Genomic DNA, 288,358 nt, shown 5'->3' with positions numbered 1-288,358 from the left:
ACAAACACAGAGGAACCACTGCAGGTTTTTTGCACAAGTGGCTTGAAGGCTCTAATAAATGTCAGCTGCAGATAGCAGCTACGGAGAATTACTCAGCAGCTATGTATCCTCCTCACCCCCAAACCTTTTTTTATTCCTGCTCCTGAAAACATTCAATTTAGTTTTAAAACATCCTTTTCCTATCATAGGTGAGGATTTTGAAACTAAGAATGAAATCACTGTTTAATAAAGTGATCATCCAAGTGAGATAAAAAGAGAAAAGTAGCAAGCATTTTTAAGAAAACTTTTACCAGTGCTAAACGGTAGGTATTTTCACTGCTTAAATGTAGCCAGCAAATTACATACTTTGGTTGTTTAAACATACCTCTAATGGAGAAAAGGTTTTGGGTTTGTTTTTTATTTTTAAAGAAAGACATAGTGTGAATCTAATTGTCTGACTCACCACTTTAGAGAGTACATTAGCTCCAGCGCTTTTTGTAGAAACATTAATTTATGTTGGTTAATATTATGAAGTCATATCTTTGCAACTTTCCTTAGTTTAACCACTTGCTAACCTCTTTGTTTTCCACAGTGTAGGATATGATTTCACAGTGTGAGCATATATACACCCATGGGACCCTAACATTTCTGGCCAAATTGGAGTCATGTTGAAAGTTGCCAAAAACAGCGGCCATACATATCTATAACAAAATAACTTGCTTTAAAAAAAGGGTCTGATCCAGCTAAAATACTTTTCAGCAATCCAAATAGTCCACTACAGGGAAAATAAGAACCAGAATCCAGCATGAAACTCAGATGATGACTGCAAGAGGACACATGGTGTAATTTTTGTGTGGCTGAATTTAGAAAGACAAGATTTCCTGCTTCTCTGAGTAAAGTTTGATCAAGAATATTATAATATTTTTCATGATCAAATTCAGTTTGGGGTTTTACATAAAGAACTGAGAACATGGTCAGTTCATGGCTGCTCTGGATGGCTGGTGGAAAGTATCTTACCTGTTCATACTGATGTCTTCCTTGCAGGGGGAAACTGAAAATCAGGCATGAATCTAGCTTAACTGAGACAAATACCTAATTGGTGAAACAATGTTGTGTGCCCAGCAGTGTATCATCTGGATACCCTAATTTCTAATGTCACTAAATTTGTAATTTCACTTTATTTCAGATTTTGGTATAACATGTTTGTGTTACAGGCACATCAGCCTGTATTAGAGCCCCATACAAATTTATAGTTCAAGTCCAGCTGGAAAAAATTTTTCAGGTAGAATTTTTTTGACCTTTTTGTTTCTAATTCCTGTTGACCACAGAGTGATAGAACAGTAGTGCCTGCTAATGGCTATATAGTTTTTAACCTGCTAAAATGAATCCATTGTCTCAGTTCAGTTCTTAAACTGACATAATATACCTGCCTCAAATTTGACATTACTCAGCAGTGCAAGTACAGGTAAGAAAGAAGTGAGCACAGATTTTTTTAACCCCCTTTCTGCAATGATGCCACTACTAACACACTTTACACTGTCAAATGGTGGGTTTTGTAGTCACTTCAAATGTATGTTTACATTATTATCAATTAGATATATCCATTATGCAAGCACGGAAGTTAGAAATTTTCCTCTAAGAGTCAGTTGAGTTTCTTCAGAGCCATATGTATACACAACAAACAGTTACAAAGCACAACATTCAGGCTGATTTAGCTTCTGTAGCAAACAAAACCTTGATTTAATAAAGGGGTTTCAGCTGAGCAAAGCCCTATCGTGCTCAAATGCCCTCAAACAGCAAAACCTGACAATTTTTACAGGATCACTAGCAGGGTTTGGAAGAAGTACTGCTGAATAGGAATAAAAATGAAGGGATTGCATACTGGCTGTTAAAGAATCATTTGGATTCCTAGCAAGGTAGGCCCTTCTGATTGTGTATCTCCTTACTCTGATGGAAAAGCTGCATACTGCTAAAGATCAAGGAGAGAAAAAAGAAAAAAACCCAACAAAACAAAACCACACCAGCAAAAAAACAGACCACAATTATGCATTTTATTCCATGTTTGCAATCCTGCTACCCCTAGAGAGAATATGGAAACTGTTGAATTTCCCCATGCTCATGTCCACATTCAGAGGCAGATTTAGGAAGGAAAGACAAACAAGATGCCTAAAGAGCATAAAATTGTTGGGGTACAGAAAGAAGAGAAATTGTTTTGCCAGAATGTGAAACCTATTATTTCATCAGGAAAAGATAATACAGAAAATGAAAAGTTAACTCTTATTGGTGTCCTGGGTTCAGCAGTAACAGTAATTTTTCTCTTTCTTATTAGCTGGTGCAGTGCTGTGCTTTTGACTTTCGGTCTGGGAACAGTGCTGATTACACCAGTGTTTTTAGTTGCTGCTCAATGATGTTTACTCTGACCAAGGACTTTGTGAATCTCATGCTCTGCCAGGCAGGAGGGGAAGCCGAGAGGAAGCAGAGAAAGGACACCTGACTCAAACTGACCAAAGAGATATTCCATACCACAGCACGTCATGCCCAGTATGTAAACTGGGGGCATTACCCGAAAGGGCTAGATCACTGCTTGGGTCAGGCTAGGTATTGGTCAGCGGGTGGTGAGCAGTTGTATACTCTTCCCTTGTTATTTCGCTTATCATTATTATTAATGGTGGTAGCAGTAGTGATTTTTGTTATACCTTAGTTACTGGACTGTTCTTATCTCAACCCATGGGAGTTACATTCTTTGAACTCTCCTCCCCATCCCTCCGGGAGTGGGAGGGAGAGGGGGGACTGAGTGAGTGGCTGCGTGGCTGACTGGGCTTAAACCACGACAATTGGTAATGGCAGTATGACAACAGCATAGATCCAAACCCAATAAAACGTGCTAGTGGCATTCAGGGCAGACTTCAAAAATCACAGGGAAAATTTGTGAATTTCGATAGGAAATAAAATGAGATCTTTAGGCAGTAGAAATTCAAAATGGTTTTAAAGAGATCTCTGAAGGTAACTGGAGAATGACCTGAGAGTTTAGCTGTGGATTAAAACTCAGAAGTTGTCTGGAAAATGAGAGCAGTGCTTTCTAAAGTAAGCAGCTCCTCACAACTATTTTAAATTAACATTACAAAGCACAGAGAAAAGCTACCAATTCAGGAAACTAAAGCAAAGATAATGGATTCCTTGAAGCATTCATTTTGTCTTTAAGGAAAATTTATATTGTACAAGGTAGGTAATATTTGCAGTAAAATACTACACTGAATTGTTTTAAAGTCACCCTATATGGTGCCTCTAGCAAACAGTAGCATTATTACTTTGTGGTCTGTAGTTCTGAGTGGCCACTGGTACATGCAGAATCTCTAGCCACAGAAGCAAGCACTGCTTGCACCTTTCTGAAAGGGCACATCTCCCATTCTTAAATAGGAAAAATATTTTTGGACAAAACTGTGAGCTGTTATATTGTTGAAACATTACATGTTTCTCCTCACAACAGACATTACGTTTTGAGCAGCAATGTTACTGCTTGCAGCTAGCTAATAAGTGGCCAACAGCTGAGAGGAGAGGACATCTCTTGGAAAAGGTATGGTAGCTGCAGGACTGAGAAGTGCCCTGGTGGGATTTATCATCAGTAATGAACTGGTAGGGTACTGCCAGATCATGACTCTAAGAAGAAGTGAAAAGGAAGGTTGCAAGAACAGGGTATGAATATCCCATTTTCTGCCTGTTACACAAAATGGGAGAGTTTCCTTTTTGCCATGAAACTTGGCTGGTAGCTCAGGGTATTCAGGAGATATTCTAGCCATTAGGCATATTGCCTCGGAGAAACAAGTAACAGCTGAAGAGCTGCAGCAATGGCAGTTGCTGAACACTGTTCTGCTTCTGCAGTGTTTGCAGAACAAGACACTTTCTGTGGCATGACAGCATTGCTACTAGGTAATGCAACATCAGCATTAAGAGCAGGATCCCGGACAGGCCTTACAGAAGATATGATGTCATTTTGGGTAACCACCATATCTTTGCAGAGATCTGAGCTGGTGTTATTGCGAGAACCTTGACTTTATTCTTGCACACAAGACTTTTTAGTATGTATGCTCCTATTGCCTTTTGAGGAAGGGAGTTTTTTTTGGAGGGGGAATGAAAGAAACATTCAAGGAGAGTCATAAAAGCTCTAAATGACAAAATCACTACCCACCCGATGCAGCTAGTTGGCCGACTAGTAACAGCTCGGATAACATAATGGCAGGCAGAGGCCACCCAGAAAGTGATAGCTTCAGACTGAGAACAATTTAAGTAGCAAAGTTACAATACCAAGAAGTACTGCCTGTGAAAGAGAGGGCAGCACTTCTCTTTTCCTGCCCTTCTGACAGAGCAACTTCATGTTTAGTAATAGCTTTTTTAAAGCATCGTCATTATCATCAGAACCTTGAGCACAGACCACCCATGAAAATAAAATATTGAAAATTTGATCTTCTCTGGCAATGCTCTCTGTCAGGGAAGATTGTCTTCCCTATCTGTATCTCATGAACAGTAATTTTGCTTAAAATTCAACACACATACCAAAGCTTTATTAAAAAGTTTCTGTCTGAGCAGTGCATCAAAAAGCTTCAAAACGTAAGGCTGACAAAAGGAGAAGTTCCATATATGAGCGAGTGACAGTAATTGTCAAGCTTAACAAGGATGAAGGGTTATATATTATATTCTGCATCTCTATTTTCAAAAAAAGGTAATAATCTTTGTGGCATTTGTTGTATAACTCTGAAGAAATGGGCTTTTTTATAACTCAGTTATCATGACATTTATTTTTACCATAAGTTCTTAAGAGAGTCCTCAGAACCATTTTTATCCCTGACAAGATATAGCAATAAAAATTAAATGTCTCTGATGTATGGTGTTCTGTGATTATAACAAGGATGAGTTGTTCTTGTATAATTTCATTTTCAGATTACAGATTCTGTCAGAAGTCTGAGGTACCCATATTTGGGTTCATGGTTTTGTTTAGGAAAGACAACAGTAAACATCAGAGCTTTTGCTTTCTGATGTTCTCATATATGTTTTCTCTCAGAATTACCATCTTCCTGAGGTTTACCCATAGGAAAGTTGACTGAATGCAGTATTATTCTGAAAAATGTGTTATGTGGGAGAGAAGCTTGTTTATGCTATGCATCAAATATTGACATAATGAAGCCTAAACCAAGACTGTGCCACTGTATTTCAATGCAAAAATAAAAAAAAATAAAATATCTGCTATTCATTATACTGGTATATCAAGTCTAAAACTGCTTCAAAGCAAGGAACTTGTGATGTTTAAGTTGTAGTTTTTCTTTTTTATTTTCAAGGTAGAAATAGATTTTCCTACCCTTACTGATATTGAATACACCAAGCACTGTGAGTAGGTCCATTGATCTCTCATTTACTCATCTGTTGTTTCCCCTTAAGTGTCACTGTGATTGTGTGCTACAAGAGCATACATACAGGCAGGCACTGTAGAGCAGCTGATACAATATAGGCTTTCACCCCTGGTTGTTTCCCCAGTAACTTGTAGCAAGGGCTGCTGTTTCTCAAGGTTTCAAATTTTGAATGCCTGCCTTGTGGTGGTAAATTGATGACACAGGCACAGATGTTTTTGCAACCAGGAAAAAATTATGATTTAAAATATTTCTCTGTTTCTTTCTTTTTTTTTTTTTTTTTCCCTTTCTTTGGAGCTGTTTGCCATCTGAGAAGCAGACTTCTGTGAACAGTTTGATTGCAGCTTCTGAAAAGTGAAGCATATGAAACACCAGGTAGGCTGGCCACTTTCTTAGTCAGCTGTTTCATCTGTTAGCCTTCTGCCTGATTTGATATATTTACTGTATCTGCTATTGCTTGATCTTTAACTTCCACATTTGCAGTTTTTAACAATGAAAATACTAACTTTAATGAAATTCTCCTTTCTCAAGCCAGGTCCGAATTTGTTCATAGATTTTCTCCCTATACATTGTCCTGGTTTAAGCCCAGCCATAAATCAGACCACGCACTCTCTCTCTCACTCTCCCCTCCTTCATCCCCACTCCCGGAGGGATGGGGAGGAGAATCGAAAGAATGTAACTCCCACGAGTTGAGATAAGAACAGTCCAGTAACTAAGGTATAACACAAATCACTGCTGCTGCCACCAATAATAATAATGACAAGGGAAATAACATGGGAAGAGAATACAACCACTCACCACTGACTGATACCCAGCCTGATCCCGGCAGTGATCTAGCCCTTTCGGGTAATGCCCCCAGTTTACATACTGGGCATGACATGCTGTGGTATGGAATATCTCTTTGGTCAGTTTGAGTCAGGTGTCCTTTCTCTGCTTCCTCTCGGCTTCCCCTCCTGCCTGGCAGAGCATGAGATTCACAAAGTCCTTGGTCAGAGTAAACATCATTGAGCAGCAACTAAAAACATCAGTGTTATCAGTGCTGTTCCCAGGCCGAAAGTCAAAAGCACAGCACTGCACCAGTTACTAAGAAGGAGAAAAATGACTGCTACTGCTGAACCCAGGACAAATTGACATCACAAATCAAAGAAATCTATTCTTAAAGTATCAGTGTTGTGGCTTTATCCCCGCCAGCAGCTAAGTAACACACAGCCACTTGCTTACTCCTCACCAGTGAGATGGGGGAGAGAATTGGAAGGGTGAGAGTGAGAAAACTCATGGATTGAGATAAAGACAGTTTAATAGGGAAAGAAAAAGCTGTGCATGCAAGCAAAGCAAAATGGGATTCATGCACCACTTCCCATAGGCAGGCAGGTGCCCAGCCATCCTCAAGAAAGCAGGGCTCTGTCACACATAACGGTTACCTGGGAAGTCAAATGCCATCATTCTCAATGTTTCCCCCTCCCCGCCTTCCTTCTTTTTCCCCCAGCTTTGTGTTTTGATCATGATGCCATATGCGATGGAATATCCCTTTGGTCAACTGACATCAGCTCCCAGCTGTTTGTGCACCCCCAGTCTACTTGATGGTGGGGTAGTATGAGGAGCAGAAAAGGTCTTGACTCCATGTAAGCACTGCTCAGCAGTAACTAAAACACCCCTTGTTATCAACACAGTTTCCAGCAAAAGTCCAAAACACAGACCCGTACTAGCTACTATGAAGAAAATTAACTCTACCCCAGCCAAAATCAGCACTATTGATCACATTTGCAGATGTCTGATACATGAATTTCTTATAAGTGCATTAACTTTAATATAAGGTGACACAGCCTGTGCTGAATGAGTTTGAAAAATCCCAGTAATATCAATTTCCACTTCTCTTAAAAAATTGAAATGCCTCAGTTCACAAACATTTCCTCATACACATTTTGGACATTCACTGCCAGTGCACATGTGGGTACATCAAGAACTGCTTAAAGGCTAGTGTTTTATACAGTCTGAGAACTTGACAAGTCTAGTGTTAATTACAATCTTGACATTCTTGGACACCCAAGAAAACAAATGTGTGGTTGACTGGTAAAGCAAGAAATGCTGAACATACAAAACCACACAATTCACAGATAATTGCATCATAACTTCAGTAAGAATAGATCAACCATAAAGTAAACACTACTAAGATAGCTGGAGATAAAAAAAGCATTTATTATGGTTACTGTAGTTGTTATGTGGCCATAACGTAGAATTACAGGAAAAATTCACTTCTGACACTGAGAAAGAAGTTTTCGTTAACAAAGATATCTCTCTTTTCTCTAACTCCAGTAGCTTAACTGCTTTGTTCTCAAGAAAAAAAAAAAAAAAAAAATTAATTTCTTTATTCACTTTCACAATATCTGTTTTAAGTATTGGAGTCAAAATGTATGGGGATTATATTATAGGATAAATTCACCAGTGAATAATCAGTTTTGTATATTTAAGTCTGTAGATTTTTTTCTCTTTATTACTGAATTATACCAGTATTAAATTGATAAAATGTAGCAGTGGATGTGGCTCAGAGATTATACACAGTTTATTGTGACTTTATGCTGGATAAAAATAAGGCAGTTGAAACATGTTCAGAAGAAAACAACTCAACTCTGATAAAATTAAACTCAGCAACTTTACTTTTGTAGGAAAGCATTTCTTCCTTTCAGAAATGTCAAAAAGTAAATTACACTTAATTAATCAAACTCTGAGTGATTCCCAATTAGTTTCCTACAGTTCTTCTATGACAGCTCTTTCCATTATTATGGAGTGTGAAAACAATAAGCAGACAAGAATGACAATACATAATAACCAGGAGAAATTCAAATGTCAAAACTTCATAAAACACTCTCTCTCTTTCTCAAGCTCTGAATGCTTACTTCTGTAAAAGTCCAAAATCAGGTTTGTGTACGTTACGTAAGTAATGTCTATTCAGAATGCCTCTGGCAGCTTCCAGCAGTGGAGGGACTGTCACAGTGTGCTGGTTTCCACTGGGATACAGTTCAGTTTCTTCCTAGTAGCAGGTGCAGTGCTGTGGTTTGGATTTAGTCTGAGAATAATGTTGATAATACAAGTTGATGATGAGCTGTGTTTACCCTAAACCAAGGACTTTTCCATTTCCCATGTTCTACCAGTGAGGAGGGGCACAAGAACCCAGGAAAGAGCACAGCCAGGACAGGTGACCGAATTGCTAAAGGGATATTCCATACCACAGCAACTCATGCCCAATGTATAAACTGGGAGGAGTTACCCAGATGGGATTGATTGCTGCTCAGGGACAGGCTGGGCATTAGTCAGGAATTATACTGGGTGGTGCATTGTGCATCATTTGGCATTTCTTGGGTTTTATTTCCCTCTCGAGAAGAGAAAAAAATTCCTTCTCATTACTATTATTATTATTGCTGTTGTTATTATTATATTTTAATTTATTTAAATTATTAAGCTGTTCTTACCTCAACCCATATTTTTTACCTTTTTCTTTCCGATTCTCCTCCCCATTACATCATGGGGAGTAAGCTAGCGGATGTGTGGTGCTTAGTTGCCGGTTGGAGTAAACCATGACACACAGGCAGTGACACAGAGCTCTCCCTTGCACCACTGTAGGATGGGAAAGATAAAATATATTTCATTTTAGCTAAAATCTTAATTTAGATGTATTCTAATTTCCCTACATAAAAATATCCCCAGGATGGAATTCTGTTCCTGTTCATCCTGTTCTTATTCACACAAATGGTGCTGTTGAAGCAGGTGGAATTACAGAAATTGACCATCAATGGTTTCCTTTCAATGCTGTAGGGAATTGAGACATTTAGTCTAAGGTAACAAAGCCAGCCAGGAAGTAAAAATGTCACTCATAAATGTCAGTACTTCCACAAATGATACCTAACCTAAGAAAAAAAAAAAGAAAAAGAAAAAGAAATTTGCAATATGAGACCCATTCTTTCTACTGCATAAATGGCATTTTTAGTTATTCTTTGTAGAATGTCAACTCTGTCACTGTAGGAGAAACATTTCCAGAAAGGAACACTATAATTGCTTTCTCTGTGTCCAATGTTACTGGTGTCTCCCACAAATGAAGATCACTGATGCACACATTTTCAGTTGCATCTTCCAGACCAAGACTTCTCTGCAGATATTTTTGCACATTCTTCAGCAAATGATGGGCAGAAATCAGTTTGTTTGTTTTAAATGGTATAGTGTGTTATTATAATTTCATTCATTTACTTTTTATTTTTCTTAAAGCAAAGCCAAAGTAATTCTCAGCATTTCTGACTTGCTTCTCTCTGCTTTTTTTCTTTTTTAAAAAAGATAATAAAAATGGTTCTATCTTGAATATAGCCTATCTTCAGAGTGTTCCTGATTTTCAATGCTTAATCATCGCCTTCTTAACCTTTAGCTGATTTCAACACAAGCATCCTTTGCACTGTTGTTTTGGTTCCTGTGTTGGAACAGTTAATTGCTATATGGACTGCATATGTGCTTGCACCAGAATTGCATCTAAAAGTAGCATCTGGAAATTCAGCTTTCTTCCTTATTTTGTTTCCTTTAAAGGAAATCTTTTATATCATACCCATATGTGCAGGCAACTTTCAAATCCCTATATCATTGCCAGCTGCTAAGTCTAAGGAGAAGGCTGCTGAAAACACATGCATCATGAGACTTGCACCACTTCCTTACTAACCACAGCTTCTTGCTGAACAGTGTCACCTCATGCAGCAGAATAGAAAAACATGGAAATTAATTAGGACAAAATGGACAAGAGAAGGCATATGGGGGAACCTCATAGTTACCAGAAAAAATATTCACAAATTATAAGAGCTGGCAAAATTTCTGGAAAGTTTCTCAGGATTGCCATTAACGCAATAATAGTAATCTGCTGCTTTTCTCTGTATTTGCTATCACACTCTACTCACGGATAAATATCAGAGCCATAATAATGAAAGGGGTCTAAAACTTTCAGCACTGGAATTTTCTATAATTATCAACTCACCTTAGGGTAAGTCAACTTAAGTACTTCTCCCCAAAGAACAAAAATGCTGTATGGTTACACCATGCACAGGAAGGCATAGGGGCAACCGCAGCAGTGCATCCCTCTTGAAAGCAGAGGAGCACCTTACAAATCATGTGTCAGGACCCCCTTTCAGATAGAAAATAGAGCAGTTATGGTGAAAGGCAAAAATATGAGTGAGTTAGGCCTATTAAAATGATCTGAAATGTTCAGTGAAAAAAGAGTGATTTATAAAATATTAGCCTTTGACCATTGTAAGATCCACATTCAGTAAAAATACCATTCAGTCTCCAGGCTAAAAAGATACAAAGAGATGATGGCTGTATTTTGCTGTGGAATTTGTTTGTTCTCCAGTGCAGTGATTGTTGCAAGGCTGAGATAGTTCTGTACATTACCGTTTCCTCCTTGCAAAAGAGGAGCATATCTGACAAACAAAGATTCAATCTGGTAATAAGAATTACAATCAGTCTCAAGGGAGAACTTCTGTCAAGAACCAGGTGTTCTTCAGAACTTGGGTGCGTCACTCTTGACACTTCTGCACCGGACATGATAAAAGCAAAGTGTGATTGGATGGTAGTGAGATCCATCTTTTCAAGGGCTGCGAACTGGGAGGGAAAGTGTTGGCCTCTTTTCCCAAGTAACAAGCAACAGCACAGGAGGAAACTACCTCAAGTTGCACCAGGGGATTTTTAAGATGCATGTGAGGAAAAATCTCTTCACCAAAGGGGTTGTCAAGCATTAGAACAGGCCACCCAGGAAAGTGGTTGAATTGCCATCCCTGAGGTATTTAAAAGATTCATAGACATGGCGCTTAGGGACATGGATTTGGCAATGCTAGGTTAATGGTTGGAGTCAAAGATTTTAAGGGTCTTTACCAACCTAAATGATTCTATGATTCTATGCTGGGTGCTGCTGCTGCTGCACTCAGGTGAGTGAGTTGGAAGCTCCTCAGGCAGAAGAGAGAAAAGAGTGACCTGTAGTTTCACCTTATGGCTCCAAGTCTGACACCGAGGTACACTTTCATCTAATAGGCAAAATCACAGCAACAGCTTGGAGAGGAAGTCAAGAAGTATTAAGTGTATATATTCAATTTTTAACCAATAATAAGGACTTCTAGTACCTGTTTACAGAATATAAGTGTTTCATCTCTGAGAGACTGACTGGACTTCTTTCAAATCCAGATATTTCTCGTATCATTCTCTATGAAAACCTTTATCTCAAGGTAGCCTTGGGGTATTTATGTTTGACAACTTAAGCATATGAGTAGCCTTCTCTTTCATACTTTGTAATACAGCTTGCCAAGGATATTTGAACTACGTCGCATTGTTTGGTTACCCTAAGCAGTCACAACTGAAAATCTTTGCTTTCCTCAAGAAGCTCATGGAGCTGAAGGTGTCACAGTGCAGCCATTTGGGTCACCTAGAGTCCATAAGGGTGGAACTTACCTGCAGCCATCTTAAATTGGATTACAACTTAATATTGTCATGAGGCCTCTTTAGCCTGATATTCCTTGTCCCTGCTCTCTCCCAGAAGTCGGGAAGCCCCTTTCATAAAGTATCTTTATTACGTGAAGCTGGTAAAAGGTCTTTTTGATTGATGGGCTCAGCCCTATTAATGAAAATCTAAATTGTTTTAAAAATGTAATAATCCTGAGAACTCTTTTTAAGTGTAGGGTTTTTTAGCAAACACAGCGTAAAGGCTTTATAGTCTGCAGCAAAAACGATGTGTCTTTATGGGACAGTGCCTGTCAGAGAGCAGGCTGATTTGGGCAAGCATGATTTTGTGGCCTTCCCATCTGCCACTGGTCAAAGATGTACTGATAATGATTTTTCAGTAAACAGGCTGATAACTTCAGAAATTATTTAATTCTCTGGAATCTGTAACCACAATGCAGGTCAAATATAGTTCCTCAGATCAAGCAGAGAAAGATTAAGGAAGCAGAAAATACTGTTGAACTCCTGATGCCACTAGAATTTCTAGAAGCCTTCACTAACAGCAGTTAACAACAGGGGAACTCTATGAACACCATCAGTCTGAATTGCTCCTTTAGCTCTTTCCGGGTGCTCCAAAGTGTGTGGTTTTCAAGGCTAAGCAAACAAGATTTAGCTGAGTTTGCATTTCTACGTTTTTTATCCCTTTTATTGCAGTGATAGTCTTGAAAATGCAAAGCAGTCCTGAACACTCAAGGTTTATTGTAGATTTAACCTAATTATCAAAGTTATTCCAAATCCCTACTAGCCACCAAAAGTGGCTAGTAGGATTCTGAGGACATTAAGTCCTAGACAGCACCCTGACTGTGTGTTTTGGAGTTATGATTTCTTAATTCAGTTAAGATCCTGTTGAGTTCTCCATCTGACTTCAAAAGGAGGCAGTCCCAGTGCAGCCAAATACTTCCATTGCAGTTTAATCAAGTCATGCAGGGCCAAATGGCCAAATGTGGTCACTGTTTTGAGTACCCAGTATTAACTGAAAACACTTAAAACACTTTCATCTATTCCAAACTGAAAATCTGGAAGAAGCAGAGCCAAACCTGCAGGAGGCTGAAAGCTTTGACCTTAATCTAGAAAAGCACTTTGGCTCATATTTAGTGTGACACATTTGACAGTGTCTAGTAGCTGCTCACATAAACTGGAGGATACACTTTTAGGGAGAACAAGCAGAGAATCCTGCTGTGTTATTTCTGATTGCATGAATTATGGTTTTATCTCCTTTGCAAGGATGCATTAGGCAAAACTGTTTGAGAAATGCAGCTTTGCTTTAAAGAAAAAAATACCAAAAATTATGATGGAGCAAGGTTTGCCAAGTTAAGTGAGGTCTTGGTATTTGGAAGAACTAATGTTCATCATCTGAAAGCCCATAATAGTTGTCTCTCTTATTATCCTGTCAAGTAAAAGTAACAGTATTTATAATGAAAGTGCTTTGATTTTAAAATACACATTTCTTTTGAAAATTTCAGAGTATCTGTCAAAAAAATAGTAAGCAGACCTTTAAAACTTTAATGTCTGCATTAGGTAATAAAGTTTGTAAGTAAAGGAAGTGCGTAACAATTTTGCAGCCCAGTGCACAAATGTTGCCTGTAAATGGTTTCAATTAATTTTCATTTAACTACAGATTGTGAGGTGAAAGTTAAGGATCCATCTCTGGGTTGGAAGACACCTTTCCTTGGTTTTCCATGGTTTGTGGAACTTTGTAAAATTAGTTTTATCTTTCGCACTGCAGATTTGTAGATGTCTATGAGATGTATTTTATAGAAGATATGGTTTCTGGAAGAAAAAAACATCAGAGAAATTTGCAAAAATTGTTAATTTTTCTCAAAGAAAAACTGGATAAATATCTTGATTTTAGGTGGTTCTGAATGGAAGCAGTTTGCCTGTAGGACCTAATCAAATGCATTTATTCAGCCAATGGACTTGAACTTCAGCAGTGTTTGATAGGCAATGTTTCATGTTCCCATTTTCCCATATGACATAAACTTCCTTGTGAAATTATTCCACTTATGAGGGGAAGTTTCAATCCACAACCATGTGTTTAATTCTTAACTGTATTGCTGGCTGACCATTCTTTTCTAAAGAATATTAAACTTTGCCCTGAGACTGAAAAGCAAACATACTAAAATTTGGAATTCCTAGTCAGATGAAATTATTTTGTATTTTCAATTAGATGATACCTACACTGACTTTATGCAGAACTCCTCCACTTGTACTCCTTGTCAAAATCAAAATATTTAAGTGAGAGATGATGGATAAACTGTTTTCGTCAGTGTTTAATATTCTGTGTTACAGTAGCATCTAGAGATACCTGCAGCGTTGTGCTGGGTCTTATAGAAACAACTAAAACTGATCTTTTGTCCCATGTAACTTGTAAGCAACAAAGAACCCTTGATTCAAGTCCTATTTCCTAACAGTGAGATTTCCAGCATGGGGACCACAAGTTCCTGGGCTTAGAGGAATTCTAATGAAAAGTAATTAATGGTAATTGAAATAATTTTTGGCAGTAGGCCGCATGGAGACCTGAATTTTCACATAAAAGCTTTCAGGTTATGTATAATAAAAGTGTAAGGCTGATTTTTATCATTCAGATCCAGTCATTCTCTAAAGCTATTTTTCATTTTCTCCATTTTTTTCTTCCTATTTGTTATTTGAAGGTCTCGTTATCTTGAGACTAAGTAAGTTGTAGTCTCACTTCTTGTTTTGTAATAGCTTATGGGAGACGTATACAAAAGACAGGAACTTGAGATAAAAGGTAAGACCTCCATATAATCACTGAACATGCTCAAAAATCTTCTCTTTTTCTCTTTTTCTTATTATCACATGCAGGAGTTGAGAAACAAAATTTCACACAGGCAAAAAGCGTTAGATAATTAATAAACTAAATATCTGTGGAAATCTCATACCAAGTGAAATGAAAGAAGGTTTTTGGAGTGAATTTCCATGCAACTAGAACCTTCAACTCACTGAAGTTTGTCAATAAACCAGAAAATGCAGCAGGAGAGTGATAAGTACTAGGGGTAAGTAAGATTTGTGGAGGGGGAACAAATGTAAGCAGTACTTTTCTTTTTGAATTTCATATATTTTCATGTTAAACACACACAGCCATGCATCCCAGAAACATTATTTTCTTGGAATGTTTCTAATTTTTTTACTTCTTGTGTTACTTGATGAGATGCTACATTAATTTGTATGTGACATTGGTTTTGGATGTTTTGAGTGAGGTGTCCAGCAGCAGGTGATGCATAACAGGTTTTCAGTTTACTGTGTGAAAGATATTACAAAGCTACAACTCCATTTTTCTTTGTGGAGTTTATAATTCTCAGTACAATTTAATTTTAGTATGCCTGGTTTTAAGGTGACTTAAAACCTGACAGCAAAACCTTGCTATGGGCTTAAGCCAGTCTCCACAAAACCTAATGGACAAAGTGGAGGTATGACTCATGAACTGAATGGTCTTAGAGTGGTCAAATAGTTTAATTTCATTTTGTTCTGGTTCTGATGCCTGGGAGCTTCAACCATGAGACAATTTGACAATGGTTTTATCATGACCTGGGCTGGAACAGGAGGCTGTAACCTTTGCTAATGGGAACTATTAAAAAGAACTTCATGATTTTGGCAGAAGTAGACTGAGTTGTAGTATTCAGAAGAGATAATGTCTGGAATTAATTCCTTATCATAGAATAGAACTCTGTCTTACTCTATAAAGGCACAGCTTGTTAGCAGCAGGATAGCTGAGCTATTTTTCAATGCCCTAGTGCTTACTTATTTACAGACACCTATACAAAAGCACATCAGGTACAACTTCAGTGCTTCAGCAATTGAAGGAGACTGCTCAGTTTATAGTCAGTTGTGCAAACTGAATTCTTTTCTACTCATTTTGTCCAGCCCTCCTTGCCATGACAGTACTGCCAGCAGGCTATGGAGTGTCTGGCAGCATTCATGAAAACTCAAATCCATCGTCATTGTTTGATGTTATTACAGAAGACTGTCCAAATTTTCCTGTCTTGATATCCAGCAAAGAGATGATAACACAGAGTGTCAGCAGTCTGTAAAGTGCTTAAACCTGGAGAGAATTTTTTGACTCAAATAAAAGCAAAATACCTTGCAATAATCTTTCAAAAGGAAAACTGTTAGAAGACCTAAAATATTGGAAATATCCTTGAAAACCATAGCATTAAGCATGGAAAGAATATTTGAAATAATTTTGTTCAGATCTAGAACTGCCACATATAAGATGTAATACTCAAATACTTGGCCACTGTACTGCGATAAACAGAGTATCCAAGGGCCTTTTCATAAGTCTGGAGTCTAAAACATCCCTCTTCAAAATGAAACTTTGGGTAGCAATGAAAGTATTGGATATTCCTGATGTACCAACCAAATGCTAGATGATGCAAAGGAGAGAGAAGAGAGAAAAAGGGAAGATACAAAATTTGGACCAATAGGCTAATCTGTGCTTAACAGATAATAATGTCAGAAAGACTTTTAAAAGAAATCTAAAAAAAAAAAAAAAAAAAAAAGGGGCAATTTATTTTTATTCTGTTCCTTTTTTAGAAAACACCTAATTCTTTCAATTAATTGATTTGAATGACAGTTGTAGACGAGTAATGAGCTACAGATGTGCAACTTTATAAGCTGCAGTCAGTAAAACATGGCTTATTTATCAGTCGTTTACAAGGGAGAAACAAACCTAAAAACTTTGTTCTTTTTATTTGCGTTTAATTCTTTCTAACTTTGCAAAAATCTTTAGCTCCATCTTCAGAGCGGTAATGTGTATGCACCTGCAAATCAGAGAGGGAGGAATCTGTTAAACATACTACAGTGCAGTGTAAAGTAACACAGAACAAATGCTTTGAAATACGGTTGAAAACAAGAGAGAATTAAAATCAGTTATGAGGCAGAAAACATTGAAGTACAGCACTTCCCACAAATTGCTCCTGATTCTGACAGTTACTTGTGCTAAGCTGGTTTGAGGAGTTCTCATATGGCTTAATCATACGTGTGTGCAGACACTTCCCTGAACAAGGGTATGTTTTACCAACATGCACATAAAAGATCAATGAAAAACTCTTGCCTAGGTTTGGGGAGAAGGAGTAAGGAGCACAGTGAAAAATAGTGATGTGTTTTACCCAGTAAATTACTGGGTACTGAGCAGAGTGGCTTAAAGCTGATGATGAAAGTTGACAGTCCACTGCTGATAGCAGGGGCTGAATACTTAGGAGTCTACTGTGTTTGAAAATAGGAAGTCATCATTTGGCAGAGTTAATGGGTCTGTTGTCAGCTGCACGACAGCTGGGTTATAGACTAGTAAGACTAAGGAAGTCAGAGGAGTACAGAATAAACTAATTCTCGGCTGAGGAGATGGTTACTTTAAATGTCAGTAATTTAAAGGCATTTCATTACTTGGTTCCAAGTGCCAGGTCTGCTTTTGGCAATGGCTTCTCTTTTTTTTCTCCCCATACTACCATTGCAGCTTCTGTCTGAGATCACGTGGGGCTATGTATGACCTATGCTGCTGAGAACATTGCATCTCCCTGAATTAACAGTGAAGATGAGCAAATTTATTTGGTTTATTACTCAGTTTGCAGTGTTTTCAGAACCTACTTCAGGCAAATAACTCTTGGAGCTCAGTAACCCATTTGGGATCAAGTTTTATTGTAACCACATGGGTGTTGAAGAACAGTCTTAACTTCTTAAGGGATTGATGTAAACATATACATTCAGTTTAACATGCTTCCAGTACAACTTTAAAAAAACAGACTTCCTCTTCTCAAATTCAGCAAAGTATTGCATGCTGTAATTAAAAAGACACTGACACTAAACCCCAAGAACATTAACGTTTGCATTGTTTTTTTAATAATGGCTAATCACAGCAAAATCAAGTTTTAATAATAGCTAGGAGAATAGTACTTCAGACAATTCAAATTAAGCTGGACACATTATGCTCAAGACAAGAGTCCCAAAGCAACCCTCAATAATTGCCAATTGTCCTCCTTTCTGCAAAATGCAATTCTTTCAGACTCAGGAAGATACATGTTGCTCTGGAGTTTGCTTGTGATCTCTGCATCTCTCTCTCAAAGTCAGGTTGTAGAAAGAATAGCTTTAATATCTAAGAACTTGCTTTTGCTGCCACTGATTCAAGGTTGTGCAAAGAATGTTTAGACTGGTTCAATCAAATATTAAAAATCGTTAAAGCCATAACCAGCTTTTGAGCTACCTATTAAAATCTACTCCTAACATGCCTGATGCTACTGATCTCTTTATGGGTCACAAAGAGCATGTTTGGCTTAGCTGGTACTTTCTTCTTTATCTGTCAAATGCAAGTTTTCTTAACAATGGAAGCACAGATAAAGTGGTTGAACCTCACTGATACCAAATAAATAGTTAAAATAGAAAGTGGAGGAGGAATGCATATGATGTGTCAAAACAACAGCAGCTCTGGTAGCTTAAATTCTACTTTCTATATAAGCTGGATTGTGCCAAATACTGCAGGAACTACATTAACATATTCCTAAAAGCGGGCACTACCCCACCAAGAAAAGAAAGCAGCAGCCGCATGTGTGAAAGTTCTTTGCTGGTTACCAAAAAGACGAATGTTTTATCTAAAAATGCAAAGTAATCTACTCCAGCAGTAATTCAGGGAACTGAAGGGTCATGTGCAGAGGCTTGAAAGTCACTTTTCACAGCCCTAAGGGACAAAGTTTTGACAATAAATTCAGCTACTCTCCCAGTCCTACACTGACCTGCAGAAAAAGCACAATCTCGTAGAAAAACACAAATTCATATGACACACGAGCTGGTAATAACTGGGAAGTTATACGATAGTCTTCAGACAATTCCCTGCCCTAAGGCTGAAGTCAGACCATTAGGACTGTCCTGGCCAGCAGAGAGAGCATTTCCCAGGATGTATCCATTCTCATCTCCTGGTAAGATTCTCTACATTGTACTCTAATTAGAGTGTGTGTGTAGTAATACTGGCCCTTCAAAAATGCTCAGAAACCCAAAATAAAGCAACTCTTGCCATGTGTAAAATGTAGTAAAAGAAATAAGGATGATTGAAACAATGGTCAGCTAGGCAAATTATTTATACTCTGTGCTACTATGTGTGACACTGTAATATCAACTGGGCTTATTTTATAGTCTTATGTAAATATTTTTAGCCATTGTTGCTACTTTATTTCAATTTATTTTTAATGCTAGAAGAAAGTTGGTGTTCTCTAGTTCTTAATTCTGGTGTTAATTAGTCTGAGCTGCCAATCTGGTTGTGTCAGCATAATGATGTAAAGTGAAGGGGATACACAAGTCAAATCTTGCAACTGGATGCCTAATGAACATTAGCAGATACATATATGGATGTATTAATATCACTGTGATCTAGTCCATGAGCAGTGCATTACAACTGCCTGCTCACGTTCCCCAAGAGCTTCTGTTAGAATCTCATGTAGGTGGCTGAATCAAGGCAGTTATTTTATATAGCTGTATATAATAATTTTAAGATTTTGCTGACTAGTGGGTTTTGAGTGGGAGGAGCATTCAATAAATATTCTAGAGACACAAGAATGTAAAATATGGGGGTCAAACTGTTAAAGAAAATGTTTGGGACAAACGCTGTTAAATATGTCATGCATATTCAGGCCCAACAAGACTAATTGGACCAGTCCTTTCCATCTTTTCTCCTAAATGACAAATTAAAATTAGGGACCAGCAACTTCATGGGATCACTTTTCCGTATACTGTTCAATAAGCAAGCTTTCAAATTCACTTCTATAAAGATGTTTTTATATGGCTTTAAATTTCCACCACTGCAGTAGCCTATCTCCTCTAGCACCTAAGATGAATGAGACACAAGGGAAATCAGAAAAAGGGAAGGCAGTGCCTTCTACCTCACTGGATTCCATTGCGTGTGAGCTGCTGGAAAGCTGCAGAGTCCTTTCAATGCAGACATTTGGAATTTGGAAAGTAGCTCCAACATCTCTGCTTCCACTGTCACAGACTACACTGAATATCCAGCTTGGCACAAGGGTTTGATGTGGCAGTTTTTGCAGGGCATAGACAATGCTTGCTAGCATTAGAAAATACCAAAATAGCAATATACTCTTTGCATCCTTCAACTCCTTGATGTTGCAGGAAAAAAGTAAAATAAAATCTAACCCTTCAGTGGGCTATTTCTGTTCGTGCCACCACATGTTCATTTTCACTTGCTTATCAAAAAGCATTGGACTCTGTCAGTTTGAGTACTTTGAGCAGGAAGTGCAAATCCCTGTCCTCATCCATGGATAGAGGAAAAAGAAATCAAAAGATGTGAACCAACCTGAGCAAATTCATGCTGGAATGCAATGGAATAAACAGGAATGGAACGTTGGTTTACTAGGAGAGGGGTTCCATATTTAGAAAGGCATAGTGCCCTTCATTAAACATATTTTTTGGAAGTACATCGCAATTCAGTTGTTCAAGGTGACTTAGAGAAGTTGATGCATTTAAATTATGTGTCTAGCACATAAAATGTTGTCTGCACTAAGCACAAATAGTGGCATTACTATTAATATCTGAAAAGAAACCGATTTTACATCTACAGTTCTAGAATCCATTTTCCTGAGTGGAGCTGTAAGCATTCATGGATTAAATTATAAAAATTATAAATTAATAGAAGCTAGAAAATGTGTAGTTTCACCTCTGCTGCTTTTCTACTCATCATAACGTGTATATATAGAAGAGCTTTGTTGCTTTTTAGACCTAGTAAGGACACAGAAATAGGAGCTTTTAGTAGGATTGTTAGAATCAACTTGTTCTACTGAGAAGCAGAACTTGCATCAAGTGCGTAATTGCTCCTTATTCTGCTGAATTTATCTTCGAGATTTCACAAAGTTCAGCTTGCTTGCAAATGTGGAATTCTTTTTGTTGTTCCCCCTTGTTCTTGCGTTGTACCATGCGTCATTCCATTAGTCCACAGCTTAGTGCTTATTGAACTATCATCATCCTTTTTGTGCTTAATAATGTTTACTAAGGCTTTAACAGCATTCCTGCACACAACAACTGTAGCAAACAGATGAAAAACACAACCATTTCAGTGCAAAACAATTAGCTTACATCCTTGAGACATTGCTTGTGTTATAAATTGCAAGTTAAGAAGGAAGAAACCATGCATGCTAATTGGAAATAAACAAAAAATACATTACTGGCATGTATTCTGACCTAGCAAAATGCAGTACTTAAACACTGCAATTAATAGGTTCATTTCATAGACAATATGTAAGTGCTTTATAGTCTTGCTTTAGAATTCTGGATAAGTCATTCTGATCATCACACATAATTCAGGGTATTCCCATAGTACCCAAGACTGACAGAAAATTATCTTCATTGTACCCCAGCCTCCTGGAACATCGCTGTTCTCTGCATCCACGCAGGCATTCTTCCAATGAGGCCAGCAGTATGTCTTCAGTGCTGGGCACTGGGCATACCTGGCATCACCAGCAGTGGCCCAGTCCGAAGCTTTCCTTGAGGTCTAGTAGAAGGCCTTTCAGGGAGCGTCAAAAGTCTCTTCTGCAGAAATACAGAACAAATCCAGGAAGCAAAAAGCCATTTATAAGGCCAGAGATTCTCACTTGTGAACCCCGAAGAGATTGGAAGAGTGACAAACTGCTGCCACCTGCTGTTGGTTCATTTTCAGACACCGAAGCTCCAGCAAATCAAATTCAGTCACAGCAGACAGCAGAAATTGCAAATCATTTCGTTCTTTAGGGAAAAGGGAAGAAACAACCTGCAACATTTACCCCAAGAGTAAGCAGGCACTGCTTAGACCTATGGCACTAGTGCCAATCCTATGGCTGCTAGCATCCAGTAACTTGGCTTTTCTACCCTGCAACCGCCACTCTGTCAGTGACTTAAATGTGACCTTGAGAAAGCCAATTAAGCTTTTTAATGCTGTTTTCCAAGCAGTAAAATGGAAATAAAGCCTTCAGTGTTTTTGACAAGTTTATAAAGGTACTAGATGTGTTTGTGTGGCTGTTTAGGAGTGTACTCTTTTATTCTTATCTTTACATTTTAATAAAGCTCCCATTGTAATAAAATTTACAAGGATTGTTAATAGTAAGCATTATTGTTCCACTGTGAGTCTGCTCCAGTCATACATATAATAGGGTGAAAAGAGAACATCCTGAATCAATGTGGGGAGGTTAGAGTAATACAATGTTGTTGTATGTGGCTCTATGCAGTTGACAGTGGGGTCATGATGAAAATTATACAGTGTTTCTGGAAACCTGCTTTTTAGAGATGTCAGTGATCACTGAATTTTGAGTCAGAGCTCAAGCTGATGTCTTCCATATTTACTAATAGATGCCAATTCATGAAGCCCCATAGTGTGCATCATGTTAGCCAAATAGCTAAGAGCTCTGACTAATTTTGCTACCTGCAGGTATCACGTATTTTTGAAGGTCTGTGACACTGTAATGCAGACTGTCCTGATCTCACTGCCAATTGTGAAAGGGTGAACCACAAAAGTGGAACTGCTGGCAGGTGATTTTCTGTGATCCAGAGCAGTGTCTCTCTGAGGGGGAATTTGATGGCCTTGGGTGAAAACAAAGTGAGCTGGTTCTCAAGCTGGCAGTTCTCTCAGGACTAGCAGCAAAGTCCTGCAGCTGTCAATCTTAAGAGTGGCCTGGAGCCTAATACACAGCTTGAAAACTCATGGGTTTACTTATATTTCTGAAGTCTGTATATACTTCCCTTAAAGTAAGCATTCTTTTGAGCTGGAAAAGACCAGAATAACCATGAAGTATACTAGTTTTGTATATACAAAATGACCTGAAAGCAGTATGTTTGTCCACACATTTTTAATCATTATTTCAAAACCAAATATATCTAAGGTCAACATTACTGAAAGATGCTCAGATGCATGTCTGCTATACATAAACCAAGGTGCAGATATAAGGCATTCTATGACTACTTATCTGTGTGTTTGCTCTATTCTTTTAGGCAAATGAGCAAGATTGGACAACGCAGTGTAAATTCAATAGCATTTAAGAAGCCACTCTGGGGGCAAACCACTCACTGGCAATGTACAGTGTGCACCTACTTCAGGGAGCTGAGCCTCTGGTTTATAATCTAAAGAAGTAAATGTCAAAAGACAGGGCCTGCTCCTCTGATGCTGCTTTAATTACTTTATCAGATATAAAATTATATTTAAATGGTGGTATTTCTCCCACCTATTTTTTTTTTACCATAATCAAAATGAATATGTGGAGATTGCTATCTGTGGTAAGGGCATCTTGGAGCTTCTTGGCTTTTTCAAATCAAAATTAACTTAAGGGAATCCCAGGGAGTTTCATGGTGTTGCATCATCATGTGGTGCATCAAACACTGTCACTGTTCTAGGATGAATCATAGAGTTATGCTCTATCCCTCAGCATGACAAATTCTGCAATAACTGACTTCTCACTTCCTATCTATGGAGAATTTAAAAATAAGGGTCTATTTTAAGAAAAAAAGCTCTTCTTTCTACTGTGGAAGAAGGGCAATTCATCCTCTATGTACAAATAAGTGATAGCAATGTATCTTTACTTTCAGCTAGGAAAGTCTCCCTTAGTCAATTCAATAGCATAAGTTAGAAATTTTATCTTTATTCAAAGAGCAGCTGAGGTGTGAAGAAATTGTTGTTGCTGGTTTTACTAAGGGTTTTTGTTTCCTATCACTGTTAGCTTGAGTGTAAAACAAAAACCTTATCCAAAATCTCATGAATATGGAGATTTTTAAATTAGGACAAGGTGATTAATTTTTAATGTTGTTATGTTGTTTGAATGTACACTGAAGCTTTTTGTTTTCAGCTTGGACCACAAGCACGGAAAGAAGGGAGAGAGACTTCTGTTTGCTGGTGTCGTGGTTTAAGCCAGTGGGTAAGTCAGCCACATAGTTTCTACTCCCCGCCCCCGGAGGGATGGGGAGGAGAATCGAAAGAATGTAACTCCCACAGTTTGAGATAAAAACAGTCCAGTAACTAAGGTATAACACAAATCACTACTGCTGCCACCAATAATAATAATGATAAGAGAAATAACAAGGGAAGAGAATACGATACCACCTGCCGAAAATGAGCCCGACAGAGCAGAGGACCAGCCCTTCCGGGAAACTCCCAGTTACATCCCCAGGCATGACATGCTGTGGTATGGAATACCTCTTTGGCTAGTTTGGGTCAGGTGTCCTGTCCCTGCTTCCTCCCGGCTTCTACTCCTTCCTGGCAGAGCATGAGACTCACAAAGTCCTTGGTCAGGGTAAACATTCTGACCAGTAACTGAAAACATCGGCTTTATCAGTATTATTCCCAGGCCGAAAGTCAAAACCACAGCGCTGCACCAGTTACTAAGAAGGAGAAAAACTGACTGCTGCTGCTGAACCCAGGACAGCTGGTTATCTTACTGCAGTAAAGTTCTCTGTTTTCTGCTGTCAGACAATTTTCTTACCTTGAATGATTCAACTTGAATCATCAGTACCTGTGGTTCTCTGTCTGTAAGACAAAGTCTGCATCACTTCGTAAGTAAATCTCTCTGAGCACTAAATAAATACTCAAGACTCATCGTTTAATCTGTGAAACATTCTAAGGCTTGTTCATGTGAATCTTTCACTCAGCTGAATATTAGTAAATACCAGAAATACAGTCTGAGAAAATACAGTCACTCCAGATTTCCATGAAAACTGGTGCTCAAACGACCTGCGGAGTTTTTCACTAAGCCAAAGAAACATCTCAAGTTTCTCATTGATAATCCTATTGTGGTAAAGGCAGAATAGTTCATGCCCTCAATCTGCAGGTTCAAAGATGAATATGCTTGTCTACTCTTTCTGAAGCTGGAAACAGCACTTTCCAGAGAGGATGGATACACATACCAGCTGTTGGAAGGTTCTGCTGGCCCTCATTTGTTATTTTTCCTTTCTTCTTTCAACAGTTCTTACCGGTAAAGTTGCAATATGTATTTTTCATTTCTGCTTACATTACAAAATTATATAATGAACCCTACCATGAGAGGAGCTGCAGAACAGGATACAGTTTTGACATTAGGCTAGCCTACAACATGAAAGATAGAGGCCTCTGAACAACCTCAGATGGCAAAATTAATTGGAAAAAATTAGCTCTTCTGACCAGTGCTGAGTAAGAATGGGAGAATCACCTCCCTTGACCTACTGGTAATACTCTTCCTATTACAGGCCAGGATATCATTGAGCAAGGGTGAATTGCTAGCTCATAGAATCATATAATAGTTAGGGTTGGAAAGGACCTTAAGATTGTCTAGGTCCAACCCCCCTGCATTGGGCAGGGACACCTCACACTAGCTCATGATCAACTTTGTGTCCCTGTGTCCATCAGGACACTCAGATTCTCTTCTGCCAAACTGCTTTTCAGTTACCTGACCCAAGGTAGTACTGTTGCATGAGGTTATTCCTCCCAAGTTACAGAGCTTGGCATTTTCTTTTGTTGAACTTCATGAAGCTTCTGTTGTTCCATTTCTGGTGGCTGTTGGCCACACCACTGTGAAGTGTGTCAGCCACTGCTCTCAGTTTTGTATCATCTGCAACCCTGACATAGGTGTACTCTGTGCTGTCATTCAGGTGGTACCTTTAAACAGTACTGACCCTGGCATCAGCCCCTGGACTACACCATCATGGACAAACCTCAAGCTGGAGGTCATGCCACTGATCACAGTCCTCTGAATCTGGCAGGTCAGGCAGTTTCAGTCTGCCTTGTGATCCATTTATCTAGCCCATTTTTCTCAGCTTGCCTACGAAGAAGTTTTGAGACACAGTCTTACTAAAGTTGAGATATGTAATATCCACTTGCTACTTCATTATTTCAGTGTACTAACTTTGAAATACAAGAATATATGAGATGCCATAGGGGAAAATGTAATAAAATCTCTAAAATTGAGATGCATGACCTTTCTTAGATTTGCTCTCTCCAGCACAGACAGTGTTTTGGGATAGTCTAACTAGGTTTACTGACATGCAACAAATTTGCCTGATTGCAAGAGATGAAAAATATTGCTTAGGCAATTGAAAGTGAGAGCCGACAAGGTCATGGTCCTGATTATGGAATGCTTTTCAATGGCTCTCTCCTGATGTACTAAGTTGCTATAGTGATTATCCATCTGCTTTTACAGCGACTTCATAAAAATCAAGGAAAGCTAATCCATTTGCCTGTAATATTAATTCTGAATATTAAACTGTTATATGAAAGAGGGTGATACTTGATGCTTCTAGTTCATTAAAGGTTTCCCTGAGCAGATCTGAAATGATATTGCAGGGCATTGTGGGCTGTAGACAAAAGTTTTTCAAACCTGCTAAGCGAAGTAAGAAAATTACCAAGAAGAGCTGATAAATCTTATCCAGAATATCTGAATTAAGTTGTTTGTTTGTAGTATATATGCAGCCAAAGGAAACACTGCAGTGTAGTGTTTATTCTTTGCAGGGTTTTGGTATTATCATAATACAGTCTAAACACATAATTTGAGGATCATGTCTCTGTTTTAATTTAATTGAGGAGCCTTGCATATTAGGACCTGCCATCTATTAACCCCATAAAGGGTGTAGTCACCCAGAAGATCCTGTAATTCAGACAATAGCACAAGCATCTCAGTGGACAGGGATCCTTTGTTCCTTTACCTTGTTGTGTTTCAGTACCATTTCTTTGTAACCTAAAGCATAGACAATAAAATAAAAGACCCTTCTCAAGCGTTTGCAGAGCACTTCAATCAGCAGATATCCATACATTTTGCAAGTAAACACCTCTCCATTGTTGCAAACATAGTAAGGTGGATCCTGGAATGACATATAATTGCATATATATATGTATGTTTGTGTAGGTAGTCATCCAGATAAAAATATTTTGCTTGTTCCTTTTAAAACATTGGCAAGGTTGGTTTAGCTCCTACTAGTTACATATTTTAACTTGAATATACTCTGCACAGGACTTTGGAAATGATAGCTAAGATTTTCAGATAACTCATAGAAAAATAAGTCATGCTGTGACAGATAATTTCAACGACAAAGAGACTTTCTGGTTTGTGTATGTGGCTTCTCACACAGCAGGATAAAATTCCAGAATTGGAGATCCTGAACACCCCTGCGATGCAATGAATAAATAATAGTGGCTGATCCAAAACCAATTAAAAGCAGCTCAGCTTTAAGTCATGCTGAAGCACAAACAATAAGTTGGGTACAGATCATAGCATCTTGCAAGATATCCAGCTGTTAGATCTTGATAAATATATTTCTTCTTACCCAGGCATTTCATGGCTTATAGTTTCTCTCCAAGCTCTTTAGGAAAGTTGACAAGGGACCTCTCAAGAAGTAAATAATGTCTCCCAGTCCCTAAAATGAAAGAAGGTAAAAGGAACAAGAAGCATTTCCTGGCAAGCTGTCAACAGCAGCTTGATATTTTGCAGCCTGGTCTGAGGAATGTAAACTACTGAAAGTATCTAAAACTGTACATCTTCCCTTAATGCAGGAACACATCCATAGTGGGACTGTGTAAAGTAGGATGATTTTAATTTATTAAAACGCTAAAACGCTTAAGAGATAACAATCCTTTCTCGCAGCTAAAGATTTTTTAAAGATTTAAACCACTCAGGTAAACTGAATTTGTACATCACAGAGCAAGAACCCTGTCTCAACCAGGATTGTATAAAGCAAGGACATGTATACGTTAAGAGCAAATCTAGAGAATGGTTGCATTTTTGGGAAAACTGTGTAACCTTGGAGAACTAACCATTCATATTCACTTTCTTTAGTCAGTGCTAAAAACAGAAGAAGAAATGAGGGAGAGCTTCTCAGAGAGAGAAGAAATGTCTGAGCTCCTCACCCTGTTAATCCCTTCTCTTTTTTTATTTTATAGAAGAAAAAAAGGCAGTGAGACTGTACCCAGAAAGCGGGCTTGTGAGAAATACTTAAGATGTTGTGAATGAGTGGGTATCTGCAGGCTAGGGAGCAGGCAACTGGCATAAAGGACAATAGAGTATTTGGACAAGGATTTTATGTATGAGATTGTGGATTTGCTTATGATAGATGGTCTAAGGGTTGATAAAACCAGGAATGTATGGCCGTCTAACAAAGACAGCCAAGTGTCCATGTTCTAACAGTAGCAGAAAGAAGATGCATAGAAGAGATAGGAAGAAAAAAGAATAACAGAAGATGGGCTTTTAGTGCCCTTTAGCTAGCATGGCATCTAGCAAAGCATTTGGAGGCCCAGTGGAGAGAATATTTAGAAATGCATGCAGAGATGTTACCAAATCTAAGACCAAAGTGACAGCACTGAGTTTTGTGATGCCTACATATGTCTGCTTGGGAATGATGGCAACTAACTCCTATGATGAGGCATATAATTAGCATATTTTGGATGGTTTTATTCACTATGAGTTTGCTAAATAAAAAACACTTAATTCAGCACAGGAGCTGGTATTGGTAAAGATTGTATTGTCATGTAAGTGGAACACTAAACCAAAGCAGCAAGATAGTAATAGGTATTTACTTACCCATCCCATTATTCAGAAATGTCAAGCAGGGACTAAGAGGCAGTGGCTTATCCTTCTCATCACTTAAGAAGAAAGATAAAAATTAAATTAACCTATCTCAGCTCAGAAAGTCTAACTAATTTTCTGTGTTTGGCTATCTTTGTAAATCAAAGAAGTCTCCTAGGACAGGAAATAAATCAAAATCATATGGGTTTGCACTGGAAACGAGTGGTACGAAGGCAAAATTCCCCAGACACAGGCCAGAAACATGGTTTGTTTTTTCTCACCTATACGAAGGAAAACAAGTTTTTATCCCTCAGTGCTTTGCTGTAGGCTGTTACACTCCTGGGCTGTGCTGTTCTATGGGCACAGCTGTCATCAGCAAATAAACAGCCTGAGCCAGTGTCACACCAGGATGAGTACCACCATTAAACTCTTTCACACAGTTTGCAAGCTCACAGTGCTTCATGTCATGAAAATATCAGGTGTTTGCAGGTACTCTCCCTCTTAACTGGCCTTTAAGTCCATTCACTTGGAGAATTACATGTTAACAGTTTTCTGTGGTCAGAGATCCCCTGCAGCCACAGGTCAGATTTCTTGTCTCTTCACTGACTAGCAACTGGCACAAAAGGCTGTAGTTAGGGTTCTGGGGTTTTTTTCTCAACTACCTGTCCATCAGACCTGCTAGCACCTTGGCAACACTGAAACTGAACACTCAATAGTACCTTTTGGTGATACATATTTTAGAGCAATGCAGCCCTTCCAAGGGGAAAAAAAAAAAAAAATGTTTTGTTGGGGGTTGTTTTGTTGGGGGTTTTGTTGTTTTGTTTTGCTTTTTGTGGCTGATGCTTGTATAGCAAACTCTGTACCTAAACCAGGTGTTTGAATTTTTCTGAGAACTCTGTTTACCCACGGTTCCCCTTTTGCACTTGATGCAGGTCAGAAATGCTCAGCAATGTTTTCCATCATCATCAATAATTCATAAACTATAATGGAGCTGAGAATATTTTTTTATTCATAAAGCTTTTGGTTTTGCATGGGAATTTCAAGCTTGGTTTGTATATGGCAGGAATAATGTATGACAGGGTGTGAACTTCAATGGCTTATAAGAGTATGCAAGCCTCAGATATGTCATTGAGTGGAAGACTGTGAGGCCACTTGCACAGAAGAAGAAGATCTAATTCATTAGCACCGTAGACTCATACACTATGTGGCCGCTTACAGAGATATATTATTTCCACTACATTGACCCTGTCAAAAAGTGTAGGCTTAACATCTCATCTGCTGGTCCCTAAAATGCTATGACATAGTCAGAGAATATGTCAGAGAGAAGATACATCAATATTGCTTTCCCTGAAAATTCCTCCCTGCTTGGAGCTAATAGCAGCTTTCAACTCAGCAGCAGTGAGAGCCTAGCTGACAGCATATGGCCCCAGGGCCCTCAATATCACACACTAGGGCAGGGAGCAACCCAACAGAATAACTTTGAAATGCGAGAGGAGCTAATGCTCTGTCTACATGGTATGGCCCTGTTTGGCTGCAAGGATATCAGAAGTCATTGACACTAATTTTGTGGGCTGTGATGTCCTTGCACAGACAAGACCAGAAGATGCAGGCACATGTCTGGTATCTTTAAGAGCTATGAAGCCACACATACATATATTTGAAACTTGTGAGGAATCATCTTACATTATAGGGTTTTATATGAATGCATGACTAGGGATTAACATCTAGATGACAGGAAACAGTCCTTCACCTCTGCTTTTCTCTCCACTCAGGACTGGCCAAAATCTATGATTTAGATGATGATCTGTAAGTGAAGACAAATATTACTAATGTACCTCTATGTTCTCCGCAGCTGCCCTTGTAAGAGATCAAAAGCCCTTGACCTAAATATGTGATTTATGATAAGAAAACTTGAAGCCAGCTGGATTTTACAAAGCTCATTTTGCCATTCGTTAACTGACCTCTCTCTAGAAGAACACAGCAACAGCTCACATCACTGTTCCTGCATATAACAGATAGAAAGCAATAAAACTGCCAACAGCTTAATCCCATTTACAGTGAATCTAGAAAAGGGACTTTTTCAGCTGCCTAACTAAGCAAATGAGAAGCTGAATGATATGTAACATTGTTTACTGTAGAAAATAATATTACATAATCATCAGTCATGCAGTTTGCAAAGACAAATAATTGGTCTGCTGTAATTAATATCCTACTGCTTTGAGGCTTAGCCTATAATTCTGCTGGGAGAAGCTGAACAAATTAAGCTATTCAGTTGACACCTCGAGTTTAGCCAGGTCATCTCCCCAGAATTTCTCTGTCACTCAGTGGGGAGACAAACGCTCTTCGTAGCAGCAACAGTGTACCAAAACCTATTTTCTCCACTGAATCACCTCTGGAAGAAGTCCGTTTGAAGTCTAGTTGCTCAAAATTGGGTGATTTTAGTATTTCCTTATATTCAATTACACTTAAATTTGGGCAGCATCTCAATGAATACTCCCTGATATGTTTGTCATCAGTTTCAGATTAACTCCTTTCCAGAAGACTAGAATCAATGAGCTAGGGCCTGATGCTGCAATCCTGGCAGTCAATTCTGTGTTCACAAAAAGGGGGAGAACAGGGGTGTTTCATGATGGCAGTCCAAGCAAGGAAGTCTTTACTTCTGCAGTCCCCAGCTGCCAGAATGATGCTCACCAGGGAAACGCAGCAGGAAATGCTGAAATTGTGTGTTCCTAAACTACAAGATACTCGTTGGAAATCTGCACATATTCTACTGTCAATCATCCTATTAAATTATTATTTTCTTTTGTTTTTAATTCACAGCGCTGCTAACTCACCTTTCCTGCAAGGTCACTTTCAGCTAAATTGTTAAGTATTTTGAGAAAGCTACATATGTTGGATTGAGCTAAAAGAGAAAGGTTTGCTGTTTGTTTTTCATGAAATACAGATATACTGTTTGGTTCAAAATCTTACCTTGAGTTAAGCCATTTACTCATCAGTCATGTGTCAGAACTTTGCTGAATTTCTCCGGGGGCTGACTTTGGGGGTATTTGGGCAGCAGATATTCTGGACCACAAGTAGAAATAGCTAGGGACTGATGAGAACTACTGAGCTTGGAGGAAGCAGACAGAGGGCAAGTCAGCACAGAATTACTGCTTCTTTTGTCTAGAGATTGAAATTGCCTGCTCTATCCCCAGTGCCTCTAGTCACCGGCTACACATGTAGTCTTACAGGCCTGGAGCTAACAAAACATTTAAGTGTGTTGTCAGAGAGGGTTGAGACTGCACATAATTCACAGCTGATGACAAGATAGAAAAGAAATTACTTGCAGACTCAACCTGCAACGCTGACAGTCTGAGCAGAGGGGGTCAGAAAAGAGACTACTTTAACCAGATTCAAGTTATTCAACTTTTCTCTTCTGCCTGTTTCTAAGCAGAGAAGCTGGTAGTCAGGTATGTTTTAAAGAATATAAATGAGTCAACAGTTCCACTTTACAACTGTTTTTAAATCAGTCTTCTTTGTTATTAGGATTACCATATTCCCAGTGTTTTTACTGGGATGTTATTAAAAAAAAAAAACAAATAATAAAAAAAAATCTCCTACAAAATCATCTAAGCAGGACTAAGGGCTGTTGCTGTCAGTCAGAGACAAGGTGAATGAAGTATCCTACACTAAGGAGCCATGCCGTTGCTCAGCTGCTAGTAAACAAAACCAAAAATCCTCCCCAAAACAGTAAAAATGAAGACTGAAAGCAACCCAGCAGTACTATATTCATGATCCCTGCTCTGTCACAGGTTTTCAAAATAATCTCAGCAAGTTACTGAGCCTAGATACTCTAAAGTGTTCATAGGTGTCCAGCTCCCACATATTTCACTGGGAGTAATCATAATTTTCTGGCTCTAGTATTTAGTTTCTGTGTACCTCACATCTTCATTTGTGAAATGACATAGAGAATCAGGTTTTCACTGTAGCTTTCCCTTCCCAGTGTGGCATTATGAGGTTGATCAGTGCAGCAAAGGAAACTTCCCTGGCCTCAGTCCCTCCCCTGCCTATCCCTGCTCACCAAAGCACTTACTTCAGAACATGTCCAAGTCCTTTTCTGAATCATAGCCTCTGGTATAAATTAGGGGGGCAGCTTTCATCATGTTCTTCAGACCTCTGAGAAAAATGAGAGATAATACTGAGGTGAAGTGACTCAAATGAGAAGGTAAGTAATCAATACCAATGCACATCAATATAGCACAGTCCCAGATTCCTCCCATCTGGAAATAATACCCATGGCAATCATTTGAAAGCAGACCAGATGGAGGTTGAAGCAGCAGAGGAGAAAGAAAAGACAGTATATTTCTGTCTTTAAAATCACAGAAGAGGCAGAAGCTTAATCTACAAATAAAATATAATAATGTGCCTGTAAGTAAGCTGTACATTAGTCAGCAGTGTTCTGCTCCATAGCAGAACTTTGTACCTGTAGTTGATGAGGTTTTGCTATATTTGACAATGATATACAGCTACTAGGTAAAACCCTTAAGTACTATTTTCTAAATCTGTATTTATATTGACACAGATTATGTATCTTTTTGACAATATTAATCACCCAAAATATAATCTGTAAATTAAAAACTATAATATTGTTATCCAGAAATACTGCATCCAGCTGAGAACATTTGTCTTCTGCGTTGCTTCGCTAATAGAAAAAAGTTATTACATGATTCACTTAACTATGTCTGTATTAATTATGACACATTTTTGCTATAGTTTTCTCAGCCTTCTGTAAATTAAATGAAAGACTTGACTCCTTTATATCTTCTGCGACTTCTGTTGTTTGAGATGGTGGTCTTTTTTGAAGATTAATATGCATTGCAAAGTGTTAGAATATACAAATATTTTAAAGCCCACAAATCTTTACTAAGCTGTACAAAACAATCTAAAGCATCTAGCTTAAAGCGTCTGAGTAGCTGTGCTGATTAACATTCCCATGGGCCATTTCCATACTGAGGGCCTAGTATAAATTATTTCAATAATGCATCATAGATGCTGTTGCTACTTTGCAACAATTTGCATTTTCTCCATTTCTGCCACCAAAGCAGATGTTCTGTAGTTGGATCCAAGAAATGCCCACCTGTTGCCCTAGAGCAGTCAGCCACAACAGATTCCTTCCTGGACATCTTTAGGATCACATCACAATCCACAAAACTATCAATGGGAAAGGAAAAGAACTAATTAAATTTGCAGACTCCTACCTTGTCTCCAGAATCATCCAGTAGAAATCTTGAACATTTTCCTTGAAACCTAAAAAAAAAAATAAAATAATTACACCTCCCCCCCAAGAAAGCACTGCATTAACACTCTCTTAATCAGTTAGAATTTTACATGTAGCTGCAGCATAGAATTTGAAGTCTTTGCCAACCTAAGTGAAAAATAGATTACAGGGAGAAACTGTGATTAATTTGTAATCCTCAGGCTTATCGCACTAAATTGTGATTCCTTTTCTTTCTTTTTTTTTTGTTTTAATAGTAATTTTTGGCTGACAAATATCAAAGCCCTCTGAAGATTTCAGAAAACAAGGTTGATCTTTAGCTTGTATAATATGTTATGCCTATAGGCTAGAAATTATTATCAAGTGCCATGTAAGGTGACAGAATTTCTGTACTTTCAAAGTGCCAGCCTCTTTTTCAGATAATTTACTATCGGTATGGCCACATTCATTCTCTGGCATAAGGAATTAGTTAGCACTGGAAAATATTCTTCACCAAGTTGGTTCTTTTAAATTGTTAACCCATTCGAACTGCCATGTAGAGAGCTGCAGCATAGAATAAAATAGTGTCTGTGCTTGGCAGGTCAAGTTCAAAGACTAAGTAGGAAGCAAATTAATAGAAGCCAGGCTTCATTTGTACTTCTACTGAAAGAGCAAGGAGTTAGTTTTCAGATTTTAATTGTAATCGCATATTCAGCTCTATCTTGACCTTTTTAAAAGTTTAACATCCAATTTAAACAGATACTTATGGCTTTGCTCGTGCTGTTTTGCCGACAACTAGCAAATGCATGGTCCTCATCTTTTGCAAGTTTCAGAGATTCATAGAAGTCAATGGAGCTATGTTTGATTATTTAGACTCTGTCAAATTTCAGAGTTTTGCAAAATAACTTCTATAAAAGAGCTAGGTGTCTTTTTTCATTCAGGTCTTTGTCCCTCTGTGAAAGCTGTAAAAGAAAATATTATCCATTAAAAGCTTAAACAAACCAAAATTTGAATGCTTAGCTGACCACAAAACATGAATGGTTCTAACACCTTTCCATCACTACTCTTGTGCCTCCTGAATGGGACAGGGAGACCCTCCACCAGTCCCACTAATCCCAATGCTGTATTTTCATAGCACGCTCTGTAGGATTTGACTCAGTAGCCCCTGAGTATTGCTCTCTGAAGATCATAGGATTTGTTTCAAAGAACTGAAAACTGATCTTAACCAGATTGATGAAAAAATATTTCAAAGGTACCTGGAGCTGTCATTTTTTTGCCTTTTTGAATCTCTTTTTTCTTTATTTTGTACCACAAGCAAATTGTAAACATCAATATCATTAATTATCTTTATTAGGCCTGATGAAATAAATAATCATTTTACTCTGTTTTTTCTGCCTCCTTTCGTTCATTCTTTTCCAACCTAAGGTTCACCTCTTTTCACTGTACTCAAGGTTTTTATTTGGATGTGAGACTCAAGGTGATTCAATTAAATCATTATTTTATTTGCTCTCCATGAGAGATTATAGTATTACTCACATGATCAGTTCTGCAAATCAGCAGTTCGCAAAATTTAAAACCTTACAGAAGCAGTTTGTGTATGCTTCATTTTATAAAGTGTAGTCATGAATAGTTTTTGTTACACTATGTTAGTTTTCAGCATGTATGTGTGAGACAGTTGGGTTCTTAAAAAGGGTCAATCAAAAGCCTTCCCCAAAAATCTCACGGTAAATTCAATGTCAATTTTACATAGGGACATTCATCTACACTGAACACTAGAAAATATAAACAACATTGTAATGTTACAACTTTATCTTTTTTCCTAAGATGTTAAAGGAAAAGATTTCATAATTCTAATAGCTGTAATGAAAAACAGTATCTGTGCATGCATTTGTACTCATTTTCTGTCAATTTATATAAGTGAAGACAGATTTTAGCATACATACATGTATGTATACACCTACAAATGAGGTATCTAGTGCACTGTGCGTTCATTCCATAGCTCAGCTAAACTGTAACAAAATTTCCAACTTTCAACTACCTAGTCAGTGTGAAAAGCTTTAGTTACCCTTTTAGTTTCAGAAGATCGTACTAGAAGAGGTTCTTTTTGAATGCCTCAGAGATGTGTGTCCATAAATCACTATGATCGCAGAACTGAAGTGACCATGTAGGGAAGATTAATATAGATGCAATGTATGGCAAATATAGTCACTTACTGCCTTAAAGGTAAAATACCAGGAAATATCATGAAAATAAACAGAATAAGCATGTGTGTGCCTGAATATCTCCGGTGTTTTGAGAAAATGGTGCGTTTGGTTTGCTATTGTCCGAGTATTTTCAGTACTGTGTTAACAATCAGTAAAGGACTTGTGGAAAAGAATTATTGTTTTAATCTAGAAAATAATGGCAGCTAAGCACAGGAAAACAAAATCTACCTGCAGCTACTGGTGGGCAGCTTAACGTAGCTTGTTGAAAGAAGGGCACAGATCTCCCATGGCCCTCACTGATAATCAAAGGGAGTAAGGTCAGCTAGGAGACAGCTGTATGGGAGAAAATTCCTTCAGCAAGAGTCCTTACTTCCTCCTGGCCGTGTGTAAGGCAGGGAGCAAACTGCTTTCTGGAAAGAGGTTGTATAAACTCCTCAGTTCTCTCTGTAAACCAAGAGTCAGGGAGAATATGTAAACATTCATCCTCTGGTCTGCTGTTCAGATGGATTTCAAAATCCTGCTATAGACCTTAAAGTTTAACTGCATGTGAAATGGTAGCCCTGCCTGAGGGCAGAAATATTTCAAAAAGGGTGAGGTAAAAACAGTGGTTATAGGGATTATGAGAAGCTCATGAGGTTTTTAATTGGGCACTTGGGCACTCAGCCGCAGATCATTTAGCCACATGGGAATCACTGACTTCAGAGAAGTTAAGCACCCTAAGTATCTTTGATGATGCAGACACAGAGCAGGTAATAATAAATGCAGTGGCTTATTAATGCAGTGTCACTCTGCTAATGGGAAGTGGGTCCTGTTTAAATTGAAATAAGCCATGCCTTTATAGGTGGAAGGAGATGAAAGAGGTCTGGGGCACATTATTAAAAGGAGTACAGAGATGGAAAGGAGATAGGAATCCATGTCTCCTCAGTTACGTGGGATGCAGATGAGAGACAGGAAAAGCTAATTAGAGAGATTTGCTAATTTGGGATCAATTTTAGTAATGTGCATGCTTACTGGCTTGTGGGAAGTTTCTGAGCTGTGTAGAATATATTAGAAATTGTTATAATTCCATAGCACCTCCCCTTTCTTACTGACTTAGACAATTGTATCTCAGGGAAATAATGTGTAATTGCTATACTGAAGAAGGGGACTGGAGTCCCCTAAGCTTCGAATCAGTAAAGCTTTCATTTGAACTTCCAGCTACCAGCAAAAGTTTTCATAGCCTAGCAGATATGAAAAGTGTGGAGAAAAAGGCAGGTGTTTGCTGTCAATTCAGTTTCACTCTAATTATTGGGGTTTTTTAGGTCAACTGATGAAACCAGACTGATTTCGACTGCTGGGGTGTGCCCCATAATACTACCAATTTACTTTTCCACTGAAGCCACTTTTTTCTTTCTTGGACTGAATTAGACATTCTGTGGACCTGTCAAAACAATCAGTGTGATCTTCAGATTGCAGAAACGTAGTTTGGGCTTTTTCTTCAGACTGGTCATCTGGAAACCAAGTTCACCTCTAACAAGTTGTACAGATTTATACTGTGGAGGAAGAAGTTTTTCTAATTTATCTATTTTTTTGTATACTACTTAAAAGCTGTGGAGTGTAGCTGGTACATTTTTCCTTTTCACTTTCCTTCTGTTGGACCTAACTTAATGACACGAAGAATTTTCTCAAGATATTAGCACGTAATAGACCCGATTTTTGTCCTTGTAAACATTTTAGTCACCAAAATTCCAGCTTGATTCCAAGCTCTCCCATTCTCACATTTAGTAAAACATCAGTTGAAATCTGATTTGACAAACTGAGGAAAGAAATCCCCTTATTCCAATTGTTCAGAGATTAAAGCCCTCATCCAAATTATCTATGGGAGACACCCCCAATGCCAATAAAATCCCTTCCTCTCCCAGAAAGCACTTGAAACTCATGGCTGGATTCAGCTACAAAGTTGAGCAGGTAATAAGAAATTGTGGGACATGGCTAATACAAATGGAGAGATGACAGGGTCCTCTACCTCCTAATAAATCCTTTGCTCTTTGAATCTTCCTTTCTCATGAGAGTCACTTATCCAGTATGCTGAGTTGACAAGTGGAGCAAGTGGTCAGAGATATGCTCTGTGTTGTTTTGCAGATGCTGTCCTGTAATTCAAATATAAAAACCAAATTAAACATTTGTTCACGCTGATAGTTGGTGAAGTAGCTTAACCTTCCAGGCTAAGGAGAGAAATCTTTCTCCTTAAGTCACTTGGATCTCCCAGATGGACATTTCGTACCTTTGTTTCTGTATAATGCTAACCAAGCTTTTTAAATATTTTTTAATTTTCTTGTAGAACCACAAAGTTATTTTTTCATAGAGATTTGACCAAAAATAACTCAAATTGGCCTTGAGAAAATACGTTGAAAGGCATACCAAAAGTAGTTCTTCAGTGCTGAAAGGTAAGACAAACCACAAGATATCCACATCAGTCACATTTTGTTATATCTCATTAATTGTCTGGCCACATACTGAGCTGCAAGAATGTATAACTCTAGTAGGCAAGTACAAGACAGTGCACAGATAGGCCAGCTTTTAGGCAGAAAGATAGGGAAGCAGTCTTTCTGAGGTGACAGTAGAACACAAGTGTCAGCCATGTCACCACAGAATCAAAGAATCATCTGCCAAATCCACAAGACCTGACAGATCTGCTCTCACCTCTTTATCAATGCTTTAAAATCCTTTTTTTTTGTTGAAAAACAGTGTCTTCAGTGTCTGTGTGTGGTTTGCTGAGGTGTTCTTTAAGGCATGTCTGAAGGTCAATCTCCACAAATCCGTTATCACATCAAAGTGACTGATTGTTGCCAAGCTGGCCTGCGTCAAATGTCAGCAACGTGGTGCATTTATTTATCATGCTGAGTGTGTGCGCAAAGTGTGGAGTAACAATATGGAATGTAAACTCAAAGTGTATATGGGCTTCAAACTGTGACAAACGTTTCATCAATTGAGAAAGCACATATATCCCTCTGTAGGCTGATGACAAATTAATAATTCAATTAATCATGGAGATGTTCAAAAAGGGCATTATAATGACATAAAGATAGACTAGCCAGAAAAACAGGAATATCCAGTTACTTTCTACAGAACTTGCAGAATGACCCAGCTTTAGAAAAGGAGGAGAAAGACTTGCTGAATTAGATCTTAACACAGCAAGATGCAATATCACTCTTCTTTCAGCTAGGTATTTTGTAACTATAATGTCCATATTTGGATTTTGTAGCCAACTTTTTATTCTCTACTTACCTTAATTCAACTTAATGTTGAAGGCAATTTCAAGGTCCTAGCAACACAAAGGTGCTGCTATCCATTCTTGCAGGTCAGTGATCCTTGTATCAGGAGACTGGACAGGATGGAAGTGCTTTGTAGCCAGTACTTTGCTCCAACAGACAAAAAAAGCAGCTCCTCCATGTACCTGCTGGGTCAGGGAACTAGTAAACATAGAGTTTGATGTGGTGGAAGTGACCTGCTGCAATTGGGGTCAGTCTGGTGAACTCCCTGGAAGCAGTAGCACAGTGGCCAATGTGGTGCCAGTGGTCCCAGCTACCCTTGGGAGTTCATTTCACTGGCAGAGTGTGAAACAACGGCTTTATAAATTAAAGCAATAGAAGATTTTTAAAAGTGAGCTATACTTGTGTCCTGGGTTCAGCAGCAGCAGTCAGTTTTTCTCCTACTTAGTAGCTGGTGCAGTGCTGTGGTTTTGACTTTCGGCCTGGGAATAATACTGATAAAGCCGATGTTTTCAGCTACTGGTCAGAATGTTTACTCTGACCAAGGACTTTGTGAGTCTCATGCTCTGCCAGGGAGGAGGAGAAGCTGGGAGGAAGCAGGGACAGGACACCTGACCCAAACTAGCCAAAGAGGTATTCCATACCACAGCACGTCATGCCCGGGGATGTAACTGGGAGTTATCCGGAAGGGCACGTCCTCTTCTGTCGGGCTCATTTCTGGCGGGCGGTATCGTATTCTCTTCCCTTGTTATTTCCCTTATCATTATTATTATTGGTGGCAGCAGTAGTGATTTGTGTTATACCTTAGTTACTGGACTGTTTTTATCTCAAACTGTGGGAGTTACGTTCTTTCGATTCTCCTCCCCCTCCCTCTGGGGACGGCGGGGGGAGTAGAAACTGCGTGGGTGACTTGCCGACTGGCTTAAACCACGACAACTTGTAAGTACCATCATTTTAGAGTACTAGCCAGTTAGACATCCTTTCAGAAAGTGTTCTAAGAATGTGCTGGGCAATTTCTCCTTCAACTCTTCTGCCTTAAGTCACGTATGTTAAAACCAGTATACCCACTATTACCTGTGACTTATGAAGGTCTGACCCATAGAGATAAATCTTCAGCTATTGCCTAAGAGTAAATGGATTAAGACAGAGCTTGGTAGGTAAGGATTGTTCCGTACACAAAGGAGCTGAAGCATCAGTTAGGGACTGGTATGTGACAGCATAATCTTACATTTACTCCTTTTACTGCAAAAAGCCATGTGATGCAAGAAATCCTTGTGCCCCATTCACACAGTTAAGTATAGAATTGAAAGTATGCTTTTTTACTTCATATTTTGAGCTTTCTTCCCTCTTAATTTCTTCATACACAGTAACTTCAAACTTTATAACCTAGGAATTGTCACAGGGAAAAAAATAGGCAGACAAGCTGTATCCTTATTCTATAAACCTGATTGTCTTCACATTGCTACTTACATATGTATATATATATATGTGTGTGAGTGTTAAAATTATGTAATTACTATAGTTCTAAGTTCTATGGTTTACTTTAAAAGAAAACGCTATCTTTTAAAATACATAGCATAATATAGATGTATGTATATACATATGTTTTACTCTGTTCCTCTTGTTAGTAATACTCTTAAAATATGCAATCTGAAATTAGAGGATTGAGCCTCTTAAATGATCAAAGAGGGTGAAAAGGTGGTTAGCTTATTTATTTTCTACATCAAACAGAGCTTTGTTGTTCTAAAAATGAGCTGAAATCATTTCAGCTGTTTATTCTGCCTCTAAAAGCTGCTAACCACTTCTTTTACTATTTAAGCAGGAACTGCTTGCCATTTTCATTTACACTCATAGGTAATGTTAGCAAGCTCTATATTCAGTGCAATAGCCTCATTGCATTAGCCTGCCTTCTGTTGTTTTGTACGGTTCTGCTCTTTCAAACACTTGTGTATCGAAAGGTATTTTCTTTTTCTACTAACCTAAATCTCCTACAAATGTAACCTTTTGTTTGTGGCATCACAACTACCCCCACAAGGGGAAATTTTTCACAAAGAGTTGTGGTCTTTGCATTAATAAAGTCTAAATTTACGGACATACAAGGAAAGAGCACTCATTTACGGACATACAAGGAAAGAGCACCCATTTACAATCATCCATCTTCACTAATTAGCCACTTGCAGGAAAACCAACCGTCAAATAAATGATAGATCCAAATGTTTCTGAAACTTGACTGAGCTCAAGAGTTCACTTCTAAAATACTCATCCTGCTGTCAAAGTGGTGATGATACTAAGAGACTGTATTAAGAATCTGCACCACAGACATTGTATTTTTTTTATAAGAATAAGCTTTTCATAATTCTTTTCATAAGAATAAGAAAAGACTGAATTTTGGATAGTTATCTATGGACCATTAACAGAACAACACCTGCATTCAGAGGCTCACGTAGGTGCAGTGCCTTTTCAGTGAGTATATGGATGGTGCTTTTATTCAGTTGCTGTGACAAAGGTTGCAGCAATAGTGATTGATTGATTGAAGACACTGATGATATTGGAACAGGACTTTAACTAGCATAAACCAAAGTGGCTGAACTGAGAACCCAGTCCATTATTTCAAAAAACCTTTGTTCATTTTCTCTACCTTTGGTCTGCTGCCAAATACACTAAGATTGCACTGATAACTCTATAAATTCAGCTGAACAGCAGCACAATACCAAAGCATGGCAGGTGACACAGAAGACTAGGAAGCAAGCAAGAATATCTATAGAGTTCATATGTCTGTTTGCCCAATATTAATTTATCCATTAAATAATTGCTGTAGTTGCTATCTGGAAGTTGCATGATTGCAAGCAGGTGAGAATGTGCCTGGGGCAATGGGGAAAAGAAGCATCCACAAGACAACATCTGCACTACAACGTGTTTTATTCTATTGTTTATGTCCCTCTACCTCCGATATTCTGTGCTTATTAAAGAGAATAGGAGTCTGTTTTAGGAAAATTTCTGCCTTTCAGTTTCCTACACATTAAGTTTGAGTATACACCTGAAAGTATTAAAACAGAATTTGTGGATAACATTAACTTCATTGTGGTATTCCATGGCACATCAGGAATAACACATTAATGGCACATCAGGAATTAACACATTAATAATAATACAAACAACAGCAGCAGTGTTGTAAATAGAAGTTATTGTTATGCTATGTGGAAAATACTTACATACCAAAGAGATTTCCCTATCAATCACTGAAATAGAGCCTAGACATCCAAGGTTTTTCTAAAAATTTTCACTTATTTTCGAATAAATGTTTATGACCCATACATCTAGTACTAAAATATTTGTTCCTCAAATCTGGATATGAATGATTATGTAAATGATTTTTACTATTACATTTTCACAGAAAGGCTAGCAAACATTTCCATACTAATAGTAAATTCTCTGAAAAATATAGCTCAGATATTCCAAAAGTGTTTGTGAATTTACACTGAATTCGTTAAATATTTCCAGCTCAGAGGAGCTATTCAGTCACAGAAAACTGATGCAGAAGGAAATGTATGAAAAACCCAGAGCCTTGGAGATTGTGTTTGATGGGGGAGGTACAGGAAAAGATGCAGGAGGAACTGAAGTACAGTAGTGGGAAGGTTCAGCTCAACATTACCCAGTGATGTTTGTCATATTTTTTCAGCAATGCCATAAAATACATCACAGAAGTATTAGATGAGCAATTAAACCCTGTTACAAGAGCAAGCATTTCCTGAGTAACTGGAAAGAAGTGTGCTCCAATGCACCTTTAAATGCTAGTATTAAGCTCTGCAGCATTGTCCTGGGTTCAGCAGTAGCTGCTATCTTGTTGATAACATCTGTGGGGATCTGGCGACAGGGCTGGCCCAGCCCAGTCAGAACTTTTACATATTGTAGAGGGAGACAAAGTTCCTGTGGTGCACATGAAGAATTTGCTGGGGAAGACAGTCTGGGTTATTCCTGCTTCAGGTAAAGGCAAACCCACTCGTGGGATTGCTTTTGCTCAGGGACCCAGGTATGCTTGGTGGATAATGCGGGAAGATGGGGAAGTCCGATGTATACCTCAAAGGGATTTGATTTTAGGGGAAAACAGCCAATGAACTCAATTGTATGCTGTTGCCTTCTATGTAATACTTTTATAGCCCATCAACTAGAATTCTGCAGGGCACCAGCGACTGGCCCTGACTTCCCTCCGACCATCATCCCAACAGAGAATAAACTTTGATAGAACCAGACGAGTTTTGCAGTAAAGGAATGATCAGCATCAGCAGGCAATGATCCAACACTGCACACACTCCTGCCCTGAAAGACTGTTACAAGAGATGGAGCCCAACATCATGGACCAGATGGACTCAGCAGCCTTATAGGGATTGTGCACTAAGATAACAGTGCATTGAGATGAGAGTGAGTGTATATTGAAAATGTGGGATCTGAGCATGACGTGAATGGTATGGAATAAGGGGTGGATACAAAAAAGAACTGTCATGGTTTAAGCCAGTCGGCAAGTCACCCAGGCAGTTTCTACTCCCCCCTCCCCCCCTGCCACCTCCCAGAGGGATGGGGAAGAGAATCAAAAGAATGTAACTCCCATGGGTTGAGATAAAAACAGTCCAGTAACTAAGGTATAACACAAATCACTACTGCTGCCACCAATAATAATAATGATAAAGGAAATAACAAGGGAAGAGAATACGATACCGCCCGCCGGAAAAGAGCCCGACAGAGAAGAGGACGTGCCCTTCCGGATAACTCCCAGTTACATCCCCGGGCATGACGTGCTGTGGTATGGAATACCTCTTTGGCTAGTTTGGGTCAGGTGTCCTGTCCCTGCTTCCTCCCGGCTTCTCCTCCTCCCTGGCAGAGCATGAGACTCACAAAGTCCTTGGTCAGGGTAAACATTCTGACCAGCAACTGAAAACATCAGCTTTATCAGTATTATTCCCAGGCCGAAAGTCAAAACCACAGCGCTGCACCAGCTACTAAGAAGAAGAAAAACTGACTGCTGCTGCTGAACCCAGGACAAGCATCAAGATGTGGGGTAGGGAAAGAGGATACAGGGGTTTGGGTTGGCTTTGGATGTTCATACTGACAGACAACAGAACAAATTGCTGTACCAATTTTCAGAGTATTTCACTTTTCCCCATTTATATTGTTGCAGTATGCATCTGCCCAGGCTAATTCTGTGTTCCCTCTTTATTTCCTTGCGGCTTTGAACAAGAAAAAATTTACTATAGTTGCTTTGCCAGGTTGTTAAGAGGAGCAGATCTGCTGTCCTTTATAAATTGCTTTGTAGATCAATCAGTGTTACGTGCAGTCAGCATCCCAATAAAGGAAGAGGTAACCATTTTTACTACACCTACAATTAGAGGCAAAAATACCATATCTGCAGCACTTAAATACTTATTAGTAAGTCATCATGCTCATGAAAGTCTATTTTTAGATTAAATATTTGTACATATGGGCATATATAGGGACATAAATATATATAAATGTGAAGAATGAAGTAGCTTCCCTAGAAGTCCTGTCAATGTTGTGATAGGAACACACAGTGTATTTATGATTCAGTTTCAGCAAGGCTAAATGCCCACTTCAACTGGTAGTTTATTATGATTGCAAACTCCTTACTACAAACCACAGGCCTGACCCTCCTGTTACGCCAACGTTATCAGGTATTTCCACTGCAGCTGCTCCAGCCTGCCAGTGGTCTGCCTGACAGGCAAATGAGAGCCTCCTTTTCCCTGACAAGTTCCTGTAGTACACTATGGTATGCCAAAGCCCAGTAAACAGCTATGAGGAAAGCGCAGCAGCAACAATGCAAATGGGGAGCTGCACAGCCCTGCAGCATCTACTGTATGACAGTTTAAAATCATATTGATTGCTCCAGGGGATAGTAACGACTTGAGAACAAAGCTGTATTCCCGTCTATCTTTCTTGCTGTATATCTTTTCCTGGACTTTAAAAAGCTAGAACTAGCTCTCTGTAGGACCTGATTCTCACTGAAGCCTCAAGTTCAACTGAAATATAAATATCTAGTAAAAGTAATTGTAAAAGCTCTGTGAGAAAAAGTTACAGTTGGTACAAAACACATTTAACTAAATCTTTCGTATAATTCTGTAACCAGTGAAGAATTTTACTGCACTCAGTTTAAAGTCCTGTGAAGAGACATAGTTCGGCTTCATCTTGGCCTTTCATACCTGTGAGATTTCAAGCAAGCTGCAGAATATCAGCAGCAGAATTTTGAAGCTCATTAATCAACGTATTAGCATATTCCAGCAGAGTGTTAACAAAGCAGGGACTAAAATATGCAAACCAACACTAGAAAGGAGAGGTTTCAGCATACTTATGTTCTGCAAATGCTAAATAGCACTCAGAAAGTAATTGCGGATCTCGGACATAATCCACATGTCTTGTTCTAGTATTAGAAGTGAATTGTGGCGAGTCTTTATCTCAGGAACAGACTGATCAGGATTTCCTTGTAAAAAATGAAAGACTCATCACCTGTTGCAGTTGTCTTCAGCTTATTTGGCAGCTGCTTATCATTTATATAAATTTCAAGTGAAAGGAGCTTAGCAGCCAGAGAAGGTCTGTGCAGCTAAGCCTGGTGGAATTGTTTATTAAAGGCACTCCAGAAGGTTTCCAGCTGTTTCTTCCACCTGTTTTAGTCTAAAGCCTGGTGCAGAAAAATGGGAACAGCTGAGACCAGACGCCCATTCTGGGCTTCATTTCACTGTGGATCAGCACAAAGCATCTTGGGCTTACAGTCAGTGTAAGGTAGCTGCTAGCGACTCATTTGAATCCTTCAGGTGGCACGTTCTGATGTTTATGCAGGGAACAGTGAGTGAAAATCTTAGCTGCTTTTACCAAAATGTTCGCTACATTGGCTGCCTTTAAAGTGGTCTTAATATTGCAGACTGATACTCTCCTAGTGCAGTCTGGAAGCTAAATTTTTTTCCTCAGTGTGATGAGAATAGGTATGTAAATGCCATATAATCTCTTTAGGGACTTATAAATGGTCCTGCTGAACAGAAGATCTGCAGAATCGAGAAAGAGTCAACAAGTGTTCCCAGCTCCCTGGGTGAGTTACAAAGCCTTGAGTCCAGAGTGAGATCCTTGCTGGTGGAAAGTATCAGGAGTAGCTGAACTTAAAAGGGCCTTCCTGAATGCAGAGATCTTTCTCTAGCAATTAAAATAACAAAAGCTGACTCCCTTTCTGTGTACGGGAAAGTGAGTCTTTAATTCAGCAGTCTAGATTGTCTGAGTCTTCTGTTTATGAAGTCCATTAGTGAAGCTTTTAATTAGATTGGGTGTTGGTGGGGGTTAGATCAAGAGCAGGTTGCTGCAGAAGGCAATCACTATCACTTAATCTAATGAGAATTATTAAATTAAAACAAAGGTCATTACCTGGTAGATACTGTTTTTTCATAAGATCATAGCAGATATATACCAAATTAAAAGCAAAAACAAAATGAAAAAAATTGATCCCTGCACTCATCTTCCCTATCAACAGTTTCTATCATTGTTACTACCATTAGGGATGAATAGACTGTTTTTCTCTTAGATCCAGTCTCTCCTGCTTGGCAGTTTCTTTCTCTGGATTTCTTATTGTACTTGGAACTTTGCTTTTCAGTCTTCATTATCAGCTGTCTGCTGAAGTTTCCTTTTTCTAGTACCTGTTTTCCTTATCTCACTGCCTAGTATTTTCACACTCCCCTGTACACTCAGCATTTTTCTCTTTGATCTTACTGTTTTCTTTTGCTTTCTGATCTCAGTCTTCTCTCCAGTGCAAACTAATCCTTTCATTACGTAACCACTTCTCAAGTTTATACATCTAGTTTCTTATTCTGTCTTATTTCCTTCTGTCTCATACATTGCTTTTTAATGTTTTCTCATTGTAACTTACCTTTTCCCTACTTTGCTCCCTGCTGCTCAGAGCTCTTTATATCTAGCGCATTGACTTTAACCTTAGCTTGGGAAAGGCTTGCCCAAAACTTACTAATTTTTACTTGCATGTAGAAGTTTATCTATTAATAGCTTGTCTCATTTAAGATCAAGATGCAACAAGATTTGGAAGACTTCAGATGTAATGAAAATATGGATATTCTAGTAGGTATAATAATTTTGTTAAATAATATGTCATCTTCCTGCTTCTTTAAATATTTAAAATCACTTTGCAACTCTTTCCACACAGTACATAAGCAGAAAGCAATTGGGAAAAAATAGCAGTCATTAACTTTGGAGATGCACTAAGCACAGCAGGTAGTATATATGATTCAAATTCAACCCACTACTTCTCAGAAGTGAAGTTTGGAGGGGTTATGGTTTCTGCAGTAAGCAGAGGAAGTATCATCTGAATGCTCATAAAAGTAAAGCATAAGGACCGATCCTCATCTCTTCATTGCAGTAAGACAAAATTAATTTGCGACTCAGGACTATTAGGCTTAAAAGCAGGAAAAAACCTCTTAAACAAAACCTAAGAAAAAAAAATCTAGATTAATAAAATAAACCAAATATTAGTTAACTGTATCACATACTTGTAACCAGTAAATAGACCCCATCAAACACCCAAAAAATAATTTTCTGTGAAGGTCAGGTTTGGGCCCCTCATGCCAGCAGGCCTGACCACAGTCCAGCTCATCAAAGCTACTCCAAGGAACCACAGGATGGGTGCCATGAGTCTGTTGGTGAGCTCCAGGACACAGAAGCTACCAAGTTGCTCAAATTTGTTTCTAACCTGCATGACAAAAGCAAGCAAGTTTTATTGCATTTCATATCCCTTGATCTCATGGAATCTCTGTGTTAGCAAATTTAAAAGCAACCACCACTGAAAGTGGGTATTCACTGTGAAAGTCATCATGGCAATGTTAATGAGACAGAAAGGACAGGCTGGACCACTGGCACAGCAGGCTGGTGTTTTACAGAGCTGCATATGCCATTCTGATGGGATTTCTGCAAAGCACTAGAAACTTCTCTGTGAGCTCTGCCTGCCCCCAGCCATAGGGAGAATGCTGTTGTCTGTAATGTTACTTCAAGTGATCAAAAGACTGTTCACTAGCCTGGGCTGAAATAGAATGTGAGAAAGGGAAGGTTATCTTAGAGTTGCTTGGTATACAGAAAGTTAAAAAATGTGTTGATGATCAGACTTTGAAAATTTTCCTGCTCACAAGCCCCTTGTGGTGTTCTCTATTATATGTGAAGTGTTGCTGGGTTTAGTCTCCAGCTTTGCAGGCAGCTTTCACCAAAAACAATAATAATAAAAAAATAATCCCAATTGACTTTCCTTGGTTGCAGCCTCAACAAAAGGTCAAGGTTTAAAGAAAGTTGGGAAAATCAGAACTAACCTTCTGCTTGCAAAGGTGTCCTGAATACATATGGAAGAAGGATGGTAGAGAGGGAGTGGAAGAAAGTTCACTCAGTCCTATCCCATAGCTGCAGAAGTAACTGTTCCAAGGAAGGGGCTAAATGACTTCCATGTACAGGGAATTCAAGGCTTTACCTTTCCTGAGCACTGCATTTCCCTTATTGGCTTTTGTAAATAATTGTCAACATGCCATTAGCTATGGCATTATACAGTAGCCTTCACCAAGTCAGCCCTTTCCATCTGTATCAAGCAGGATAATATATTTCAATGTCAAAAGGAAAAAAGCATTAGGCAACATGATGGCAACTGCAACCCTTCCAGATATATTGCACCATAAATACTAGGAACCACTACAGTAGAGTTTGATCAAATCCTGGGCCTGAATGTAAGAGACTGTGGCTTCCACAAATCAGAAAAATGATACAACAAATCACTCTTCCTGATGTCATATTATTCTGAGCTGCCATTCCTAAAGAGCACAGGATGGTCAATAGCTGATATGACAAATGGACCAGCCAAGGCAGTATCTCTGAGACATACACTCATCTCAGGTTAATCAACGTAAAGGGAATAAAATATCCAACTCTTTGATACTGTTATTCAAAGCTCCTGTTTGGCAGAGTACTAAAATATATATGGCTAATTTGGAATTCAGATTGCCTTCAGCAGCAGCCTTTCTGTGATTAAAGGTAGGCATGTATTTAAATGCCTTACAGAAATGGAACTTAGAAGGGAAAATGGGCTAATAAACATTTAGGATTCTGAGCTGACAGACTGACCAATTTTAAATTCAGACAAGGTTGGTGCTTTTTGTTTTATAAGAAGGAAGGTACATATCGTTCATGTTTGCTACTTTGTAAGCAATCATACATCCTCTGTTGGCACTGCCATTTCATAATTATTTCCCTTATCCAATTAAGGCTGCAGCTAAAATTCACCTCATAAATCTTTCGCCCCGAAACAATTCAATTGCTTTTCCTTACCTCCACTGCAATTAGCTGAGTGTGCACTTTTAAACCCTGTTTCTTCCCCACATTCAAATGTGGGGTCATGTGCTGACTTCAACATGAATTTTCAAGCAAAATTTACTGCCACTTTGGCTTCCATGAATGGGGCTGTGAACCTGTGTGACAAAGCCATCATGTAACCAAGGGCACTCAACAGTAGTGATACATTTAAAACAAATAAAGAGAGATAGTTAACATCAACTGCTATGCAAGCATTGCTCAATAGCTATGGCTACCTGACTGCTCCATGGCCAAAGATTAAGCTATTATGGAAGAAGGCTTAGAAATGGGTGATGTAGACTACATGTATGTTGTCTGAAACAGAATGGCCTCCACATATGTGTAGGCTATTATTTTCTAAATAAAATTTAGAAAAAAGCCTGTCCTAGGAGCTGTGACTCATCATCTTTATCTGTATCTAAATTCATACCAGCTGCTGTACCACATCAAACCTGCCACTTTTCAAATTGCTGGAATGATACCAAAATGAGGTCCAAAAAATGATGTATCTAGTCTGTTATTTGGGTGCAAAACTATAAGAGCACTGCAACAACTCTGTATGCATCACTTAGCATAAATTCCAGACAATGCATTTGGGAGGGTCTATTTGATATAAAGCAACCTTTGAAATTGCAGCAGTCTATGGAAATATAAATAACCACTCTGTTTTGTTTTTTGGAGACAGACAGAATTTGCAGGGCTAACAGTGAATGATGATGGAGAAAGAAGCAACACTTGTAATTCTATATGTAGAATTAAAACATTTTTATAGAGAAAAAAGTGTGTGAGGTGAGGCACTTATTACTGCATGGTACTCTTTCCAGTGCTTTTAAGAGATGACCCTACATGAAAGGACATATTATGGAAAGGGACATATATACAGCAGTAAAAATATTTTATATATATTGTTGTATCAAATGTAATTTCTCTGGCTGATTCTTCTGAATTAAATAAAATGATACAGCAAGAACATGCCTGCTTGAAAGAGCTTCCAACTCAGTAATGAAAATAGAACCATAGAATCATAGAACAGTTAGGGTTGGAAAGGACCTTAAGATCATCTAGTTCCAACCCACAATGAAGGGGTGCTGAGAGAAAACACCAAATCCTGTGTTTTGATGGCAGCTCCTCTTGGTTTTAGCCATCATGACAGCTGTGCTAATACTAGCTACTACAAATAGGAGGGCTCTGATTTGTTTACCTTGTTTCAAGTAGGGAAAAATTGATAGAAAATTTGATAGAAAACCAAGGATCTTAGCAGGCTTAAAAAAATAAGAAAAGATCTTTTTTCTACTATGTTTTGAAACACACAATAAACCAAAGAGCTTTTAAAAGGAAGAAGGACACTAACTCTAAATAAACTTTACAAAGTACAGTATTTTTCAAAATATGGTTTGCAAAACAGCTGTCGATAGCAATAATTCCCACTTCATTACACTCTTACTGATGCTGAGCCATCTTTCTGTGGGATGAGATAATCCTCTCATTGGAGAGTCAGGAAGAATGGGGGAGAGTGCAGAGTTTTGTGTTTGGCTCCCAACTATCTTCCAGTCTTCAGTTCTCAGCATTTTGCTCCTATGGCTATACTTTCTTACTGTTTATGTGTGCTTTTCTCCTATTTTGAATGGGCCAGTCTTTAACTTGCTCTTATCCTGCATTTTTCTGAAAAAGAATCCTTCCTCTTTTTTTCTTTATTCATTGCATAAAAAGAAAAACTAGTTCAGATGGTTCTTGGAATGACTCTTGCTTTTTAAACTTGCAGTTCTGAAATGAATTGGTTTATTGAGGTGTGTCACACTGTTTGAATATCTCAAGCAATTCCATAAATTTTGTAAACGTATGCAATTACTTGTATTTTAATCAGTGACCACGTACTTTTTGAATTACTATAAAAGCCAGTCAAGGACCTTAAGGGTTTATGTCAAAGTATTTTTCCTTTAAGAAAATTTTGTCTACGTTGAAATGCCTGAGAACTCTTCAAATCTGATACACACAGACCTTTAAGTGTTCACTGAGGATGAATGTGATAATACAGAAAAGGAGTGAATATATTCAAGAGATCAAGGGAGCACATAGCACATAAAAGGTTACCCTATCTCTATAAAAGATTTCACTGTGACTGTGGCAGAAATCTTGCATCTGGGTTTGGAATCCACAGTTCACGGAGATCAAGAAAGAATTTTGAGGGGAAAAAAAATCCAAACCCCAAAACCAGAAGACACTTTCTGAGTTGTTAAATTACTCTATGCTAACAAATTCAAGTGGTCAAATATCAGAGGGATGTGGCAAAACTGATGGAGTGAAATGACCAAAGCCCAAATGGGGAGCATAAAAGTGGTAACACAAAAGGTTCTTCAGTCTTACACATTTAACAAGAAGTAAGACGATATTTATTGGAGGTAGATAAACATCCAGATTATAATCTTTAATCTTAAATACTACTAAGATTTTTGTGAATTCTTTCACTGGCAGATTTTTCCATCAAGATTGAAAGTGTTTGCTATAACTTGTGTTTTGCTTCATACGATGGCCTCTGGCTGGTTTTGGTATCTATCCTTTAGATATCATTCTTTAAACATATGTTAGTATCAAAAACTCTGAACTGAAAGGAAGCATTTAAGGTGGACAGTTTTCTTAAGAAATCTTTTTTTAAGAGATCTCCATGTTCTTTCTTTGCATTCTTTGCATTTGCAAAGAAAAATTGCTGAAACTTTTACATTTTCTGTGAGAATTGTGTTGGATTTCCTCTTTTCGATAAGCCCTTTGAGTGAAACCCTCTTTAAAGGCTGTATACTGCAGACATTTTGAAAAACATAGACTGTTAGAACTACAACACAGTGAAGCAGTCACGCATTATGTATTCAAAGAATGTATCTTTCTCTCCTTATTTGTGTTTACTGTATTTATTGGTGTTCTAACACTTGAAGGAGTAATTTCAAGTATGGTTATGCTATATTGACACTTTCATGATACTGTATCTGTCTTTTTTAATAGATGTTTTTCTAATTTGTTTGTGATATATCCTCAGCAGTATTTATTGTCTTTTCAAGGATTAATGGAGGGAAGCCAGATTTGAAGGAGTAGGGTTTTCAGTCCTCAGTGCACGCAAATATTTCCTCCTGTGTACACAGCCTCAGTCTATAGTTATGGTGGGGATTTTCTTTACTTGGGGGTTCTCTGTTTCATACTTTACCATGGAATGCTTGGCACATATCTTCTCCTTTTGCTTTTTCTAGGCATATTTCTAGCATCTCTGTACATTCTGTGACTTTCTAGGAAGAAAAAGTAATTGATCATACGCTTCCTGCTGGCCTTAGCCCTTTTTCTACTCCCTAGTTTACGTGCTAGAATTCAGAGGTGTACTCAATTACTTGTTTTCTGTACAACTACTGTATCTTACCAGTCTGTTGAAAGTTTCTCTCTTCCATACTGAAACTATAAGGTACCCACTTACAGCAATACCAGAACAGATTTGGCTGAACTCTTGATTTTAATCAGATTCCCAGATCCAGATGCGATTTGGGGAAAATTTAGGTTAGGTTCTACACAGTTCAGCATGGGTATACATGGGTTTGAAGTTCAATTTATAAAAGCAATTTATATTGCAAGTAATATTTGAGTCTAGTTGTACTATACACTTATTTTCCTGCTGATCCCTTTCTGGCCAGCTAGGTGCAAATATCCATGCTTTTACCTGTATGTGGAAGAATCTAACAGATGTCTGGATCAGGAGCACAACAGCTGTTCTCTGACAATTGCTCATTATCCAAGTAGAAACTCAGGCCTCTTCTTTTTGAGAATCTGTGAATGAGCTGATAGACAAGAAAGAAGGTCTATAACCCTGTATGAGTAAGATAGATACAAATATTTCTTTAGCTTTAAATGGGTTTTGATTTGAGCACTCAGAGCTGTAAAGCATCCTGGGGAGTTGTGAGTTAGCTAGAGGCTGCAACTTTTTCAGCAAAGTGGCAGTGCTGAAGACTGAAACAAGTGAAGTGTACAAGAGGAAACTGAAATTAGAGAGAGCCCCGAGAAACCGCTGTTGACTTTTCTGGAGTGAGTGGAAAGATTACTTGATGCAGTTAGAATATGGAGTAGAAAAGTTAGTACACTGTCTTTAGCTGTGAATCAAGACACTACACAAATCAGGATGGGACAAAAAAGAGGCAGAAAACTCATTCCCCAGTTTAAAGATGTTTGAGCAACAAACAGTACTGCACTATGGTGCTCCAGTAACTGAACAGGCTTGTTTGCCACTGATGCAGACCAACAAGGAATTGGATCTGCTAGTTACAATACTGCTAGCTCCAAATCTTAACTAATGAGACACCATGAAGCCCACAAGTATTTTCATGCTGAAATAAGATAGGAGACATCAAAAGGGTGCAGCTCTGGAAGAAATACAGACATTGGGCAAATAAGGCAAAAGACAGGTTCTGGGAGACTATAACCATCTTGCAAGTCAGGCAAGGAATTAATTTTCCAGCTGAAGACTGACCTTAAGTTTCAAAAGTTGCAATGGCCTATACCTTGACCTTCTTCTAATGAAGAGAAAGCAGGGTTTGAGACTCTCCCAAAGCAAAAAATTGTTAATGAGACCTGGCTCAGGAAACAAAATGAGAAAGATTTCCAAGAGCTATCAGAAAACAGATAGGCACACACTCTCACCCCACAAAAAGGGAACTTAATCTTGCAACAAAGTGGGGACTCAAGAAGAGGGGCTGCTGCATTGTGTTAACTGGGATTCTAGAAAGACTACTAATATGAGAAGTAAGGCATTTCTTTTGCATAATATTTCAAATTTTTAAATGTAGTTTCATTCAAATGAAATTTTAAAAGCTGACATTTTCAAACAAAAGGAAAATAAGGAGATAGGACAGCAAGAAACTTAAGGTCGGAAGGAGGGAGCTTACCGAGTTCTCTCTGAATTATAACTATGTCATCTTTCCAGGGACTTCAGATACCTCAAGGTCATGAAGTGATGCTGTATAAGGCATTGATCCACAGCTCTTTAAATTGAGGATTAACATTTTTCTTGGTATGTCCTTTCTATCATGTATATTATGTACAATCAGTCAATTGACTATTCGGGTGAACCTATAACTACAATCTGGTTTAGCTCAAACTACCACTGTAATGGCAGATCTTGCTTTCAGGTTGCAGGATGAGCCCCTGTTCTCTGGCAACAGTTTTCAAGTTACATGTACACTATCTCAAAAACAAGAGTTCATAATTGGAAACAGTAAATACCACATATCTTTAACCCTTTTACGTTTTTATTTCCTTTAATTTGGAACTTTTGTCCTTTTTTCAAAACCATTGCATACTAGTAAATTGATAATCTGAAGATGGTTAAAAATAGGGAAGTGCAATGATTTCAGTTAATATAAACATCACTTGTTTTTTTCTCCTGCCTCAGTGTCACTCTATTCAAAAAGTCTCCTGAGCACTTACTGCAAAATAACATTCTATAATTTAGAAGCTGCCAGAGAAATAAACCAGTCTAAATAAATTAGGTATTTCAAAGATACCATTTACAAGCAATATAGAAAGTTTTTTGGAAGTTGCGATAGTAATAACAACTGCTGTTTGTTGAACAAGCAATTAAGTATTTTCCCAGTGAAGCACTACTCAGAGCTGTGGCAGATTATTTTTAGTGCTCACAGACCTTTGTGTATTTATTACACCAAAAAGGCAGTCAAGCAGTGACACCCAGTGGCTTCGGAATTCTCTCTGCATTTTCTATCACAGAGAAATCTTGGTTTTATCTCCTTGTTTAAAATCCAGGGGTACTCAAAATGGGTAAACAATTTCCTGTTGAAGAGGTAGTCAGAATCCAGTAGTTATACATGGTAATCTGGACTTCTGTGCTTGATTAGATAACAGTACATGAAATATTTAACTACCACAAATACGGATACTAATCAACTCCGTGCATTCAGGGAGTTACTCAAGAAATACATGGAAATACACTCTGCAAATAAGCATTTAAGTCAGCCTTCGAATGATCAAGGGTAAAAAATCCTGTGCTTAAAATCCTTCACCTGTCAGAGACAGAGAGAATTCTTAACCATTTTTAAAGCCTTTGAAATTCATGAATGGAGAACACAGTGTAGGTGCAAAATTCTATTAATATGTATGATATCAGTAAAAATAAATAAGAGGTGGTATTAGTACTGGCAGTTGGGATGACAACTTGACATTCTCGAAGTCATCTGGAACTTAAACTGCAAAATAAACCAAAATTCTGACAAAACAAATTTTCCTATCAAACCCGACTGAACTGTAATTTCCACAGAGGCATACCTTAAAAATAAATTGTCTGCCTAACATGAGGAGTAAATATAAGAAATCTCATTTTGTAATCACTGTGTCTCCAACATAAATATGACATTTTTCTTTTTTCAATCAATAGCCTTGCTTTATACAAACAAGCAAAATGTCTTAGTCACATAACGCTGATGACCATAAGAACAAACTATCAGATCAGACAGCCTTTAAAATATGGTCCAATAGCTGTTCTCAGTGTATGTCTCTGCCTAGGAATTATATGAAGCATTTGTAACCCCTAGAAGGTGCAGAAGAGGAACCTTAGCAGACTTCTTTGTTTTGCAGAGGTGCTTCTCTACCAGTTAAGTGTAACCAGATGGGTGTATGGAAATGAAGAGGTCCAGTATACCTCTTCCAGCTACAGGTTATATGATCTGATAGAAAGTTTATTAACTGAGCTCAGGATAAATATAATGAAGTTCATGTCTGTTACACTCACACATCTGTCCTGATGCTTTGCCCCTCGCAGCCGCTGCAGAGCACTGCAGTCTGAGCCATTTGCAGGGTGCTGGGTCGGTGTCTTGGGTCACTGTTGCCATCATCTCATCCAGAATAGTGATAAGGAGGGGGCTGGAGCACACAAGGGGAGGTGTAGAGCAGCCGCTGTGCCCAGGGCCCAGCAGAAGCACACAGGGGAGTGATCCCCAGGAAAGATGCCCTCAGCCCGCACCACCTCCTTCATTCTCCCACAGTAGAGCATCTTTTAGGCCACAGAACTCCATCTCCCAGAAAAGCCATATCTGATCACGTGCCTTGCCATTACAATGGCCTCCTGATGTCACTGCTTTCTGTTCCAGGTCCTTATAAAGACAAGGCCCTGGCAGCTGGTCCACCATTCACTGAGGGTCGAAGCCCTTGGATGACAAGCGTGCTTGGTAGCAAGAGGTCCCAGAGCAGCAAGGAAGGTGGCTGCCTTTTGTGTGGGAGAGCAGAGACATGGCTGCGGGAACCATGGAGGAAGAGGAGGCAGTGTCAGAGGCAGGGCACCATCACTCATGGCAGATGGTGTGGAGCCCATGGAGGTGCATTCACCTGACCGTGAAGAGCCAATGGGAGCGTATCCACCTCAAGCTTACCTGTCAGTACTACACTGTTCCATGGCAGCAGCATTGCAGGAGTGCCTGGCCAGCACCCTACCATCGGCACAGCCTCCAACTCTGGCTTTAGCTGGGAGGCTCAGCCTCCAGTCCTGGCCATCCTGAAGGCTCACCTATAACATCTCCCAGCAACCAGACATTATTTTGACTGCCATGGGTTGTGTGAGCCCTTTTCTCCCACCACCACCCCTCCTGACAGAGTGTCATGAGCCACAGAGAAAGAAAATGAGACAACCTGGATTCTGCCAGGCTGCTGCATCAAGAGTTGTCCCTCAGATTGCCACCAAGGTTTCTGGGGCCGAGAGGGGGCGGTTCTTCAGTCTGGAGATGAGAAGGCAGCTGCTCTTCCTGCCTTACCCAAATTGGAGCCACCACAGCCTTGTGGAAAGCGGTCTCTGTTCCACTATCACCAGCACGAGTGATCACCACAGAACCAAGGCACACCACCACCAGCAACAGCCACATTGGTGAGCCCTGTTCTGCTGAGCACAAGGCAGTAGTCCTCTCACATTGTAGTCTCCCTGTGCACATGTCACTGCTATGAAGATACTGTGGGAAACTGCTGAAGACAAGGTAAATAACATTCAGTGCTCTACTCCTGTCCCACTTAGGCTGGCCAAGCAAGCTCTTAGGTCAGGCCTAGCATGATCTGCTCTTGGTGAATTCCCACTGGCTTCCACCACCTGGTAGCTGCTGCTGGCTTGGGCAAATGTGTTTTCATTCAAAGGAAGGCAAAGCATGTCACCCCATGGATTGCAGCAGGTAACTTGTGCCTTCCTTTCAACTTCTTCAAACCTGTTGCAATGTTACAACAGCTGCATCTTCTTTTTTCTCCCAATATTGAAGGGCAAATTTAACATCTGAATTATTGTGATCATAAGAGCCATCCATCTAATATTTTTGTCAAAATAGGCTGGAAAGCTGTCCTTACCGCAGCACAGCTCATAGTTCAATCAGAATGTGTCTTTGCAAACCCATTTTGCAAACCCATCACCAAAAGAATTTTAAAAATGTAAGATATATATATATGTATCTTATAGCTATTTACAGAGAGATGGATGAAAACCACACAACAGCACTGAAGAGAAAAATTTCAATGAGAATGGGCCTTGGCTTGCTCAGAGGCTTGTTAGATAACAGCTTCAAGATCAGGGATGTCTCAGGATAGAAAAAACATTTGCTGACTGCCCTCTTCCTTTTTCTCTTCTCATAGCTAAAAGGCAGAAGAGACTGAATTCCCTTTATGTGGCAAGGTTTTGGTACCTGGAGGAGCCTGCCAGGTGTCCGAGAAGATACCAGGAGCTTCCCCCACGTTGGACAGAGCCAGTACTAGCTGGCTCCAAGACAGACCGCTGCTGGCCAAAGCTGAGCCCATCAGTGATTCTGGTGGCACTCTGATAGCAATGGGAGGGAGCAGTTGCATCTACTTAGAAATTCATAACAACTCCCAAACCAGAGGCCTGAAATAAAAACTCCCTCTTCTTTTTTTTCTTCTTCAAAAAATACAGTGGAGTATTTGCTTTGGACAACAGATGCTGATAAGGCTTGTTTTATACTGAGGTGCCAGCTGTTCCTTATGTTCCAGAAACAATGCCAAGCCTGCTGTTATGAGACTTATTATAGTGTCTTTAATCCAGGGGTAGATTGTTCCAAGTGGGCAATTATTCCCACTGAAGTGTTTTCCTCTTTTTAATAGACACAAGGTTTTATGCCAGAGGTCACTGCTGTTCTCATTACCTGTAGTGACTGGGTATTTGGAGTAATAAGCCATATGGCATTCTATAAAGCAGAACTACAAATGAAGAGCAAACAGAGCATTAAGTGAAAAGGGAAGTTTGTATTTCCATAACTGTAGCTACATTTTCACCTGTGTTGATTGTACAAAGGTGGGGATCATGGTACAAATGCTGCTTTTAGAGAAAATCAGTTTTGCTTGGCAGAAGTGAAGGCTCAATCCTGTGTACAGGAGTGCTCTCCCACCTCCTTAATAAGACAGAACTTATGATCTTGCAAGAAAAGCATCAGTTCTCTCCGCTTACATCTTCATGAAGAACCAGCTCAGAGAAAGGCTTCATACACACATTTGATTGATCCTGTCTCTCACTTCCAACCTACCCCATGTCCCAATCTCATCTGTAACTCACACAGCCAGTTCCTGGGGTGAGTTCAGTTTTCTAACGTCAAGAGCTTGGGGACCCTCACAATATCTATGCTAGTACGATTCACAGCAACTGCCAAATACCTGGAACCCATCCCTCCAGCTCTCAAATGTCTACTCACAGTCCTGTCACTCCAGAAGTACATACCCCAAGAGCCAGGTCCTTACTTAGAGGTTTGTGAAAATCTCCCAAACCCTAAGTTTCTAATTGTGTCTCTTTTGGAGGCGTTCAAAACATTTTTCATACATAAGCAGCTGTTTTAGGAAAGACAGCCTCTGTAGCTTTTTTGCTTCTCAAACTTGCTCCTGCCAAACAATTCAGGATACTTCAGGAGTTTCCCGAGTGACTTGCTTTTCCTATTTCCACAACAAACAACTTTGTTTTCAAATGGAGGAAATGTATTTTTTGTCCAGGGATGAAACCTTGGAAAGATCAGTGTAGCAGACACTAATAACTCAGGAGTCAATATTTGTTGGTGGACATTTTTCTGTAACACCTGAGCACAAACATAGGGTAAAAATGCAAATTCATCTGTTTATTTAACAAAGCTTAGCCCAGCAAACATCTGATCCTGATCTGCACAGCTCTCTACTGGAAATTACTTGAACTACTGCTGTGGCAAAGACAGCAAACAGATATGAAGCCCTGGAATTAGTAAGGTATAACACCAGCTGTAATCATTGGAGGTGCTCCTCCTTAAACTCAGCCTGCATTTGACCAGTTCCATTAAACGATTTCTCTCCTGAAGTTACAACATGCAATGCTGTCACTGAAAAGACTGAACTAGCTAAAGATACACTTCAACACTATTTACCTGAGGCTTCATGATTAATAAAATGTTCTCCTTACATTCTGCAATAGAGCTTCTTCTTGCTTCAACCATGAATATTTGAGAAAGAACTGCTGTATCATTTTAAAATATGACAAACATGCATAACATTAGGATGATCACTAGCAGTATCAATACTCTTTTCAAGTTACTGTACATTATTTATACAGATTTTACATCCAAAAGAGGACAACTGCTACATATAGTGCTTACCTTACTTATGTTTGCAAGAAAATAGATCAAAACAGAACACCAGCACATGTTCTGAAAAGAGGCAAACCCCATTATTGTCATGTAATTCACCATCACTTCTTTTCAACTCCATTTCCTTTCCATTGTTAACGTAGACCTTACCACTTTTTCAGTCAAATCCCACATTCCTCTGGGCAGCAGAGACTTCAGGAATTTTGGGGTCTATATGCATACACACACCAACCCATACCTGAACAATCTCTTGTAGCAACATTGTAAAATACCCCAAAACAAACAAACAAAACCATATAAATAAAAATCTCTTACAAATGGCTTTTTATTTACAACAAAAGAGAGACATGGACCTGCTTGAGAAAGTCCAGAGGAGGGCCACAAAGATGATCAGAGGGCTGGAGCACCTGTCCTATAGAAACAAGCTGAGAGAGTTGGGCTTGCTCAGCCTGGAGAAGAGAAAGTGAGACCTCAGAGCAGCTTCCAGTGCCTAAGGGGGGTCTAAAAGAACCCTGGAGAGGGACTTTTTACAAGGGCGTGTAGAGACAGGACAAGGGGGAATGGCTTTAAACTGAAAGAGGAGAGATTTAGGTTGAATATAAGGAAGAAGTTCTTTACTGGGGGCTGGTGAGGCCCTGGCACAGGTTGCCCAGAGAAGCTGTGGCTGCCGCATCCCTGGCAGTGTTCAAGGCTAGGTTGGACAGGGCTTGGAGCAACTTGGTCTCGTGGAAGGTGTTCCTGCCCGTGGCAGGGAATTGGAACTGGATGAGCTTTAACGTTCCTTCCACCTATAACTATTCTGTGATTCTATGATATTTATGATACAAAGTTGTATTTCCCTCCTCAAATACTAAGGTTTTCACTGCAAAAAAAAAAAACTGGACAGGACTATATGGTTTACTGAGTGACACATCTACATTATGAGGAAAGGAATGTTTTTGGCAGTTAAAATGATATTGCTTCAAATCTATGGGTTTTGTCAGCTGGTTGGAGCAAGAGGCAATCAATGTTTATTTAAACACACACCTGAAGTGAATGTTGTTGATGAGGATAATTGGCTCTGATTGAGATGACCAAGATCCTAAACATATATGAGACAAGAGTGACGGTGTATTGAAAAACGTGAGACCTGAGCATGATGTGAATGGTATGGAATAAGGGGTGGATACTGTCCTGGGTTCAGCAGTAGCAGTCATTTTTCTCCTTCTTAGTAGCTGGTGCAGTGCTGTGTTTTTGACTTTCAGCCTGGGAACAGCACTGATAGCACCGATGTTTTTAGTTTCTGCTCAGTAACGTTTACTCTGACCAAGGACTTTCTGAGTCTCATGCTCTGCCAAGGAGGAGGGGAAGTCGAGAGGAAGCAGAGACAGAATGCCTGACCCAAACTAACCAAAGAGGTATTCCATACCACAGCACATCATGCCCACTATATAAACTGGAAGCAGTTACCTGGAAGGGCTAGATCACTGCTCAGATCAGGCTGGGTATCGGTCAGCGGGTGGTGAGCGGTTGTATTCTCTTCCTATGTTATTTACCTTATCGTTATTATTATTGGTGGTAGCAGTAGCGGTTTGTGTTATACCTATAATCTTTGCTATGACAAGGGTTTCAGGTGAGATTCTGTTGTCTTCTATGGTGAAGGTGGGTCAAGAGGAGCTTTGCTAGTAGGGAGTTTCTGGTACTGAATGCAGACAGAGTTTGGAAAAAGAGCATGCACATGTAAGTGGGTTAAAAAGAAAATACAGAGTAGTATAGGCTGCTCAGAACCTGGTAAGGAGATATTTTAGTCTTAGTATATGGGGTTTTGTAGTTTATGTATCACAGCACATAGTGAAAACCCCCCAGGTAATCTGGAAAATCATGAGTTGCATGAATCTTGAGAAAGTGTGAGCAAGTTACCAGAAATTGGATATTCTTAAGAACCTTTTTTTTAATAAATAGCTAGTCTGCATTGCAGTCAGGATGGACTGATTGAAAAGGCCATCATTTACAGCTAAAATAAAAAAATCTCAATTTTATCTAAACCAAAGATGATTTAAAAAAAAAAGCTGGTTTTTAATTTGTCTTTTTCTTTAAATTTTATTTTGGTTGGAAAGGATATAAAATAAGCTAGGAGGCCTGCTTGTCCATTTGAATAGAAAGCAGGGGAAAAAAATCCAATTGGGGAAAAAAATAAGGGAGAGCAGGAGTTCAAAGAAACCATGTTATACAAAGTGCTAAATCCTTCTTTAATACCTCATGGGATTGAATTTTGTGTGGCTGTTGCCTAAAGTTAGCTAGAAAATGCTACAAAATTAAAGTTAACAGCAATATTTCTGTGGGTGATGTTCCTCTTACTTTAATCCAGCACTAAAACCCTTCAGATTAAGTTCATCATACCAGCAATGGTTGTTTAAATACAAATTGCTGTTTTGTAATTACCTTTTGCTCTTTAGGGTAAAAAAATGGTCATGTTTATCTAATGCGAGTTCATTTCCTAATTTGCATTTTCATTCTTTTCACTTCCAGCACTTTTACTTGCTCTTCAAATTTCTGTTGTTAATTACTCTGAAACATAGCTACCTGTACCAGTTTAAAACACAACCATTTCTAATTCCTTGAATCGTGTATTCTGTTATTGGCTGTGTTATAAAATCATGGGGATTGAAAAGAAAAAAAAAGAGAAAAACCAGTTTATATAAACAGCTTGATATTTTTAGAGCAAAGGGTCAAGCAGATCAGCTTTTAATTAGAAACAGATTAAACTTTGATCACTTCTGCAGAGCTCTCCAGCATTGACTGAAGGTAATCCTTACAAGCTGTGGAGTGAGTGCAGTTTGCCAGTGACTTTATACCTAAAATTGAAGGTCAGAGAGTCAGCACACTAAAGCTGGGAAGACTTAGATCCTACTGCGGTATGGACACAAATAATGTGCTGCTGGGGAACAGAAAAGAGCAGTCCAAACTACAAATGCTAAATTGCTCCTAAGCTCTCAAGATCAGATCATTGATTTATGGTAACGTATGACTATTTCTAACTGACATAAAACCAGGTAGTACTGTAGCTCCTATCTGAGGAATGGAAAAAATAATCTTTATTTCTGTAGGTTTTGATCACATAAGGTAATGGTAGCTTCAAAATAGAATGAAAAGGATCAGGAGATTTGAGTAACTGTGTATATATCTGTCATGTCTTAACCTTTGAGATGTTTATGGTGTTTCTACAATGCTTAACTGCTTTAAATTGTTCCATCCATTTTGTTGGATGTAGCAAAGCTAAATCACTACTCTAATGTTGTTAAAAGTGAAAATAAAATAACAAAACTTTTGAAGACAGCTGGGTATGAAAGCACAGTCGTTTGTGCTTTTAATTCATTGTTTTGTCTGTTTCTGAAAAGTCTTTCTAAATGTTTAAATGATCTCTGTGCTCATGACAGCATACATAATAGTGCGCACTGTACAATCTCACTGAAGCTTTCTTCAAAGCAGTGCTGCCAGTGCACAAGTCTGCTGACCTAAATTCTGTACCCAGCTCTGGGGCAACCATTTTTCTTATTTCAGTTAAACTTTTCTTGGATACCTTGCCCTGTAGGAGTACCACAGGTACATGGACTTCAGTGGAGTTACGTTATTCCTTGCTGGTATATGATATACTGGCCTATTTGGCTGTAACTGAAGGGCATTGTGATTAGATAGCACAAACGGGCACAGGCAGTGGTGGCTGCTGTAACCCTCTGAACATCTTCCACAAGAGAGGCAGTCAGAAACACATAGGAAAGCACTAGCCTTGGTGCTTTTCACTTACCTATTCAGACTCAAATGCACTTCAGTACTTGAGATTGAAAGAAATTACTTTTGGAAGCAGCCTGGGTTGATTAATTAATTGAAGGTGTGTGTCAATGTATATGCAGTCCTGTCAAGGTGCTGTCAGACTTGGGTAATGCTACCTGGCAAATTGTGTGTGAAGTGCTAGAAAAACACATCTGCTTGCATCCTAAGGCAACCTGTTTGGTTCTCAGCTTTTTTCAGTTTAGTATTAATCTTTCATGTTTAACTTTTGCATGTTAAATTGAAGTGAATTTAAGTTGGGTTTGGGTTTTTTTGGGAGGGGGGGAGGAGGTGGTATTGCTATCCTGCTCTCAAGTTATGAGCCTTAGAATGTGTGAGTTAAGAATACAGATAGTAGTTGTTCCAGATACTGAGCTTTCCTGAGGAAAATCTGACTTCACAGAAGCCAGGTGCTCTGCTTGGTAAGAACGTGACTTTCAAGGATTTTTTAAACCTAATTTTACAGGAAAAGAGGAGAAAGTCTGAGCAGAGTACATGCACTGAATTCCAATTTAGTTTTTCAGCAAACTGTACAGAAAGACTTTTGAAGGATATACAGGCAGATGAGCCGGATTTTTTTCACTCTTCTTCAACTGCACGTTGACAGCAGTCCCTGGTCTCTTGTTCAAACCGAAATGCTGTGACTGGCGTCTCACTGACTTGCTCTACTTCACGTTTGTATTTGTGACAAGCCCTTCCTGGCCCTAAGGCCTTCTCCTTCTCCCACCGCAGCACCACCTGATAAAGCGAAGTGTGGGGAGCGGTGCCTGTCACTAGAGGGAGCTGCACATCCAAATTTTATGATTTCGAGTCTCCCTCCCAAGTAACTGATAGGTAGCACTCCCGGGTGCGGTGTATCCAAGGCGTTTTGCTGCCGTTGTGGTTCTGAACTTTCCGAGTAGTTGTTGGAAGCGTCTGATGACCCTGATAAGAGAAAAATAAGAGACTTGGAAGTGGATAGGAGATGTCTCTGCCTAGATAGAGTTTGACTGGAGATGCAGTGTGTGATTTTCATGAGCTGTTTTCTTTGAGCTTTGCTGAAGTATTTGTCTGCCTGTGACATCTTCTGGCTTTTTAAGATATACGTGGTTCAATTTTTTAAATCCATTTTCCTTTAAGTCATTGAAGTATAAATACGTAAATGCTGTTACTTAACTCCTATGATATTCTATGATTCTATGACCCATTGGCATTTTACAGCAAAAGGTATCTGAAAACCAAGAGACTGAGCTACGGTGCTGTGGAAAGAATTAGATATGTAGCTTGAAAAACACCTGAACCCCAGTATTATTTTGTTCCTTTTCTGTCACCATTTAAGGCAAGTATTTGCTCTTTCAAGCAGACATTATCAGCAGTATGAATATGGCCTGTGCAGCACCATGTTACAAGATGCCGAAGCCAGCCTGAATGAGCTTATATGGCTGGACAGCATTGGTGCTCCTGTCCGAGCAATCTATGGGAAACCTAATGTAGCTGCTGATGTCTGGGGTGAATTTGGCCTCTGGTAAGATTTGATGCTTTGCTGCAGTGAGTTATATTTTTGGGAAACAGCTGATTGACATATTGCAAGGATAGAAGTGTTGGCACTCAGGTTGCCACAGCTGCAGTCTTTGCTTCATTTCTAGGTTAACCCTGCAGATCTTAGGGAGGTGCCTGGTTCGGGAATGGTGAGGCTTTGGCACCAAGTTGTCTCAGAGCTTTCGTCACAATTTGAGAAATAGGAGTATGTTGTTATTGCAGGGCTTGCTGGGTATCTTCTGAAGCTATCACACTGCATCACTAGCTGAGAGACTTGGTGATTTTGTGTTGACTGATGCAGCGGGATTCCCAGAGCTCTGTACCCAGCCAAAGTTTGGTTCCCTGCTTTGCACTCTAGAGTGCACCATGACTGTTGGGTGTTAGAAAACACTGGATTGTTCTGGAGCTTTTCTTTTTTGGTGTATTCTTTTCTAAAGATTCAAGTTGGCTGTAGAACTACACTTGGGAAAATACTGCTTCCAGTACAGTCAGAATAGATACATTTCCCTTTGGTATATGAATGAAATCGGCATTTATCCAGAGAACTTCATGCAGGATTGTTCCACTGGTGAGGCCCAGCCATGTTGAAGTGTACCAAAGCCCACACTATACTCATAAGCACCTTTTTCCCTACTTAGCAGTACTTCTGTCTGGTTGCTCTGTACTTCACAGTTAATTAGTTCTAATGGAAAATAAATAGAGATCCTTTTCAGCAGGGCACAGATTCTTTCCCCTACCTAGCAGGGCCTAGTAGTTTTTGTCTGTTGTGTGCATGTATGTATGCTGTGAGAGTCTGGCCTCTTCCTTTCCACAATAAAGAACAATAAATGCTAGAAGAGTTTGTATACTTTCTCCCTTTCGACCCTGGTCTGAAGTTGCTGTTTACAGTTCCTGTATCCTGTTTCCATTAGGTCTGTGACAGGTAAAGCAGCAAGGTGATGACCTTGAATCAGAACAGATATCACAAGCTCAGGTGTTTGTTTCCAGCACTAGTTAACACTCACTGTTTGCCCAAAGATAGCAAGTTAGCTTTTCTTGTTGTAGTTTTTCATTTAAAACCTGGCCTGCAAACCTGATCTGATGCAAGAAAGTAAGCTAAACTATGGAGAGGTTGCAGGTAAAGTGAAAGCAATTTTGGTGCCAAGAATAGCTTTGATAGGATCCACATACCAAATCTTCCTGCATCCTCATGGCTTGGAACAGTAAAAGATTCAGGTGCTTGGTTAAGACTCACCTTTGAAGAACTGCTTCAGAAAACAGTTGACTTGTTTTGCTCTTGCAATGTGAATTCTGAGGAGAGATTATCATCTATAAAGGATCTAATGGTTTAGGCTCTGACCACCTGGGCAAAGCTTAATCGAGGAGGTGAAAAATAGGAGTCACTCATGCTGTGCAGGGGTTTGGTACTGGGTTTTGAGTGCCCTGTGGTAGGAACTTGGATTTGCTGAGGTTCAAGGTCTGTCTTTTGGATACTTTTTTTTCCTCAGGAGTGTGTGCATGAAGTAGCTAATTAAAGTTTCCCTTGGGCTTGGGTTTGGGATGGAGGGATTTATGCAAACTACCTCCACAGCTTGGGGTGGTATTCACATTTCACAACAGAAAAATAAACTGAGGCTAAGGAGTGACTATTGAAGCAAATCTCTGATTTGTTCAGCTGAAACTGCTGTCAGAAAGTCTTTATTTAGGATTAGAGGTTTTGACAATTATTGATCTTTCTTATGTAAACTTTGCCTCAACTGTTTAGTGGTCTTGTTAGTGATTTTCTCATTACCCTCAGCATAATACCGGTTTTGTCTACTGAAGACTTTCTCTCAAATGGGAGCTTTCAAGCCTTGGTCCTTGGATCTTGTTCAACCCCAACTGATTTGAGTTGATTTCCCATGAATTAAGCCCCTTTTTTGCTAAGAAAAATAAATCTGGAGAAAGTGGTTTTCCTCAATACCCTCTATAATGTTATAATTGCCACTCATCTGTAAAAATAATAATAAAAGCACATCACAGTTGCTAGCACATCATGACTGAAACAAGTGTCATCCAATGCTTAACACCATGAGCTACTACAGTGTAGGTCAAGTCACTCTTTTTGTTCCAATAGCATGCGTGCTTCTGCTCTTTGGCTTCATTTCTCTAGTTCAAAAATAGCGGATACTTCTGGTCATTAGGGTATTCACAGAGATGCAGAAGGAATGGGTTCAATTCCTACTGTATTTGACATCTAAGTGTCAGATCTATTTTTGCATTTGCCCCAACGGGTATTTTTGGGATTGCTTTGCTTTGGATTGGAGCCTCCTAAGAAACTGTGTCATAACCATGGTCAAAATTACAACATCCTTAGAAAAATGTTTCCCTATCAAAACAATACTATCTCGCCTGGGGGAGAAATAAAAAATTGACTAAATCTTGTAAGCACTACATGCTCAGGCACCAACTTTCTTTCATGTATTTCAGGTATTTTGATATTCTCTGGTTACTGTATTAGGACTTCCAATTAAGAATAAAATTAAACAGCCCCTCTCCTTCTACTCTGGTGGCTGGATAAACAACAAAATTTGGAAGTATTTACTGGTGTCTGTCAGGAATTCAGGGTAGTGAGAGATGCTTCAAGAATCACCTTTATTTCTATGTACTTTGAGTAATAGGCTTTCTCATGATAGCTTATGGCAGAATGTTCCCTTACTAACCTTTTTTGGCACAGCACACTGCAGTTCCTGAATTATTTTATTCTCTCTTTAATGCTATTAGCCCAACTAGCATGTTCTCTGCTGCCAGTGGAAGTGACTGGGGATAACCTTGAAATAGTGTAGCCTGACTGTACGTGCTGTCTGTTTTACCATCTATTCTTTTTGTCGGCCTCTGAAAATTGGGGCAGGTAAGCATCACAAACCCTGGCTGTCAGCTGGCATGGGAGCAGCCCAGCTGCTCATCACAACTACAATGGGTGAAGTGAGCTGTGCCTTGAAAAAATGTTATCTGGTCTGCGAGTGATTAATTCTGCAGCTGTACTCTCGAAAGTCAGGTACAATTCGTCTGCGTATGAGACAGATGAATACTTTTGTTCCGCTGTGTAAATGCTTTAATTTCTTCTAACGTAATCAAAAGTGAGCCATAGCAAGTTTTAGCAGTCTCCAGGGGAAAAACAAAAATGCAGTCAATATCTTTTGTCATTAGGTTTGTCACTTTTGGTATTATTACCTATGAGGTTGGGCTTGGTTTCACTAAACTTCATTAATTTCTTTTACAGAATATACTTGGACACCTCAGTGAAAGATGCTTTCTTGTATTGTTTTTTTCTAAACGCAACTGCTGATTGGTTTATTTTTTGGGTTGGGGGCTGCATGGCTTTTTTTCTTTTGGCTTTTTAAATTACAATGTTTACAAGAACACCAGAGCTGGGAGGCTTTGGAGTATCCCCAAATTGCATCATCAGAAAGCCTCCGGATCAATATCCTAATTAGCACCTCTCAAGAGGAAGTAACTGCCCAAAATTGACTCTTCTTGATGCTGTGCAAATAAAGGAAAAGGGTTGCAGGTTGATGATCCGGCAATTTTGCATCAGTAGACCAGTAATAACAAAGGGAAAGAATCAATTCAGCAATTGACTTCAGAAGAAAAAGACTTCAGTATCTTTTCTGACACATCCGCTGCATCTCTAAATCTTTGAGATACTTGGGTTTTGGTTTTTCAGGGTAATTGCCAGTAGGAAGGATCTGAGTCAAATTAGGCCCTGTTGTTCTACCCATATGTGCTCTGTCTTTTCTAGTGTGATAGGCTTTGGTCCAAGCTGACCCCTAGGTAGAGGGTGACAAAATCTAAGGAGGAGAAAGTGTGGGAATTGTCTCAGCAGGAGGCTTCATACTGAGGAAGGATTTGCTTTGGCTGCTTTAGTTCTGTGGCCCTTCACTGCTAGGGAGGGATCAAAAATCTGCTACTCTGGTTGTTGTATCTGAAGCACTGGTAAGGATAATTCCACCCTCCTTCCCCCCCTCCTCCAGTTTATACAAACATTCATTCCTGATGGCACATAACAGCAAGCAGAAAGCTGTGAAAATGAGCTTCTTTCATAAAACGAAACTTGTCAATTCATCTCCTCCAGAAATCCAAAGTGTGATGGTGCAGTGTTGGTCACTTTGTTGTCCTGTGAAAAGAAGTCTTTGTTCTTCATAGTGGTCTGAAAGCCAAAGGTTAAAGGCTGAATTCTTCCTATGCCTTTTCTAAGGCTGAATCTCACACAAGAGATTGACCAGATCCAGGCTTTTTGTCAGAAGCCCTTGGAAAAAAAAGGATGAGCTCAACTCTGGAATATGTGAGAGAAGCCAGGAGATAAATGATTGATAGGAGAAAAATTGTTTTTAACATCTCTTTCATTCTGACATATAAAAAAAGAATCTATTTGTCCATTTAGGTTTCCCTTTTTAGTGTAAAACCAAGTAATGGAGGGAAAACTGTTCAGTCTCCCTGAACGTGATATTCCACTTCCTTGCAAGTGTGCCCGGAGTACCATATCTCTCCTCCAGGGCTACTCTGGACCTTCGCAGAAAAGCCCCAGGTCTTTGAAGTTCTCTGTGCACCATTGTGTTTATTAGAATAAGTTCTCTTCTTTTGTTGTCTTGTTTTGTTTCCCAGCTGAAATGGCACCTCTGCCACTTAAATACATTAGAAATGGTTGCTTCTCTCTTCACTGAAAGGAAGAAATAATTGGTCATCAATTATTTCATATTTCATTATAATATGAATTATATATAATATATAATATATAATATATAATATATAATATATAATATATAATATATATAATATCATATGAATTATATATAATTCATATGATTATCAATATATCAATTGGTCATCATCACTTCATTCCAGGCTTTCTGCTATTTTTGGACTTGTCACATTCAGTCTTTCTTAAACAGATTGCATGTGTGTACAGGTAAATGAAGTGCAGGTAATTAAAAGCCTAAGACTTAAAACTAAGCTAATGTTTGAATTCATGTAAGCACATCTTCAAGGCCAATCTTAACTTCAGGTAATAACAAGTGATATGAGGGTGAAACTTTGCATCTTAGTATTTATTAGTAACTTCTTTTTACAGTAGCTAAATCTATTTACTTGTATTCTTGTGGAGTCTCAGGCCTGGACTGAAATAATAAATATATCCCATTCTCCGAAAACACTTTAATGTATTATTTCTGGAAGTGGTCCTTGAAGTAACCCTGTAATGAAGGCACTCTAATTTTCTGCCCATATGGCTTTCTGGTGAACAAACTGTTCTGAAATCAAAATAAAAGCTCTTCTAGAATGATTGAAATGCATTTAGGGAAAGGCTTTTACCAGCCTGGAAACAGGACACTTGCCAACTGCATCCACTAACAGCTGCTCCTGAACTTTTTGTACAACATTTTCTGAAAATGGTGTATTAGATTATGTAGGACTGCCCATTCTTATCCAAGTTCCAGTTTTCAGAGTAAATGGCTATGGTGAGGTCTGGAGTACTAAATTAGTTAGTAGAGTACTATAATACTCCATTAGCTAGTAATACAGCCCCTTTGTATTAAACCTAGAGCTAGAATTCAATGAAGAATTGTAATTTAAAGGACGGTTTGAAATGGGTAATGTTTTTATATCATAACAATTTCCTTGTGAAGTTTTATCTTACAGGCAGCATAACAGCACTGAAGCAGCTGTCCACATCTGAAAGAAACTGTGACACAGTGTTTATTGGTGGGGTTAGCCTCTTTTTAAAAAAACAGTGCATGTGTGTATATAAAACCCCCATGCTTTTATATAGAAGTATATATTTATACATCTCACCTGTCATAGCACTCCCAGAGGTCTAATTGTGAATTTTTAGCTGAATTGCATCTGTCTAGAAGTTCATTATTCAGCAAGTCCATATGCTGTGGTCATCCACACCTGAACCAAATGCAGATGTGCTGGAGCCTCGACTTTCTGAAAACTGGATCTCTAACAAGGGTCATGGTTTCACTTTCTCTTAATGAACCCTGTTATTACATAGTGAGAGATTACAAGGCAGTGTTGGACCAGAAGGCATGCAGTGCATTTTCTGGAGTATTCAAATAGCAGAGAGTCATTCAGGGCAAGGACTTCTTCTTAGCATTTAAAACTAATAGTTAGGATAATCACAAAACAAAGTGAGAGGCACCATTTCTGCTGCTCTTTGAACTTCAAGCTTACTGGTTCATATTGATTAAAAAAATATGTAGTTTGGTTTGGTTTTGGTGTGGAATATTTTTGCTAAGCATGACAGTTTGCTTAAAATCTCTGCAGATAGGAAGACCTATAGAAATACAACTGCAAGCTACAGCATACAGCAACTCATGACTGAAGTTAGGAGCCTCAGTACTACTAATAAAGTTTGTTGACAAACACCTGCCCATTAATTTACTTACCCATCTGCCTGGACAGCACCCTTGTAAGCTTACAATGTTTTTCTGGGCTAAGAAGAAAAGCTCTTAGAGATGATTATTAAAGTCATGAGGAAATGGATACCAAAACTTTATGCTGAGTCTTATGGAAAGTCAAAATAGTATTTGGGTGAGTTTTAAGGTAGAGGCTTATGGTTCTTTCTAAAGCTTCTCAGGCTACCAGTGTTGGGGCACACTTGGCATCATAAGCCTGTGCTGTGTACACAGCACAGTAAACTAGGTAGCCTGAGGCTCAACAACAGCCTGGTGTTTCATCTTGGCTAATTAGATTTGTTTCTCTTCTAGTTGTCCTATGCTGTCCTATGCTAGTTACGAATGAAGTTATCACATTGCTTCTGAACACAGATGTGTACAGAAGACACAGTATGAAAGACATCCTGGGACTGTCTGTGTTTATTACCCTTTCAGGCTGTCAAATGAACCTAGTTTTGAATTATAGGGTTTTTAATGTTTTCTAGGTTATTTTTTTTAACCTAATAAATTAAATACTCTATGGAAAAACAAGCAGAGTTTTTCTCCTTAGCCCAGAAAAACATATTGTAAGCATACGAGGCTGCTGTCCACGCAGATGGGTAGGTAATTTATTGGGCAGGTGTTTGTCAACAAACTTTATTAGCAGTCCTGAGTCTCCTAGCTTCAGTCACGAGTTGCTCTATGCTGTAACTTGCTGTTGTACTTTTGTAAGTCTTGGGGCAAGGTATTGTGTGTAGGACAAATACTACTTTATGTCCTTGCTGATGTCTGTCATTTGATTAACTTACGCTGTTTAATCAATCTTGGCTTGAAGGACAAGTCCTGGTCAGGTGATGTTGTCAAACATAGAGTCAAAGAGTCCTTGGGCAAGAAGGGGGAAGAAAATGGCAGGTTCATTATTGTTTCTCTCCTGCCAGGAGAGAGAGGAAAAAATAGAGGGAGTAAAAATACACGTGAAAGTCTTTAGCATGTTCTCTATCTCTCTTGCTCAACTGATGTTTAAAAAAGTCCATTATCTATTGTGCATTTATGTACTTTCTTTTGAACGTAAGACTACAATCATTTTGTAGTTTTAGAGGAGAACAGAGATTTGTTTTTAGTATCCTTTTCAAAGCATGCTGGCTGCCAGGTAGTCTTCAGGTAGATGGGAGTTATAAGCAGAGAAGACACAAGACATGTAAACTCTGATACCACTTCAAGTTGGCTGCAAAATGCAAGAGGAAACAGGGAAGAGGCTCAGAAGCAAGTTCTGAAAAAAAATGTATTAAAGGCAGAAAATGACCTGTAATAGACACCAAAGCAATTACCCTATAAGAACAAGCAAACAAAAAAAGCTGTTCTGGGATATCCCTGTGGTCTAGTTACCTTAATATATGTTTGAGGAGAACCTCAGAGCTGTGGTAAGATTGGACACCAGATTTAGTCAGTCAGGAGCTGAGTGCACCAGAGATCTCCACTGCAGACAGGGGCACCCCTGGGTCCCCGCCTGCTCTGCCCCTCCTTGCCCGCTCCTGCAGAGTGCCAGCAGTGCTGAGCCGTGGAGTCAGCAGCCTAGTGTTTGTCTGCAAAGAGCAGCACTGAAAATGTGAATGGACAAATCTTGTCAACAAATTAGACTATATCACCGTGGAAACTGGGAGGACCAATGTGTACCTGTGTGAGCTGTCAAAGAGAATTACATGCTGACAGCTTCATAGCTGTTAAGCAATGACACTGAGAGTTAACAATGTGGGCAAACTCCCAGTCTGCAGCCTAAAAGGACTTTCACCTGTAATGGAGAAGATTTGGAATAACCTGGAGAGGTGGGTGTTTGAATAGCAGTGGAAAGATGTGATCCAGATCAGAATAGGCAAAATCAGAATCAGAAAGGCAAAACTAGAACAAAACATGCATGAAACTCTACAGACATTATGAGGCTCAAATATTTCAGTGTCTTGACTTCTGACCTATTTTTCACATCTAGTCTTTTCACTCTTTCCAAATAAACCAGCAATCATACATACAGAGGCAGGGAAATGCTTCTATGTGGATTGCGCCATTTCACTTTGTATTTTTTCTTGACAAGAAATCTTCAGAAGAAATATAGTGATGTATGTATGTAGGTGAGGCACTAACAATAACAAACATGCCTCCTAGATGGAAAACTCAGACTACCTTTGACAGCCCTCCAAGGTTTATGCTACCAGCGAAATTAGTAGTGTTCAATTAAAGTTGAAAGGTACATTGCCTAGCAGTTGTGAGGCAGGGTCTCAAAACTTCTCAGAAGTCCTCTGTGGTGGCTGCTGCTGCTCGGTGACCCGAGCAAGCTCATGCGTTGCAGGCAGCCAGGGTAAGTGGTGACTTCTTTATCCCTTGCCACTGCCCCTGTCTTCCCTATCCATGATGGACCTCCCCTCCAAGGGTCAAGAAGAGAAGTTCCCTGGTTTGGGATTTTGTAGGGGTGGTTTTGTTTTGGGGTTTGGTTTTGTGTGTGTGCTTTTTTTCTTGGATGGGAGGGATTGCCCCATACCTAATGCAGTTTAACATTTGAAAACGGCTCTGAGTATCCAGACATGAGGAAGGTGCTGCCTTTGGACACCTGAACCTGGATGCCTTGGTGCTTCTTCCTTAAGCCTTACGATTTGACTTGAACACTTATTGATGGTGGGAACCCTAGCCTGACAAACACATCTTTCCACAAATATTTATCTGAATATTTACATGTGCTTTGTACTTGAGTCCTGTTTGTGTTTCTTTTCAACAAACACCCAAGAAAGCAGTATTACTTGCAGGAATATACTTGAGAACTTTTCATTTTTAAGCAGGGATTGGAAAGAGTTCACAGAAAGCAAGGTTTGATTTCAGAAATGCAGCATTTACAGAGTAAAAAAAGGTTGGTTAATCATCTAAACAGGAAAATCAACAAGCGCCGGGTGTGTTTTCACAATGCCTTATATATTAAGTATGGTTCCTGAATTATCTGGTGGATAATTATTATACAGGATTTTTGTTAAAAAAATTAAACACAGAAAAAAATTGCTGAAAGAACTTTCTGAGTGTATATTATTGTTCTTATTTCATATCCTTATTTTAAATTATTCACAGTTCTGAAATCCACTGTTTAATAAATGTCTGCATATTGATACACCAATAACATTTTTCCTATGCAGTCAAAGCTACTTTTACTGAAGCTGAAGACCTGTTCTTAGATGTTAGTAGAAGTTTTATATACTTTTAATATGATTCATAGACATCAGTGCAACACGAGCTATGAGAGCGCAATACATCTGCATAGCCTTTCTTCCCGTCAGTCTCCATTCCAAAGACAGTGCAACAAATTTGAGAAGAGATTCACCTTTCTCCATCACCACTGCACCAAAAAAAGAGTGCTTATTTGCAGACTGCCTACCTGCACTTCAGAACCACCTGAAGTCCCAGTAGCAACCGCTGAAACTCTTGACAGAAATTTTTACTTAGTGAAACATTCAAATAGGTTTTGATTCAAGTGGGGCTTTTAAATAAAAAGAGTCCAAACAAACAGTGTGTTCTATTCACACTCCCAGCATGGGAGCAGATTTATCACAAATATTAATAAAGAATTAAAGATGGGTTTGCAATTCCGATTGGTCCAGGTTTCAGCGAATTTTCTGCTTTAAATCCCGTGCTAGAGCTTCTACGCTATTTTTTTTCCTGAAAAATTATTTGAATTCCAAGTCCCTGTATTTGTTGAAAGGATGCTCTCGCTTCAAAGATTTTGGAAGTTGATCTTATTCTTTACCTGCATGTCGTTTGGTTGAATAATTTTGAACGAATACTGCCTTAGATCTCAAACTGCTTTAGATCTCAACAGAATTCTTGACTTCCCACGCTGCTTACAGGTTTTTGCAATTTTTTTCCTTTTTTTCTATAAATCTGTAGTTGAAGCCTGGCTCCAATTCTCCAGAAAGAATCTAACAAAAGTTTTTCTTAATGAAGACAGGTTGGTTGGGTGTTTTCAGGTTGGTTTTGATTTTGTTTAATCGACTTTTAAAGAATAACAGTTAAAGCTATAGGCCGTACTGTGGTGAGAAGCAAAAGTATGCTGGGTTCTTTTACTTAAAAATGAAAGTGTAGATTAATTGCTCCTCTTTACTGAACCTTTCGTGATAGCCATAACTTACTGATTTTTAAAAAAAGAACTTTTGCTGTGTATGAAAATACGAGCCCACATAAGTTTGATTCTTTTCCCTGACTTACTTCAACGACTTTCCACTGACCACCTACAGGTACCTCTCTTGATGGCTCCGTTATACTCCAACGTTTTCAGCAAAACCAGTATTTATCTGAAAAGATTAATGTGAGAAACTCTGAACAGCCGGCAGGGCTGGGTATCCCAGAGCAGCTGAAGGGTAGTTTCTTCCTTCTCTGCCACCCTTTACTCCCACTGATGAACAGTGCACGCCTACTGTGTCTTGGGATGACAGAGATGCTGTGCCACTCCACACTGACGCTGTCAGTTCACCTAACCTGTATATGCTCTGATATTTGCCCCATAGAGGCAATCCCTGGAGAACTCCCTTAGTGCTGCCAATGATGTGCTTCTCAGTCAGATTCTCTTGGATCAAGAGGAATACTTCCAAAAAAAGAGGCCATTGAAAATCCACCAGTCTATAAGCAATAAAAGGCTGACTTTTTAAATTCTTAATAGTAGTAGCTGAGGCTCTAGAGTAGACTGCAAAAAAAGCAGTGAGGGCTTTTCAGTTCTTGGAAAGAAGAGGGACTTGGGCAAAAAGTCAGGTTTTTTTAATCAGAATTTGTACCACCTTTGTAAACACAATGGAGGGGATGTGTAACAAATGTAAGTCTACCAATTTAGAAGGTAAGTTTAGTAATTGAATCATTTACATTCAAGAAAAGAAGTAATCGCAAGACGTAAAATGGGAAAGAAAAAAAAAAGGTGGGAAACAAAGACTCTTTGTGGGATCTCAAAAGCCAAAGAGAGTTTGTTTAAACCAGTTGGGCAGGTTAAATGTAGAGGTGCCCTTTCTTTCAACAAGAAATCCCCCAGAATTGTCAGTTGTTCTTAAACCTAGACAGTGAGTCATTGTCCACTGAATAAACAAAGTGGAATAAACAAAGAAAAACTGTTGTGAACATGGTGATAAAAACACCTTTGAGAAAATCCCAGGGCCTGGAGGCCCGAAATCTAGTGGCAGACTGTGATCCATCTCCAGCTTTAGCTTTTCAGTAGCTCCCAGGTTTTCTCAAAAGGGTGCAGGAGTTCTTTTCCACCGAGCCCCATATTTTAATATCTACCTGACCAGCACTGAATCAGGGATGCATTGAAGAGGGGTAGAAAAAATGCCTGAGAAGAACACTTTTTAAAGTTGAAGGTTTCACAGTTACTCCAGCTGTATGCTCACTAAAGGTCTCCTGATGTTTGCACAGTGTGAAAACAGCTTCTATGTTAGCACAAGTGAAAACAAAACAAATCTCCAAATGATATTCCCATCTCAAAAATGGTCTATTCTTATCTGAATCTAGCTGGTTCCTATTAGTTGATTAGTATTTAAATCTAGTGATAAAAGTGTGGTGGAAAGAACGAGCTGTGCATTAGCAATCTTGATACAGCTCGTGTTAGATATTCTAACTTGGAGTGAATACAAAGTCAGAGTACAATAACAAATTACTTAAAAACTTCTGCTGCTTCTCAGGAAGAGAGCACTTCTTGGCAAAAAGACAAACTGTTCTTACTCAGGGTTGTCTTTTTCAGATCACTTAATAGATTAAAAGCGGAGAGGCTGTTTCCAGTCCAAAATACACTGTCTCTTTGTAATGCATAGTGGTGGATCTAGGAGAAATGAATGAATGATCTGTCAGAGGAGGTGTTATATAAGAAAAATAGGAATATGTACGTTTATCTCAGTGCAATCTTCTTAAAGACTTCTTGTTATTTCAACAGAAGCAGAAAAATGAGGACTGAACCAAACACTTTGTCACAGCACATGAATTCATCCCTACCTTGAGGTGGAATAGTCTTCTAGTACATAGAGCTCTTCCTGCCAGTGTATGAAAAAATCTACTGAAAACAGATGGTTTGGCCATCTAATGGATAGACCGAGTATGAAGTCTGAACAAATCTTTCAGTAAATAGTCTCTTTCTAGGCAGTACCCATTATCAAAAAGGTGATCCTATCTTAGCTATAAGAAAAGGTTAGGGTGAAAAATGTAACAGTAGAAAAGACTGAGTTGTCTCCTTTTCCACGAAAATAAATTCTAATGTACATGAATAAAGAAGAACAAAACATTTCCTATTGTTACAGAGAATTTCTTGCCAGTTACTGGGGGCAAGACATTTGGTTCACAAAAAAAAGTTGGTAAAATAAGTGAAAAGAAGCACTATTGAAGTATTCCACAGTTGGTTTGAGAAGCATGGGTGTCATCAATTCATTCCTGATTCATCAGTCACCTTGAAACAAAGAGCTCATGCATTTGACCTGCTATATTTAGTTTTAGTTTAAATTTCATAACAAATCCAGCCCTGAAGAAAGAGTGGATCAGAAGTCTGAGCAACTGCTACAGTGAGATTTTGCTAAGTATATGCTGGGTTAATAGAACACTCATTTAATCTGCCACTGAATAACACAATAATGGCAATAAAAACTCAATATGACAAGTTGTTCTCGAGCTCCAGGCACAACAGTCTTCTGATGAAATAAACTCTTCCTCTGCCCTACCCAAATTGTGTAATGCCATTAAAGATTTATCGTTTGTTGTGACTAGGTAATAAATTATAAAGAGAAAGCTGGAAGACATTATATAAAGACTGAAGCTACTGTTTCAGTGTCTTGTTCAGGCACTGCTCACCAGCTGATTTACTTATACCCTGTGCCAAATTACGTAAGAATATACTGAAGAGACAAGAGTATTTTTTTTCCTTAGCACTTGTGACTGGTTACAAACATACCAGAAAGTTTCCTGAGACCCAGAGGTATGTTAGTCTCTCTTAGGCTTTTCTTATTTGCAGTTGACATGAAGAGCTTTTATTTTCAAGGGTGAAATATCAATGGTGAAGTGTTTGAGAGGATGCAGATGCTTTTTTATTTGGTGGAGGCAGAACACAATGTCAAATGCTTTTAGTATTTTTCTCCTTGCTTGCTGGGTAGTTAGCAGTAGCCCATAGCATAATGAGCTTTGTAAAAGCCATCATTTTCAACAGGTGAGGTTTTCTTCACAATTAAAGGGAAGAAAAAAAAAAAATAATCAGTATGTGTATACTGTGTCAAATTGAAAACCGAATCACTACACCACTGTCCTGGGTTCAGCAGCAGCAGTCAGTTTTTCTCCTACTTAGTAGCTGGTGCAGCGCTGTGGTTTTGACTTTCGACCTGGGAATAATACTGATAAAGCCGATGGTTTTGGTTGCTGGTCAGAATGTTTACCCTGACCAAGGACTTTGTGAGTCTCATGCTCTGCCAGGAAGGAGGGGAAGCCGGGAGGAAGCAGGGACAGGACACCTGACCCAAACTAGCCAAAGAGGTATTCCATACCACAGCACGTCATGCCGGGGGATGTAACTGGGAGCTACCCGGAAGGGCACGTCCTCTTCTCTGTCGGCCTCTTTTCTGACAGGCGGTATCGTATTCTCTTCCCTTGTTATTTCTCTTATCATTATTATTATTGGTGGCAGCAGCAGTGATTTGTGTTATACCTGAGTTACTGGACTGTTTTTATCGCAACCCATGGGAGCTGCATTCTTTTGACTCTCCTCTCCATCTCTCTTGGCGGGGGGGAAGTAGACTGCGTGGTTCTAATTTACGGCCTGGGCTTAAACCACGACAGTTCTTTTTGGCGCCCAACGTGGGGCTCAAAGGGTTGAGATAACAACAGATCTGACCGAGGCACAATGCTGATTTATTGGCTCTCAAAGTTGTTTCTCTTGATGTCACAGTTTCTGTATGTCGTTGCTTACTTAGAGCTGGTATTTGCTGTATTAGTGTTTATCAAGTGTGGGCCTTGGGCTAAGGTTCTTGTCTCATTGTACTTTATGGTAATGGCTTGTAATACGGGGGGGCTCCGGCAGCAGGGCGGGATGGACGTGGCCGTGGACTTGTACCTGGCCGTCCCGCTGCTCTTCACTGTCCTGGCCCTCATCCTCTCCTCTGTCCTCGTGAGGCTGAAGGGAGCTGAGGGGGAGAGGCCCCGGGAGCCGGCGGCAGCCGAAGTGGCCCAGAAGAGCGGCCCCGGGGACCAAGTGGCGGCGGGAGCAGGGCCGGAGGCCGGCAGGGAGCGGCTGCCGGTAGAGGAAGTCGGGGCGGTCGAGGAAAGAAAAGAGGTGGCTCTCAAGCAGCGGGAGGAGGCGGCGGAGGAGCCGAGCCCCACAGCCGAGCCCAGCCCCGCGGCAGCCGAGAGCATCCCCCAGCAGCCGTCTGCCGAGCCCCGTGAGCCTGATCCCCAGGAGGATGCAAGAGACCACGCAGCATTTCCCAGCAAGGCAGAGGAGGAAGATCTGGACTCGGAAAAAGAGAAGCTGGTGGTGAGAGAGCCGGCAAGCACAGCAGCTACAGCAGCCCCAGTGACAAGTACAGCAGCATCATTTGAGAGTTCTGAAGGTTTTGAATGGCCTTTGGGTACCCTTGGGACCTGCCTGCTGATTGTGATGGGGATCACCGTGTTGGCACACACACAAAGTGTGTTCTACCCACAACCATTTTGTCTGATCCCGAGAGTTAAGCAGAGTCGGGTTTGGGTCTTGCCTGGGGTTAGACAACGATATAGGGGGACCAAGAGGTTTTCCCCAAGGCTGGACAGCCATGAGTGTCATGGTGTGTGGGACAGTATGGGCGAGTATCTAATCCACTGGGCCCCTCCAGTGCTTTGGAAGCGTCGGAGATGGAAGGCAGCTGTGTGGAGTCCCCAGCAACAAGTTGCAGAAACTGCTGAAGGGGAGGGTGAATTATTTTGAGCCTGGTGGGCCCATGACACTTCAGGCCATCAGGGCAGAGATGCAACACAGAGATGGACTCATGCTCGAGGGGTGGACTTAGCAATAGACACTATTGCCCAGGTTATCCACGAGTGTGCACACTGCACACAGCCTCTCCTGCTCTGAAAGACTGTTACAAGAGATGGAGCCCAACATCATGGACCAAATGGACTCAGCAGCTTTATAGGAATTGGTCCATGCACTAAGATAACAGTGCACTGAGATGAAAGTGATGGTATATTGAAAATGTGGGATCTGAGCATGACGTGAATGGTATGGAATAAGGGGTGGATACTGTCCTGGGTTCAGCAGCAGCAGTCAGTTTTTCTCCTTCTTAGTAGCTGGTGCAGCGTTGTGATTTTGACTTTCGGCCTGGAGATAATACTGATAAAGCTGATGTTTTCAGTTGCTGGTCAGAATGTTTACCCTGACCAAGGACTTTGTGAGTCTCATGCTCTGCCAGGAAGGAGGGGAAGCCGGGAGGAAGCAGGGACAGGACACCTGACCCAAACTAGCCAAAGAGGTATTCCATACCACAGCACGTCATGCCGGGGGATGTAACTGGGAGTTATCCAGAAGGGCACGTCCTCTTCTCTGTCGGGCTCTTTTCCAGTGGGCGGTATCGTATTCTCTTCCCTTGTTATTTCCCTTATCATTATTATTATTGGTGGTAGCAGTAGTGATTTGTGTTATACCTGAGTTACTGGACTGTTCTTATCTCAACCCATGGGAGTTACATTCTTTCGATTCTCCTCCCCATCCCTCTTGGGGGCAGGGGGGGTAGAAACTGCATGGTTCTAATTTATGGCCTGGGCTTAAACCACAACAACCACCCATCCCAAATAAAACCCCTCTGAACATCTTTTCCTACCAGCTTGAGAATTCAAGCTCTCCTCCGCTTTCAGTGTTAGACACCATAACAGTTAAAGCAATATAAAAAAATAAGTTCTTGGCTGTTTGTATTCAGATGCTGATGCTGAGGGAAGACCAAGAACATACAATCAGATTTTGCCAGGCACAAGTCAATAGGATCAATACTTGGCAAGCTTACAAAACTCACAGTGATTTAGATTCTAGACTAAATTAAACCTGAATTTAAGATCAATTACCTTCATTGAGAGCTTCTGACTTACAAAATCTGATCTGGGGACTGCTTTTCAGAGGTAGTTAATTATGAATGTTGTAGGAGGTCAAAATTGGTTCGGTGCAAGCCATGTCTGGCCAATACATGAAGAAATGTAAGTAAAATTGCCCAACTGGTTATGAAAAGGACAGAACAGCAGCATGTTTGTACTTTCTTCTTTCAATCTCTATCCTCCTGGAAGTTCATATGCTGCTTCTGCAGTTCTACTTCAATTGCAAGAAATAAGTAAGATACCTTACACCCAGTTCTACTCTCTTAAAATTGCAAAAGTTTCTATTTCTCTGTCACTTGTGTTTGGGAAATGCAGTGATTGCCTCCTTCTGTTGTGTGCTAGGGCTGTTCTGCTGGCAAGTGTAAAACAATCCAAAGTCTTACAAGGCAAGAAGAGCATCCCTTGGGGGTAGAAGGTGTCTTTATCACCCAATGGAGCCAGTAAGACCTGAGGTGATACACGATATTATCATCTGTATGAAGATGATACACAGGGCCATTCTTTGCCGTATGGAGAAACTCATGTTGGGTATGTGACAGATGTTCTGTATGTTGTACATCAGTGACTAAATAGTTGAACATCTTGTGATTTCATTTTACTTTATTTTCTTGTTGTTGCTTAACTATTATGTAGTAACCAAATGCAGCATTGGTCTGAACAACAGAAAAAGCCAAGAATTCATGTTGCTTAACCCGTGGTATATTGCTTTTTACTGGTGTTTATTGTGGCCTGCAGTGATAAACCTGTTTTTATTGGCTCACTTTCCTCTTCTGGAAAGTTGGCAAAATTCTCAATACTTGTAATGTACCATGAAAATATTCTAAAACTCAGGTAAAGTGTTAACTGAAATGACTTGTAAAGCACATGAAGAGTCACCGCTGAGAAGTGCTATAGTCACTCTGGACATCATTAACTTTTTGAAGGCCACTGTCCTGGGTTCAGCAGCAGCAGTCATTTTTTCTCCTTCTTAGTAGCTGTTGCAGCACTGTGTTTTTGACTTTCGGCCTGGGAACAGAGCTGATAACACCGATGTACTTATTAAGATGACAAGCCAATAAGCTGAAGATTACAAAATAGAAACAGAGGTCCCATTGACATGTGTTTGTCTGTAAATCAGTAGGAAGCAATAGAACAACTGAAGAAGGCACTTAAATAAAACCAGATTTCTTATTCCCTAGTGTTTCACTGGGTATCAGCATGTATTTACAGCTTCGGTTAGGTTAAACTTTCTGGAAAACCGTAATGTTTCAGAAGCTTGCAGGAAGAAACAAGTTACTGTAAGATGAGATAGATCTTTGCCTCAGAAATTTTACATTTTTATGCCCATGAAAATTTGTTCTGTTCTTGCTGCTTTACCAGGAAATAATTGTTTGCAACTCTGATAGTTTTAAACTGTTTCTGTTTGTGACCCAAGTTTCAATTCAAAACTTTATCTAAGTGCCATCATTTCAATACAGACCTTTTGTTAACTTTTGTTTTCCAGTGCCTTCTATCATATTTTGCCTTTTTGCCCCTTTTTTCTCACCGCTTCAAAGCCATTAATTTGTTTTAAACAGTCACCCTTCCAGCCGAACAGATGCAAGCGTCGCATGAAAGCTCTGAGGAATGTTCCATGGCAGCATCTGGTGCTTCACTTTAAAGTTTATTTTTAACATGAAATAGTTATGAGTGTTCATTTGTAGCTGAAATGCTGTCTTGTCAAAGCAATGCAATTAGGTCTGACCCTTCAACAGGAGGGACAAAAAATGCAATGACATTGTGTTAATGTAGAGCTGTTCAGGGCAAGCCAGTGACTTTGCTTTGTTATTCATCACATTTGTGCAGTGGTGCCTATCTATGTATCTTCTATGCTAAGCACTTTCTTTGAAGTCAGGTTGTGTCATGACAGCTGCATCTTCAAATCTTATCAACAGTTTTGGCAACCTGTTTTGTTTGGGTTTTTTTAAAGTGTTTCTTATTCTAGTTTTCTTTTGTTGAAGAAAATTTGGTGCTGTTAATAGGAAATTATCTCCTTTGCAATTTTATGTGACATCACAGTGTCACTGAAATCATTGCTGCTATTGCTCGGCGTAAAACTGTGATGTCACAGTGGTAGATATGATGACATAAAATGAGAACTGAGCTCCTGGGAGGCAGGGGGAGGCGATAATAATGGCTTTATGGTAGTTTATAGCCCCTGGGGAATCAGTGTGAGCCTCAGCATGGCTGGAGCACTGGGGGAATGAACCACTGGGGTTGCTGGTGTGCTGCAGAGCTGCTCCCTGACATGCTCTTTTCCCTCAGCTGTGCCTTCTCCATCAGGGCTGTGAGAGAGAGGGTCCTCTTACTGCCCGGAGCCAAGCGGCAGCTCCCATCATTCAAAAGGGAATCCCACACTACGGCTTACAGCAGTTTTCCAGTCCTTTGGTGCCAGGGCTGGTGGAGTGAGTGAATCTCTAGCCCATTATTTCCAGCCCTGCAAACGGACTGACAGGAAACGTATTTAAGCAGATGTCTTGTGTTTTAACAAAGTCTCGGTGAGTCATCAGCATACCCTTAGGCGTTCAACGCACCAGACAGCTTTTTAATGGCTGTGGCATCTTGCTCACAATCTAATATTATGCACGCATTCCATATAGTTAAATAAAACCCACATCTTCTGCTGGGGAAGGTCCGTAACACTTTGCTAATGCTGGTAAATTTGCTGTGCAACTGACGACCTGGCATAAGAACACGATGCCCTGTACAACCTCAATCTGATTTGGTGTTACAGCCAGAACCTGATTCTGGGCTGCAAGTGGCATCACTGTAGGAATCTTTTGGGCCACCAGCACTTGTCGTCTTCAAACAACCCATGCAGACAAAAGGCTTTTTGTGAGCTGGCTGGCTGCCTGTGAGGTACATATGCAGCTGTGTGTTAGATTAATTTTCCCCTTCTTTGTCCCAACATGCCGCTTGGGGACTGACTCAAAGTGAGTTAAAAGAAAAGAAAGATGTTATCCACATTAGTATTTCAGCTGTTAACAGCAGTAAGTTCTTTTTCGTCTATGGCTGCAAAAATTAATGTCCTAAATTGGGTGAATCATTGTTGTGTTGCATTTGACAATGCAGTGCAGCAGCTACTGAGGGTGATAGAGAAGTTTCTCTTTGTCATCTGGCCTTTTGATACTCACCTGAGCTTTCCTTCTCCTCCTGTGAGCAGAAATACAGCCCCATGTGCTGCAGTCCCCAATTAATGACATCTAATTAATCAGTCGGATGCTAAACAGAAGCAGCAGAGGGGAGGACATGTATCCAGCTAATGATTTGGCTACCGAAAGGTCAGGCAAAATATTTACACATGACTGTGGGTTGCATAGCTGATAATCAACAGTCCCGCCTGCTTGGTCCCATATTTCTGATCTGCCACTAAGCCTGGATGTGAAACTGTGTTTCTGTATCAGCAAGAGCAAAGCAAAGCCTCATCATAAATATCTGATTGGATGATTGCAAAACATTTGTTTCTGTGTATGCTGTCTGTTTCATACACCTGATAACCTGATGTCAAGGACTGACATGAAACCATTGCTAGAAATAAAACCTGGCTAAATCAAAATGTACTACAGAAGCATGAAAAAAAAAGAATCTAACAGTGCAAACTTGTGTGAGAAATAAACAAGAAGAATTTATGGCAATATGATGTCTAAACAGAATCTTACACTGTTGCAGAGCTGACCTTGGATTAGTATATCTGGGGGGGTTTATGTAGACATGCTTTCCTTGTTTTGTGCAAACAACTCAATCACTTCCCTTGAAAAGACAAATCAATGTTTTTTCCAGCCACTTTTTCCTACTTAGTCTGTAAAAATAGTTTTCATCAAATGTCATTTTTACTTCTGATTATTATACCAGACTGCCTAAAGACACTGGGAAGTATACTGTACTGCTATGTTTATGGAGGGGGATAATTTCGGAGACTGCTTTGCAAGTGCTGTTGTTTGGGTTTGGTGAGGATTTTTTTCTTAGGTGGTCTCAAACAATGCACATTGCCTTTTTAACTAAGATACATCCATTTCAGCAGCACAGTTCATGTACTACAAATAGTCAGTCAAGCAGCCTCAGGTAGAATCAAGCAGCCAGGGGTATTTCTTCTCCAAGGAAACGGGGCCTCTTCGTTTCACTCTTTGATTAATTTGAGACTAATTTTAGTAGACCTTGAGCCTTGACTAGATTTTTCTCTGGACTCTGTGGAAATACTGCACTGCCTCAGTATTGCTGGATTGCTGATGGTTGCTTTCTCAGATTCTCTAGTGTCCTGCAGAGAATTCACCTTGAATCCAAAATTGATGGAGGAGTGATCTTGCTTTCACCTGCAGAGCTAATCAGACCTCTTCTCCTTGAAATCTCGAATTGCTGCAGCCTGTTCTGAAAGGTTTTGACTTGCAAATACTGTTCCTGTATTGGAAAATGAATTCTTGCCATGTAAGAGGATGTCTTGTCCTGCTACGTATTCTTTAGAGTTTTAGGGAGGAAAGCACAAATCTGTAACGAACAGAGGGTTTATTGCTGTTCTTGTAAAACTGAAGAGAAATCATTTCATACACATCTACTTTTGCAAAGTTTGTTGCAACATAACATCTGAGTTTACCTGTACGAATGCCTCATGCCAGTGTGCTTTACTGACAGTAATGTGGAATCAGCTTGCCACATCAGTGGAAAATAAAAACATCACCTAGCCTTCCTTGCCGTTGAATTGGTTTGCCATGGAAGTGGGAACAATATTTCTTTCCTGCATGTTGCTTTTGAGCTGTTCTCTTGCTATGAGAAGAGGGATTTTTTCATGTTGTGATTAGTAAACAGATAGAGTAACTCTCTCTCTATAGTGTATTTCTCCATTCTTTGGTATGAAACTTGAAGGGAGTACCAAAGCTCCTACAGACTACAGTAAGCAAATGTGTTAGAGACAATGAGGTATGTGCATTTTAAAAGATGCACCTGAATGCACTGGTGGTGACATCCTTGCATTGTGGCAGATCGACAGCTTCAGCATTACATTCTATACCAGAATTTTAAATACCTTAGCTTTAATAGACATATTTGAATCGAAGGTTGGGGTTTTTTGCACTTGACAGCAATCATTATGGATTTTTTATTCTGTCTCTGAAGATGACCAGGAAACCCAGGTTTGCTGGTTTTTGTCTGGGACCTATTTTCTGTTCATACTGATGACTAGTAGGGCACAGTGGCTTAAATATTTTCCTGAAGGAAAAAAATAGTCAAGACTTAAATTGTATTTACTCTGAATAGAAACCTACTCAGTGAGGTCCTTGAGGACACTGTGGTTATTCACTGAGTTGGGTGATACTTTGAACGTGTAACCCCATCTTTTTCATATCAAACAAAGGTAAAGAGATACTGGCATCTGGCCCATTAACATCCTTAATCATGGAGATTCTGCTCAATATCATTAAGGCTGATGGAAACAGGGTCTTTGTTTTGAAAACAAAGCAAAACAAAACTACAAAACCCCACACAAGCAAACACTGGACTAATTCATCAAGCAAAATTATGCATGAAGCCTGAAGTATCAACAAAAGGGATATGAATGAGGAGAAACTTCCTAGGGCACCTGTAAACTCCTTGTCACTTGACAGTAATGATATATAAAGGCATCACAAATAATATAGCTTGTAAATATCTCTAATATTTGTGGAAATTCTGCAATGGAAGCTTACATAAGGGAATTGAAAATATTAATAGGAAGAGTAGTATGCTTTAAGGAAGCTAATGGAAAGATCGTGAAATTTCAGGAAAATCTGAAACTTCACAGAGCTATTAGTAAATTCCAGCCTGGGTTTGAGTTCAAATGTTTTTGTTCACACAATGTTTAGTGGAAAACAACTTAAGCAAGATGCATCATGCTGGCTTCATCTACTGCAAAAATTACATTAGCTGTGGAATCCATTAGCTGTATTACAGAGAAGAGTAATGTTATCCACAACGTTCATCCTTCAGCTGTTTGGAAATCAGCTGCTGCTGGAAAATATTAACTGGGAAAGAAATTTTGTGGCATGGTGCTGGTTTTGACAAACGAAAAAGAAGGAGAATGTCAGAAAGAATGTAAAAAACAGCACAAACCCTTCAGTGATTTGGGAGAGGATAAGTGCACTTGATTCAGTATCAGGGACTTAAAATCAAGGTTTCCTGCATCGACACTAGAGTCCTAAGCAAAGGGCAGGTTAATTGTGTGGTGAAATAGGTCCCTCTGAGAGGTGTTCCCTCCAGAGTTGAAAAGGCATAAGTTTCTAACTAATGTAGAACATAAACACCTTTGATACCTGAATTTGCATGAGACAGAAGTATTTAATTTCTGACTCTCCACCGAGTACCAAATAATTGTTTGCTATACTCTTGCTAATATCCAAACAGTCTGCAGTGATGTGCATTGAAATTAATTCTGTTCTGATTCTCAGCAGGACTAGAGTGACAATTCTGTTCACATATGATCAGTTATTTAATGCCCTTTAGTTTCTGATCAGAGCTTCACAGTATCAGAAAGACATGCAGCTGGAAGCACCTAATCTCACACATGCAATAGGTAAACTTTGAATAGCATCAACATGTAGCATTATATGTCCGTCTTTCCTTAGAACTGAGATACTCAGAGCTGTAGGACAGGTGTTCATCTCCTGTATATTGTGTTCTAACAGCTGGCTGGAAGTCAATCAATTTCCAGTGTCTGAGTAACAGTAAGCCCTATGTATGCACTTCATACTTTAACTTCGTAAGGACTGGCTTGAAAGTAGCAGGGGTTTGGACTGATTTCCTGAAATGTGCATCTCGGTGGGATATTGATAGTGAATATCTTTTGGCTAGAAGCTCTGTGTTAACTTGCATTAGGAAGCTGTTCTTATTAAGTTTAATTTTTCTCCTTTTCTTTTCCCCCCATTTGTTCGTTTTCAGTAGCTGCTGTACAGATGTTTCTTCTTCCATACTATTTGAATTGGTACCCAACGCTATAGGTCTGGTGTTTTGTGGGTCCTAACATCAGCAGTAACCTCTTCACTTTGTGGAGAGGTACAAGTCTATGTTATGGTATTCTTTTCTTTTTTTAATACCATCACTTCTGACAGACATCCTTGAATTACCACTTGTTGAATTCATTAGGGAACTGGTGTTTGTTAAGCAGCAGATTTGGTTAATAAATGTTTTACATTCTTTCCAAGTCTTTTAAACTATGATCTTCATGTTTATAAATGTGATCTATTTGCAAATCAGGTAAGGTGACAAAGACTCTTTTGCCAAGGAAAAGCACAATACAACAATATTTCCTTTGACAAGGAAAAGCAAAGAATGGATTGAATTGAAAGACAAGAAGCTAAGGTAAATGACTGCAACATACACTTTGTAGGCTTGAATGAACTTTCTTCCCTTTCTTATGCCCTAAAAAAATCTTCTAGCCTTCATTTACTTTGCACCTTATTTGGACAATCTTCTTTGCCATTTGATATGACTGAAATTTCAAAGACATTAGAGAAGACTTCAGTTTTCAGGCAAGTGACTCGCCAAAAACTGTTCTCTGCCATTCTCACTCCACTTCAGTATTATCTGGACTAAATTTTATTTATCAACTACAAAGTGGTTCTGATGCAGGTTTTCATCCTGTCTAATAAATACTTTCTCAGCTATCAGAGTGATATCTCCCTTTATACTTAATGATGAAATAAAGAGTGATTCATCTTTCTCTGCAAACCAAGAAACTGGAGTGCTCTGAACTCAATTCCATCTCCTGGAGGCAACGTCTAAAGTAAGAGAGGATGAACTTAGTTACCTAAGTTAAAAGCCTGAAGATAACAATCCCATAATACCACTCACTTCACTAAGAGCTGAGAGTATTAATTAGCACCTAAGAATTATTTGAGTCTTTGAGAGCTCTGTCTGCTGTTGAATAACTCAGATAACCAGCAACTACCCTACAGCAAGCAAGGCTTACTTTCAGAGCACTTGTACTTTACATGCATTTTCTTTTTGCTATGGGAAGTACAACTTATTTCAAAATAAAAACCTGAACCACATTTACCGCGAAGACTAATGCAACCAAATGTCAGCTCTGCAGTCACTGTCAAGCCGCACACACTGTTATAAGATAAGGTCAAGGAGGGCATTGCGTTTCTCTGCTTCTCCCTTCTCTCTCTGATGCAGTAACTTCAGGAATAAAGACTTTTTGCAAGGATCCTACACAGTCTCTTCAATTTTAAATAAGCTACAGATCACTGTATTTAAAACTGTTCTGAATGCCCACCACAAACTTCATTCACTTTACACATAAGAGCTAGAGGATATTTTTTTTCTTGTAGCTTAAGAGGTATCTGTAGGAGGAACAGGGTTATATGAGGTTATATGCAATGCTGTTGCTGCTATAAAGCTGAGCCTTGCAGGCTATCTAAAAGAGTAAGGTGAGCACAGGAAAACTAAAGCAGTATTTTATAGCTGTAGTGAACCTTAAATTAGAATTATTCCTGTGAGCAAAGCATTTTCTTTAAGGAATACCACTTGTCTAAAGCTGGTACACTGGGCTTCATTCTGCCATTGCATGCTTATCACAAATCTTTTTCAGCTATTCTCTTTTGGGTCACAAGGGGCTGTGGTCTTCTACTGCAGGCAGTTCCTGATAATATTGACTGGACAATCCAGAGAGTGCCTTCGGTATTTATGCACCTGGGTTTTTGTGCACATCTGCTCCTACTTTTCAGCAACTATGCATGCTGTAATGACTGCAAGAAGAAAGATGGAATTATGTTTGGGATGTTGCTGATTTTCTTACTATGCAATGAAGAAAGCTGAGTACCCATGAGTGTGCATATTACCAACAAGGCATATGGATTAATTACTGATCAAGAGATTAAAGGTGATAATGCACATGATCCCATCTAAGATATTGCTGTCTGAGGGCTGATCAACAGTTTACATGTTCATTTGGCTTCCATGTTCAGGAAGTGATTGTACACCTAGAAGCATGCAAGTATTCACTGTTGCTGTGCACATGTTACAGAAAGCCTACAGGACTTATTTTTCATGTTGTTTGACTGTTTTCTCCAGTGTGGGTTTCCTTACTGCCACGCAAAGGTGTTTTCAGATAGATCTGAATGGGGCTACCCTCCGTCAGCTCTGAAACATGAGCTAGTGAAAAAAAAAAGATAGCTGTCTTGTTCTCTACAAACACATGGAGCAGTGTCTCCCTGACAGGCTGCAGCTGCCTGCCTGGGGATGATAGTGCTGGGTTTGCTCTGTAGGGTTTGAAGTTATTTTGTCCAGGTACTACGGGCTTTCTCCTTACTTACTAGTGAGGTGCCCTACTGATGTTCTTGAGATCAGTCATGGTACCTTAAGTGCTTGCTTCTGCAGAGAAAAATTGAGGGAGAAATGGCAGTTGCCAAAAGAGTGTGACTCTTGGCTAATATTCCTGACAGCCCAAAGATGAATCATTTCAGAAGCGATACGAACACTAAACACACAGATGTGAGCTGAGTGTGATGTGATGTCTGCACATGATCTTATCTCACTGCTCTTGGAGAGAAAGGGGTTTTTTTTAGTTGATGGGAATTTGATACCTAGGTCTCCTGAGTACTTGTTGGAAACCTGACTGTGAGGCTTATCTGCGTAGGCACAAATTCAGCAGAAGTTAGTTTTGTTTGTGGGGTTTTGTAACAGAGGGATTTTTTCTGACTAAGGATGGGAGAAGGGTGGGCTCCAAATTTCAAAAACATATATTTATGTTGCAACAGATTCACTCACTATAAAATATAAAGAAATGCAGCTCACAAAATGTACTTTAAATCAACAGCTGCCCCTCTGGGGAATTCTGACAGCAGTTAGGAAACATTGCTACTTATCTTATGAGCACCTAAGACGTGGGGAAATTGGGTGGTGTGACTACAGCACCTTTTCTTACGATGGACAATATTTTATTTTGGCTGTGCACAAAACATGTAACCTGTTTGCATAAGCCAAACAATAGAAATGGAAATATATTCCCTGGACATAGAGAGTAACTTGTATCTACTCTGGTCAAATATGCAGTCAGTATTCAAGTAACAAAATCTGAAGAGAGTGGTACTACTTCTGTGAGTGCAGTAACAGCAACTCTTTTTTATTACCCTAACTATTCTATGATTCTATGATTAGTCTCCCTTTCTTGTTAAAAACATAATAACTCAAGTGTCTGTATGTGGTTTTCTGCTGTGTAGAGAATGAAGAGATAGGGATCCTTTAGCCCCATCCAGGGAACTGCTTTTAGATTCTGAAATTGAAATTAGGATTTTGTCCAAACCACTTCTGCCACTTCTGAATGAGGCAAAAAGTCTGAAAAGGCCATGGTAAAAAGCCATAAAACATTATCCCTCCTTTCTGTTGGGAATAGAAGTATCTCACTTGCTCAGTCACATTGGTTGCTCAGACATCAGACAAGGCTGGTGTATGCAGACTGTTATGCACATGAAAAGGCTCCAGTTTAAATTTGGTATGCTTTTCCCAGTGTATTCCTGATGACAGACGGGACTTTTTTCCCTGAGATTTCAATGTACTGGCTAGATGGTTTCCATTTGTCTTTAAATGCCACAGAACATATGCTGAGAGTGTCATCAGTCATAGGAGATTATATTTTTAATTGAACTTAATATTTCCAGAATGCTTGAGTACTCTGTGGTGCTCTCAAGTGCTAATGTTTGTGTTAAGACACCATATTAGCACATATGCAACGTGCTCTATCCAATCCATCATACCATCAGGGCATCCATCTGCCTACAAACCTTTCTCAAATGGGGTAGCAGAGCAGCATTTATAGTCAGATCTCATTTCTGCCTGAAAACAGACAAATACAAGATGTTCATGTGCAGGGGTTTTAGAAACAAAATCCCTCTGGATCAGACCTGCCACCTTTGTGGAGATTTACCTCCTTGCAGAAAATAGGAGCCACCAGTATGAACTCTTGTCTGCACAATGGAAATATCAAGCTGATCAGCATTTCCGCATTGCTAGCAAGATAATCCTCTGTTTGAGCTGCTTATCTGAAATCTGTCCCATGAATCTGATGGGAGGATTTACCTTAAGTAGTTGATTATGCTGTTGCTAAACTTCGTTCTCTCTCCTTATTCCTTCACTTTAAGAAAAATCATGCAACTATAAAGACTGTAGACCTCAATTAAAAACAAATGCAACATTATCTAGATGAACACTCATTAGAGCACCTGAGATTATCATTTTACTTTTGTCCTGATCTACTGTTTTCCCCAGATGCTCACTGCTGGTGGCCTCTTTCAGAGAGAGGACAGGGGGCTAGGTGGATTTTTAGCATAAGCTTATCTGGCTGCTCTTACAAAGTAGTGGGGTTTGGGTTGATTGGTTTTTTACCTTGTTTTTTAAGTATATTTGGGAGGTTTTGTTTGCTTGGACCTTTGGATTGTTAGGTTTGGTTTGTTTTTTGTTTTGTTTTGGGGTTTTGATTTGGTTCAGCTTTTTTTGTTCAGATTGACTGAGAGCACTTAGCTGGAGAATTCCTCTGTGTCAGGCTAAGCCCTGTCTGTTGTCCTGGCCTGAACCTGGCTGCGAGGGAAGTGCAAAGACAGAATAAAGACATTGCCAGATTAATTATTTCTAGGGCACGTGAGAGTCTTACAGTCTTCTGCTCTAACTTAAACTGCAGAGAGGAATCATGGTTAAGGAATTTGGTTTTTTTTAAGGTATTTTGTACCTAATTGAGACTTACGAGGAAGCTTTAGTACGTTTTGCAATTGAGTGCCACATTTGACCCCTAATGTGATTATGATAAAGAGTTGCAAAGACATGTTGTCATACATGAAGGAAAAGTACCATAATATGGGACATAGTTTGGGGTTCATTTCTCAGGCATATAATAAGTTTTGTCCATGAAGAAATGTTTCAATGATTATTCAGATTTCCTACCCAGTCTCTTTAGGAAGATTCTCTATAGGAAGATCCTCTTTAAATTCTGTTTGCACACAAACTTTCTTTTCCCTCAAGATAAGCTAGTGCAGTGAGATCAATATAGTTCTCTTGGTGCAACTACTGAATGAACATCCAGCTCCACCATACAAGCAGATCTGGCTTAGAGTGAAGCTTCTTACATAGCTTAGCAAAGTGTGAATCTCATGAGTGTGAGAAAAAGACTTGAATTCAAGTAACAAAAGGCATTTTCATACCCGAGAAGAGGTACTCATAAGGTCTAAGTTTTACTCATATAGTTATAAAAGCTTTCATTCTCCTTTCACTGAGTTGCTAAACAGGATCACCCTGGATTTCATGGGGCACTGTTGTGGCCTCTTGGGAAGCTGTTGGACATGGCTTTCCTTGAAAGCTCTCCTGCCCACAGCTGGGTGTACTGCTCTGTGCGACACAGCCCCTAGAGAAGGAGGAGCAAAACATGCCTGATAGTTTTGGGCATGAAAAATGACAATCTCTGAGGAAGAAATGGCTCCTGTCCAACCTCTCCTCCTACTAATTCCTGAAAGAGGCTAAAGTTTCTCCTCGGAAGGTTTAAGAGTTTGGGAATGTTCTGAAATTGCCTTTCTTTAGCTTTGCACCTATAGCTTAATTCTGGATGAATCACACAAGTTCCCACTAAATCCTCAGGAAGTTTTGGACTCTGGTATTTCAAAAGCAAAGGCATAAGTAAGTGTTTTAAGAAGGCATCTGCTTAGGCATTTTTGTCATATTTCTTTTATATTGTTTTTCCTTTGCCCCCCATTCCCACATTTATCATGACAGGTTTTACACAGTTACCTCTTTCTCATGATCCTGGCTGCAGTAAAATTTTTAGAAGCCTTTTCATACGTAGCCTATAGAATTTTCCCAAGTGTGAACCCATTTCAACAAATCAGACTAATTCCTCCAAACCGGCACTCCCCAGTACATGCTGAAGTGTTGCAAAAGCTCTGCTTAAACCATGACCATAAGCTGTTTTATTCTCCCCCTGGATTTTGACAGTATTTTTGTGAATATATCACCATGTGCACAAGGCCAAGTACTGAATTGTGACAGATTTAGCATGAAACACAGCTTTCAAATTGTTTCGCATATAGTTTCTACTGACACCTGTGCTAAGAGGCTTTACTAGCCCTGAGGCAGTAGGATCCTACATGTGTCACTGGTGGTTTGATACCCACAGAACCCTTCAGTTCATGGAAACCTATGTGGAACTTTGCTTGAGATCCAGCTATGGTTTGGAGGATTTTTAACTTCTATTGCTCCTTGCTACACAGGGTTGTCTTTTGTTACTGCATTTTACAGCAGTTTTGTAACTTGAGCAACAGATCCTGCAAAAAGAATGTGAGGAAAGAAAATTACTTTTCTCCAGCTTTCTTGTACTAAGAAGTTATTTCCTAAGGCTATCTGTTTAACTGCAGCTGCTGTCTGTGCATGGAGATACTAGAAGAATGGACATTATGGATCAGCACAGCAGTTTAATTTCTGGTTTCGATTGCTTCTGTATTTATCACCACGTCCTTTGGGCCGAGATCGAGTAGAGTGTTAAAAGCCCATGCAGTGGCTGCTTTTTTCCCCTTAACTGTTTTTCATGGTTGGTGGCAGGAAAGTTTCTTGCCACTCCCTTGTCTGAGGTTTATGTAATGAATTGATCATAGTCAGCGCTACCTCTGAACTTGTTCCAGTTTGGCAGAGCTTGGCTGTTCCTGAGTCACTGTGACTCCCAGAGGAATTTTCCCTGACTTCAGATGTAGGTAGGCAATTTCTCCCTAATGTGGGCATTTTGAAAACAGTCCCCAACAAGAATCAGGCTCTCAAAAAGATACTGAAACAGTGTCATTGTTCAGGCACACTCTGAGGCTGTAGAAGCCGAAAATACGGACCAGCTCTGACTCTGGGACACCACGCTGAACTTGCTGCTCTGTGTGTTGTGCTTCACTAAATGAGATACTTGCTCTAAGTGCATATTCTAGATGCCTCTGCCTGATAGGGTCAGTCTGAATCTCCTTACATAAGTGTTTTAACACATGTTGTCATTTATGCACTCTGTATTGTGTGTTTTTTTCTCATGGTCACTGATTTGCTTTCCCACAAACAAGATCTATGTGTATCCCCATTATCCCAGTAAATCAAACTTTCACCGAGAACCGATGATACCAGATGTAATACTTCTTGACAGGTAGCAATACCAGCTTCTTTTCCTGGAAGCCTCTAGGTACTGAGCAGATCAGCACAGGATAACACTGAAAAGCAGCCAAAGACTCTGTAAATTGGAAGTTTTTTTCTTAGTGGTTACCAACATGGAGTAAGCAAAAAGCCAAACATACTGTAACAAAACAAGCAGTAAGTCCTCGCAGTTGCTAGTGGATGTGATAATCTGCTGACAGTCTGGCGGGCTTGTTTCACAGCCAGTGGTTACAATGAGGGTGCTGAGGCACTGGCACAGGTTGCCCAGAGGAGTTGTGCATGCTCCATCCCTGGCAGTGTTCAAGGATGGGGCTTTGAGCAACCTGGTCTAGTGGAAGGTGTCCCTGCCCGTGGCAGGGGGTTGGAACTGGATGAGCTTTAAAGGTCCCTTCCAACCCAAACCATTCTGTGATTCTATGAAAGCACTCCAAAGTAACAGACCTTGACTAAACCGTAAAATCATCCCCGTCCCAAAAAACACCACCTAAGTCTGTGTGTGGTTTGGACAGCGAGGTGCATTTGGCCAAGCATCCCCCTTGAGTTGTAACTGTAGGCCAGGAAGGGTTGCTTGCTGGCAAAAAGGTAACTCTTCTTTTTTTTTCCTTCTTGAGTCTCTTTGGGAGTTTCTGATTCACTTCCTCATCTCCTGAAATATAACTACTTCTGCACTCTCTCCAGCAGACACCAGCAAACACGGGTATTCACCCCCTAATTCCCTGCGAAGAATTATTCCTTCTTCCTTTCTACCAACAGGTGAAGCAGAGACCTCTCGCCTATGCTGCTCTCGACAGGAACCTTGCATTAAAAATAGTACACTTGCCTTGTTTATGTCCCCAGAAATGATCCTAATCTTTAGGTTATTTCCCTGGCCTTCCCTGCCAACTTGCTTTTACCACCTGTGGTCTGTTCTTCACTGGCAGAATGCAAACATACCGGATGGGACCAATTGTCAAGGTCTTTTTTGCTCTCCTTCTAATAATTCAGTGGTTGTGACACAGAATTAAAGGCACTTTTACTTAAAAAAAAAAAAAAAAAAAAAAAAAGCCAAAATCAAAATCAAAAACATAAATTAAAAAATGAAAAATTATTCACTCATTAATGTGTGTATCCCTATATTTTGTGTAGGAAACTTCCTGCCAAACCTACGATTTGATCCCAAACTACCAAAAGTGTCCTTACAAATTGCTAACAGATCCAAACAGCCTGTAAACAGGTTGCACAACATACACATTCCTATGAGTTAATGTTTAACAGTAGAGTGCCACTACTGAGATCTCTTAAACAGTGCTTGTTTATATGAGAACCCTTTGCATATCTCTGGCAGTGAAGAGCAGACCTCAGTAAAATTTGTACCCAAGTTACACTTAGAGTTGTTCAACCTTTCTAGAGCAGGAGAGAGCCTCCTGCAAAACGAGCATGTGACCTCAGAAATAATTCCAGGGATCTTTTTGTTCACCACTCCTTTATTTGTAATTTGTTTTTAAGTATCCTAAATAAGGCTGCTGTATTTCAGATGTATTATGTGCAATTACCTTAAACCAAGCATAGAGTTCAGCTGTGAGATTGAGGTTGCACTCACAAAAATACATATAAACTTAATGAAAAGTAGAATTAGGTGTACACACATGAGCACATACTTTGTCTCTGTTTGCCAAGTTCAGCTTGGGCTCCCTGATGAGGATCAACAACATCAAACCATTAATTGAGGCCAATGTCCCATTATGGTACCCAAAGATAAACACAGGGATGGAGGGGTGTCGGTATCTTAATGGCCCAAACAACATTATAATATCTATATGAAAAAAGCACCTTTTTCTCCATGGCTACAGTAGATAGCATTTTGCTTGCCTGCATTTGGACAAGTTACCAGTGGATCAGGGCTGATGGGCTGTGACCTCTAGAAGTTAATATGTTACACGGCAATAGCATAAAACAGTGTTAAGGTAGCAAATGCTGGAATGAGTGCTGACTCCAGGGGAGTTCAAGTCCAAGTGTCTCAATAAGCTCCCCTGTTTCACAGTACTTGGGATATATTGCTGTACTGTCATCACTCCTTGAAGATGTCACTTTCACCACTCTCCATCCCCACCCCAAACCAGGAAACCTGTTTGGGATAGCAAAACCCTACTCTGCTGTTTATGGGGTATTTCCCCTCTTGTTATTAGGATGGCTGTAACCTGGAAGGGGGCATGAGGAGGCTGTAAGCATGCTTGGGAGCTGTAAGTGTGCTTGGAAGCAGCAGGGTTGGTCCTCCAAGTGAACCACCAGCCCCACTGCATGCCACACAGAGACAAATAAAGCTGCTCTGCATGTGAAGCGGGCGGAAAAAGAGGGAATAGCTTTGCTGGGGCCAGATAGGCAGGCTAGACTGCTTCTTTCATAAACTGTGCCAGCTTAGATTAGCTTGAAGTGACTATGAAACTGCAGTCTAAATTAAGCTTCATCCCATGTACCCAGCATTATTCATAATTCCTAAGAGGCAAGAAGTCAGTTGGAGTCTGGGATGGTGTTTAGTTATTTCAATACATTGCCCTTTTTTCTTCCTAGACCTCCTTGTTTGCTTCCTTTTTTAACTAATAAGGTAGACTACAACGCCTTAGTATATCCTCAGACTACATATCCTCCATCCTACATACCAGTGGTAGCAGGGATCCTCTGGAAGAGTGCAGTCATTTCATTGGAACACTGCTCCTGTTGTTCAGAGGAAACCTTCCTGCCAGGATGTGACTGGCAGCAACAAGGTCTGGGTTCAAATTGAAGGGAGTTACTCACAAAGTGGTGACTTGAGGCCACACCTGGACAGCTGGGAAAATTATACTGAACTAGCTAATTTCTCCTATTGGCAAATATGAATCAGCTAACAAAGTTCTGGGCTTGTTTTTTTTTTTTTCTAAGAGAGAACAAAAACATGACCGGGTAGATAACAGAGTGATAGTAGCTGACTGTTATAGTTGTTCTTTAACTGTAATAGTTCATAGTTTTTTCCTCTGAGGACGCAATTTCTAGGCTAGATCTTTTCCCATAACCTGCTGTAAGTGAAAGCTTAAGATTTGCTGGGCCATACACTGCTGTGTAAAGTGATGCTTTGAGAGCTGCTCAGCTCTCTGCCTGCCATGCCTCTTGGTGATTCTTGTCCATGGGCCCTGCCAGCTCTCCTGAGAGCCCCTCTGCTCTCAGCTGGCTGCTCCCAAGCCGGCACAGCCACTCAAGGGACTCTGCAGCTGCAGAACTTCTGCAGTGCTTTAACACTGAGAACTACCCACAGCCATCAGCTGAACTGAACTGAACTGAACTGAATGGGGAGCTGGACATGGATCTTCAAGGAGGCAGGGAAATGGTTATTTTTCTGCCTCCTATGCTGATGCAGTCTGCAGGACAAACTATCATCCCCTCCCAAGCTAGCTAAGCATAACCACTAGCCTTGCACTCATAGCTGCACATTAGCTATTGCCTTAGGTTGCGACAGCAGCTTACCCAGATAAATTTCACAAAGCTGCAAATAAGTTACAAAACTATAAACATCATTGTTACAGCTGCAAACTTTTCCCCAGTTTGTAAACTCTGTTTCTCAGCAATGTCTCTAAAGTGTAGTAACACAATGTACAAAAACCATATTTAGGGCACGTCTATTCGGGCTTTCTGTTTGCCTCCCCCTCGCCCCACTGGATGGCAAAAGAGCCCTTTTCTGCTGGGGCTTCCCTCCCTGCTGGGGTTCAGAGGTGTCTGGGCAAGAGGTTGTCAATTTTTGGGCCCAGCCATCACATTCAGGACTCAGAGGGACTAAATTAAGGATCATTCTGCTGTCCAGGTGTTTTCCCTTTATGTTTTTTTAACATAGAGTGCCTGGTCATACAAGAGACAAAAACACAACTCCTTCACAAGCGACTGAAATCCTTATCCCACTGATGTCACAGCTGACACCTCTGGCTGTGGATGGGTTCAACCTGGCCACTTCAGCTCATCAAAGCAGCCATGAGCTCAGGAATTCTAAATCCTGTTGCTTGTTTTTGCACCTTTCTCTCACCAAAACTGGAAGCTCTGAGAATAAAACTACACAGGGCGCCCTTTCAGCTCCCTGCTGCAGCTTCACTTTTATGATGGTGTTAGCAGGATCTTTCATCGTCCGCCTCCCCAGAGCATCCTCTTCATGCCCACGCAGTTCACTCCCATTTGATGTAAAAAGTAAAAAGCTGTTTGGCTTTGCTTAGAGCATAGCTGGGGATTACAAACTCAGACAGCATGATGAAAATAAAGCCAGCCTGTTCTCTTTTCCAGGAGGTAGTGACACCCTGCTCACTTCACCACCTTGGGAAAGGAGTTTACTCCTCCACCCAGAGCTGCATTGGAGAACTATTAGCCCCATGTCCCCAGGGAGCTTTGCCAGAGGCCTCCCAGTGGAGAGCTGCTGGATAAAAATATTTTAAAGCCTAATTTTGCAGTAAGACCTTGGGGAATTTTTGTCGTTTTGGTTTGGGTTTGTTTTCCTGCCTATTCCTCTCTTCCCTTTCTCAATCATTAGTCTTTTCCAAGCCTTAATCCAACAGCTGAAATGTTATTAAGACCTTCATTGGCCGTTTTCTTGTTACAGATTGTCACAAGACTGTTAAAGAAACCACGCTCATCAAAACTGCCTCCTCTGACTTTTCCACAGCCTGTTTTCTGATCATACTGTTGCTTACCAGATCCCTGCAGAACCACTTACTTAACTTTGAACTTCTGTGATAAAACTTAAAAAAGGGACAAATTCCTATCTCTTTTGTTGGCTCAGCTGCTGTACTCTCTTTTGATTCCCTTGAAAAGCCTCCATTTAGGAATAAGTGTTCTGAATCCTGACATTCAGTTATAAGTTGACCTCAAACATCCTGTTTGTCAACAATGAAACAGATATTCTAACTTGAGTGCACAAACACAGATCCAAATCCTTACTTAGGCACTCGAGAATCACGGAGCGGTTAGGTTGGAAAGGGCCTTTAGCAGTCTAGTTTCAGCCTCCTGCCATGGGCACGGACACCTTCCACTAGACCTGGTTGCTTAAAGCCACGTCCAACCTTGCCTTGAACACTGCCAGGGATGGGGCAGCCACAGCTTCTCTGGGAAACCTGTTACAGTGCCTCAGCACCCTCATAGTGAAGAATTTCTTCCTTATGTCCAATCTAAATGTACCCCCTTGTAGTTTAAAACTGTTACCCCTTGTGCTATCACTACAGACGCTGGTAAAAATTTTGTCCCCATTTTTCTTATAAGCCCCCTTAAGTATTAAAAAGCTGCAATAATGTCTCCTCAGAACCTTTTCTAAGCTCAACAATTCCAGTTCTCCCAGCCTGTCTTCACAGGAGAGGTGCTTCCTCTGATCATCTTTGTGGCTCTCCTCTGGACCCACTCCAACAGGTCCATGGCTGTCTTGTGCTGAGGGCCCCAAAGCTGGATGAGGAACTCCAGGTCAGGTCTCAGGAGGAGCCCCAGGCATCTGGAACTTCCATGTAAGTCAGTATGCAAAAAAAAACCCAACCCACCCCAAAGAAAACAAAACTCTAGAATTATGAAATTATGTATGCATGGATAAATGCATGTATTTTGGAGTCTATGTTACATCCATCAAAAATTCTAGGTTTAGCCATACTAAATCTCCTGAGAGGGTGGTGAGTCACTGGAATGGGTTGCCCAGGGAGGTTGTGAATGCTCCATCCTTGGCGGTGTTCAAGGCCAGGTTGGATGAGGCCCTGGGTGGCATGGTTTAGTGTGAGGTGTCCCTGCCCATGGCAGGGGGGTTGGAACTAGATGATCTTAAGGTCCTTTCCAACCCTGACTATTCTATGATTCTATCTTCATTCATCAGGAAGGAACGAGGTGTTCATAAAGCAGTAGGGTAACAAATGTAATTGTCAAGATCTGTATTAGACAGCAGTTTGGAAATGCAATTGTAATGTATAAATGAACAGTATTTTATAATTTTGTAAGGAGCCATATTAAAACTGAAAACACGTTAGCAAGGTATTTGAATTTGCAGTGACACTTGCAAATACCATTCTTTCCTGAAGGGTTAAAAATGCCACAACTCCAGTTGCGCAAATACTCTCCTATGACATTAAGATCTCACAGAAGGGGAAGGTTATACCTGTGCTGGGGTGACCGTGCTTTGGAGGCCTACCTGTTGTTTAAGGTACACCGTGAGCTTGGTAACAGTTCAACTGGGATTGCGCAACCTGACAGAGAAGGGTTTTGGTAGCAGTGAGTCAAGGCTGTGGTGGGGAAGGGCATGGACACCTTACGTTTTTTGCGCATAAACATTTGCAGGTGGGAGCTGATCAAGCTCCCTCAGCAGGGCAGGACCTAAGGTTATCTTCTGCACGTGCAGGAAGGAGGACCAGCACTGAGCACCCTGAGAAACCTCCACAGAAGCAATGACTCAGGCCACAGTGCTTGCTGCAAGATCCACAGCTGGTCATTCCAGTGCACACCTACAGAGTCTGACTCAAGCAGGCCCTTGATTCGTAACCACTGGGGTGTTATGGTGTGTCAAATGCAAAGTATACTTGAACAAGTGAAATGTCACTCTCTGACCTTTCATTTTGTCTTGGAAGCTGTAGACAGGTTTCAAAATACATCTTGAGTGAAAGTTTGCAAAGATTTCCATGTGCGTTTTGGTTCATTAATGGTCATTAACGTGGGCTTTTGTGACACTTGGATTTAAAACACCAGCCAATGCTGTGAAAGCACATCCATAGTTATCACAGGCATCGATCTAATGCATTTTAGAATGATTTACACCTGAATTTGTTATATTCCAGTAAAAGAAAAAACTGTATGTACAGCTGTAGGTTATTTTAATATTTCATCATATTATGAATAAGTATAAAAATTAACCAAAACAATGTATTCCTTTAAATCTCTATGGACACGTGCCTATTCCCTAAAGAGATAGTTGTGTATATGCTAGACCCTTTGTGACTATTAAGGCCTTTCTGTGATAGATAACTTGCATTTGGAGAAAAGACAGGTCTCTGCAGGACTATTGTTCTCCCTTGTCATGCGTCTGTGTTGAGAGAGGAAGGTGGAGAAAAGGTGGGGCTCTGGTTGGCAGCCTGCTCTACTGGAAATGAGAGTTGTGCCAGACACCAGTTGCTGGAGGGAGAGCTCCCGCCATGTGGCCAGAGGAGGAACCAAGCATCAGTTTGCTTTCTGGGCTGTCCTTGAAGCAACGTGGCAGCACACCACTCTGTGTAGCAAACCCACAGGAAGCTTTGTAATCTCGTTTTTCTAGTCTGCGACTGTGAACAGTAGGAAATGAGTTGTCTTTGTAAGTTAGAGGCACTCCATATTTATTTTTCCAAAGGCACTCTAACAAGCTACTTTGTATTCCTAATGCCCTGCTAATTTTCACACTGTACATTTTCCGGATACCTGCAGATGACTCACCTGAAGAAAAGGGAGTGTTTCATTTTAATTATGTCATAATTTATATCCCTCCCCTAGACTGAGATTGCAGGGTGAGGAGAGCTGGCAAGCCAGGAGAAGACAGAGAAATAAAAAGGTTCCAAAGGTTCACCAACCACCTCATGTCAGCTACAGTGTGTTTAAAGCACGTGTCAGACTTTTTACCTTCATGTTGTCCTTTAGGGGCCAGCAAACAGCAGGTTCCTGTGAAGATTCTTGTAGCACCAGTACAGGTGGCTAGATGTAGGATTAAGATGTAATTAACCTCACGTTGGAGAGGAAGAGGGTAGGAAATGAGAGAAGAAAGGTTTCATAAAACACCTTGTCATTACTGCCCATATTTGCAAGTGATGTGAAAGATTTGGAAAAACCAGTCAGAGCCAGTAGAAAACCTTTCATTAATATTCACTAGGCTTTGGATTGGGCTGGTGATGTTCTTCAAATAATCCATATTTCCTCCACCCCTCTTCACTGACCAGTTTGTCTAATCCCTTCCTTATTAATTCAAGGAGAGTTTTTCTTTATTCTATTTATGTTTTGCTTACAGGAGCAGGGTGAAGGTGACTGCAACCGTTTCTAAAGACGGAAGCATTACCCTGTCTTGTCTACGTGACTGCATCTGTCCAATGACATCGTGGTGAACCAACTGTGTACTTCATCTTAGCCCGAGTTCTCCTGGATTAGTACCACTGGACATCTCTGGAAGACCTCCCTTCCTCTTCCTTTGCCATACAAAGCTAACCCGTATCTTCTGGAAAAGAGCAGCAGGATTGATCTCAAGGTATGCTAGCAGAAAGAAAAGTATTACTGTCTTGTCACTTGTTGATATCAGGGTGTAAAGCTTCTTAATATATGAAGGGAGAGTTAAGAAGCTTTTGCTGGCCTCAGGGAGATGTGTGTTGGGGAAGCCACCTTCAAACCACTGATGGTGTCATGACATGACGGTGGCTAGAAAAAGTTTATTGTGCATGATGTCAATTCAAATATGCCCAGAAAGAATTCCTTAAGGTAAATTATATCATTATTTACTTCCTCACACTTGTAACCTAGGTCTGAATTATACATAAGGCTTTATGGATGTCAGTCTTCAGACTTCATCTGCCTTCTTCGCATGCTCTCCTCACAATAGCATCCATTAAAGTTCTATCCTTCTGGGGTACGAGTCTCAAATTAATGTAACTCAGGAAATTCAGGTTCATGAGGTCTATGTTTGGGGTAGGAATGAATAAAAGGAAGGCCTTTGGGGACGCATGTAGTAGTTTAACAGTATGCAGGTATCCAGGTCCCTGTTCAGTTTACAGAGAATTCTATAGATGATACGATATGTCAAAGTGTCTTATTTTTTCTAGAGAATTAACAAATATAAGTGTAATATTGGTGAGCTTTCATATGCATGTAAATCTTTTTGTGCTCTGAGGTGTTGTTCAGCTAAGGCAATCACAAATAATGTAACCCAATGGAAAGAGCAGCAGCACCAAGCCTGCTACTTTTCTTTTTTTGCCTAAGTACATAGTATTTGTCTTTATCTGCAGTGTATTAATTTTGATTTCAATACAGAACCAAACCCTGTTTTCATTTATGTTGCTATCAATCAGGATTAACTTGAAAGGTGCATCAGATGATGCAACTGTGAAATGAGAATTACATAACTATAAAATTCTACAAAATCTATGCTGTTACTTATCTATGCTGAAACTTGAAAATGAAACCTTGAGATATCACTACCTCCTGACCATGGAAACTTTCTAAATTTCACTGAAAGACTGTATGGAAAAACATCTATTTAGAAGTGGTAGAAGTTTAACACAGTCTGTGAACGGAAAGATAGTTGTGGACATTGTTAATAAAGCTTGTCTCATACGTGTTAAATATTTATAGAGAGGACTGTAAGCAGATATAATTCTTCTGATTATAGCTTGGCCATATTATATACATGAAAATAGAAATAGCCTTCTTGAAATAGAAACCCTGGTATTCAGTATTGAGTACAGACATAGCTCACTTGAGAATTGTTTTCTAAGGGCATTTGGTTACTGCAGGGACTAACTTCAAGAGCAACTTCAGCAGTTAGTAGCTGAAGCCCCATGTGGCAGTCAGCGTTTCAAAGACAGCAGGCACTCCTTGCTTCCATTGCTTGCAGAACCATCCATGCATGCTGGGAGGAGAGCTGGGTATGATTCAATATCCAGAGAGCTGGGAGGAGCAGGCTGTTTGCAATGGTGGAGCCACATGGTGTTGTGTGTGGTGTAAACAAAATTGGGAACATGCCATGTCCATACCTTACAGAGAGAGAGCTTTCTGTTTTCTAAATTGCTGCGCTATACCATGCATGGAGCATCGTCTCTGCGATGTCAGTCCTGCCTGGCTTTATGAAAACCTGCCCTGTCTGTACCTCATTGACTGGAAAAGTGCCATGCTAAAGTCAAGTGCTCTGCTATGGCTTCACTCCACTTCTAAATTAATTGTTTTCAGTTCTGTGAAAGTTATGCAGAAGGCTCATTAATGTTCTCTTTCTGCTAGTTCTGCTGGGCTGAGCTGACCAAGAGCTCTACTTCTCTTTCATGAAAATGCTGAAAGAGTGAGTAATTCTAAGCATAGTACAACTTATTTTCATTAAAGAAGGAGGCAAAAGGGGTGTTAGTGGTACCAGCATCTGGAAGGCAATGAGTCACTTCTCTGAAATGCTGCTTTGACAACCTCAGGCTCTCTTCGGCATGGCAAACAAAGAGCAAAAACCTCATAGTGAGGAATAGCTGTAGCTGGGTTTAGCCAGCTCAGTACAATGAAGATATTTACATAAATTAGCTAATGTTTTAATTCAAATTTCATTTGTAAGCTGGTCAAGACTGCCCAAAGGCTCTTTTCTGTCAAATAAAGTGACATGGGGTTCAAGGCTAATTTATATTTTCCCTGGATAATGGTGTTGTCTTCTCTAACACTGTTCTTAGATGAGTATGACCCATGCAACTCTTGATTTTTGGAAGCATCTTATATTAGCATCTTGCCTAGGAAGGTTGTCACCACAGCTGAGCCCAAGAACACAAGTGCCAGCTCACTGGGTCTGTCCAGGTAAATATTCTTTCACTAATGTCAGTTTAACTGCAGACTAGGACTGGGGTTTCAAATCCCAAAGAAAAAGTTCATATAAGAGGATTAGTAGCAAAGAGATGAAATAGAAGTCTACTTGTCAAAAATATATAGAAAAAAATGGTAAGGAAAAGCAACAGACTTTCCCCCAAAAGCAAACTGTTGGGGGAAAAAAGAGGAAGAATAAACATGTAACCAATACTTAACCTTAAAAAAAAAAAATCCCCGAAGTTCTGTGGTTCTTACATTCAAGACTGTGTCAGCACACTATAGAGACATATCAGCTTCAGTCTGGGTTATGTCTGCCATGTCCACTTTTAGCCACATTTAAAATAACCTGGTTTTAATTTCCTAATGGCTGTGCCATTCACAGAAATTCCTCTTTATTCTATTCTCATCCTGGTTTTAAACCATTTCCCCATCACTGTTCACGTACATCACATTTCTCGCTCTGCATGTGTGCTCTGAAATCCTGTCTAAGGCAAAAGGACCCCCTCTTTTCATAATATTTTTACCTGGCATGACACTGCTCGATCTGCCCCGTGACTCCTGAGCGTCAGCATTGGGCTGACGATGCATCATACATCTGCTCATCTCTGTGCTGGGCTGTTCCTCTCTCCACCTTGCCCCTTTCCAGACCACACCACAGTTTGAAGGCAGGAGTGCACAGTCAAGCAAAACAGCATTTTCCATGCAGAGACTTGGAAAGAGCCTCTAGCATTCTCCATCACACTCCTAATTTATTTTTCTGGGCATCTGAAGGCCAAATGCCCTCCTAACCCTTCACTTACTTCAGGAAGTTTCAGGAGACAAAATCTCTGAAGGGATCTATCTTTCAAAACAGAACAGGTTGAGAGACAAGACAAAGGGCAAGCTTCAGTATTTTTACATATACAGGAGGTAATTACCTGGTAACTCAGAAATTATGAGCTATCTCACTTAAAGCTACATAAACCTGTATCTGTAACCACATGCTCTTTCAGATGGCTTCTTTCTCATGTTTTTGGATAATTGGTATCTTTTTGGGGTCTTTCCTTGGAAACCTCTACTGATATCACAGACTTCTTACACGTAAGTCTCTAAAGCCATGCAGAAAAATCGCTGTTCTAAAAACCCCAGGGTGCTCAGGGCAGGAAGTGTCTTTGCTCTCTTCTAGATGCTGCACAAGTGCAGTTTGGCACAGAATCACAAGGGAGGCTCCTCAACAAGGGAGGCTTCTCAGAACGACAAAAAAAGAAAGATGAACTAGAAACTTGTCCGTGATTTCCTATGTGATTATGGGCAGATCCAAGCAGAGGATCTTTGTTCACCCTTGAGTGCCCCACTCATGAAGTCACGGTGCCTCTCTGAAGCAAATTCAGCCTCTTCAGGGGTATTTGATAATATTGTGTTAGTCTTGTCTAGACCAGCAACGATGTGATACTTATTCAAACCTACTCATGGTTTTTATTTGTTATTTTGACATGTTCCTCTAAAATTGGCAACATTTGCTCAGTTATTTCAGGTTCCTAATAAAAATAATAGGACCCGTAGGGCCAAATCCCAAAACAACTTTCTGAATAAAGGGTGGTCTGGGACTCAAGGAAATGGTCTAGCAAGGCCTGAAATTCTCATTTCCATTTTTTTTTCTTTTTTTTATTTTCTTTTTTTTTTTTTTCCTGTAGATAGCAAAATAAAAATTTTGTGAGCTTGAGGCTATGCAGCTCCAACTGCTGTAATTACATAGCCAGGAATTTTGCAATTGTACAGTAAGTCAACTCTCTTACAGAGACTAATGTTTCAATTGCAATTTCTAGATTGCTTAGGATTTATGTGGTTTAAAATGTGTGTTTGCTATTAACTAAAAGTAACTACAGTAACTACTGCTCACAATCTTTTCCTGCTATAAATTCAGGTTTGTTATTTTTGCTTTGTTTTTTAAGCTCAAATCTGGTTTCCAATTCTCGGGCAGTCCTCAAACAGTTAAATTGTATGAAGAGATACATGCTAGACTAGAGAGCAAGCTTGGTTAACCAGTGCATGCTAGCTAACGGTGAGTTATTTATTTGTTTTTTCAACATAAGAAACAAATTCTTTGGTATTAGACTTGTTCTACTAGATTCCTTACGTGTTCAGTTAAGTTTATACTATAAACTCAAATTCCTGAAACATTGCAGGCCAGTTTTTGCAGAAGAAAAATGTAGCCTTTAAGGTCTGATTCAGTAATACTACTAACAGTGAAGGTGAGGAAAACCAGGAATAATGTTTTGAAGACTGTGCAAGAGCAGAAATGTGAAATTGCATTGGTGATTTTTTTTTTATTATTTTTAAAGTTCTAAACTATTTTAGAACAAGGATTTTGTTATCTAACTGACTTAATTTTCTTAGGAAATACACTGAGGAGGCTCATCTAAATGGAGATAAAGCTATACAGACAGGAAAAGGATGAAAGCAGACCAGGGGGGCTGAACATACTCAGAGACATTTTATGAGATTGGCAAATACTCATAGAGCCCCTCTCCAAACTAATGCCATTTGACTAAAAAATGAGCACAGCACCCCGATTGTAGGGATTACAATGCACACAAGAAATGCTCCCTTTGCCCTTTTTTTGGGAGCTGGGCCTGGTGCCAAGGAGCTTGGAGAAAGGCAGATTCCTGTGCTGAATCTCAGAGTGTGCTCACCGCACTTCACCCGGCTATTTCATCAGCTAAATGAAACTGAAGAACTGGGGCCATGGGCAGTCAGTGCTGCTGGCACTCTGGAGATGTATAAGATTATTATTTCAGCGATTAGTAGGCCTTCACTCTTTTGCTGTGCTATATAAAAAGTGAACATAATAAGCATTTTTTTGTTGTTTTGTGCTTTACACCTCTGCTCAGGTGTGTCACTGTAAAGCAGAAGTTACAGCTGAGGCAAGGGAAGTTCTTTCAGGTTCTTGAAACATCTGGAGAGGTGTAGTTTGTTGATGATGCGGACAGGGGAAGGTTTGGAGGTTTCCAGAGAGGTTTTGTGCCCACAAGTCTATTTCAGGATAGGAAGGAGTTCATTTAGATTGAGGTGAGATGAAAAATGACCGAATAGCTGATGAACAGAGCCATGAAATCAGGTTCCCATGATTTAACAGATCACCATTCATTCCTGAAGTTATGCTAACAGACAGTGAGCAGTGTCAGAAGTAATCCACTTGCAAAATGAACTATGTAAGATAGCCTATTTTCATGAGGCACAAATTAGGAATATGCATGTGGCTCAGATAACCAGGGTAATTACTAAACTGTGGCAACTCAGTCAACTTCTACCCATGGTAACACAGAAATTAGAGATCAATGTTCTGCTTCTACAAATTTGTGTATTTGTTCCTCTACACACAGCTAGGACAGCCAGCTGTCTCTTGCCCTTCAGCATCTGTACATGTCAGGGATGGAGAGGAAGGAATTGAAAGCAGCATTCTTAACTCAGCTGAGAAGATGGGAATTAAAGGGAGACCTCAGGTTGTCAAAGTGAGAGATGAGAAAATTACAGATGACAATAAGTGTGCTGTAATATGTTGGGGTAAATGCATGGAAATAAATACTTTTATAATAATGCATAAGCCTTGGTACAAGACAAAGGTGGGTGCTTACAGTAACCTTTCATTCATGTAGTGTAGAAAGGGTGAATGCACCCTTTTCCTTTCTGTTACTGGCAAATTAACCCAATGTCTGAATGTTTCAAAATATTTCCAATCTGCCTGGGATGTGAGTTCCTTGCAGACAGCTACGTCATCACTCACATGCAGCTTCTGACCCAGTTTTGCCAACTCTTGCTTGCTGAGGAAGAAACTCTTGCTTTTGGAGCCAGCGCAGCTGATTGCATTTACTCTGGTCACTGAGCTAGGCAAGACAGTTTCCAATGGGCAGCATATGCAAAGATATGTGCTCAAGAATATGCTCAAAGATGTATGCTTCCCCGAGGGGAATGAAGGATTTGAGGAAAGGGGTGATGAAGAGAAGCTGAGAGAACTGGGGTTGCTCAGCCTAGATTAAAGAAGGTTCTGGGGAGACCTCAGAGCAGCTTCCAGTACCTAAAGGGGGCCTATAAGAACCCTGGAGAGGGACTTTTTACAAGGGCATGTAGAGACAGGACAAGGGGGAATGGCTTTAATCTGGAAGAGGGTAGATGTAGATTAGATAATAGGAAGAAATTCTTCCCTGTGAGGGGGGTGAGGCACTGGCACAGGCTGCCCAGAGAAGCTGTGGCTGCCCCATCCCTGGCAGTGTTCAAGGCCAGGCTGGATGGGGGTTTGAGCAACCTGGTCTAGTGGAAGGTGTTCCTGCCTGTGGCAGGAGTGTTGGAACTGGATGAGCTTCAAGGTCCCTTCTAATTCGACCTTCTCTGATTAACCAGAACCTGTGGGACTGTCGCCAAGGCAGATGGGTGAAAAGGCAGGTCAAGCAGAACCTCTCCTTCCCCTCACAGTCCCCCACCTCAGTTTCTCACCATCACTTTACTCAGCCTGCTTGCTCCTATCTCGTAGTCCTCATGTTGTCTGGTGGCCTGACCCCTCTTCCATCATCCTCCCACAATGGGCAGGAAAGCCAGGGGAAGCAAAATGGAGATGGCTTGAGGGGAGCAGAGAAACTCCTGAAAAGTCCAAGAGAGGCCAGGGTTCCCAACGGTGGGCACAGTGGACAGCACGCACATGCTGCAGTAACACAAGCCAGGCTCCTGCCTCCAGCTGGGTTCTCCTTTCACACACAACAGTTGCTCCCCTGGGGAAGCGGCAGGATGGGAATGTCTCTGAAACGGCACCCCAAGACTTCAGCATGCTGTGAAGGCCGTGTTGGTGGGGCCTTCACACCGCTCGGTGTGAGCCCTGCCTGGGGCGTGAGGCTGTGGGTGCAGGGGGTGAAACACCCCGTAGGGGCCTGCCCTGCAACCCCTCTCTCGACCGAAGTCACTGCTAATGGTAAAAAACTTATTTGTGCCATCTCTAAGAAAACAGAAAAAAAATCTGTGAGAGTAAAAGGAACGAGAGCCGAGCCTCAGGTGGCTTTACCAGGGGCTGGGCAGGCCGGGAGGCTCAGGAAAAACTTCAGTTCCTCGCGGGGCTCTGCCTCGGGGAAGCTCCGGTTTGCCCAAGTTCATAGCGAAAGGGGTGTAGGAGGGTTTGGTGCAGGAGCTGGGCTCTGTCTCGTCCCAGTCCTGCAAGTTTCCCATCCCCTCCCTCTCTCCCGCCGCGGCGGGGTCGGCCCGGCCGGTTACATGGAAACGGGCTGGCAGCAACCCACCTTCCCGGGCCATTGAGCGGGCAGCGCCTGGCCACCTCCTTAGCGCTGCCCGCCCCGCCGCTGACCCCAGCCCAGGCAGCCCCCTGCTCGGCGTACGCAGCTGAGCCCTAGCGAGCGGCGTTACTCCGCTGCCGGACTGCTGAGGTGGGCGGGCGGCCGGGGGCCGCTGTGAGCTGCCTGGGCAGGGCATCTCATCCCCGCCCGCGGGAGCGGTGGGTGGTGGCGCCCCGGGCAGTGCCGCCCGGCGGCGGGGCGGGGAGCGGGGCCGGGCGGAGGGGAGGCCGGCGCTCACTCTTCTGTTGTCCTCCCTCCCTCCCTCTGGATTCCCCCGCTCCCGACCTTCGCCGCTTTCCCGCTGCCGGCCCAGTCCGTCCCTTCAGAAGCGGCGAGAAGGGCGCAGCCATGGAGACCCTTGTGCGCCCCGGGGCCTGCAAGCCTCCCACTGGGTAAGCCCCGGGCCCGGGCCGGACTGGCCGCCGCTAGCCTCCGCGGGCAGGAGCGGCTTCGGACGGCCACAGCGGCCGTGCTGGCCGGCGAGCTGCGGTGCCGTACCTTCCCTGCCTCTCTCCGGAGCCGGCGCGCAGGTGTCGACCCCGTCGTGCTGAGCACAGCCGTGGGTGGCGGCCGATAGGGGAGAGGGGACACGGCCGGGGAGCAGGGCGGGCGGCGGCAGGCTGAGCCGGGCTGCAGGAGGGTCGGGAGGGTGGAAAGCGGCTACTTCGTCTTTACCTTTCGTAAGGGGCGCTCCGACCCCGCTGCCCCTCCGCCTGCAAGACCGGGGCGGCTGGAGAACGGGGTTTGCTTTGCTTTGGGGGTCGTGTCTTGCAGCGGGCTGTGGGGCTGGCCAGGCGCGCCACGGAGCTGAGGGGGGCAGGCGGTCGCCGCGTGCACCCCTCGGCACCAGCCGCCGAGGTTCGAAGCTGGGGCAGTGGCTGGGGGGAGCGGGAGAATCTCGGAGGGGGTGCAACAGGTCCGGCGGAGGGACCCGGGGCCGCAGGGATCGGTGCGCCCGCGGGCCTGGGCGCCAGCGCGCAGCTGCCAGAAGCCTCTGAAAGGGTCATTCAGCCGTCCCGGCCGCGGGTCCTGCTGCCGAACCGCAGGTCCTCGGCGGGGGAAGGAGAGCAAAGCGCTGCCGGCCTCGAGTTAAAAGTGCCCCAGATGGTCAGAGGTTGGTGGGTTGGGCAGCTGTCGGTGCCCTCCGTCTTACGTGTCAGGCAGCGCTCTCGCAGCAGTAGTGCTAAATAGCAGTCAGCCCTTGGGTAACCCACAGGTGGATTTGGGTTTTTGTCAGGCAGATGCAGAACACGGTAGCAGTGGATTTATTAGTCTGTTAATTAAGGGACGAGAACAGCAGCAAGATGAAGTCCCAAGCGGTCTCTTTTGTCAGAGCAGGAGCTGGGCAAGTTTTAAGAGCTGTGCTGCCTGCTCTCTGCAATTTACTGCTCTACTTCACACTGTCTGTGCAGGCTGGAAAAGGCTGTGATTGCTTCAGCAGCTTTTATAGTTTTACTTCTAATGTTTATGCCCTAAATTTATTTTCAGCAAAGTAGAAAACAGCTTTAAAGTATGTTATGATGGCTACCAGAGTTTTGTTAGGTTTAATTTCTTTAGTTTCTGTGTTTGATAGAGAGTGTTGCAGTGCCTAACTCGGAAAGTAGAACAGGGAGCACTGTGTGAAGGAATTATGTTGTTGCTAGTGCTTTAGTAATGAAACCGTATGAGTGCAGTGTTTCTTTGGCTTGCAGAGCATGACATAACTTGCTGCTTTTTTTGTGAGTAAAATTGTTAACTCCAGTTAAAAATCAGCCTGTTTGATCATGACCTTTTATGCTCACCTTCTATGAAGAGCAGTAGATGCAATGCACCTCCTTTTTCTGTGTTTAGGTGATACAATAGTACATCTGCTTTCTAAAATCCCAGTAAAGAAGAGATCTAGGATACCAATTTACATGTGTGCTTTGAAGAGTAGCTATCATTTCTCAGATGCAGTGCTGATTAGCAATTTGCCTCGATTGCTAGGTATCTAAAGATTGATTAAAGAGTTTGAATTTCCAATGAGAAGACGTGTTGTCACTGCATCTCAGAGATGAGCACTGGTGTCTGAGGACGTTTCTGAACAAACCTCCTGAATCCTGCATAGCCAGTTTCATCTGTGTAAACATGTTCGTGGTCAGATTCTGATATCACATATATGATCATAAGTTACAGTAACTGCATTAACTTCAGTCAGATTCCTCCTGACGTGGCTCAAGGAGGCAAATCCAGTCCTAAGGTGAAGATGTGCTTGCAATATTGCGTAGCAAAGCGTGTGGGTGCTAATCCGCTTCTCTGGAAGCTGATGACAACGCCATCATGTACACCAGTGGGGGTTTCCTGTCTGTTTTGTCTGAGCTGGTTTCACGTCTTTAAATACTGCTTGTTGCCTTTTCCTGCAAGTCACAGGTTCCCAGCCTAGATGTGTCAGTGCTGGTAGCAGTGAGCTTCACATAACGGTTCGTAATTCCCTGTGTTGCTAACATCCGTACTGGAAATGGGTGGATGTTTGGTCCTTAATCAGGTTTTACTCACTCAATGACAAAAGCAGCTAGGTCCAGAGAAGTGCAGCTAGAGGCCAGATTCGTCTGTCCTTGTTGGTTTCTGTATGAATCCACATGTGAGCTACATCTATGGAGCGTGCTGGGGAACGCTGGCACTTAAGGCTGCTGTGGCAGAAATACCTTCCTTTCATGGCAGAAGAAATGCTGTGCACGTTTCCAGCTTATTGATTGCAGTTATGAAAGGGAGGTTAAGATGACCGCAACTTCACAATTTTTAACAAAATTTAGGCAGACTTGTCTCTGTAAATCATTAACAGCAACATTATGAGTTTCCTCTGTTAAACAGTGAACAAATTTAACATGTTGTTTGGTACAGGGTACAGCGGCTCTGCTCTGTGCTTTACACAAATAAATTGACTATGCGTGTTTCATGGTGCGGCTCTTTGAGAATTGCATTTTAAAGTAGGATACTGTGGTGGGATTCTTTTGGTTTTAAATGGCAAAGGAAAACTGCAGTTGGTACTGGTCTTACAGAGCTTCTCCCATTTCTCAGCACCAAGAATTTTATTGCTAGTAATTGCTAGGCATGAGTTTTCTAAAGCCTTACTAAGTCCACAGTGCTTTATTTAATCAACCTTTATTTTGGCTTATGAAGGTGAATTTAAGACAATCAGTAGAAGCAGCAGCAGGAATTAAGATTTATTCTATGATCATGAAATGGGTGCTAGAAGACAGAAATACACTTGTTTAAAATCTGCTACTTTGATGTCTGCATCTGCTCTTACTTCATTAGGGAGAGCAGAGATAGGCTTCTCTGGATGTTTTGATCGGTGACTTTCTTGACCATAACATGGGAAGACAGACATTCATTGATCATAAGTGGCATAGCAGGCCCAAGCCTAAATGAAGACTTGAAGGGTCAGTTCTGTTCTGCTCTGTTAGGAACCTCGCAAAGTGAAGAGCATCTTCCGCTGTTGCTGAAAGCATCTCCAATCTCCCATGGAAACTAGCCACAGTTCATGGCTCCTTCTTAATGCCTTTATGTCTGAGCTTCCTATGAGGGTGGTGAGGCACTGGCACATGTTGCTTGGAGAAGCTGTGAATGCCCCATCCCTGGAAGTGTTCAAAGCCAGGTTGGGTGAGGCTTTGAGCAACCTGGTCTAGTGGAAGGTGTTCTTGCTTGTGACAGAGGGTTGGAACTAGATGATCTTTAAGGTCCCTTCCAACCCAAACTGTTCTGTGGTTCCTCTGGTGTCGAGCAAATGTGGAGAAAGCCTCTATGTTAAACAAGATGTATGAGTGCTTTCTTTAAGTAGGACCTTTATTTTCTGTGATTTAACTCCTTCCCTATCTCACAGGGCCTAATAGTACTAACAAAGGCAGGCATGTTAGCACACCTGCTTTGGAGGGACTTACCTGTGGGATTGAAGTGGCCCTGGAAGTCAGATAAAGGCTGTGAAACATCAGTAACGTTTACATGCAGAACCAGGGAAAGCAAACCCCCAGATGCAGAGCAAGTTGCGCATCTCAGTGCGTTGAAACCTTTCCTGTTCTTTTATACCCTCTCTGCATAGTTAAGTGGGCTACTTTGTGAAACTGCACATCCAGCTTAAGAGGAAAAGAAAAGAAAAAGGTTATTTTTTAATTTTCTTTTTTCATTGTGCCTGTGATCAGGGTGTTATTTGTAAACCTTGTCTGGAAAAGCCTGGAAGGCAGAGTTCTCAGCTGAACATCTATGTGAACGTCTATAACACTGGTTACACTGTATCTCACCTTCAGATGTTACAAGATTTAGGATATAAAGAAACAATGATGTAGTTAATTTTTTAAATCAAAATTGCTATCTGCATATGTTTCCTCTGTTTTGTATTAATAAGAGATTTCTGTGTAACATGCAGAGTACTGGATGGCAAAGGGCGATGGCTACAGTTAAAAATGTAGAGCAGCAGTGTAGTACTGGCTTTGGAGATTGCTACCTTGGCTGATTGCAAGGTTGATGCTTGTGCTTTTGACATTATCCTTTTATGTTGTGTCCCTTTTGGTGTGTGCACTGCTCCCACAGAATTCAGGCAACTCTTCTTATGTGTACATCTGAGACAAGGAGCTTCTCTGTGATATGTTTTTCTGGTACCACAGGCAACGTTAGCCCTATCTTCCTCTCACAGGTAGTTTGGCTCCAGAGTAGTTTTTTCTGTGTCAGTGGAAATATATCCTATTAAATCAAATCCTGGTAATGGTGCAGAAGAATTGTGCATGTCTTTGTGTAAAATGGAACAAGGCAGTTTTTACTGTTTTGCACCTCTGTGGATATAACTGTTGAGCTGGAAGACATCTGTGTTTTCAGTCATGACTAGTATCTCAGGATTGCTGAAGATAAGGAAGGTAATTGTAAGAAAAAGCTAAATGGTGATATAAAATGCTGTGTAATCCAGTCCTGACAGCTGTTCTTTCTGAATTCCAGTGTCCCATTTCTCCTGTCTTTCTTTTCCCTTTTTTTCTTTTCAATTTCTTTCAGCAATCTGTTAGTTTTGTACTAGAGTACAGGATGAAATAGATGGCCTCGTAAAGTCTCTCCCATTTCTGGGCTGTCTAGAATATTCAGGGTTTGTATTCACCCTCCCCATCTCCTACTCGTGCCTCTCATTGTTTTCCTTCCTGTTGATATTTTTTGTATTTTTTCATCTTGTTCTTCTATCCCATTCCTGCTACTGTTAGATGAAATTGAACCTTCTCTTCCCTGCTGTTGCCTGTCTTGTTTGGTCTTCCTGTCTTTCCCTTGTTATTTTGGATTCATTTGTCTGCAGGTTTTGCTCCTGTAAGTTTACATCTTGGTTAAATTTCTTATCTTGATGAAAACACTTTACTGCTGTGCTGAAGGTAGCACTGTGTTTTGGTGGGACAGATATTACTTACCATGCCATCTGGGCAAGCTGCACTGATTATGGTGAATTTCAGGATGTTGCACTAGATAAAGGTGGAGAGAGGGGTTTAGAATCATAGAATCATAGAATAGTTAGGGTTGGAAAGGACCTTAAGATCATCTAGTTCCAACCCCCCTGCCATGGGCAGGGACACCCCACACTAAACCATGTCACCCAAGGCCTCATCCAACCTGGCCTTGAACACCGCCAAGGATGGAGCATTCACAACCTCCCTGGGCAACCCATTCCAGTGCCTCACCACCCTCACAGTAAAGAATTTCTTCCTTATATCCAATCTAAACTTCCCCTGTTTAAGTTTGAACCTGTTACCCCTTGTCCTGTCACTATAGTCCCTGATGAATAGTCCCTCCCCAGCACCCTTGTAGGGTGTTGCAACTTAAAGCACTCTCACCTTTAGGTGATGGTGACCATTAAGGAAAACCAACTACTGAAATACTTATTTTGAAGTCAGTTCCCTAAACAGATGGCTGCTTTGTATGTAGTTTAATCTTACTAGGGAAGTGGTATATTGCTTTTTGCGGAATAATTCAGATCACAGTGCATGATTATAGCCAGAATGAAGAGATTTTTTGCATTCAAAGGAATGAGAGTTTTCTTGAATGCATGTATTTATGCTTTAACATCTATGGTATTGTAAATGCTTGAAGACTCCTGGTGTCATAGACTTGAATTATCCTGTTGTCACAGACTTGAATTTTCTTACAAGCATTTGTGAAGGCTTCCTAACAATATTCTTTTGGGTTAAAGAATTACATGTAGGAGACTCAGTTTTATTTATACAGTCAAAAATGTGAACACGTTTGCATGACGTGCTCCAAAAGCAGCCAGGAGGCCTGTGGCAGAGTTAGGGAAGTACCTCACTTCTGAATCCGCAGTTCAGTGCCTTAACAAGTATTCCCCTGTGTCTGGCCTTTAGCTACTCTGTTAGCATCAGCAAACACTTGATTTTCTGGCAAGCACTGTGTTCTGTATACTGCAGCTTTTTGTGTTGCTCTGGCATTGTGGTTTCCATGAAAATTGACAGCTTTCACACTTTAATGCTGCTTCTAAGAGATTGAGGGGTCTTTAGAAGTTTATTTTTCCATAGCACATTAAGCCTGCTTCCGTATTAGAGGCTGGGAATTGGGAGAGACTTAAAATCTGTGTTTCCAGCTAAAATTATGATTTAAGGATCTTTTAAAAGTAGCTGCATTTCCAGCTAATGGAAATTACAACGCTTATTAACATATTAATCCTCTTACCGTATAGAGTGTTTCCAGAGCTGTTAGTTGCCCAGTGAGCCAGGCTGCTTATCATTAAATAAGCGATGCTGGGAATAGTGTATTGTTGTCATAGTTTCAACATGAGAGTGTCAGCGATGAGCTGTGGACTTAACCCATGCCAAGGGGTGAGTCACAGAGATTGCGTGGCAGGGCCGTGCTGCAGTGGCAGTGACACACAGTGTCTCCTACCCACTGTAGTCTTCTTGCACCGCAAATACTGTCCTTTTTGTTTCATTAATCCCCCAGCTAATGAGCTGCCTAAGATGCTGTGCATTTGTGCAGAGTAGTTGTCGTAATCAGAGAAATGGGGAAGAAAATGGATTGAGAATGTTATTTCTGTATTCTTTGGCTGTTACTAGAGCTCAAAGACTGGGAGTGTCTGTGGGACAAAAAAATTAATTTCTTACTGCTGACCCTATAAATTCAAACTGATGTTAAACTGTGTTTTGTGTGTTGTATGAAAGAGAGCTGTCAGTCTCCTCTGACATTTTCAGTCATGAAATGTGAGTTATAAAGCTTTCTTTGGTAGTCAAAAAATAATAGAACCTTTTTAAAGTAGTGAGCGTCATTAAGGCAGGTAAGAAAGTTGCAGCTGAATTGAGAACTTGGTGTAGGCTGCACCTGAGGTACTTGCAGAGGTACAGTAGATGGACTGTGGTTCTGGGTTCAGTTCTGTGTTCTCCGATGTCATATTTTTTATTAAAGGTGATTGACCCGTGCATAACTTTTAAGGTCGATCTGTGAATTTCTCTGCCTCTCTCTCTGAGTTACAGTGGTGTATGCGAAGTGGAACAGCGCAGTAAGCATGATGGAGAATTCACCTAAGTAATCAGCAGTGAGGTAATTAGGGAGTTTGCTTACAGAAAACCCGCAATCAAGGACCTCCTTGACACAGGAAGGTCTGAGGATTAAATCTGCAGTAGCTCTTGCTAACACTGAATTGCCAGGACCACCCAGCAGCCTGGAGTCCTCCTTTTTCCTTCAAGCAAGAAGCTGGCATGGAGCTTGAGCAAGAAAATTACGTTTTATATTATCTGTGCTCTAAATATAGCTGTACTACAAGGTTCAACAGCAAGTACCAATCTAGAAGTCCTTAATCAGAGAAGTGTTACTTTATGTTTTCACCAAGGCTGACCAACAAGCAGTACAATTCTGTTTGCTGTACCTGTTTTCCTTGCTGTGTGTTGGGTTTTATTTACATAAATGCATACTGATATGATCCAACCGTTACTGATGTTTTGTTGTGAAGTTGAGCCAGAAAGGTAGAACTCTGTTGTTTTTCAGTAATTGAGGGTTAATGACTTATTTATTTTCCAAGACCACACAAATACATAGAGATTTAAAATGGGTAACACTGATGGTTGATGAGATGCTTTCTGAATTTTCAGATGTTATTTTAATGTATGAGCTGCCATGCATCATAAGACCTCTTTATAATTAATATATATTAAATTATTTAATTTTCTATATATTATTTATAATTATAATTAATATATATTAATACTTTTTATGAATATTTTTTCAATGGTTTAATTAGACTAGGAAACACAAAATTCAAGGGCCTGGGTACAAATATGTCATTGATCGGTTGTTGCCATCTCCCAGGTCTGACAGTTGTTCCTGGTAATCTGCTGGTCCTCCTTCCTCTGAAAAGGGAAAAGGCAGTTTGTTTTTTTGAGACTGAGGTTTCTCCTTGGTACTTGTGTTACGTGGTGTCAGGAGATGGTGTGGTGATGACGTGAGCATGAGTTTGTCCTCCCAGGCTGTGTGAAGGTTCTCGTGCTGCTGTGTACGTAAGATCCACGAGATGCAGAATCAGCTCGGTCAAATCAGCTGACTTCTCCAGGGACATAAGAGGAAAGCTGCAAAAGAGCTCTGGTTTGATTATCTAGATTACTTCTGCTTTAAAAACTTGCCTCTTCCTTCCCACCACACACACCCCACAGTGGGCATTCTCCTGTGCTTGTCCTAGAGGTCTCTTGGGAGCTGTGGCAGCGGCTTTCCAATGTAAGAAAATGAAGTAGTGAATTCTGTGCAAGATCCTTTAAAATACTCCTCCACCTTTTATTTCCATTGTGTAGTTATGTTGAGTTACAATAACAATGATTTTTCCTGCTTTAGCATGTTCCAAAAAGATAAATAAAACCTCCAAGTTATTTTATAATAAAACATTATTTCATTTTTTCTTATTTCTGTGATTAAATAGCTTTTCTTTCTGCATTTTTCTTTTATGTTTGAGGTCAGTGTATGGCATATGCAGCAAAAATACCACCGAGGTAAATATATCAAGAATGGCATGTCTAATCTTACTGTACAGAACTTGTATTTTCCCTTCTGTTTTTGTCTAAGCATGCCACAAGGGTTTGTCTCCAAAATCAGTAAAGACTTTCAGCCAAATTTGAAGAAAAAACCTGTTTTCTGTGCTTTTGTTCAATCTCTCCTGTGGCAGTGAACAGCACAGCAGTGGTTCTGGGTGCTGATGAGGGAATGTCTTGGTGTGAATCCAGATGCCTTCTTTGTCTTGTCTTTTTTTTGAGTAACTTTTCATGGTACTTGGTACCAAGCTTACACTTTCTTGGATACCAAATAAATTATTCCTGGCTTCCCTGGTGGTACAGCTCGTGTTTCAGTGTCAGCATAGCTTTCTCTGCTCTAGCAGGACTTGTGGTGTTGCTCGTAGTCACTTCAATGTCTGCTTTGATCAGTCACTGCTGGGACATGGCTTTCTCCTTGGGAAGGAGACCAGCCTTTGGCTTCTGCTGTAATTAAAATCCTGCTACTGTGACACCTTCAGGTGCTCCAAAGACTGACTCTGCCAGTTCATTGAATAACAGCTACAAATAGGTCAGATCATGTTGCTAAACTGCTGGTGTTGTAATTAACACAAATATTAAATTTTTTTTGCTTTTAATTACCTCTGCTTCTTTGGCTGTGTTGAACTGGAGAGACACTTGGTCATCTCATAGCAACACAGAGCAGCATTGCATGCTAAAATAGTAGTACGACGTCAGATGTGCATAACTTTCTGCTTTTCAAGACACAGCCTTTTTACTGTCTTGTTTTACGACTCCTTAAGGTCTGTTGTGCAGCGTCATTCACTGAGTGGTGTCTTGTCCAGAGCGGAACAAACTGGAACCAATTTCTGTCCTTACTGAGTCCTGAACCCTGCCTGTATCCAGTGAAGCTGCGGGTCCTTCAGTGCTGGGCTATGTGTTTTAGTGGACTTGCCTAAGGTCAGCCTGGCACAGGGATGCTGGAGAGGAACCAGCTTGTGCTGAGACATCATCCTCAAACTCCATCAGGACTTCTGTAGGCCAGGAGGTATTTTTACTCCCTTTCTTGCATGACTAAGTGGAGGATTGCTATCTTCAGATCAAATCTGTTATTCCTGAATATAATGTTAATGCAGAATTACTTTCTTCTTAGCAAATCTGGCTTTTCCATTGTGAGACAAACACAAATGTATCTGTGTGTGATGGATAGAGTCTCCAGTATCAAACTTAAAAAGAAAGAAAAGTAAACAACAGTTATGCCTCACCTGCTGTGGGTAATTACAGAACAGTATTTTATCTTAAATTCAGAAATTTGTGGATTTTCCAAATTACTGTGTGTTTAGGAGGAGGATAAGAAGCTATACTTTATACAGTTTTAAGTGATAAATGTAATTGGCTTATTTTGTCCCTTCATTTTAAGTCCTGCAGATTGTAACCTCTTCATAAAACTATCTAGAAAGAGACTCTGTAAGCACAGTCTTAGAAATATATGTTGATGATTAAGCTATTTCATGACAAAAGTGAAGTTGCTGTTCTTCCTAACTTCTAAATAAATACAGTTAATTATATTCCCCTTCCAACTCTTGCATAGGTTTGTAAGAAAAAAGAGAATACCTTCCTGAAAGAGCAGTTATTCTGCAACTAGCATTTACTCAGTTTTTAACCTCACAGGTATCAGAAAGCATTAATCTTTCAAAGAATATTGATTATACTTCTGGTGAAGAATTTTTTTAAAGGTTTATTTTCCTCCAGCCTCGTATAAGGCAAACCAGAGATTTACTGATTAATTTATTTTTTTTTTAAGGATCCTTTTTTTTCTTTTTTGTTTTTTCTTTCTTTCTTTTTGTTTTTTTTCATTAAAAGGCTGTTAGTGCAGTATTGTGCCGAATGACCAGTAGAGGCTGGGTAGCTTTAAGTTTGTCTGTTCCCATGGTTTATTGGACTCTTCTGGGACAGAGACTGAGAGTCTGCTTGCACTTGCCAGAGAGTGAAGAGCAGCAAAAGCACTGGTTAATTGTTTAACGCAATATTGGAAATGGGGCTTTGGTCAGCTGCTCAGAAGCAGCTTGATTTATATGACCCATTTAGCATGGAGGAGAGCAGGCATGGCTATGCTCGCGTTCCGTTAACATTCAGCTTTCAAGCCAAAGGGCCCGTGAGGTTTGTATTTGCTGTGCTTCACTTGCCAGGCTGAGGTGTGCAAATTCCAAGCAGCTTGGCTGAAATCTCTGGGTCTGCTCCTGCATCAAATAGGTGGGAGAGGAACTGGCGTATACAGATCGGTAAAACAGTTGTGAGTGCACGCTGATCTTGTCTCTTTACTGGGCTTCTGGTTTATATTTTATGTTGGCATAACAAAACCTGGGTATCTCATTTTAAAGGGGAATATGGGTGAGTGTGTTTAGGTAAAGACAGGTGAATTCAGTGTGTATGTTCCCCTATATTCTTTGCCTGTGGTTGCTTGTATTTATTTATATGATGGTAGACTTCAAAGTGCCAACTTTCCACGAGTATTTTACAGCTAAAGACTTCTTGGCCACTAACAATATTTTTGTACTGGTTAAGCATAAGGAGGTCACTTGTTTCCATTCTCACTTGTTCTTTATGTGAGACCAAATAGTGCTAATATTTTTGTGAAAAGCCCATAGCTTGTCATGCCATTGCGCCAGCCTTATTTAAGAATGCTGCTCATCTATACAACTGTTTATAATTGTGTATTCTCAAATTAGCCATAGTTATTTTGGAATGAAATCTCTTTGCATTCAAGTGGTTAAATCCAGTACTTTAACCTATTAAAAATGAGATCCAGCTTTACTGGAAAATATTTTACAAACATAAAACTGCCTGAAGTATAAAACCTGTTTATAGATACCATAGGTTTCTTGCCATGAAAAGCACTGTAAATTCCCCATGTGCTTCATTTTCATAAGCAGCTACTTGGAAAGAAATATTGCTTGTGGTGCATTGCCAATTATCTATATACTAATTTGCTACCTGAGAATAATTTCGGATTTTTAAATTCAGCTTAGTATTGAATTTGTAGGGGGGAAAAAAGGTCCTAAACTACTTAATATTTTACTGTTTAGCTTTAATTTACCTGGAAAGAAACTGGCAGTGCTGACATTTTTTGGGGGGTGTGGATGTGAGAAGTAAAGGAAGGAATTAACCTTTTAAAAAACTGGTGTATGTATGAACAGTTTTTAGTCATTATTATTTATGTAAATTCCCACTTACCTGTGTTATTACAAGTCAAACAACTGTTCTGTATATAAAATATTAAGCTGTCTTCACTTAAGTAGTCTGTGTGTGCAAAACTTAGTTGCCAGATTTGAATAGGAGGCCAGGTACGAGAACTGGGAGCAGAGCTCTGTTCTGCCGTCGTTCAAGGGGCACTGGTAGAAATCAGCCCTTCAAGTGAATGATCCAAATAATTGAAAAGGGGAAATGCATTCTATTGCTTCTCTTTTACACGTTATCATTTGTAATTCATCCTTTTGATTAATCTCAGAGAAGTAATATGCCTGTGCTGTTTTTTAGCCCGAGCAGGTGTTAATGAACATGTCACTAGTGTGGAGACTGAATTTGCCTTCCCGGCTTGGCCAGGAAGGGGGTGGGCAGAGTTACTTGGGAAAACATAATGTGGAAGCTCAGATATCAGAGAAACCCCTCATGCTCCACTTAGCACCTGGCTATCCCTGTGCAACAGTATTTAGGTGTTTATAAATCTTTCATAATCATTGTTTATTTGAAAACAAAACCCCAAATCAGCAATAGGGGTTTTCCAGCATTAAATTACTTTCACCGGGCATTATTGACGGTTAAAATGTTAAAACACCCTATGAAGTATTTTCTCAATTTTCTATGCTGCTTTTCCCTTTTACCAAGGATACTGTCACTGTGTATAGAAGGAAAAACTGTAAGTTCAGTGGCATTCAGCTATAGTATAGTGATGCAGAAGAGACTAAAAATAGTATTGTTCCAGCAACCAGATAAATTTTCTAATGAAATTTGTGGAGCTAAATGAATTGGAGACTTGACGTTCCTTCATTTTCCATTTTTTGAGGTGCCTGTGATTTGGGCCTTAGTGCTTGTCACAGAAAAGTCCTGAATTCTTCAGAGTTTAATTATATGAGCTGCTTTGTGTGATGTTGCTAAGTAGTACATGTGCAACTAAGTGCTTGAGAGTGGTGTTTGGAAGGAAGGATTGGGTATAAGTGCTTCATGCACAGCTCTAGTCCTTGTGTACAGGTGGTCTCAGTAGCAAGCCTTTTTATCAGTGGGTAGGGGAGAAGGGGCACATATCATTAGTCTGTTCTACTGCTCATATAAAAAAATAGATTCTCCTTTTATCCTCCTAGGTTTGTAGGCTCTGTCAGCATTTAAAAGCAAATATGTGCCTGTGTTAGGATTCTTTGAAAAATTACGGCCTATCTTTGAATTAATGTGTTCGTATTTCACATGTAGTTGCAGGTGGAAGATGAAAAGGTGTGCTTTGGGCAACATGTGTTGAATAATATTGGAAATAAATGCTACCGCATGGACCTTACTTCTGGAGCCAGCATGTCCACTGTGTTGCACAGCTGTGCCGTTCCTTCCAGAATTGTTCTGCCATCTATTTACATGGAGCAAATGTTGCACTCATGGATGGATTTATGAGGATACTGATCTGGCAGACCATGCAAGCTTATAGATTATAAAATTCGCCGTACACAGGGAAACTAAGTGTTCCCAAATAAAACTCTCTTTATTTAGGGAGGTGGTACTGTGAGTTGAAACAAAATTTGGGACGTGGCCTGTGTTCCTCAAGGCACGCGTGGGAGATGAAGAATGAGGGATATCTGTTTTTATTGCTGCACAGTGGGGCGTGGACATCTGATGAAGGCTCAAAATTGCCTGAAATTCTGTATTATCTTGTATAGCTCAGTGCTTAAGAGACATGGTGAGAGTGTTTCTGTGGTTTGGCAGTGGTGCCTGCAGATTTCATGGTTTTAATAAGTTTGTCCGAATGTATGTATATGTCCCTGGAGCTCAGAGTAAATACAGCCCACTTGGAGAAAACACTTGGAAGAAGTGAAACTGTCCTTTGATCGTGAAGTTTATTCCTCTTGGCCTTTTTTATTTTTTTAATTCCCTCTTGAAAGTTTCTGATTTTGCGGCATGACAGAAGAGCAGAGTCGTGTACTTGAATTTGTATCTGGAGTAAAGTTATTGCAGCTTGGGGACTGCAATATGAAAGTTGTGAAAGGAGCTCTCTCTGCCAAGGCTTGCTGTCTGATGGCCACGCTTTGCTCTGTCTCATGCTCTTGGGTCCTTCCAGGTCTTGTCCACAAGCCCGTAGCTCTTGGCAGAGCTGTAACACCCCCCAAGTAGGCTTCAGCAGCACTTTGATCCTGTAATGGTGTCCTTAGTGCTGACATTGGATCAGAAGGTCCCGAATCCAGCAGACCCAGGGAGCGCATGTAGAAGGCATATGATAAAGAAGTGCACAGATATGTAAATTGCTTTCTTCAAGCTGCTTGTATTTTTTATTATTTTTTTTTTTCCCTGATACCTTTCAGTTCTCTCTGCTGTCTTCTCTCACCGGGGGTTCCTGTGCTGCAGAAAAAAGAGGAGAAAGATGTGTTCACAAAATAACCAGTTAACTTGTGTAGGTATAGTAATAATCATAAAGGTTTACATTATTATATGTAAATTTTACAACCAGTATATTAGAAAAAACACTTAAAAATCTTAGATTTAGCTTATTATATGTAGGATTTAGGTAAGAATAAAATTACTTCTTTTCCCTGCTTAGTCCCATAGTTTTCAAGCTAAAACAATATAAGTGTATTCTGATACACACCTTTGTAATTACATAAAATTGGTAACATGCCATATGACCTCTGGTTACAGATCTAAATATTGGCATCAATTCATTTATTATGTTTGTGTGTGTTCTTAAATCAGTCTGCAATTCATAATGTGCTGTCTTTATGACAGTTTGCATAAAGTAATGTATTCTAATACAGCAGTGTTTCAATGATCACTTAAATGAGAGAATTGAGTAGGTCATAATACAGTTATTTTTTTACAGTGAAAAATGTTTTCCTTTTTAAATAGCATTTAATACTTCATTGCATTAACCTATTTTTGACACAAAGTGGCTCAGTTAGTGTGTGCATATTCAGTAGATGGAGTTATACTGGTTTAGTACATTACTTTTTGCACCCCACCTTGAAACTTCAAACAAAATCAAAACAAGTACATGTTGTGCAACTTTATGATACTGTTATATAAGTCACGAAGTTCCGTTTTAGTAATGACATTAAATGTAGTATAGAAAGAGCAGGGACCTTTTAATCTACAAAATTGACTTAGTCTTAAGTTAAAGTTCATAACTGTACTGATGGTAGTTTCATTTTCCAGCAAAGCTGAAAGTAATGTTTTAATATCTGAATCAGTTTTTTTTAAAAAATATATTTGTGAAAGTAGGAGATTTTTCACTTTATGCAGCAGAAATACATGGCATATCATGTTTTGGTTTCATAGTGAAGAAATTCTAGTTAAAATAAACTGTAGCGACTTACCTTTTTGAGAAGGGGGGGGAGGAATGCTTTTTTTTTTTTCTTCCCTTCTAGATCAAGTTTTAATGCTCAAAGGTTTTTTTCCTCACTCAAATCTTTCCTGAAATGACCAAATAAAAAAGGCTTCCTTTTTGCGAGACCTGCTTTTGATTAATTTGATTGAGTTTTATTTACCTACTTAATCTGAACCATGCCTCCTTCTTATCATGTAAAGTCGCTTACTGTTGCTAAATATACCCGTGTAGTTTAAAGAAGCAAAGCTGTGCGTGAGTACGACCCATTCAGAGCGGGGTTGTGGGGTGGGGAGGGACCTGCTGGTAACCTGAGAACAAGAGCAGATGCTAAATTAGCAGCTGGATCATTAGTAACAAGTCCACAAATGTCTGCTGGGAAATGATCTTCTTTGGACGCATAGTAGCGTGGGTGTGTGGGTTATTCTGAGTTTCTAGCATCTAGTTGCTCATTACCCATGACTCAAAGGAAGGTCGTGGAGCCACGAGGATTTTTGTTAGTGGGGTGCCTGGCAGCTTGTTTTCATTGAAAGTACAGGCTGCATTTATAAGTTGTTATTATTGTGTGGCATATTTTTATTTAGACATCAAATTGGAAAATGACTGCATGTGCAAGGAAGTTGCTGGCAGTATTATAGTTACAGACTAAAGTATAAAACCCCACTAAAAGACCTGTAGAAAAGCAAAACAACATGATAAAGGTGTCATTAATAATCCCAGGGTTATGTTCTCTTTCCACATTTAACATAAAAAGGTATTGACCATTGACTGCAGTCCGAAATAGATGATTGTGACTGGATGAGAACTGAAATCATGACTGAATAACAAGGAGTAGTAAATGATGTGTATTAAGTGGTAGCCAAGCAGGAGAATTGAAACAAATAAAAGATCAGCAGGGAAAAAAAGAAAAAAGAGCTGTCAGAAAAGTGCTCTTTATTTGGGAGACAAAACTTGAAGTTAAATTTATGTCTTAAGTGTCTTGCTAATACATGCTTTGAAATCTTTCCAAATATTTAGTGTAGTTCACCTGCGGTCTCCTCTTTTGTGCCCTATAACCACAGCACACCTTTTCCGCTGCAGTACTGTGGACTCAGCTATGATGAGAAATATGTCTGGCTTTACTTTACATTGAAAACCAGTATGGTTCTTTATTCCATAAATCAATGATTATGTAAATGTGTGCACCTACAAGTCAGTATTTTCCCACATTGAAGAGCATGTTTATTTTTAATTTAGTGAAAATGATTCAATTTCTTAGTATAAACAGGGACAAAAATGATAGAGATGGATAGGAAAATGCCCCATACCATGGCCCTAGTGTTCATGAAAAGGTTTGTGTTTTCTTCGTTAAATGGGAAAAAAAGCCTTCCATCTGACTAGTGTGACTATCAGCCTTGTCATTGACAGGGTTACCTTCAATGAAGTGAGTTTGTGGTGTTTGGGTACAGTGTTGGTGATTTAAATTCCCCCAAAACTTTTTTAAGTTTTAAGTTTAAAAGGTTTAAGTTTAAAAGTTTTAAGTTTAAAACGCCCAGATGAACCCCCCTCCGAACTTGTGTCTAGACACCCCCACAACAGTGATTTTACATCTGAAGGTACTGTATCCTATTCAGTTATCCTCTTCTGGTATTTCCATTCCAGTGCCAGGAGCTGAAGGTCAGGCAAAAGTTAAGGCTTTGGGGCTGGCAGTGAGGTTTTCTGAGAGCAGGAAAGGCTCTGTAGGTTGTAAAGATGATTCTTAGAGGAGCCCCCTTCTCTATGCAAACCTCTCGCCTGTTTCAGAGAGAGATGCACAAGCTGGATCTCGATTTCAAGACTTTGCTATTCTGGGAGAGGATAAAAAAGAAACTTTTGAACACCCATTTTCATTTTAATATCCTCTGCTAAACAACCTGGCAGTGAGACTACATCTTCTCTTGCTTCCTTGAAGAATTAAGGATCAGTGTGAAAGAGGGAACAGGTTGAAGTCAGTTGGTTACTGTCAAAGTACAGAAGCCCAAGCAAAAAAAGCATAACCAGTTTTGGACAGTGTAGTGGCTATTTATGTTAGGCTAATTATGGTAGAATGTTGACTTCATACAACTTGGCAGAAAAAGGTGGAGATACTGCTTGGGTTTTGTGTGTGTATATGTACATATCTAACATTAGCAAGTTTTAATTAACATGTCAATGTCTATGGTAGAATAGTGCATATGCGTGAAGGCCATATAGTGTTACTCAGTTCCAAGTACATGTGCGGGGGTGGTTTTATTTTGGGAAGGAAGAAAAAAAAGTTACACTCTGGTAGCTTTTTGACAGGGAGGTTAAGGAGTGTGATCCTTCAATTGCCTTTTGGCAAGGAATTGTTTTTCCATCTTCATATACATGACCATAATTAAGCATTAATGGAAAAACAAAGTAGCTTGTTGTAAATCCTCCAGACAATACATGCCATTCTAGTGGAGATTCAGAATGTTCTGCTGCATAGCTGATGTGCTGGATGAGGCTGCTGTCTGTTGGGAAGCAGGTGGAATGGAGAAAGAATAGAGTTCTTTGTGGTCACCAGGCTAAGGGCAGCTACAGGTTTGGTATTTGGGATTTGTTTGTTTGTTTTCAATATATGTTCAATTTTTTATTTTTTTTTTATAAATTCGTTTCTTCCCCCATACAGCAGTTTACTGTGAGCCTTTGTCACTAGCAAAGAGGATTCTTCATGGTGACACTAATGCTCCGCGAGTGGTTGGGCTGTTTCTGCTTACAATTGTACGGGTTAGCCAGTTCACTCTGTATACTTTTGTCTTGCAGTATTTTCTAAATGACAGTTCCATGCAGTTTTCTTATATAGACACTATTATGCTTTAAGCCAAAAGAAAAATTAGCCTTTGCATTACTGTCTGTAAAATCATGTAGTAACTCAGTCATTGCTGCATTGATTTGTATCTGCTGTCTTGTACCTGGTGTGTTAGTTTTGAAGCTTTGGGTAGTATCTGCTTTTTTCATTTCCAGTGTTTAATGTGAGGTCTAAATATGAGAATGCACTGCATAGTCTCAGCATGTGAGCCTCTGTATTACAGAGTTTAATTTGATTCTGCTTGCTTTCCTGAAAGGCAGCACATCTCCAATGTACCTTAACACTTCTTGAATAATTACGTTTTCTTCATAAACAGGGCTTCTATTGATTCAGGACCTATTTGATCAAATTATTCTCTGTTTATTTGTACCAGTGTGTGTCACTTTCTAGTGCTTCTGAACTTCGTGGATCATGTGTGATAACAGCATCATGAATGATCTATAAAGCTCTGGATCACCTCCACGTCATTTTGCAGCAGAGTGCTGTCCATTGCATGTTCAGGGAAGAAAACAACCTTAAGCTTCACTCTTTGCTGATTTATATAGGTGTAAATCAGGAAGATTTCAGTCTAAATTAATGATTTGAGAGACAATGGTCACTGTTCTTTAAGTAATGTGAACCCTTAATAGAGCATTTTAATATAAATTATATAGTAATTTTAAAAAAGCACTATTAATGGAGAGAAAAATGTTTATGATTTATCATAATTAAACATCTGTGGGTACTGTGGGAGCTAGCCTGGAAGGCCTGACTCTCCAGTCTGAGGATTTGGCCTTCAACCCAGAGCTTGAGTTGTGTACAAAAGCTTGCAAGGTCAGCAGAGGAGTCTGCAGAACAGACCTTTTAAGATCACATAGGCATGAGCTTAAGCAGCATTTGAGATGACACTGTTTATGCAGGTGTATGCATCGGTATTCTATCAAATTTTGTATCTTTTTGAAATTGTGGTTAAAACAGACTCTTCCTTGGCAGTGGCTGATTGAAGTAAAGTCTCTCTGTGGATTTTTATGTAAAAATCCAGGGGCTACTTCAGTGCTGCATCTTCTGGGAGAGAAGCAGTGCAGAAATCATAGTAATTGTGTGGTTTGATGGCTCCTTTATCCTTATTCTAGTTCCTGAGCTGCCGCATAAGCTAAAAAAGCTCAGGTACAAGTTACAGCAGCCCCTTGAAAAGCTTTATGTGTACATCCAGACATTGTATATACCGATCTTTTTTTTCCTTTTTTCAGCAAACTCTTTGCTTTGGGGTTGCAGTGGAAAATATTTTCCATTAGTGTACAGCCTAATATATTTTTGTAAACCTTTTTTGGAAATCAGAATTGCTACACAAGGGCTAGGCTCAGAAAGGAATCAGTTTGTGTCTCTAGGACAGCTGGATTCTGCAAATGCAGGCACAACAGGAAATGCCCTGTAAACTCAGGTCCCACACAGACGACTGGTTCCTGTGCCTGCATTGCATCTTGCTGGTTGTGGATTTGGAACAGTTTATTACACAGTTCTGGACTGCAAGGCTAGATTAAAATACAACAGTAATGAGCAAAATTCACTCCATCCTGCCACTGCCATTGGAAAAGAGGAACAGTTGCTCACACTGTGTATATTTTGATGTATTTATTTAATTCAATATAGTATTGTCCTAGCCACCTGCCTACTACCATGCAGTAGGTATCTAACGGGTGAGCAAAGCTGATGTTTTTTGCTGTTGGAAATCGCAGCGGATTTTTCCAACAGATCCAGCTGCTGGGAAATCCAGTTTATGCATTCAGACAAAATCCGCATGTGTTTTAACACATGTGAATGCAGGTGTTGAAGGCTGAAATAAAAAAAAAAGGGGGTGGGGGGTTTATGCCAGTTCTAAGTTGTTTGAGTTCTGTTCCAGGTTTCTGTGGACAAAGACCAAGGAGGCCTGATAGGGCTCGATGAGGAGGAAGGGTATTAAGAAATGCTTGTTAAAAGGTGTCATAAGCCTCTGATTGGTATGGGAGCCTCTGCAGATACTCCCTCCTTAAAGGTGTTTCAGTGGTGTACCCGTTTTGCTGCATGTTTTAACACAGATCCAGCATAAGGTAGGATTTCTCCTCCTCCCCTTGCTTCCCCAACACATTTCATACCCATAGTGTTTCTCCTGCCAACCATACCTGTCTCTCAAGTCTCTACCCTGCTTTTTCACTGAGCTGGGTTTCTGGCACGTCACACCCTGTGTGTTACTGCTTTGACTCCGTTGTTTCAAGGTAAAGCCCACTGATGCTGAGTTCAAAGCACCCGTCTGGGTGATGTGCCCCTCTGTGCTCAGCAGGCAGGTGTAAAAAAAGTCTGCTCCTCTGTGCAGCATTATTCTTGGCCAGAGTGTTTCTAAAATAACACAGGTGTTGCCATGTATAAACCCACTTCAGAGGGGAGGGTGTGAGCATGCTTCCAAAGAAGCAGGGCATAAACAAGGCAGATCCTGTACATTTCTGTGGCATGGTGATCCCATGAAACCTGCCCAGAAGAGAATCCAGCTTGCGGAGAAATTGCTTCATGCTGTGTAAACTGAGGTTTGGCTCCAAGAAAGTATTCCTTTTTTCTGTTTTTTCCTTTCTTTTTTGTTTTTTTTGGGGGGATTGTTACTTCTCTTGTATATCCTTGCTGACTGCAGACAGAGTAGCTGTTCTGATTTACCTACCGAAGACTTAGTGATGACCAGCTATGAATATAAATCCAAGATCAAGAAAAATAAAGTGGGGCTCCGGTGCCAGGACAGAAATTGTTTCTGTTTCATTGCCCTGGGAGAATGAATGAAGGAGGTGCGATATTTGGGCAGTTCGTATTAAGCTGCTGTTTGGAGTGATTTCAGGCAAAATTTTCCCCAGGTAGGTCACATGGTGAATTGTATCTACCTGAAAATAAAAACACCATTATAGGTAAAGTGGTATAAATGTACGCCCTCGAATGAGTCACTTTAGAAAAGAAAGCTGGTCTAACTGTCTGGATTTTGTATTTGAAGAAACATGTACAGTGATACGCCTGAGATAACAAGCGAATGAAATCTGTCCTTTTTCGCCCACAGTTCAGTTGTGATTTCCAGCTTTCAGATTCATACTGATTTTTGAACGATGAGTTCCTCTAGTAGCAGGCAGGGAGGTACACATGCTGACTTGTAGGTTTGTGTTGAGATACAGTGGTGAGGGCACAAAGGAAAGTGTTCAAAAGCGGGCTGCTGCTCATAATAGTAACTCATGTGCTTTGTGCATCTTAGATCCTCCAAATATGTGGGATTTTGATTTGACTGGAAAGGGTAGTTGAAAGCAGAGATTTTACAGAACGTGTCATTTGCCAATCTCAATTTGACCAGAGGTGAAAGCATATTGACAGCACAGGAGACCATCCACAACCGCAAAACAGAGGCGGTAATTTTTGTCCAATGTCTCTTGGTGACACTACTATGAAAAGCTAGGGTTTTTATTTTCTGGTGTTGAATCATCTTGTGAGACAACATAAACAAATACTGTCTCATTAACTTTTTTGGCATGTTTTTCAGTTTGAGAAAATAAAATACACGTGTTTTTTGTTTTGTGTGACAGCTGTTATGTAATGTGTGATAGAGTTGTCTGGCCTTGCTTAATGCTAAATTTTCACCATAAAATACAGAAGTAGTACAGATTGTCTTGGAGATTATGACAGATGGGGACTATAAACTTTATATAGAGACACAAACTTCAGAAACATTTCTAAAGTTGTAGTGTTCTGTATTTAGTCTTAGACCAGACTGGTAATGGCAGAGAATGTGGAGCTCACTTCCAGGGATTAAAGCAGACTAACTGAACCAGGGTTCTTTTGCAATAGCAGAATATCAGTGGTTTTTCAAGAATAAATTTTTAGCTACATAAAAGAAACATACTTCAGTGGGATTCCTTTTTGGCTCTTGGTAATAGCTCATCCATTACCTCATTGTGATCTGGGGATCCTTGTTTTAGCATATATTGGTTTTGGGGACTTTCATTTACTTCGCATGCCATGTGCTTTCTTGATGAACTTGCAGACCAAAAGCTTAAAGAAATCTGGCTGTTACTATTAAAAAAACAATTGTTGTCATTTTGAACTAACACTGCAACGTGTCAACAGGGTTCTTTAGTTTTCAAGCTGCAGATCTGGCTCAGACTAAATTAATGTTTATTTCAGTGTATCAGAAATGGATCTGCACCACTGCTGTGACTGGTGAGAGCGTTATTTCTAACTGGACAGATGTCAGATCTCTTTCCTTCTATTAATCCATCTTTCAGATCCTCTCCTAGTGCATTTTTTACAGTTTTTCTAACAGCAGAGTGGGAAAGAGCAGTTTGTTTTAGGGTATCTGTAAGTGCAGAAACTATAAATGTGCATGGGTTTTTTCCTCTCCTTTGAAACTCATGTTCAAACTTGACTTTTCTATTAATTTTCTATCTTAGTAGCTGGCATCAGATGGAGACATAGGAGAAATCATGAATTATGATGCTGATCGACTTCAGGTCAGACAGTGGCACTGCCAGGATGTCTTAGTATCTAGAAGAGGGCAGAAAATGAGTTCAGGATTATCCAGTCAAGGATTAAACCAGAGATGAGTAAATTGATGTAAGGAAAAATGAACAACCAGTGCTTCTGGATCTAGATCTAACTGTATGACTGATACAGTATGAAGTATTTTTCTGTCAGTGAGCGCTTTCTACAAAAATACTAATAAACATTCAGGAAGTTGAATATGCTTAAAGAGTCTTTATGTAATAAATGAGCTTCTTATTCTCAGCAACATGATGCATAATCCCGTTATATTGACTGTAAAAAAAACTGCTTCCGTTTTCCTTTCTTGTTCCAAAACAGGGTACTGTAGAATACTTATTGTATGTGCCACAGGAGGAGAGACAGTGGTCTTTTTTTTTTTGCACACAATGGCTTACTTGTGATACTGAAGATCAGCTTTCAGCAGATTAATGAAAAAAGAACAGATACACTGGGTATCTGTCAGTACTAGGTTTCTCTGCAGGTTCTTTTCATCTGGAAAGCGTGGCACTTTAAACAACCTCTGGTTAAGTCTGTAGAGTGTGACTCCCATAATTAAAAACATAGAAGTGAGTTGCTTTGAACTGAGGGCCAAGCTGTGGAATGACAGGTTTCGTAGTATTAGCTAATGAAAATACTTGTAGGAGGTTAAGTTCTGAAAACCCCAACTCTTAATCCTCCAGAGCAGCAAAATCTGGTAGTTCATGCATCATATTCTTCCATCATCCCTGCTGTTGATTTTTCGAGGGAGGCACATGCTCCCCACTCTTCTTCTCAATTTCTAGCTTACAGAACTGGATGACTTGCCTATGTGTTATTAATAGCTACAAATTTTGCTGAAAACGTAAAATGTTACTCCTTGTTAGGACACAGGTAATTAATAAAGTAAAATGTGATGAGAGTGAGTGGTTCTGTAGTGACATATAATGCAAAATAATGAACATTTTCAGAAGAAGGGACTTATTTCCTCTTCCTTGTTTCCCAGTTGACTTTAGGCTTTTTCATCCTTTTATCAGTTTTTCAGCTTTGTAGTACTCCGCTGTTCTTTTCAAGCATACCTTTTCACTAGCGGTGGACAAGAGAGGAATGATTGGGCAGGCCACATATCTGTCTCCTCCTTCACTTTCTGTCTGTGTCTTTATTTTATTTTTTTTATTCCTGCAAGTTAATTTTTCACCTTTTTCCAGTTTGTACAAATGCAGTGTTCATATTCTTTCATTTTCTCCTGATGCCATCTGTCCTAAATATGTGATTCATGTGCTGTTATTCTACCCCAGGTTAGATTTGCTGTTACTGTATCTTGGGTTTGTGGTACAATCAGAAAATGGTTATAAAAAATCAACCACTGCTTTCCCATTCTCTAACAATGAAATTATATAAATATATTCCATACATACTCACATTTTTTTAATCATATACATTTTTAGTTCTTTGGTGTAATAACTGGAAACAGTTGTAAACATCCATGCCTTGTGTGTAGTTTCTGTTAATAAATTTTGCGTGATTATTTTTTTCAAATACGTAAAAATAAAGCTCTCAATGTCACTGTTAGCTTGACGCACAGGCATTTTGCTCAAAACTAAAGTTTGGTAATAGGATGTGTGTGTGAAAGAGATTGCAGGAGCAGTTGGTTAAGTTAGAGTTAACATAATGGACCACGCTGTTCACATACCAAGGGCATTAAATATTTATCAATTTATTTTCTATAAGGATTGTTACAAAACCCAGGCAGGCTGTTGCTGTTACCCCCCCTGGCTAGCTGAGATGCCTGTTTGCCTTTTGTGATTCGTGTCAGTACGTTCTCTAATGATGGTGTAATTAGCACAGTTTTGCCAAAGGAAAGGGGATTTCTCTTTTGGCTCTTGCATTGTTTTTCATGTGAACAGCAAGAACGCATTGGCTAAAAATAGTGTTTAAAAGAACAGGAGCTGGAGCGGCCCCTCCAAAACCAGCGGAATAGTGCAGGGTGTGAGCAGCTGCTGCCAGCCTGCTAACGCTTGGGTTTAAGCCCAGGCAGAGCAAAGCCTTGGTGCCCGCAGGTGGCAGGGCTCCCCCAGCCAGCGCCTTTACTGTGTCTGTCTGCTCACATAGATCTGCTCAATTAGAACTGCTGTCAAACACCTAACCAAATTGTTAATTCCTTAAAAATACTTACCAGCAATCAGAGACAAGTGTTCACTATCAATATGAATAAATACTTTGTTAAAATTTTTTCCTCTTTCCTTTTCTCCTCTCCCAAGAGAAACATAACAGGACTTAAAGCTCTGAAAACAGAAGCAGTGGTATAAATGTGAGTTGTTTAAATAAATATGTACTCCTTGATGATGTTTTACACATCCATTTTACCAACAGGCGGCTATGGAAGATGATCAGGAAGCTCTCTTAACTCAGGAAGTTGTGTTTGAGCCACTGTAGCTCTCTTTTCACTCGGAAAAAGGATGTGAGGATGGGAGCAGAAGGATGTCTGCGGGAGTACGGATGTCTTGCTAGAAGTGGCGGGTACCTATATGTTGTGAGATGCCTTTTTTTAAGTGTCATATTTTTGAAGAGCTTGAATTTAGTAGGAACATCAGAATTTGGCTCTTTGTTTTCAAGACCACTGCTGCTGACTTAACCTGTGTGAGAAGTTAGTATTTTAATGCTTATGATCCTCAGTTTACTGACATTTATTCAGCAACAAGGTAGCTGAAAAACTGAAGTAAAAATGCGGGGATGGGGTTTGGACATCTGGGACAATATGCAGAGAGCCTGTCTGTCACCATCCAGATGTGTTGCTGCCATCTCTGTATTCATGAAACTTCTGTAAGTTTATTTTAATTAAAGAAGGGGTCTAGCTTGTTTGAATGGTAGACTTTTGAAGTTTGATAAGTTTGTCTTATAGTATTCATAACTGATCATTTAAGAGTAGGACATTTCTGTATCATTGGCATACTAGATTTGAGTGAGTGTGGAACAAAATGAGGGCAAAAATTAAGCTTGAAGTACTTGGGGATTCTGTGTTGATAGTGCCTCTGTAGGTGTATCACCAGCCAAAGGACACAGGTAATATGAAAGCTCTCTTGCCAAAATTCTGAGGCAGTGTGTGTGATCCTGCAGTGGTGGCCTTAGAATGAGGAATTCTGCCATTTCTGTGCTGCTGGTAAAGCTTCTTGTTGCCCTTCATAGTTTTCTTGTGTTGTTTCATAAATCATGTACTGCATTCAGCATGGAGTGAGGGTGAAATGAGTGGCTCAGTGGGAGATATGAACTGGCCCTAAGAGTTTTGCATTGTCTTTACTGTACTGTTTTACTTCTTGGGCTCAGCATGACCTGGATTTTAGTGGGATCTGCTGATGTTTGCTTCAGCTGCCCCTGTTGGTTTGTTTCTCTATAGCCGAAGACTGTCTCGTCTGACACAAGGCTTCCTGCACATAAGCCTGACGCTTAACCACTTGTGGGCCTCAGGCCGCCCAGGTGCTGTAGATTGGCCTCTCAGTAGATCACTGGAGACATCATCAAGAAACCTCTCCACTTTCGTGCAATCTGTGCACTTTGTTGTACTCTGCGTGTTGCCAGAGAAGGAGAAGCAGGATGAGTGTGGAGCAATCTGCCTGGGTTACGGAGGGTCTGCCTGCAGCAGAGGAATGGATTGGACCTTACTGTCCCACCGCCTCTACTTGTGCCTCAGCTGCTGAACCCTAGGCAACTTCCCTTGAGTGGAGAAGCTAGATGGAAAGGGAAGCTTCTTCTCTGATTCTTCATTTTAGCCAGTGGTGTTGATTATTAACAGTCCTGTGCATCACTGGGAAGGTGTTGGGACAAGGCCTGCAGGGGCATCCCTTGTGTGGAGCGGTCGGGCTGGGGCTGCCTGTTGCTGGACACAGCCGGTTCCAGCTGGCTCCAACAGCCCCATCACAGGGCATCACTGAGCCCCTCAGCCACAGGCAAGCACCTCAGGGAAAGCTTGGGTGTCGAAGGGCAGGAAGAGCTGAGCCAAGGGAGCAGTGGGGCCAGTGCTGCAGGAAGCACCATGGCTGAGGTGGTGGCGGCCTGAAGGCACTGCAGCCCATGGAGGAGATGAGTGAGGAGGAAGGCAAGAGTGAGGAGGAAGGCGGTGGGAAGAAATGGCTGCTTGCAGCCCCTGTGGCCCACGCCTCCCCTGCGGGACCAATGTGAAGCCATCTGGCTGCTGTTGGTTGGGCACTGGGAGGAAGATTCACCTTCCTAGTTGTGTGTGCAGGACTGTATATGTGTCCTTTAAATATTCTTCCTCCCCATCCACCAATTTATGTCAAGAAAAGACCTAGGAGAATACTTGGAAATATGTAGCCGTGTTTGGGGCGTGTGTGGCTTTTCTTCAAACTAGCTGAAGCAGAAACTGCGAAGTGGTTGAATTAATTAGCTGCATAAGTTACTTGTTGAATCATACCAGATGAAGCCAGAGGAGTATTTCTGCTAGCATTAGTTGTTTCTTCTTTCAAGTGAAGATGTTTAAGGATTGACAGAAATTTCCTTTTAGTATGTGCATGAATAATTAAAATGCAAAAGCACACTGCTTGTCTACTTGATGTTAGTTCCTTACGGGTGGAAGTTTGCTGAATCAAGGCAGAGATTACTAAGTGAGGTTAAGGTTAGGCTATTTTATTTTTATGAAGTGGGGTTTTTTCATGCCAGCACTGATTCTTTAATATCATACACATAGTTTTTTTTTCCCATCCTAAGCCTGTCCCATCCTTCTCTGCAGCAGAAATTAAAACCAATATTATGCTACATACTGTTTTCTCATTAATACCATGAGTATAGGAAGTTTTTCCTTTTTTGTCTTTCTGTTTCAGACTTCTTCTGTCTTACTAGTGCCATCTACTACTACCAGCTATGCAGACTGAGTGCGTGAAAAGGGTGTGTGGAATTACTTTGTAAGCCCAACCCAGATATTTTCAATTGTTCATATTCTTCCAAGTTTAAAAATAAGCAGTTAGACTTGTTACGTGACACCGTGCATATATGTTTAATTTAGTTGTCGTTTGCCAAGATTATCAACATGCGGGATATTTGTGAAAGATTAAACTTTAAATTCATGATTTGTTTTGAGAGAAGAAGTAATGGCGAAATTGAATTCTCACTCTTCCTACCCCATCTCTCTGGATCTAATCCTGTGGTCAGGGACATCTGTGATAAAGCATAACTTGCTTTTAACAGCAGTGTGGTTAGGATAATTGGAGTAAGACTGATGCATTAATAAGTCTTTGGATATTGACGGGGAAGTGGGACTGTTTGAAAATAGTATTTTGGCTAATCTCGGTACATGTGCATGTGCATTTATGTATTTTATTCACTTGGAGTGGACTTTTTGTGTTGCTGCGTATGTCTGGCTTATGTTAGGAGGCATCTGCTTCTAGGCATTTATTTTCTGCCTCATACAAAACACAAAGGAGGACACATGATGTTTCATACCAAGTAATATGCTTTTTTGACACTGGCAGGCCAGGCAAAATCTTCAGTGTACTCTGTTACTGTGCTTATGGACCTAGCAGACTAACTACTCTGTCAAAACCAGCACATCCTCTTGTGAGAATTTGATACTGGCTGTGTAGCCAACAAGTGACTTCATGGTGTGTAAATGCCTCCAGTGTCTCTTCACTAGCTCTGAACATGGGCAGTGATGACACGTGGGTGGTAATGGATCTCATGTCTTCCATTATTGTGTGATAATTTTTTGGCATATAACAGCCTAATCAGTCAGGGTGGGAGAAAATAAGTTGGGTCAAGCATTTTCCTGGACATTTCCATCCTTTGCTGTCTCATCCTGTGTCCTGATGCTGTGATATTGAACTTAGCCTCCTAGGATGTCTGCTTTGGAAGCATCCTTGGTTTGCCAAGCATCATTCAGTGATGTCCTTCCATCTTGCAACAAGGAGCAGTCAGCCTGCTTTGCTCATACCTGCGTCAGTAGATGTCTCTAATAATTTTTTTATTCAAAGTACTGTAGATGAGTATTGTATCAGAAGTTGCATAGAAGAAACAATGCTGCACAGAAATAGCTGGATCCAAATAATGAATGCAACTTACATAGTATTTAATAGTTCTCATATATTACTCCTGACTCAGAAGCAGAAACAATAGCATATAGCCTGGTAACATTCTTACTACATCAAATACATATACATGGTATCATTTGTGTAGGGGGAAAACAGCATTTACATGCTGTATGTCCTGTGAAGGTGAGAAGCAGGCCTATACTCTTCTCAATTACAGTGTGCAGCAGCTACAGGTGTGAGATGCTTTTGTTTCCCTGAAGGGAGAGTGCAACAAAATGCTGCACCCTTCCCACACTGGTGTGAGTAGCCCTCAGTCATTTAGCAGCATTTACCCTGAAGGGCAGGAGCTGGATGAGCTTGCAGGAGTAACTCAGACAGCATCGCTGCTATTTCTTCAGGGCTAGAATTAGACTTAGGACACAAGGTTAAGCAGTGGTTGGTGTCCTGTGGAAAGAAGCTTGGTGGTCCTCGTGCCTGTGTGTCCTGGGTTCAGCTGTAGCAGTTATTTTTCTCCTTCCTAGCAGCTGATGTAGTGCTGTGTTTCGACTTTAGTCTGAGAACAATGATGATAACACACTGATGTTTTAATTGTTGCTCAGTAGTGCTTACTCTGATCAAGGACTTTTCGGTCTCTCATGCTCTTCTTGTGAGGAGGGGCACAGGAAGCTGGGAGGAAGCAGAGACAAGACACTTGACCCAAACTAGCCAAAAGGGGTATTCCATACCACAGCACATCATGTCCAGTATATAAACTGGGACGAGTTACCTGGAAGGCCCAGATCGCTGCTTGGGTCAGGCTGGGTACCTGTTGGCGGGTGCATGACTTGTGCTTATTGTTGTTTTTTTTTTTTCTTTCCCTTTTAGTTTTATATTTTCTCTCCTTGTTATTTCCTTTATTATTATTGTATCATACTTCAGTTATTGGACTGTTCTTATCTCAACCTGTGGGGTTTACATTCTTTCCTTCCCATCCCACCTGGAGGGCAGGGGGAAAGGAGGAGTGTGAGCAAATGGCTGTGTGGTTCTGTGTTACCAGCTGGGCTTAATCCATGACACTGTGCTAGTCAAAGTTGGTTCTGACCCCTCCACCCCAGTCTGGTTTTGATCACTCACTGCTTTTCTGTTGGTTTCAGGATTCGTTCAGCAGCTTAGGCCAATGACTGGTCTGTGGGGCTAAGGCTGGTTGCTGCTTACATTCCTGCTCCAGGATTGTGTTAATGATTCATTGTAGGCAGATGCATGTGCCATTAGGTACATGTACTCTGTCATACCTGTTAACCAGGTAGTCTGCAGAGGAGGAAGTTTTGGGGTTTGGTGCTGGTAAGAAACTGAAAACAAAGTTTATGTTTGTGTGATGAATGCTATCAGTGTTTTTGTTTATATACAAAATACGTGAGCCAATATGTGAGCCTCACAGCAGAACTGTCTGGGAATATGTCATGAGCCTGTGGTAGCCCACAGTGAAAGATTTTACATGGTCTGTTGTAGTAAGATAAAGAGGGCTGCCAAAATCTTGAAATAGAACTCTTGCAATAACATGGATTTTAACTAACCTGACCACTTGAGAAGTCTACCTGTTGAAGGTAGAATTTTGTGGAGAAAAATTGTTTTACTTATATAAACCAGTAACATTTATTTTTTCCTTCAATTTGTATTATAAAAGAGAGTGTGAGAAGGGTAAAAGCTGTATGCATGCCTTTGCTATGGCCTATATTCCAAGCATGGCACTCAAAAGAACATGGTAAATAAGATCTTATACTAGAGGTTATTACTTTTTCTTTGAGAAGTGGGGAAGAATATGCTTTTTTTGGTTTAGTTTCAAATTAAAAGGAGGTACTCTTTCTGGAGGATCCGTCAGAAATACTGGAGCTCTGTGTTACTTGTTGAGGGGCCAGCTATGACTTTCAGAAACTTGAAATGCTGTCTTTAAATCTTTCAACTCCCTTTTCACCATCTGTGTCTTCTGTATTCAGGGTGAGAAACCTGTGACTCAGCTAGGAAGGCGAGTCCCTTTCACTTTTGTTTTGGTAGATGTTACTCTGTGTTTCTCCTGCCTTGCTGCTTTGCTTGGGTGCAGTTTGTGTTGGGCTTAACAGAAGCGTTCGGAGGAGCCTTGCTCTGTAGGCTGCATCCAGGATTTTCCTGGCCAGCGAAGTTCTATAAACATCAGAGAGGATGCTAGATTTGCTAGCTGTTGAGCATACTCATCTCTCTTTGGGAAGAACTGTGCCAGCATGTGTCAAGTGAGCTACTGTAAGCTGTAAGGCCCTGGCTCAGGGAACGCTCTCTGTATGCTGATAATTTCACCAATTATCACTATGCCAATGACCTTCCTATTTCAGAGGAGGCAACCAAAGAGGATGTGGTGTGGCTGTTCTGACTTTATCTTGTGTCCTCAGATTTCCTTGACCTCTCTGACTCATTTTAGACTCGGAAATGATACAAAGTCTGGTGGTAACACAGAAAGTTAGGCTTGCTTGCCTTTTTATTGGATTTTTTCCCTTTTTTTTTTTTCCAATACGTTACTTATATTTGATAGTGTCTGTTTTCAATGAGATGTAGTAAGAAAATATTAGAGAACTTTGCCTTTGCAGATCTAAAAGGCAGCTGGTTAGATGCCCAGGGAAGTACCGTGCAGTTGCTTTCAGCATCCCAAAGCTTCCTTAGATGCCATGCTGCTGATGCTCAGCTTTGTCCTGGAGCTTGGAAGTTGTCTTCAGGCTGGGGGAGGTAGCAAGTGGGACTGTCAACACAGAGCTGAAACTGAGCTGTGCTGAAGTTCTGCCAGGCTGAAAATCTGGCTTTCTGCAGGGTCAGTGGTAAAACTCCCATCGACTTCACTGAGTCCAAGATTTCTTTGTTTTGGTTTTTTATCGGTTGTGAGGAAGAAACTCTGTAGTTAATCCCTTCTGAACTCTTCTGTTTCCATTGAGTTTTCCCAGGTAGTAGCAGGTAGTAGCTTTCAGATGGGACAGACACCCTTGTTTCAGGATAGTCTGCCAACACCTTGCACAGCCGTGCAATGCCAGATCTTAATGTGATTTTCATGCAAGGGGAAGTTTATTTGATCATATTCTTTGCCTGTATTTTCTTGAAAAATAATTGATTATTTGCTTTTTCAGTTTGATAAGAGTTTAATTGACAGAGGCAGAGATAAGCCTAATACAACAGCTTTTTATGAGCCTGTGTAAAGTTGGTGGATGGTAGAGGGCAGAGGCCTTGTAAACCACCCTACTCTGATGTTAGCTGCAGGGTAAGGTCCCGAGTTGAAGGCAGGCATTAAGTGCTCCATAATGGAAAAAAGCTTGTGAAACTTTTTACATTTTTTGGTATCAAAAGCAGTCCCAACAAGACAAAGAAACTGAAGGGAATCAGACATCATTAATACTGCTGTTTCACTGGTTTTGTCAAGGAGATGGAAATCTTTTCTCTTGGTTGTAAGACTAGCTCTAAAGTACAATGGGTTTTGATGCTTGCATTCAAGATGTGTCCTTTTTCCATTTCTAGTGGCAGTTCATGTTATAAGGTAGTCTAATATACCCTGCTTCTTGTGTGGGTTTTGTAGGCTCTGATGAGTTTGAAGCTAGCTCAGGCATGTCAACTCAATCTTGCTGTCACTGCTGTGATGCTCCACCAGTACTTACAGAGCAGCCTCAAGCATGTTTGCATTGGGTTATCTCCGAGTAGCTTTTAAAGCTCCTAAGTACTGGATACATCTGATCTCTTGGTAATGTTTTCTCATTTATAACAGGTAACACCATTCCCATGGCTTCAGTCTGCTGATGGAGATGATGCAAGGTCTCGGTTTTACTCTAAAGTCCATTACAACCCTGACTCTTGTCTGTCTCCTGTGTCCTGAGGCAGTGCCACACATCAGTAAAATGCCCAGAATAATCATCCCTGATTTGAATGTGTGTGATAAAGAAGGAGGGTGTTTGGCTGCTTCCTCTCTCATTTGATACTGTCTGGGTGTGTTAACATGCCTGATTTATCAAGATTTTCTTCATAGCATGCTTTGCACTGTGTGAGGCTGTTAAGTACTCAGTTGATATCACATCCTTTTTATTTTGTGTGATTTAAAATCTGTTAAGTGCCACATGTGCCTACAGAATACATTAAACAGAATTTTAAATGGAAACTAACTAAACAAATGGGTTTTCCTGACATATAAAAATCATTAAAACATTTCTGTTCTTACTTGATGAATCAAAATGAAACTTTGGAGTCCTACTAATCAGCTGTTTGGCGTTGTAAGTGTATTTTTCTGGGTTAACATTTTCAGTTTTCTTTTTCATCGGACTTGCTGTTTTTATGTTAATGTAGGTCTCTCAACTGCAGTGAAGTTGGAGTAGGGTTTATTGCTTTACATTTAATTTGTAAATTTTCTTCTAATAAATCAAAATACATTTCAGTTTAAACTAAGAAGTATTCCTGTGTCACTTAGAAGAGGGTATCTTACAAGTGAAAGAAAAATACATGCGGTTCTCATAAGAGATTTTATTAAGTCAGTCAGCACCAAGAAAATACACAGAAAATTGCCTGAAGCAGTTGGATTTCCTGATGAAAACACCTGTAGCATCCCATAAATATGGGGTCTGACAGAAGTTAAGTGTTGTGTTGAAACTGTATGTTTCTGTATCTCATTGACACTGAGCATTTGCTTCATTAACCTTTTTTTAATATATTGATGCACCTGATTTCTTACTGTATGATGGAGTATGAAGTAAGACTGAATTATAAATGCTAGTTAAGAAGATAATTAAGAGAAAGGAATGTCCTAGCATCTCTAATCTATTTCTCCGCAAGTGAATGCAAAATGTATCTCATGAAAATTGTTAAATCTTTTAGGGGATTTGTTCTAGCTCTGAAGAGAAGCTTGTCAGCCCTGTAGTTCTGGTGCTGGCAGTTTGCCACTGAAAAGCCCAGTAATAATAGAGCCACAGAATGGTTTGGATTGGAAAGGACCTTAAGATCATCTAGTTCCAACCGCTTGTCGTTCAGGGACACCTCACTGTATTATAAAACTAGGAATTAGCCAGCATAGTAAATTGCATAAGAATTTCACTAGCAATACATGTTGGTTTTATCTGATTCTTTCAAAGCTATTCCATCTTCTGTGTCACTTGTAAACAAGCAATCAAGAAAGCACTTTGCTGCAGTAGGGCCCTAATCTACTGAGTCTTCAAGCCTCTAGCAAGTGGTTCATTCTGGGTAGGTGGTAGTGAGGTTGTAAAGTCTGTGTGCACAAAACCAGAGCACAGTCCGGGATACATTTACTCAGTAATGCAGTGCAAATGTGTCTTGAAGTTGCATCTTAATTGACAGTGGAAGTCACACCAGGAAAGCTTATAAATCAGTGTTGCTAAGCAATATTTATTTATATTTGTTTATTTAAATAGCCTTACTGAAAGTGGTTGTTGATAAGAGATTAAGAAAGGACAACCACACTGAAATCCGTACAGCACCTATAACTTCAGGTGACTTGGCACACAGTGTGAGTATTTCTGAGCTAGCCTCAGGCTTGCATAATCATATCTTTAGTCTTTGACTCCTCTTGAAACAAATTATTGTCTCATTGAAGAGAATTATTCTCATGGTTTACTATTAGGCCAGGCTGGACAGAGCCTTGGGTGACATGGTTTAGTGTGAAGTGTCCCTGCCCATGGCAGGGGGGTTGGAACTAGATGGTCCTTTCCAACCCTAACTGTTCTATGATTCTGTGAAAACTAATGTAATTATTGGGTGCTCATAAAGCCTGTTCAACCAGTAAGTTACCTGTCCAGACCTTAGAGTGTTACTGGAGAGCGCAGTGTGGAGTTGTGGCACAAGGCACATGGGTAACATTTGTAGTGCCCTTGCAGAAATACAGCTGACTGGTAGCAGAGTGAGTGCAACGGAAGGATGCATGTTTACCTGCAACATGTGGAGGATACAATGCCAGGAGTGATTTCAGCTTGCTTAGAAATGCTGTTGGCTTTGTTTCCATGCCGGTGTTTTTCCACAGGTGAGCATGGTTAGTTAGAATCCAGTTAGCCAACGTGAACCTGACTATAATTTCATGAATAATGCTAAGGAATCTCACTAGTTGTCTTGCTAGGTAGATGATTTGATCTTGTGGTCTTTGCAGCTCAGCCACTGGATTTGCTGTCTGCAGGGAACTGGGCGTGCAGTGTCTGTCTTCATGGTTGTAGCCTTCTGTCTGCTAATCTGAGCATCCTTAAAACAGCTCAGTGGAGATTTGGAACCACTGAGAACAGAACAGTGCCTTATGCTTGGAATATTAGCATGAACACTAACCAATGCCATTGTGCTTAAGCATCAGTAACATTAAAATAGAATCATTCTGTTTTTTTATTTAAGCATACCACTCAAAGCAGCCTGATTTAGTCACAGGTAAAGGAACTGGACAGCATTTCACATGAGCATGAGCAATGTTTTCATTAGTATTATCACTTCTGTTGTTATCATCATTACTATTGCTTGGAATGGAGTGAGACTAATAGCTCAGTACTGCGTGAGAAGAAAAAAATGTGTGTAGATAACAGGAAGAAGTAAAAAATACTGGTGGGAATAAGATTGGATAGTTGGTTACTGAATGCTGTGCACTAACGCATTGCTGATTCCCCTCAAGTCACTTTAACAGCTATTGCTTGGCAGTCTTTTGATTTTGGTCATTGTGAAACAGGTAGTTTTAGCTCAGGTGCTGGTGGCTAAGCATATTTGTGTCCTAAAGCTTAAATGTCTTTTGCCTTTATCCGTGTTTTGGTTCATCTGGATCTTCTTCTCTGACAGATGTCCTTGGGAAAAGACCATGGTTTCACCATCCCTACCTAGTGTGCTATTTTTCTACTTTTGCTTTTCTAGACCAAATTTTTTTTGAAGGCTTGTTACCCAACATCCAGTATGAATTGTTAGTGGGTTTTTTTTCTGATCACATCTCTCAGGCTAAAGAGTTGCAATTATTGGTGTATCTCTGACTCAAAAATGCAGTACTACTGCAGTTTAGATTGCAGGAATTTAATGTTCTGGAGTAACTCATCTATGCTTTCTTGCCTTTAACCACAGAAGACTTCTGTTTTTCTTCAGCATGTGTTTCAGCAGATGAGGCAAATATTTACATAATGTTACCTGCTCTCCCATTTCTCTCTACTTTACTGATGCACAGCGTGGTGGAGTTGCACGTGATGGCACCAGCTCGTAGTGTGGTCTTTGCCACACACTAAACATGTGGGTGGTATCTCAAAAGTCCTGTGGTACAGCTATTAGACTATGTACAGACCTCACAGTGCTTATTCAGTCATTAACTGAAGCGGGCATCTGCCCAAATCCTGGGATTTGGCTGCTTTTTAAAAGATTTTCTCTAGGGCTTGTGTTCTATTTTGTTTTGGGAACTGATGCAGGTAGATCTGTTAGGCTCCCTAGTGTGACTGTGATTAATAGGTGTGAAAGCATTTGTAGGCTGTAATATTATTCTTTGATCAGTTAAAGCTCACCCAACGTACAGCTCTATCCTTGCTTTGACTCTGAGAGTTCTCGAAAGGAGCAGTGAGGTGAATTGCACTGCAGGTAATCAAGTGTTTGTGCTTATGACTTCTGGCCCTAAAAATTGACTGTATCATGGAACTGATAGGTGAACTACTTAGTACTGGATCTTGAGGGAATGTCTCAGTGACTGGAAGGAGGATTAGGCTTTTATTGGAAGATAATGCACTTTTAACCTAAAGTGTGGTTGATGTATAAAAAATAAGTGTATTTGGGGTACCAGCCATAGGCTAATAAGTCATTTGGCATTCTTGCTGGAGGATGAGCTCTTCATAGTTCAGCCACTTAGTGTCACTGCTGGAGCCTGTAGTCCCAGCCAGATAGAAGCCAATTTTCTCTTGTTTGGCAGCTGTGCAATGCTTCACAAGCAGTGGGGCAGCCAGGTCTCTGCCATGTGTTGGGACGTATCTCAGCCTCTCATAAAATGGGTCACATCTGGGGAGAGATCCATGGTAGCAAAATTTATAACAATGAGCTTATTCACCTTTACATTTGAGACTGGGAAACTGCAGCACAATGTTTTTTCATGATTGGTTGGTTAAGTTTGTGGAAGGTGTGAAATTAGAGGTACAATGTTAAGAACTACTTCCGTTACACTGTGTCGTCTCACCTTGACTTGTTTATTTTTCTCTAATTTTACCCTTGGGCAAGCATGGTTACGTACTTCCACCGCTGCTTTCTCTTCTGCAAATGCTTTCATTCAGTTTGCCTCTGGTCTTTTCTGTTTTTCCCTTCTGGCATTAAACCTGTTTTTAAAATACGTAAAGCTGTAGGGTTTCTCATCAGTAGAAGCAAATGGAAGATTAAAAATGATTCTATATAATTAACTTTCATTTCTTTGCCAAAAACAAATTATTTTTTGTTGTCTATTTTGGGTGACTTTAGGACTCCCACAAGGGAATCATTTCATCATGTCTGTCAGTGTGATCCTGCTTTAGAAATGGAATGATCTTTTAAAAGTAATCTGAAATTCAAATAAATGTTACAAAAGATAAAAGCGTGAAATAATTATATGTACTATAGTACCCAGGAACTCAAATAAAGACTGCTTAAATAAAATGGCCTTATTTAAAAAATAAAGTAGTGTAGAGAACCATAACTATTCCCTGAGCCATATCCACGTGGGAGTAATCCACTTCATTAGATCTTAGTGTCTGCTGAAGATTTCAACTGTTTAGAAAGTGCCATACTTTTGTAATATTATAAATGTTATGAAATGTTGTAAAATAATATTGGAAATAAGTTACTATAAGAGTAGTTTATTTAGACCTGTACTTTACTTCTGTGTATGAGACAATTAAAGGCTGGATCAACTTCTGCCTCTTCAGTAGTTATGGACACTCTGGTGCTCTCCTAGTTTCTCTTCTCATCTCTGTCGGATTTCTTTAACTTTTGTTTTCCATTTTCAAAAGTTCTGAGATAGTTTTACATTGGTGCTAATAATCTGTTTGTATTTCCTTTACATTTGTGTTGCGTTGTACTTTTTCTGAGCTGCTGCGTTTAGAAGCTGGAGGTATTTTACTTACAAAGAGGAAATTTGGCTTACTGTAAAGCGAGTGTCTTTTTTCCCAGCCTGTGATCTGAGTTTGCTTTGCTTTACCATAAGCAACTAAGAATTAAGAAGAAATGTTCTCTGAAGGTGTCTGCTTTGAAGGCTGGATCACTAGGCAGGAGTGACTGCTACAGTGCTGTGTGTGTCCTCATGGTTTGGAGTTGAAGGTGTGCCTCAGGGCTGGGTTTCTAGCTGTGCAATGCAAGTTGTCAGAGAGGGAGAGTGAAGCTACTCATCTGCTTTTTTTTCCTCAAACAGCAGTGTGCATGGATTTCCTCTCAAAAGACTACAGGATTGCGACCACCTGAAAGCTGAGAATGTTTACTCCCTGTTTTCCACCCAAGGGACACACTGTGCTTAGCACTGTGCACTTGCATGTTGATTTTTTCCTTCTAATTACAAGATGGGACATACACAAATTTCACAGAAACCCTCTGTAACTGTTCCAGGCTTTTGCATTGACAAGACTGCAGATTGACTTGACTGAGTTGGAGGTCTTGTGTTAGTTGTTCGCTATATCAGAAATTAATGTTGCCTGTAATTCTGGTGTGTTGAGGGTTGGTTGCTTTTTTGGTTTGGATTAGTTTGGGGCTTTTTTGTTCTTGTTTGGAGCTCTTGCCAAATTTCTGGTGGTATCCATGGGATGAAGTTTGACCTGTACCTGTAAAGCTGCCTTTGCTTGGCAGGGCAGAGAGGATTCCAGATTTGCTTGAGCATGGCGTGTGTGTATGCACATTAGACCTTATGAAAATAAAGACAATCTCTGCATAGCATTCCTATGGAGTGGAAGTCCCAGGACCAATTCCGTTTGAAAGACATCACGTTTTTGCAGGATGGGATTGTAAAGTCCAGGTTGCATCCCATTAGTTGGTAGTTATATATTAATAAAGTGTAGGTCCAAAGGGCTTGTGTTACTTTGCCTTGAAGTTCTTCATCTGGTGAAACTTTTCTTCATTTCTGTTGCATTTCTTCTATGTGCTGTGCTACAGAAACACTGGTCTTATTGATCAGTTGGCTTATTTTTCCTTTTCCATTTTGAGAATCCTGATGCTGTTTCTGGGACTAGTGCTGGTAGGTTATTTATGTATTCTGCCTAATTATTTCCTGGCTATTTGCATGTTTTTTAGCTTATGGTAAAGTGAGATGAACTATTTCAAGCCTCAGTAGAAGGCACTGTACATTTGTGTATTAGAATCAGCTGATTGCTTTTACTGTGTTTTCCTTATGCTGGGTTGAAGCATTCATGTAACCGTGAGTGCGTCATAGGTTTGAAGTGTTCTTGATTGTAACTTCGTCCACAGACTAATAGCAGATAGCAGTCTTAACAAGTATCTTAGAACTGAGCACAGGGAAAGATGTTTGTGGAGGAAAAATTTTTGTTGAGCTAAATTTACTTTGAATTTAACTTCTACTGAAGAATGGTGTGCAACTTTTTAATAATATGTTTTGTTTATAAGGTTGAAAGTACCCATGCTTAAACAGGCTTTAAATCACACACTTTCTCTGTGCATTATTTTAGTGGGGAGACAAAAAGACTTTTCTTACTGAGTGCTTTTTTATTGTCCTGTATGACCATTGTGACAGAGAAAGCAGAATTCCTTTTCTCACTCACATTCAGTGGTATTAACAGGCTTCTCAGCACCTTCTGACTACAGTTGCTAAAGCCTGTCAGAAGGCAGCTGCTCGTGCAGTTCCAAGGTAGAGTTAGAGCTGTGGATTTAAGTGTGTGCCTTGTGGAGCTAGTTTCTGAGATGGTTCAGAAAGCTGGCTAGCAAATGCAAATCTGTGCCACGTATCACTCTATAAATGTGAACTTTAAAGGGATCTGCTTCCACTGAAATAGTTTGAGATATGTCATTTGGAAAATGTTGAAAACCAGGCATTTAAAGCAGTCACAGTGTTTCAAGGGAACATGTAGTTTCTATTGTGGAAAAGTTCATATGAGGTCACCCGAACTGTTGCTAGGTTAGAAAGACTGCAGTGGGAATGTTTTCCCTTTTCCTTTCTCTGATGTCTCTGAAGGAAATGGACCTGCGCTGTCTTTTCTGCACAGAAGAAAAGGAAAACTGTAGTATCTAAAAGACCCTGACCATGTAGTGCCGAAAAGAATATACATTGTTACGGATCTTACTGAGGTAAAGTGAACATCACTAGTCAGTGTGTAGCTGATGCTTTTGATGGTATGATGCCTGATTTCCTGACACACACTGCCCTCCCTAGCCCTTAGCAGTGTTGTACAAGGTCTATAACTGCAGATTTGGCTGTAAAGAGTACATAAAAAGTGGCCAGGTAAAAATTGCAGTCCCATTTCAGAGCTATAAATTGGTATTGAGGTGTCTGGCCTTGTTTGCCTGTTCCTTCAGAAAACCAGGTGCAGTTTTATGTTATTGCTAGGGAACAAACACTGTAGCATAATCACAGTTTACTTTCAGCTCCTTCATCAGGCTCAGAACTCAGTCATTCATCATTTCTCCACTGAAGTTTGAAAATCTCTCCAGTTTCAGCTGCTTTCAGTTTCATGTTTGTTTTATTACTGTTGCTTTATTTCTTCTATCTCTGTTCACTGTGAGATCTGGAATTTACAAGTCCAGGTAAACCCCCTAGTTCTGCCAGGCTCAGGACACTTGCCTGCTTCTTTTCTTCCCACTGTCCTTTGTACTTTGGCAGGAGCACTGTATTGGAATTGCCCCCTCCCAGATTATAGGACAAGCTTTAAAAACAAAAGAAGAAAAGCTTGGTTTAAGAAACAAGTTGATGTGAACCTCTGTGGCTGTTTATGTGCAGTTTCTGTTATGGAGAGCAAGAATTACATAATTTGTAAATTGATCTGAAGTCCTTAAATATTGCACTGCATGAGTAAAACTACTCTGGCATGATCTAGATTTATGCAAAACTGCCGTGCCTCTCCCCACCTGCTTACAAAGTACCAACTGTAGGCAAACGTCAGGGGATCTGAGCAGAAGATGAAGCCCAATTCTTTTTTTTTTTTTTTTTTCCCCTTTTATGGACAAGGAAATCAATCAAGAGTTTGGTTCATGGACATACAGAAAGCCAAGGTAGTTCGAGAAACAATAAAGGCTTGAACTTTTTATCACCACCTCCATGGGGAGCTGCAAGTTAGTGACTGATGACTGTGTGACTCGTTGGGTGTATACAGGATAAAAGTGAATGTTCAGGGAAAATTTCCCATGGAAGAGAAATTGCTGTAAATGTGGAGGTAACTCTCCCTGTGTATTTGTAGAGGAGTGCCATTTCTTATGCACTCATGAAATGAAAGAAAGTATCTGCATCACTGCTAATTTTGCAGTGTCCTGCTGGTGCCTCACTGAAAAATGCGTTTTCAGGGCAATGTAGTGATTTTGTGCAAGTAGAGACATGCCATAGAAATTGTTGGTCAAATGCAAATACTGATTAAAAAGTGTGTGGGGTTTGGGCTGTTTCTGAATTGGTTTTTTTTTGTGTGTGTGTGTGTGTTATCTGATGTAGCTCTTACTTTTTTCTTTTTATTTTTTTCTCTTCCAGAAGCTTATATTGGTAATCCAAACTGTGTTAGTCTGTTTGTCTGTGAGAATAGAGGTTGTCTCTAATTAAAGAAGTGCTGGTTTGGTATTAATTCTGTTCTGTTTTTAATTTTTATTTTTTTTCTCCCTGAACACAGTTTCACCCTTGACTGATTCAGCCATTAAGCTTTGCAGGGTATTAAGCATAGAGTGTTTTCTCTGTACTTCTCTCTTCTGGATCATTGTGTTTGCAGGGTGAAAATGATGTGCAGAATCATAGTCTATTCTATTCCTGCACCCTAGAATCAGGCAGATTCAAAAATGCAGGCAGTAAGCCTGGGTAATAATTTCTCAGTAAATATTTTACTGCTTTTTCCATCTGTTACACTAAAATCTGACTTAAACTAGGCATAAATCTAGTCAGAAGAGGTCACTGGGATATTAATCATCAGAATTAATCCTCTTAAGACATGTGCTTGGTGTAAGGCCAGCTATTCAGAAGTTTAACAGTACACATATGGCGCTTATCTGTCTGGCAGCTTGCCAGTGAAGTAAACTTTGAGTTTGTGGTGGTTATATAGCTCTGTAAAATACACTGCTTGTTTGGTGCAAATTATGCAGTTTTTCTGTGTGTTGTACGTGGCACATAGCCTACTACTGGAGAATGAGTTCTCTTCAGGGTGCTTTCAAAAAGCTATAGTCTGTTAGCATTAGTTGCATGGTAAGGAGTGATTCCATTCACATTTGACCTTTCCCTGCTGCTTCCCTATGAAGTATGATGAGCCAGATTTAATACTACTTAGAGCAGAGGAAGAGATGATACTTCACGTAGAGTAATACTGTGGAACCCAAATATAGCTGAATGAAACTTCACCCTGCTTCCACTCCTGCTGCTCTGACTTGGAGGAAGCATTCATGTATGTAAATACAACTCTTTTTTGAGTCAGGTCTGGACTGGACCCAGCTTTTCTGTTAATCTCTTCAGAGGAGCATGCTTCGTACTCGACAGAATAATGATTATTTCATATCCTAATTATGGAACTGATTCATCCCCTGGGGCATGGAAAACAAACAGTAGGAGTGAGTGCATCATTAAAAAATTAGCGTATTTTTAGAAAGGAGGCAAAATGCAAGTCCATTGAAAAGTTTCATTGTAAAGAAAAGTGGCTTGGATTAGGGAAGCTTTTTTAAACAACCTGAGTTTATGGCTGAAAGAGCATTTTTTTTTTTTTTTTTATACTTTGCTCATGAGAAGTGATTTATTTTCTTCTTGCCTTTATTTCTTAAGGACAAGAATGAAAGCTCGTGCTCCTCCTCCACCAATTCAACCTTCTGCTGCAAGTGGAATTCGCAGTGAGCACAAGACACCCACAGAGACAGCTTTGATTTCTGATCAGAACCTTGTGAGCATGAAGGAGAACATGATAAACAGATCAGTGGACTTCACAGTCATTTTACCCAGCGGGATGGAGCAGAGGAGCACAGTACAAGGAAGGTAAGTCTTTGATTAGTTTCCACTTTCTGCAGCCCTCTGTTCCCAGTGGTGTACTTGCTGATACTAATGTCTCCCTTTCTGAGTTGATGGAGTTTCTCTGTCATGCTTCTCTCTGCATTATAGACAGCTTTTGTACCAAAGTCTACTGAAAGCTATGTATAAAGGACCCTCTCTGCTGGAGCAGGAAGGATTTAACAGTGATTTTGTCACTGTCTTCCCAATGCATTATCCTCAATATGCGCATGGATCTGGCTCTTCCATGTAGTGTCACTAGGCTAGTGTTAAGTTGTATCACATCTCGTAATACAGAGTGGGTTTGGTGCAGTGAAAGTCGGTGCTGCTGGCAACAGAATTCCTGACAGAATGCCTGTCTGGAGTCATGCCGAGCAGCAAGTTCAGAAGATGAATGATTCATTGCATTCAGAGCTCCTGCCTTCACAAATACATTGCAGTTGTGTAGACAGCAAGGCATCTGCTGGTATTTAGGAAGCCTTTTCTGTGTAAAAGTGTATTGGGTTCTTTCCACAGGAAGGCAAGTTCTCTTTGTCATAGGGTACAATCAAGGGCAAACTGTACTGGAAAGGCAGTTTTGAGCTAATTTTCTTCACCATGGGAGCTCTTCTTTCTCATTCTCTCTGTAAGAACTGTTTTTAAAGAGGAAGACTTACTTCAAGAAAGAATTTGGAAGTGTTCTAAAAATGTATTCAATACTATGATGAAACTGTAGCAATTGTATGGTCAAGAAACTGTAGAAAGGGATAATACCAGATTAGGAGAATATGTAGATGACTGTTGATAAATCAGGGTCTGTGCTTATTTTACATTTGGGTTTTGCAGTAGTTAGTCTGCATTCCTATGAAATTACTCCTGTTGGTCTGATATATTAGTCTGTTTTGATGGTTTGTCATCTAATGTGTATTGATTGCTGAGGAAGATGTGTATAGCAGAGTGTAGTGTCTGGTACTTTATTCTTCACCCTACTTTTCTTGTAAGAATTGGTGTTTGCTTAGAGACTCTTAGGAGGCTAGTGCAGCTTGTGTGGGTCAGCCCCAAAACCAGAGTGGTGTTAAAATTTTAAAGGAAAGCAGTGCTTATCAGAGCTCTCAAATTATGCATTTAGTGACTGAGCTTTTATGGGGAGATTTGGACTTATGAGAGAAAGAAGAGAAAAAGCCTAGAAAATAGAACAGGACACGAAATGCACTGGCCATTAGGACCCAAAGAAAGGTAGTGCTTCATTGGCAAATACAGGTTGCCTGGGAGCTAACGAGAGACTAATCTTCATGGAGCATTTTGTATAGTGAGATACATAATTGTCTTATGGTTAGAAAATATTTTCTTTTCCCTGAGAAAAAAGCCCCGAACACTCCAAGGCTACAAGAGTGGTGTTTTAATGTGACCTTTTGAAGAATGTACAAGCTACAGAAGCAGAGAACAAATGGAAAATCCCTGTCCAAGAAACACACTGTCTCTCACAGGTGTTTTTTATCCCTGCCATTGCTATCACATACACTGAGACTGAGAAATTTAATTATTAGAGTCTTTAGTTTGTGGACTAAAACCTGTAAGAAATGTCAAAAATTAAACCTTAGGCGTTTCTCTGGCATTATTTATATGGTCTATGTTAAACACTCTAAGCAACCCAATCTCTTGGTTGTTCTCTGAGGGTGCCCACTTCTCTCCATTGTCTGCATGAGAGGTCTAGGCCCCTGATTTATTAAGTTCCTGCTTATGCTAACTGATTACCACCAGTGCCTAACCCAGTTAGTAAGTATTCCCCCCCAGCGCTGTCTTGAGCACTTAGAGTGGAAAGTTAGTGACAAACATCAGGCACTAATAGTCACCTGTGGGAAATGGAAGATTGTGGAAACTGAGCAGGGAAGTAGATCATCCCAACAAGTTATGAAATAAGAAAAGGATACCCTTTAGTGAGCCCTATATTACAATTGCATCAGACTGTGAACACTCATATGCTGCTATTCTTTCTAACCACTGCAACACGAAATTCTCTGTACATGAACACTGGTTCATGTTTTTAGAGATGTGGAATACGAAAAAAAAAAAAAAGTGAAATGCACCTGAAATATTTAGGGGATGATCTGTCTTAAGTGTCCAGGTTTGGGTGAAAGTCCAGGTGTTCTCATCTTTTTGCACTGTTTTGACATGGTGAGCTGGACAGCTACAAAGTACAATGATAAGCAGAGGTAAGCATTTAATGATAAAGATACTAGATTAAAAGAAAAAGTGTTTCGTTTAGTTTGAAGCAAGTTTGGGAGCTAGTGCAGGTAATAAACTCTTTTCCCTGTTCATTCATTTTATCTATGGTGATATCATGGAAGGACATTTCAGACAAATTCTGCCATTGTTTATAGTGCCATAAATCTTAAGCATTTTCATAGCCGTCAGAAAAAGCGCATTCTGCAAAATCTGTTCTTGAGTACCCTGGGTAAATAGCTTCTCTGTTGCAGAAAAACTTGTAAAACCTTGCCCTGGGCATCATCATAATGAAAAATGATTCTGTAATTTCAGGAATTCAGTTCACAGAAGTACACTAGAGGATGTTTGCAGATAACTACTGTAGTTGATTAGTATCACTTAAAGTTATTACAAACGAACCAAGTTAAAAGTAAAAAATTTATCTTTCAATTTGTTTATTGTGTGTAAGCAAAGCAGCATGTTGTTAGTCTTACTTTGCTTTTTATAAAGAAAGTTCCTATAAATATCACCAACAGGGTAGGAAAATGTCATTAAATTTCCTTGAAAGATAGTTCAATAAAACAAGAAAATGTGTGCTGATTAAAGGTATTTTCTTGTAATCTGGAATTTTAAAGTAGATTCATTTATAAAAGTTAACTCAAGCTGACAGTCTCTCTTTAAGAGTTTATTGCCATCCTGTAACAAACAGTTTATTCCATATTTTGGAAATATGTAGTACGGCTTAGTATTTAGCATATACATAGCTGGTTGTGTAGGAAGACTTCTTATCTTTCCGTGAAGTGTCTGCTGTGCTTTGGAGCATGAGAAGGTAATAATGACTAACACTATTTTCTGTTTTTAAGCAAAGATAGTGAAAACATCAAAGACTTCAGATCAGCCCCTTTACACTACTGTTTCTTTTCCAATCACTTGTCACTTTAGATTGTGTTTGGCATTGACCTAAATAAAGAAGATTCTTTCTTCCAGTTTGAGATTGTTTTTTAATGGACATTTGTAGCATGAAAGTTGAAGGTAAGAGGAAAGTCAGTGTTATTTGATAGAGTACAACTTATCCTACACATTTATTTCTTAGATGTACAAGGCTGTATTCTAAAATAGATCTCTCTGTGTGATCTAAGGATATCAGGCCAAGCCCCACCCAAAACAACTCTGTTGCTTTCTGCCTCTTAAACTGTAGCTGTCTTTTCTCAAGTTGTCTGATGTGCTCAAACTTCATCCTGACTTCAGCCTGATAAATGTTGCTGACAAAGTAGTTATTCTTTACTGTCCAGAATTGGTGTTAAATGTCGAACAGCTTAGTAAAGAATACGAGAACAGAAAGTACTCTCCTTTGCTAAAAATAGTTGTCTGAATCTTAAATTGGGTTCATCCTCCAGTTTTATTGCTGTGCTGCAGTATTTGCTTATCAGTCATTATTGTTTGGTGTCTGTCACAGTGTTTGGTCTCTCCAGCCAAAATTTCAGCAACATTTTATTAAAGAAAGAAGGTAATGTGTTTCTGAGTAGTTGGAGAGGCAGGAGGTATTTAACTTACTCATTTTGGCTCTAAAGTTAATCCTTTATGATCAGACCTGCCTGAATTTTTAAAAATAATTATATGTAAATAAATGTAAAAAAAATAAAAATACCAGGTCTCAAAAGCAGATTAAAATAAAGTGCAGATATGTCTGGAACAGGATGGAAGCAAGTGAAGGAATGACTCTTTGCGTCTTACAAGAACTATATTCAGGCCAAGGTTAGAAAGAAAAGTTGGTCTGGGTCAGTAGATGGCTCAGTATCATTCTCTTGCTGTGTTTAGTGGTTTTCTTCTATGTGTGACATATACATAGAGTTACTTAAAATGAAATTTCTATTTAAAATCAAACTGCATTACAATTTAAAAGGAAAATTTTTCAAATTGATGAAATTGAAATCTGATATAAGAATAACTTTGTTGCAAGGACTTCCCATACCTCTTACTTCTCTGGAAACACATTAATTTTGAATTATGTTTGTAGAAATCCTCTGTCTCCCTCCTTTCTCTTCCTTTCTTCTTCCCCACCCCCAAATTTTTTTCTATCCTTTTGAAGTTTCGAGGAAACTATTTTCCCAAATTTACATTTTGGGAAGAGCATGCTATTCACTTTGAAGTTGTTTCAAAAGCTTCAGAGATACTGCTTAATTTGTACTCCTAAACGGTACAGACGAAGCCTGCGGATGCCTCTCATGGAGCAGTTGTGTGTTGTAAGCAGCATGGCTCAGGATAGGATGTTGAAGACCTCCTTAAGTGTTAATTTAAAACACACCTGCTGTGTTATCAGCAGTAAGATGAAACTTCAAATTTGGCTGGATTTTTAAATTGTTCATTGTCTGGAAAAAGATTGTTTGCAACTTACTTTCTCAGGTGGCTGGTGTGGATTCTAATCTTGCAGTTGAACTGTTGCCGCTGAGCATATTTCATAGTTTCAGTGGAAGGTGCATGGAATCAAACTGTTATTTTTATGAGCTATATTTAGAAAAAAGTGCTGATCTTTTTTTAAAAAGTGTTTTTAATAAAGTAGTTTACATGAGGCAAGATAATGGTCCAAATTTGCATTAATTATGACAATATTATGCGCTACAGAAATATATTAGCATTCCACTTTAAATAGAAATGTCTAGCACATAAAACACCATGTATTGCGGTTCTGCCAGGTTATTTGCTTTTGTCTGAAACAATAGTAATAAGGCTGGGGGAAAAAACACATGCAAATTTTAGTTTAAACAAAATATGTCTGTAAACAGACATGCTAAGATCTGTATCAGGCGGACTGACACTTTTTTAAATGCTGACTGCTGCACAGCTTAATGAATATTCATGTAAATATTGGTGTAGGTGGTGTTCTCCTGTAGTTTAGACTTAGAAAGTGTAAATGTTTCTTTTGGTTTGTGGTGTGTTACATGAGTTGAACATGGTTATGAAATGCAGACGTTTGCAACTTGAGAACAGTGCCAAAATAAGTTATCACAAAGTGACCTGGTACAGTTTCAGTTTAGGTACTACACGTTTCTATTTAGATGCTCTCTATGTTAGCAGTTACCACAGTGCTCTGTTTTTCTGAAGCCTCCTATATATATTAATGACATCTGTTTTCCTTGTTTGATCTTCAGTCATCATCTTCTCACTGCGTTCTTGTTTTTTCAATGTGATCACCTATTTCAGAATTTCCACCCTTGGCACTTTTTCAGCTCACAATGTGTAACTCAGTTAAACTTGAAACAGGTTACTGTAAAGAAGATCCTTTCTTGTCTCATGTGCAGGAAGAGCTGTCACCTACATATGTTTTAGGCTTTTAGCTGTTAATAAGAGACTTCTTTTGTTTTCCATTCATGTCATCTTTGCCATTAGCTCTCCAGGGTTCCTCACCCACTTACTGAGCACTTGTTGGCCAGCAACATACACATAGTTGGGCATTAGACGCATAGATGGGCAGCAGCAGTTTCTCAGATGTCAACAGCTTGCAGTTGAGGGGCAGTTCTTGAACTACAGATGTAATGGTGGTAGCCGATGACCTGTGAAAGATTTTGTATCTTTGACTTTTGCTTGTATTTTGATTCTGTGTAGTTTTTCCAGTTTGCACATTAGAAGAGATGCCAGTTCCTTTGGCAAATATGCTGGCTATGCACTTAATTTCATTTCTGCTAGAAGAAAAATATCTCATGTAGATGACAGGCATCAGGTATGGCTGGTAAATGTATTTTTTTTCAATTTATATTGTTTTGTTGATGACAGGTATTAGTTTATGAAACCAAAACATTTCAGAAAAAAACCTCCAGGTTTATTAAACCTGTTTTCTCTGATCCTGGATGGAATTTTAGGAAGGAAGATTGAAAAAAACCAAACTCATCAGTACCTTGGTAGAAGAGAATTTCTGGGGTGTGTAAGAACATGGTTCATATCTGCTGTGTCAGGCAGTATCAATCTTCAGTGAATGTTGAGTTAGTGACACAAAATGGAGTACCTACATGCAGAGGTGTGGAATAAGAGAGAGGCAGCGACTGACTCTTAACCTCATGGTTTAAGAATCACATCTGCAGTAAGAGTTCTTGATGATGCAGATACTTGAAACCAGATGTTTTTATGCAAGGCTGATATCCTCACCAAAATAAACCACTTGTACTAGGAAATATGCTGGTGTCAAATGGATTCAGGGAACTCAAGTTGTAGAGCTAGAAAAAAAAAATCCTACCTACCTTTTGTTCCAAATTTGAATGTTCCATTTTGGGTTGTGCTATGTGCTGCGTGATAGTTCAGATCTAGGTAGAGTACCATACCAGGAGCGCATCACTTACTTATATCTTGTCCTCATGTACAAGAGCAGGGTTTGAATCGGAGATTTTAATGTATGGATTTAGCTGTTAAGATGCACCTTGTCCGCTTTTGGCTTATATTTGTTAGTACTATTACTGGCACTGTTTTCTGCCTCATAGCGAATAGTTAATTGCCAGCTCATAAAAGCACAATGAAGTGCAAGTATATTTAATTCCTAACAATTTATCTGATCTGTTTAGCATTTCAAAGCATTAGCACTGTTCCCTCCCAAAGATGGGTAACTAGTGACACATCCTCAGCTTGTGTTGTCTTTTTTTTCCTCCCATGTTAAAACTGAGGTAAATTTTTTAGCTACTGCTTTTTCTCACACTAACGGTAAATTTTTTTTCCTGTACAGTAAAGCTATGATGGATCTCCTGGTTGATCTATGCAGCCAGTATCGCTTAAATCCATCACAACATAGCCTTGAACTGAAGTCTTCAGGAACCCAGCAACCTCTGAGTTACAAGCCAAACACTTTGATAGGAGCACTGGACGTAGAGACGGTACTTCTGAAAGAGAAAGTTCCTGAAAAGAAGGTGAAGCGACCTCTGCCAAGGGTCCCTGAGGTTGGTATTCTGTAGGGCTAAAATGGGGCAATGAAGCATTATTTCATTCCTATGATTTCAAGCAGTTCTTCCAGTTTTTAGATCTTCAGACCAGATGGGAAATGCTTAAGATTGACTATAACCTGCTTTACTAGCATAACTGATTTCAGTGCAGTCTGGCAGGTGACAGTCCGGACTCCAGCATTTAGGCAAACTGTTACATTGCATGTGGTTGAATAGATTGAAATCTGTTCTTATAAAGACCCTTGACTGAAGACTGGGGTGATTGAAATTTGCAGTAGTGGCTAAAGTGAGGGTCGTGAGATTGTGTGGTGGGAGGTAGGGTTTTAGTGGTATTTTGTTTGCCATCTTTATTGAGGATAGGGGAAAAGACTTACTGCTAAAAAAGGTATTTCAAACTATTATGAAGATTCAGAAATAGCCATTTTCCAAATATGTTTGCTGAATCAGTATATATAATTACACTGCCATGCCTTTCAGAGTGATACTTGTAAATGTGCACAGATTACGTCTGCCTGATTCCTTTTCCTTATTTGCCTGTTCTTGTGAGTGTCTCCTTAGTGACAGGGGAGTTTTTTTTTTTTAAATTTATTATTCTTTTAATAATATTTTTTAATAGTATGCATGTGGGGTAAGTTTACCTAGGAGTCAAGACAATATGGAGGTCCCTAATGCCTTTCTCACTGGGGAATGAGAAAAAGCCTAGCCATCACAAAGGGAGGGCTGAGAGTTTGTGTTTGTTTCTGCAGAAATCTGTGAGGCTGGTAGTGAACTACCTGAAAACGCAGAAGGCTGTAGTTCGAGTTAGTCCAGAGGTGCCTCTCCACAACATCATCCCAGCTATTTGTGAGAAGTGTGAAGTCAGTCAAGAGCACATTGTTCTTCTGCGAGATGGCATCACTGGGGAGGAGCTGGAGCTTACCAAGTCCTTGGAGGAGCTCGGAATAAAGGAGCTGTATGCCTGGGACAGAAAAAGAGGTGAGCTGAGTCTGAAAGCAGTCACTGCAGGGTTAGATGATGTGCTAACAATATTATCGGCAACTTAAAAGCATTTGTGCTCTTGTTGCTTTGGGGCCCAGCTGAAACAGCAGAGTGACATCTCGGTCCTGAGAGCTGCCTGGCTTTGTTCAGTGAGCTGTGCCCAGAGCAGCAGCCAGGACAGCAGCGTGCCCAGCCATCTCTGGCTGCTCTTGGGCCTTGTGCCAGGCTGGGCTGTCCCCTGGCAGGGTGCAGGCTGGCCTGGGGCAGGGCAAAAGGAGGAGCTCTGCTACCTCCTGGAGCTGCTGTCAGTACGGGTGTGTGTAACACGGGGGCCTTGTCCAGGCAGAGCTGTCACCTACCTGTGCTGTGAGTTGGAGTGGAAAAAAGAAGAGACATGCCATAGTCATGGCAGCTGCGGAAGCTGAGAGGCGAAGGCGGCAGACCAGGGTTTATGAGAAACAGACTGTGGACAGGTTCATAGACAGTTCCTTCAAGCAGCAGAGCTATTGATGGTTTAGTGAAGAGGAGCTAAGAGGTATTTGTATTTAAAATTATGTTCTCTTATTTATTCATTCTCACTTTCTGTTCTCATAGGTGATATTGTAGCCGCAGCTTCTTGGACTCGAGTTTTATCAGCCTGATTGTGTATTCAAATAGCATAATTATGCCGTGTGCTTTAAAATGCACCCGCTTTAAAAATGCGCTTCGACAAGCACTACTTCCTTTGAGATCAGAAAGTGATACTCATTAAAATTGTCTCCTGCAGTTTGTCTCTATTGATATCACTTCCAGCACAGTAAATGTACTTATTTATTGTTTAGGTAATGTCAGTCTTGTAGGTGCTGAGCAGCGGGCTTATTTTTTATTTATATACTTATTTATTTATGTTGATGTTCTGTCTCTTCTTTCAAACTCCTTTGGTAAGTGACAGTTCTATCTCTGTGTAAGTCAAATGAACTTACACTTTTAAGTAAACCAAATGTCTCCTTTTCTTTTGAATTGTTAGGATGGTCAAAAAAGTGGCTGACAACATGTCATAACTCAATTACATGTTTGTGTTTTAAGATATGTTTACTGTAATTAAGCTAACCGTTTTGGAGCAATATAGTGAACATGCTGAGTATTCAACAGGATTCTTCAGCATAGTTGAAGGACAATGTCTGCAGTAATTAGCCTAAGCCTTCCCTAAACTCTTTTCCTTTAAAACATGGTGTATATACTGGTGCAATACTGGTCCTTGGATCCAGTTGTAGCCCATACAGTCAAAACTAAGACTTTACTTCAGTGCTGAATTTATAGGAGAAAATTATCTAAATTGCTTTCTGCATCAGCTTTTACATATATATATTTTATAACCTTTCAGTATGCCTTTCATTATAGTGAAATCCCCCTTATCATGAGTATATTTCAGCCTTTTCTGCCTTCCTCTTTACTTTGCCCCATGGTGTCTGATAAGAACACTGGTAAATACACATAAAATTTACAGAAAGTTTCCTTTGTTCCAGCAAATTCCTCCTTCTGTGTTCTCATTTATAATCTCCTAGAGGAATAATTCCATTGTTTTCAGCAGCAGTTGGTGTATGAATTGTGCACTGAGTATATGTTCAGTCTGTTTAGTTATCAGAACAGATGGATTCTTAAAACACATTCCCACTGGCAAGAAAGGCATCAGACATGCTGAAAGCTGTGCTTGTAAAAGCTGGTTTGAGAAAAGCTTTTGCTCGTCATTCTCTTCTTCCCTGAAACAGATATACCAGGGGCTGAAGGAATATTAAAAGGCAAGCTCTGCTGCCACCTGCTTATTGAATTCGATTTAGCAGTTGAAGCAACTTCACAAGGGAATTAATACAAATGCAGCTAAACTGCTTCTTGGAGCAGCTCTGCAGGTCTATTGTCAGTCAACTTTTTTTTCAGTAATATTTAGGAAAACAAGCACTAGGAGTAATTAATGAATACTGTGGCTTATGAAGCGAATTAAACTTTAATATGTCTTCTCTTGTCCTTTCCTTGCCTGCGTTTTCCAGTTCCTCCATCAAAAACTCAGTCTGAACCTTCTCTGAACTATAGAGGTACTGTACAATGCTGCTGAGGGAAAACCATCTTTCCCTTCACACTGTGTTTAATGTGGGTTTGGTAGATGGATCTTTAAGAACGTTGCATAAAATGGTGTAGAGAAACAAGCTATTTTAGATCTGTGTTGTCTTTTTACAAAGTGTTGTTTACATGTCTGTGCTTTTGGTCAGAAAAAACGCTTCTGTGCCTACTGCTTCTTCAGTAATTGCCATTAAAATGCCAGCAATTAACAAGTCCTGTCATTTAGCTGTTTTGTAGTATGATGTGTTTCTTTATAGATTCCAAGCGTTTTCAGGTTGCCTAAAGCGTGACTAGTTGAATTTCAGAAATACTAACATTTCAGAAGTCTCTCAGATCCAAGATTTATTTAGTAGCAAATACATGATATTTTGAGATCTACGAGGTCTTCCACTGAATTCAATTTACATGCAGTGACGCATTTTAGTATCAAACCCATGTATGTACTTTGCATAACTCTGAGTCAATTCTGACTTCTGAATTGCTATGGTAGGTGGGGTTTGATTGGGTTGCATTGGTGCTTCTACTTCTAGTTAAACAGAAAATGTGTATATCCTTTCCATCACTAAGTATGTTATAATATATTGCTCTAATTATCCTCAAGAAAGGTATGATTGATTTTTAATTGGCTTTCCTAGTTTGCATCACTGGTAAACACAACATAAAATAAAAGTGTAGATAACTTCTTTAAGTTTTCAGGAAGGAAGGAATTCCACTAGCAAGCACATATTACCTGAGGGCCTATTATCTCTTGGCTTCACTAATGCCAGTACTTTTCCCTCTAATCTTCTGTCATTACCTGTTTTGGCTTCCTCTTATACAAAGAATAGTACTAGGGAGAATATCTACTGTATTTATTTAAGAAAAATTGAGGCAGGTTTATAAAGATCCCTTGTTGTTTTGAGATTATAGGCTACGAATTCCAATTTATTGGTAGTACACAATGTTTAATGGTAATGTTAATGATCATGACATGGCTTATGCCAGCCTTTCATCATTATTGTTCATAGTTGAAGACTATGTAAGGGAATCATGATCCACATTTAATTGCAGCCCAGCTCTGGGCAGAAAAACATCAGTTTCTGCTGAATGAGCATAGGCAGTGCTTAGGATTCGAGGAAGGTATTAATTTATTGCTGTATGGTTTTTTTCAGTGGAGTTGCAGCCTTTCTTAAGGATAGTTTCTCCTTATTTTCCTCTGGGTTCATCATCTTTACCTTTCTGCTGTGCTTTGAACTACTGTATGTTCTTAACACCTTCTAGTACCTGGCATTGTTGATATGCAAAAGTGATTTGTGTGAAAATCATGTGCTTTGTGTGAAATGCAAATCAGTTAATGAGACTTCTGGGATGAGGGGTTTTTTTGTGAAATAAACCTTTATTTTGTGTCAACAAACAAGTCATTTTGCATTAGCTTCTTAATTGTTACTAAACAAAGCAAATATTTACAAGAGAAAGCAATTTTTCTCTGAACATTAAACTTTCTCTGTGTTAGTGGGATACTCTGATACTCTGGGAACCAGGGGGAAATCTTTATAGCATTAGTGTTCACTAAAAAAAGTGGGAGAGCTTTACAGTCTGTACATTGAATATTAAACCAGTGGTTGTCCCTGTAATGCATGGTTTTGCCATTTTGCTTGGCTCATATGGGGGAAATTGAAGGGAGACTAAACAGTCTGAGAATTCATACAGTTCCTCAGCTAGTTCAAGGAGGACATGCATATTTGAGCTCTTACCACCTGAAATGCATATAAACTCACCTCTTTTCCATCCAGAACTGAAAGCACCAAGGTGAGAAAAGGAGTACAACCAGCTGGCCTAAGTTGTAAGGAGAACCCTTTTTCCAAATAAAAGGTCTTTTTCCTCTTCACTGAACTTTATCCAGATCCATGTGGAGAGTCTTTCCATTAACTTCACTGTGCTAAGTCAGCCCTGTGAATTGTTAAGGATACTTAACCATCAATTCACCATTATCTTTTTTTTGAAGGTCTTTGAGTACTCCAGGAGTGTTAAGTGAGACATCTAACCAGCAGCTCTGAAGACTTAGCAACTTGTTTTGTCTTCTAATGATTACTAAATTGTGATTGAAAGCTTACTACAGTTTATTAAATTATTCAATTATCCTCCATTAGATTTCAGAACAGTGAAAGTTTGATGAAAAAGAAAGTGCAGGATCTGCCAGTTACTGGATAATTCAGTTCATAATATCTCCAGTTCATAAAAACACAGCATTAACCCAGGATGTTTTAAAACACTGATATTCTGAATCTTTATTTCAGAAATGTAAAAAATATTCCATTATAATTGTTTCAGAACCAAGTCGAAAGACATCTGTAAGCAGTGATGCAGTAGAAAAAGAAAAGACAAGACTTCTGGGATTGTTTAATGCTGATAGAAGAAGCAGCAAGGTAAGTATTCAATGGTGTACTGCCTCACTAAAGTGAATTGTTTTCTTTTCAGATGTATTATGTCTGTGGGGGGTGGTGTTTATGGGTGAGTTTTGTCCTCCTTCCCTCCAAGGAGTAATCTGTTAGCAGGTGCATAAATGATGTTTAATTAGTGCAACCTGATGGAGATCTCAGCTGCTTATTGAAGCAGCCAGTCACATTTAGCATTTACCTTTTTTTTTAATGCTGTGGGTTCAGCAGGTGTTAACAAAGGGCAGGAGTTTCAAGCAACTTAGGTACATTTCATAGTGCTCAGATTACAAAATGTATTTATAAAATAACTGATATAATATAGAACAATTATGATACCAAGTAGAAGTGTCTTATTAACGCTGTCTGTGGATGATAGTATGTTTTATGGCATTTATATCTTTAGAAGTTCTGTGTAGTCATGCTATTGCCATCTCCAAATCTATAAAACCAAATAATCAGGTGTAGAAGAAATAACTTGCAGTACTAAACTGATGGATGAGTATCTGATGGGGCTCATTAGGCATTTTTAACTTTGTTTTTAATCCTGAGTTGGAAAATTAAAAGAAGAAATTTTGTATAAAACAATTCTCTGCTGTTGAGGTGCCTTTATGAAAAATTTGTCAGTCATCACAGAAATCAAATGCAGAACTTTTTAACTGAAGAAAAGCACCAATGGACTTTTGCCTTCATATTTTTGGCAACCTTCACTAAAAATTTCGGTGTCAACTGATTTTGATTCTAAAGTATTCTATACTCTAGGATATAAAAGTAAAAAGGGAGTTTTCTTTTGTCTAGTTTAAAAAAGCCCCCTAAGGCTTTTGAAGTGAAAATATAAAATGTGTGTCTGATTAACTGGTACTAAGAAACACATGCTTGTTAATGGACCAGCATTTCATCTACCCTTCCAGTCTTCTCAGTCATGTCTTTAAAAATGTGAAAACTTTCAAAAATCTTTATTAGTAGTCTGCCCTTTTGGTTATGATCAAATTTGGAGTGCTTTTGCAGGGGAATAGCTTTATGGACACTGGGAATTACTATGCTGAAAAATCTGATCTGTCATTAATGCTCAGCTATTCTTAACACCTTATAAAGGACACATGCAAACTGTATTCTGTGAGATAGGACATCAGTCCCTTTCAGAGTGTTTATCCTGTGTAAGAAAGTTATTTCCTCTACAGAAGGAAACAAAATCATAACTGAAGCAGTAATCCTGTATCTGCCTGGAACAATTGGGTAAGGAAGGGACCTCAGCTTGAGCCTCTAGAGCATGCTGCAGGGCTGTAGTTCCTCTGGAAGAACTGAATATAACACAGCATGCAGTTTCTGAACTATAGTTTGTTCTCTGATTCCATATTCCTAAACTTCAGTATGAACTGTGTGCTCTTGGAGCTCTAACTCCTGATGCAGCTCAGATTTAACTTGTAAAAACATTTATGCTTGCAACCTTAAAAAAAGTTGCTATGAAGCATCCCAGTTCTGTGGTTACTGCAGTGTGTTTCTCACATCTGAGTTCAGGATGATTGTCGAAAGATTGTAAACTCCTTTTTTTATTATTCTCTTCTTCATGCTTGTTAATCAAAGACAAAGGAGGTGATACTCTGAGGATTTTTAAAATACTAATTTTAATAGATGCCAAGGATATTGAGGATTAATTAACAAGTTACAAGTAGTATTTGACCTCGGGAAAAGTAGGAAGTCTGCAAACAAGTGTGTGAGCTTCTAAATCTGAGGTAAAGGTGTGAGTTTTTCTTGCCGCTAGTTCTGACAAGTTAATTGACTTTTCTTGGTAATTCTTTTTTTGGACTCTTACTTTCAGATAGCAAATACTCTGTAGGAAAAGAAACTAAACCAGTCACTTGGTTTAGTCCAGCAAGGATGTCATTGTTGCCTTTTCAGTACAAACCTCTAGGAGTTTGAACCCAAATAGGTAGAAGGGTTACTGAAAACTGGAGAATAGTGCAGCACACAGGAGCTAGCAGATGTTAACTGGCCATAATACATCTGGCTTGGTACTGCGGAAGATTTCCAGCCAAAACAGCAGTGAAACTGCTGAACTTAGCAGAATGAGGGCAAATTAAATAAGTTCTTAAAAGAAAGGATCTCGTAGGTTTATGAAGGGATTATATGATGGGATGCCCAGTGATTTCAGGGCACTGAAAAAGAAGGCTCAGAGTTCCTAAACTCTGCTCTTCACACTTATTCTTACATTTTTTACTCCTCCACAAGACAAGTTGGCTCTTCTTGTTTTATTCTCTTTGTTTGCACTAGCAGTGATGCTTTCTCTCTGTATGCATGTATGTGGTCATGCATAGTCTGTATTTTAGAACTATTTGATAGCAAGAATTGTCCAAAGTCTTGCACAGTAGTACCACTGCAGAGCTGCAGGCATTTACAAGGGGAAGGCAGTTTTACTTTGCAAGCGAAGAAAAACATTAGCCCATGTTGCTAAGTGTCCTGGATCAGGTGTCACTGCACGCTATAGGCCTACACTCAGATTTCCATGCCCACACAAATGCTTTCTTTTTCAGCTAGCTCACTGAAAGCAATAATCGTGGTACGACAATACACTAGATCTAACTTCTTGAAAGAAACTCTGCTATATTAAAAACACTGACATAGAATGAAAGCAAAGTCCTATTCTCATGGTTGATACAAATTTCTTGAAAGTATTTCTTTGGTTGACTTTATACTGGCAGGCTTAATGCCAGATCAGGTATCATCTTGTTCTCTCCATTCTAATTTTATGCTGGATCAGTTGCTCTCTGTTTTCCTGCAACTGGCATAAAAAACATAAAGGTGCATGAACTCTCTATCTTTTTGAGGTGAAATGTAGTCATGTGCCTGAGGCTATACCCAGATCAAATTGGCACTGCTAAGCAATCCAGTAGAGCAAAGGTCCTGTGCAGACAGTCATGGGTTGGAGGCTTAATTAGGTAGGGTGTATGGTAGTGCACAGAAACAGTCCCATCACTGACAAGGGTCAGGGAAGAAGTGCTCTGCTTGTTCCCCTCTGTATGTGCATATAGCAGAGACTTAGGTCTGGTACCTGGTGATATACAAGTTGCTAACTACCTTTTCCTCCTTGCCCAAGAATTGTTCTGTTTCTTTGTATTCTTGTTCTTAAATCTTTCTGCTGATGGATTTCTCTAGGGCCTTGCCTACATTAAAGAAATATTTCAGACTACTTCCAAGTTTCTCAGCAATCAGTTGCAGCACTACTCAGAATGTTTGTCTTGGTTCTGTGATGAGGTTTGATGCTTTGCTCTGGCATGGGTTTGCTCGTTTCTTTCTTTTGCTGCTGCTGTGTAGGATACTTGTTTGTGTTACAGACAGAAGAACACTTGGGGATGAGCAGAGATTGTGGTGAGGAGGATGCTTTTAGTTCTGCATCTACAAGTGAAGGAAGCTTGGATGTAAGTACTAACACAGCTTGTAGATGCTGTTGCATTCCTATTAGATCCTGCAGTTTAAATAAACAAAACCCACTGCTATTCCTGATGCTTGGCTAAGTAGAAATAGCTTACTTCCTAGCTGGCTTAGTTACGTGAGCACACTGTTCATGTATCTTGATGAAGTTAAAATACAATGCACTGTCTTCAAATAGTACTTGTGAACTTCACTATAAATAAAGTTGCTTTCAACACTAAATTCTAAGCAGTTGTGAGCAAAAAGTGTTTTAACCAAGGATGTAGGTGTTGTGACTGTAAGACAGTGACAGCACTGCATGTTGCAAAAGTATGTTTGCCTTATTAGTGACATTTAAAGGGAGCTTTTCTTTTATAAAAACACACCTCATACTTATCTCTTTGCATGTCTTCTGCAGCATGGCAGCATTCCATTTGTTTCATAAGTAGCTTGGAGGTAGAGAGTACTTTTTTTTTTAAATACTGGAAATAACAGAAATAATTTTCTTGAAGTATTTCAGTAGGTTTTGGGATACTAAAATCCTATGAACCACATTTAGGAAGTTTTTTTAAGTGCTTGACAAGACTACTAAGTTGTGAGAATTTAGGTATCTAATTAAGAAGTGTGAATCCTAAATACCTTTGTAAGGTTGTTCTGGTGGATTGGTAATCATAATAAATGGCATGTCTTTTTGTTGCCTTTTTTAATTGCTTGGCTTTTTGTTATCGTACTTTCAAAACCTGGAGAAGACTGTTGATGACATGATAGGAGCCTGAAATATAAGGTTCAGGTCTGAATCCTGCTTTCACAAACAGGTATTTGGAAAAGGAGTGCTGATGTGCAAAACATACAGCCCACTAGCTACAGAGGAAGGTGACAGAAAATTGTGGAAAAAATGGAAGAGTAAGAGAAAAAATCCCAGATAAAAAGGATAAAGAAGTCATTAGGGAGAAATAGATGGAGAAATGATTGGCTGTGAGGTTTACAAAAACCTAACTTTGCAAATCTGTGAAGACTTCATAATGAAAGAGTACTGAAAAGGAAATCTGCTTATGACACTAAAAATTTGGGTAACACTATAAAGATGTATGTTTAAGGAAGCAGCTTTGTTAATAGAGTCCTAGTAGGAGGTGGTGTGGGTAATTGGAATATTCTAGGTAAAAGTATAGAAAATCAATTAGAAGCTCTGCCAAAATAAAATAATCTTGTGGTTTATATTCACTGCCATTAAACGTTAATCTCAATATGTTGATACCCAAGTACTATAAGAGGAAGAGGAGGGATTCCAAGTGAGGATAAGAAGGTAATGCAGATACTCTGAACTAGCTTTTACACTAGTGTTCAGTGCTTTCCTCAGAAAAGAGGCATCTCAATTCATTTTTGTAGGGAATCTTAATAGGCGAATCATAAATGAAGATCTGGGGTTTTTTCCTTTGATGTTGATGAGAAGTTTTCATTACTGTCTTGGACATGTAGCTGTCTCCTAAAGGCACAGGTGATAGGGAGCATAGGGATCTGTTTTCTCATTATTCAGTTACATGAGCATTCCAGAGATTTAATTCTTTTTCCTTTTGCTCTTAAGAGCAAATAATCTTCAAGAACAGTGTAGCTTGTTCAGTGTTTACATCTTTCACTCCTGGCTTGACACCTTTATTTGTATGAGCACTGATCCTGCTAAGACATAAGTGCGTACTTAAATGAATGTGTTGACATAGTTTCATTTTAACTTGGTACTATTCTGTTAAAACTTGCAGAAGATATATAAACATCTAACAGATCCATTCAGCAGCACAGAAGGTCCATCCTTTGAACAGGCTAGATGAGCTTCAAGAAAATACGCAACTGTGACTTCTTAGATGTAAAAGTCTAAAATGCTGTAAACTTGGCATAGACAGTTGGCATAGATAACTTGTGTTAACCTAGGTTAAATTCAGGTGGAAATGCCAATGAAAGTACTTTACAATTTTTTAAATTCAGCTTAACAGTTCTGTATGGGCTAGACTTTGAAACCCTTGGTCATTCTGAGTAATTCTTTATTCACTTGCTCTAAAGATATCCTCACTTAGTTCAATGGAACTGAGTATCCTATTTAAAATAAGTGGTATCTTACATAGCCATATATATGTGAAATACACATTTAGAGCTCATTATATGAAAGTTTCATTGAGCTGGGATAGGACTTTGGCAAAATGTCATCCAGTCCTCCTCTTTAGTAATTTCATCAGATTTACTTTCTGTTTACTGTTTTGTGTCATCTGAAAGAGTTTTGCATTTGTTGTGCAGGTGTCGAAGCCAAAGTTTTAGATCTGTTTCTGAAAATAAAGTAGTTTGCCATTACCTTCAGTATAGTGCCTGACTGTATCAGGAAAAAATCTTCTTGCCTGTAAGGAAATAGGCAACTCATGAAGTAATACTGAGATAAGGGCATTTAAATCCTTTTCTCATTGTTACGTGGTGGTGATGTGCACTGAGTTGTAGAAAAAAGTAATTATTCTGTTTTGAGTATTGACTGGTGTTTTTTTTGAAAACCGGAGGATATGAAGGAATAGAATAAAGGTATAAGAAATAAGGTATCCTTAGTATTTATTCAAGCACAAGTTATACTCAGTTTTTAACCACCAAACCATTCTCAGTGCCATATTTACCTAATTATTGTTAGAATTATTGATGCTTCTAAAAATACTTTGGATTGTTGATGAGAAATCAGATTTTCAAAAACAAGATGGAAAAGACAACACTTAAGCTTGGTGAAAGGACATTTGTTCACAGTAGCAGCAAAAATAAAGGTGAAAAAAGAAGAATTTGTTAACACCTTAGAAAGTGTAAAAATGCAAGAAAAGAATTCTCCATGACAGTCCTCAAGAGTGCAGCAGTTCATTATACCACACACAGGATCTGAAATCTAATGGAGTACTGTAAATGAAGCGGAGGTCTTTTCCCGTAATCTGTTCCAGTTTTGTGCTAAGCAGATGAGCTTTATATCTGGGTTAACTTTTCACGAATCAAATGCTCTTGAAATACACTGGTGTATAAGTACAACATACAAATAAAGGAGTTGGAAGTTGCAGCACAGTTAACTGTGTTCTACTTTTTGTATGCCAAAGGCAGACAGAACTGCAATTTAAAACAGCTGGGGGGGGGAAGGAATTTAACTCATCTTTGCCGCTTGGTGTCACTATCCTCAAATAAACAGTCGATCAAGATGAAATTGGATATTTGGAACGCAGTACTAAAATTAGATGTTTTTATTTTGGAGGCCTTCGTGTTTTCATAAATCAAAACCAAAAAAACACATCCCAAGTCCTGAACGATGTGTAGCTCAGAAGTGGACTTTGTTTATGTAATAAATCAGCTTGGGAAAAAATATTTAGAAGTACAGCCAGGGGCACTTATCAGAGGATTTGGAACTTCAGCACAAAGTCTTATCGTACAAGGTTTCCTTAGTTCAGACAGAGCTTCAGCACAGCAACGTTCGAGGATATTCATCAGGACCATTTTCAAAACATCTAGTCTTCAGTGATTGTTTGAATTTAGGTGGTACTTGTAACAGAATCAATGAACCAAAAACGAGGCAATAGTTCCCTGTTTAATGAATTTGTCATGGCTATTATTATACATGTTCATGAAGAAAACTGTCAGGGAAAAAAACAATGGCATTTTAAATACCAGTTTCAGATAAGTTTAGGATATGTGTATGGGTTTGGGGTTTTTTTTGGTTTTTGGTTTGTTGGGTTTTTTGTGTTGTTTTTTTTTTTTATTATTATTATTTTCGTGACACCTGTATAATTGCAAAATCATGTTCCAGAAAAAAATACTGTTACTAATGTTTGAAAAAATTCATCAGGACTTCTAGTGCATTAGTAACCTTGGCAATCACTTCTTAAATGATGGGAACAGCTATTTTCCCTATAAAGGCTTTTAAAAAATAATTTATTTACCTTTTTGGGGCCTTGTTTGTCTTAATGTACTCTTAACTTTTATGCCCTTGTTGATGGCAGGGCATATCAGTCATGATAAACTTTCCCAGTTCAGAAGTGGCTGGAAAGCAGAATCAAGTACAGTTTCCGGAAAGCTATTGAAAATGTGATTTCCCTTTACCCATGTCAGGTCCCAGGTGATCAGTTAATATCATCTACTGTCAAGGATTTCACCTGGCATGGCCAGGTATTGTTTATGGCAGTAGGAATGAGAATACTACCCATGTCATCAAAATGGAAGTTAACAGCCATCTACTTTTACTATCGCCTTGTGTCTGACAATCCCATTCAGTTCAGATTCCTGTTTTCATATTCTTGCTTCTTGGTCTCCTGGCAATGCTTAGGATGATGTTGTTTATGTGTGTTTATTTGTACGAGCAGGGTCAAATCCTGGGCGAGTTCTGTTGTGTTTTACCCAGAGTTATCTATGTACACTGTCAAAGGCTAGGTTGTGATCTGGCCTTGGAACGATTTTGCTTACTGTGGTTTTGTTTGCAAAACATAAAATTCAACAAATTGAGTATGGAGAGTTGTCTAAATACTAAGGCAGACTGGTCTGTTCCCCCCAGTCTTCCGTTACAGGGTGCCTGTAAGCCCTTAGTTAGATGCCAGAGGATTCCACTAGGGAAGATACATTATAGTTGCATAGTTAAATGTTTTCATTTGTGCAGCTGTTCACATAACTAGAAGAAAAATAGATTTATTGAATACCAAATATCTCAGGATAAGGTTCACCGTCATGGTAGAGTTACTTTTATTTTGAGATCCTGTGATATTCTGAGGAAAACAAAAAAAAGAAATCACTTTACTGTTAACTTTCCTTGGTAAGAAGAAAATTTTGCCAGGGCTAACTGGCTTGGGACTGGCATTCAGAGAATTCTGGTAGCAGAGATGACAGTAGTCAACTTTTCCTCCTTGCCTACAGAGGGCAGGACAAGAAGTAAATTGCTTTATATACAGCAGTAAAAATTTAACTCAGGTGTTAGAGAGGGGAGAAAAATCTGACTGGATGGAGGTTTCACAAGGGAGCAGGTTATTAAAGAGACTTACCATCACCTAATCTGTAAAACCTCCAAAAATATCTAGAGGATGAGCTAGACATACTTGATTCTGCCTTGGAGCAGATAGACTAGGTGGATGGTAGAGGTGCTTTTCAGCCGGATTATAGCTGCTGAAGAGATGTAGCTGTACCCACCTCCTTTTTATGGTGTACACTTAAGGATACTAACAGTCTTTGATCATGTGAATCACAGATACTTTCACATAATATGTCTTCAGATTCTTATTGTATATGTGACATACATGTACGTGATATGTGTTACATGTGATAGCAGAAGACAAGACCTTGAAATAGTGGTTTCAGTGCCACCAGACTTCAATTTCTTGCTCCAGAGAGTGGTGTTACTAGACCTCTTCAAAGAAAAGGTCTGTGGAGTTAGTGTTTAGAAAATTAAAAAAAAAAAAATCATCCCAGAACCAGCTGAACTACTCTGGCTGAAAAAAAAGAAAAGGGAAAAAAGCCTGAGGCAGACACCTGGAATGGAAAGCCTCAGCATCTATGGTTAAAGCATGGTAAAGTTACAAGCTATTAAAACCAGTATCTGGTGAGGAGACATGTCGGCTGACCCCTGTTGTCTGTTCTACTTAGCTTGTACTACCACAAGATTGCCAGCTTCATGCATTCAAAAATCACTTGTCAGCTCTTGCCTTCACCACACAAAAATGGTTTAAGATCACGAGATTGGAAAACAAATCATTTTGGGTGGACTTCCCTTCCCTGTGTTTGGCTTCTGAGTGCTGTTTGTAGAGTTCCATTTCTAGACATTTTTTTGCAACCATGAAGGTTTTATTAAAATCAAAAGTTTATCATGTAGTTATTGGTTGCCAGAACCTTCATCTTTACATAAAACTGCATGGTTCATAGAAAAATCACTACAACACATTGCATTCAAGTTGTTGCTTTTAAAAAGGCAACGTGGAAACTTCAGTTCCTACAGTGTTTTTTGCAGGACATTTTGAAGGAAATACGCTCATGAAATGTTCTGAGATAAACAGCGAGGAATGGATCAAGTTGAATTGAAAGGGTTTGGGTCATACTTACAGAAAGAACTGGGCACAAGTATGCCTGGCAGTGACTGCTTCAAATACCCAGCAGTGTGGGCTTCTGTTGGGCACTGGATCTAAGCATTTCAAAGTCAGATTTTCCAGGTTTTAAAGCCACTGAAATCTGCACAGCAGGAGCTGCATGTTAAACTCTGCACATCCTCCATGTCTGCTACCTGCCTCTGGTCAAGATTGAAACCTTAAGTCAGCTGCTAGCTTTAGGCATTTAAAGCTTTTACTCTGAAAGCTTACCACCTACCACTGTTAGCCAAAATGTGAGAGTACCAAAATGTGAGCGCTCCGAAATGTGAGAGCGCCAAGTTCAGTTGTCTTCTCTACCTTTAGAGATACCAGCCGATCATCTGTCTCTCTCAGAACCTTTATTGAGAGATCTATTTCCTCCTTTGCAAAGAAAACCAGAAAAGTTGCTGTGCTGGAGACTGCCTGGAACAAAGCTGTGAGGTATTCTTGATGTGGGAAGCACCCTTTTGTGAAAATACCCAAATATTCAGTGACTCAGAAAGAGACAGCAAGAGCAAGCTGAACTATTTAGACCAGTAACAAAATAACTGCGGTGGCAGCTCTGAGTTCCAGTGCCAGCGCCAGAGATGTTTTTCTGTATTTTATGCTAAGCAGATGTTAGATCCAGCAAACAAGTAGTCACTGGAGCCAGAACTGGAGGAGCCACGTGACTTGCTCCCTGCCCAGTTGAGTGTCCTGATCTCAGACTCTTTCTAGCTAAACTTATATTCCTGTCCTTGAACAGAGAATAATTTTGCTGTGCTCATGAGAGGGGGGAGTTTGTTTTGTCTCAACTAGAAGAAGGTTTTGAACCTGGATTTACTATATTCTTACTGAATCATTGAATTTGGGGCAAGGGTAGGACAAGAGAGGAGAAATACCATAGCTGCTGCTTCTAACAGTTATGTTTTTTGTGGAGCCAGGTTTCTTAGTTTTGCTTTAAGTGCACCTATTGGATCCAGGTGCTGATGAAGGTGGAGAGATTTGCCAATTTTATGGATCCAGTGGAGTTTAGGCAGCAGATTAGGAGCATAGTTTCTCAGCAGTTTTCACACTGGGCACATCCAGAAGCAGAATTCAAGCATCAAAATGGGAGTAAGCATATCAGAAGGGTATGTGTCACAAACTTATTGAAGGGAAAGCACAAAGTTGTGTGAGTTAAGGAGGCCCAGCCTAACAGGAGTGCGGTAAGTTAGGCTAGCATGAGGCAATTCAGCTTCCAGTCCTGGGCTGCATGGCATCGTTCTCCATACTGTGGATGTACCCGATTGGTCTGGCTTAAGTTGGCTCAGATATCTCCCTCGGATGTTTAATTAAGACCTAGTGACACACCCTTAACCACCCAAATCCTTTAATGTCTGTTTCATCTTTTGTAACTGATTTCACTGAAAAGTTCTGGAAAAAATAGAATAAAGCAGCAGCTAATAAGAGCAATGGCTTTTAATTTGCATTAATAAAAGAACATTAAAACAAAAAACAAAGACAAACTTAAATTCCATTTGAGATTTTTCTAGTGACATCTCAACCACGCAGGCTTTGCTTTCTTGGTTTTTAATATTACCAAAGCCCCTTAATAGTGTATAATAACCTTGTAATTCATATTCACTCATAATTCATTCAGTATATTGTTCTTAGTGTAACTGGTAAGCATGTAGTGGTGTGGAAAATACCACCTTTAAAGAAATTTTTATCCCAGGATCAGGCTTTTCTGCCTGATTGGATAAGCAGAGATGTAGTTCCTTAAAAAAGTCTTTCACATATTTCTGTGTATGTAAAATGCTTTTTATGTTTAAGTTTGGGATGGTCTGGGAATGAGTCGGGGAATTATTAATTTCACTGCAAAGTCTATTTCTGCCTTATTTAATGATGGATGTCCAAAATATTTCTTGTAAAGCTTTCAAGTATAACTACTGTAGTGAAAGGATTAGTGTGTATTTATGCTAATACCCTTTATTAGATGAAATCAGAAATGGCTAATTGTATATCATGGACTCCATATTTCTAATACGATGGAAACTTTTTTTTTCAGACAGTAACACCTGTTTCCATAGAAGGATAATATGAATCACATATAACCATAGATTTATTATATTAGTTTAAAATCCTATTAGCACATGTAGATTTTTAGATACAGTGGAGATTTTCAACACCAGTTAAGGTATAATTTCTTTCTTTTGCAAACAATTTCTGAGGCATGAGCACTAATAGGGTTTGGTTCTTTTCCAGCCTCTTCTGTGGACAGTGAAGACTCGATTTCATTAGAAGTAGTGGCAAACAATAACATTTCTTTTAATTAGATGATCTCACGATTTCCACACATATTTGTTCTGCGCATTATTGTTCGTTGGCAAAACTTTGCTGCTTGGTAGCGTGTGAAACCATATGTCTCAATAACATCTTATGGCAGGTGAGGGAGGATTTGCAAAACAACATTTGCTGACAGGACACAATGCGTTTCACTTTGATGGGGAAGTTTTCCTTAGTGAACGTTATGGCTTAGTTTTCTCATGCAAAGTCAAACCTATGTGAGGCTTAGTGGGCCTTGCAGGTCTCTCTTTAACTCAAAGAGGAGTTGTGTGAAGCCCAGTCTGACTAGCACGAAGTACTGTGTGTGCAGCTCATTTCTTCATCACTACCTTTTAATGCCTGTAGCCAGTGTTTCTGTTTCACATTCTTTCCACTTCTCTAACAAACTGTTAAATTGGATTTTATTGGTCTTCTCTGTGCAGCTCAAATACAGATCTTCCCTTTTGAGCTTAGCAGGAATGATTACAAATAATTTCAGACATGGCTTTTTCTCTGACTCTGCAGGGTTTAATATTTCATTTTAATTTTCAGCAACATTTTGGGATGCAAGCTGAAGAGGAGAAAGACTGACAAATAGAAGTCAGTCTTCTTAAAGACTTTTACAACAGCATGAAGTAATAATACCTCCAGTCAGATCCACTTTCTTCAATTATTATTTTTTTTAATATCATTTACACTTTTGAGCAGATCTCAAAATATGCAGAGAAACTAAGGAAAGCATTTCTGGGTTTATAAATGGTCAGCTGGAAGGCCAGAAGAGAAAGCAGATCAAAGCAAATAGCTGGAGGTAACCCTGCAGAGTTCTTAAATAGGTGAATAGCTGTAGGCGTTGGACCCACTGACTTTTTCAGTGTCATACGAAGCAGCTGCTTCAGTGTTTTGCTGGTTCAGTACCTCAGTGACCTGGGTGAGAGCGCCAGGTGCAACCGATGTCTAGGACGTGAGCTGTGTAGGCAGCCTCTGAAGTATACTGACATGGTGAGATGGAGAGATTGCCAGTAGATTTATGACTCTTAGTATTTGGTTCCCCCACGCTCCCCTCCTCCAATTATAACGTTTTTTCTTTCCATCCCAGGAAAGGCTCAGGTACACATCTTGATTTTGATCTCTCTCAGTTTCAGCCCAGAGATGGTGTGATTTCACTGACTCTAAGCGGAGCTTGTTCTGATTTACAGTTGTTTGCATAGGACAAGAGTCAGCCCATTAAAGTGCTCTGTGGAGGTTTGCCTTATAAAAACTTAATGGCAGCAGATTTGACAGAAGGGGGAAGGGAAGAAGAAACATTTAAGACTATTTATTAATCAAGAATTCCAGGAGTGAGGCTTTTCTTGCCTTGATTCTGGCAAATGTACAGATGAGAGATACTGTGCAGGGACTGTTTCTGCACAAACAGAGAAAGCCCTTTAAATGTAAACATTTGAGCAGCTGGCATGGGAGATTAGTGCAGCAGTGGCGGGAGGGGGGTAATAGCGGCTAGTGGTGCTGTCTAAATTTAACAAACATTAAGCTAGGTCCTTGTTCTAGTTGAAGGATTACAGGTCAGAAAGACAATATCAACTAAAAATACTAGCAATTGTACAAGACAGTCAAAGTCATTAACTAGTATTTATTTAAAGCAACTTGCCTTTCCAAAGTTGTGACTCCCCCACAAAAGGGGAAAAAAAGGTTTTGGGAGAAAATGTTCTATGCAACTGGCTTGAATTAAGGAAAAAAACCAAACAAACCCCACTCTTTATTCAGTCTGTGGAAAGGCAGTGCTTTGAGACTTCTTAATATTTTTTCTTTGGATTGTGAACTGTCTTAATATAATTTTCTACTTCTAATTTCCTGTGGCTGAATATTATATCAAAAGAAAGCATCATGCTGATGGTGAAGTAATGTAGGGCCTGTTAGCTTTGTAAAAGTGTTCATATGCAGTTTAACATCACCTGGGGGGGGGGTCTGTTTTGTTTTTTTAAACCCTTATCTAATAGTTACACAACTAGGCTATACATCAGGATATCTGATCATGCATTGGGGTTTTTGGTTTTTAACTTGTGTTTTGATCACGCTTTTAAAACAACTCCTTGCCTGTTAGCTGTGATCAGATTCACACGTTTTGTTGGAGGTGCTTTACTTTCTTTATTTCTTTAGCAATAGAGACTAATGTATGGGTTTCTGGAGCCAAATTTTACGTTTAAAAAATCAGAGCTATACTTTGTGTGCTGGCGTTGTTATGATTTTCATTGAGTTTGAAAGTATACTGAAGAAAAAGATTTCCTGGAGAAATGACAACAGCAGCATAGTTTAGAGCATTACTGTCTTTTGGCATTGTAAAGTTAGAGTGACCATCCGAGACTTGATGCAGGACTCACTAGAGCCAGTGGAAAAATTCCTCATGGTTTCAGCTGGCTTTGGACCATGTCTTTTATGAGTTGTTGGCCATTATCTACACTAGGCCATTTAAAAATCATTCTTTCTTCTGCTACTTCTGATTCTCTTCTGCATGGACAAAGGTCCGCTGACACTTTCACTGTCATCTTTGAAAAAGTAGACCTTTTCAGTGGACAGTTGACACACATAAACCCCTCGAAGCTGCTTAATTTACACAGCATTTTCTCGCTAGGGAAGGAGAAAACCCCAAAGTAAACATGTTAAGTCTTGTAGAAGATGAATTGCAAACAGTGGCAAAGGAAGGGAGTGGCTTTCACCAACCAATAATTTGTTGCAAAAGCAGGTTTTTCTTTATCTGAAGTGGTGCATACCCAGAGAGAAGTAAGCAGAATTCTCGGTCCGGCTTGCCCTGTTTAAGATGTAATTGTGCCAGTGGAAGTCCAGGTGTAGGTATATGTTGTAACTATTTACACAGTTTTTAACTTCCCTGTCAGTTAAATTTGGGACTATGCTTGAAAAGTTTCTGCCACAGCTCTTCACTGGGGAGCGCACTCCAGTGAATTGGAATGCTCCAGTTAGCAGGAATAAATAGATATGACAGCTGTGATTTTTTTTTTATTTTATTTTTTTTTAGTATTTCACAGTTAATTCACAAAAAAAACCCAAGTCTATACACAGTGGGAAAATTAATTTCTTAAGAATAACAAACATTTTATAAGCTAGGCTCTGGTATCCTAAGGATATAGTACTGAATTTTTAGACTTAGAGAAACTTAGCTGGCTATAGTATACTGCAAAGAAGGATAAAAATATGAAATTATATATATATATATATGTATATGTATATTAAGTGGGAAAAGGCTGAAGTAACTTGGGCTCTGGCACACCTGTACTTCCAGTCACTTTGCAGTATTTTCACTTCATTTTTATTTAGAAGGTGGGGTATCTTAGGAAAAGTTAGAGTTAAAAGGATAATAATGCATGCTCACAATAGGAAAAAATAAAAAGGCCAAGGATGTTTGAAATAATATTTGAATATCATTTAAGAAAATTCAAAGGTGTCTGCTTCTTTATTCTTAACCTGCTCTTCTGTGCCTTGAACTTGCGTGATTTTTGCCAGCATGTTCAGGATATTGATTATTCTCCAAAAAGGATAGCTTTTGAAGAATCCTTCAGGTTGGAGAAGAAGCTTGGATCTGAATTTCATGCTCTTGCAGGATTGAGGTCCTGAAATTAATTTCCTTGTGACTTCTTTGGAGTATACACATATGTATTTTTCTATCCAAATTGTTCATCTCCTTTAATGAAGCAAGCTTCATTTCTGTAGGTATTGATCTGTGAGTATTATGAAATAGAAGATGGATGTGCATGACACCTGGGTGTGCTCTATCCATTGTCCAGCAGGAGAGTGTTGTCTTTGAACCTTTTCTTCACCCCTGTACTCTTATGCCCTGTCCTCCAGTAATGTTGGTCTGGGACTAAATATTCAGCTGTTGTAATCCAAAATGGTTTGTTGGCCTCGATACCTGAGCATCAAGCTGTGAGCGCAATGTGCGAGTTTGTCTTTTTCAGTTTTTTTTCTCTTCTGCAGCAAGCTGATGTATCTTCTTAAGGGGTTAGTCTGCTCCAGTGCTGTTACTTGCAGCCAGAAATTCTCAACGTGAAAGCTGCAGATACAGTTTGGGGGCTTGCTTAGGCTACCTCCTAGGTTTTCAGGCTCAGCCTATTGTACTCAGTTTATGTAAGTACGTGTACATACAGCCATCTGAAAGAGCTAATCGAACTAGCAAATTTTGTTGTATTTGTACCTGTGTTTGTATGTAGCTACATGTATGTATACACACAGGCTATATGCACACACGTGCACATATGTAAGAGCTAATTGAAACAATAAAATTCCTGGCTGTTAACTTCTGATTCATTTTGCTAGAATCCTCATAGTGACTCTGTAATTAGGGTTTGTTAACATTTGTACTAATTTCAGAGTTCAGAAGCTGAGTTGTTCTAATTTAAGTTTTAAAATCTTCAGAGCTTGCACTGTTTTTCAATAATATCTTTGGCAGTGTATTATCATTAAAAAGTGTAAAACTTTCTTTTTGAAAATGTGCTTTGGCAGTTGGATATTTTTATTTGTCTCCCTCTAAGCAGCTACAGTTACCATAGACTTCAAAGGGAAAAGTAGTTGCACAATGTCATTCTAAATTAACAAAGTATTTGTGTCAGAATCGGATTATAGGGATTGGAGCTAGAACTTAGTTCGTTGAGCTCGCTTAAAATCAGAGCAACTCCTTTGACTTCAGAGAAGTTTTGCAGATCATGGCGCAAATTTGCCTTTGAATTTCAGTACAGATTTCCCCCATTCATCAACAGCTCTAAGAAGCAGAGATTTTTCAGAGGCTGAAAGTCACGTGTGTCAGAATTTCAGCGGACACTGAAAGATTATGAGAATTAATAATTAATGTCTTTTCTCTGAAAGACTTGCCTAAGGAAAATGTTTTCATTAAGATGGGGAAAAGCACTTTAGCTGGAATAAAAATAATTTTAATAAAACCCAGAAATAATTTCTTCAAAACCGAACAAATACACACCCAAAAAATTCATGCCAGGAAGCTATTCCATTCATAATTCTGGTCCCCATAAAAATCGGCTATGCAGACATTTAGAGCAGATATTTTTAAAATTGTTTTATGCAAAGTTTCCATCTCCTCCTCCTCCAGTGAAAATGGGCATATCTACAACGAAAATACAGTGAAGGTGATAATTCTAGTGGTTTGATAGTTCCTATATGTTAAAAGAAGTTGTACAGGAAGTTCTTGTCAGTAGTTTTTCCAAAATATTTTGAATTTCAGAAGGACATATATTGCAAATATAACAACTCCTATCTTCAGTGAACCAAACACATTAGCTAATTGATTTGAAAGAATTAGTAAACCTAGAGAAAATAAATCCTTATTGCAATGATGAATTCATTTTGTTCAAGACCTCTGATCTTTTTTGTGGTTATTTATGGTTGATGAATGTTTAACATCAGTGGAAATTACAAAAATGCCTTTTTTGCTGTTTTTGGTCTTTGACTTTTGAACTCCCTGTTTCCTGAAGTCTGTTGCCAGGGCATTAATAACAACAGATTTTAATTTTCAGCTTGGTTGTTCAACACTGTTTGATTGAGTTAATCTGTTTTCCCATAATGCAGAAGTGTAAGTGAAAGGAGAAGCCAGCCTTTTTAGACTTACAGAAATTTGGCTTTTTCCATCCTCACGCTTCCAAGATTGCTCTCACTAGATCTACTAATGGCCTTCCAAGGCCAAGTGTAAATAGCCTCTTTTCAAATGTTCTTTCTTTGTGTTCCTTCTGGCTTGATATTTTCCTGTCTTCTTTCTGTACTGGGTTTGAATTGAATTTTGGAGTCCTTGTGATTTTTCTTCAGTAATTCTTTTTTTTTTCAGGTTTCTTTAAAATGCATTTTTCCACTAGGGTCTGTCAATGGCTTTCAGACATTTTTTTTTGGTACATTTTAAAGTGTTTCTTTGGTTATTTTCTTCCATTCTGCCTCATTCCGTAGCTTAGGACACATTAAATCCTTACCACAGAAATATTTATTATGCATTCACAAATCTATATATTAAACCCGTTTCCTTTCAGTACTAAATCTTTACTAGTTTGAGTTCTGTTCATGTGACTCTTCCCCCACTGTCTCCTTCACCATCTTTCTGGGCTCATCTTAATGAGCAGCCATTGTTTTCTTGCAAGAATTTGCAAGTTTTCTTGCAGAATAGAGTTTCTGTCCAGCACAGTCTCTTTAGTTCATTGTTCCTTCTCCAAGATATGAGCCAGCACTCTTGCCATCATATTCACTGAAGTCTTCTGCTTTTTGTTTTGATACTGTACTTTTCCAGATTTTTGTCTTTGAATTTCTGTGAGGACTCCCACTCTGATCAAATCTGGCGTTCATATTCACTTCATTTTTCACCATAATGACTGTGGTTTTGTTTCTCTCCTCACTTCTTCCTGTGTTCTTTCCTACTTATTTTTCATTTGCTTTTGTACCACTTTGACAAATATCCAAAAGAGACTTGTAGTGTTTTCCACATTTTTTCTCATTCCCTTTTATAATTCACCCAGCTCCCTGCATGCCTCTCATTACAAGCCCGTCTTCTGTCCCCATTTGATGAGACATTTAATCTTTAAAAGATAGCCCTTATCTTTATAAATTTTATGTATAAATTGATTCTGGTACTTTCCCAAAATGATATTTAAAGCAAAAAGACAGTATTCTAACAAATGAGACACAGAGTTGTCCACACATTTCCAAAAGTCAAGATATATCATTTTACACTTGTGTGAAATGCAAACAAACCTTAAACTAAGCATCTGCCATCATCCCAGACCATGTCATTCGTGGTGCAGCTTGACTGTGGAATTCACTTTAGATTGCATCTGCAGCCTGCACTTGTACATCCCACCAGAGTGATGGACAGCAGTGTTGGCATTAAACTAAAAAGCAGCACAGAAAATATCCAATGCAGAAATGTCGGCATGTTAATGAGTTTTTCTCACTAGGAATGGGTTGCCCAGGGAGGTTGTGAATGCTCCATCCCTGGCAGTGTTCAAGGCCAGGTTGGATGAGGCCTTGGGTGACATGGTTTAGTATGAGGTGTCCCTGCCCATGGCAGGGGGGTTGAAACTTGATGATCTTAAGGTCCTTTCCAACCCTAACTATTCTATGATTCTAGGGTTTACATATACGGAAATTGAGAATCTGGTGGAAAGCAGAATATTAAGTGGAAAATATACCGGCTTGTGTGGTTATGAGCTGAAGTTTTCTTTTTTTGAACATATGCCCACTTGCTTTGCCACTGACATTTGTTCAGAAGAGAATGGTCAGAAACCGAAGTTTCTTCCATTTGTGGCTGAATAGCTTCAGAGTTCAGCAAAACAATTTTTCATCTTTCATAGGACATGCGGTGACAGAAATTAAACAAAGTATGCATTAGGAAGATCCGTAACAAGTGTATTTTCACTGTATTGAGGCTGACTTGTCAATGTAACAGCTCTGAATCAAAGAAGAGAAGTTTCTTTTCTTCTAAGCAAGTTGCTTAGCTCTGATTCACAAAGTTCACAGGATATGTGCTTGATGGTTACTACAATGACATCAGTGTCCAGAAGACACAAATGATTTATGTGTGCCTTCCAAACATTGATTTATATACTTCGGTCTTCTCATTAGCACAAGGCAGCATTCCAAGTTGTTGAAACATGGCTCTGCCTTCTTTTCCTCCGTCCCATTTAGAAAGGGAGTGTCTACCTTCCCCAAGAAAGGTTATTTTTGTTCATTGTTCATTTGATACACCATTATCACTACTGGTGATACTACTTTTTTTTAAAACTATGAATTTATTTGGAACAGACTGTCACTTAAACTCCAATGTAAATCAAGTTAGTGTCTCTTCCCTTCTTTGCATGTATTGCTGCAATGGAAAAAAAACATTGCATCCGTTTCCCTTGATACTATGACTGTCACTTTCATTCTATCAGGGAGATTTCTTCAGCTTGAAATGAGCAATTTGGGGTAGCAGCAATAGACAAAGGTTTTGCTAAGCGTGAAGTGTAGTGCAACTTGGGAAAATGTGAAGAGCAAGACATGAAAACAGGAGAAATTATTTGAAGGAAATACATGGAATTTTAAATCACTGAAGGTGATTTAAAAGTTTCTATTCTTGAAGCATTCAGAAATTAAATTTATCATAAAATCTCTGAGTTACTGGAATATATGTTATATATATACACATATACATATATAAACACATTGTTGATTTCATATATCTGTATCCCACTGCTTTAGATGTGCCATGGTAGTTTATTCACTTTTGGGGAATTCACAGTAAACTTGTGATCTCAGACTGGCTGAATACTGAGGGAGGTGGTAGTAGTAGGTGTTACTGATATTAGCACTTAGGTTTGGTTTTACTGCATCAGACTATAAATTTGCAAGAATTTACAGACATGTTCATGCTTAGCTGGGATGCATGTATTCCCAATCTATGTTTTCTAACCTACAGATGATTTTAGTAAAAAGTTAGATTCCTAAATATCAAAGTAGACTATTTGAATGTTCGTAAAAGAAACAATCAACTTACTTGTGATATTTTCATATTCATTCAGTATCCATCTGATTCTCAAATGGAGAAAGACTTCTGAATATTGCTTCACACACAAGAAGTTTAACAAACACTAAAGAAGGTTCTTGGAAGCTCTCTCTGGTTGGGCACTCTTGTGCACTGTCCTTAGTGTAGTACACAGTGTTTGAGTTAATACCCACACTTGTTCCCTCTTCAAAATTCACAAGCAGTGAATTGAAGCTTCTTGGTCTGTTTCAGAAAGCTTTTTCCCTGGAGGCTTCTACTTTTCTAGTCCTTTCAGCTTTTCTGCTGCAAAAGAGGTTGCACACCACAGGAGGTGCGAAGTGAACATAAATCAGTTGGAGCTGGAAACCAAGGTCATGCTCCTAGCTGTAGAGGTGCTTTACATCATGTGACCTTACTTAAGTAAGGACAAGAAGTAATCAGATAAACTTCTAGGAAGGGAAATTAAGGTGCAAGTTAAAAAAACGTAATGATAAGGATAGTTAGCAGTAAACCAGCATAATTGCAGGTGGTGTGGACCTGTGTCACAGGAAGGTCTTAGTAACCTCTGCAATGATAGATTGGTCATGCTACTTCAGTGCTGGGAGGTAACATAGATGACTTATGTAAAGGATGTGACCTCCTTGCACGTGGCACTGCTAGGATTTCTGTTCAACAAACTGTATTAAAATGAGAGGAATGTGGTCAGCTATGGTGAGGGATAACTGACAGAAGCATGGGAGAGGGAACGTTCTTAGGCATTTCTAATTCTGGCTGTGTTAATGTCTGGTGTCCACCAAATGGGTCCCGACCGCAAGATCTGGAATCGCTAGCTAGATGCTACAATAGACTTGTACAACCATAAGATAGCACCATAGCTGTACAAACTTCAAAGTGTAACTCAAAACTTCTACAGTAAAACATTGAAAGCCTACTTGCCAGACATACAAAATCATCATGGTACTGCCTGTACCAGTTATTGTTGTAGAGATTAAATAGTTGTTTCTCTTTTAATATTGTGATGGGTGACCAGATAATTTCAATGGCAAAATGCAATTAGAAAATAAAGCAACATCAATAAATTTCATTAAAATGCCTTTTTTTTTTACTTTTTTTCGGTTCAGAGCAGGAACTTTCCCTCTCTGCAGACATGCAAGTCCCAGAATCACAAGTGCTTCAGGGAGTACAAAACTCAAACCATATTCAGTGTAGCTGGTTAGAAAGGCAAATCTGAATAGTTAGATTTTGTTGGGTTTTTTTAAACTATGTCTCCAAGCACTCTTATGACCACAGTATTATGCTTTGGTTTGGAAGCAGAGACTTGGATTAATTCAGTTTTGGTGTTGTCAGATTTAGTTCTAGTATAAGGAATTTCAGAATCATGTCAAGGGAAGCAGCCTCTGACTTCAATTTCTGCAGTAGGTCTGACATAAACTACCTGGTGTTTCAAATGGTGAGTTGTAATAAGTTGTGGTGGTGTCATTCAGCAAATCCATAAAAGTTTGCATTAAGTTTTGACATTTGGAGTTTGAATGTCCAACATGCATAAATATTCTTGCTGTCACTGAGTAGATGGATTTGTCCGCCTGCTCTAAATCTTAGCTTTTGCGTTTACCTATGGTAAAAAAAGAAAACACCACCAAACATTATTTCCTTTATAACATTTTTATTCTTATGTTTTGTCTGTTTTGGAAAAAATAAAACCCCTTTTTGCTGATACATACGGTACTTTGAGTGCTTAAAAACAGTTCAGTTGACTACTTTTGATTTAAAAACTTCTCAGAAGGAAATTGCATAACAAGACTGGGAGTCAAATATGTGAGTTTTGGCAAAGAGCTGCGGAAGAAGGGCCTGGCTGTAGCAACCTCACAAGAAAAGAACTTGACATTTTGAAAAATTTTTATTGACCGGTGTGGACAGGGAACAGGAAGTCAGATCACTCTCACAGGCAAGCTGCACTCTCTTCCTTGCTGACCTTTAAATGCCACTTAGTGTCATCAGAAAATCAAGGAAATGCTAATAACAGGGCTTTGGGTAAGAGAGTTATGTATGAGAGATATCTTTTGAAAACAAACATGAGCTGACTTCCATTTTTATTCACATCTGTTTTTGTAAGATGCAATTCTCACAGCAGTACACTTTTAATACATTAATGTTACATTATTTTATTATCATTAAAATTTTCAGATATATCCATAAGATGTCAGAGTTTTATAATTGCATTCTAGGTTGACCTTGGAACACAGACTGGCCTCTGCTTTAGAGTCTTAATCTATCTTGTGTTGAGTTCGGGATGCTATGGACTTTTGTAGTCTTGTAGAAAGTTGACTTCTCATTGTCTTTTGAATGACTGGTATGCCTCAATTACCATATTACTCTGAGTCTCTGTACTTCTGCATTTTTAACAGCTCCTCTTTGCCATTCCAAAAAGTCTTTGGAAGCTAGATTTCAGCCTCAAGACCTAGCAGGAAAAAATCCTAAAAATAAACTGCTAAGCCCCAAAGAAAGCATGTTGTACATTAGAAAAAAAAAAAAAAAAAGAAAATTCCTTATATTTCAGAAGTTTAATGAGAGGGAGAAAGCTAGCTGGCAAGTACAACATGGAACAATGGATCCATGAAACCTGACGGCACTATATGTAGGCATTGCATATTATTGCCTCCTTCCGACATCTACTTCATGGAATTGAAATGAACTTAAGTTCATGGTTGTGATTCGGTACGTGTCCAAGACCCTTGCTCGGCTAGAGTCTAACTTGACTCTTGACTGTGCTGGTGTATCTGTGTTTATGCTGGGTTTTCTTTGGCTTAATAAAAACAAAATAAAAAGGGAAGAAAAAGGAAGCTATTTCTTTTTTCTTGCTAGGTTGCATTACCTAGTTGTTTTTTGAATTCCTAGGAAAGTGCTCTAATCCTAGCGATCTACCAGACACTGTGATTTTACAAGTTGGGAGACATTTTTGAAAGCTTGCTATTTAATTCATTGGCATGCATTTTCTTTTTCTGACATGATTTTTCTTTTTTTTTTCTTTCTCTTTTTTTTTTTTTTCACAATACAGTTACAAAACACAGATTGTAGGAGCTGATTTTGACTCTGAACAGAACATTCATGCTAACCTGTTTTTCACATGAAACAGAGGATAAGGGCTGACTTTTTTAGCTAGCTACATTGGCTGCAACACTTGGGCTTGGCTTTCCTCTCTTACACTGCTGTAATTTGAGTAGTTCCACTGAAATTAATGCATTGATACCAAATTAAAACAACAAGAAATAAGAGACAGTTTGGGTAAGTGGCATGTACATGCCAAGTCTCTGCAAGTTTGCTTAATTAATGTTGTATACTCTTAATAGTTGCCTTGCTAACCTGTTTGAAACCCAAACCTTCAAAATCCAGTGATTTGAAAAGAAGCGGCACTGCATCTAACACAACATAAAATATAAAAGCTGGGTAAGCCATTGTCTGTCTAGATTAGGTTTACAACAAAAGATGAGTCATGGCAAAACCACTCATGTCAGTGGTTTGTGTCCCATATGTTGATTTTTGTTTTTTTCTTCTTAAAGCCACTAGGAAGCACTACACACGTGGAAAGCTTGAAGGTCTGCCTTCATTTAGACAAAGTTCTCATTGCTGACTGATGGGGCTTTCAAAATGACTTTGAAGTTGTCCTCATTCTACTCCCCTGGAAACCATAGCGAGTTTTTATTTGGAGGGAAGAGTCTTAACATGAGCATCTTTGAGATGCTCACTCAGAATATAATGGGCTTGATGTAAAGGTTGGACTTGGAAAAAAAAACATAGATGAATTTTTCCAAATGTTAGGTTGTTTTTTCTTTTATTAAAATCTTTTTATTATAAACTATTGTCCTACATGACAACTATTTATAGTGTCATGTAAGTACTACATTTTTTCCCTGCATCTTCTGTTAGAAAATCCAAGCTCAAGAAAAACCCAAACAAAATAGATTTTGAATGATTAGTTGTTCATCACTGTATTCCTTCACTGTGATCTGTTGTCTTTAAAAGGATTCTGATAGCTCTTCAGCCACAAGGTCTAGAGGTAGAATTGAATAGGGTGTTAATTTAAAACTGGATGTATAGAATCACAGAACAGTTAGGGTTGGAAAGGACCTTAAGATCATCTAGTTCCAACCCCCCTGCCATGGGCAGGGACACCTCACACTAAACCATGCCACCCAAGGCCTCATCCAACCTGGCCTTGAACACCGCCAAGGATGGAGCATTCACAACCTCCCTGGGCAACCCATTCCAGTGCCTCGCCACCCTCACAGTAAAGAATTTCTTCCTTATATCCAATCTAAACTTCCCCTGCTTAAGTTTGAACCTGTTACCCGTTGTCCTGTCGCTACAGTCCCTGATGAATAGACCAGCCCCAGCATCCTTGTAGGCCCCCTTCAGATACTGGAAGGCTGCTATGACGTCTCCACGCAACCTTCTCTTATCCAGGCTGAACAGCTCCAACTTTCTCAGCCTGTCTTCATACGGGAGGTGCTCCAGTCCCCTGATCATCCTCGTGGCCCTCCTCTGGACTTGTTCCAACAGTTCTATGTCCTTGTTATGTTGAGGACACCATAACTGCACACAATACTCCAGGTGAGGTCTCACGAGAGCAGAGTAGAGGGGCAGGATCACCTCCTTCGACCTGCTGGTCACGCTCCTTTTGATGCAGCCCAGGATGCGGTTGGCTTTCTGGGATGCAAGTGCACACTGTAGCTGGCTCATGTTCATTTTCTCATCAACCAACACCCCCAAGTCCTTCTCCGCAGGGCTGCTCTGAATCTCTTCTTTGCCCAACCTGTAGCTGTGCCTGGGATTGCTCTGACCCAGGTGTAGGACCTTGCACTTGGCATGGTTAAGGTTGGCATCAGCCCACCTCACAAGCATGTCAAGGTCCCTCTGGATGGCATCCCTTCCCTCCAGCGTATCAACTGAACCACACAGCTTGGTGTCATCAGCAACCTTGCTGAAGGTGCACTCAATCCCACTGTCCATGCCACCAACAAAGATGTTGAACAAGACCGGTTCCAACACCGATCCCTGAGGGACACCACTCATTACTGGGCTCCAGCTGGACATCGAGCCATTGACCACAACTCTTTGTGTGCGGCCATCCAGCCAGTTCTTTATCCACTGAGTGGTCCACCCATCAAATTGATGTCTCTCCAATTTAGAGACAAGGATGTCATGTGGGACAGTGTCGAACGCTTTGCAGAAGTCCAGGTAGATGACATCAACTGGTCTGCCCCATCCATCAGTTTCGTAGGCCCATCATAGAAGGCCACCAAATCTTATCTTCTTACTGGTACCCTGTATTTATAATTCTGGGAGGGAAGTCTTAGTGGGTTTTTATTATTTCTATGCATATTTAAATCTCTTCACAAAACTTCTCAACCTTTTTATCCAGCAAGGAAAATCAAAGAACTGTCACAAAATCATAGACTTTAAAATTATTTTGTTCGTTCATTTTATAAGTTTGTGAAAAAAAGAAAACTACTTTATATTTCACCCTGTGAATCCTGTCATTTCTTTAGAAGTAAACAAACTTTATTTGATACAACCACGTACAGTGTGCACTGGAATGACTTAAAACTTGTAGGTTACAGATGAGATCATTATTTTTTCCACTGCCTAAGATACAGGGCCAAGAAAAGAGTATATTTCTTTATAAGATTAGACCTAATCTTTCAAACCTCACCTTCGACTTCAAGCTTTTTTCTTCATTTGCTAAAAAGATGAAGAATCTGTTGATGCTATTCAGCTCTTAAAAATTGGCAATGAAGATGTGGCAAATACTGCTTGACATTAGTCAATCAGAGAATACCAGTAGCATGCCCTGTTTGTGCTAAATATACTAGTCCAAGATGAAGTTTGCTGTGCAGTGTGCTACATAAAATATAACAGACATCCAGCTGGTAGTTTTAACTCAGTGATGGTTATGTAGTCAGTTTTCTATCTGCATTTAGCACTTTCAGTTGCTGTCATAGGAATCTGTAAACCATTGAACTTTACCAAGCAGTCAAGAATATGTACTACATAAATCTGTTTGCACTGTTACATTTTTTTTTTAGCTTTTTGTGCTTTATCAGTGCTTCCTCAACAGTTCTAAAATGAAAAGAACTGCCTTTTTGAGCTTGCTGCCCCCTTTTTTTTGTATTTTTACCTAAGATTGCCCTTGGCATTTGTGGAAAGGTGTTATCATGCCATGTCACTAATCAAATTCACTGAAACTTACATTCTTACAGTAAACCACATATCCACCACAACAATGCAAAGCATTTTCCTGCACTTTCCAGGTTGGAGAATTTAGGTTTAAAGAATTACCTCTTTTATTTGGAAAGTGGTGGGATTTGTGGTGGTCTCGAGTTTCCTGCCTGTGTGTATTCTCTAGTTTTGGACCAAATTCTGCCTAAAAGCTTTATGTCCTCCATGAGTGAATTTTGCAAGTGCAGTTGCCATGTTCTGTTGTGCTAAGAACAGTATTATCAACCATGGTCATCAGCCTGTGCTTCCGGAATTGGTATCCTGCTCCAGCTCATGGTGGATTGGTATCTGATGATTTTACAGAAGCCATTTCTGAGAAGCGACCGTCTCATAACTTAATTAAAAAGTAAAATCTTTAATTTAATATGGATGCTTCTCTTAATTAAAAATAGCAAAAGGTGACTCACAGGTTTTGAGGGAAAAGCTTTTGCTTAGGTCTTTATTAGCAGATTCAAAAAATTAATTATGTTGAATCTTAGTGTCAAAACTAAATTAAAATGCACATTTTCAAGCAATCATGCTTCCCAGTCTTTCCTATTGTAGATTTACTGCTATAAGACTGCATATATTTCATCTGTATATTGATATAAAAATGTATGAAGGCCTGAGTCTGAAATCAGTGAAATTTTTTCCCTTGGTTTCATTAAGTTTTTAGTGAGAACTGAAGTAATTTTTAACATTAAGAAATAATTAAATATTTTCTGCTTCTTTTTTCATCTGGGCTTATTAAAATCCAGAGTGGTGCCTGTCCACAGGGCTTCTTTTGACCAGGTTAAATGGTTGTTTTCAGTGGATTGTGAATTATTATGCTTGATCATTCATATTGGAAATTGATTACAGCAGAGTTTCTCTTACATAAATCTGCAGAGAAGACTCCAGTAAATCAGGCATATTGATAATAAAATAGACAAGTCTGGGACACAGACAGCGTGTGATTAATACCGTGTTCCAATTTACGAGCATATCTTGCTTTCAGAAATGTGTATTGCTTGTAATTTAAATACAGCTGTGAATGCATTTGGATAACCATAACTATGTATCCTGATGAAGCATATATTTTAAATAGAAAGCAGCAGTAGTGTTCCTGTCAATACTACTGTTAAACTGCAGTAGGTGCTTGTCATGCCTCCTGACTTACTAATACTGCCTATAAGCTTTATTCCAGTTGACCTTTAGAAGTTTCCAAAGTTACAGTTTGCAATTCAGCAGGTTTGGCAGAGGAACATACATGATTATTCATATCATTGTTTAAACGGTAACCAGATGTGTCTTGTTTTCCTTCTTTCTTTCCCATTGTTTTTAGAAAGTGATGTTAATCCAAGATGTTAATCCATTTACAGGGTTTTTCCACTGCACCAAATTCCCCTTCGGTGAATTCTCGTTCCAGTAGCCTGGGTTCATCACTGTCCCTTGGTAACATCTCAGGAATGACAGCAAACCCAGAAGTGAAAAAGCGCAGAGCACCTCCTCCACCAGTTGTGACACCTGCATTGCAGAACGTGGAGATGAGTGAACAAGAAAAGACAGCGGCACAGGTAACAGTGACACCGCAGAATGAGCTTCTTTGCTTGAAGTCCTGGCTACCATTAGTTCATTCGTCAGAGGTAAAGTAATTCACAGATACTGTGGCTAGCCATTAGCTGCAGCTCACCAAAACTCTTGATCTTACAAAATAAAATTACCAAAAGTCTTGGAGTTTTGTACGTATTTACCAAGCTTTCTTGAGACTGTCTCAAGTTTTATCCTATGTCAGGAATCTTTCTAAATCATAGAATCATAGAATCATAGAATAGTTAGGGTTGGAAAGGACCTTAAGATCATCTAGTTCCATGAGCATGGGCCGGGACACCTCTCACTAAACCATGTCACCCAAGTCTCTGTTCAACCTGGCCTTGAACACCACCAGGGATGGAGCATTCACAACCTCCTTGGGCAACCCATTCCAGTGCCTCACCACCCTTATAGTAAAGAATTTCTTCCTTATATCCAATCTAAACTTCCCTTTTTAAGTTCAGAAACATTTTGTGAGGCCTTATCCTAAAAGAAGGAGAGTGAATTAAAAATAAGGCAGAAAAGCTGGAAATTGTATAGAATGACTTGGTGTCCTTATTGGCCAGGACAGTCCTTGAAAATGGGTGACAGTTCTAGTGACTGACAAAAATCTCCATTGTACTGTTTTGCCCAGAAGCTTGTCAGACCTACATCCCTGTTTCAGGTGCTGCTGTGGGATACCAGAGATCTGCTTTGCTTTCTGAGTCGTGCCATGTGACCTTTCAAAGCAGTGCTCTGGTTTTACTTTTAGAAAAGGTCACTGTTCCGCAATCCAGTTATCAAGAATTAAACAGAAATGTGGGAAAACCTTTCTGAGGACCTAATCCTTTGAAAAAAATAGAGTTAAGGGAAAAGGAAATTGTTCATGTTTTTATAGTGACATTCAGGCATGTATGGTACTAGACACGCACAAGCACATTAAGACTTCTGGTTCCACCATTAACAAAAGTATTACATTCTAAATACAATACTGTAAAAGTCAGTATATAAAGCCATGCCAAATAAGAACGCAAGGAGCCAATACCTTCAAGGTTGTGTAATGTGGACTGACTCTTACCTGCTTAGGATTTATCACCTCTATAGCAGACTGATCTTTTGAAAGCTGTCTTAGTGCAAAATGGAGTCAGGAATGAATCTTTCGAGTTCAGTATAGAGGAGGAGTCTAGGGCTCAATTTCACTTCCTGTGACTCTTGCATATCTGCATCAAGACATAGGGTAAATAAATGCTTTCTCCAGTGAAGCATTGTGCAAGCAAAGTCAGTGCATGCTCTTCATAAAGGACTGTGGAACCTTATTTTCCCATTCTTAAGATCTTTAAAAGTATGATTGCTGGAATACACTAGTGTTTTATCTTTCAGAATTGGACTAGGTGCCTTTGAAATAGCACTCATTTATAGACCCAGCTGAAGAGAAACAACAATGTTGCAACATTTGGTGCACTTTTTAAAATTTCCTTTTGAAATTCCTACTATAAGTATTTTGATGAGGTTTCTTGTGTCCTCCAGAGTTAAACATTGTATTTGAGATAAATAGATCTTTTAGTACAAAAGTACTATGGCGTTATAACTGTCAAGTTTATACAGGTAGGACAGCCACAGACTATATAATTTTGCCATTCTCTTAGGCTCATCTCCCTGCAGTGTGGCCATGATATCTTAAATTCTGTTGCACAAAAATCCTGAAAATATAAACTCTCTTTAAACAAGTTAACGTTTATATTTCCAGCATGGCTGCTGATAGATTAAAGGCATTAGGAGGAAAGTACTTTATTTATCCCAAGTAGCATACAGTACAGTGTCAATTTCAAATTCTCTTAGTCTAAAGGAAAAGCCATTTTGAAGAAGGGAAACAGATGAAGGTTGCATCAGAGTTTTTTCCATGACAGAGGTAATTTTGGGCAATAGAAATGTCTTGTGTAGTTGACAAAGCCAATGAAGAGCAAAGCAGATTATGGGCACAGTTGCTAGAGTCTGGTTGCATCTGTTGGGTAAAGGACATCTTTCTGAAAATGGTTGCATAGATCAAAATATTAAACAGTTATGGTGTGCCTCTGGAGTTCCTAGGCTGAAAGGTGTTCACAGGCTGCCCTGTAGTTTGAACAGGAATCTGAGGAGTACACTTGAAATGAAGCACAAGTGCCATGAAGTAATTGAAACCAAGGGAAGAGATTAATTATTCAGTATTTTGTGGCAAGGTAGCAACAGAGGTATTGTTTATAAGAAAACCCAAATAGTTCTATTTTATCTACGTGCAGACTATCCAGTTTGCTGTGAAAATAGAGGAAAAAAATCTCAGGGTGTAAGTCTATTTCTTTAGTTTATGGGAAAGAATTAGCAGTGATCTTTTTTTCAGGGAAGGACGTCAATTCCTTATTAATGAACTTCCTTCCATAAAAAGATAAGATGTTTGTTTAGAAAACTTTATTTATGTGCAACTGTTACTAACAGGAAGATCCTGCAAAAGGGGAACATGTTTATTTCCAGTGAAGCTAGTACGTTAATAGAAAATGAAAAAGGTAGAAGTTTTTTTCTTTTTTAACTATCTGATCCCGTAAAGCTGTGTAGAAAAGCGAATACTGTAGCTGTTATGAATACCTGTAGTTTGACTTTCCAACACAATAAGCCTTATTTTTATGTTTATTATGTTATTTTTAACCTGTTGTTCAGAGCATTCAATTTTCTTTACATCAATGGATTCCTTGAGGAATATGTATCTCATCTCCTTGCCTAGTGGTTGCAATCAGAAATTTCCATGTGTATGAAGACTGGGGTGTTTTAATTTATGCTTTATATTTAGGTTTTCTCCACTCACTTTTCTGGATAGGCAGATTGCTGCAATATAATTTTACCATATTGCAGCTTTTGTTTCTGTGGGGCTTACAGTAATTTACCTCCTTGAGGGCAAAGCCCCTGCAGTAACTTTAATTACTTTTTACTGCAGCATCATTAGTTTTCCATGTCTGTTTGAAGGTAGTGTTCCTTCTGTAACTGTTGTAAATCTCCTCTAGAAAGTACTTATTTCTGATCAGAGCACAACTGAGCAATGTTTCAGTGTGCTGAACATGCATTAAGTAGTTTGCAAAGGAATGCGAAGTCAAAGAAAAGAGTCTACAGATTTCTTCCCTGGAGACTTCCCCCCTGCTTTTCTTAAACATCTTCCAAGTGATGCTGTTTAGGATAATGAGAAGTCACTTGAAAAAAACGCTCCTCAAAAGAACAGGGTATGGCAACATTACCAGTATGAAAATCCAGAAGGCTGGATACTTTAGAAGCAAGGAGGTTCCCTGCTTCCTTAAGTTGGGAGACGAAGCCCACACCATTCAGAGAGTAGAGCTGAGCAGTGTAGGAATGAGGAAAAACTGACTCTCCTTTGCAAACAATACCTTTTCTCTATCACAGCACTTTAGATGATGTGCTAGCAGAATTATGAAGTCTCCTACAGGCACAGTGTAAACTGAGACTGTTATAAAAACACACAATTTTCAGGTTTATTTCCATGTTTATATAGTTTCCTGGATGTGCTGTAGATAAACTAACATATGTTCCTCTCCATCCAGATCTCAAACTTGGGTTGCTGAGGACAGTTGTTGACTCCCAATTCTTGGTCAAGGCCATATCTTCAGAGGAGACTACCTGCCCTCAGTGTTTGATCAAGGCAGATGTTTTGTTACCAGGAATAACTCAGCCATTGGAGAGGCTTACTCACATAAATGAAAAGGAATATTGCAGCCAAAAAGGATCATAGGCTTGCTGAAATCATTGCTGACAGGTTTCTTTCTCCCTACTTCTAGTTTAGTTTTCACCAATTTTATGCCTAAATGTGAAGTTCAGCTTTAAGAGAATCATTTTAACATGAACAAATATAAAAGAGACTATCATATCTTTTCTGGAGGAGAAAAGGTACTCAGACTAAAAATTTGCCAAATTTCTCATTTATAAAGAGAAGATACTTTCAGTATTTGCTGTACATGTTATTAAATGGAAGGAAATTTAGTATGTGGAAATGCAGAGAAAATACTATTTTTGCCACCTTAGTTGATTTCAAACACCTTCCACCACACAGGATTTTTCTTTTTTTTTTTTTTTTTTCCTTCTCAAAGTGTTTCTGTACTTCTGTTGGAGATAGCAGCCTCCTGCGATGTATGTTCCCCTGTTCCCAGTGCATATTGCACTTGAAAGAATTATGATTCTGCTGGCAATCATTTTTAGGAGTGCTGTTGAGCTGGCAGGACACTGGGTTAGGCATCCTAGTCATTTAGTAGCATTTTCATGCCTTTGATAGGGATGCTTTTCTCACAGCAGAATTTGCAGGGGGCCTAGAAGGATGCTGGGGAGGAACTATTCATCAGGGACTGTAGTGACGGGACAACGGGTAACGGGTTCAAATTTAAACAGGGGAAGTTTAGATTGGATATAAGGAAGAAATTCTTTACTGTGAGGGTGGTGAGGCACTGGAATGGGTTGCCCAGGGAGGTTGTGAATGCTCCATCCTTGACGGTGTTCAAGGCCAGGTTGGATGAGGCCTTGGATGGCATGGTTTAGTGTGAGGTGTCCCTGCCCATGGCAGGAGGGTTGGAACTAGATGATCTTAAGGTCCTTTCCAACCCTAGCTATTCTATGATTCTATACATAAACCAATATACGATCAAAAGCTTAGGTCCCCTCTGGTTGATTGAGCATTTTAAGATTGTGTCAAAAGAAGGAGATCCTCTAGTGAAATGTCCTGCTGAAAGCCATTGAACCCATATGCAGGCAACCTCGCAGGCTTTAAATGACATTTCATTTTGTTCAGCTTGGAGAAGAGAAGGCTCCGGGGGGACCTTAGAGTAGCTTCCAGTACCTAAAGGGGACCTATAAGAAATCTGGAGAGGGACTTTTTACAAGGGTATGTGGTGGCAGGACAAGGGGGAATGGCTTTAATCTGAAAAAGGGGAGATTCAAATCAGACATTAGGAAAAAATTCTTCTCTGTGAGGGTGCTGAGGCACTGGCAAAGGTTGCCCAGAGAAGTTGTGGCTGCCCCATCCCTGGCAGTGTTCAAGGCCAGGTTGGATGGGGCTTTGAGCAATCTGGTCTAGTGGAAGGTGTTCCTGCTTGTGGCTGGGGGTTGGAACTGTATGATCTTTAAGGTCCCTTCCAACCCAAACCGTTCTAAGATTCTGTGATTTGATGGCATGGAAATGATCACAGTATATAGTGAAAACATACCTGGAATTCATTCTGCCAGCAAGAACCACAGAATAATGTTCAAGTAGTAAAAATAAAGGACAGGCAGTGAACGAAATACGTGAATGAAATTATATTGAAATCATTATTAAGGTACTAAATTTGTTCAAAGCTCTATTAAACCATAGTCTCACCCAGATTTCCAGAATCAGTCCCTGAATTTGCAGTTCTCAGATTTCCCGTGTGTATGTGTCTATGCTACAGGCATGGACTTGGAAGCCACTTGAAATGCGGCTCATTATCTTCTTTAGAAGTAAAATGTATTCTAAAACAGTGGCCAAGTTTTTTTAGAAATGGTTAGCTCAGCTGTCCATAATTAGGAAGCTGAGTTTGTAGCTTGATGTTTTCTGAACTTTTAAGATGTCAGAAGCTACGTCTGGTTGCTCAGCAACTCGGTATCTGGCCACTGTGATTTTAATATCATATTATTTTTCACTATGCCACCTTCTGTTGCAAAAGGAGTTTAAATTGAGATTGTTAATATAAAAATCTGAGCAAAGCCAGCATTTCTTCCACTAATGTTCCCCCAGCACAGCGGGATTTGGGGTTTTTTTGCACAGATATCTTTCTTGCATGTTTGCACAGAATTATTATCATTCTTCCACCTTACTTCTTCATAATTTAATGCCACGGATTTGTGGTTAGCTGACTGCAAGGATAATCTTGATCGGTATTAAATCACACTGTTACTGCTGTTCTCCTCAGGTTTTCAAAATGACACATTTTCCTGTGTCTGCAAATTAATCTCTAAAGCAATGAATACAGGTCCTGTAGAACAGTGTAGAGTAAGGTATATTCCTAATATGCACATCTGTGTCAGTAAGGATGCCATCAGTAGAGCTGTCCATCTGTGTGCTCTGTGAGTTAAAGTTTATTAAATCTGCTTTGAACCTGGGTCTTTTGGATGAATCTGGTATTTCAAATAGTAATAACACTGCATTTGGCTTTCCTTCTGAGAAACAGATGAGTGCTTTGAAAGACCCTGTGTTTGTGTGGATGACAGACTTTTGTACTCACAAATTTTCTTGGACTACCAAAAGCATCATTTTATGGGATAGGCATGATACCTGCAGGTACTGCAATTGTAGGAAAGTTGAGGGACAGAACAAGCACAACTGGATAAGAACATCTATCATGGTTACCTACAGAACTGAGATTTATTATAGGCAGGTGTCTAAAACCTGCTTGATTAACATATGCTGTGAACACCTCCAGAAGCACCATACTCTTACCAGCTTACTGCCTCTTCCTTTGTGTATCTGCTGTAATTCATTATTGTGAAAGCTTCACTCTTATCAGAGTCCTGTGTCCTGAGAAGAAAAGTTTCAATTTGCTTTAGATTTGCCTAGTTGGTTGATCCTGCTTTTGTAGAAATTATTGTGGTTGTATTTGTGGGAGGAGTTGTTTGGATTTCATACTTCAGCAGAATAGCTTTATGCTGTAGGTATTTTCTTCCAGTTTACTTTATGGGGTTTTTTTCCGTATAAGGTGAATTCTGTATGAATTTTTATATTATACTTCTGTGTAATGTGAAAGGTAGCGAGCAGTTCATGGTGGAGACCATCTGACAGTTGTATTCTGCTTAAATTAGGAGCCAAGAGCTCAGTAAAAGGCTGGATGGACTTAGTTTGGTTATCTCCCTTTCTTAGGTTACACCTAAGCCAGAAATGTCTACTAAAAGTCAACAAGATATGAGTGCATGGTTTTTTTATCATCTTTCAGAGAGGAAGGGAGGTTTCTTTTGACTCAGAGGTCTTCTGGGTGAGGTCTTCTCAACCTTTCTCTTATGACACATTTCCTTTCTCCCTTAAGTGTTCTGTGAATGTATTTTTGTTTTGCTTTCTTGTTGTTTTTTTTTTTTTTTCTGTGGAGCATCCAGAAGTCTCCTTTGAGAATAACAGATACTTTTTTCACATTCTGAGGAAGGATGCAATGAATCAGTTTCTGCTGTAGGAAAAAGCTGGTTTTCAAAATGTCTTTTACTTCTACAAAATACTGCATCTTCTAGGTCACTTCTCAGGTTTTTATAAGTTCCCTGAGGATATGAAAGCAGGGTTTGTTCCGAAGGAGAAGGGAAAACACTTGACTGATTTTTTTAATGGTTTTTAAAATGTTGATTTAAAGTTATTTAATAACTGGGTTTGTTCTGGTTCTGGTTTGATTTTCTTGTTGTGCACAAAGAAGTCCTGAAATGTGTATGCTGCATGTTGTTTTTAAAAGCTCCTTAGCCTTTGTTCATTAAGTGAGGATATCATGAGTGTTAGCTGTTATCTTCAGTTTTCATGGTAGACTTGCTAGATTTCTCAGGCAATGTGTGGTATCTCTTGACAGCATTTTTGTGATGAGGGCAGGGATATTGAATATTTATGAAAGATGCTTTTTCTCCAAAATTCCCAGAGTTCTTGAGATGATAGAGGGGTAGTACAGCTGCTAAGAAAACTTGTTAAGTCGTGCTGTTTTCCTAGGTTTTGTTTTACAGTTTGGATGTTAGCTGCTGGAGTGCACATTGTACTGCTGTGCAATGACAGACTGAGCGGCTGGGGCCTTCTTATACAGGTGGCATGAGGCAATAATTTGGTAAGGTCAAAGAGTAGCTGAGTTTCTCTGTATATTAATACAGATATATATGTAGTTAATAGGTAAACCCATTAAAAATCGAGATTGTATCTATTTCTCTGCATTTCACATCAAATTCACGTAGCAGTTGCTTATTTTGGATGTACTAGGCTGTAAATACTGCATGGTTATTATGAAACTTTTCGTTAGGCTTTGAGTATCCATCTCGTTGGGGCTTTTATGCCAGTTATTCTGTCTGAAATTTTCCTTATAAGCTTATTTACTTCATTTATGCATTTCTATAGATGTTGAGAGTTTATGGGTATGATGGGGTCTTTTTCTTTTGCTCATAAAGACATTATTTTATAAATAAATATGTATTTTATAAAGAAATTATTTATTTTGCCACACTGATGTAAACACTGCCTTGCTCTTTGGCTAGAGAGTTGCCCACTGTTTTCCTAGGATGGTAAAGCAGTTCAAGTTTGCTTTACATTTTTCACAGGTTAAAGTTGTCCACATAGGCAGATAATGAACATGGAGCTTGTCCAGTAACATAGATAAGGAGCGTGCTTTAGTTCCTTTGTCTGAGGAGTGCGCTGTAATTCCTTTGTCTGAGCAGCAGCTGTGCAAAGTATTCTCAGAATGATGCACCAGAGACTGCAGTGCTATCTGAAATGGAAAAATTGTACAAAATAACTGTGTCTGTATTAAGTCTCTTTCTACTGTGTGGAGCAAAGAAATAGAGAAAACATAATCGAATAGTGTTGCTAAATGCTACCAGTGCCACATTTTGGGTTTTCATAAAGAAATTCAGAGGAGGAAAAAAAAAAGTGAGAGCGGGTATTTACAAAGTTTGCGGGAAATAAAAACTGAAAGTCTCCCGACGTGACTTATACTGGAAAAATTAATAGAAATGTAGTAGAAAATTTAACTAGTTGTCATCTGTGAAGATAATGAATAGGGTAAATATAGCTTTAGTAAAACAGAAACCCTACCTTACAACTCTCTTAGAGTGCTCTTGACGCATGCAGTAGACAGATGGATATGTGTGATCTGGTTGATGCAGTCTGTCTGGGTTTCCACAAAGCTTCCACAGAATTCCCTCACCAGGGATTTCTTAAGGAAATCAAGTCTCCATTCTATAAGGAGGAGGGTCATTTTACTCTTAAATAACTGACAGTAAAGAAAAGAAGAAAGGAGTCATGGGTTAGGAGTAAATAATCCGCTCATCTAGTGGTGGAACATTGCAACAGCTTTAGGGTATTTAAGGATCCATGTTCATCATATTAAGAAGTGACCTGGAAAAAATAGTAAAGTGACAGTTTGTTGCTGGTACTTGAATTATCCAGATAGTACAAAGGCTGAGACAGAAACTGTTGAAAGACCTTAAGAGATTGACTGCTGGCAGCACTTGCAGGTGAAAACAAGTACAATTCTGTGGAGGTGTGAAATGATATACATGAGAAAAACACCACTCTGAATTTTCCCTAATACTTTGTAAAATACTGGTCTCTAAGGTGGCAATAACCACTCAGGAAGATCTTAGGATCATAAGACATACTTCTTTGAAAAAAGTCAACTCAAAGATCAACAGCAATCAAAAAAGCAAATCAGATGCAGAATGTTTAAGGAGAGGGAAAGAAGGTAAAACCAGAACTTTATTACACCACTATATTGTGAGCTTTATTATGCCATCTTAAATACTACAGGAGCATTCACCTTGTTTCAGATTTCCTGTATTACAGAATGAGAAGAGTCTCATGGAAGGGCATCAAGTGTAATCGAAGGTGTAGAGTAGCTTAATACAGAGACAACTAAGTAAACAGTTATTCTTCATTTGACTCTTTATTTGAGATTTGACTATTGAACCAGCCATTACAAGAGCATTTCAAGATAGTAAGAATGAGGAAAACCCCACAAAACCAAAGTGTGTGGTTCTTTATGCAAGCAATAGATCCATGGAATGCCTTTCCAGGGATTGATGTGGGTGCTAAAAGTTTACTTAGGCTCAAGAGGAGAATGAACAAATGCTGCAAGGATGACCAATCTGTGTGAATCTTTAAATACAAACCACACCAGGAAGTCACCAGTACGAAGGTGGTTGATAGATGTAAAAGTACTAGGGAGGAGGTAGTAGTGAACATACCTTCCCTTTTCTTCTGCTGCCCTCCAGGTGCTTGCTGCAGTCTGATACAGAAGCCTGAGCAGAACCCTTGATCTAACTCAGTAGAGCTATTTTTGGAGAATACTGAAGAGATATGTATCTAAATATTTGTCTCATATGATCTGATACCACTCCAGGAAAGTCACTGGCAGCATTCTCAGTGACTTCACTTGGTCTTCTTATCACTGGTAATTTGATAACGAGGCGACATGTCTCTTGTTAAAAACAGAAACAGCTGTCTTTGATTGATAGTCCCAATCATCGTTTTCTTTGTTTTGTGCTCATAAGTGCAAAACTTTGCACTTGCAGAATGAGGCAGTAAGTTTTGCAAGAAAATCACATGAGCAAAAAGAATTTTCCAGCATGAGCCCTAAAGCAACTTGCCTGGTATACATGTTGCAACTTAGTATTGTAAGTGCAATATCAGAGAGCCCTACAGGACTCTCCTGACAGGAGGGTCATATTTGCAGCCCCCTGGATTGCATCTCAAAATACTGAGATGCAGGTATGCAACTTAAATTATAGGTAGCTGGGAGCTGTGTGGGTGATGTCCAGTGCACTCTATTGGACGCCTATCACTGACAAAAGACTTGATCCCAATCTATTTGCAATCAATATCAGATCCACGTGCATGTCAGATATTCTCTAGTTTGCAAGTCCTCTGAGGAAAGAACAGTTGGGACACTTCTGTCTCGTGCAGTGATGGGGCTATTGTTTTTCTTAGCAAATGATGGTATTTCTAGCTTTCAGGAGATAGCAAGTCAAATTGATCTTTTATGGTGTGCTGCTTTCCTGGATCTATCCACTTGTGCTCAAAGGATTGGGCAATATTTCTTTAAGAAAAGTGTGTAATGGTGGAGCTTTTCTTAATGACTTTCAGTTAATTGCCTTGTTGAAAAAAGCCATGTACAAACTATTGCGCTTCATAGACATGAAATTCTGTGATGACATACATTAAGTTTTATAGAAACAGTCAGCTTTGTAACCAGTCGTAAACCTGAAAAGTTTTATCATTTTAGTATTTCCACTGGAGCTGAACCTGGCTTTTGCTCTCCTGTTGCAGATTTCATTATCAAGATGTACCAGGACCAGGTAGTAGGAATAAGAGTGAGTAGTACAAAGGTCTGTGGTCCTTAAAATGCCCTGCATCACAGTAAATGCCTTGGGAAATCAGAACACCAAACAAATAATTTCAATTTGAAGTTATCTGTTCAATTTTCCCTAAAGAGCTCTACAGCTGACATTCAGTTAGCTGAATGAGAAGTATCCAGACTTGTTCATGTCTGACAAAGCAATGCTCAGATGGCAAACATGAAACCAGCCAACAGAACGTCAGATAATATTTACTGTGCAATCTTGATGCTTTATTTGATTGAACAAGTACATTCTAGCTTTGATAAAGGATGCAGGCCTAAATTAAAAGAAAGTAGAGAGATGTGCAGTGATGGCTGATGCTTTGTATGATGCTTTACATGATGCTGTTATGAAAAGCATCAAATTTAGGAAGGCACAAAAAAAGCTGCTACTGAGAGGAGTAATTTTATGAGAAAAACAGCTGTAAAAATTAATTCTGGTATATGTGCACTTAACCAACATGTTAATTCTTTAAAAGTAGTTATCAAAGGCTACAGCTAGATGACACATGCACTGTAGTAACTACTTTCTCAATATCTTCAAAGAGTACTAGTTAAGGGTATGTTACATTTTAATACCTCTTCTTTGTACATCTAAAGGAATTCCATAGTTTCAGTCCAAATTACCACCCCTCCCCTTTAGAGCTCCTAATGATCATGTTGCTGCACATTTGTTTACTAGCAGAGGGTGTCCCATTTTGAAAACAAAATTCCAGAAAGCATTTTAATAACTGCAGGCAAATGGTTTTTAGCCAACCAACTTATTTTCCAAGAGGTGTTGTGTAACTAATATCCTTATTTTCCAACTCTTTTGTCCTATAATTTTAAATAAAGTAAGGTGTCCCAGTGTGATGAATTAATTAAAAGGAATCTTAGTTTTCTCAGTCAAGAAGTGATTAAGTGGAGTTGATTATATCTTTTTCTGAAGTTTGGCCAGTATCAACAAGGTGCAGAATGTCAGTGGAGGTTTTGATGACAACCAGAGGGTGCAGCCTCCAGAAATGCAAGGGGAAGTAAGACTGCATTTACACTGACGCTTTGAGAATCTGTTGTAATGTGAATGAAATTTATGGTCAAGTAACAGGTTTTGCACCAGAGTAACTTAGAATTTTAAAGTCTGCTTTAAAATTATGTCTGTTTCTGAAAGAGTACTGCTTTTTCAGCCTCTGGAAAAAAATCTGCTGCTTCGTAAGAGGAGTCCACTGTGTGTCTTTATTGCATTATTAGAAATAAGTTTTTTGCAACTTTGTCCATGAAATAGTAGCAATGTAAGTTAAGAGTGATTTAAATTGCTTATCTGCTTTAATTGAAGGCTGGACTGTGTGAAGTGCTGAGTGCTTCATGCTCTGGATGTAGATAGGCAGTTATTTACTGTAGAGGGGTGGAAGAATGTATTTTCAAAATTTTGTCAGTTTCCTCCATGGTCTGTTGTCCTGTTTTTCTCTGCAAAGTAGTCCAGTCCTGCACTCTAACCTGTGTAGGTATGACCTCTGAATCAACGTCAAGTGAGAATGACCTGATGATCCTTGATATGTGTATAAGAACCCAGGCAATGTGGCTTGCAGTGTCTTTATTTTACCATTTCATGTACATCACATAATAATCATGCAAGAATACAAGATTTGTTTGACAGGAGGGCTTCTGATTTAAGATAGCAGTTAATAAAATAGTGCCTTCTATTTTTTTGGAAGAAAACATACATCTTGAGAGTTGAGTCATAGAATTACGTGCAAGAAAAATTCTTGGAATAGTCTTTTCGCCAACATCAATAGCATTCTTGATCTTTTGCAATAATCTATTTTCTTCTGGCTGTGAGTTCATGGATCACCTGCCAACTGGTTCTAAAAAGACTATACTACCTGCCTTGGGAATAATACCACAACTTACCATCTGGTGAGATCATGATACTGTCACTTGACCTCCACATGTGGTCTCTGTCAAGCACTTCATTGAAAACTGGAAAGACATCAGGGCGGGAACATACTGTTCTATGCAGCCCTGAATTTTGGCAGGGTTGCAACATTTAGTAAGTAAACTTCATCTGGCTTGCAAGTCGCAGACAAATAGGACAGGCTGATGTCATCATAAGCTTTAACTCTCATTAAAGAGAAAGTATGTGTCAAGTAATTATTAGGCTTTGTTGGGCAAGGTATTTAGGGGAAGTTAATAGACAAAGATGATTTTAAGCAGTGAACCTTCTGAAGAGCTGGCATTCAGTAAGCAATGAAACATGACCCTAACACTGTGCTTAATTTAGAAACTGGCTTTGTGTCACTTTTCACATTTTGCTTGTAACTCCACCTTTCTTAGATCCTAAATTAAAATGGTAAAAAATTACAGAATAAAGAAATTAACTACGTAAATGCATTCTGTGTAAATCAAGTTTAATTTAATGGCTTAATAGCATTGCAATCGGGTCATTGTTTAGCCAAACAAGAAAGCAAGGAAAAACATCACAAGTATTATCTAATAAAAACTGTTCTCTGCTACTTCAGGCTGTCATTTGAGTTACATTCACAATAATATCCCAAAAGTAAGGGGAGAGGGGAACACCAATACAGTTCCTCTGACTGCATATCACTTCAGGTTTTCACCTTTAGAGGATGAACAGTGGAGGTCACTGGGAGAAATAGGCACCTCATTTTGTTTGCAGTGTGCTCATCTTAATCAGAATATCATAGCTCAACAGACCGCCCCTGAGTCTTGCTCAGCTCTGTGTTGCTGACACTTCCAGGCAGGGATAGCAAGCAGAATGCCATGGTGGCATTTTCTAACATGTCTTTGCAGCAGAGTCTGTTTGCAGTTTTGGATGATAAAAATCTTATACTTGTGGGAAAGTAGCTTGATGTAGAGCCATGTTACTTTACAGTCCTCATTAGTATTTAATATTAGTTATCAACGTCATGGTACCACTTTGCTATTCCCCTCTTCCTGGTTTCTGGAGGTTGTAGAAATAGGGGCTTCTGGCTGCCCTTAAGTGCTGGAAGGAGCTAGACTTGAGTGGAAATTTGCAGGGCCTGGGCAGTAGGAAGGGATGGCATGGACTAGATGATTCTACATTCTCTGTTTCTACAAAATTGGAAAAGAATTGGAAACTATGACTTGACTTACTGCCCAGACCAGGTTTCCCAGGCATTCTGTGTGCCTGCAGATGCAGAGGGCTGATATAAGAGGGTTGAACACAGGAAATAAGTCAGATATGTTTTTCTCTAAATTGAGAAGGCTTCTGAGGTGATTGCCTAGGACTTGGTGCTAAGCACAAGAAATTCAACTTGGCTATCTCTACAGAAGAAAATTTTAAGTGTGGAGGAAAGCTTAAGCCCCAGGGAGGTATGTCGCTTAGTGGCAATAGAAAGGGTATAGTTCTCCTTGTTCCTGGTCAAACATTTCTGTGATTACCTTCTGCTTTCTAGCCATAACACATCTTAGGCAACAGACCATCCTTTTGGCAGAAAATTGGACAAAGATGCAGACTAAATTTTGCAGATCTTCCCTTGGCTCACAACATCTCTCTGATTTTTAAGAGCAGGCAAGCAGACCAACCAATCTGCCAGCCTGTAATCCTGGATGTGACACTGAGGAAGAAAAAATGGTATAGAAAACCTTTCGGCCAATGCCTTTCTGAAAGGCAATGACTCACAGAAATTACATTGGTCATGTCAAACTCATTGGCAAAGTTGTCAGAAGAAATATGAGCTGCAGTCCTGCTATGTATTTTAAACTCTTTACTAATGTTCATTTGTTCTATTAATTGTATAGCTTTAACTAAAAAGATGAGCACAAATATGAAACGAAAATTTGGAGGTTGTTTTTGCTTTTTTGGTATAACTTCTGTAGAGGAAAAATGAATCTTAGTAGCAAACCACTTTGTGGTGGGTTTAAAGTATAATTTTTAAGTGTTTGAGAGATTTTTTTTTGTTTCCTCTCCTGCCACCCAGTGAAGACATAAATGAGGAGGATTAAATTGTATTCAGAGAAACAGAGGAAGTTCAATTCTTTGCCAAAGCAAACATCCGCAGACTTGTGTAGTCTACATGTTTCAATGCATGTGAAAATATTTGGTGTTGTAGAGTGACTTCCTTGAGTGGAAATAATATTGCAGCTAGCAATGAGATTTTGCAAAAGAAGGAAATCACAGCTATCTTAGTAATTTAACATCTCAAAAATTTGTTTATGGATAGTTTCCTGTCTGACACATTGAAGTGAACAAGTTAAAGTGTTTAAAGATTAGAATGACATTAATTTTTAACTGCCCTTGACCATGACATTTCACAAAGGGTGTGTTCAATAAGAACAGATGGAAAAATGAGCTTGCCCCTTCACCTTGTAGTGGCTTTCATGTGTCAACTCATTTAGCTTTCTGTCACCAGTCAGCTGAGTATTCAAGGACATCCTTGGCTTTCACCTTTTTTATTTTATGAATAGAATAGCAAGAACGTAGCAATTTCTGTAAAATCCAGCAATGCTGAGCTTTTTGCCTGTTATTAAGACTGAGATGTTTTTGCAGTCACAGCTTTTTTTTTTTTTTTTGATAATGACTATGAAATTTCATTACAAAACTCCATTTAATACCAGAATTGCATAATGCAAAAAAATTAATTTGAAACTAAGCAGCATAAAAGTAGGCAAAGCTATACAATATTTCATAGCATCTGATTAAAACATTAATTGTAAGGGTATTTTCAGAAAAGCAATTCAGTTTGCGCTCTATAAGCCAGATTTCTCACTTAACACAGTGCCTGATCACTTGCAAAGCAAGCTCAGAAGCTAAGGCCATGAGTATGGACAGAGTGCAGACACCACATGGTCCAAATGCAGTACAGGGAGTCATGGTGCAGAGCTTGAAACTTAGGAGGGAACACCCTGATACAAAGCAGTGTTGTGTCAGAACACAAACGTGGCTGTCCTGCTTGAAGATTTAGTTGGTGTTATACTGTGGACTTGAACTCATGTTGGCAGTAGCTTAGGAACCTCCCATCTAACCTTTTTCCATGTGAGAGCCGCATGTCCAGAGTAGCAAAAGCTATTGGGACTAGTCAGTCCAAATGTCAGCCTTGCTATCACACCATGCCTATCTATATAGCTTATTTTAAATCTCCCTTTAACTTTATTATTCATTTTATCGTCAGGTTTGTGAGATCCAACACTGAAAAATCAAGATGTACAGAACTAAAATAACTGATCCAGAAAAATTGCTTGCTAATTTGTAAAGCATAGTTATTTCTATGCATCTTGTCAAATGATAAGTTTTTCAAATAATATCCTCTTTTAATATTGTTTCCATGTGCCAGATTTTTTAGTATCTCTGTGTATTTTGGTTTTGCGATATGTCACTGGATTGCATGGGATCCTAGTAAACATTTTAAATAACCCACACAAATGCATTCTGCAACATCAGAACATGTTTTTGGGAAACATCAGGCTGCTGTCTTTGAATGCCGTTTGTAATGTACTTGTGGATTAAACATTCAGTTTTTTAATCAAATGAAATGGCTACTACCCAATAAGGAAACAAGGTAGAGAAGTTAAGTGCTGAATAGACAATTTAATACAATGAAGCTCACAGTGGTCAGCCTCATGAATTGCTCATGCACCCAGTTTCTTTGAGAGCTCCCTGAATTTTCCTTTGTCAGTGTATGCCAGTGAAAAGCCTAATAATGTATGACCTCTCCAGGGAATATTAGACATATGAGTAAATGTTTAAGACACATTAATGTTCAATTGGGACTTCTTGTGGTTTCTAGTGTTAGGCATGTTGAAGCATCTGTTGCCCTGTGAAAATGCAGAATCAGCTGGATAGAATAGCTTTTATATCATCAAGTTTAGTGGACAGATTTATGTCTCCATTCTGCAGCTGAAAGATTTATCTCTCTGATTTTCTTAGAACGGCTCCTCTTGGATCAAAATATTTTCTTCTCAACTGCTTTAAATTATGTACAAAATCGTAGCAAAATATTGTTAAAAACTCTCAAACCATAAATCTTACTGACATGCCAACCTACCGCTTGTCTTTCATACAGTGCTATAAAGCATCAGTGCAGTTATGGTTATATAAGGAGTTTAAAACTGGTTAATAAAATGTGTCTTTTCTTCTTTCTTTACTTGTAAAATGGCTCTTAATTATTTCAAGATGTCTTAAATTCTTTATGAAGGGAAGAGGGTTGGGATGGTCCCACTCATAGTTTGGGATGATACCATTGTTTGTTTAGTTACAAATTAGCTCTGATTTTTTTCTGCGGATCATATTTAAACACTCTTGTAATTCTGCAGGCATTCTGACCCCACACGGTATCATCACCAGCAGGTGTATCAGAGTTTGGCTTGCTTAAATCAAAGTGTGTGTCTAGTCAGTGTTGGATGATGGAAACCAGTTTTTATTCAGAGCATGCTAGTGATTGAATCCATGTGTTCTTTTTCCAATCCTTTTTATTTACTTCTAAAAATAATTTCTACAAACAATCACTCACTGATTCCCTGAACAAGACATTTTTGTATACAAATCAGACAGAATGTCTTCTATAACACAATAAAAGATCCTGATGTGTAATATTGCACTAAAAAACAAAAAAAAAAATAGAAGCAAGAGAGTATCTGAGCTGTCTTAACACAGTTTATATCGTATGCTATATAATTTTTTATTTGTATGTGATAAACCACCATGGGACATCCCTTAAAAACAATCCTTATTCCAGATGTAACCCTGTTGCTGATAGAATATGTATATTGTCTGTAGCTATGATCTATGAGCAGGAAGAAAATAGCTTTAAGGATGATTTTGTTAAATAGGAAACCTGGAAAATTGCTAAGTTTTCAAGTTTCGATTTCTCCCTTTTTTATGGCAAAATAATAGCAGTGAGACTAAAGGAAAAATCTGTTGCCATAAGCCAAATGTTTCTTGTTACATTTATGAAAATGTTAGGAAGAGTTGTTTGGATTTTGAAGCCCAAAGTATGCACTTTTTTTTAACATCATAATCACATGTTGACAAGATCCACTGAGGGAGTTTCTGTTAAAGCATGGTTAGAACTGCTTAGCTCTGTCTCTCACTTATCCAGGGTTTCTGCAGCAGGTCTGTATGCCAGCTACTACACAAATACCTGCAGTTGCTCAGGGAAAACCTGTTCGAGGTAACTCAGGAAGGTTCTGATCACTTTTAGTGAGCAAGCTCAAGGAAGTCTTTCCATAGCAATTTTTCAGTTGTTCGTACTTACTTGTGGTCTTAGTTGTGTTTCTCAGCTGATGTCACTCAGCTTTTTTTCAGGCTCTTTCTGCAGAAGGTATATGTCTCTTGTATGTCTATGCTTCTTCCAAGACATCAGTTCTCCTTTGCCTTGTTCTCCTGATGTCTGTGTCCCAACACAGTAGTCCTTGAAGAATATTAAGTCCCCTTCAGCTAAGTTCAGTAAATGGGCAAAATATATTGCTTGAAAGGCAGTAGCTCCCAGAAAGCACCAAAGTGGCCTTCAGCATCTAGTTGAGAAGTTAGTGTGATGTTTTTCTAGTGTTAGCTTAAGGATTTTTACCTCACTGTATCACCATTTTGGAGCACCTTGGTAGTTGCTGTGTTCTTTACTAGTCAAGGTATAACTGCAGTTAAGAACAACATTACAGTACTTAGTTATTTAATAGGGATGCAGTGTGTGCACTTCCCTAGGTTGCATTAAGCCCAGTCCCTTTTTCTTTACCATCTATGTCAAGAATGTGTGGGCATATATCATATACATATCTAGTGTGTATTAGCAGAACAGATTTGTGTACGTGTGGCTGTCTGATCATGCTGTTGTGGAGTCTTTAAAATCTGTCTTTGGAGGCAGTAGACTGAGATTTCCTTCTTGGTCAAAGTAGTGATTCAGACAACTGAGATATGTCGTCAGTATCATCAGATGGGTTGCAAATGTTAGTAGATACTGGAGGGACAGAGGAGCACAAATTCGTGATACAGTTTCTGTCTTACAGAAGGAGGCTTAGCTTCAGGAGCAATAAACCTGCAGTACATAGGCCTAGTTTGGACTGTGAATAAAAGAAAGCTGGTATTTGCCCAATGACTTAGCAAGTACTTGCATGATAAGCATTTCTGTTAGAAAGGTTAATAGCAAAGGGTCGATAAAAAACTCTAGTGTCTGACTTCTAAGTAGAGGACAGGCAAGGCAAAGGAGTGGAGCTCACATTGGATATTTGTGTGAGAACCTCCTTGCCTTTGAATGCTTGATGAATTTGTGGTGGTGGTGGCTTTTGCTTCCTTGGGCCTCCATCAATATTCTTCATTAATTCATATTCAGTGAAACTTAACCCAGAGAAAATACTGGACTCTTACAAAATGAGGAAACTCAAACTCAATTTACACATCCACTCTTGCAGTATGCGCAGACCTTTCACAAGTAATGTGACTGTCAAATGTTACTGATTGAAAATTTCAAGAACTAGTGGTTTAAGATTCTTTTCCACACAGTTTTGACACATAACCTCCCCATGACATTGTTTTGGTCTGAATATATTCTAAAATCTTATCTAAAGCTCTCAAATCTTAATAAAGATATTGAGCTTTCACAGAAGGAAAACACAGTCAGCACATTCCTCAGATTTTTTTGTCTGCAATATTTGAAGTGGTTTTAAGACAGCATGTGAGCCATGACAGTAATGTAATGGAAAATTCATTTTTTGCATCATATATGGTCTTAGCAATATGAGCACAGAAGTGACACTGTTTGTCTGAACTAGGTCCTTTGGGCCCACTTTATTAAGTTCTAGCTCACTTGATGGTATTAATTATAGGCAAAGAACACTTGCTAGTATCTTTAAAAATTAGGTATTTGTTACATAACAGAAGCTGGCCTAATAATTTCTTATAGTTAAAAATGCTACATAGGTGAAACACAAGTGTTGAGACTAGGGAATACTCTGCTACATCTACAGAGGGGCTCCTGTAACAAAGTTTGAATGGGAAATTACTTTGGATAATGTTGTTAAGGCTTCATTTCTTTATAAAAGAAGCAGCCAGCCATAACAAATTTTTTTCAAGTTCAATTGGTTTTGTATATACAGTTGCAAGAAAGAAACAGAGTGTTCTTTGTGTATTTTTCCATTTATGTTTAGCATCATAGGTTTAATGAAGTTGGCGTTAAAGAACTACTTTTAACAATTTTTATGACCTGTTCTTGAACTAGACACTTCTTACATTGTAGTGTGGCTGGCTTTAAGCAAGCTTTTCATCTTCTTCATAGTGTTTTTAAAGTACACTCCACTTAGCTGACAGTAGAATAAAAGCATTTTTGTGTGTGTATTTGACCAAACTTGCACTAGAAAGTGCACTAGCTACTTTCTAGCCTTTTCTTTAGCTGTAGCAGCACGGACCTGAGATATACTTGGTGGGTAATGCAGGAAGATGGGGAAGTCCGATGCGTACCTCAAGGGGATTTGATTTTAGGGGAAAACAGACAATGAACTCAATTGTACGCTGTTGCCTGCTATAGCCCATCAACTAGAAGTCTGCAGGGCACCAGCAACTGGCCCTGACTTCCCTCCGACCATCATCCCAACAGAGAATGAACTTTGATAGAACCGGATGAGTTCTACAGTAAAGGGATGATCAGCATCAGCAGACAACGATCCAACACTGCACACAGCTTCTCCTGCTCTGAAAGACTGTTACAAGAGATGGAGCCCAACATCATGAACCGAACGGACTCAGTAGCTTTATAGGAATTGGTCCATGCACTAAGATAACAGTGCACTGAAATGAGAGTGAGGGTATATGGAAAATGTGGGATCTGAGCATGACGTGAATGGTATGGAATAAGGGGTGGATACTGTCCTGGGTTCAGCAGTAGCAGTCAGTTTTTCTCCTTCTTAGTAGCTGTTGCAGCACTGTGTTTTTGACTTTCAGCCTCGGAACAGAGCTGATAACACTGATGTTTAGACTGACCAAGGACTTTGTGAGTCTCATGCTCTGCCAGGGAGGAGGAGGGGCCAGGAGGAAGCAGGGACAGGACGCCTGACCCAAACTAGCCAAAGAGGTATTCCATACCACAGCACGTCATGCCCGGGGATGTAACTGGGAGCTACCCGGAAGGGCACGTCCTCTTTTCGGTCGGGCTCTTTTCCGGCGAGCGGTATCATATTTTCTTTCCTTGTTATTTCTCTTATCATTATTATTATTGGTGGCAGCAGTAGTGATTTGTGTTATACCTTAGTTACTGGACTGTTCTTATCTCAACCCATGGGAGTTACATTCTTTCGATTCTCCTCCCCATCCCTCTGGGGAGTGGGGGGGGGAAGTAGACTGCGTGGTTCTGATTTACGGCCTGGGCTTAAACCACGACATTCATCCATACATCTAATGTTCCTCAGCAGATTCAACTAAATAGCAATACAGAGTTGAAACACATAAGCTGCCTTCTAACAAGGATCATTTCTTCTTAGTAAAGCAGTAATGTATCTTTGAGGAATTTGACCACCAAACTAACATCCTTCACTCATCTGGTACTTGGGAAAGGGTGATTAGTGCTCTCTGTAATTTCAGGGGGAAAATCAAGTCTCCTTGCTTTCTGCCTTGACTCTCAAGATTTCATAGACTTTTAAATCATGAGCCCATCGGTTTTTTGTCTTCAAGTAAAATGACCTTTCTGTCTGGAGAGACAGGAGCGCCATTAAATAACAGCTAAGTTGTGATTTGTGCTTGTGAAGTGTTGGGGAGGTTCAGATACTGCCTGTCTCCCAGATGATTCAAGTTCTTCATAGCTACTGAATTCTGGAAACTTTGCAGTCATATTAATCAAAGTCCCCACTTGGATAATTTTCTCTTCTTTTGTAAGGTAGTATCCTGAAGAATCAAGACACAGTATTAAATGCTCACGTCTTCAGTTACTTGAAAGGCAGTGCAGAAGAACGTGGTTTTTTTCTAAGTGACTATTTGCCAATTGTCCAAAATAGGCATGGAAAAGAATGCAGCATCAGGTAGCTGTCTTACATGTAATTCCTCCTCTGTAAACCAAAGCCTGATGAGTCTGTTTCACTGAACAGTTTCCCATGTTCAGCTCAATACTGGGTATTCTGTTCTATAGGAATTGGGGGGCATAGGGATGGGATACAACTTCAGTCAATTCCAGTCAGTTCCTAATCACCGGAAGGCAGTCACTTCATCAGGAGAGGTGAAGATATTTGCTTCCATATTTGCTGAATATGGAGCGAATTTGGGGCAGAAGTTTTTCAGAGGAGCTCTAAAATTTTGCTGTACCCATTCCTGAACATTTAACCTCATGCTCTTTTCTGGGAATAAGTCGAATTTTTCAAATTCCATGAAGTTTTGTGACCAAAATTGAAGTCTGCAGTATCACTAGTTACTATTAACATTCTTGCCCATTTACTGTGCCTAAGTTTATCTAGATTGACCTCACTGGTTTTATTCATGCGCTGTATCTAGTGGACGTTTAATGGAAAATGCAGAAATAATACACGGTAGTAGGAAATAAGTCCAAGACGCTTTACTGTGAGGGTGGTGAGGCACTGGAACAGGTTGCCCAGAGAAGCTGTGAGTGCCCCATTCCTGGCAGTGCTCAAGGCCAAGTTGGACGGGGCTTTGAGCAACCTGGCCTAGTGGAAGGTGTCCCTGCCCATGGCCTACATGATCTTTAAGGTCCCTTCCAGCCCAAACCAGTCTATGATTCTGTTCTCTGACACCTTTCTTTCCAAAGACCCAACGCCTTTCTTTCCAAACCTCCAGCCCCTCCATCTTATAGAAGCTGTTTGCTACAAAGCTGCAGCACATCCTGGTTGACGTGCTCTATTGCCCATGCAATGTATTACCAAGTTTCTCCATATACAAGATATGGGTTCACCAGGAAGGGATAGAGGGTATCCAGTTGTCATGTGTTTAGAGCATTATCCTGAAAGGTGGGAACAGAATGTTTGTAGTTTATAACCTAAGACCCTCCTGAGTGCTTTTAAAAAGGAATGCTAAGTGAGAGAGGCCCTATTCATGTCCCACTCTCTGTATATTCTCAGAGTTTTCACCTAACGTAGGAACAGATGCGTATAAATTAGTGCCTTTCCTCTTAATTCTGATAATAGCTTTGAGCAGTGTGAAGCTATTATTTGTTAAATGAAATCTTCCACAACAAATGTATTTTAAGGGTTCATTAGTCCTCTGGATTAAAGAAAACACTATTATTATTGTTGCTGTTGAGGCCTTTGAAATACTAGAAAACCACCAGGCAGTTCTGTATATTAGATATCTTAGGCTATGGAGTGTATCAGGATGAACAGAGCAGTGAAGTCATGCAAATGAAGACTCAGGAATGCCAATAGCATGCCATGTGTAGGCAGCTCCCATTACCCTCTGCCTCAGCTAAGCCTGGCTCCGTCTAGTGTTGCCAGTACCTTTCAAATACAAGAATTCAACAGATTTTCCTACGTGGTTTTGTTGTTATTATTTTTCCAGAAAAAGAAAATAAGTTCCAACAAGCTACAGAAAATATTATGCAACCCAGTGAAACCCAAGTCAGTTGTAATAAATTTCATCATATTTTTAAAAGCAGCATAAACATCAATGTAGTCTTGGCTTGCCAACCAGCATGTTGCAATTGTTGGAAACTGAGGTGTTCCAGATCTTCAGAAGTATGTCTGTGAAGTCCAGTAGACATAAATAGAGTACAGTATGATTTCATGTCATCGTGCAAGCAAACTTTCAGTTCTGATTCTTCTCTCAGAAGCCCTTAAACAAAAATTTGAGAGGGAAAGAAAAGAAAGGGAGTTTATTCCCTACACATACCGATTGGATTATTAAACCATAATTTAAGGTTTGAAGAAACCAATGGAAAAACAAGATTATGCTATGGCTTGAGCTTAACAACACATGTAGTGTCATTCTATGCATTGTTGAATGTTGGGCTCTCTAGTTCTCTTTTGCCACAAACATCAAATGTCTACCAGACTGGTGTTATTGATGGGACATTCTTCTGCAGTTCTTGTCCCTTTCCTTCTCCAAGTGCAATGTTATTATACCTCTTCCGTCTTTTTAATCTTCTGTTGTCACTATAAATGCTCATTATAAATATACTGTGCTCATAAATTAGGTTTTATGACAAATACTTTTTCTTTGTTGCTAACAATTTGCAACATCAAAAAAACATTTCCTTTACTGTGCCTATTTCAACTTTGCTAGATTTCACAAGGAGGATCCCTAAACAATTTACAGAAAAAGAAGAGGCGTGCCCCTCTTCCACCAACTGCATCTGCTCCACCCACTCCTGCCATCCCAAACAGGACAGAAGAGAGGGAAGACAAGAGGAAGAGCACAATGGGTGAGAGGCGTTCTTTTCTCCTATGTAATCACATGCATGTGCTTTCGGTGCTCTCTGTTTGAAGTTTCCTTAATTCTGTTATGCTGTGAGTTTAGAAACTTTTGTAACTTGGGGGAAAAAAGCCACATTTCTCTGCAGAATGAAAGTCTGGAAATAAGTGTTTCTATATTACCACCTTTTTTTAATGGCACCACTCAGAGTACCATACGGTAGTAAAAGGTAGCTAACGCTCATCAGATAATTTGAATGTTTGGTACAAGCTGCATACCCAAAAGCACTAGCCTTGGGCCTATTCTGCACCTTTAAGGTCATGGTGGTTTTGGTAGCAAATGGTAATTTGGAAATGGTAAATGGAAATGCTAGTAAATGGAGATAGGTCAGGCAATGCTGAATGCAGCTGAAGCCATGGGGCTCTATTAGAATAGTAAGTATTAGAGTCAACCTCATTCATTATCTCCCAGTGTTCTTAAAGCCTGAAGACATTTTCTTTTGCTGGAGTCCTCCAGCAGTTTGATATCAACTGCCCATATTCAGTCAGGTTTTTTCTTTTGAATTTGGTCCTCATTTTTTTAATCAATCAATGAATCAATCTCTACTGAGTCTTTAGCTAATCAGTAGAAGAAGAGAACTGGTGCTCTCAAAGGAGTGCTTACATGGTTGGATACAATTAAAGAAACTCTAGCGCTCAGCTGTCCATGACACCACATTTACTCTGATCCAGGAAGACTGAAAAACGTTCTCCCAGACCTCTGTTGTTATCTGACTGTTAGTTTATTCAGATCAGTGGGAGCTTTGCCCAAGTGAGGACCCCAAGATTACTCTTTTAGCAAAAAAAAAGTGATTTTATGATGGGTAAAGATATGAGATAATAACCCCACATATTGGAACTCATTTTTCAGTAAATTAAGAAAATCATTCTTCAAGTGCCATAACACACTCAGTGCACTTCAGTTTGTGCCTTTGACCTCATGTTTCATAAAGTGCCTAAGACATACAGATATGACATCCTGTCATACATAATTGCTTACATTACAAATGCCTCACAGTTTAGAAGAAACCTCTTGGCTTTGTTCCAACATTTATTTTCAGTAAATGCCTCACATTTAATGCCTCAGCATTTATGTAGCAGCAGGAGTCCATTATCTTGTGACATGTTCGACTCCATTGACATCTCTTACTTAAACCCTCTAAGGGGAACGTTATTGCTGTGCCATATGACACAGGAGTTTTCAGCAAATTGGCTTACTTTTAACCACTGCAGATGTCAGTCTGATGCTCCTGATGCTTTGCCCTACTGCTGGTCACTTAGTGATGACATTTGGTGCTTTAACTTTTAGCATTCATTTTATTTTGTATGTGTGCTCAGTATGTTACAGATGAAATAAAGCAGAGCAGAGCCACTTTTGTCCGTTCAGTAGTGTGTACATAAATGCTTGCTGGACAGACTCTGCTGATGTAGGATTCTGCAGTATCATTTACTTTAATGGAGCCTTATTATTTTACACCAACAAAGAACTTTCCCACAGTAGCCCTATCTTCAGAATTTTTTCTGTACATTTTCTGTACTTTCTTGAATGAATGCGTTCATTAACAAGAAAAAAAAATGTTAACAGCAAGGGAAGGTTGGTAAAACAGCCTCTCTTCAGGGTCCTTGCAGGAAAACAATGAGAAAGCACAGATGGCTCTTAGAACAAGAGAGAAAAGCTGTGAAAAAAAGGAAGACTGTAGTGAAGGGAAAATGTGCTGCAAGAAATAGGCAGCCACATGATGGAAAAAGGATTATAGCTACCTATGTATCTCCCAAGTTAGCTACATGAATCAAAGCAAAAGATCTTACCAAAAATACTCTCAAACTGGCAAATTCACTTCAGTATTCAGTACTGAATCACTTACTATGACCCTGAACTATTGTGCCCAGTTTTCTTAAAGCAGTAAAAACAAGTCTGCACATTTGCCAGAATTAATTTGTGTATTGAATTTCTGGAAGATAACGACTCCTGAGAAGAAAATCATAATGTTTTAATCTTTTCTTCCTCCCTCTCAGTTCTACTTCACTTTTGAGCAGCACGAGAGCAACGAAAGCATGAGCTTTAGAGTATAGGAATGACCAGAATGGATCAGACCATAGGTTTTCAGCAGTGACAATAGCTGATGCCTGAATCAGTGTATGAGAGCAGAATGAGCAGGTAGTCATGGTTCCTCAGTGTAATTGCAGCATCTAAGGACTTTCCAAATTGCAGTAGCTCTATGTCTGTACACTAGAAACTAACAGCAGTTTTTTAATATTGCAAATGGTTAGCATTGTATAGTGCAAAGTTGGAAGTATTTATTTAGTGGTTGCACATGGTATTTAAATAAGCCCTCAGCCAAAGTTATAAGTATTTCTTTTGATAGCTTAAACACTGATTTGCAAAAAACAACTTAATCATCTTCACAATGTCAAAATAATAAAAAACCTACTCAGAAAAAGGAAAGAAAAACCTGTCAAGATATTTCAAAATACTGACCTGAAGCATCATCCTCTTTCTCTCAGAGTCTGGAAAACAGTCATGTAAAGTATCCTGGAGGTCAACAAATGCAGGCAGTTTGGCACTTAAGAAGATAAAAATAAACCACATTTTCACATTTCCTTACATAGCTTGTTTCTTTTTTTTTTTTTTTCTTTTAATTGAACTTTTTTTCTCCTTCTTTGTGTCTGCCAAAACTGTGGTTTTAACTGTTGGTTGTGATGTGCATATAGGCCCCATGTTCAATTCTGGTCCTGTTGCTATTGGTTTAAAAGAGACCTAGCTTTTCCTTCTCCCTTAATTATTTGGAGTAAATAAGAGCAGATTTAGATCCAGAGAGATTTTGGATGTGGGTAAGGGAAAATCAATGTGTGTTTGAAAATAGTAATTTTCAATAAAAATAACAATTAAACAAGGAAAATTAATTAAATATTATCTTGCAGTGAAGTAACTAGTCAATTGATCCTCCTGTAGGTGATGGACGGCAGGTGCCACAAAAGCCTCCTAGAGCTAGCACCACCCGAGGTCCACCCCATTTAGTGATCCCCCCACCCCCACCTTACCCTCCTCCTGACAGAGACATTGTGGATCCAACAGTGTGTTACAGAGAAGCAGATGTTACACCACCAACAGAGCTGGTACCTAAACGTATGTTTGAAAATACATGTATTTGCATTTCCACTCCTTTGATGGTTACTGTCAGGGGTAGCTTTTCCAGACTTTCCTCTCTGCTCTCTAGACATACATATCTGTTTTTTCCCTTTTTATCCAGCCTGTTGTTTTCTAAAATGTCCAATGCAGTGTAACTAATTAATACAAAGTCATCAAAACATTTGTTTGGAAACAGTTTTTTTGGATGATACCTGGCCATTGTATGGAAATATTTAAAAACAGCCATCAAACCTTGTGACTTTGTGCAGCTGGAAGCAAAAAGCTGTTCTCTTGTATTAGTTGTCCGTATTTGGTTTTCTGGACTAACGTGTTTTCTGTCTCTCCAGATAAGAGTTCCTTTGAGAGTCGATAGGTCTGTCAGTCTAGGTTGAAAACTTCAGGGTGCGTGCCTTAGCAAAATTAAGCCATTTACAGGAGGTGTATGTTGTTAAAGGCCTTCCTGTCCTAATAGGTACATCTTCCTTGCCATCTCTGGGTAGTCTTTTGTGTGATTCTACCCCTTGTGGCATAACAGTTATCAGACAAAGAAATATGATCCTTTCCACATCCTTGTGTATTTGTGAAAAGCATGTTTTCATGCTGCTTTTTTGTGCTTACCCATCGATTGTCTTTAAATCTTTGTACACAGTCCAAGTCTTTGATCACGTATCGTGTTCCCTATGGACTTGCCCTGCACACCCATGTAGATCCTGTAAAGGCAGCGAAGCTCTGCATGTTATGGCTTCTCATGAACGTGCTTCCTTTGAAGGTCACGAGGGTGTTTCCTAACCATGGGATAGAGAAATGTCTCTGTTATTTGACAAAACATTTTTCAGGACATTTTCTTCACCAAACTTAATCTGCAGGTCGCAGTTCTCTGCTACATGAATGTTGGTGTGGTGTTGTTGGACAACTGCTAAATCTGTAGCATTATTTTCAAATCTGTGCTGAGGAGATACAGATTGACAAGTTTTAGCGGTGGGAAAAGAAGGAAATTAAGGAGATCATTCTAACAGAAAACCTGAGTCTTATTGAGGATTAACCCTAACTCATTTTTACTCGCATATGCACAGAAACCATATCATACTTAAAACCTTTTTCTTTTTTTTTTTTCTTTTTGCTAGATACCATCAGCTTCCCTAAAATATTTTTTTATTAAAAATCCATTGTGGCCTTCTTTGCATTAATATTTATACTTCATTTGAGTTTCTACCACTGTTATTTTGCAATGCTTTTCTGATCTGCTTTGGTGATCAAATATCCTTTAATCAATGCAGCCCTGATTTTATCAGCCTGATCATTTGCTGTTAAGCACAACATCCCAGCTGAAAGGATTTGATGAAGCTTGTACATGGACACATAGCACGAGCTTTTAGTATTCTCCAAGAGCAAAAGAATAGTGCTTAGTGCATACTTACTTTAGACTTAAAGCGTGAATTTTGAAGAGGGACAACTTGAGCTTTATAATTACACTGTGCTCTACCTAGATAAAGATACGTATATAGATTTACACAAGAGAAATGCATATAGATGTACCCATGAAAGAAAGCAGCATGTATGACAGATGCAAATTATATTGCCTAATGCTGTTCTGAAAGGTGCTTAGATACTGTAGTGATTGAGCAGTATAAGAACAGAGTTTTGCAATGATGTTTTTTATTGCCTGAGAATGCCTCAAGCAGTGCAAATAGGACTTTGGCGGTGGATTCAAAGAACAACAATTTTCAGTCTTCCTAACTAACCTCAGTAAATGTGTTTTCTCATAGAACAAGGTGGTAAAGTGGATAAGCTACTCATGCTAGTTATTGATGAAAGGCATGTTTGTTCTAAAAGTCGCTCTTAAAACAGCTTTTTCAGATGACGATTGCAGTCTTCCTTCACTGAGTGGGTGACTGTCAGCAGCAGTTTATCTTTCACAAGATGAAATTCCAAGTCAGAAATTAAAATTCTGTAGTCGTGTGGAGTTTAAGTTCTTGTTCCTTACCATCTGCCACTGTCTGTGGGGCATTGTGCCTCACCCCTCATTGCTTCCCAGTAAACACGCAGTTGTTCCACTGTGCTCTGGGAAACCCGTGTTGAGGAACTTTGATTTCATAGAGGATGGTGATAGTCACTCTTCATGGAGTTTACCAAGCTTATATGGAGTGTAAGTCATTCATGAATAGGGCCTTTAGTAAGATACTTGGGCTTTTCTGACTCTGATGGTAAGAGTCTTTTCTACAAAGCAAGAGTACAAATGTTCCTCATAGTTTTTTCTCTTTAATCTTTCTGTTCTTATTACATGACCTTTCCTCTTAACTTTAGGTCTGGTAGACCTTTAGCTGCATGTTGTATACATGTCTAAAATGATATGGGATCCTATCTCTTTCTGTGTCTTACTAATCAGATTGTTCATGACCTGTGATTCTAAGACTAACTGCACTTTGGGAATGCAAAAATGAAGATTGTCAGCTCTGTTGCATGGTGTTTGATTATGTCACATAGTTTGTGAAGTTCCCACTAAGTGAGTCAATAGTAAGCTCTGTGCTACTTACACAGGTAAAGAATGCACGTATTGAAAGATTGCTGCACCTGGGCAAGCAACTAAAACATGCTGCCTTGAAACATTTTCAACTAACTAATTAGAATAACTGCAATATTCTTGTGAACCCATGGTTAGCCCTTTATTTCACTTATTATGAACTATCATTAAGAATTGCACAAAGAAATTAAAAGCTGTTTGAAAAAGAATGAAAAAATCACCTTCTTATAGAGCGAGATCCTGAAGCTAAAAGTTTTCACTCTGACAGTGGGTAAAGTGCTAGTGAATTCAGGGTTCACACTGGGTAAGGGTTTGACAACTGTTTGATTTTCAAATTTCAGAATGTGCTCTGTCTTTAAAGAAGTGAAATCATGATTTGAACATGTCTTTGGTTTTAACTATAGATCAAAATAATCAATCATCACTTAACCAGAAAATCTGGAAAGTCTGAAGAAGTAGGTATAAGCATTTACCAGTTGTTTTGAAGAGATGACATGTCTGCTACTAGTTGATGGATAATAGCAGGTTAACAGAAAGGAGCCTTGCCCTTATATCTATTGTTTAATGTTTTTCACTGTATCCTTGATATATTAATAGGTAACACAAGCCACTTGACAAAAGCTGTGACAAATTCAAAAGCAGTTCAGTCATATTTCTTCAGTCACCTTAGATATATATCTAGTCTTTCACAGGGATAGTTTCTAAGGGTTGGACTTTGTTAACCTGAAGCAAAAATAGGTAGAAAAACTCGTAGAGAGGAAAACTACATTTTCTTACCTGTGGTTCTAAATTAATTGAGAACTGCAGGCTGCTGTGTAGGTAATTTTGTGGGCCCCTCATAATGCACTGTTTCAGAAGGCATCTGTGAAGTGACCCAGCCTTTTCTCTTGGAGGATGGTCTTTAAAGCAAAAAACTTGCATGTGTGGCTTAGGAGACTTACAGCACCACCATCGCTCCATCTAACCATCCAGCCTGATCTGAGGCTAAAGAATGAAGTTGAGTCTACCACATCATCTATCTTGTACCTTCTGGAGAATGAAAATTCAGATGAAGTGAAGAAGAATTCATAGACATGTTGCATATTTGTAGGTGTGTTGTGCTTTTGAGATTGAATTAGCTTGTGCATGGACGCAGAGAGTTAGTCTCAGAGCATCTATTGGATTCTGGATTTTAATGCATGTATCCACATCCTTTGGGTGTTTGATTCTTCCGTGTTACTGAGCATGTTAGCCATTCTGCTGTCTCACCTACACAATATTTATAATTTTATCCTTTTACTCTTTTCCCCCAACAGTTTACTGTTGTGCATCATTCCCTTCATATACCAAGCGTGTCTGACAGACCTTGCCTCTTCCTATGATCTTCATACCTCTGAACCTTCTGTTGCCTCTGCTACCCTGATTCTTCTGTTGCCTTCCTTCCTCCCCTGCTGGAAAAGAACCTTTTTTTTTTTTTTTTTTTCCTGACTGAGATTTTGGCTTCCTTTCTTTTTAAACTTGCACATTCTCTTTTAATTACTATTGATTATTTTTGGCTGTGGTTCATACTCATTTGTGAGATGTACGCTCCAGAACTGAATGCTGTGTTACATAAATCTATATATCAGCCTGAGAAAGGTTATCTGCACGTTTGTCTGTTCTTTTTCAAAAGATTCTTTTTATTTCGAGCCATGTTTTATTTGATTTGGCTTTGCAAAGATTGTGTTTTGGGACGGGGTGTCTTACTTTCAGTACTGTTTAAAGATTTAATGAAAACTTCCTAAAAGCATTTTTCATTTTTTTTTTCTATTAGCCTAGGCATAACATTTTACATTCTCTAACATACTCTATTTTTCCTTCACTCAGTATGTTTTGTTCCTTTGGAACAAAACAAGAACTGGGCATAGCTTAGTCAAGTTGAAGTGCAAGATTCTTTCTATATCTTGGCTATTAATCAAGCTGCCAAGAAAAAAGAAACAGATCTGTTGGATCTCTAAGGGGCCTAAAAGGAATTCTAAGAACCAGTACCAAATGCACTGATTCATAGGCTTTACTTCTGCTTTCATCCTTAATATGAGTAATTTTATCTTGATGACAGAGACATCCTGTGGAAATCAAGGTGTGTGTGTTCTATTTCTGTACCAAAAGATGCAAACACTGTTTGCTCAAGATATATCTTGTTCCACAAGTCTCCTTTTTACAGTTGTACTAGGAATACTCAGTGAGTTATAATTAAAATATCAACTATAAGATTGTACTTACCAGAACCTTCTTTGTGCTGAAGAAAGTTCTTTATGTGAATGGCCTGTAAGACATGTATTTTTAATCATTCTGAACTATAAACTTAGGTTTTATGAGTTGCAATGGTGCACACACCCAGAACTATTCTGACCTCACATGTACGGTGATTTAAGACATTTATGTTATTTAAATGAGTGAGTTGCAATACATAACTCTAATTTAAATGATGAAAAATTATTGGTTTACCCTCAAGCAAATAATCATGTTCATCTTGAATCCTTTCCAGGTGAGCAAAATGGAGAATAAGAAAGCAAAGCATTCCTACAGATAATGCGAAACATGACTAAAAAGGGTTTTGACAATTTTTAATACAAATACAACATGTTACTTAATAAGTGATGCTTCAGAAAGTATACTTAATACCCTAAGGGTCTTCTAATAAAAGTGAAGCAGAATTGAACTCTCTGCGCTGCCAGGTACTTTGTAATAGCTTCTTAAGACAGGACAATGGTTTAATTGTAAGTCTTCTCTTTAAAAAAAAAACTTAGTAGGTGTTCACAATGTGAAGATTAAGAACCTGATTTACCCATTCTTATTGCTCTATTTACATCCTATTTGTAACTCCATACAGTTACATGCCCTGTGGAGTTCAGACTAGTATAAAAATGGCATAATGAAGTGGTGAAACAAAGCTTCTTACATTGTGTACAATGTAGAAGTACAGTGTATTGTAAAAGCAGTTCTTTGCATTGACACCAGTTTAGCTTAAAGGAGGTTCGAGTTTTCAACAAAATGAGATTTTTGGTGAAAGTTTCCTTGCCTTGAAGGAGTACAACTGTGATTCCTTTCCACAGAGCAGACAAGTTTGCTGTGAAAACCTCTCTTTTCAGGTGGTCTGCTCAAAGTCCTAAATACTCTTGGTGAAAACTCAGAAAGTTCCTTACTTGTCTTTAACTTAGTTTTGGGGGGGTTGGGGGAGTTTGGTTTGTTTGTTTGGGTTTTTTTGTGTTTTGTTTTGTTTCTAATTAAAATGCAAAAGTTGCCTCTAAAAAATACGTTTGTGGGGATTATCATTTTCTGTAAAATTCCTGTGTAAAATATTTATTGACCAGTTTAAGCTAGCCAGCTCTCCCTTTCTGAACTAAAAAAAGAAATTCCTTGCTTATGCCAGTTCATATCCTCTGTTTCATAATTTCATAAGTGCCAGGTATATATAGTATTAAACAGAACTTTAAGAAAGAAAGAAGAAACTATGCTTCTAATATTAGTATGTTAAAAACCTCCCAATATTATATACAGTGTGGGAAAGACCTTTCAGTGACACTTATTAAATCCAAATCTGTTCAGTGGAATTGCATGGATACTATGTTTCACAACTGTAAATTCATTAATGGTGTGTGTGCTTAAACAAAGTGTGATTATGGGAATGTGAACTTGCTGGAAGTTTGCTTCATGAGCATCAGCTCAACGCAGAGGTGCAGTTGGGGAATCCCCACTTGTTCCAGGCTTCGACCCAGGATTTCTAATGTCGCCTCGATTCAGCTTCTGGAAGAGAATGAGAGTTCTTCTGTCATTTCCAATGAGAGGAAGACGTGTCAGTTTAGGTCAGTTTGGTGGAGTCTTAGTTTAGCATTGATGTGAAAGGACACTGGTTTTACTCCTTTTATTTTAACTATGGACACACTAGAAGTGTAATGAAAATGACATGGAGAAGTTGGTAACAAATTGACTACTGTACTGCAATTTTTCATCAAAATGCTCTTACCAAAGTTAGTAAGAAACACATATAATACATTCAGGATTTATCTGCACTACCAAACAGCATTGCTCAAATACTGTCCTTCATAGCAAGGTATCTGGGTGAAAAACAAATAAACAAAACAAACCAAAACAAATCCCAAACCGGAAAATACTATTGAGCCGTTGCAGGACAAGTAAATGCATAGCTAGCTTATAAACCAAAACAAATTCCAGTATTATGACTCCAATGGCAGTGACATTCAGTGCTCATAGGAAATAAGGACAGATGTATAATTTATGATTAAACCCATTCTGATACCTGATGAATGGGCTCAACTCCTACGAAATCCAGTGAATTAGAAACAGATTCAGTTTCCTGATGCACAGATTTTACTGAATGACCGTATAAATGTTTTTTTATGTTGACCACCAGAGGGAGCCGATGTTGTCACACATCTGCAGTAGGTAGCAAGGAGGAGTAATGCTAAAGTTGTATACTAATAGATACCACACTTATACAAAGATTTTCAATTCTTTAAGTGTGCCATGAAATTAAGCAGAATTTACTGAGTCGTTTTGTTCAGCAACCAAAAAGAAAAAATAAATGCTTTTTCCTAGATTTTTTTTTATCAGTTTCATTGCAAATAGGAAAATTTAGATAAAATCATATTTGGAGGTGATGCCACAGTGTTGGCATCTTCAGACGTAATCTCAAACTTTTGCTGTAGGCATTCTTGCAAAGGGTGGTGGCATGTTGGGTTGGTTATTACGTTGCATAGATATTGCCGGTGTATTTATGGCAGCTGTGTCCAAGGTGTGGAAATTCGTGCATATCGCTGGTGTCTGTGCTTCAGAAAAGTGCACAGGAGTAGGTCGAGTTTAGTGCCAATATAGGAAGACATGTTCTGCTAGAAAGATTTATCAGCTTGAGTTTTAGCATTTTAAAAGCATGAGCAGATTGTGTTAGTATCTATCCTCTTTCACAGAGAAGTGACTTCATTACCAGCACTTCAGTCATTCACAGGCTCAAATCTAGAATTCAGAGACTCTCCAAACATCCTTAAATGTCTTTTCTACATGCAGTGCTTTCTTTTTTTTCCCTTAAGATTGAAATCTTTGAGGATTGAAATGAATGTTGTCTTTCTCACTGAGCAGCTGGATAGCTGGATTTTTTCATTTCAGGCGACAAGGCTGTAGAATATTAAACTTCGAACTCATTCCATTTTTATCTTTAGAAAATATGTTACTGGTCCAGAACTGAATTTTTTTCTGGGCAGGTAAAATATGGAGAAAATATTCTGAATATATGAATGGAAAAAGAAATATTTCTCTTTTTTTGTTCATTTTTAACTGGAATTATTTAAAAGTGTCCATGGCATCTAGAGTGCTCAAATAAGTGCCAGGGGAGAGTGATTGGTATAGAACTCATCCAGTCCAAATTGTGTGATGAATTGCAAAGACCTACGATGCGTTTAAACATATGGCCATGCAATCTATCATATGCCCATCATCTGTCCCTGTATTCTGCATTTATAAAGTAAACTCTGTGGCTGTGATTCTCATACACTCATCATTTAAGTTTACAGCCATTTTAAGCCCTCTTTATTGTTCCATCCCAGTATAAAAGTGCCTCTTTATGAGAGCTGGGCCATGTGTGTGTGTATATAAGACACCAGTTCTGTCTTCAGTACTTGGCTTCCAGTCACTACCATGACTCTCAATATATATTTAGTACATGCAGTAGGCACCATTTAACTTTCCATACTAAAATACATGTTATTTTAGAAGACAGAATGTAACTTATTTCATCCGTTGAAAATTACAGCCATGTTGTTTTCTAATGTCACTGCAAAACTATGAGCTCCCCTCTCAAGGGCAGTGAGTCAAACTTGCTGTAACTGTTCACACATTTCTCATTCAGGTATCTCATATATGGTACGCAGATAAGCTTCTGTATTGCACCTTCTCTATGGCTAGAGAAGTCCACTGTTAAAATTCATAAGAAGTTGAGAGAACACAATGTGACATAGTTAATTCTTTGTTTATCCAGAAGAGCTTGCACATAATAAACTCGGCTGATTTTTGCTGAAGTGGAGAAGGGGGAAGGTGATCCTGTATTTTTCTATGCAAGAATCAGCTCTTTATTCCTTGATTATTGCATATTCTTCTGTAATGCTCTGACTTCAAGTGGTAAATGACTGTTGAAAGGACCAAGCCCATTAGCAAGAATGAACTACTTTAGAAGTTAATAACATGCTGAATAGGTATCAACTACTGAGTCCTTTATATCCCTTGAATGTTCCTTGAACATGAAAGTTTGTTGGTTTTGGTTTGGCTTTTTTTTTTTTTTTTCCTGTTCAGTTCTAATAAGAAAATTATAAGTTTCGGTCAACAAATCTGATTCATTTTCTCATGCCTTGAGAAAGTTCTGAAGCAGAAGACTCAGTCCTGGGTAAAGGTAACACCAGTTAAAAAGGGGGTATTTTGTATTCACTCATGTGTTCACTCTGCTGCTGCCTGTATTGGAAATAATACCTGTGATTCTGCAGACTGTGAACAAGAAATCAGTCCTATTATAAGGGAGCACAGTTCCTTTGAATATGACAAATTATTTTCTGATTATATTATATGGAACTAGACTTAAGTAAATTAAATAGTCTTTCTAGCCTCATTTCCTGTTATTTAGGGGTTTAAGTGGTCATTTACCTATTTCATAGAATGTGGAATAAATCTTAGCTTCGCATTTCCCATCCTGACTAAATGTAAAGACATTTCTCTTATAATTCCCATGCAGCCAGCTCTGAAATCCAAGTGGTTTGTGGATAAGCTGTGCAAGTTTATTCTAAGTGTAACCAAATTCCCTATTTTCCTCTTCCTTAGTTAAAATGAGAGCATTTTAACTATGTGAGCTGTGCCTTTGATAACTGAGTGTCATCTTAAACCTACTCTGTTGTACTCAAACAGTGGAACATGAAGAAACCATCACACCCATACAAATAGAGACACTTACGGTTTATCAGTACCAAGCTGGACTAAATGTTTGTGTCCATCCAAATACATGCGTGTGGTGTGAGTGTGTGTGTGAGAACTTTAATCCTGGGTAGGCATTTGAAGTTATGCTTGAGCTGCACATTATGGGTTGACCAGATCAAACTGGAAGGCTGGCATTTGAAATGGCATTGAAATTTGTAGTGCGAGATCCTACTGGTTCAAATGCGGGCAATGCACAGGGAGCTACATAAAGCAAACTGTTGAAAGTTTTTGTATTCTCTGTTCCAGGTAGGTGATAACACCCATACCAAAGTGCTTGTCCATCCTTAGAGGTGCTTGTACTCAGCTTTTCCTATTACTGCTTCTAAGCCAGTAAACACTGACTAAAATGCCTGCCTGCTTTCTTCTAAGAAATTGAGAATTCTGGCCATGCACATTCACTTCTGGGTTTTAGGGCCTGAGGGAGCAAAAGGCTGAGAGCAGAGACAGAGTCTCTTTTGTCAGCTCCTTTTGTGGATTCCATAATTGGTTCCTGGCATGGATGAAAGAATTACTTTCCAACCTACTGTACCATAAGCAAAGGTGGGGTGTAATGGAGGACAAAGACCTAAAACAAAAGAAGACCGAGGAAAGAATGAGAAAGGAGGACTAAGACAGACATTTTTTTTTTCTTTTAACACTGTTGTGGTTAAAAGGTGAAAGTAAAGTTGCTAAATATATGGTAACCTCCCATGACCAGTGAAGGACTGGTAGTGGAGTATCTGCTTACATATTAGAGCAAACAAAACAAGAGTTTTTTTCAGTTAAAGCATGTAATGAAAATTATCATTGATACCTGATTTTTACAACATGTAGGTTACCATTTTACTTCTTGTCTCTCCCATGATTGTTTCTTTTGTCAGTTTTTTCATTTGAAAACATGTAAAAACATGAAAATTAATGGAGAAATATTTTCAATATTTTTTCCATAACTAAGCGAAAACATGCCACGGCTCTGTAAGGTGTGTGTATAAGTGAAACAGTCAAGACTTGAATGTAAGAATTTAAGAACTCTTATACTTCATAAATTATAAGAATTATGAAGAATTATAAATACTGTAATAAAAACTAATCTACCAGCGTTAAGGTCAAGATGATAACTTTCTTTACTTGACTTCTACTTGTAAGAGATGAAGCAATTTGGAGGCTAAACAGACTCTTATACTTGATTTGTTCTACAGAAAGCCTTACAGTGGACTGCTAAGGGCTGTAGAAGGTTGAGCCTCTATCACTTCCTAGTGTTGCTGGAAGTAGATATGACTTTGGGGGCTATTGCATGAATGCACTGATGGTTTGGTTTTATTCTGAAACCCTGTTTGGGTACTACCAGTCTCTTGTACATGCTGTCTCAAAAGTGACACAATTCTTTTTTACCAGGTATGCTGCTTTCTCCCCAAAAAGAGGATTTCTCTTCCCCCCCCCCCCAATATTTCTTGTCTCAATTAAACACAACATATATAAACATTTTATTGATTATTTATAACTTTAAAGTATATTTTGTTAACTTTTAAAACCCTTTCAGAAAGCGAGAACAATATGCTGATTAACTGAGCAATCACTTAAAGAAATTGAGAGGTTTAAGTGTCCAAGTTTTCCAAATGAACACATTAAAAAAAAGAAAGCATGCATATACTGCAATTTGTCTGTTTGCTCCACTCCCCTGTGAACATGCCCAGCTTCCTCTGTACCTGGCAGCTTTCCTGTTCTATATTCATCAAGCTAATCAATGCGTTTCAGGTGTTCCTCAAATAAAATCATTTGTCTTCAGTCTGCTGTTACAAAGGACACAGATTGTACTAAGGTACTAAGACAGCTTTTCTTCACTTTCAGGGCACATTAAATACATGTCACCATTCATAATAACAAGGCTTTGGCAATGTATCGATTGCATTTTTTTACACAAAAATCCTCACACAGGGAAACTCCTTGTGGTTTTTCCACAGAGTTAAATTAGTGCCTGTGAGAAAATGAGCAGGCTGAAAGCAATGGAGACAGAAGTCTTTAAATTTAGATGTTGTAATATGAAGAGTTATACCAAATCACAGCTTGATTCTGTGCTGGTCTGATAGGGCCACTCTAGAGGTGAGAGGAGAATTGAACAGTGGCCAGTCACACCTGCTAAAACTTTTTCTGAACACAATCCTTTTTTTTTTTTTTTTTTTTTTTTTTACTTTTTTAGGGATAATAAGGAGAAGGAAAGAGGCTAGTAAAGGGATAATAATAGATAAAAAAGGAAAAATATAGATGGGGGAGAAATTCCTAGAAACTTCAACATCTTCTTTTCAGAACCAAAATGGATGTTAGACTTTGGGAATTTTTCCTTTTTTTTTGTTTTTTTCCCCCTTCTTTGTTTTCTTCTTCCTATTCTTCCTACCTTCGCCTGACCCCATAAAGTAATTCCCTAAGCATTTCTTTTAGACTTCTACTTAGGAACTCAGTTCTCTGGTACCTAAACCCCACCACCCTTTTGAAACTTTGCTATTCTTCACAGCATCCTTCCCTCAGGTATCCCTGGTAGATAACAGAGAAGGAACTTTTATGTCAGCACATATATGAAGAAAGTCTCCTTGTTCTATCCTTCTACCTCTTTTTGAAACTTTTGGGACTGAACTTTAGACTGTAACCTTCCTGACTAATTCAGGAGAAGTTGTCAGCCAGTTTAAAAGTTACTGGAGGTTTTCATAGACTTACAAACCTACAACAGGGTGACCTTCTCAATCTAATTTCTGTAGGAACTGAGGCTAAAAAGAAAGAAACTCAAAGACATTTCCAAATTTCCCGTAGGACAAATGACCTTTTATGCTGATCTTAATTAAGCCCATTAACTCAGGTGAAAAATTCCCCAAACTAGCTTGTCTGTTTTGAGGGTATGATCATACTGAACCTTCAAATTCTAGAAATGGCCCTGATCCAACAAAGCACTTAAGCATGCTTAATCAGGTACCCCATTATACAGCATGCACGTTATTATTGAATGAACTGTGTAAATGAAAGCCTTAAAATGCTTCACATGAATAAAAATGCAGACAAATTTTCCCTGTGGGGATTCATCCCATGCAGGAGATACCTGCAGCTTTGCATTTTAATCAGTGAGCGGTCCAATCCTGCTCCCATTGAAGTCAGTGGCAAAACCAGCTACTGAAGTGTAAGCAGGATCTGATGCCAACAGTGCAAAATACGGAAGGGGAAAATTTATTCCAAGTGGGTGTTCAGGTGGTGACCCATTTCTCGCATCAGGCTACTGTTCATCATAACACCATAGATGACACTCTAACATTTTACTATCTGAAAATCAGTACAGAGCATAACATCCAGTTGCCACTCTTGCATGTTTGCATTTCTTCAAGTTAATAGGGAAAGAGAGCCCCAGGGCAAAGCACGATTGATGAGATAATTGACTTCACAAGAGGACTAGGAAAGAGCGGGCCAAATCCAGCTCTGACTTAAGTATTCCATCTCCGTTTATATCTGAAATAATCTGATCTAGTCCATCTGCTGTCAGAGGAGTGGTGGCATGACAGGAGAGCTCCCCTGTGAGTGCTTTGTTCTGTACCTGTTGAATAGTCCCCTCCTTATCAGGCTCCCAGGGAGAGCTTCAGTGCTTGCTGCTAAAAAAGATAACCTCATGGCCAGAGCCATGAGTTCTTGGTAACCCTGCAGTTGATTCTTGCCCGATGGAGTGATTTCTTGGCTAGGTCTGTGTTAGCAGAAGAGAAGTCTGTCTTTTACCATCCTTCCATACAACCAATTGCCTTCATGGGATTCTTTACTGTGTTTGTGGTGCTTTGTTGCTAGCATAGCCCACAGTACCTGGTGGTGTTTTAGGTGGTAAATGTGCTTGGCACGCACTGTCCTGGCCTCATTGCTCTTGATTTGCCTTCATCCCACCAGGGAAGTCTGGTCTTCAGAGCACATAGGAAATGTCCTTTCAAAATGGTACGATGCCCCTGTGAAGGGTACCTGCCTCACACAAGATCTTCAGGGGTCTCAGTTTTGTTGTCTGCAAGAACAATTCTTTCTTCACTGGGCAGTCTCAGAAGGCAGAATGTCTAAATGAGAGAAGTGTTCAGGTATTCCCAAGCAGTGTTGCTCCAGGTATATACTTTTATTGGCATCATTGGACATCTCACAGCTGTGAGAAATATGATAGCAGAGTAATTGAATGTGAATGTTCAGTAAAATGTGTAGCTAAACTCAGAAAAGAAGCATGGTCTTTTGGGTTAAAATATTTTTGGAAATATAATTGCCAAAGTAAGCCACCAGCCTAAGTGTATTGTGAAGCCTGTTATTGGAACTTTGGAGAGGGAAGCAGGTCCATTGGTCAGAAGGTCCAAGAGGAGTCAGTTAATGTACATCAAAAGAGGTCAGAATGTGTCTTTATAGCACAGAGGTGCATGAAGATGTTCTCATATCTAAATTTGGAGTTAGCTGCTGAAAAACTTCTGTGAAAGTATTTATGTTATTGGTGGTTTGGCTGAAGCATGTCCAATTAAATGGAGATATTTTGTGCGGTCCTAATTGTGAGTTAGACAGGTGGTTTGTGCATGGAACATTTCATTTTCTCAGGGCTCTGTCTGACTTCAGATGGTACTACAGATACTATCCTACACAGGAATAGAAGGTGATGGAAGGGAAAATGATGTAGGAGGGAACCAAATAGCAGCATCACAGATCTGAATGGACTGAGGTGCTGCAAGAATGGGTAAGAAAAAAATATGCAAGAATGATGAAATCCCATTTTATTAACCACCACTCCAGCCTGGAGTTCACTCTTAGCTTTTCATATTAAACAAAACCAGTATTTGTTGCCATTGCTGCCTAATATTGCCATTAATGCCTAAGTCTGCATTGTTAGGAAGGTACTAAGACTGTATTTTCTTATTTGTGCAGCAGTTCTCAACAGAAGTGCCATATGCTCAAGGCAATTATACTTTGTCTCCATAAATAGAAAGCAACTGTTAAAAGCTTTTATTTTTATGTAATACCTACTGGTTTCAGTAATAGATAGCTTATTACAGATTGACCTGATTCTTTTCCACACTTCCTGACTTTTAAATCACTTTTAATCAAACATAAATACACAGCTGTGAGTGGAATCGTGTCTGTACTATGGAAAGAGTTTTTAAATCCCACCAAAGTGTGTCTGTGTTTGTATGTCTGTGTGCGTGTGTTTGGTTTAGGGTTAGGGCTTTTTGTCTCTTCGTTGCTGAGCTTGCTGGCAGCTAGTCTCTGGGGAAGGAAAGTATAATTACAACACAAAAGTGTTTTATGTTTTTCTTCTCTGGATTATGCCAGAAATACAAAACAGTAGTAGAGATTTTATGAAACTGCTAACAGACAAACTTAAGGAAGAGAATGAAGTGGTAGAACAGAATGCACAGAGGATAAAGATGATGAAGTTTAAAAAGAAAAGTTGAGCAAATGGCCTTTTTTTCTGTGGTCTTAAAAATCACCTAATAAAACATTGTTTTATTGCGTAGGTGCACTAATCATTTCTGGGTTTAATCGTTACACTGCACACGCTTTTCAAGCAATTTTATAGAATGTGTTCTCTAAGGTGGCTCATGAAAATCACCTTCACAGTCCATTTGTTTAGATTCTGCAGTGTGCTTGAATGGAAGCTGATCGCCTCTGTAAAGGGTGCTGATTGCCAAAATCTATCACTTAAGACTAGTAATTCCCAGCAAAATGTGGAGAGTGGTTTATTTCTTCACCAGGTTCGTTATGTTGGGCAGTGCCTGGTTTTAGATCTAGATTTTCCTTTCCCACAAAGCCTCCAAAGAGCCCCATTATTGATCACGGCATGTTACCAGTGTTACACATGGTGATTTATGAAGTGCAAATCTGAAGCTATCTATTATGTGCTCCTAAATATATTTCCATGTTATCCTGCTCCTCTAATCTCCATTGTCTGCTTTTTGAACTTCAGGGTTTAGGCACACTGCCCTTCTCCCCACACCTAATTAAAGGACTGACTAGAGCCAGGACAGCACCTTGTGAGTCATTCTAGCTTGCTGTTAATCTCAGATAGTGAACACCAGGAATTGTTGTGAAAGTCCCACCATCATGCTGCATTGTATAGGAAAGGAAATGAACAACTCACACTACTGATTCACTTTTTAAAATCAATCCTTCTCTAAGCCAAGTGGCAATGTTCTCTGGTTAATCAAGGAAGGATCTACTTTGACACACGATCCTTTTCCTGTCAAAGAGCATATTGCTCTTTATGTTGCTTTTGCGACATCTGATCCCTTTGAATAAGGAAGGCTGGTTACTGGCTATGGTGTAGAGTTGTCAGAGCAGCCAAACAAGGCTTTTATAAAAGCAAGGAACTAGTAGGTTGAAGAGAGTGCCAAAAAGGAGAAGATGAAAAGCAGTTTAGCAATAGCAGCAGCATTCTAGGTCAAATGTGCTTTGCAGACATCAGAGAGGCTTTTTTAGTCATTAAAGAAAGGATTGTGGAAAAGAAACGGGGATAATAAAGTCCAGTATGTTAATTTTCCCCTTTCTGAAAATCTGTGTTACGTTAGTTCAGAAATTTTTATTTGCTTTTTTGGCAGGTGGTAAAAATAAAGGTCTGAAATAAGAGAGGGTAGCAGGCATTTATGTGAAGTGGAAGTTTCCTCTGAGTCTTTGAAGAGCCAGCAGACAGTCTTACCTTAGTGGTGTTTTGAGAGAGAGGTACTTCACAATAATTTTCAGCATAGGTTTGAAAGGAAAATCAAACATCAGTGCACAGACCTTCACAGTTACTTGTACATGGGGAAAAAAAATGGAGAAACTAGTATTCTTTTCAGTTCCCACTCCCTGGCTTGATCCTATTTTGTCTTGCCTCTGGTATAGGAAACACCATTGCCAGAAAAGCTTTTGTAAAAGTTACAATACTTTTGTGTTGTGATATGAACTAATAGCAGATAGGTTAAACCTCAAGAAAAGTGCTTGCTTAACTACCTCAAATTCATAAGGCAGCCTAAGTAAGTCCACGTCGCATTTATTTTTCAAATGTAGGAAAGTAGATGTAGGTAGCTAGGTTAGCTGTGATTAGCTTGGGATCAATTGTGATTAGCCTGGGATCAGATGGTTGACGAAAAGCTCAACATGAGCCGGCAGTGTGTGCTCGCAGCCCAGAAAGCCAACTGTATACTGGGCTGCATCAAAAGGAACATGACCAGCAGGTCAAAGGAATGATTCTACCCCTCTGTTCTGCTCTCATGAGACCCCATTTGGAGTATTGTGTTACAGTTCTGGTGTCCTCAACATAAGAGGGACGTGGACCTGCTCAAGCGAGTCCAGAGGAAGCCATGAAAATGATCAGAGGCCTGAAGCACGTCTCCTATGGAGACAGGCTGAGAGAGCTGGTCTTGTTCAGCCTGGAGAAGAGAAAGCTCAGGGGAGACCTTATAGCAGCCTATAGAGACCTATAGGAAATATGGAGAGGGACTTTTTACAAGGGTATGTGGTGGCAGGACAAGGGGCAATGGCTTTAAATCAACAGAGGGGAGATTTACATTAGGCATTAGGAAAAAATTCTTCCCTGTGAGGGTGGTGAGGCACTGGCACAGGTTGCCCAGAGAAGTTGTGGCTTCCCCATCCCTGGCAGTGTTCAAGGCCAGGTTGGATGGGGCTTAGAGCAACCTGGTCTAGTGGAAGGTGTCCCTGCCCATGGCAGGGGAGTTGGAACTGGATGATCTTTAAGGTCCCTTCCAGCCCAAACCAGTCTATGATTCTGTGATTCTATAAACAGAAATGCTGCCGTTTCACGAAGTGTATCTAATAATACTCCATGTTCCATATTTCTGATGATAGGTCTAGTGAGACATGTCTTTTGTGAGTCTTAGTTTTTGTTACTGGCTAGCATGTCAAGGAATGGATTTCATTCTCTTTGCAGGTTTTGTGCAGCAGGAATCACTGCAATTAAACAACCTGTCGGAAAACATGAGCAAGGGGCCTTAAGACTAGGAAGGAGACTGAAAATAACTATTATGGGAGTCACATGCAGAACTGTGTGAGTCAGCAACGTGCCCTTACAGTGATGAAGCACTAACCACAGAGTGGGTTGCACTAGCAAGAGCATAGCCAGCAGATCAGGGGAAATGATTACTCCCCTTTATTTGGCTGCCACAAACCCACATCAGTGTCCACTGTCCAAAAGTAGGTTCAGTTTTGAGTTCTGTGGAACAAGATAATGACAAACTAGAGTAGGCATAGCAGAGTCTAGCAGAATGCATTGAAGAGGTGCATGGAGGTGTTGAGGCAACAAGGCTTGTTCAGCCTGCAGAAGAAAAGGGTAAGGAGAATTTGAATTCTGTTTTGCATCTGAAAGAAAAGGAAGAGAGAGCCAGACTCTACTCTGAGATTCACTGCAGAGGGATAAGACTGCAACAGTGACAAGTTTCAGCTGGAAAATTTTCCATATGGAGTTAAAAAAATATTCTTTATGGGAAGAAGCATTAAACATTTCCCAGAGAGGCTGTGGAGTCCTGGTGCTTGGAGATTCTCAAAATTCAGATGCTCAAGGCCCTGAGCAACCTCATCTAAGATGGAAGTTAGCCTTGCTTTGAGGAGGACATTGAACTAGGTGACCTCCAGAGGTTCTTGCCAAATTAAATTATTCTGTGATTCTATGACCTAAATGAGCTGAGCCAACATTAATCTGCTCTACATCCTCGTTTTGGAGGAGGGCTGAAGCTGCAGAGCGTGGTTCCTCACCTCAGCAGTTCCTCGCCTCGCCTTCAGTTTCTGCAAGGCAGTTACAGGAGTTGGGAGAGGAGTGCCTTCTAGCCTGATCTGTTCCCACATTCCCTATGCTATAGTTAATATATGAGTGGTCATTTTGTTTTCTCTTTGTTTATGTTAATTAAAAAAAAATGAAAGGATGGATGTAGGCTCAAATATGCTAAGAATTATATTTGAATTGAAAGTGTCTTAACTGCAATACATAGAAGTCCCACCATTCTGTCTTGTGCTTCAGCTGCTCACTGAATGTTTTTTAATACCTTTCTCTATGTACATGTTTTTGTTCAATGAGCAAAATGAGTAAAATATTAGCAGAACACTTTGTACCTGTGCGGAAACTCTTAAACTAATCCTGTGTTCTCTCTGTTAATCTCTGTTGATCACTGCCATAATAAATGATATCTTTTTCCCATTTCTTCCACCAGCCACCTTCCAAATGTATGAAAAAACGTGCACTTCTTTTGTGATGGTCTACCTTTTTGCTGCTAGTGCAAATAATTAAAGCAGCATTTATTTCTCTTGCTAGAAGATTTAAGTACTTTTAGTGAAATAATAATGTTGTAACTTTGGGATCATTATAAGAATATTCTTTAACATCATGAAGTTTTTAATATTTTTTTTTTACAACTGCATTGTGATAGACCATTCCAACTGCAGCAAAGCAGTTTTAGTCCATGAAAAGAAAGTTTTTTTGGCAGTGAAACAAGTGATGAAAGAAATTAGAAAATAATTACCAACCTCTCAGCAAGAACTCAGAGGAATTCTGAATTCAGAACTCTGCATCTCTGAAACCATTGTAAGGTTCAGATTACTCACGTTAACATGTAGGGGTTAAATAAAGAGTTACTTCTTTAAAAATGCTCTTGGATACACAGTTCCTGTCATTATTGAATGTGACAGTAAACCACAAGCAGTGCTGTAAAAACAGAAGGTCACAGCAAATAGTTACAGTCTGACAAGACTTACGCCCTGTGCCCATTGGACTTGGAGGGAGTGATGGCTTGGGCTTTGGTGACTGATTTTGTAAGTCTGTGTAGGATATATGTCTTTTGAATACTTAGGTCTAATTCTGATCTCGTTCAAAGTTGGCGGTAGTAGTAATCCAAATGAGTATGCTACTTACAGTAGTTGAATTAAATCTTCATTTCTGAAAGTGCTGATAAGCATTTAAACCAGGTGAGGTTTATCTGTCTCCCCATCATTGGCATTCTGTATGAGTAATGTGTACATATATGTGATACCGAACTGCACTAGTGCAGATATGACTCCTGTAAACTCAGAGTTCAGTGTTTTCCTAATTACTTACAGCCTATTGAGATTAAAGCGACAAGATCTCTTTTGTGTTAAACAAGAAGCTCACATTCTTTACTGATGAGCTACTCCCCTCTTTCCCTCTTGATGATTATGGGCAACATTCTTGCAATCAGCCATCCCAGTCCCCCTGCAAGAAAGCCTTCATAACTTGTGGTTGACCTAATTGTGCAGTGACAGTGCTGCTGCTGCTAAGCAGAGGAAATCCCTTGTATGGCTTTCATTTGGGCTTTGCACAGTCTGCAGCCTGGAACAGGAGGTAGATAAGTGGCAACGTAGGGCATTGAGGGACACTCTCCAATTTCACTTCTGGGTGAGATGTCCCACAGAGATTTCAGTATGACTTGGAGACCGCAGGGCAAGTTCTACACCCCCTTCAATATCACACCCCACCTGAAGCCAGTGAACGGGGCCACATGTTACTGAAAAAAAATTATAGCATTGTTGCATACTTGGAAACTCAGTCTGATGAGGTACAGCAGTGTTTCAGTGATATGTTGTCTGCAGCAATTGTTACTTGTGTGGACAGTCCTGAAGTACTTGCTGAATATTCTGTCTTAAACCTGGATGTGTCTACATGAGGTCTTGAAGATCAGAGTCCATATTGAAATCTTCTTTGTATCATGACAGAGAACAGAGAAACAAGTGTTGACATTTGTCTTTATTCAACCAACAAATAACCTCAGTAGCTGCTATTGTGATCATACTGTGCTTAGTGTGTGGTGGTGTTCTGCATGTGTGATCTGATAAAAAATACATAAAAATCACAAAGCAGAATCACGTCTACTACTGCGTGTTCTACTCAGTTCTCCATGTAGAATTAGAAAGTTACAAAAGGTATGTTCTGACTCCTGGAGTCAAGAACACTCAGTAAAGTTGAGGTAGGCTTTTTTCATGGTATATGTCATTATCCAGTAATGCCCATCCATCTTCAATTTGCACCAGCAAAGACTTAATCAAACATGTAGAAGGAAAAATATATTTTACTTGATCCATCCAGGGATGGCTGAACTTTAAAACATGGGTCTTTCAGTGCTGTTCTTAGCTGAAACAAGATTGTTAACATGACACAGAACCGTAACAGTTGTGTTTTATGTGCGTGCTTTCCTGTTCAGACAAGTAGTAGTGGCAATCAGGGTTTGCCTCAGCCAGCAACTCTGTTCAGTGCCATGTGTTAACTGTGTTAAGAATTAATGGATCTTCTCGATGAAAAGATTATGGAAGCGCTTTGACAAACTGATAAGCTTGAAGAAAGGGAGAAATTTTGGTTTTGCTTGAGCACAGGGAATTTAATTACTGAATAGAAAGATGTCTTTCTGTAGTTCTGTGCTTCAGGATAAAACTGCTGTTGAATGTGGAGGTTGTTACACTGGACTGGATGATTCAGCTGCTGAGATCCAGATGTAACAGATAGGGATCGGTTCTCACATGGACCATGATAGTAAGATAATTGGTTTTCTTTTTGTTTGTCAACATGTAGGAAAAACGATCTGTGGGATAGACCTGCTGTAGGGCAGCTTGCTGAATCACAGCAGGAGAGACTTTAGTGTTGTTCCTACAGTAGGCAAGTAGGGCTGTGCGACCAAGTGGATCTAAATCCTTGAGCTGAGAGATGTAGGAAATAGTTGCAGGCAGGCAAGGAGAGAATGAGGAAATGAGAGTGAGAGCAAGGGAGGAAAAGCCTGCCATCCTCATGTCAGGAACTGGAAGTAGGCACTTTGTTATAAATTGCTGTTCCAGCTATAGGGTGGTCATTTATGGCATCCTGGTGACAACAGATGTGGCCTGTGTTATAAAGGTCTCTCTGCATCAAAGTGTACTGCATTGTGCATTACTTCAAAATCTTCCTGTGTGTTTCCACTCTTCAGCTTCCACTCTTTCTGTTGATTTCTTTACTATCCGACTTTGTTCTGGCTTTAACTCATTGTAGCTTTTACTAACACTTTGATGGTGGGATTGTTACTGGAGCTTTTTGTGTTTGAAAGCCTAGCAGGCCATGTATTCTTGCCTGTTCGTTTACTGTCCGTTTTTCTGAGGTTTTATTATTTGGTGTTTAATGTCAAAGTGTTGATATTTCTCCTTGATGTTTGTGTTTTCCTAACTGTAGTTCTGGCATGAGCATACTCTAATCCATTCAGTGGCACATACTTAGTTCCTGTAATTGCCTTTTTTAGATGGAATGATCTCTTGGATTAAATCTGGAACCTAAAGCTAATGTTACAGAAAATAAGGTCAAAGAAATCAAATAATATTACTTCCAAAGTTTCAGTAGAGTCTTTGGATCATCTTCCATCATTAATATTGATGCTTGACAGCACTTACAATTTTAATCATGATTTGTAACCCTCTGAATTTTATTGCTTCTGCTGTCAGAAATCAATTTCAGTACTTAATGGCATCTTGTAACCTCAGCCAAGGAGAATGTTGGTTTGATTTTTATTTTAGTTTTACTCAAAGCTTTACTGCTAAGCTACACCCTTATAAGATTATTTTTATGGTATTTTTTGACAAAGTTGTTTTCATGTATGTTTCAAAAAGATTCTGACCCTAAAAAACAGTGAAGTGTATGTTTAAACTTAGTCATGCTTGTAGACCTGGGACTTCTCATATAATTAATAAGCGCCCCAAGTGTCTGCAGGATCAGACCATAAACTATTGTTTAATCTTCCTTTTGCATACTGAGGTTGAAGAGAATGGAGTACACTTGTAATTCCCAATTACACATTTAGATTAGTCTGTATTGATTTCTTCTGATCAAAAGAAGTGTGTTTGGGCTTGATTCTGTCTTTGATCACTCAATGGAAATTATTGACCTTGTTGAGAGTTCCCCTTTAATGTCATATTTTGCAGGATGGAGTCCAGAGTTGTACATTTCTTAAAGAAAATAACAAAATTGTATTTTTTTTTGTCAAAATATCCACCCAAAACCAAACAAAAACTCAAGTAGCTCATAGGAACCAAACTAAAACAGTTCAAAAAATTGTACTATGTCTAATCTTCTCTCAAGATTTGCAGCTTTTAATAGAGTTAAACATGCAAAGGGTATATCCCTTGATCTCCTTTATAAATGACTTAACATTGGAAAGTTTCTGCTTTAAGCATCGCAGTGTCTACTTTTCTGTACTCTTGTTAGTAGATTTTGTATGCTTTGAGACGATTGTTATTCTCCCACTTAATGGATAGGAAATAGAAGGGTAGTAAAATAAAGTTACACCCAGTGGGCCAGCAGTAGATATAGTTTACTAATTCAGTGTTCTGACTGGGAAATGCTGCAGAGTTTTACTTGTGTATAGATTTATTATTGGAAATGTCATGATCTGTTTGGCAGCATGGGAAAGGAATAATGAGATGATGGTGTCAGACACAATAATGGGAATGATTTCTTACACCACATCTGTTAAACTTTGAAACTGCCCCTGGACCGTTGTTTCTTCATAGAAGTAAGGAAACTGATTTGCTATGAAAGTTATAAAACCCAGACTCCTCAGGTCAGGCATAGCAAACCACCTTTTCACATCATCTTTATCCTATATACAAATATTAAGCTCCATCCTACTATTTCTAATGTATTTCATGTGGTTTTTCCAATTACAAAGGAATAGCTTGCTGTGTTTGACTTATGTGCTGATGACTTGCAGCTAACTTTCCTTGCTATATTTCATTTAGAGAGCCTGCTGCCTGCACATGATAATGTTTATGTAGTGGATGACACAGTTCTGGAGCTATCAGAGGTGGAAGAAACAGCATCAGAAAGCAGCTGTTTTGCATCTGAGGACACCACCGAAGACTCGGGTGTTGTGAGCTCCCCATCTGACATTGTGTCTTTGGATTCACAAAATGACAGTATGAAGTTGAAAGACATCAAGATGGTCAATGGCTACATGGAGTCAGCTGAGGCAGATGCAATGCATGGCACAGAGACATGTCCTTTAAAGAATGCCTACTGCAATAGCATGGAATCTGACAGTGCTCCACAGAGGTAAAACATTTATTTGCCGTCAGCTGTTGGAAAATCTCTTGCATGTCCTTCTTGTAGGGAATCCTTAAAGAAAACCAACTTCTGCTTTCTTCTGCTCTTTCATAAACCAGTATGAATGCCAAGTGACTCCTCCCAGTGAAAAGCTCACTGCCAAATCCCCTCCAGTGACATACTTGTAGCAACAGGCAAAGGTCACTTTCCTGTTTGAACTTGCAGTTACATTTCTTGCAAAAGACCGCTGCCCTCCGGAGTTGATTTCTCTAAGAAGTCTGAAATAATTTAGTTACAGTTTGGTTTATTTTGTTGTTCTGATAGCATATGAAGTGCTTAAAATGTTACTATATATTGATCTAGAAAAATGACATGTAGGTCATAAAATGGAAAACTCATAAAATGGAGGAATTCAAGCCATTGAAGGCCAGCTAGAGAAGGATTGTACTCAGTGAACTTCGAAGATTCGTTTGTGGATGTGTGCATGCATATATATGTTCACCTAATGCTAACCTCCGCTGGAGTTATACCTTGGGTTTAGGGGCTTTTTTCCAGCATATTTCCTTTCCTGGTTTTTTTTTTTTCCCTTTTCCCCCATAAATAAACATTTTCCTGCAGTTTTTGCAAGAAAATACAAGAACCTGAAATTTAATTAGAAACTGCCTTCAAGCACAAGTGACTCTGACACTGTTTGTTTGCCAAAACTCACATAGTTGGTGGCAGAGCTGTAAAGGGAACCCAAAATTTATAGGACTTTGCAAATACAAACTGGCCAAATAGGAAGCTGTGCTCCAGCAAGGAGGGTGGCCTGGTAATACTGACAGGGATCCGCTCTGTGTGATGCTGCAGAGTCATGGGACAGCGGCCAGAAATTCCTCTGAATTCTCAGTTGACACAAAGTCTGTGCTTTCTGGTCTCTCTCCATTCAGCTGCTAATCTGTAGCCCCTTCATAAGAGCATGTATCATGACCTAGTTATTTCCTTCCACACATTTCTGAGGGAGAACTTCATCTTGGATCATGCAGTGGGTGATAAATCAGGGATAAATTAGGCCAAAGTCAGTATTTAACCTATTGAAATGATTTTTTCTTTATCCATCAATATCAAAGGAGACAAGGTCAAGTCTCACTTAGATAACTTTCTCAATAATACATTTTTCTCATAATCTGTCCTTTTACAGTTTCTTAACTCCTGATGCAGTCTCTATGTGGAGGATTAAATGAACTAGTATGGTAACTGTGATTAACATTCCAGACCTGATCCAAAAAACCAACCCATTAATTTCACTTAGATTGGGTCTTGTAAGATAATTAAGCCGTCCCAATTTTCCTCAAAATGCAGCATTTAAACTGATTACCATTAGCATAATGTTGAGCAGAGGCATCAAAGCAAAACCCTCTAAGAACAATACTGATTGGCAAAATATATTTTGGATGTTTTCTGGTTGTTGTTTTTTTTTTAATCAAATTAGAGATTGACCACAGCTCATTGTGACACACTCCCTCTTCGAAGTCAGTAATCTTTCCATCTTTCACTTCAGCCAAAGGTTCATATTCTGTACCTTGCATTGAGACTTACCTGTGCCACACAAACACACAAAATCTTTGATAGTTGGAAAGAGTGCCCATAGAAGACACAAGGGGATATTTCATAACCTGGCCGGCAGTACTGCTGCTTAGGGGTCTTGCTGAGCCAAAGGAGTGGAAACTGGAAGGATGGTGTGTTTTACTGCCCTTTGCAACCAGGGAGGTGATGACTTTCCCCTGCTCAGCTGCTGAGGCCAGTGCTGTGTCCAGTCTTGGGTCCCCAGTGCGACAGAGAGGTTGGCAAAATGGAGGAAGCCCAGAGAAGAGCTATCGAGAGGGCTGGGGGACTAGAGCACACAGAGTATGAGATGGAGAGAGTCACCTGTGGTGCTCACCTTGTAAATTTCAGTGTGGGTGAGGAGGGACCTGCCTGATTTTCCCTAAACAAAGACAGAACTATGAGGCTTCTCATATGAAGAGGAAATTCCTCAAAACAGGAGTGGTTAAGCAGTAAAAGTTTGCCCAGAGAGGTTGGGGAATCTCCATGCTTGGAGCTTCTCAGAACTCAGCCTGGCAAAGCCTTGGGCAGCCTAGTCTGGCTTTGAAATTATCCCTCCTTGGAGCTAGAGGTTGGGCTAGCCTTCCAACTTAATCTTTTCTGTGATTTTATTGTGTTAAATATTGTGTATTTATCTAATATGTCCATAATTTAAAAAGAGTGGGTTTAGACTAAAAGAAGAGACAGTTATTGTTGTTTGGGGAGTGCAGTTATTTTTCATAAATTCCACTTTTTTTTTAGGCTTTGGGACAGCGAAATTGCTTCGGATCAACTTTAGGGTATAGCAGAAACTTAATATTTGTTATTTATTTTAATCTTATGTCAGCAACCATTTAGATTGCCACAGTAACAATGCTGATAGTAATATCTTTTTAATTTTTATGCTCTGAATGTTTGTAAACAAGGTTAAAAGTGGAATTTAGTTTAGTTTGAAATTGTGCTTGTCTAGATCCTTTTGCAGGTCAACTCCCTATTTTCAAAAGCCACTTCCTTCCTAAGTGTAGAAGCAAGGAAAAAAATGGGGTTTTTTTAAACTTATTTGTATGAATCCTTGTTTTAATGGGATGTAAATCAATTCTGAGTACAATTTTGTGTACAGCCAAATTTGGAGAACACCAATTTCAACTCCCACTGTCGGAACAGCTGCCACCCCACTAATAAAACCTGTTGGGAGCTCTGAGATTGCATGTAATTCTTGTGATGAACAGGCTAGTTTCAGGACCACACCAGCCTTCTAAATTCCCAGGAAAGTCAAAGTGCAGTTTATGTGAATAATTGATACCAAGCTACACAGAGTTTTAAATATGTTTCATAGGCTACAAAAAAAATTAAAAGAAAACGTTGCATGGAGTTTATTCATTCCTTTCTATCTTCTAGTCCATGTACCAAGATCTAACTCAATTGTGAAAGGAAGATAAGAACAAAGAAATGGGAGAACACGTTGCTATTGTAAAGTAGCAATGGTTAGCAGCAGTGAATCAGGAGTCCTCCTTGAGTCTGAGCTCCACTGAAGGCAGAAATCTTATTTAGTGACTAATTTGGCCAAAGCTTGGAAAAAAGAAAGTTAATAAGAATAATGGAAATATTTACCTTGTCATTTTAAATTGTAAAGCAGACTAAAACTTGGGGTTTTCACACAGTGAAATAACTAATTCCTAAGAATTTATAATGCTGTGTGCTAAAATAATTTCATACTCTGTGGGCTCTGAAAAGTACTCTTAAAGTGCAAGCAAATTATATTTGGAGTGTGAAGGGCTATAAAGAATGTCCAAGAGGCATTTTGCACGTACACTGTGAAGAACTGCAGTGAAGAGCAGAATCAAGTCCACAGTTCTTACCTAGGCTTGGTCCTGAGGCTTAACCTGTACTCTAAGAGATCAAGAATATTTTGCCATTTTGCTTACTTTGGTTAATTGTTTGTTTAGTTTTAAATTCATTTGTTCCTAGAGTTTCTGGGATTGTTTACTGGGTGGCTTGGGTGGTCTCTGTGTAGCTGAAATGCTGATAGCGTTAAAATACCACAGCAGGGTCTGCCCCTCATCTGCTGCTGAAGTCAAGGAAAGTTACGAGCATTTAAGGTGCAGTCTTCTATATGTGATGGGTTTGTCTGCACATAGCAGTATAGTGGTACGACCAGGTCAGAAATGGCATGTACAATGGGCTTTGTACACACAGAAGTGACAACCACAGCAGAGCTCCAGTCTCATTCAGTTCCCCGAGCACAGAAGCAGAAATTTCTAAAAGAAGGTCCCCAGATTTCAGAGTTTCCAAGCTGGGGTCTTTCCTCCATAGTTTTGTTTTCCAGTATATGGGAGCAACTTGCAAGTGCGCTCCGTTTTGTTTTGGGATTCTCGTTCAAGCAATCTTAATCCTAATGTAGAATATCAAATCAAATATGGAAACACTCTAGTTCTACCCATGTCTTTGTCTCTAACCTGTTAAACCGTCTTTGTCTCTCCACCACAGACTGATTTTTTTTTTTTTTTACAGTAAAAGCCATTAATGCAGCTATCGTATGTCACGATATGTTTGTATAGTGCCTGGTGGAGCAGAATCCAGACCTCAGCTGGAGGTGCCAAGGGCTAACCCCATATAAATAATTGACTACATGCAGTGTTCGACTGTGAATGTTTTAATATTAACTGCTGACTGTGAACGTTGTACTACATAGTTGTCTTTCTTCATATCCTTCCTTATGGTTGATTTCTTTGTGTTATATATCTGTTCACCGAATTTTAATATATAGTGTTAAATGAGTAACAAGAAAACCACAGAGAAGCTGAAATGTTGCTTATGTAGCAGTAAGTACATCTCATGATCTCACAGTGTTGCAACTCTGTCCTCCCATACCCCCTCCTTTCCCATCCTTGTGTGGTGTCATCATGCAAGCTCCTAGGGGCAGGGATCAGACAATTTTATATGCCTATAAAGCATCTTGCTGTCTGGAGCTTTATAAATAATTACGCATTAAAAATTATGTTAAAATAATATTATTAGGGATGCTAGGTCACGTGCTCAAAGTTAGGTAACATTAGCATTAAAGCTGTCCGTGTAACCTTATATTACCCCCTTTACCCTTAATTCCCCTGTTTTTGTTCAGTCTGATAATGTCTCTAGTTAAAGTGATTATATTCTCTTTTGGTTTCTTTTCTTTGTAAGTTTCAGAGCTCGATTAATAAAGCAGGCATACCACTGTTCATTCTCAGTTCAAATTCTCTTCTGGAGACAGGACCATTTAATTTCCTTTTTCTCTTTTTATCTTACTCATCACACTAGTATCCATGTGCCGTGCAGACTTTAATTCATTTCTCTGCACAGTACTCATGTGGGATGAAAAGGTGTCATTATCCTGTTTTAGGAAGGAGAGCTGATGCACAGAGAGTCAAGGCAGACTGGTAACCAGTTAGACCACACAGGACTCCTTTTTTTTTCAGAGAACTGAGCATTAATGACATTTCATGTATCAGAATGCAGCTCTCCTTCTCCTCCTAACTCTGTTCTTGGAAGACGTTTAACCATTTGGGCTGAAATAAAATAATGGAATGATCGTGGGGATGATATAAACTGTAGCATTTGGACTGCCACCTAGCAAAGTTATATAATTTCTCAAAGTTACAAACAGCTGAAATCAAGGCTTTAAAAGGGTGTCTTAACAGTTTAAAAGGCAAAACTGTCTTTTTTACTGTCTTGAAAAGATTTTAAATTTATTACAATATTTTAAAAAATAGAACTGTTTTCAAATGTAAAGGGAACTTGGCAGTTACAAAGCTAAATAAATACACACTTGTCTGGGCCAAAAAAGATAAAATACCTTCCAAAGGGTCTGAAAGAGATTTTCCTCTCCCTTGCATTTCTGTTTCAGTAGCCATGAGAGAGGAATATTTTTTCACGTACACCTAGTGGAGGGCATAGGGTGGGGGTGGGGGAACCCTCCTAAGATCAGTTCATGCTGTGGGTCTGGACAGGGATAATCCCGTTTCCTCCCTTTCTCTTAGAAGATTTTGTTGCCTTTGGCTCTGGTTGGGGTAGTTGAAGCTACTGGGAGTAGAAGAATCCTCTTCATTACCAACCTGAGAAATACTTGCTGTTTGCTACAAATCTGCTAGGGTTTTGATGAGTTAGTTTGAAACAAAAGCTGGAAAGGATAGGAGTGAGTGAACTTGTTCTGCTTAATTTTCAGCCCATTCAAATTCAAATGTTACAAGGCTTTGTATTCCAATTGGGAAAGACAGGAAGGAAAGAGAAGTCAGTAGCTGAAGAGAATTCAGTGATGAAGCTGGTCAGAGGAATTACAAATATAATAGTGAGTGGCAGAAGGCAGGCAGGAAGGAACGAGAAAAACTGTGATGAAAAATACGTATGTATTATATGTATATCTCTGTTCACAAACACATTCTATATAATTACACATCACTTGTAACTACCTCCAAGAAATACAGGAAAGTTTTATTCTGTTATTTCTCTATAGGGTAAGTTCTATTTTTGCTGGGTAGGTATGTGTTTTACCTTTTGAAAACAAAAATGTAGTTTTAAGGGGGAGGAAAGTAGAGAAAGGGTTAAAGCGACAGGGTAAACTTCAGGGATGAAAAATTACTTAATTAAGACCCAGATGTCTGACAGATTTGCAAGCCTCTGCTTCTTACATAGTTTTGCTAATTTCCTTCCTTATCTCTGGCTTTCCCTTTCCCCTTGTTCCAGAAAACTCTTTCAATTTGTATACTCTTCATGCACTTTTTTGCTGGCAGATCTTCATGGAGGGAAGATGCTAATAATACCAAGATTAAGTGATAGATACAGTCGTTATAGAGCAGGAATCCAGATTGGCCTTTCTGTTAAACTCATCCACTGGAAAAATGCCGTATACTTTGGAGCTATAGAATATTTTGCATGTTCAAAAGCAGTTTGAGTTGCTAATGTGTAGTGCTGGCTTCCAGGAGAGAAAGGCTCTGGTCCTTGATCTGTTTTTTTTCTGTGTAAACCAAGGGAAGTTATTTAACCTCACTGTGCAATCTTTTAACTTGCAGTGTTATATTGCACAGGTGATGTGGCAGTGTTAAGATCTGAATCATACTAGTCCATTTTCCTGACTATTTCTGGCAGTGCTGTCTGCCTGCAGGCTTTCCCGTTGAGAAGCTGTTGCCAGAGGCCCATGCAAGGAGTGGGGAGTGGAGGCATGCTTCCAGCTGTATAGTAACTACAAGCTGCTGCTTATGCAGCAGGACCCTGGAACGGACATATGTTGGGAGACTCTGGAAGCTCCGGTGTGTAACAGGCTTAGAGATTTCCAGCATTAAAACACAAAATTGTACTAAGACAAAGCATTTTCATTTGCTTTCTGTTTAGATTTTTGACCAGTAACCATGGGGAAAGACTGTAAAAAGACCATAAACCCAGCTGCAGCTGAAAAATTATTTCATTTTCTTCCCCATCTATATTTGCGAATTCTTATTTGTAACAGGGTGGTGATATATCTGAAGGTACTGCTGGGCTTGTGTGTTGTAGGATTGGAAAACAGTTAATTCAATCTCTGATGATTTTTATTCAGCATCAATATAAATGCAGCCTAAAAACCTTCATAAGTTTGATGCAGTCTCACAGAACTAGGAACTGAACACAAACTAAAAAACTTGGAATAAGAATGATACCTGTACCTTGCTCTCAAAAAGTATGTGCATCTTTTTTTTATCGCTCATTGAAAAACATGAAAAGCAAGGTTATCTGGCAGTCAACAGAATATGACCATGTGCTTTTTCCTTTTCCTAGTTGCCTGATAACTTTCAGAAGTCTTGCATCAAATACAGGTGATACTTTGCTATCTAACAAGTCCTAAGTTGGCTATTCAGGCTACAGATTTTGTGTTTTAGCAAGCTTTGGTCATTCAGACATTAAAACTTCATGCTCAAATTCACAGGAGGCAGCAGAAATTGAAAATATCTATGGTCAGGTCATAGCTTAGGTGACCAGAAAGTCCACCACTTATACTAGCTGCTCTCCTGCTGCTTTTATATTCGTTCCTTGGAAGGGAATAGAAAAAAAGTCATCTAGCCCAAGAAGCACAAAGAATGAAAAAATAGTCCCTAAGATTTTGTAAACTATTGGTTAATCTGGAAAATAGTTACCTCCACTTTTGAAGAGTACTTTGCTGCATCACTCACAAAAACAAATATGTAAACACCTTGAGTTTACATAATGCCATCTTTCCAGCCTGGTTGAATAGCAAGTTGTATTCAAAAAGCTTCAGCCATACTTTCTACAACTTAAAATTGTTTAGCATCAGGCTCTTCTTTAATACCCACCTCGATGTATACCCAAGGTAGGACCATATCTCTTTCCAGCATTTGTGTAAGAGGAGAATATTGTGAATTCATTTGGAAGAGGAAAAATCTGAATACATACAGATGGGTTAATATAATTCAACAGCATCAGACTGAGAATATTGTCAGAGCTGGGAAAGGAGCCCAGATGCTCCAAATCCCTGTCAGGAGTAACCGTATCAGGTTTCCATGTCAATAAGTCCATGTTAGCTCCCTGAGACACACAGGAGAAGCTAATGCTTTTGATGTCCATTGAACAGCCTCATAGCAATCCGTATGTCCTTGCGTGTGCTAGTGCACGGTGTGCCTGCCTAGATTTGGCTGTTATTTGCAATGGTTCTGTCTTCCCTCCCCAGCTAGTGTACACATTCACAAGAGCCAAGTTCTCTTTCAATACTGTAAATACTGTAAAATGAGTGAGTCTTTTCAGGTCATAAGCAGTTCACCTGAGAGGAGTCTTCTGCCATTTCTTCTTGCCTGTTGCCACTGCAACAGGACATGTGTCTCCTTATCTTCCGTATTGTCTACGGATGTTTTGAATGTCCTACTGTATTTCAGATGTCACCAAGTGCTCGAGTTTAGATAACTGAATTTCTGCCTCAGTTCCTTCTCTGCAGTTTACATAGGTATGTGTTATATTTAGACAGTTAATGTGGGAGTTGTGGTCTATACCTCTGGTACCATACATGAGGCTCAGCAGAACTCATGGGAAGTGCCTGAAGAGACTCAGGTCAGTTTTATCATTTGCAGACCCCCAGGTAAAGCTTCTTTAACTATAACAAAATGACAGCTTCTGTCATTGCAAATCCATTGTTTACCACTGGTTTGGTTTTCTTTTTAATACAGCATTCACAGCTAGGTTCATCAGAGAATTTTCTTTCTTTCTTAGAATGTAAACTTTCTCGTAAATACTCGTCTCCCAAGGCACTAATTTGGTGAAATGCTGCTGTAAGTTTCATTTTTGTCTCCAACTGAGCAAATGACTGCTACTGAGTTGTAGCCTGAGCTCAGTGGAACACTAAAGGCTGTAGTTTAGTAATCGCTTTGCTCTGTTCTGTGCTTTTGCACAAATCTCTGCTAGTCTACAGAAGTAATAAGTGCACAGGCTTCCAAGACCCATGCACGTCTGCCATTTTGAGCTTGGGCTAAATGCTTGCCATTACTGTATTTTTAGTGCTTCACGTTTTACCTGAACGGTAGCATAAAGGTTATCAAGTTCTTCCCTAAGTCGGAAAAGTGTGTGTGAGAAAATAACACTGGTAATGTTTATCCAGAATATAAAACACGGTATCGGAATGAGTTATATTTTTCTTGGATTCTGGCCAAAACAGAGCTATCAACAAAAGAGAAGTGTGTAGGGTTAGAAGGGAAGAAAGTGAAGGATAAAAAAAATAAATAAATCAGACGCCCTTTTGTTTTCCTTTCCCAAATGCTGTTATGAAAAAGAGTCTTCTTAGACATATTTGTAATTATGTGAGCTACTGGAAACTACCAGACCTTCACCTCACAAAACATGTATCACATTTTAATTTCCCAATGCTAAGAATTTGAAGAAAAACCCTGTGATTAATCTGTATCTTCCAGCTTGTTGTAGGTGACTTTGGAGAGGAATTGAACAATAGCTCTTTTAGGAATTTGAAAATGCAAAAGAAAAGACCTGCTTTTTCTGAAGCTCCCTCTGTAAGAGCAAATAAGAATCATTTCATTTTCACTGCATTGTTCTCTTTCCTTCAGAAAAATTCTATGAATTGGATATTATTATCCCAGTTGTCTAGATAAGGAGATGGAAGCAGAGATTGAGAGGCAAATTATGTATAGTCACTGCGTAAGTGCACAGAGAATAATGAAAGAGACCTCTGCTGACAGTTGTGCCCATCAAGGAGAAGATAATATTGCTATAAGGAGTCATTGAAAGATTCCCATTGATTAATATGAGAAAAGAGATGGTCAGGGCAGTGGACCTACACTGCATGTTTGGAGCCCAGGAATCCCTGTTCCAGTCCCAAATATGTTTTCCTAGACAATTTGCCCATAAAATTCTCAAGCCAATAGTTCCTATTATTTCCTGGAGAAGGCCTGTACGAATGCTGGAGCAAGTTGAAATCTTTCTTTTCAGATTGCTCAAACGAGTAATTTCATTGATTTGTGTGTGTGTGTGCTTCAGGGTACATAGAACTGCAGTCTAGCCGTGCCAGTTGCCTTGCTGGAGACTTTGACTGATTTGTGCCACCTTTCTCTTAATCCATCTCAGGGAAGACTGAGTTTGCCATGAGTCTTGCAGTGTGGGTGCTGAGCCTGAGCTTCATCAGTTCACAGTGGCTTCTGAGGATGTTCAGGGCCTGTCAGTGCTCAGGTCAATGGCAAATGTTGCTGTTTTCATTGATCCCAAATACTTGAACACTGCTTTGTAAGTGCAAGGCAGTTTAGGTGCAAGTAGAAGAATCAGGCTCCAGGACTAGTACAAAAGACATAAAGAACAGAGAGGTGAATGCTAAATAAATAATAAAAAAAGTAAAATGAAATAAAAAAGCTGATACTTCAACATGTGCTTTCAGTTTCTTCTGGTGTGAGTAAAGGAAAAATCGAACAATAAAATAGTAATAAAAGGAAGCTACATTGTTAGATTCAATTTAAATCAATGTCAGGAAACATTCCTGAATTCCTCTTCATGTTATTGCCTTAAAGAGCAGGAAAAAAAACGTTGTGTTTGATAAACAACCAAAAAAAAAGTCATCTGTTCCTGTACTTATGCTATGAAGGATTTGATCTTGAAAAGGACAAATCTGCTTCACCTGACCTGAGTTACTGTAAGTGTGGTTAGAATGGAAAATTATTTTTTCAATAGCCTAATCACAAGACCAAAACTTAGATACAGTGTCACAGACAGCAATGTCCTAAATTCAGGTGAGGAACAGGTAGCTGGAAAAAATAAATTGCCCAGCATGAAATCTTTGCTTCAATGATTTAGATAGAAAAGCTCTGCTGGTCAAGATTTTTCTTCCTAACAGACAGAAGATCTGATCTGTTGTGTAACAGGTTGTCGTATGTTTTGGGTTTTTTAATTTTGGTCAATTTTCATTAGGATTTTTCTTAGTTTCATTTTTTTTTAATTATTTTAATAAGTCAAGGCAACATTTGGCACCTACTCTGATTTGAGTCTTGGTTTAGATCACTGTACAACTTCATCAAAAAACATGGAGTTCATTTCTGGCAAAATCGGGCCCCTTGATATTTCATTTGAAACAGTTCTCAAGGGATTAGTTTCTCTTTCCTCTTCCCCTCCTTCCCCTCAGGATGCAGAGTGATTGTCTAAGAGTACTTAGCTGTATTTATTTTTCATTACCATGCAATTTTTACTTAATTAAGGTGCAGATCTATTGGCACAGAGGGTGCACAGGATGGCTAGCGGTCTGCTTAAAAATTGTATGGATATGCAAAACCTTGGCCTTGGCATGTTTTGCTTTTTCAGCAGCCCAGCTGTAATGTGTACTTCACAGTGAGGCCAGACAGTTTCTTTACAACAGGCTATATTAATCCTCGTCTTTTGATTGCCAGCACACTGAGCACGCTCAGGAACCACAGAGATCCTTTCTAGATGTGGATGTGTCGTATGATGGTTTGTGTTTCTAAGTCTGCATATTTTTCCCACTTTTGGGAATGAGTTTCAGAATCCCAGTAGAACCAAAGGGGCTGAAATGGTAGTGTATTTCAGAGCAACAGTGCAAAGCAGAAAAAGGTGATCCAACCTTTTTCTTCTCTTTCATTTAGCGGGAGACATGAAGAAATCTCTTCGGCTAAGCAAGAGAATGAGGATATACTCATTGCTGCACAACTCCAGCAGACTTTGGCTGGCCTGGATGAACATTTAGAAGGTAGGAAAGTGTGTTACTCTGAAGTACAAAAGAAAGAGGCATAGCCAGGAGATGCAGAGTCAAACTGTACTCTGGAGAATCCACAAGTTTCTCACTAAAATCGCTGGGAACAACTCACATGTTCTGTCCAGAATGTGGTCCACCCAAAGTGCTTGTTCTCCCTCTGCTTCTGGGGCAGCCTCTCTTTGTAGAATCATAGAATAGTTAGGGTTGGAATGGACCTTAAGATTGTCTAGCTCCAACCCCCCTGGCTTGGGCAGGGACACTTCACACTAAACCATGCCACCAGAGGCTCTGTCCAAATATTTTTCATGCTGCTTATCAGATTGTCATTCAGTTTCAGTGTTTGCTACCAAAAAGAGATGAACAGCAGTTTATGGACACATTTTATGTTCAAATTTGATGCAATTTTATTGACTTTAGTGGAGCTAAATCAATTGTGAATTTCACTCTGTGTTTAATGAACAATGCCTCTGGTTTGTATTTTATCCTCATGAAGTAAAGAAGGGGGGACGTTTTTGTACTCAATGTCTCCTCTGCATTAGCAGATATTCTTTAAAGTTAAAATTGAAAACATGGAAAGAAACAGTGGGAAGAGATAAAATGTCATACTGTGCTCCTCTTTTTCGTACTGCGAATAAAAGTATTTTTCCATTAATGGTTTGTCACCAAATGATGTTGAATACATTTTTAAAACTTTCCATCTTAATTTCACTACTTCTGCAGTGGACTTGGTTCTGACATAAATTTCTGTGAGTTCTCTGACACTGCGATTTCTTAGCTTCTGTGTTGCAACCCTTGATTTATACCAACAAGTTTGAGAGGAGAGTTAAGCTTCTTGCACAATGAGGCTTCTGGAGTCACTGGTAATGAAGGGTGAGAAGAATGGAGAAAAAATACAAGTACTGTTTCTTTGTTTGCTTGCTCAAGGAAATCCTTCAGCTGGGCTGTTATTACCAGGTCTGGGAAGCATAATTTGGAGCTGCTTGCTGTTTCTCAGAAATGTTTCTCCTTTGGAGTCATGTGGTGAAATGTTTATCACTGAGAGAAGTTAGTCAAAGATAAGGTATGAACAACAGAGGAAATTCTGCTTTCAGCTGCATTTGTATGTTTCCCACTGGCTGAAGCAGGAGGACTGCAGGAATATTTGGCTGATCCTAATCAGCAAGAGACAATAAAACGGACTCAGATCTCTCCTTTTTTGTAAGAGGCATTAGTGGAACTAAAATATCTGATCCGCTTAAGCTTTACTGGCTGTTTGTATAATTTAAAGTCATATTGCCTAAATACTCCCTATATGTAATGTTATGTGTGTGTTTTGCAGCAGTGGATGGTGTAAGTAACTCTGACTCCGAGTACATCAATGAAGTGTTGAGCCCACATACAAGAAAAGTTGAAGCAGCCCAAGATGTTACCAGTTCTGTTCCAGTGACAGTCATAGATGACGTTCCAGAAGTTAGCACCTCTAACTCAGCTGGAAATCAAGAGATGAAGGCAAGGCTTTCAAAAAGTATCTCAGCTGACTCTGTTAATACGGGAATCTTTACAAATAAGAACAACAATGCAGGTTCCTTTAGTAAGGGACACACAGATGGTGGAGCTGTATGCATATCCAAGGACCTAATACATCAGCAACCATCTGAAAATGAATTTAGTCACCTGCCTGTGGAACAGAGGAGAGATATGTTTGAATCTCTCACATCCTCCTTCGAAAAAAGAAGTGAAAAGAACTTAAAACTGGACACCCCCCCCAAACATGGTGTGAAGTCTGAGGAATGTAAATCTAAGCTGACTCCATCTCACTCCAAGGCCACGGCTGAAATCAGTACAGCAAAAGAGAAGATAAATCCATTTAATGAATGTAGTAACAGGGAAAGATCTCTGAAAAAAAGTAAATCAGAATTGGAAATCAAATGGCCACCAGCAAAAAAAAATGAAGTAGAAGAAGTCCCATCAACACCCACATGGTGTCATCGTGCCCAGAATTCAGGAGCAAACTATGAACCTAAAATGGGTTTGACAACCTTTAAAGTTGTCCCTCCAAAACCTGAAGTAAAACAATTTGATAGAGGAGTTTCACTCTCCACTGGTGCCATTAAGATAGATGAACTAGGCAACCTTATAGGCCCAAACACCAGTGTCAGTAAGCACATACCAGGTAACGCTACTGATGAAACTGAGGAAATCTGTCTCGGGAAAGTGAAGGCATTCTGGAGATCAAGTTCTATGGAAAAGCAAAGTGATGACTCTGCTGAGCATCTTCCTAAAAAGTCAGCAGCCACCACAAATTCTAAGCCCTTTACAATAAAACATGAACACAAACCTGTTTGTCCTGCAGCTCCAAAACCTGTAGCACCACAAACTGTTACTACCCAGGGAGCTGAAAGACAGTCTGAAAATGAAAGGACCAAACCACCTCTTCTGGTTACACAGTCTCAGGTAACACCATTAGTGGCCCCGACCATTCATAAAGACAAGCTGGAGCTTCCATTTGTAAAGCCACATAGGAGAACTTCAAGTCAGTATGTTGCCTCTGCCATTGCAAGACACATCAATATAACTACCTGTAAGTCTGACTCTATTACAGAATATCATGAGAAAGATGAAAATAAGCAAGGAGCGGGAGAGGTTAAAACTGAAGCAGAAGGTTCACCAAAAAGATGTATTATTGTGGCCAAATACAGCCCTGTGGAAACAGAGTCAGCAGAAACAAAAGAAACGTTTTCAAGTATTTTTACTCGCAGTCAAAAAGGATCACACAGGTTTACATCTGGTGATAATTCTGGCATGGAAAACAAAGTAGTTAACATCAGGGCACCAAATCAAGCAACTCCTCTGAGTTTCTATAAAAAGAATGCCAGTGTCCCACTTACTAAATCCTCTTCAAAGGATAACAGTGCAGAAGATGATCATGGTTTAAACAGCAGACAGAGTATAGCAGAGAAAAAGATGCATCTTTTATTTGACCAGAAGTGTGAGACCCATACTAATTCAGCCTCAACTCTCAAGTCTCCCGATCTCCAAGGAGTCCCATCCCCTTTAAGCTCGTCTTTGCGAGTCGGTAAATGGCCACCTGCTAATGGTGCACAAGTCAATTCGCTTAAAGCTTCACCCGACCTAAATGGTGCAGCTGCAAACACAGAGTCAGAACAGGAGGAGAAACTGGATGCTTCGGATGTTAATGCTATCAGTGAACTGGATGTTAATGTGCAGACCAATATCTTTGGACCAAAGAAGAAGTTCAAACCCGTCGTCCAAAAGCCAGTACCTAAAGACACATCACTGCACAGTGCCCTAATGGAAGCCATTCAAACAGCAGGGGGAAAGGAAAAACTCAGAAAGGTAAAGTGGGGACTTCTTTTAGCCTGTTCAGACTGCAGAGCCATGTATTCTCCCTGTCAGACATCAGACGTTTTATAACGGGTACAGTTGCTAGTGAGCAGGAGTACACACGGCATTTGAAAAATTTATAATGGCAAAATACAGACCAAGCCACTGCTTAATTGCACATCCTGTAGATTAAGCAACACCACTGCTGCTGCAGTAGCCAGAAGAAGCAGAGGGTGCAGAGGTGCAGCATAAGGGAGAGGTAACTGAGGTTAGCCTGAGAGCTGAACCCACATTTTAGTGTGTTATGTGAAATCAGGAACACACAGCATGGAGAACACTTGTAAATACATAAATGAAAGAAAACTGCATTTTGTATCACTAGGTGATCCTAGTTTGCCATTGGCTTCATGCTCAGGGAATATGAGATGGCATCTGTAAGTACAGCATTACTATCTACAAATATCCTCACCATTCAGTGTGAGTAAGGGTTGTAAAGCAGGCCCAAAGGAAGATAGACTTGACTGGTCTCCATAGTTTGCATTCTGGTACAAGTGCCAAAAGTATTTTTAATAGTGTTTCCAAAATATCTCTACTGACAATGTGAGGTTTATTGTTTTCATATTCTAGGTTTCAGACAGTGCACTAAATGACAATTACAGCAAACCCTCATATGTTGAGCCAGAGAATGAGCGCTCAGCCCTATTAGCAGCAATTAGAGGCCACAGTGGGATCTCAAAGCTGAAAAAGGTAGGAAATGAAGATGGTAAGTGATCTTCTAAGTGCGATCTGTTCCTACTGGATGTTTTGAATAAACCCAGATATGCCACAAACTAAACATTGTACTGCAAAGAGAAAAGTTGAGGGGGAAAATAATATGACCCAAGATCAGATCTGACTTATGTGGATAGCACAGTGGGTCCAATCCTATCTTTTGCTATAAAACTTAGCAGTCCTTCAAATTGTTGCTTTTAGCTGAGAGGGAAGCACATAGAAATCTAAACTAATTACAGGGACTGTACGTAGAAGACATCAGATGTGTATCATTTTCACATTTAAGTGGGGTATTTTTGTGCTTTAGGAGTATGCAGTTAGATCAATATATTTGCATTACCTACCATATGCATCAAAGCCCAGTTACCTGAAGAACACACTTAGGACTGCTTCATGCATGCTCTTTATCTGTTAACATGAGCTGGTGCATAAAAGTTGTATGCAAGTAACTGATATTGATGGAACATCACCTTTCACCGCTGCAGGATGATCGCTTCTGTATGATTTACTTAATCGTTAAAGCATCTCTTATTCCTAATAGCCCAAAACTGCATTGTTCTAGCTTTAGTTCTCATTCAGTTTGCTAATTCAGCCAAGGATGTGTATTTGGCAAGGAGGTTCTTATTTCCCTCGTGCAGTGATTCATGCCATTAGCGCATATCCAGATAGCAGGCATGAGGTAGAAAGAATCTCTTGCCTGTGTTAGGAAATTGCTTTGTCCCTCAAATACCTTACTGCCCATGCTGCAGGCAGGGTACAGCCTCCTCTGAGCCTGAAAGCAGGGTGTGCTAGGCAGCAGCCATCTTCACATACACTTAACTGCATTCTGCATTCATTAGGAATAAACGTAAATTTGTTTAAAAGAGGCTCTGACAATGAAGTGGTGGGGTATTATTGCAGAGACCTTTTGGAATACTTTCCTCCAGCAGAGAAGCTTTTGCCATCCTTTTAAAGGAAGTTGCCTAGAAACCGTAAGCTTCTTTTTCACACCATGTCACCTGTGCTAGTTAAATCACCGTGTTTGTATGTGTACAGGGCGAGATATAGATGTGCTATGATGAAGGGGCTGTCCCTTTCATATTCTCTCAAATGTTCGTTTTTAGGTGACATGACATGATTCCCATATATTGTGTGTGTGTACAGTGAAGGAAAAGAATATAGGTGTTTTCTGAATGTGGATTGGATGGGAGATGAATCCTTTCATTTTGCACTACAGAAGTCTTGTGCCTCAGTTTCTCAGAGGAAGAAATGCTAACGTATCTGCTTGAAAACCCCCCATTTGGCACATGATATTGAATTTCCTAATAATTCCCAAATCATTGTAATTACCAACAATTTATCATGGTTATTACTAGTGATGTTGTTAACGACAAAAATACTTGTTGAGACAGTTGACGGAAAAGCTGGCTTAGTCTGAAAGATTGCCTCCTCCCCCTGCGTTCATCTTAAGTAGGCTGAATTTCCAAGCTGGTAATTCGTGCAGAAATTTTAGTATCAGAAATGTCACAAAAACATGCTTGGAAGAGCAATCAGTTGATTTTGTTCTCAGAGCTTTCACGTAGTTGTTTCTGGTCCTATTTTATTTCATTTTCGATTTTTATGATGGCTGGAGACTTTAGCTTTAACAGCATTTTTTCAATGAAGCCATGCCTGGGAGTTCAGATCTAAAAGAGCCTTCCTGTCATCTGAGATTATTTCTGTGCAGCCCAGACTGCAAAAACTAACAAGATTCCTGGGTGGCTATTGCAGCCGTAATACATCTTCTTGATTCCAAAACCCTTGTGGTTGATTCCCAATGAATACCAAGTCCAACTTTCTCTCTTACCTTACATGCCAAGAAGAGTTACAGGATCCTGGAGCTCACAGTAAATAAAGATTGAGTTTCTGAGACATAGTCAATGCCAAATCCTTGATGCTGGTAATCAGCCCAGCTGAGTGATGTGAGTGAGTAGTAACAGATGTTCAGCCCCATGAGCAAACAAAAGTTCTACGTGGTTTACATCATGCAGGCAAAGTGAAATTGGGGTACTGAAAGTGCATCAAATGTCAAATAATTACAGTTTAGTCATGCTTGATACTAATCACCGCCTTTCAACTGCATAATGAGCAGATCTCCTCGTTGGCCTCCGAAGAGCTGCAGAGTTTTAGAAATACAGAACTGTCCTCGCAGAAGGCAGAAGACCCTCAAGAGCAGCAGCTTTGTATCCCACCTGCCCCTGCCCAGCCACCACCACCGCCACCACCACCTCCCTCTCAGCTGTCAGCAGCAGCTCCTAAGTCCTCAGCCGTGGCTACATGTAACCCTGGGGAGGCAAGGCAAGCCCTGATGGAGGCTATTCGCTCAGGTGCTGGAGCAGCAAAGTTAAAAAAGGTAAATGTACTTCTAGATTTTATTGCAGGTGAAACAACCTCCACTTGCTGTGCACTGAGAGCCATTTATAAGCTGTTCTAGCCACGTATTTCTTTCTTCCATCAGAAGAAGGTACATGCACTGTTTTCTCTAATGGAATCAAAGATCCTGAGTGTACTTCAAACCTTTGAACACCTATTAAAACATACTATTAAGACTAAAATAGGCTTGTGCATGTATGCAACCATGTGAATAAGCAATACTTTTTTTTTTTTGAGGAGAACATCAAAAGCCTGAATATAATTTCAGAAAATATTTTCATGCCCTTTTCATTCTTGTGAATCTGAGGTAATACTGGATGTCTTTTAAACAAGGTGAACTTAGAAAAGATCAGACATGAGATCCTGAAGCAAATTTAGAAGTAAGTATTCTCTCCTAGTATCAGTACTGTTTCCTAGACCTTGATTCCCAACATTCTTGGTTGCACGTCCTGAGAACTATCAGTAAAACTCTGCGGTCATTTTAATGTATACCTGAACTTTATGAATTGGATGATATGTGTTACAATTCTGTGGTCAGCTATAGCTCAGTTATCTCCCAGATGGCTAAAAATGCTCAGTTGCCTGGGCATGATTTTTAGAGTAACTTCACTTATGATTTTGGTCAAAATTTGTTCTTCTTGACACTGCATTTCTTGGTAAGAAGAAGCCAATTTTCCTTAGTGGAGTCATCCCAGTATTATACTGCAGTATCCAAGAACAAACTTTGATCCAAGGACATTAGGGAATGTACAAAGCAGATGTAGTTTTCCCAACACGTGATTTTGCTGATGCCAACCATAAAAGTGTAAATAGGCTTTAACCTTGCTTACTTAACCTCTTTAAAATAATTCAAAAAGTACAATCAAATTTTAACATTAAAAAGTAGCCAAAACAATCTTGTTCCTGGTGAACTGGAAATTCCACAGAACCATAAAAATAGCACAAACAAATCAGTGTTTCAGGGAGCTTCACAATCAGCATGCAAGCAGAAAACTGGATATGCATTTATTTTTCAGGTGAAAAATTACATCTCCATTCTATTGCGAATAGTGGCTGAGGTCACCTGGCCGGTTCAGCTTGGAGAAGAGAAGCCTGAGGGGTGACCTCATCACAGTGTACAACTTCTTCAAGGGGAACAGTGGAGGGGGAGACACTGATCTGCTCTCTCTGGTGACCAACAATAGGACACAAGACAATGGAATGAAGCTGTGTCAGGGGAAGTTCAGATTGGAGATAAGGGAAAGCTTCTTCACTGAGAGGGTAGTTGGTCACTGGAACAGGCTCCTCAGGGATGTGGTCGTGGCATCAAGCCTGTTAAGAGTTCAAAGAGCGTCTGGATGATGCTTTTAGTCATATGGTTTAGTTTTAGGTAGTCCTAGGAGGAGCAGGGTTTTGGACTTGATGATCTTTGTGGGTCCCTTCCAACTTCAGATATTCTATGATTCTAAGACTATAAATTATGAAAGAATAATATTCCAGATCAGGCCTTTATTTCCCCACTTCACCAATTTACAGAAAAAAAAGGGATTTGGATTGTCAAGAATACTTCATGCAGTTTCTTTCTAGTTCTTTCCAAATTCCTTGTTCTTCCAACTACTGCTCCCCCTCCTGCAGAAGTCCCTAAGGGGACCTATAACTCTACTCATTAAAACAGGTCTTTATCATGTCCTTTGGGGATTTATTTCAAACTGTTGGATAGCCAGTAAAGCCCATGAAAGTAAGCTGGATGTACTGATGCATTCTGCTAAGTACTGTGTCTCTGTTCTTTCATTTTTCAAGACACAGTAATTTTTGGTAGCTTTGACATTGAAATGACAGAAGAGTACGTCACATTATATAGGTCTTCTATGAAAATAAAAGAGACCAGTGTTTTGTCCAAGCCAGAGTATGATTTTCTTATACTGTGTTGCCCTTTCAGATACTGGATATGCAAGCTACTTCTTGTATATGGCAAAGACATGGTATCACTTTGACATCTGAGATCTCATGCCCTTGATAACTGATAAAAGCAAAAATGTCAGATTTCTCAAAGGCTTTCTATCCAGTGCATATTAATATCTCTTCTAGCTTGCTGTGTTAAATTGAGAGACAAATTCTGGTCCTTCCCTGCAGCAGGGAGACTTGTAAAAGCAAAACTTGAATCTATAGAGGAGAGAGAATACATGATAGCTGCGTACCAGGGTTTTCTTCCTTTACAGCTGAAGAACTTGTCTCTAACAAACACCGAGGTTTTTTGTAAACAATGGCTGGCAGGTGGCTTTGTCCCAGGGCTGAAGCAAACTTTTTCCTTTGTTTTGCCTCCTCTGTCAGAGATCTATGATGTTGTGATTCGGACATGTGAGCACAGAGCCAGTTTTAGCTTTGCCTTCTAGAAGATGTTGGTGACAGCAACTAGACAGCAGAGTAGGTAGTTCAGTTTAGTAATTGCATCTGTTTGTCTTACATCATCTTCTCAAAGTTTCCTGGGACAGGGACTTCTGATGGTGAAGTCATCTATTTAGCTAATGTTATGAAGAACTGGGAAGAATCTGCATTGCTTAGTTATGCGTGACTCAGTTTGTGCTTATTTAGGAGGGGTTATTTGCAATGGAAGTGGATCAAACAGGATTGTCAGGGAAACCAAACGTAAAAGTACCCAATTGCCCAGATAAGAAGCATCCCAACAAACATCTCAGCTCTAGTAATATCTGTGAAAAAGCAACTCTTCCACTCCACCCCTGATTACACAGCTGTTTGCTAAAGTCATGAACTTTAAGGTTAAAAGATGCACTGTGCAGGAAGGGAGGAGAGAAATTGCTGCAGGCTGGTCAGCCTTGCTGAGAGTCAGGGTCTGCACAACACAGGCTGTAATTGGGTCAGCCAAAACAAACCAGAGCAAAAATAGGTGCTTGAGGGAAATGCCAAGTATGGGTAAAAGAGCGTGCACATAGGTCTCCTGGCTGTTCTTTAATCCATTTCTTGGGCTACTGCGCCTGCTTTGGCAAATAAGTCATACTTTGTTTTGAAGAAATGGCATCTGTTTCATTGCATGCTGTTGCTGTCCACAGACTCCCAAAGGAAAATTCTTGTGGGTGCCAAGCCCATTTGGGCCTGCCCAGTAAAATGGTTCATCCCCAGTACAGTGCAGTTCAGAGACCTGCCAGAAAGTGGTTACACTAGAGATCCTGCCCAAAGGGAATGGAGACACAGACGTGTTACTGGAACGGGATGAACTTACCAAACTGGAAAAGACCTGGTGGTGTGCAGGAAATAACCTCCTTCTTCAGTTTTCAGAATGGTCTGTCAAGAAACCTGGCAGGTGTTTAACATGTCCAGACTATAGCAGCGAGTCAGGGAGATGGCATCAAGTAAAGCCACCAGCCAGGGTGGCTGACCTAGTGCCTTTGGTGGTTAATTATCTTCAGAACTGAGCATGTCTCAGTAGCGAGGAGCCTGTTTCCCAGCTGCGTGGTCTGCCTCCTGTACAAAGGAGATCCAGGAGATCTAGGAAATGAACAGCTGACCTGAGACCAAATTTTGTTTAATGCTGGTGAGCAAAACTCAGGTCATAGTGTTGTGCCATTTGTGCTTCTGGTGTTAAATTGAACTAGTGCTTTCCTTAAATTGTATCAAGCAATTTTTGTTACAATTTCACATGCTTAAGATATTTTGTCTACTTTTTAACTTTCTGTTTCAGAAAATGCAAAATAACCTAGCTAGATTTCTGAAGTTCCGTATATCGTTGCATGTATATTTTTGTGTCTGTGTAACTTGCCTTGGGATTTACCATGATTATCTATGGAAAAAAACGTAACTACACATGCAAATAACCCATTAGATGTCTAGCTGTAGGTATAGTTGCAGCACAAGCCCATGCAGGATTAAAACTCTTACCCAACAAAGAGAAGCTATAAAAGTTGCCTTAGTATATATGCCATCTACTCATTTTAGGTAGAGTTGTACTCAGGGATTTGGTGGAAATATTGCAGGGGAATGTGCCTGCAAAAGGTAGGGAAGGCGAGTTGTAATCTGAAGAACAGGCTTTTGCTTATAGCGAAATGATTGCTGTAGACCACTTCTTAATGGTACGTGCAAGAAAGATTGTACAGATTTCACATATTTTCCAAGACAGATTGGAGCTGCATCTAAGCAGCCTTTTCTGTTTGTGATTTAAAAAATTAGGTTGGCTCCATCACAGTATCCACAAGCATTCATGCCAGTGTTCAGCATCAGCATTTAGTCACGTGAACTTTTTGATATGTGCAGTGTATCATTCTGCTGGCAATCACAGGAGCCAGGTAAGGTAATTACTGCACCCATTACAGTGAGTCCCTGGTGTATGCTGGGATAATTTGAAGTTGGTTGCCAGCAAGTAATGCATCGATCTGAATTATGTCACAAAGATTGTCTTCTAGGAAGCATGACCTAGTTCCATACCTTTATGTCAGAGTGGACTCTTCGTCTCATATTGTCAAAGATACATAATTGTGAATGAAGAAATAGTGTTTCTTATCATCAGTATCTGTGGGTGCAATGATAAAGATTACAGACTCAAAGCCACAGTTGATGTTGGCTTTGCTATGCTGGAAATGAGGCAGGAGGCCCCACTGAAAGGTTGGCTGAGCTTGATATACAGGTAGTCAAATGAGCCTATAAAGTGATTCTAGTTCCCATGCACAGTGAGAGGCAATCATTTGCATGCTGTTACTCTATTTGAATTGAAAGATAACATTTAATATGAACTCTTCACCTTGCTAATAATTTATACCATGACCTATTTTTTTCCTCAAGAATAAAGCTTCTGCCGTGGATGCTAAGGCTAAAATGGAAGATTTAGACTTGATCATATACATTATTCTGTTTAGCTTTTGTGATGATCTTAAAGTATATCTCTCTGATAGAATCAAATCTCAGTAACTTTGATTTTGGAAGAGCACCCTAGCATACATATTTAATATTAAGCATATGTTTGAATGACCTGAGGACTAGGAAGGAAGATAAGCATTTGTTTTAGTATTTTCCTGAATCAAAGCCCTTGGGAGTTCCCTTCATTCAGCCAGGAAGCAAGATACTCATCAATTGATCTTTATGGCCAGTGACAGCTAGCCGATACTGAACAGATTTTGACTGTCAGATACTGTGTACTTGCAGCATCTGTTTCTGTTCATTCCACAAAATAAAGGAAAAATACATCACCTATGTTCCACTAATCATGTAATTGCAGCCATAATACCTAAGGATATATGAGGTGTGGGGTTTTTAGGGAGGGATAACACCTTTCATTAGGCCAACCAATGCAGCTGGAAAAGAGCAGATAAGCTTTAAGTAGTTTCAAGGAACTGATGAAGAGACCAGGCTTGAAAACAGCCCCACAGGAGTATGTTTGGTTAACAATGTCAACAGTTGGAAGTTTAAAAACATCTTGAATGATCATGTGCTTTTCTTTGTTATAGGTCCCTCTGCTCGTTTGAATCATGTATAAGGAACAGGTAATTGGAAAATGTAGTCCCATATGCACCCATAATCATCATTCCAGGTCTGAAGTGGCAAAAAATCATGAAGAAGTTTAGTTTATTCTCTTTTCTACAAGCCAAAATAAGTTGTAGTTAATATCCTGTGTGTTTCTGCGTAATGGTTCTAAGGGTAAAATATGTTGCTCTGCTATAAAGCTTCTGTGCCAAGGAATTGTGTTTTGCCTCTGAATATTTAAGGTTGCCAATAAACTATTCTTGTTGGCAGGTTAATAAGAATATAAACACTGTGCAGTCCTATGTTAATACTTAATTGTGTTTATGGGCAAAATTAAAAGACTTCGCTAGCTATCTGAAAAGTAATACTCGTTTCAAGTTGTTAAGAATATGTAACTATTTCAGACTTTTTAACTTGCTGCTTATTTGATTTGGAAAAAGGCTGGCTTTAAGCAGTTAGAGTGAAAACTAGGATAAAGACCTATAAAAAAACAATCACAAGAAAAAAGTTATGGTACGTTATGAAGGATCTAAATTGTCATATGCTGGAGTCATTGTTTTTTAAAATGAGATGATCTTGGTGTCTCTGGAGGAGCTCTCAGAAAGCAGGCAATCAATAATGAATGTGAGACAGTGTCTGTTGACAAGTTACTTATGGGATATGACGTATAAGATGCTAATATGCAGAGATATACTGAACCCTAGTAACATTCATGGCACTTTAAAAATACTGAGATACCTTAAAGGATCTCTATTTGCAACAGACTGTGAAGGTTATAAAGAAGATTCGGAGTACTGCGTAGAGGTCCAAGATTTAGAATTCATTCCTGCACTGCAAAATGAAGGGAAGCTGGTTTATATCAGTAACCAGGACTTTTGTTGTCTCTTGTTCAGGTCATGCATAAGTTGGCCCTTTGTTTCCAATTTGTATGGCTGTTGTATGTTGTATCACAAGTATTTATAGCAGCATCTTTTTCAAATGTAAACTACTTTGGTAGTTGTTGTTGTACATATTTTGAAAATATTTCATTAAATCGATTAACTTAAAAAGGACAAATGAAAATGCTTTTTCACATTTCATATGTTGTAATGAAACTGAAGGAGGGGAAATTTGTACATTTACATTTTTATAATCACAGACTGGAGTGGTGGCAGATTCTTCTTTGAGCTGAAATATACAATGTATAGCTATGTAATGTTGAAAGCATGAGAATATTTAGCCCTCTGCATTTAATGTGACTATATATTATATATTGTAAAATATTGATGTCTTAGTGCCACAAATAAAAAGAAAATCCAAACCTGACATGACTTGAACGACTTTTTGCCAAATGTTTTCCATTTACAGAAAGAAATTAGAACTAGAACTTAAAGAAGCCAGTATGCTGTGTTTGATATCTCAGGTCTAATATAAGACTTCTCAAGCCAGAAAAGAGCTCACAGCTAATAATCTAGGAACACAGTAGAAATCACCAACTAGAATGAAGATGTCAGAGGTACACATTTCAATAATAGTGCAGTACTGATAATCATCCGTTCCCTCATTAGGAAAGCTAATATATATTCAGAATATATTCGGAATTAGGGTGCTCTGTCACATCCTAGGGTAAATGAGATCACCTTTGTTGACTGGTTAGCCTTCTTTTGCCTTGAAAAGTCTTCTCAGTATGCTTTAGATCAGAAATAATAACATGTTAAAAATGCTATTGCAGGGAATGATTCAGTCACTCCTAAGCTTGAATGCTATAGATAGTCCCACCAGCAGCAAGTAACAGCGTCCGTGGTTAGGTGCTGTAAGACAAACTTCAGTGCAGGTCTCCTTGTTCTTAGTGTTGCCTGAAGGCCCTGGGTCTGTAGCCCCTCCTTACTAATGCCCATTTAGTTTAATAAGTCGTATGGGTACTTCCTTTGAAATGTAAGGGATCCAGACCTGGATTTTGAGATCCTCCAGGTTTTGCAAGGCAAAGTTTCTGGTTCTGGATGGTGGTACTGTATAGGACTGAAGTTTATAAGTTTTTGGATAAATTTCTGAGTATCAGATTCCCATGGGTAAAAGATTATAAGAACAGCTGCAAGATGAGATGTCACCTTCACTGTGACAGCAAAAATATTACGAAAAATCCTTCTGGCTCAGTCACAGCTCAAGCTAAAATTGGAGGGGGAGTTCAGCTGTCTACAGCAGGAAGCTGCGCTGGGTGTTCAGTCCCTGCTCTTGCTGATGGGAGTTGTGTCTGCTCTTAGATTGTCATCCAGGTGCTGTTGAATTCCTGGTAGCAGCTTAATCTAACCTTAAGTGAACGGAAATTTTACTATAAACACATTTATAATGATGACTACCTATAGGTATGACCCTTCCATGTAATAATTTTCTATTAATGCCTTTAGTAGTCTTCAGTTGGGAAATAATCATGCATCAGTGTTCTTGTGCATATCAGACAAGCACTTTTTAAACTCTTCACTCCCTCATGCCTTCTTTTACACTGCTTTGGGGCTCAGAAACTGGGTTCCTACTGGATGAAATTAATTCAGGAGACACACTCCAGCACAAGTTGGCGTTCAGTCCATGGAACTAGGCTGGAGCTCATCCTAAGGTAAAATTAAAACCCTGAAAAGTATCTAGTATAGACACTGTGTCCTCATCACCAAGCAGTTTCATCTATATATCTGCTCTTACTGGTCCAGACTGTTTGCTAGCACAGACACAGCCTCTGTCTAGAGGTATACATGCCACCTGGGTTAGACCCTGCCATGTGCCTTCATAGCACTTGTAGCTAGACAGTCTATTTTCAGGCTATTTTCTTTTTTGAAGGACTGAAAGAAGGACAGTGAGCTCCCCGTGTATCTCTCAGCCTAGATTTACCCCACGTGCTCTTACCTCAGTTCAACCAGAGGAAACAGTCTGATATAGGCCTAATTCTTCTGGTCAAAAAATAATATAAATACTATTTTTTGAGTAAGAGATTGAAATGAGGTGAAAATGGTATCACCAGAAAAAAATTGGATGGAGGATTTGGATTTGGTATCTTGCACAGGTACAAATCAGTGTTCAGGACTTGGAGAAATCTATCCTCATGTCTCAAATAAAATTTGTAGATCCTCCCTCCCCTTTTTTACATGTTTTTAACTGAGCTCAGAGTATTAATCAACCATGAAGCCATCATTAAATCACTCTGAATAGATATTTCATTTAAAATAATACTGGCTGGCTGCATGAGCTATTTGACTTTGGGGACTTCATTATAGATCCTTTCTTCTTGTACAGACAGCCTGCTAATGTTGGCCATGCAAAGTATTGGACCAAAAGACCTTTTGACATGCACATCAATCTACAGAGTTTCGAACGTGGCAGGATTCAGCTTCCCCAGCTCTACAAGTTATTTGCACAATTTATGCTACATTTGCCACAGCCAAAATAAGCACTTCAGCAGCGTGTAGAAAAAAAAGAAGAGAACAAGAGATGCATTTATGAAACAATGGAAAATGCCACCCTGAGACAGTCTGCAATGTTTTCCCTCTAACTTCTCCAGAAAAGAAAGAAGCACTTCTGTTGTTTGGTGCTGCTTAGCATTAAGCACGTGGTTTAAATTGAATGCAAAGATCTGCACAAATCTTGATTTGAGTCAGTTTGTCTGAATGACATGTTAATAAATTGGTTCTTTGTTGATGCAATATGAAAAATAGTTGTCTTCCTCAACAGTTAATTAGGAACTTTTACATATTTAGAGTATTTATTTGTGTGTACTGTTTCTCTACTCATCTCTAATCCTCTGTTGAGTTACATGTGCATTACGTGTACCAACGTGCTTTGCCTCTGAGACTTGTGTTAAGATTTACGAGACTGTTCCTATTCTTACTCCATTTGTTGCTGTTGAGCACACACCATAAAATATGCTACACCTTTGCTAAAGCCATAGCTGCCATAGTGGTTGCGTTTCCCCACTTGCAGAAAATGACCTTTGCAATGACAGAGCTCCTTTTTAAAGATAAAGTGAAACAAAGAAATTCTGATTTTTCAGGAATGTTCACCTGAGTTTGGTGCAACATCATTCCGATCTGCTTTGCTTTTTTTTTTTTTTTGCCAATTAGGGTGTGGAGTTTGATTCATTGCTGATGTCTTCATTTGGCTGAAGAAAGTTTCCATGTAGTTGAATTCCCAGGGTTGTTCATCAAAGTATGCTAAGATGGATGAACCTTTCTAAGAGCAAAAAGGTACATTTTTTGGTTTTGTTACTGTTACTAAATATTCTTAAGTATTTGTTAAACAAATATAATTTGGTTAAGTACTAACAGGCTACATGATGCTGCACCAGATAGGAAAGTCAAGACTTTCCTGTGTTGGTCTACCAATTTGTGTATTTTTTTGTTCTTGTTTAGGCAGTTTTCTGATTTGTTTCAATCTTTGAACTCTTTAAAAAGAGAGATAAAATAGAGCTACTTAACAGGAATATTGTGGTTTTTACACTTGGGGAACAAGCTCACTGCTGTTATCTGTTCCCTTCCATCACTCACTCTATGTGTATGGGAGCATGCACACACAGAGTCTCCTGCATAGTTTCAGGAAGTCAGGAGTAGTTAAAAAAGCATCTTCACCTTGGGATCCTTCTTCCATTTCTAACAGTAGCTTTTTCCGTCCCGTAGAATAGGAACTTTCAGATAGTCATGGGCTAAGTTTTGATGCAGTCACAACAGCTATACATATTCACTGCTGGAAGCAATGTCAGATCCAGCTCCAGATAACACTGTCTTCAGCCAATTTCTTTTGCTTTTTGTCTTCTTTTCTGTCTGTAGACTGATAAAAACATGTACGTGCCATGTCTCTTTTCTGAGGTCACTATTGTACTAAAAGCCTTAAAGATTTCCCCTTGAACGAAGCATAGTGGTGGTGTAGTTGACCATCAGACTGAAAGAGGACATTATTCATACACAAACACTACTGTCTGGTTTGCAATTCAGGAAACCTTATTGAAAGAACAAGACTGTGGCACATCATTGTGTTCTGCATCGTAACCTGTGTTTACTGCAATAGGAACAAAGCAAACACAGTGCAGATATGCATGGGTTTCCTTTGTCTCATTTCATGCATTCAACAGAGGAGTTTCTGTCAGAAACGCTGGGGTCTGTCCCTTGTAGTGCTTGGCACGGGGAAGTGGGTCATGACTTGAGGGTTCTGGTTTGAGTGGCACCAGTGGTTGATTGTGTCACTTTGTTTTTTCTGCCTTGTGATAAACCAAAATGTGGTTTGATTCAGCCACTACTCACAATGGCAAATGGAGTGCTTCCACTGCAGCAATGAGCAGAGGCTCCACAGGTGAATGGCAGTTGAGGTTGTGAGTGATTCGTGATTCAGCCTTTGCACAACTGCAGTACCCAGATCCCAGTAGCCAGTAATCTGTGCAGTTCAGTCTCCTTAAACCAGAGGTAATGGTGAAGGGAGAGGAAAATGGATGTGTGTGCCCTGTGACAAAAGAGTGAGGCACATGTAACCCGAGGAGCTGCAGCCCTCCTTTCCGTGGCAACACCTAACAGTGCAGGTGATGTAAAGGAGGTGCCTCAGTAAGCAGTAGGTCCACCAAAACTACTGAGGCATTTGGATTTGGAAGTCACCAAGAGACTTCACTTCACTTGAGTGTGCAAGTATCTCTGCTAGTACAGCTCTGCTAATACGGGTCAGTTACCACGCTCAAGACAAGGTTTGAATGATCCCCATTGTAGACCCTTTCCTGATAAAATCCAGCCCTCGGTTCTTGGATCAGCCATAATGGTTGATGGGTGTACCCAGTGCATTCCTTCATTTGCCAGCACTGAGCACAGAGCAGTGGTTTGGCTGCCTGCACAGTGCTTGTCCGCTCTCTTATTAACCTCACTGCTAATGTTCCAAACTTTCCAGCTTATAGAAGGAACTGTCAGAGGCAATTTGCATATAGGCAGTGCTGCAGGAGTGCATAGAGTTATATTTTTATGTGTTGATGAATAATTTAGCAACAGTACTGTAAAATTACTGCTTCAGTGCTGCTGGGGCCAGTGTTTGTACAAAGTGTTCTTCTAGCCCAGTTATACAAGTTAAAGCTTGCTGGGTTTATCCTACGCATCTGTCGTTAGAATTTTTCCAGGTTCAAACTGGGAATCAGAGCAGGGTTTTCATTCCAGGACAGGGCCGTTCCTCATTCGCATTTATTGGTCTGATCATCCAACCTATTTTTTCCAATAGTCGGTTTTGCACTAGGTTGCATATTAGTGCTGGTTTTCTCCACAGAGAAGGATGCTGTGTAATGATTTTCCATATAAATGCCATGGTTAAATTATCCATCCTCATAGACCTTTGCTTTACATTAAGGAGCAATCTAAGAAGTATTTCCATGCAGAGTGACCACAGGTTTCACCCCCTACCCTGTGGAGGAAGCCTGTGCACTTACATGGGCAGGGAGCAGAGAATATGGGCAGATTTAGATGAATCTTGTTTTGGTTTCAAGCTGGAAATTGTTCCTTTGAGATTCAACCTCTCCTATGCTCAAATTGGAATTAAAAGATAAGGGAATGAAAACAAAGAGCAATATTATTGCCACCCAAAAGCATGCTTGTAAGGATAAAGTGAGATTGAAGTGCTGTGGTAATTCAACACCAAGACACTTCCAGAAATGGGGAAATTCACAGGACTGTTTTCCTGGGGAAACTTAGCACTCTGCATCTCAGCTACTGCTCCTGCTGTATTCTACAAGTGTTGCCAAGAGATGCTTAGTTGAAAATGCAAATACGTTCAAGGCTGAAGGATCAAAGAGCAATTAAATTAAAAACTGCTGACAGGTCAATCTTAATAGTCATTTCCATGCTGAAATAAGTCAATAAATCTTAGCTTGCAATAAATCTTACCACATAAAGGTGGGCTTGCATAACAGGAAAATGTAGTAAAATATGGCAATATATTTTATGCAAATGCTTTTTTAAAAGTAATGAGCAGCATGATTTATTCATCTTGTCCTGGCATCAAAGTGGTCAAGAAGACATTGGACTTCTGGAATGGGTTAATCCTTTGCAGCAGCAGTATGCTGAGCAGGCAGAATGTCTTCTATTTATTACTATTTACTTATATTTGTAAATACAAGCCTTAATTGAGCTCCTGAGCTGTGCTGTGTTTGGTACTGTGCAAACACAATGCTATTGTCCCTACCCTAAAGACCTCTACAAATTAGAAGAGTCAGAAGAGGATAGGAGCAAAGCAGCCTGGTGACTTGCCTGAGGTCATCCAGGATGTCAGTGGTGGAGGCAAAACTGGAGCTTAGAACTCCGCCTATGTCATGCTTTGGCCCTGTTCTCCAAGTCACACAGCTTCCTGGCCTATATACTAAATACAGTAAGTACAGATCAAACAAGAAACAAACTCAGCCTGTCGTGGCGTAATGCAGGCTTCAGAGAGGCAGGGAAGCTCAGCTGGCTTTCATACCAGACACCTTAGTGTACCCCCATGTTTTTGTTTGTTCTCCCAGATGTTCAAGGCCAGGTTGGACAGAGCCTTGAGTGACATGGTTTAGTGTGAGTTGTCCCTGCCCATGGCAGGGGGGTTGGAACTAGATGATCTTAAGGTCCTTTCCAACCCTAACTGTTCTATGATTCTATGTGTAAAGCATGGAATATTAGCTAATATTCCTAGGCACTTGTATCTATAACTAGACATATTTCCAACAAACACATAGTGCAAGAGGGAGCTGGAACACAGCTGCTAAATTTAAAATAGATTTTTTTGCATAGTGGAAGTTCCCTGATGGTTAAATAGCCTGTATCTCCATTATAGCTTCCTGCCCACCTGTAGCTATACTGCCCGCTATCCCCACAGGAAGACTGGAGAGGAGAAAGTTCCTGATAATGCCGCTTCAACAGTGCCCAAGTGCTTTAACAAGGCTCTTTCTATTAGCCCCTGTTATAAACACAGGATGGCAGCCCAGGCAGGCAGCTCCAGGTGGAGGAAGCATGGATCATTTTAAATCATTTGCACGTTCTAAATCACTGGGCACGATCTGTGAAGAGTAGATCTTGTGTTCCACACTGTGCTGGGGAGGCAATGGAGACTGTTTCGGGCTAATAAAATTCCCAAAAAGTGACCGGGTACAGGAGAAGTCCTGTTCTCAGGGAAAAGCCTCGCATCAGCACAGGCTCACAGCTCACCCTTCTTTTCACAGTGGAAAGACTGGGGATTTTAATCCCGATTCTGAAACAAGTCAAAACTTGGTGAGCACAGTAATTGCACCAGTAAAGAAAGGGCTTGGGGACAGCCTGTACTTTCTCTTTTCCTCCAGCCATTTCTCTCTTTTTTTTGCACTGAGTCAGAAGATCTGTTCTTGGTCTGTTTGTGTGGTCTCCGGCAAGATGCAGTACCTCACTTCCAGAGTGTTTTTCCTGGCGCTAACAGACCACATGGAGTCCAACCCAGGGTAACAATGTGCTGCATGTTCCCAAAACTTGGAACAAAAGGTGAGGATTTCTTGTTTTCCTCAGGATGGTGATCTGATGTTATGGTACCAAGGGTGCGGTGTGAATGAGATTTCAAAACTGATTTCAGCAAGTTGAAAGATGCCGTGTAGGTGAGGCCCTCAGTGACATGGTTTAGTGGTGGTCTTGGCAGTCCTGAGCTAATGATTGGACTTGATGATCTTAAAGGTCTTTTCCAACCTAGTTGATCCTATGATTCTAAGTTCCCCTCACACACCTTTTACTTTAACCAGAAGAAAGTTTTCCACCATTACCAAAAGTGGGGAAAATGTACATTTGCCTCATGTGCCCAGAACAGTAAATTGTCACCAGTAATCAAAGGTGGCGTTAGAAAAAATAGGCTGACTTTCCAGGGGAGGTTTCTCCCAAGAGCAGGTAATGTTATGCTGCAGAGCAGCAAACCAGTCCAGTACTGGCGTCTGCCAGTGAGGTACCAAATGGAAGGTGTAAACCTGGTTTTGTAAGAAACACATCTCAGCTCTACCTGACCTGTGCCTAGCAGCAGGTTTTATTTTTAGGTGTGTGAGGCAGAATTATCAGAGATGAAGAACCATGAGTCAGACCCGCAGGATCATGGGGCAAGCCACCAGTGTGATGAGGGTTGCATTTCCCGGTTTTTAAGGGAACAGGTTCTGCCGTGTGGTTTGGTCCGCCTGATTTCTGAAGCTCCTCTGTCTCCCCCTGGGTTGTGGGTACAACTGTTAGCGCCGTACCCTCCTGCCTCATCCCCCTGGCTATGCTGTGAGGTCTGGCAGGGAAACCTAAACCAGCCCCAAAGACAGCACGTCAAGGAGAAGGGATCTTGTCAGCCCTCCGCTCAGCCAGCCCTAGTGAGCACGGCTCCTCACCCAGCCCCTGTCCACACCACTAACTCCACACTGGGTATTAGTTGCTGCTTAAAATGGAAAAGAACCAGAATAAGAAGGATTAGAATACAATATTCCCTGCAAGCAGTGAATCATGCTGAGAAGCCTCCCTGCTTTTTGGACTACTGAATATTTAACCCACATTTGCCAGTGAGTACTGAAAGGTAATCCAAGCCAGTGCTCAAAAAATATCCAGCCGGATTACTTATTAAGATGTTTTTTATAGTATTGAGGGGGAAAAAAGGAGCCTGTCTTTTAAAGTTTTTGCTCAGGCCTGGTCAACTCATAGGTTTTGTACTGGTACAACTATTTCTCTTAGAGGTGCGATATTTTTTACTGAAATAGATAAACCAATATAACCACTAGTTGGGGACACTGTTGTACTGGCACAAAGGAGCTTTATACAGCTACAGCTTATTCGCCTGCTTGTATGGAAATAGAAATTTCAGCATAAATAAGTATATTTATACTGGTATAACTGTTTCTACCCTAGGGAAATTATACCATTTTTACTATACCAGTACAGCTACAATTTTGTGTGTGGCCAAGCCTTCGCAGTGGTACCCCTTCTATGTAGGAAAGCCCTTGTGGTGACTAGTAACTGACTGTGCCAGAAAACTGCAGAAAGTCAGTAAGATTATTCAGGTATTAGTTGTTGCACTGGATCAGGCTATCAAAATCTGGTGGAGGAGGAGGGGTGCTTTCGTTTACATTTGTTGGCTGGTAAAATTGTCCATGTATTGACTGGCAATGGTTTTGTTGATATCTAGGGCAGCGTAGAGAGTCTGGAGAAGACAAGGCTCAGAAAGGACCCGATCACTCTCTGCAACTACATGAAAGGAGGTTGTAGTGAGGTGGGGGTCAGTCTCTTCTTCGAAGTAATGAGTGATAGGACGAGAGGTAACGGCCTCAAGCTGCACCAGGGGAGGTTTAGATTGGATATTGGGAACAATTTCTTCACAGAGAGGGTGATCAGGCATTGGAACAGGCTGCCCAGGGAACTGGTGGAATCGCCATCCATGGAAGTGTTCAAAAACCATGTGGATGAGGCCTTCAGTGACATGCTTTAATGGTGTCTTGGCAGTGCTGGGTTACCCCAGGTTGAACTTGATGATGTTAAAGGTCTTTCCCAACCTAGCAGATTCTATGATTCTATGATAGGGGCAGCAGACAGGTAATATGAAAGTCAATAATCATAGAATCATAGAATCATAGAATAGTTAGGGTTGGAAAGGACCTTAAGATCATCTAGTTCCAACCACCCTGCCATGGGCAGGGACACGTCACACTAAACCATGCCATCCAAGGCCTGATCCAACCTGGCCTTGAACACCGCCAAGGATGGAGCATTCACAACCTTCCTGGGCAACCCATTCCAGTGCCTCACCACCCTCACAGTAAAGAATTTCTTCCTTATATCCAATCTAAACTTCCCCTGTTTAAGTTTGAACCCGTTACCCCTTGTCCTGTCACTACAGTCCCTGATGAAGAGTCCATCCCCAGCATCCTTGTAGGCCCCCTTCAGATACTGGAAGGCTGCTATGAGGTCTCCACGCAGCCTTCTCTTCTCCAGGCTGAACAGCCCCAACTTTCTCAGCCTATCTTCATACAGGAGGTGCTCCAGTCCCCTGACCATCCTTGTGGCCCTCCTCTGGACTTGTTCCAACAGTTCCATGTCCTTTTTATGTTGAGGACACCAGAACTGCAAACAATACTCTTACAATGACTCTTACAATGACTGCCTAAGTTTGTTTTACAGTAGAATATAGTTTTGGTAGCAGAAGGGTGTTGCTCAGTGTCTCTGCTTTGGAAATGAGCATCCTTCTCTTGCTCACACATGGCTATCTACAATTCGCCTCAGCATGATGTAGAAGCAGAAAGACAATCCTGTGAGAGAGTACCCTATCCAGTTGCCATCACTTACAGACAGTAAATGCTAAGCAAAAAAGGAGAAATACAACTTTTAAGGATAGTCAGCAGTTATGCGGAGCTTTTCACCTTAAAATACCTTGCACTCTCTAGTTTATATTTAAACTCATATAGCTAGAGTACATATGTCCGAGTCTATCTGTGTGCGTGCTCTGTCCTTTTTTATATACTCTACATAAACATACAAGGAAGACAGACAACACTCAGCAGGTCAGTATATGTAACACGAAAGTAAATGAAGTGTACATAGCAGTGGTTGGAAAACAGTCGAGCCCTGGCCATCAGGACTCCTGTGGGAGGGGATGGAAGGGAAGGATATTGTCTCACATCCTCTAGTTGCACTAAAAAATAGAGTCAGCCTCTCCATTTATGTGCTAAGAAAAGTAACTTGAAGAATGGGGTTGAAATGACTTTTGAATACCTGCTGACAGTGTGATTACTTACGGTATTATTGATAGAGTATGCAAGTTGGTGACCTGAGTCCTTTCCTACCATATACAAATTCACAGTTTTCTTCTCTTTGCCTTTAATAATTTAGAGGTCGTTTTGGCAGTGTGGAACAGACATTAATTCACCTGCTGTCCTGAAGGCCATTATGAGAAAAATCACAAAGTCAGAGCAGTGGCTTGATTTTTATGACTGAAGTCTTCTGCAGACATGAGCCTATTATTCAGCTGCAGAGTTCTGTGGCCCTTGAAGCCGAATTGCAGGGGTGAAGGTCACTGCCTTGCCAGTAATCACATTGCTGTTACATGAAGTTTTAATCAGCAAATACTGGGCAAATATAGCTCTGGTACTGTACTATTAAATATAATGGAATTTGCCCCACAGATGACTGCAGGTCCTTGTTGTTAAAGCAGCTCTGCCTATTTACCTTTCTGCTGCAGCTTAAACATACGAAATGTGCCATAATCCAGCTTTCCTCAAATCAGAGACATGAAGAAGCCACTTTCCTGTAGCATTGCATATAAGGAGGTAACGTGTCTTTATTTGCCTCACATATCAGAATTCAAGGCAATCAGTCATTCATTCTACATCATAAATAATACATGTACCCAACCAAACACAAAAGGCTGTACTTCTGTCTGCCTTTCCTCCACAGCTTAATAAGATCATCTGAATTTCAAGATGAAATGTGCAGTCTCATATTTAAATCATTAGGTCCCTGTGTGGTATTTCATTTCATTTTTTGCAAGGTCAGGGTGGCCAACATGGTCAAAGAAAGAAAGAAAGATAAAACCATTATCAGTAGAACAAACGTAACTGGTTCATGTTGAAGAAGAAATGCATGACCCATAGAGGGTAAAAACTTGCTGGAGATTTGCAAGGGAGCAGTAAATCAGTGGTGTCAGACCTTCCCTGTGGTCCTGTGTCCCACAGTAATGAACCCTCAGCTCCCCTGTCAGCCCTTCCACAGGTTCTGATGGGGTTTACTGAATGGGTAGGAGTCCAGCTTGTGAAATGTGTGTGGCAATTTGGAAAATCTGGAACAATCACCCAAAGCAAACAAAAATTCACAATCTCAGTATGTGGCCAGAGCTAAACTGGTTTCTGAGCAGTTTCTGGCTGTGATTCCCTTACTGGGACAGAGGATGGTCCTGAGACCCATTTTTACCTCCTCCCAGGCTTCCTCTGTGACCCAGTCACCTCATTCTTGCACATCGCAGTTTCCAGTCCTTCATACAGGCTATTCCCTCTGCTGGCCTCCCCTGTCCTATTTGTTTCAAAAGCAACCTGGCAGAGAATGAGGAGGTAGCTGAACTGCTGTGCATGTGCTGAGCACTGGGGAGGTCCAAGTCTCTGGGATCAGTTGTTATCCTCCCAACATATCACTGTTATATAAGGCAATCAATTTAACCCATCTATGCTAGTTCCCTGGGTGTGAAACTGCAGGTGTTTATGGTGAGTTGATGACTCATAAAGGTGTTGTGGGTAATGTGTGTGAGGCATTTCGTTGATTAAAGGTGCTAAGTTGTCTTTACAGCCAGAAGATCTCAGCAGGGGCTCAGGTAAATGCATTTAGGCACTAAGTAAATGTTTCAACTCTTACTAGCTTTAGCACAAGCAAGAGCAGGACCTGGATCGCAATCCAAGAGTGAGAAAAAATCTGGCAGGCAAAGTACAATATATTCTCTTGTCATCTTTATATAACTGTTTAGCCAAAAAAAAGAAGGTCACCTATAAATCCAGATAGCCCCAGACAACTGAACTCTAAAGCTAGTTTACAGAAAAGGTTTCCAAAGCCCACATGGTCTTGTATGAGATTAAAAATGGATTAAAATGTTACCTTGGACCACAATAACCTGGGCAATACCAGGACACCTCTCAGCAGTGACAGCTTAAGCACAGGATAGCTGCAGAAGTGCATTATTAGAGCTCGTAGGACAGGGAACATTAGCAGAATTGTCATGCCTTGCCTTGTAGTTATACCCACAGTACGTTTTGTCCAGCTAGTTAAGACTTCTATGATGCCCAAAGCTGACCTCCCTCTTCTGTCATGCCCCTTATAGTACCTTTCAGGAAGAAGAGAGGAGATCACAAATAGAGGACCTTTAATGGGAGCTACCTAGGTTGTGGTGGTGGACTGTCAACTGCAACCACAACACAACTTTGACCCATGTAAGCTCATCCCTGGGCAGATTGGTTGTCCTTTCCCCATTTCAAGCTACTCTAGGTGCTCCTTGGTGCAGCGCTAAGTTGTGGCACGATGTGCTTTGCTCCCACTATCTTGCAGGCAGACCCATTTCTAGCTGTGATGCTGGAGGCAGGAGCAGAGCTTGGCAGCAGGGATGGAGCCCATGGCGTTGCTGCGTGTGGAAGAGGTCAGAGGTTTTCAGAATTCAATGTCTTCTGGCAGCCAGCGCAGCCTAACCATGGTGGTCAGCAGACCGCTAACCACAGAGCAGTCACTGGCCCATGCTGGAGATTATTCAGGAGAGGAATAGGTTGTTTCCCCCTCCAATTATCTTTTTATTGCTGCAAGCAAAAAAGGAACAAAAATCCTTTAATGATACGTTTTTTTCAAGTCCATGGGTTCAAGATAAACCAGCAGGCTTGAGAAAAATATGTCCATAAGGACAAAGTGAAGAATTATGACTGTTCAAAACACCACATACCCTTTCCTACTGCGTTTTCTCCCTTCCCTAAGCTGCTGAAAGAAGATAGGCTGACAGACATGCGCCTGAACAACCCTTTGTACATGGCATATCTAGAAATTGAAATAACTTTTCAATGTACAATGAGTTACATCGACTGCCTTATATCTAAATTAATCGCAACCAGATGGAATGGGGAAGATGTTACACATGCACACACACATACCTCCTGAGGAGGTTACAAAGGAAACCTTAAAGTGATGGATGAAAAAATAAGATTCCTCTCTACACTTGTTTAAATCTGCATCTTCCGCAGTGCTTATCTGAACCCTGAGCTCTTAGAGGCGCTGATAAGCAAGACAGACCTATTAAAGCCTCATTTGAAAATCTCCAGAACGTGCATGCAGCCCCGTGTCAGCTGAAACCCTGCTGTCCCCAGAGCCCCCAGGCTCATGCAGAAGCATTGGCCATGTCTCAAGAAGCATGGTGTGTTGCTTCGCTGTGCCTCACCACATCCAGGCTCCCCACCCACAACCAGTGAGAGCCCACATCTCCTCTCTCTGCCCTGCAAATACTGCTCAAGCATCCATAAATATTTTCTTGTCTTCAGATGTTGACTCCCAGCCCAACTGCATCCCTGGGTCTTGTGCCACACGTTTTAAGCCAAAGGCTGAGGTTTTCCTCAGAAACTCCCTCCCTAGCTTCCCCTGCTCTTCCTGGCAAGCAACCAGCTCAGCTGCCAGGATAACCCTGGCTCCTCCTGGAAAACAACTAAGTGAGCCTGGCTTTCTTCCTCCTGGAGGCAGCAGGTCTTTCCAGCTGCCTGGATGGCTCAGGTTTCCTACATTCATTCTGATGCCCAAGCAAACCTTACGGAGGGAAGGAGGAGCCACGAAAAGAGCAAGAGCTGCCTTTCAAAAGCAGCCCCATGCAGTGTCCCTTCTGAATTGTGGTGGGGCATTTGGGGGTGGCCTCAGAGCTGCTCTCACTGTCCCTCAGTGAGTAGATTCACTGGTGATGGCCTAAGCCCTTTCTACACACACTGTCCTAGAGCCAGCTGGGAGCTGGGCCAGTTTCTGGAGTACTTATGGTCCTAAGGGGTCATTTGATAGAAGAGAGTCAAAAGGGCACAGCAAGGACCTGCTCATGTTTGGTCTCACCTAAGCATAGTCCCAGTAGATGGAGGTTAGTGAAGGAGTCACAAGTGCTCTTCATAGCCTGTGGCCTCCGTTCAATCCTACCACAGACTGATTAGTTCAAACCCCACCATGACCGGTTTGCCTCACAAATCAGCTCCCCCGAGAGTGTCAACTTTGCCCTCAGATTGTAGACAAAAGTTTGTCACTGGCACAGCTCACATTTTGCTCCAGATACGTATGGATGTTTTATGAGCTGTCATTCCCTTTTGACAGGTCTTGCTTGTGTGTTGGTCATTAGCCTGTGAGCTTCCTAAGGCAAAATTTCCATGGGGATGAAGAGCTGGAAAGGATCTTTTTTCTCGGCTGCTGCAAGCCACACTTTACTGTTAATCCCATTCACAGACCATCACTTTTCTAGCACTAAGGTTTGGAGCCTTAATAGTAGCTGAAAGGCTGTTTCAGTCCTTCCTACCCTTGTTTAAGCCCAGTCAAGATGGGTTCATGAGCAGTTTATATCTCTTCTGCCCTTTGGAAATGTTGGAAATGTGCAAAACTTGTGAATTGAAACAAGGGCTAAACATTGACTTTCATTGACTTCATTGTCAACCACAGCGAGCTCCCAGGTGTGGCCCTGCCTCTCCTCTGCAAGTTCAAACCTTATCCCCATGGCAGGCAGCTGCTGCAGCAGGACTGAAGGAGTGTTTTCTCCCTTACGCCGAGATAGGAGCTCACTTGCAGCCGTGTAGATGAAGAGTGTATTTGCACAGCAGAATAGCTGGTAGCTATTGTGGTAGAAATGGGCTCTGTAGTCTGCTCAGCCTTACAGGTAAGTACCTGCCTGCTTAACAAGCTGTTGTTTTGGAGCAATCTTGTATTACAATAGTCCAGGCTTAAAAGCTTTGATGTCTCTGTGATAGAAACTTCTGCGCAACACAGTATTTTTCTTCCTCTGTTATTATTCTAAAAGTACATGAAGAAGTCCTTAAAGGTTTGCTTCATTTTTCTGACCTGTAAGGTAGGTTTATGATAGCCTTGTCCATGCCTGCTGAGAGGACTAATGAAGCGGATTGAGAGATTTCTCTACCATGTGCTGCAGAGGCAAGGTAATATATTTTTTAAGACAACTTCACAGTCCACTGCTGGTAGCTCCGTGTGTATAAACAATGCTGGGCACATTTGGGTTCACCTGCATGATTGCTCTGCTAGCAGTAGAAGTACTCCATGGGCTCCCCTGCTCCAGGGCACGGGTGGTTGACTTTCCTCAAGTCCTCAGTGCTCACATCAAGTAAGACAGCCATGCCTGAAAGTCTGAGCTGTAAGAAGGGAAAAACAGAGAGAGATAACCCGGATTTCTGAGCTAAGGCTTAAAGAAAACAGAAGAAAACAGCTTTCCTATCTTTCATGAGATGAGAGAAGTGGCCAGGCAGGTAGACTGAATTTTTTGTTATGGTTCTCTTTAAGGCCTTTAAGGAGTTGAACAAAAGGCAGGCTCCTATCTCTCTTTCTTCTCTAAGTATACTGAATATAATGAGTGGTTTTATCTGATTAAAGAAGCAAAATGCAGACAGTAGGGGAAAAGATGTATCGTTTTCTGTGGGATTGCTACCTGCTGGTTTCTGTAGCCCCAGCACCAGGCTGTAAGCCTTTGGATGTGATAAACTCTGTGACCTCCTCATGGGAATTAAAGGTAGTTTCATTTTTTCTTTCTTTCCTATTTTTTTTTTCTCCTTACTGCTCCAAGTGACACGAAGCTTGGCTGGAGACATTAAAGAACATTAAATTACTCAGTTTCCAGAGCTCTTTCCTTTTCAGAAGGACTGCCTCTCTTTCTTTTTTTCCAGCTTGATAATTTGTTGCTGCTGTCTGGAAAAAGGTCAGGCTTGCTCACATTGTGCAGCACTTCTCAGATTCCTGAGTATTTTCTTAGATGGGAAAGGGCTCAGTGCTAACACCCTCCCCACTATACAGGTTCTGTCTTGCACTGGATATTGGAAAAACTCCTCATGGTTGCATTAGTAGGATTTAATTCCATTTGTAGAGGAAAATTGCTTGCAGGACATATGCAGACATGGTTTCTGTATCAAATAGAGATGACATCTTAATTCCTGGTTGTGAACAAGCCCTCTGCTTCCAGAGTAGAGGCAGCCCCTGCTGAGTCAGCATTCATCCTGGCCTGAACACAAAGGCCTGAACTTGTCTCTCTAATTTACTTCATCAATTATATATATGATACTGGCTAAGCTAAAGCAGGGACCCTTTCTAGAGTTGGAACAGAGGATGGTGCAGTGTGATAGCTTGGGTCCTTTCCTTCTAACACTGAACAAGGAATTGTACCAGGAGAAGGAAAACTAATACACCCAAACTTGCTGTTTCCCTGCAGCGCTGTGGTACCAGAGCTTTCCTGTTTGAGTAGTGTTGGGTTTTTTTGCTACCTATCCTCTACACTTCTTTACAACTCATATCTGCAAGACAAGTTTT

At 39.7% G+C, this 288,358-nt stretch overlaps 1 protein-coding gene across 1 annotated transcript; it reads left to right on the top strand.

The window, feature by feature from the left end:
- Positions 1-112,215: 112,215 nt before the first annotated feature.
- Positions 112,216-266,026, top strand: COBL (cordon-bleu WH2 repeat protein; the record flags this gene model as incomplete). The annotated part of the gene is made up of 16 exons (XM_080609689.1): positions 112,216-112,259; positions 154,646-154,852; positions 161,757-161,967; positions 162,717-162,945; positions 164,973-165,017; positions 167,353-167,447; positions 170,789-170,872; positions 195,386-195,580; positions 219,837-219,975; positions 222,957-223,130; positions 246,358-246,670; positions 258,328-258,431; positions 259,756-261,773; positions 262,389-262,508; positions 264,643-264,903; positions 265,940-266,026. The coding sequence occupies 16 exons, from the start codon at positions 112,216-112,218 to the stop codon at positions 266,024-266,026; spliced, it is 4,326 nt and encodes a 1,441-aa protein (XP_080465815.1).
- Positions 266,027-288,358: the final 22,332 nt, after the last annotated feature.

The sequence above is a fragment of the Psittacula echo genome (assembly GCF_963264785.1).
Source record: "Psittacula echo genome assembly, chromosome: 2".
Lineage (NCBI taxonomy): Eukaryota > Metazoa > Chordata > Aves > Psittaciformes > Psittacidae > Psittacula > Psittacula echo.
This window is presented reverse-complemented; position numbering and strand designations above follow the sequence as displayed.